Source organism: Ictalurus punctatus, chromosome 23 (assembly GCF_001660625.3).
Source record: "Ictalurus punctatus breed USDA103 chromosome 23, Coco_2.0, whole genome shotgun sequence".
Lineage (NCBI taxonomy): Eukaryota > Metazoa > Chordata > Actinopteri > Siluriformes > Ictaluridae > Ictalurus > Ictalurus punctatus.
The window spans coordinates 1,188,672-1,477,029 of NC_030438.2; the positions used below are offsets into that span (position 1 = coordinate 1,188,672).

The 288,358-nt window shown below is 40.0% G+C and overlaps 7 protein-coding genes and 1 long non-coding RNA gene across 21 annotated transcripts in view; 5 read left to right on the forward strand and 3 right to left on the reverse strand.

Moving 5' to 3' along the window:
* Positions 1–10,636: 10,636 nt before the first annotated feature.
* Positions 10,637–49,974, forward strand: vps41 (VPS41 subunit of HOPS complex). Its single transcript, XM_017453120.3, has 29 exons — positions 10,637–10,897; positions 11,394–11,432; positions 17,253–17,360; positions 22,698–22,775; positions 22,939–23,013; positions 27,308–27,370; positions 27,924–27,989; positions 33,470–33,589; positions 34,836–34,982; positions 35,071–35,137; positions 35,244–35,341; positions 36,123–36,252; positions 36,728–36,843; positions 36,979–37,035; positions 37,171–37,232; positions 37,310–37,391; positions 37,717–37,809; positions 38,239–38,366; positions 39,186–39,330; positions 40,063–40,104; positions 40,200–40,250; positions 41,271–41,408; positions 41,640–41,694; positions 44,401–44,541; positions 44,799–44,935; positions 45,800–45,899; positions 46,010–46,054; positions 49,119–49,198; positions 49,592–49,974. Exons 1-29 carry the CDS (start codon positions 10,877–10,879, stop codon positions 49,670–49,672), a joined length of 2,565 nt encoding a protein of 854 aa, XP_017308609.1. The 5' UTR covers positions 10,637–10,876; the 3' UTR covers positions 49,673–49,974.
* A 2,033-nt stretch (positions 49,975–52,007) lies between these two features.
* On the reverse strand, positions 52,008–60,223 carry cdv3 (carnitine deficiency-associated gene expressed in ventricle 3). 2 transcript variants are annotated; one of them, XM_017453123.3, is made up of 5 exons: positions 59,813–60,223; positions 57,637–57,713; positions 57,276–57,406; positions 55,512–55,674; positions 52,008–53,376 (listed from the first exon to the last, which is right to left on the reverse strand). In XM_017453123.3, the coding sequence occupies exons 1-5, from the start codon at positions 60,005–60,007 to the stop codon at positions 53,250–53,252; spliced, it is 693 nt and encodes a 230-aa protein (XP_017308612.1). In that variant the 5' UTR covers positions 60,008–60,223; the 3' UTR covers positions 52,008–53,249. The 2 variants fall into 2 exon arrangements, with proteins under 2 accessions (XP_017308612.1, XP_017308611.1); XM_017453122.3 differs by having other exon boundaries at positions 55,512–55,677; positions 59,813–60,222.
* A 7,806-nt stretch (positions 60,224–68,029) lies between these two features.
* On the reverse strand, positions 68,030–124,332 carry tmem108 (transmembrane protein 108). The gene is made up of 6 exons (XM_017453121.3): positions 124,194–124,332; positions 123,710–123,785; positions 89,718–89,801; positions 73,028–74,137; positions 72,640–72,794; positions 68,030–69,892 (listed from the first exon to the last, which is right to left on the reverse strand). The coding sequence occupies exons 3-6, from the start codon at positions 89,755–89,757 to the stop codon at positions 69,776–69,778; spliced, it is 1,422 nt and encodes a 473-aa protein (XP_017308610.1). The 5' UTR covers positions 89,758–89,801; positions 123,710–123,785; positions 124,194–124,332; the 3' UTR covers positions 68,030–69,775.
* On the forward strand, positions 124,319–129,713 carry LOC108256355 (uncharacterized). The gene is made up of 2 exons (XR_001810275.2): positions 124,319–124,456; positions 129,532–129,713. It is a non-coding gene; the product is annotated as an uncharacterized LOC108256355 (long non-coding RNA).
* topbp1 (DNA topoisomerase II binding protein 1) lies at positions 128,964–151,645 on the reverse strand. Of its 7 annotated transcripts, XM_017453111.3 has the most exons (31): positions 151,358–151,645; positions 150,599–150,855; positions 149,768–149,867; positions 149,484–149,618; positions 149,036–149,179; positions 148,109–148,290; positions 147,824–148,017; positions 147,530–147,709; positions 147,116–147,282; positions 146,089–146,252; positions 145,331–145,581; positions 144,022–144,326; positions 142,378–142,550; positions 141,642–141,853; positions 140,714–141,030; positions 139,632–139,829; positions 139,277–139,392; positions 138,900–139,023; positions 138,578–138,745; positions 138,350–138,443; positions 137,947–138,142; positions 136,066–136,295; positions 135,609–135,751; positions 134,727–134,844; positions 133,713–133,876; positions 133,198–133,326; positions 133,018–133,107; positions 130,353–130,514; positions 129,515–129,655; positions 129,252–129,367; positions 128,964–129,143 (listed from the first exon to the last, which is right to left on the reverse strand). In XM_017453111.3, exons 2-30 carry the CDS (start codon positions 150,772–150,774, stop codon positions 129,266–129,268), a joined length of 4,875 nt encoding a protein of 1,624 aa, XP_017308600.1. In that variant the 5' UTR covers positions 150,775–150,855; positions 151,358–151,645; the 3' UTR covers positions 128,964–129,143; positions 129,252–129,265. The 7 variants fall into 7 exon arrangements, with proteins under 7 accessions (XP_017308600.1, XP_053530928.1, XP_017308606.1 ...); XM_053674953.1 differs by having other exon boundaries at positions 128,964–129,367; positions 147,116–147,279; XM_017453117.3 differs by lacking the exon at positions 129,252–129,367.
* A 3,419-nt stretch (positions 151,646–155,064) lies between these two features.
* On the forward strand, positions 155,065–242,936 carry prkag2a (protein kinase, AMP-activated, gamma 2 non-catalytic subunit a). 5 transcript variants are annotated; one of them, XR_006980921.2, is made up of 16 exons: positions 155,065–155,556; positions 166,444–166,515; positions 170,101–170,392; positions 206,061–206,272; positions 209,662–209,713; positions 216,786–216,895; positions 220,638–220,719; positions 228,529–228,587; positions 230,403–230,448; positions 230,548–230,602; positions 231,336–231,462; positions 236,567–236,732; positions 236,822–236,859; positions 236,966–237,112; positions 237,526–237,794; positions 241,557–242,936. XR_006980921.2 is itself a non-coding variant. In XM_017453645.3 (16 exons), the coding sequence occupies exons 1-16, from the start codon at positions 155,470–155,472 to the stop codon at positions 241,589–241,591; spliced, it is 1,674 nt and encodes a 557-aa protein (XP_017309134.1). In that variant the 5' UTR covers positions 155,067–155,469; the 3' UTR covers positions 241,592–242,936. The 5 variants fall into 5 exon arrangements, 3 of the variants coding, with proteins under 3 accessions (XP_017309134.1, XP_017309135.1, XP_017309136.1); XR_001810327.3 differs by having other exon boundaries at positions 155,066–155,556; positions 237,526–237,701; XM_017453645.3 differs by having other exon boundaries at positions 155,067–155,556; positions 237,526–237,619.
* A 3,084-nt stretch (positions 242,937–246,020) lies between these two features.
* Positions 246,021–262,530, forward strand: LOC108256745 (cytochrome c oxidase subunit 4 isoform 1, mitochondrial). Of its 3 annotated transcripts, none has more exons than XM_047150199.2 (6): positions 246,095–246,173; positions 247,884–247,962; positions 251,192–251,291; positions 253,177–253,338; positions 254,530–254,661; positions 258,693–258,912. In XM_047150199.2, exons 2-6 carry the CDS (start codon positions 247,960–247,962, stop codon positions 258,749–258,751), a joined length of 456 nt encoding a protein of 151 aa, XP_047006155.1. In that variant the 5' UTR covers positions 246,095–246,173; positions 247,884–247,959; the 3' UTR covers positions 258,752–258,912. The 3 variants fall into 3 exon arrangements, with proteins under 3 accessions (XP_017309409.1, XP_047006155.1, XP_017309408.1); XM_017453919.3 differs by lacking the exon at positions 258,693–258,912 and adding an exon at positions 262,294–262,530 and having other exon boundaries at positions 246,100–246,173; XM_017453920.2 differs by lacking the exons at positions 247,884–247,962; positions 258,693–258,912 and adding an exon at positions 262,294–262,530 and having other exon boundaries at positions 246,021–246,173.
* A 1,719-nt stretch (positions 262,531–264,249) lies between these two features.
* The window catches only part of bcl2a (BCL2 apoptosis regulator a), a 60,461-nt gene continuing 36,352 nt past the window's right edge, over positions 264,250–288,358 (forward strand). The window contains exon 1 of the mRNA XM_017453640.3: positions 264,250–265,940. Coding sequence (XP_017309129.1) covers positions 265,461–265,940 — 480 coding nt within the window. The 5' untranslated portion in view covers positions 264,250–265,460. The remainder of the gene's footprint in view (positions 265,941–288,358) is intronic.

Genomic DNA, 288,358 nt, shown 5'->3' on the forward strand with positions numbered 1-288,358 from the left:
ATAAATTCTACATTTCACTCCATAAAAATGAACCACAAGGCCATTGCTTCATTTTAAATAAACTGTGCAACAAAACAATAATTGTTCATTTCTATCATATGCTGAATTGTAACATGGCTAAATGTAATGTACAAATAAATTAGTTACTTGTTAGCTACCTGTGAAGAACTGAATGCACCTATGAACAGTAAATACACTTAACATCATGAAGAACACTTCATAAAAGAAAGGCTCAATTTTTTATGAATGTATAAGTATGTCAGCAAAGACAAACAAATAATTCGCAAAATAATTCCACACATAGAGAAGACATTATCTACTCTGTAATCCCACTTTCCCTCATCCCAATCTTTGCAATATAACTTACAGAAATGGTTATGTACATCACTGTCTCCACATACACTTGGCCTTAGTTTACAATCATTAAATTCTTGAAATTCTTTAAATGTACCAGATTTAATTCCAGTCATTTGCTATAAAACAAGAGCTTTGTGGCTACAGAATCTTTTTAAACTAGCCCAGTTTGGCATAAAAACTACTCGGTCATTTACTGCCCTGTCTGCTGCTCCTCTTCCACTGAAAATGTCCACAGAGCGCAAACATGGGTTCGTGTGGTTCGTGTTTTTGACCAGTAGGTGCAATAATATTCTAATTCAAATTTATTTGTCACACACACACAACCATACACGGTATGATATTTATTCAAATGCTGTTTACAACTGTCTGTGGCTTAAAATTTAATTTACATAGACCAAAATTTACTTGTACAGTTAGAAAAGGGAAAAGTATTTCAAAAGTATTTAAAAGAAAAGTATAAATATATAATGTAGGATATAAAGATGATGGCAGCAACAGTCTGGCTATAAAATGCAGATATGTGCGATTATTTGTGCAATATAATATAATAGTTGTCTTGAAAATGCCCACATATACAGTATGATGAATATTTATAAATACACGATAGAAATACAGGATAAAGTGGTTACTGAAGATGAATGAATAGAAGATGTATTAAGGAATGTAGGTGGTGTGGGTGTTGTGAAAGCAAGTCCAAGCTGTAGTCCTTGGTGTTGTTCTTGTTAAGGCCTAAATTGCATGTGGGAAGACGATCCTCCTCATTCTCTCTGTGTTGGCCTTCAGGGAGCGGGAGCGCTTCCCTTAAAAGAGGCAATTAGTATATTTTATGGAATTTTAAAAATGTATGCAGCTGTGAATAAGGACATTATGAAGATTGATATTTTTGGCCAGCTGATATAAACAGGGGGGCTCTATCTGCCTCTATGGATGCACCATCATTGGATACAACAGTCCCACATAGTCAGAGACAGATTACTAACCAGGATTACTGTTCATGTGTCTATGGGCCCTCAGCAAGCATAGATTTCAAAGGAATGATTAGGCCATTATGCTCTCACACACGCACCACGCTATACAGAGCATTAGCCAAAAGAAAAGCTTTGCCATTCCAATAGTTTCGGACGGGACTGTAAAATGACACATAATCCAGTAAATTTGTCTTTTTTTAAAAAAGCAACAATTTGCAATTTATTCAGGATACAATTGAACTAAAGATTAGCAGTTTTGCTCAAGGAGCCAAGCATAACCATTTGGCAGTGTGAAATTTGAACTTGAAAGAGTTGATCTACAACTCAAAGCCGATAACTGAGCCACCACAACAAGCACAACTAGCTTTCCTTGATTCAACCACTTCTACCACTGCATTAACTCACACTAACTGATTGGCTTGAAACAATGCAAGTTAATTGTACTAGTTGTGGTGGATCACTGGTTTAGGCTCTGAGTTAAAGAGCAAAAGGATGCATGTTCAAATCCCACTGCTACAATTGGCTCCTTGAGTAAAACCCTTAACCTTCAACTCTGTTGTATCCAGCATCAATTTTAAGTCACTTTAAAAAAATAAATAAATAAATAAAAACCATCAGAAAAATGAGTAAATGAACTGGATTATGTGTTATTTTATACTACCTAATCCTAATATATCACAGTACTTTACTATAAATATGTCAAATTTACAGTAAATATTTTACAGTGTAACTGTTTTTAACTGGAGCTAGATAAGGGGATAGAAAACATGGATAACCATAAAGAACTGACCACAATAAGTGCGTCAATGAAAAGAAAATGTAGAAGGAAAGAGAAGCCAGAGAACATTCATTTTCCCTAATGGGACTGCTTACAAATGAACTCTGAAAGAAAACAGGCCGAAGAAGAATTAACATTACTGTCACTCCTGGCCATTGAGTCAGTGGATGAGTTAGTGAGGTGAAAAGATTGAAGGCAGTAGCCTAAGGTAAGACTGCTCTCTGCATCATCACGGCACCTTAAATACTCATAAGGAATGTGTAATGTAGTAATGTACAGTGTGTGTTTTATTTCGCATGCCATAGGTTGTGGAGTGGGCTCCATGCATTGGTCCATATGTAACCAATGGGTGTGGAGTGTTGCCCTGCTTAAGCTCCTGTTCATGGGCCCATGATTATTTTAATCCATCTCTGCATACAGTTAGCTGGTACTGATAGCTGTAGTACTGAACATACTACATAAACACTTATATGTCACCTTTGACGTAATCCTTACATACATCCTCCACAGTTAACTTCTAAAAGATTCATACAATGCTTATATCATGTAATGGATATAGAGATGGATGCAATTGCAGTTAAAGCTTTATTAGTAGAGAGGCAAGCAGACAAATCCAATACAAAAGGCAAAAACATAGTCAAAAACCATGGACCAAGAACAATGAACAAGGCTTGGTAATCGCACTGGAGGCAAAACACAGAAACAACACTTCGCCCCAAACAAAGACAACTGAGGGCTTTAAATAATTAACGTAATCAAAGCTGGTAAACACAAAACAGCTGAGACATTAGGAAATAACCAATAACACAACAGGGGCGGAGACAGGACAGAAATCAAAACAAAACACACGTGTCAAAAATGAACAAAGGCAATGTCGACGAAAACACGGAAGCTCGCGCAGTTCAAGCACGCTGAATGCTTCAGAAATCCATGACAGCTTATGAATGTGTTATGAAGGCCCAGTGTAGGTAATCTTTTCCAAAGTGTTCTAAAGGTAATGTAGGGTACGGACATAAAATATAAATAAATAAAGATGCAGAAAAATTGTTTTATGATCGTAATGGTACAGAAAAAACAGACCCTTAAAGATAAAACATCTGAATATTATTGTGGATAGGATGCCAGGGTTAGCTATAAAAATTTTAAAAGAAACTTGTTTTTATTGGAATACTTTTAATGGTTTTTGAATCATGTACAAAAATCCTCTCTATCCCACTTTCCTCAGTTCAGCACACTGAGGGTCAAAATATCCCTTAACAACAGCAGGGAGAAATTAATAAATCATGCACCAAAGTGATAGCAGAGTGACAAAAGCTGCTTGATGTAAGCAAGAGAAGCTGCAGGGGGGTTAATGCAGCAGTGTGTGTGTGTTTGTGCATACACTGTGCATGTGTGTGTGTGTGTGTGTGTCAGTCAGGGCGGGCATTGCAATGATATCTGCGCCAAATAGAGCTTAAAGGTCAGCTCCTGAGGAAGATGACTGAAGAAGTGCCCTTGCTCTCTCGCGGTAGAAACACTATTCCTCAGGAGAGAAAAGACCTTCAATATATGAAGTGATGGTTTGAGCATCTGGCTGTAGGGCAGATATAACGCACAGCACACCGAAACATTTTTCTTGTTTTAACTCTGCACATTGGATTTGAAATTAAACAATGTCTATTACAATAAAGTACCAAATTTAATGAAGGAATATATAGTACATCTATATTGGGAGAAATCATTGAGAAATTATAGCTAGTTTTCCCATTTAAGAGCATTAAATGAATGTTTGAATATGACTCAGTTGGTTCTGGGCCAATGTCTCACTGAAACATTAGAGCTATACTGTTTGGGGGGAAAGAGTTCTTTGTATGGTTACCGGTTTCTCCTATAGGAGAAACTGCAGAACTGCAGAACCCAAAAGAGTGTTAGATGGGATCATCTTTCTTAAGAGTGTATATATATATATATATATATATATATATATATATATATTTACCATGTGTATATTATTAATTTATTAATAATTAATGCTTGATTTTGGGATAGTCTGGTTGTAGTGTATTTTTAAAACTCATTTAAAATAAATAATTAGACCTGTGTTGTGTGTTTGAGGTTACCAAGAAACCTATCCTGTGTCTTGTGGCACAAAAAAAAAAAGGTATTTGTACAGAATTGTATTTCTGACAGTGTACTTACAGATTGCAAAGAACCTGCAAGCCAAGTATTAAATATTTTAAATAAAACTTATGTTAATTGTTCCTATGTTACATTAGGTGTCTCTAATACCTGTATAGCTACATAAACTTTACACGATGTAAATACTGATGTTGTATGCACGGTTACAAATTGATTTCATTTGAACATCTTATACACATACATACACATTGTTTAAAGCTTGACATCTGTTTACTGTGATACACAAGCACTATATCTAGCTAAATGCTAGGTTAAGTCTTTTTGGAAAACCATAGTTATATACATATTCAATTGCAAATATTATACCAATATAATTAAAATCACACTGTCAAACCTGCGTATAATCACCTGAGAGTGAATGTCCTGTTCCAGCTGTCAATACTCACTTGTGAATTTACACACTGTGCAAGTTAAAACAAGTGTACTTACAGAAGGACATCTGAGGTACTTACAGTATATAGTTTGTATAACAACAGAGGTATTAGAGGCATTTCATATAAAGTGGGACCTGTTAATTTGTCCAATTACACAGGTCCTCGGTAACAGGAGGATATATAAAAGGTTGCATTTCCCCCGATGTGCATCTCTAATTACCTAATGACCAATGCTCACTATAATATGGCCACTCAACCCTTAAGTACATATTAAATACTTGTGGCTTTAGCTATAAATACAAGCCTGTGATTTGTTAAAATTCAATATCAAGTTGAATAAATTTACTGTGTAAATAATGCAGACCTTACTGGCCTTGAACAAACATAACAATATCAGCCTCATTTTAGATTTTATGAAATAGAACAAAGAGAAAGCTGAAACAAACATTGACAGTCATCATAAGAATGTCATACACTGAATATTTCAGTTTATCCAAACACAATCAAAAGCAATATTAAAGCGCAGCATACAGGATAATAATCTGTTTAAAGTCAAAAGGGGGCCAAATTCTTCATAAACCAAGAGAAATATCCCAGGTGTAAAAACCATATAGTGAAAAGAAGAGAAAAGTGATTGAATAATTCATCAACAGCCTAAAGGTAGACTGACCAAAGCCAATGGTGTGGTAATCAGGGGAACGCTATTCTTCTCCTCATCAATTATTAGTAGTTTGTGGATAATGGATTGATGAAGTGACCCCTACTTCTGCACCTGAGGGCCTTTCAACTATTTACCATGCTCCTTGTTGACGCAATTTACACATACGAAACATATAGCTATAACAGATGACTGGACATTAACGCACTTTACCGCAAAGGCACTTTCTGGTGTAGTTCATAAAATAACAGACAAGACTGATAGTGTACACTCTACAAGGCTCAGGTCTGTTCTATGAGATAAGCCTCAGAGTCCCATCTTCCATTTCCCCTATGAGTCCGTCTTGTTTGCCAGTTGTTCAAGATCTAGTCACATTCCCATCTTTAGCCGAGGTTACAAGCCTGCAATGTATTATTGCTCTGTGTTCACTTGTTATGACTCTATATCTGTAAAATAAATAAATAAATAAATAAGAATAATAATATTTGGAAACCTTGCCCCTGTTCAGTCACAACACATCAACATAATCACATTGGATGTATTGACAGCCTGTCTGAAATGAGCCTTTCCCTTGGCCATCTATTCGAGCAGTTTGTTACGAATCAAAATGTAAAAATGTCGGAATAAATCTAATCACATGTCCAAGTGTATAAGAACGTTTTATAAGGAGATAAAAATGACTGTTTTTCCTCAGGCCTTTCAGGATTATACAGACTGGAGACTGAACGTTTGGACAGTGTCATGGAGTCTGATGTACATTTACCTGAGGTTGAATCAACTTTTGCATTCTAACTTCCGTCCAAATGCTAAAAGAATGGGATCAGCTATGCAGAGCTATATTCTGTCACTATCTTGGCCTATCTAATAAACTTATTATGTAATAAACCGACTAATTTACTGACATCAATACAGTAAAAGTAGTATTAATAGTATTGATAAATGGTATGCTACATTTTCATATTTCTACTGATACATATTGCATTTTGCTACATTTTAATCATAACTGAATATATGTATAAATACAGTCATGTGTAAAAATAAGCACACCCCATTGAATTCTTTATATATATATATATATATATATATATATATATATATATATATATATATATATATATATATATATATATATATATATATTACATATTTGGACAAGCAAACATTTGATCCTCTATGAAACAGTGCCTATTAATAAAGTTGATACACTATCAAATGACATAAAATTTACATTTTGTAGTAATTTTCACAATTTAAATGAATAAAAAACACAGATCAGTCACATGGAAAAAGTAAGTACACCCCTACATTTATCACACTTTCAAATATATAAAATTAGAATCAGGTGTTGAAGATGGGGTGCCCGTGATTAGAACCTGCTTAGGGAGTGCAGGTGGAACCGGTCTTATTTATACCGTTCTCATATGTCTGGTGTTCCCTTTGTTACTGAGGTGTGTGGTGTCATCATGCCAAGATCTAAAGATCTGAATCCCAGAAAATTCAGCCAAAGAGCAGGCCGTCTGAAGCAAAAAGAAAAAAAGAAAAAAAAAAGGTCTCCAAGAACCCCAAACTTTCATCACAGGATCTGCTATTAAGTCTTGCAACTGTTCATGTCAAAGTGCATTCTTCTACAATCAGAAGAGGTGTTTGTCCAGCACATCCCACAGACTGACATCTGGGGAATTTGGAGACCTTGAACTCTTTGTCATGTTCTTCAAACCATTCCTGAACAATTTTTGCAGTGTGGCCGGGTGCATTATTTTGCTGAAAGAAGCCACTGCCATTAGGGAATACCATTGTCATGAAGGGGTGTTCTTGATCTGCAACAATGTTTAGTTATATGGTATATGTCAAAGTAACATCCATATGGATGCCAGAACCCAAGGTTTCCCAGCAGAACCAGATGACCCTGTTGCCAGTTCACTGGTTGTCCTTCCTTGTACCACTTTTGGTAGGTACTAACTACTGCATACTAGGAACACCCCACAAGACCTGCCATTTTGAAGATGCTCTGACACAGTCAACTAACCATCACAATTTGGTCCTTACACTTTCCCATTTTTCTGCTCACAACATGTCAACTTTGAGAACTGACTGTTCACTTGCTGCCTCATATATCCCCCATTGTAATGAGATAATCAACGGTATTGTCACTTCCCCTGTCAGTGGTTTTAAAGTCATTGCTGATCAGTGTATAGCCATTATATACGTGGAATATCGATGTTCAAAAAGGGACCGAATATAATAAGGTACAACAGTGTGCAAAATGTTACTGCGCAGCATTGGACTGAGCAAAATTCTTAAAGTTTGCTGCTTATCCCCCAAGGAGTAGTGCATTAAAATCAATGTGCCTTCTCAGGTGGATAAGTTATGTGTGGAGTTATACAGTCAGATGGCTGCAGGAAGAAAAGGACCTGCGAAAGCAGGCCTTTCTGCACCAAGGCAGGAGTAACCTCAAACTCATTGTGCTCCTTTAAGCAGTGATTGTTGGACGGATGGGTGGGAGTGATTGTTCATCATAACAGTAAGCTTGGACAGTATCCTCCTTTCCACCACCATCTCCACTGTGTCCAGTCTGGAACCCATGATAGATCCAGCTTACTTAATGTATTTTTTGAGCCTGTTGGTGTCCAGTGATGCCACTGCCCCAGCACACAGCAGCATAGAAGGTAACACTTGACACAACAGACTCATAGAATGTTCATAAAAGCTGATCATGCCCTCCAAAGGACCTCAGACTCTGTAGAAACTAGACTTGCCTTTGTTCCTTTTTTGTACAAGCTGTTCACGTTCATGTCCCACCCCAGCTTGCCACTCAGCTCTGTATAACCTCAATGTTCTAACCCTCAGTGGTGAGTGGAGCTGGAGCAGACTTCTTCTTATGGAAATCTTCTTTGTCTTGTTGTTTTTAAGCTGAAGATGGTTGCACTGACACCACATGACAAAGCTGTTAATCAAGCTCCTGTACTCCTCCTCATTTCCTTCCCTAATACACCTCAAAACAGTGGCATCATCTGAGAACTTTTCAATATGACAGTTTTCAGAGTCATACCTGAAATCAGAGGTATAAAAGGTGAATAGGAAGGAAGCAAGAACAGTCCCCTGTGGAGCAGCCATACTGCTTACAGTCTTCTTAGATGTACCATGCAGTAGCCACACATACTGGGGCCTGCAGGTCAAAGGTTAAGTTAAAGGTACAGAATACTAGTTTTTATTAGAAATGCAAGCAAAAGGGACAAAGCATCACGTACACAACATTTGTTTTAATAATGTAGTTCAACTGAAAAGTAATGCAACTCGTGATTTTCTTTTGAGATAAACTTGTCACCAAAACTATTAAGAACCTCGTTCTAAAACTGGGTAAAACTGTGCATTCTGAGATGCTTTTCTGCTCACCACGATTGTAAAGACTTGCTATTGTAGTCATTACTGTAGACTTTCTGTTACCTTGAACCAGTCTGTCCATTCTCTTCTAACTCTATTGACTATTATTCTAAGATTATTATCCATGAACATCCCAGGAGATCAGCACTCTCTGAAATACTCAAACCAACCCATTTTTCTCGCATTGATTACTTTTTTATTAATAACTCTCTAATTTCTCGGGTTGTAAACTCTGAATATCTACCAACTGTTATTTCAGACCATGCTCCTTTAAGTCTTGACATTCTTCTACCTTCACATCGCGCCTTTCGCCCACCACGGAGGCTTAACTCTCTACTTCTATCCGATTCAGCGTTTTGCAAGTATATTTCTACTTCGATAGATGATTTTCTTCTTACTAATCAAACTGATTCAATCTCTTACTCTTTACTTTGGGAAACTCTAAAGGCCTTCTTAAGGGGACAGGTAATCTCTTATTCTGCTCATGCCAATAAGAAACGTAAGGATAAGAAAAAAGGGATATCTGATAATATTCGAGCTATTGACGACCAATATGCTCTCAGCCCGACCCCTGAGCTGCATAAACAAAGGCTTAATTTGCAGGCGGAGGTTGATTTGTTTTCGACAGGTGAGGCGGAGAGGCTTTTGTTACATACACGTGGCAATTATTATGAATATGGGGATAAGGTCGGTCGGTTGTTGGCTCACCAACTGCGTAGCTGAGCGGCTTCGCGCTCTATTACTCAGATTATACAGTCCAGTGGTGCATTCACCTCGGATCCTGTAGAAATTAATTCAACTTTTAAAAGTTTTTACTCGTCTTTATACACAGCTGGGGCTCCTGACGATTCAGGTAACATGGACTATTTTCTTAGAAATATTGATTTTCCTAGAGTTGACCCTCCACTGGCATCTGAACTTGACAGCCCCATCACCTTAGAAATCACCTGGCCCGGACGGGTTTCCTTCTGAATTTTATAAGAAATTTCACGTTACATTGGCCCCATTACTTCTGCCTGTATTCGAGGAATCCTTAGAACTAGGTACGCTGCCAGAAACATTGAGACAAGCATCTATAACGCCATTGCCCAACATCATGTCAGTTGTACAGACCTATCAGCCTCCTCAATGTTGATGTCAAGATTTTAGCCAAACTTTTGGCCTCTCGTTTAGAGGGGATTATCCCTAGCATTATTTCAGAGGAGCCACCTTTATGCGGATTCAGCTTGAACACCTCTTCCCATGCAGACTTTGTAGGAATACCAGCGAATAGGGAGGAGACACAATGCCTAATTTAAAAGAAACGGAACAGGTGAGACGGAAGAGGAATGGGGCCTGGAGCTTGAGGACGATTACTGGGGCAGAGCGTTAGATAATATACGTACCACCACGTCTGAATTTGTTGTTCGTTTATATAATGGCACTTTTCCAATGGGTGATAAACAGTATAGAGAGAACGTAATCGGGAATGCCAAACCAAAACGACTTGTGTTTTTCACGAGTCTCTCTTGTCAAGTCCAAGTCAAATTTCAGGTCAGTCGTTCAGGAGTCCAAGTCAAGTCGCAAGTCTTTTTCATTTTAGTTTTTTGTGACTTAAGTGCGACTCGAGTCCAAGTCACAGACTCGAGTTTCCATCTCTGGCGCGGACACACCTTCTGTTTACAAACGTGACGTAATCACGTCGACCTGACAATTTTCACGAAATCCGACCCGACAGCTCAAATTATAAATCATCATTATGAGCTTAATGTTGTGAATGAGGGTAAGGTAAAGAGGCAATAATCGATTTTATTTTATTTATTTTTTTTCATTTTTAACCAAAACAAAAAACAAAAAACGTTTGATACTGCAGCTTTAACGCAAGGTAATTCCATTGACGTCACCGTGGCCGAGACTGCAGGTTAAAACTGCATTTCCCGTGATGCGCTTGTCTTGATCCCGTTTCCTGTTTTGGTCATGTGACTGTTCTTATGATCAGTGTCAACTGCTCCACTAAAACTGCTGCAGATGAGGAGTTTACGACACGTTAATTACTCTAAATCATTTTAGTTGTACAGACCCGCTGTAAGGGCTGAGCTCCACTGTCTTGTTGTTGTTTTTATTAAGTTCAGTGAACCGACACGTTTCTTCGGTGTCGTTTTTGGATGAATTAACGGCTGTGGCTAGCCATTATCAGTCAGCTATGTCGGAAGTGGAGGAGCAGGTAACTCTCTCCATTAGAAAATTAAGTTATTTAAGTGCTTTTATGCATTTTAAGGTGTATTTTGTTGAATATTTAGAGGTTGGTTGTAAATGAGATGGTGGAGGTTGGGACACTAGCCGTGTATCTGTGGTCACAGCGGTATGTTGAAATGAATAGCAAATAAAGGTTTGCTACAGGGAAGGATGCAAATGACTGATTATATAAACCTAATATCAGTTTAACTTCTTAGAGTAAACAATTAAATATGTCTCCTCAGTCATGTAAACTACTCTTTTAACCCCCCTACACTGGACTGTACCATTCTAACTTCACTAAATACACTGCTGGACTCCTTCCATCGTTTATTCAGAAGATTTAAATGTTGTTGTTGTTTGGTGATTTTCCTTAGTCTTGTAAAAGTCACATTCTGTGTATAGGCTTTCTTTTTAAAAATAATAATAATAATAATGGTATGAGTGACATGGGTATAATATTAAAGGTGAATCTTCTTTTACAGGGAAAGAAACCCAGTGAGGAGTCCACAGATGACTCGGAGGTAGGATTGTGGGTCTGTTTTTTAAACACTTTGTGGTTGTGTTTTCATTTTGAGTTTTTGTTACAAATCCAGTCGCTGGGATTATAACTGTGTTATCTGTTTTTGTTCATTTCTTGTTCAATTTTTCGAAAGGTAAATGAGACCAGGGAGGGCTAAAGCATGGGTTGTCCCAGACACATGAAGCCAGTAAATCACATTTTTCCAAACTGCCGCTCGTGGTGTGTCACAGATATGGACATAGCTGTATTTTGATAAGAATGATGACAGTAAGGAGAAATTCACCAGAAAGATTTTGAAGCATTGGCGGTGCAGTGGGTCGCTTGGCCTCCTTATAGATCCCGGGTCCCTTGTTCGATTACTGTCTCTGCAGCGTTTCACATCATCTCCATGTGTTCACTTGCATTTCTTCTGGGTTCTCCGGTTTCCTTCTACTTCCAAAACGCATGCCGGTAGGTCAGGGATTCCCAAACTTTTTGTTTTGTGTGCAGGCAACCCCAAATGGGCATTATGAATTGTCTGTGACCTCGACCCTTGTCCACCCTACATTTATAATATACTGTAACATATGAACATTTTATTATGTCCTGCGTTATTTATTTTGTTTCATACGTATGTTTAAGTGACTAAAAACCTAAAGGTTTTATTCCTTAATACTGATTTACCATTCAGGTGGAAAGTGTTGTGCTCCTATTCAGAACCCAGCAGGCTCAGCTCCCTTATCAGTTGTGGGATGATTATGTTGAATGCCGAACTGAAGTCTATGAACCGCATCCTTGCATCATAATTGGCTGAATCGTTACTATATTGTCTGAACGTGACTCCTGGTGACATTTCAAAATATTAGCACACAAAATCGATCCTCAATATTTCTAATATATATATTTGTAAAATAAGTGAATGAAATCGGGAACGCCTGCGGTAGGTCGAAACAGGCATCTAGAGAAGTGTGTGAATGCATGGTCCCATCCAGAGTCTATTCCCACCTCCCACCTAGTGTTCCTAGGATAGGCTCCGGATTCATCATAACCCCAAACAGGAGCAACGCAGCAACTGAGGAAGAATGAATGACCGTGCGAAGCAGATTATGTAGTGAAATGCTTCAGTTTACCTAGCGTTAATATACACACCGGCTTTTAAAACTCTGTAGCGATCACAAAATGATGCTTTATCATTTTTTACACTACATAAACTACTGATCTCTTTTTTTCTTTTGCAAGTTTAAAATGAGTTTAGGAGGGAAAAGGTCACATGGGGTTCGACATGTCTCTTTATCTGACGTCCATCTTATATCTGATGTGTACATTAGAGCAGGGGTTCCCAAACTTTTCCAGGGCGAGGCCCTCCAAATGCCATTAAGATTTGACCGAGGCCCCACTTTGCAAGATGTCTTTAAAACACATTAAAAATACAGTCTTCTGAATATATCCCCCTTTTTTTATTATTAATAATTACTTCTTTCATCTTTACTTTACATTAGGAATTGATTGTGTGTGTGTGTGTGTGTGTGTGTGTGTGTGTGTGTGTGTGTGGTTGTCTGAGAGTGAGAATCATGTATTTATTTATTTTTCACATCAAATCGTTGAGGCCCCCCGGCGGCCCCCACTTTGAAAACCACTGCATTAGAGATGTCCTGGCCCGATACTGTGTATCGGCACTGGGGCGGATACAGACTTGACAGATACAGACTTCCGGGTCAGTATTGGATCAGATCGACTCATTTTCCTATCTGATCCACTGACATATTTTATTCTGTGACTGAGTGTGGTGGATTTGAATGTTTCCTTAGGGATTTAGGGGAATCTTCAAATGCTTCTACCATTTTAAAAAAAAAAAAAAAAAAAAAAAAAAAAAAAAGTCTTACTTGTCAGCTTTCTGCTTCTAAACATCCCACAGAATTTTGCTGGGGGTATTTTTGCATTTGTCTTCCATGGTATTAATAACTTTGATGCATTGTGCAACAAACGTTTATTTTAATATATTTTTTTTTTTGTTAAGTTTATTTATTTATTTATTTATTTATTTTCTTACAGTCCCCTCTGAAACTGTTAGAACAGCAAGGCCAATTAATTTTATTTTTGCTGTAGACTGAAGACATTTAGGTTTGAGATCAAAAGATGAATATGAGAAGAAAGGTGACGATATCACAATCCGCTGTTCAAAGACGACTTCGAGAAACAGAAATATACTTGGTTTTAGACATTTGTATTAGTTTATTTAGCGTTCGTGTTTATCTCACAACTATAACAACCTGAGATCCTTCATGGTCACTAGGACAGAACCTTAACTACTGAGTAATGTGAATGTGGTTTAGACTGTAGGAGGCAGATGAATATGGTTCTGAAAAGGTTTCTCTGTCACCAGAGTATCCACATGCCTGCAAGCGGATAAATAAAATACCGTGTGTCAGGCTGAGATGGGATGGAGGCTGTAAGTGATGGAGAGAATGAAATGTCAAGCAGTCACTGAATACCTTCACTGCAGCTCCGTACAATGTAGAATGAATAAATAAATAATAACAAAAATATCTGTGGGTTCAGGTACAACCTTAGTAGTGTGTTTAGAGAGTTATTATAATTCCTTACAGTCTTCTTTCAGACTCTATTTTAGTCTGGCTTTATTTCACCTGTTTTCCTCTCTCTCTCTCTCTTTCTCTCTCTCTCTCTTTCTCTCTCTCTTTCTCTCCCACTCTCCTCTCTCTCTCTCTCTCTCTCTCTCTCTCACTCTCTCTCTTTCTCTCCCCCACTCTCTCTCTCTCTCTCTCTCTCTCTCTCTCTCTCTTTCTCTCCCTCTCTCTCTCTCTCTCTCTCTCTCTCTCTCCCCCACTCTCTCTCTCTCTCTTTCTCTCCCACTCTCTCTCTCTCTTTCTCTCCCACTCTCTCTCTCTCTCTCCATGTGTTTCTTGTAAGTGTCCACACTATGGTTACGCTTTTACTTACTGCATACACTACTCTGGAAATCTGAAAGGGTTCTGCGTTTTTTAAAGTTATGCTATCTAATGAATAAAACAACGGGGCATGCTATTACAGGAAAATGATCAACAACAGTGTGGCAGCAAAAAAAAAAAAAAGCATCATTAACCAAGAGCAAACATTTGAAATGAACATTTCTGTTCTGGAGCAGTTAAAGATGATTGCTTTTTTGGTTTTGTTTGTAGCAAAATGTTTTTCGTACCTTTTCGGTTTCGTTCCTTTAACCGGTCTCAGCCCTGGAACCCTTTATGTAATAAGTTATATCGCCAGTGATGAGTGCGACTTCAGAGGGTTAATTTCATCCTCTTTGAGAGTGTAAAGTCAAAAGCAGACGCCATGACATACTAAGAAACTTCTATAATAATAATAATAATAATAATAATCAGTTTTACTCCTAACCTGCAGTCACACTCTCTTTTGTATTTATTGGTGCACACCCTACAAACACAAATTCACAATCTGCTGCTCAGAAATTCCTTCCAGCAAGGAATTATGTCCCATCCGGAAAGTAGGGGAAAAAAGCGTGCTGCAGTCTCGAGACGTGATGTCACGCAGGGAATCGAAGGAGGATGCAGGCTTAGACTGACATTAATCTGAGTGTCAGTTTGATGCTCTGCATCGACAGTCTGGAGAATCCGAGGAGCGAGAGAGATACGAGGAAGATAGAATGAGGAGAGAGAGAGCTCGAATTGTGTGTGAGAGGCAGAAGAGTGTGTGCTTGGTCACACCACTCCAAGAACAGGGCAATTAAAGACAGACTCCCCTTCATCCCCCTCTCCCCAGGGCACCAATTAGGAGCGGCACGAAACACCAGCACAACACTCATCCGCCACAGCGGCAAACACTAACAAGAAGCAGAAATTATGGGATATGAAACGGCAGAGCTATCACTCTAAACCCCCCACCCCCCACACACCAGTGTAGAAAGTTTCTGTGCCTTTTTCCTCCCCTCCTCTTTTTTCTTGCTCCACAACTATAATGGCTTTGTAGACCATGACAAATGTCCAGGTATTCGAAATTTCACATCTGGAGAAGACAGGAAATGGACGTGGGAGCTTGGGCGATGAGCAGAGAAAACACCTTTAGAAGTAAAAGAAGCTGCTCTGTACTTATAAATCACGCTTTTCCACAAACATCCATGAGTACATGTGGATCAGTGTGAGAAAACATAGGATTTGACACAACTGTAAAATGCAAAATTACAGTTTTCATATATCATGTAGAATGTTATAAAATGACAACACTGAAGTGGCAGTGCAAGTCAGGGTACTGCTGGAATGAAAAAGAAAAAGATTTTTTTTATTATTATTATTATTGTAGTGTCTGGTTCACCAAAAAATTCTGGCAGCAGCAAATCAGAGTTAAAACTGTGGGGTCGGTATCTGCCCCAGGCTCCATTTTCCAAAAGCTTTGACTACTCTAAGTGCATGCGCGTGTGTTTTGGAGGGAACACTGAAGGGATGAGTTGCATTTGACTCATTTTTGAGTTATGAAATGGTCAGCTTAAGCAAACAAAATGCTTAGGTCCAATTAACAAGTACAAATTATAAAGAAAAAAAAAAGGTAAATATAAATAGTGTTATTCTGTCCTCAGGCAACAAAATGTTTTGGGTTTTTTTGGGGGGTTTTTTTGTGTGCAAATTTAATACCTGCCCTTTGCTTCTGTCAGCACACGATTGCTGTCTCTGAACTGACTCCGAGGTGCAGTAAATTACAGTGTGAGGGTAAATTAATCTGCTTGAATTGACATTGCTCTGTATTGTGCACCTCGATGTAGAAACATTCATTAGGGCAAATATTCAAAACGGACAACTTGTGCTATTTTGCTCATGTGAAAGATGTACACATTCATTGGTGGTGTTAGTCACTCAGCTTTTTTTTTTCTTTCTTTCTTTCTCTCTTTACACAATTTTTTTCAGGTTTTAACAAATTTGTAAGAGATTTACACAGTAAATTAAGGCCTTGGTGGGCTAAACAGATGTTTTCAATACTCACTAGTAACAAAATGGTTAAATAGTGTGTGTTAAGATATTAAATACATGAATTTAAAATACACAGGCCTATACTGTGAGCAGCTTTTGGATCCTCTCCTCTAGATCTGTTCTTACTCTCTTAGATTGCTGCAAATCTTTGCCCATTTTGCTTGACATAGCTAATATAACACTGAGCCAGATGTCATACACTGCCCTCTTTAAATCAGGTCAGGACACCACGCATGTCACCAGCAAGTCACTTCTTGCTTTTGGTGCTTTTCAATCTATTTTTCTACTGGTTTTGCCTTGTTTTGGATTATTGTCTTGTTGTAAACACTTGATACATTTGTTTTTTCAGTGTTTGGCGATTTTTTTTGTAGACACATTGTAAATTCCTTTTTTTTTTTTCTTCTCCACGATATTACATCTCTATCCATAATCCGGGTTTGATTTTCTAGCAGAATGTGTTTTGTGTAGCCTACTTTAAATGGTTCATGGTTAGCTTCCTTCGGGAGAATGAACGGGGCGGTGAATAGTAGAGTTGAAGGGCTGAACTAAGTATAGTGCTGAAAGTTTTATTGTTCATTGTTTGAGATCTTGAGAACATTGCTAAGATGTGTGTGAGGGCATTCTGACAGTGCGAGTCTCTGTGAAGGGATAAGGTTCTTATTAAGGATGAAGAAATAGCAGCCTCAGGACAGCTTTGGTTCAGGTGCTCAGAATCTGCCAGCAAACCATGTTTGATTCCGTTTCACACAAACTTGCTCTAGAAGTTTCACAAAGTGAAACATAAATGAAGAGGCTCGGTGGTGGGGTAGTGTTGGATTTTTATATATCGGGTGTTTAAAATAGTGTGTGTGTGTGTTTTTTCCCCTAAGGAAGAAGACAGTGAGGAGGAACCTAAATTGAAATATGAGCGATTGGCCAATGGGGTGACTGAGATTCTGCAGACGGATGCAGCCAGCTGCTTGACCGTACATGACAAGGTATGATTTTGCTTTATTAATAACAAGTTTAACGCCACTTTAAATTAGTGTTTAAATCTGAGCTCTCCATTATTATTGCATGGGGTCTTTTATTTGCATGTCATTTGCATAATGCATGTCACAGCTTTTATTTTGTATTCCTCATTCTGAATGTAAATCTGTATTAATCATAAGGACATCCCAAGGAACACAGTATTTTATCATTTTTATTTATTTATTTATTTATTTATTTTAATTTTTTTTTACAAACAAACATATACTGTACATATTTACAGTGCCCTCTACTAATATTGGCACCCTTGGTAAATATGAGCAAAGAAGGCTGTGAAAAATTGTCTTTATTGTTTAACCTTTCAATCTTTTTGTTAAAATATTCACAAAAATACTCTGCTCTCATGGATCAGAACACACAGGTTTATCCAAAAATATATATATTTGTTTGTTAAAGGTTTGCCACAATTATTGGCACCCTTTTAGTCAATACTTTGTGCTACCTCCCTTTGCCAAGAGAACAGCTCTGAGTCTTCTCCTATAATGCCTGATGAGGTTGGAGAATACATGGTGAGGGATCTGAGAGCGTTCCTCCATACAGAACCTCTCCAGATCCTTCACATTTCGAGGTCCACGCTGGTGGACTCTCCTCTTCAGTTCACCCCACAGGGTTTCTATGGGGTTCAGGTCAGGGGACTGGGATGGTCAGGGCAGGACCTTGATTTTGTGGTCAGTAAACCATTTCTGTGTTGATGTTGATGATGTTTTGGATCATCGTCCTGCTGGAAGATCCAACCACGGCCCATTTGAATCTTTCTGGCAGAGGCAGTCAGGTTTTCCTTTAACCTCTGTTGATATTTGATAGTCTGTGATGACATGTATCCTAACAAAATGTCCAGGTCCTCTGACCATGGAACCCGGTCCCATTTGAAGTTCCAGTAGTGTCGGCAAACTGAGGACCCTGGAGTTTGTTTTTGGATGAGAGTAGAGGCTTTTTTCTTGAAACCCTTCCAAACAGCTTGTGGTGATGTCGGTGACTTCAGATTGTAGTTTTGGAGACTTTCTGACCCCAAGACACGACTAACATCTGCAGTTCTCCAGCTGTGATCCTTGGAGATTTTTTGGCCACTCGAACCGTCCTCTTCACTGTGCGTTGAGACGATACAGACACACGTCCGATTACATTTCCGGTTGACTGGAACTTCTTAATTATTGCCCTGATTGTGGAAATAGGCATTTTTAATGCTTTCTCCCCATTGTGTGGAGCTCAACAACCTTTTGCCTATGTGTTACCATATATTTATACCCCTGTCATGGTGATAAGTCATGGTTGAACAATTTCCTGTTCCTAGTCACCCAGGTGTACTAAAAAAAATTACAATATCAATGGGAATATTTCAAATATATGTTTCCCATATGAATTCATAGGTGTGCCAATAATTGTTGCACACCTATATTTAACAAAGATTTTTATACATCTCCATGAGAGCAGAGTATTTTTGTGAGTTCTTTGAACAGAAGATAAAAAGGTTAAACAATAAAGACAGTTTTTCACAGCCAGGGTTCCAATATTAGTGGAGGGCACTGTAGATACACCAGCCAGGTGCCACCACTATCCTTTCATTTCCTGGTGTATTTCCTCTCCCCACATCTCTTTTTTTTTTTTCTTTTTTTTTTTTCCCCAATCTGTGATCATTTATATTGGCCGAAAACATCATGGCAGCGAGTTCACTCATGCACACCTGCTTTGGAGGAATAGTCATACCTAGTAATGCCTCCTCACCTGATGTATTATTAACCGCTATTGATTTTTTTTCTCTTTTTTTTCCCCCTCCTTTCCTTTTTTTGCCCCCTGGAGATCTCTTTCTTTCTTCTTAAAAAAAAAAACATGCATCACAGGTCTGAATCTCCAATAAGAGTCTCTGTCCCATTCTGTGTCTTTCTGTCATTTTATTCTTATATATGTGTTCCTGTGTAGCTCCTGCAACCTCGTGCCATGCACACGCTCCAGCGGGCCTAATGTAGCCTCATGTTTTAAGTGGTCACAATCAGAATTTCATTTGCACCCTTCCATTTCAATAAATCCCTTTAAGAGCTGCTCTGGCTGCTGGGGCCACCGCGTTTATTTATTTATTTTGGCTGATTTTATTTGGGCAGGTGGTGGGGGGCTCTGTCGGACATGCTCCACTGTGCCTGTAAATATAAGCATTTCATTATAGACTGCACTGAAGCATGGGAACACACTGTGGGCTGGGCAAGGGGGGTGTGTGTGTGTGTGTGGGTGGGTGGGTGGGTGGGTGGGTGTGGGGTAGAGTGGTAGAGCTTCTTACATCCAGTGTTTTAACACATCACTCGCTGCTCTTCTGACTGCAGATGTTTGGAGCAGAGTTATTGGACTTATTGTCCCACTATCCATATTTTGCTTTAGGTCAAATATGTGGTGTATTTCATTTAATTTCTAGCATTTTAAACATTTTTGAATTCGTTTCTTTTTTTGTTTTAATCTGCTGTTATAAGTCAAACTAGATTTTTGTTTTCATTTCCTTTAGAGAATGTAAATACAACCAAACCGTTAAGAGCTTGTATTTGTGTTGCTGTCTGTTAATTATTGCAGTCAGAGCTCCACCCTGCTGCTGCTGCTGTTGTTGTTGTTGTTGTTGTTGTTGTTGTTGTTGTTTCAAGAAATTCTGTGTTGGGTCTGGACAGTTGAATATTTGAAAAAAAGCCATGCAATGACTTTCCAATCTTTAGCTGTCCAATTCCGGTGGTGCTGTGTCTAATGTACCCTCACATTCCTGTTCTTGGCTGACTGGAGTGAAACCTGATGTGGTCTTCTGCTGTTGTAGCCCATCCACTTTTAGGTTTGATGTGTTGTGAGTTCGGAGATGCTTTTCTGCACACCATGATTGTAAAGAGCGGTTATTTGAGTTAATGTAGACTTCCTGTCAGCTTGAACCTGCCTGCCCATTTTCCTCTGACCTCTCTCATCAACAAAATGCTTCCACCCGTAGACCTGCAGACCCGCAGTTACCCCCCCCCACACACACACAGACACACACACCCACACACAAACACCATTCTGTGTGAAAGATCATCAGCATTTTCTGAAATGCTCAAAACCTGCCCAACTGGTGCCAACAACCATGATGCGGTCACTGAGATCACATTTCTCCACATTCTCATGTTTGATGTGAACATTACCTGAAGCTCTTGACCTGTATGTGAATGATTTTATGCATTGTACTGCTGCCACATGGTCTGTTGATTGTGTTGTCTGAACACATACTTGAATAGAAAAGATGGGCATGAGAAAAATCTGGCCTTTTGTGCAGTTAACATAGTCAATATCACAAATTTGCTTACATTTGAACAGGGGCCTGGTAATAGTGCAGAATCTTGAATATTAAATATTCAAGATATCAAACATTAACTTTCTTTGTTTTAAAATATTTCGGAATTCAAAAACCTTCTGTTTATTTCCAAATTTAAATGGAGCACCCCCCCCCCCATGTTGGGGCGGTGGTGGCTTAGTGGTTAAGGCTCTGGGTTGCTGATTGGAAGGTCGGGGGGTTCAAGTCCCGGGGTTGCCAAACTGCCACTGTCGGGCTCTTGAGTAAGGCCCTTAACCCTCTATGCTCCAGGGGCGTCATATCATGGCTGACCCTGCGCTCTGACCCCATCTTCCAGGAATATTGGGGTATGCAAAGTAAAGAATTTCACTGTGCTGTGACCAATAAAAACTCATTATGATGGGTAAAGGCAAAGACCTTCACAACCTTATTGTTGCAAAACATATGGATGGAATTGGATACAGACATATTTCAAAACTTCTGAATCTTCCAGTAAGCACCGTTAGGGCCATTTTCCGCAAGACATCACTCTGTCATCAACGAGGCACGGAAAGAAGCTCCTCGCAAGATTTCTGACCAGGGAGTCAGAAGAATAGTCAGAAGAGTAGCCCAAGGACCACTCGGAAAGAGCTCCAGAAACACTTGGAGGCAGCAGGTACCATCGTCACAGAGAAAACAATAGGCAATGCACTCCACTGCCGTGGCCTCTATGTACGCTCATCCCGCAAGACTCCATTACTAAAGAAAAGGCATGTCGAAGCTCGTTTAAAGTTTACTACAACTCATTTGGACGAGCCTGTGAAATACTGGGAGAGTGTAGTCTGGTCAGACGAGAGAAAAATTTAACTTTTTGGCTGTCATACTACACACCATGTTTGGAGAAGAAATGTCACTGCACATCACCCTAAAAACACTACACCAACAGTGAAGTTTGGAGGTGAAGCATCATGGTGTGCGGCTGTGTTTCATCACATGGTACTGGCAGACTTCATATAACTGAAGGAACGATGAATGGAGCCCTTTACTGGGAGATTCTTGAGAAGAATCTGCTGCCATCCACCAGGATGATGAAGATGAGACGTGGGTGGAGCTTCCAGCAGGACAACGATCCACAACATACAGCAAAGGAAACTCTCAATTGGTTTCAGAGAAAAAAAAATCAAGCTGTTAGAATGGCCCAGTCAATCACCTGACTCGAATCCAACTGAACAAGATTTAAAGACAATGTTTAGAAGTACGGGCCAAAATCACACCTGAATACTGAATAATTTCTTCATACAGGTAGAGTCTTGAAGCCGTCATTACAAACAAAGGCTTCTCCACTAAGTATTAAATACATTTCAGTTAGCGTGTTCAATACTTTTTTCCCGTGTCATTCCTCTTTATTACACATAACATCATTTATGGACTTTAAACTTTGGATTTCTTTAAATGTGTGGATTGCTCAAGTTAATACCAAAGTCTGGTTAAAATTTCATGTGAATATCCTCATTGGAAATATATTTACTGAAAAAAATGTTGACATGTTCAATACTTATTTCCCCCACTGTATATAGCTATATTTCCTAATGTGGATTATGTATTAATGTGTTTTGTTATGCATTTGTCCCCTCGTACACAGTGTCTGGTTTGTGTTAAGGAGGTTTGAGGATCCACGGTGCATATATTATGTTGAGGCATTTTGATATTTTGGAGAAGAAAAAAATGCCATTTCACACTGGCATGCTCTGATAAATAGGCTTTTCTGGCCTCCAGCAATTTCACACTTTTTTGCCCCTGAGGGGACAAGCTAAAGCCACACACACACACACACACACACACACACACACACACACACACACACACACACTCTCTCAAACACACACGCACACATTCCCTCAAACACACTCATGAGAGTACACTAATACTCCAGTACAGCAGATTAAAGTTCAAATTCCAGACAAATGTCTACCGATTACATGTATACTAAAGTTTGTGTCTCCTCTATGGCTTCCAGTTTCTGGCTCTGGGGACTCACTTTGGGAAGGTCTTCCTGCTTGATATCCAAGGAAATGTTACCCAGAAGTATGAAATCGTAAGTAAACAAGGGAATTGTTGTTGTATCACCAAGGCTAAGACTCTTTTGTATTTCACTTATTTCTGTATGCACCATTTTGTATAGTCTTCAGATTTGCAGAGCATTATTTTGGCTAGGAAATACCACAGTCACTAAATCACTCTCTGACTGTCTCTTACAGAGTTCGGTGAAGATAAATCAGATCAGTCTGGATGAGAGTGGAGAACATGTGGGGATCTGCTCAGAGGATGGAAAGGTAAGCTTTTTTGTTTCTGCTGGCATTAGGAAGGGTTGAACCAGATGAATGACCAATTAAACACAGTGGTGGTTGAAATGTAAGATGATGCGTCTCTGTGTTACTGGTGAGTGCGCCATGAAGTGCCAGAGGAAATAATTACTCTGAGATCTTAAAGGCAAACAAGAAAATAATAGAAGACAGCATAAAATGATCTGTGGGCACCCCAGGGTAAATTGTATAGATTAGGACAAATGTCTTTCCCTCACAGGCAGCCAAAGGTTAAGCAGTGCTTATGCAGAGAAGCACTAAACAAAACTCCCACGTTAATTACTTATATATTCACTTATATCTATATTATATTGACAGAGCAATTTCAGCTGTTTACATGCTGAAATTCAGTAAGGTGTTTTTGTGAGTTTCTGGAGTATTACTGCAATAACTAATTGACTAAATAACTAAAATTCTATAATAAAATTGGTTGTCAATGAAATTAATTACTCATCACTATTATTAAGCATTCTGCAGCACTCACTACGTCACATCATACCAGAAGTGACAAGCAGGTTGAATCAGTTACGTTGAAAGTGATTAAACAATTTTTTCATGAGCACTTCTTTTTCCATTTCCATCTTCGGCATCTGTCGGTCTCAGGGGACCATGCATCTGTCCACAGAAAATATGTCACTGTATCAGGTGATGCTGGAACACACAGGTAAGGTAGTCTTTGTTACACCAGCTGCATTTGAAGTTGGTATCATCAGGTGCTATTCTCTGGCTGTTCTTCCACCGAGTACGCTTTTCATCTGCACCTCACCTTAGCTTGGCCTCTCCTTGTTGTAGACTCTTTATGCAGCTCCTGCCTTCATTGGTTGCAATTGCTTGCTGGCTTATCCCAGTTCTCAACATCCATGTCCAGCAACCTCGAGCCTCTTTAAGAAGCATCTTTGAAACAGAGGTGGGCCTGCCCTTGTGCTCTCTTTCCAGGGGCCAATTTGCCATACAGCAGGTCCTTTGGAATTCACTTATCCATCATGCAATGAACACGGCCAAGCCATCTGAGCCAACATTGTCACAGCGTTATGAAGAGTCTGGGAGATTGGGTGCAGGAAAGGACTTCAACTTTGGTGATTTGTTGATGCTACGCATCATAGCTGAGCAGGTGGAAGGAGTCTCCTTTCTTGCTGGGAGTAGAGAGTCCAGCAGTGAGGAGTCAGCACTGTACAGAAGTGTTGAGGACGCTCGTAGTGTAGACTGTCACTTTGATGTGGACCATTGTTGTTTTACCTACTCTTTGTTACCTGAGTGAAGGTTGTGGTCGCATGGCCGATTTTTTTTTTATTTTTTTTTATTTTTTGGTTTTTCTCTGTTGATTTTCCCTCTTCATGTAGAGGTCATCTGTGATCTGGAAATGAGGTAGGTAAACTCCCAAACTGCTTGATGCCACTGTGGATGTTGAAAGCCTCTGATGATTCCCCATCAAAGTGGACAGTCCTCTTCATGTCTGTATGGAGTGACTGTATCAAGTTGAGGAGTTTTGGTGGGCATCCAATTTTTTCAATGTAAAATGGCTGCCTCTTCTCTTTAAATGTTGGACGTATATTTGGATTTGCACTGGTTGGATTTTATAATTGGGTGGTTGGGGTCTTCACAAAATGCAGAGTTTTGAAGATGCACTTAGAAAACTGGGTATTCTGTCTTCTTTGAATCTATGCATGGTTTTCCCAGTGACTTGGACGGATGGATTTCCATTGGTCACACGCAACACCATGCCCTCTGATTTCGTCTGAGCCTTTTTCTTGCCAGAGGAAAGTATCATCTGTTTCACAGAGGATACCTGATTCTGCCAAAATAACATCCCAGTCTGAGTGCTGGTCATGTGTTTGTCTTTTTCTTTGCCTTGTCTGGTGTTGGGTTCTATATTCTGCAGTTGAAGCTGTTTGGCCTTGAGCCCTGTGCACCCAGTAGGACAGGCAGATTGTGGCGGGACAGCACCTTACTGGCCGGGGGCTGCCCTGCTTAAGGTGGACATTAGCTATACAGTGAGATGTTAAGATCTCTCCTACTGTCGATAGCAGTCCAGTCCATGCATCACCAACAGTCCCTGCACCACCAACTGAGCTAGGCTTATCACCGGTAATTGCTGCTGTCCATGTTATACTGTCGTGATCGAGCAACAAGGGATTAATCTCTCCAGTGTGCAGGCCTGGGCAGGGTTTGTAGAGGAGACATCCTGTTCCCCATGTAGCCAGTCCCCTCTCGCTGCTTCAGTGATGTAGTCCAAGGGAAGGGCAGAAGGCTTGGCACCAATGTTGTGGCAGGAGTTGAAAGAATGAGGCTAACAATCTCAGACTGACTTCAGGACTCCAACTCCAGTGTTCTCCTTTGGGTTGAATTGAGAAGCCTTTGTCTCTCTCGAGGCTGCTGACAAAGCAGTGTGACGTGGTCTTTAAGCACTTATTGGTGCACTTTGATCCTAGATGCCGACTCCAGAGGAGTTCGTCCACACATCGATGTCATGTAAACATCACCTGCTCACATTGTTTAGCCTGCCAGCTGAGGCGGTATATGGGGGTGTGGTGCTTAGGCCCCAAGGTGACAGAGTAGATTGGGGTGTCTGTCCACTCAAGGGAGTGCAGCTGCCTGGCAACAAAGGTTCTACATCTCCCCAGAGCCCCCTACACCCCAGATGTAGAGAGATGATGAACACTACAGTTGTTTAATTTTCTTAAGTTAGAAAACATATTTTTAATATCGTTGTGTGTCAAGTTGCCATCCTACTTTTGGTTCACATCGAAGGTGCTAGGAGTTCCCAAAGGAGTCAATTCCCTAATTTTAAACATTGAAATCTAAAAGTCATCTCCAAAGCTTCGGATTCGATGGCACACATTCGATGGATATAAGTGTTTCTGTTTGTGAGACAGTCAGTGATTAGTGGCCTTTATTTTGAGTTTGTTCTGTTTCAAGATTACAAGACATTCTATTTGGGGGGAAAATGAAGAACAGGAACATTATAGGAAAATATTCATTTTACGATATAAAAAAATTATTATTTTCCAATAACCGTTCCTGTTATCACCAGTGTTCTAGCGACTAGAAACAGTCATTTCCTCACCTTTCCTTCTCTTTTTCTCTTGGCACTATTGTCAGATTTGCTAATAGAAAATAGATTTGTTAATATAAAATTAATTAATACCTGACCTATCATAACTGGGAATTCAACAACAACGTGGTATAAATGTATAAACACAAATGTTGTATATTTATATGTTTTTAATGAACATAATGAAAATGAAGTTTGACAGTCTCCGAGGAATCCGGCATCTGCGGAAAGACAGCAAAGCCAATGTTAACAACGTTTAATATAAAATTCCCTTTCTTCATCCACCCATTTGTGCTTTCTTTACTTATGCCTCTATATCTGCTCAGTGATCTAGACACGAGCATTTAGTAGGGTTGACCAGGCTAATCGGCACCACAGCGGGTGGCTTTCTCAGACTGATTTTATCACGAATAGCAGACAAACGACAATGTTGAGGCCTGTGCCATGACTCTGCCAATTAAAATCGACGAACCAGCCATTGTTCACTCTACAGAGGTGTTAACGTTGGTGCCACTTATCCTCTGCTTCAATAACCGAGATATGTCAGACCTGAGACACTTGTAGGCAGAAGAGTCTTCGATTGGTGGCCCAGGGTTTACTATTTATTTATTTATTTATTTATTTATTTATTTATTATTTTGTATCTCTAGATCTTACCATGGTTCATCTTCATTTTAGCAAACACCTAAATGGGACTTGCTAACTGTTAGAACTGAACTTAGCAAAAAGACATTCAATGATGTACCATGACATGACAATGATATGAACCATACTTGCCTTGTGCCCTGAGTTCCCTGGGATAGGCTCCAGGCTCCACTGTAACGGTATGGAAAATGGATAGACGGATGAATGAACCCTACTTGAAGTTCTTCTTTCTGAACAACCTTCTTTCAGACTTCACACTCTCTTTTTTTCCCCCTTTGCTCACACAGACAGGTGTAAGTGAATTGCTAAGTTAAGGTTTGCCTGAAGCCTTCAGGGAGTACAGCAGAGCTGCAGATTAAGACCGCACTATGAAGTCTTGTCAGGGCAGAAGGAGTTGACCTGTCCACTAATTGGCAGCCTAGTGGTATAACTTGTTTGCTGAAAGATGGGATGTGTTTGTGATATCTGGTCCAGGTCAACTTGAAGAGTAAAACCAGTCATTTTAACTTAAAATGATTCTTTTAATTATTTTTGACTTAACACTTTTCTTTATCTTGTAACTCTCAGGTGCAGGTGTTTGGTCTCTACACCAGAGAGGGCTTCCATGAGAACTTTGACTGTCCTATTAAAGTAAGTTATTGTGGATAACAACCCCATTTTTCCTCTAGCAGATTGCTGGTGCTCAGCGAACATTTTTCTGTAAAGTTTGACTTTGTGTCTGAAATCACTCTGTTGGATTTTCAAATTACGTTTCAGTTCTCCATCAGATTTAATTGATTTCTCTGGGGCTTCCTTAGTTTGGATCACACTCGTATATTGCTCAAGGAGTGGAAGGGATTCTGTTGTGTCTAATATTAGAAAGGCAAGTTAGCAAGGCATGGGTTGGTGTGTGTGTGTGTGTGTGTGTGTGTGTGTGTGTTGGGGGTATTTGGTGGGGAGGGGTCGCCAGAAGTCAGAAGCAAAAATCTCATTTCCACTGCCACATGAATTAGACTCTGAGAAGTGATTTAGAAACTGTTGACCATAAATTATCACACAATCCCTGCTTGGATTTCTCAGTGTGTGTTCCTTTTATGTACTTTTTGATCTAATAGTCCTATGCAGATTAGAAGGGTTTAATCCCAGTTGGGTATATTTTGTTCAGAATGCAGCTAACTGTATTTTTTTTCTGTATGCCTACCAGGTGGTGGCTTTACATCCTCAGTTCAGCAAGTCAAACAACAAGCAGTTTGTAACTGGAGGAAACAAGGTAAAAAAAAAAAAGTGTTGTATTTTTAACTGTATATTAGCAAAAGTCAAAACCATGTATATCTCCTGTGAGTTTACTGCATGTAAATTACATTTTTATCCTTTCCAGCAAGACAACATTTCTTCTGACTTTTTGTTGTTTCTGGCCAAATCAACTACCATAGCACCCCCTCCATCTAAAGCATAAGCTCTAAACACTGCAGCTTCCATATCTTTGGCTTTCTGAGCTAAAATACAGCTTGGCCTTGTAGCAGGGTCAAAGACGGAGAAAGAAAAGAAAGACAGCAAACAAGAAAGAGGTCCATTTTCTCAAAGTGTTGTTCACTGGGAGAGATGTTGTCTCCCCTTTGCGGAACAAATAACAGTTATTACCCAGAGTACCATAGTGTCTGCAACATGTAGAACATGGACTAAAACAAATACACACTCATTTTTCAGAAGCCGTGTCACCCTGGAAATATGGAGTTCTGTCGTTTACAGCATAAATAGAGAATCGTATCTTTCCAGAATACACATTACAGAATACATGGTTTTTATGAAGGAGAACATTTTCGGAAACAAAATGACTATTATCCTTGTCTTGGGTAAGTCTCCGATACTGTTGGGATCGGGTAAGGGTAATGTGATCATACCATATCGGTATATAATAAATGATTGAGTAATGCAGGTATTTAAAAATTATTTTATATATATATATAGCCATGTGAAAAAATAAGTGCACCCCCTGGAAGTTGTTGGACAAACATTTGATCCTCTTTGAAACAGTGCCTATTAATAAAGGTGATGCACTCTATCAAATGACACATAAAATTGACATTTTGTAGTAATTTTCACAACTTAAATGAACAAAAAACAGCTCAGTCACATGGAAAAAATTAAATACACCCCTACATTTATCACATTTTCATGTAAAATTAGAATCAGTGATTAGAGCCTGATTAGTGTCTGGTGTTCCCTTTGTTATTGAGGTGTGTGTGATGTCATCATGCCAAGATCTAAAGAGTTCTGTAAGGCCTTAAGGAAAAAAAGGTTGTGGATGCCTATGAGTTTTTCAAGGGATCTAAAAAGCTGTAAAAAGCTTTATCTCTGCTGTAAGGAAAATCATCTACAAGTGGTGCAGATTTAAAACAACTGCCAATTTGTCCAGCACTGGCCATTCCAGCAAATTCAGCCCAAGAGCAGACCATCTGATGCAAAGAAGTCTCAACGAACCCCAAAATTTAATCACAGAATCTGATAGTAAGTATTGCATTTGTTGGTGTCCAGGTGCATGCTTCTTCAATCATAAAGAGACTGCAAAAATTTGACATGCATGGGAGGTATGCCAGGAAAAAGCCATTGCTGTCTAAAAGAACATTAGAGCAAGACTACGGTTTGCCAGTGAGCATATAGGCAAAGACCAGGCCGTTTCGAATAATGTGCTCTGGTCAGATGAATCAAAGATAGAGTTGTTTGACCACAGTAACATCAGACATGCTTTGTGCAGACCAAAGACAGCTTTTCAGGAGAAGCACCTCATACCAACTGTGAAGCACGGTGGTGGAACTGTTATGGTTTGGGGTTGCTTCGCTCCCTCAGGGACTGGACAGCTTGCATTCTTTGATTTCAACTATGAATGCTTCGTCAGAAGAGTGCTTGAAGATAATGTGAGGTCATCTGTCCAAAAGTTGAAGTTGAACTGAAAGTGGACCTTTCAACAGGATAATGATCCTAAACACACTCGCAACTCCACCAAGGAACGGCTCAGAAAGAAGAAATGGAGGGTTATGGAATGGCCTAGTCAAAGCCCGGATTTGAATCCCATTGAAATGTCATGGGGGGGATTTGAAACTGGCAGTACATGCAAGAAAACCCTCAAACATCTTGCAGCTGAAAGAATATTGCATGGAAGAGAGGTCAGAAATTCCAGTAAGCCGATGTCAGAGACTTGTGGACAATTATGCAAAACACCTACAAGAAGTTATTTCTGTTAAAGGGGGCAATAGTAGCTTCTGAGGCCAAGGGTGTACTTACTTTTTACACAGAAAAATATTGCATCTATTGATATTTCTGTTGAATAAATAATTGAAAATTACATTTTTCCTTGTGGTTTTGTTCAAGTAAATCAACTTCTTTAATAGGCACTGTTTCAAAGATGATCAAATGTTTGCTTGTCCAAATATGTAAAAAAAAAAAAATAAATAAAAAAAACCCAACAATTTCCATGGGTTGTACTTATTTTTTTCTAGAGCTGCAACAACTAATCGATAAAACTGATAATAATCGATTATGAAAATCGTCGTCATCGAATCTCATTATGGATTTGTTGGTCTGCGCGAGGCACGGGGGAGATTTACTCATCATATTACATATATCACGAGCGGGTTTTAACTAACCGGAAGTATGAGCCGCTTCTAGGCGACGGTGCATGACATCATACACACGCTAGCATTAGCAGACACCCAGATTCACGGACAATGACTTTCTTCAGTTTACTTTCTGTCAGCGTTACCTTTTCTTCCCAGCATGACCTCAGTCCTCATCAGACGGAGGCGAAATCGTCACGTGACTGAGGAAGAAAGTCCTCTAAGGCAGGGGGGCATTTTATATTAAACACCGCGGAGATCAAACAGTGCTGCACAAGCACAAAGTTATGTTTATATCCAAAAAGCTCCACTGTGTGTAAGGGGCGGGGGAAACTGGTGCGAGTTGCTTAAAAGGTTTAGTTTAATTTGAGTTTATTGTCATTATATGCTGTATTCGCGCGCTTGCAGTGTAAATTCTGTTTATTATAACAGAAGTGATCTGTTAGTAACGAGGCCGCGTTGCTGATCACGCGTGAATCAGATGCGCTGATGCAGAGTGTAGCTCGAGTAAGGTCTGTAATGTCTCATTAAAATACTATGATCAAAAGTAAACACAAGTAAAACGAGTTTAAAGGCAGTGAGGAACAGAAACCACAAGGGGCAGTGAAAGTGAGTTTCATTATTAATTTAGGGCTGGAGTTTAATTCCGTGCTTTTTGTGCATCCATAAAAAAATTACATATAAATACTTGTATACAATATAAACTAAAGTAAATGAATTTATATATTAGTTTATATTGTATACAAGTATTTATACGTTATTTTTTATCATTAATATAAAATTATTATTATTTTTTTTTTTTTTCTCAAAATTTTCCTCAGTGGTATTCTTAATTCCCGACATATTGAACTAGCATAAGGATGTGATTTTGATAGAGACTATAAAGTTGTCTTTGTAGATGCTGTAAACATAAAGAAATAAGCATTAAATTGCATTTGGTTGTATTAAATCCCTGCATTAATAGACCTACATACCCTGTTCAAAACGTTGTATTTAATTCAAATGGTAATACATCTACATTCAGTGTTAATTGCTGTCTTCACAACTACCACCTGATATTGACTCAATTAATGCTGTCCTTGATGTATTATGTGTACCCTTATTACTTTCCACACCTTTTTTTTTTTGACACATTATCTGAAGAATGATAAACATGCTTAAGAAATACAAATGGAAAAACTTTCCAGATATCCCTGAAAACATTTTGATGTGTAACCCTCAATCCGATCAAATAAAACGGCTGCACATACTTTTCACATACCGCATTTAAGAAGTAATTAAATGCTGGATGGCTTTTGTCCACTAACTCAGTCCTAACCGGAGTTGGAGTGTGTCTGCTGCCTTTGGCTCCCCATTTCTGCTGATTACCTTCTGTTTCCCTGGCTTAAGATTCCCATAATGCAGCCTCGCCATGAAAATCAATACAGCTTCCACTGAGGACACATCTTTTCAAAGGCAATTCAATTCCGTCAGCAGGGCTCTGAAGTGTCATCTCCCATTGCTGTGCCGTGATCTGTTAACACAGCTCAAAGTGCAGAATCGGAGCCGCTCTGAACGAGCTATTCTTTATGTTGTGTCAGGATAAGGACAGGACAGGACAGGACAGGTCAGATCACGTATGTGTATGTGCACAAAAGCCACCTTGCTCTTCTAATTTAAGTGGGCTGGATCGTTGTGGCATGCCCACTGGTTTTTCATATATAATCATTTCCATATAGTTTGCCTTTACATGTCTGAAGTGTATGTAGCTCAGACCAGACAGCAGTGTTTTCATATAATAGCTTTTTGTATTGAAGGTTAAAAGCAAATAAAGTGATGTCTGGCCTCGAGAAATATCCCAAACGCTTTAGGATGAGGAGGTCATTTATATAATGTTTTATATAAGCATGCTCATGAGAATATAGTAAAGTTTCCAAGGTTTTGATATTGGTCTAAATTTGATTCCTCCACTTGTCTCAGAGAGCCATGTCTTATTATTTACTGAACTCCTGCAGTTCTTTCTCAAGTCCTAAGATCATGCTGTGTACAGTGAGGTACTACACTAATATACCTCTGTAAATATACTGAGGATTGTGTATCAAAACTGCATCAGAACTATTTTCAAAATGAAAGTTTTAACCCTTAAATGTTCGTATATTCCTCAGTTGTTCGTTCATATCATGTGGCATTAGGACTGGCGAATTTTACCTGACGTAAACTGATATACAAACTTTCAATGATCGTGTAAAACTGTCATTTAAAAAAAAAAAAAAAAAAAAAAAAAAAACATTTTACTAATACTCACAATCAAATAATATTTGTTATATCTTATGATATTTATTTTTTGTTACCTGGATACAAATGAACAAGACAAGGCTCATGATTACATAGAGGAAGATATTTTGTCATGACTTTATGAAACACGTTTTGAGCGACATAGCACAGAATGTTATTCATAGCTCATTGTTTCTTGTTAATGTGTGACTTACCTAAAAAAAAATGTGCATTTTTATTCCATTATTCAAGAGAGGTAGCAGACAAACTGATTTCTTTCCTCTTTCTTTGTTTGTTTGCCAATTTTGCAAATTATCAAATTACCAAACTATTTAAATTTTTATTAATCTTTGTTAAATAGCAGTAGTATGTTGTCAATATATTGTTGATTTTAAATAGCAATAGAAACTATATTTTTACACAAAAATTCTACCTAATGTTAAAACAGTGTTTGATGTTAATTTAACCATTAAACGAATCATAACAGTTTCAGAGCAGATCCTTACTGATTTGGGGCATCAAGGTATAGATCATCTAAGTGTTAACTTGTGTTCTCCTGCCCTCTGCTGGTGTAACCTACAAAACACGGCTTACTGAGAGGCTTTTCTAGTAGCCCTGCAATTACGTCAACTTGACTGATGTAGTTTTTGTAATTTATGCTTCAGTGGACCAGTTTTCACCTTTTGAGGGAGAGAGAGAGATGTACTAGACCTGCAAGATAATCAACAGTTAAATGTGATGACATGCTGAGCATTTTGTAGGTTCAGCTAATTACATAAGAATAAGTTGGCCAAGTTTTAAAGATCAAACTCAGTTAGTTAGTTATTTTCTTTTTATAGTTTCTTATGAATAAATTCGGAATCTTTGTCTCTGTGTTCTGCAGTTACTGCTGTATGAGAGAAACTGGCTGAACCGCTGGAAGATGTCCGTCCTGCATGAGGGAGAGGGAACCATCACCAACATCAAATGGAGGGCCAATCTCATCGCCTGGGCTAACAATGTGGTATGATTAAACTTCATAAAATATAGGGGAAATAATTCAGACGTTTTATCATTCGAGATGATGGTGGTTTGTAATCGCACTTCCTAAGTGTAAAAAAAAAAAAAAAAAAAGCGTAATCTATATACAGTCATGTGAAAAAATAAGTGCACCCCATGGAAATTGTTGGCTATTTTTTGACATATTTAAACAAGCAAACATTTGATCATCTTTGTAACAGTGCCTTTTAAAAAACAATCATTTAATCAACAGAAATATCAATAGATGTGATATTCTTATGTGGAAAAAGTAAGTACGCCCTTGGCCTCAGAAGCCAGTATAGCCCTCTTTAGCAGAAATAACTTCTCGTAGGTGTTTTGCATAATTGTCCGCAAGGCTCGCTGGCATTTTTGACAACTCCTCCATGCAATATTCTTTCAGTTGCAAGATGTCTGAGGGTTTTCTTGCATGTACTGCCAGTTTCAAATCCCCCACAACAGTTCAATGGGATTCAGATCTGGGCTTTGACTAGACCATTCCATAACCCTCCATTTCGGAAGACTGGAAAAAGACCACGTGATTCTATTCTAATCTTCTGTCCAGTTTGGGTGTGTCAGTGCCCATGATAGCCTCAGATTCCTGTTCTTGTCTGATAGAAGTGAAACCCAATATGATCTTCTGCTGTTGTAGCCCATCCACAGCAAGGTTTGATGTTCTGTGCATGCTGAGATGCTTTTCTGCTCACTGCGGTTGAGCAGAGTGATTGAGTTATTTTATCTTTCCTGGCAGCTCAAACCAGTCAGGCCATTTTTCTCTGTCCCCTCTTATCAACAAGGTGTTTCTGTTTCCACCCACAGAACTGCCTCACCCAATGTTTTGTTTGTTTGTTTTTTGCACCATTCTGTGTAAACTCTAGACACTGTTGTGTGTGAAAATCCCAGGAGATCAGTAGTTTCTGAAATACTCAAACCAGCTCATCTGGCACCAGCAACCACGCCACGGTTAAAGTCACAAAGATCACACTTTCTCCTCATTCTGATGTTCATGTGAACATTAACTGAAGTTCTTGACCTGTATCTGCGTGATTTTATGCATTGTGCTGCTGCCCCGTGATTGGATGCTTGGATAACTGCATAAATGAGCAGGTGTTCATGTTAAAGTGGATGGTGGTTGTATGTAAAAAATAAGAAGAAGAAAAAGTAATAATAATAATAAGAAGAGTTTGCTGTCTAGACCTAGACATGATGGTCATATTTTTGTCCTTTTTCAGGGGGTGAAGATCTACGACATCAGCAGTAAGCAACGAATCACTAATGTATTACGGGACAACTCCAGCTTGAGGCCTGACATGTATCCCTGTAGTCTTTGCTGGAAAGATAACACCACGCTTATTATTGGCTGGGGACCTTCAGTTAAGGTGTGTACGTGCTCACTGAAGGTTTAGTGTCCACGTTTTCTGTTAGGCAACATTTAATAGATTTCTATTTTTTGTTAATGTGTTTTAGATTTGCGTTGTCAAGGAACGTGACCCTTCTGAAATGAGAGATTTGCCTAGTCGCTATGTCGAGATTGGTAATCCTTAGCTTATTTAAACACAAAACTTTATAGTATTATATTAATATATAATATTTCTAAAATATTTGATCTAAAAAGAATTTTTGGTCATTTTCTCTTGCAGTGTCAGCATTTGAGACGGAGTTCTTCATCAGCGGCCTGGCCCCTTTGGCTGATCAGCTCGTCACTCTTTACTACGTTAAAGAAAATTCCGAGCATATGGTAGGATTCCTTACTCTCTGCATATTAAGTGACCTGAGATTGCTATTTCCGCTTCACCCCTCGTAATCGCCGGTGGGGGGGGGGGGCAGCGTGACTCATGAAGATACTGTCTTATACACATGTGCGTATATGCTAAGACCCTTCAGCAAAGTCATAAAATATGACGTATGACGTAGTATTTGCAATGTGATATCCAATAAGGCAATGCTCCCAGCCGGTCTCCTTCTGTTAGGAGTGTCGTGTATTGTCAGTCATGCCTGAGCTCCCTTTACTGAGACTGGGGCGCATTTCGGACTGTTGCATTTGGGTTCCAGCCACAACTCAGTTTTGGAATGCCCACAGCCTCAGCAAGCCTAATGTGCCTAATGTCCTAGCATAGTTTAAGAGGTTCTGATACCGCACATTTGAATCTAATTGGTAAGCATAATAATATCCACCACATACTGGGCTAATGGAGTGGTTAGCATTCTCTGTGAGTTTAGCATTTGTGTGGCCTGCTTTTGTGTCAGGGAGTGCTTCTCTGAGTTCACCATAAGCCTAAGTACTGTACTGTGGGCACACAGAAGCCAGTCATCGAAATACAGCAGTATCGTAATGCCAGTGGCCATCAGGGAGATGAGGAAGGGCCAAAGAGTAGGGCTTTGTGTGGGAATGTCTGCACTTGGGAAGCAAACCTTGTGCTTAGGAGTGAGTGATGGCCAATTCGGAGAAAGTGAAAGTGGTGTCTGTGGCCGAGCGCTCTGTGTGGATTGTTTTAAGTGCGTACATGTGTGTATCACAGGAGGAGGAGTTCAGGTCACGTCCACGTTTAGACATCATCCAGCCATTGCCCGAGACCTGTGAGGAGATCTCGTCAGATGCTCTCACTGTCCGGCACTTTCAGGAGAACGAATGCCGGGACTACAGACTGGGTAAATGAAGGAGGGGTAGAGGGAAAGTTAAATAATTCACTGCTCTGAATCGACAGCCTCAGGGATACCAAGGGATATCATTTGAGCTTATCCAACGATGTTAATCTTTTTTTTTTTTTTTAGGTTTCTTTAAGAAGTGATTCAGTACACTGTAACATTTCAGATTTCACCATGATTCAAACTGATTAAATAATTTTGGTATAAATACGTGAAATATGCAAACAAGGAAGAGCTATTTACACACTAGTGGGATATGGACAATACATGGTAATAAATCATATATATTAATGATAATAAATAAATCTTTTCAGCACAGTATAAAACGCGTTTTTTGTTTTGTTTTGTTTTTTCCAAAAAGATGAGAGCATACCTTCTGTTAATATTATCATAATAGATTTATAAGCAGTTTTGGCATACCACAATGTTGAAATGCCACCTTGAGCCAGCCATAAATACACCTGTCTTTGGTCTATAGAGCACTCGGAGGGAGAGTCTCTGTTCTACATCATAAGCCCTAAAGACATTGTAGTGGCTAAAGAGCGAGATCAGGATGACCACATCGACTGGCTGCTCGACAAGAAGAAATATGAGGTTTGAGTAGCAGATTAGTAAATAACTCGAGTGTTTTATTTTGAAACTATTTTTATTGATCATTAATATATTATTATATTATGCATGTTAATTAACTATGTTTTTGGAGATGTTTGAAGTTGATGTGTGTTACAGGAGGCACTAATGGCAGCAGAGATTAGCTTCAAGAATATCAAAAGGCATGATGTCCAGGTACAGACCATCAGAAAATAAATAAATAAATAAATAAATAAATAAATAAAGTGGTTCAATTCTAAAGCAAATGAATTTTAACAGTACCATTTAGTTTGCATATTTTTAGAATTTGTCTGTGTGTGTGATGTACAGAAAATTGGGATGGCCTACATCAATCACCTGGTGGAGAAAGGGGACTATGATGCTGCAGCAAGGTATTATACAGTTTCTGTTATATTGAATAGGTTAGATATTTGTGAGAAATGTCAGTGTCTTTCCGTACCTCTTACAGAAAGTGTCAGAAAGTGCTAGGGAAGAATATGGACCTGTGGGAGAACGAGGTGTACAGGTTCAAAACTATTGGACAGTTGAAGGTATGTTATTCTGACGTGCCACACACTGAAACCGACAACCGTTTGCCTTTGATTTGGAGAGGAACGTTCATGTAGCTTGTGCATATTATCTGAATGTGATCATTAAAGTAACGTTGGTTTCATTTGTCAGCATATAGGAATGTTTCCACTGTGTTTTCTTAGTCTGGCAGCTTTTTTCATTTTCCAATAGAACAGACCTATTACCCATCTCCTAGCGCTTTGGAAGTTCCCACATTGCTACACCTATAATTTACCTTTCTCATTTTAATAAAAAGATTCTTGTAAGCTGTTACACTGCTTATCTAAAATCTCTCTCGGACTCCAGGCCATCAGTCAGTACTTACCCAGAGGAGATCTGCGCCTCAGACCTGCCATTTATGAGATGATCCTGCATGAATTCCTCAAGACTGACTATGATGTGAGTGTGTACTGTATGATGTGAGTGTGTACAGTAGGGGTTGCGCAAATTTATATTTATTGACCAGTTAAAAAAATTTAGTTCTCTAATAGAGTTTTCCATGATTAAAGCAAAACTGATTCAGAACATTGAAGAAGAAGAAGCCTGTATTTGTCCCGTATACGTTACAGCACAGTGAAATTCTTTTTCTGCATATCCAAGCTTGTTAAGGAAACTGGGGTCAGAGCACAAGGTCAGCCATGATACGCCACCTCTGGAGGAAAGAGGGTTAAGGGTCTTGCTCAAGGCAGCTTGGCTGTGCTTGGTTGTGCACATCAGGAATCTAAATCTATATCTGGATTTCTGTAAAGCTGCTTAGTACCTGTGTATTATTAAAATGGCTATAATAAAATTAAAATTAAGGTGAAATTGAATTCTCATCTTCCGCAGGGTTTTGCCACACTGATCCGAGAATGGCCAGGAGAGCTCTACAACAACATGACTATAGTTCAGGCAGTGACAGACCACCTAAGAAAGGACTCTACCAACAGCATCCTGCTCACCACACTGGCTGAATTGTGAGTGGCACGATGTGAAAACATTCCTCGTGTTGAATATTATCCTTGATAGTACTGCTTTCATGATTTCTCTCAGTTTATAATTATCAATTAAAACAGTCAATTGTAGGGCACTTAAGGAGCTTATAGTTATTACAGCTAGTCCATTTTAGCCATGGACATCAATGTAAACAAGGTGCATTTAGAAAGTGTATATATATTTTTCTGTTATCTTGTCCGGCACATCCTGGGTCACATGACCATGATTCCACTTGGTTCTGATTTTCTGACTTAGTTGAAATGCCATGTCTTTATATGTGTGCTTCCAGTTAAATGTTTCACAAATTACACTCATTTCCAACGCAAGTTCTGTTACTAACAGGATAAATGGTACATTTCCCACCCATAGTTACCAAATTATCATGAAATACCATTTAGAATGGTAGTAGGAAACGTTAACACTAGCTAAATTGTATAACAATATTCTATTCACTATATGACCTCAGCTAACATTCCAGGGTTAGCAAGTCACTCCATTTTAAATGTACTCCTCTAATAGAACGAGTAGAGCATAAGAGCACGTTTCTTCATTCAGATGGGTAACTTATTGCAGGTGCCAGAGTTAGATGAAAATCCTGAAGAGAAGCGATTTGTTCCTTAAAAAAAATGTTGTCTATACTGCCGAAGGGTAGTGGGTGGGTGCAAGGCAGACACACAGTCCCACCAGCTGTTTGCCTCTGGCTCTAAACGGTCTCCACTGTGCAGACTCCGGCTCTGGAGCACTATTTACTGTACCACTGTAAAATTTTCTTAGCAATAACTCTGACTGTCTGTATTTAGATACACATATGACCAGCGCTATGACCGAGCTCTGGAGATCTACCTGAGGCTGAGACACAAAGATGTCTACCAGCTTATCCACAAACACAACCTCTTCTCTTCCATTGAGGACAAAATTGTCCTCCTCATGGACTTTGACAAGGAGGTGAACCATCATCAAGATGTTCCTCAGATGTTTGTTTTTTATTAAAGTGTATAGCAGCTTTTGTCTGTTTCGAAAGCACAAAGAAACGTACTAAAAGGTGTTTGACACCATAGTAAAACATTAATGAATGCCAGTTAAGAAGTATTCAATATTTGTGTGGTGGTCTGGGAAAACCATGTCAAAAAAGACCCAATATCGGTCTGTTAAGTGAAGAAACAAAGATCGTTTAAATGCCATGAGTGACTCATATCTCAGGTGATGAGGCAGAGCCTGCAAGATGCTAATAATTAAAGTGGAAACTCATTTCCTATACGAAACTCACAATCCTTTAAAAATGTAACATTTCATTTCAGTATAACTGTATTTGTGATTGAGATCTGTGCAAATAAGACAGCAGTTTCAGTTCAGGTTAGCCAGTTGTTTTCAGAACTATGTAGTATATGGAAGAAAATGGTCAAATTTGAACATGTGAAGGGTTTTCCCAGGCTGCCACACGATTTTAATCAAGCTTAAGCAATTAATAATACAGATATGAAAACAAGAAGGTCGTGGTAATTGAAACGGCTTAGTTACAGAGCTGACGTGTTGAATTGATGTATATTATTGAACTGATGTTCAGCATAGTTATAGATTGGCTTCGTCAATGCTATGTAGTTGGATGGCACGGGAAAAGTGCATCGATTACTCATCACACTCGTCTGAAAGATCCGCCTCTTTCTCTCCCGTTTCCAGCAAGCTGTTGACATGTTGCTGGATAATGAAGATAAAATATCTGTGAGTTCACCTGACCGCCCTCTGTTTTCTGATTAAAAACACAAACTCCGTTTACTGGTGTGTCTTGACTTTCTATCCGTTCTCTCGTCCTTCAGGTGGACAGAGTGGTTGAAGAGCTGAAAGACAGACCTGAGCTGCTGCATGTGGTAAGTAGCAACTGCAGCAAATTCAGGGTTGTTTTAAATCTTTATAATTTGCTACTGATGCCAAGAAAATGAGTGATAATAATTTAATATGAAAAAAAATCCAGCCGTCTTTGTTTTCAGACTTCAAGGAAACATCAAATTGGAGCACGCAGTGGCTCCAGTGGCATCACCAAAACTAGCATTCTCAACACAAGAGTTGTATTATAATGAGAAGTCTGAAGTAGCAAATGTTGGCCTCAAGGTTCCAGAACGCAGTGCTGCTATACAAACCTGTTTGAGCGGAGTTATAGCAGAGACTCAACTTGCCTCGCTGCTGTTCTATAAGATGCTCGGTGTGATGGTGTTGACTGCGTGAAAATTGAAGCTTTCGAAATTGATCCGTTTGAGCATCGAGTTCACAGATGAAGAGGTGATAGAGATGGTCAGACTAAAGGACTAAAACTCTGCTGCACCACAATCGGCAGGTAGTCGAAGGGCAGTATTTTGTAGGAGACCGTTAACCGAAGTGAAGAGCCCAACATAAATAAATCCTGGACACCCCTGACGATCGAGTCATTGTATATTTTTCCTTTAGGAAGTACAGATTAATATGCTGTATGACTATTGTTTATGCTTTAATGAATAAGAACAAGCCTTATATTAGTATACAGTTTAACAAAGTTGCTTTTTTTTTTTTTTAATAACCAATGAAATATCTTAATAGTGGACTCTACTAGTAGAACCGACTGTTTATCCAGGAATTTAACCGACCTTAGTCTTATTTCTGTGAAAGTATGGAATCAAAATGTGAAACAAAACGCAATATTATTAGCTTATCAAACTCCTCAAACTGAACAGAAGGGGAAAAAGCTGTGACACGAAACAAACATCAGACAGACTTACCAACCTCCACCCTTCTGCTCTTTCCCCAATTTTTCACTTTGTCAGGTGGTTTATTGCAACATTTATCAAATCTGCTCAAAGCAGTATCCCACCTTCTTATCGCATCTAAAAGGAGACACTCTTTTCTCTCGCTCTCAGTACCTGCACAAGCTGTTTAAGCGAGACCACCACAAGGGCCAGAGATATCACGAGAAGCAGATCAGTCTGTATGCCGAGTACGACCGGTCCAACCTTCTACCCTTCCTCAGAGACAGCACTCACTGCCCTCTGGAGAAGGTACAGCTCTTATCGTGTTTGTTTATTTATTTATTTATTTATTTATTTTATATATATATATATATATATATATATATATATATATATATATATATATATATATATATATATATATATATATACACATACACACACACACACACACACACACACACACACACACACACACACACGTGTGATCATGCTTTCCAAAAGTGAAATATACATTTTAAGTCTGCTCTTCTCTTGTAGGCCCTAGAGATCTGCCAGCAGAGACACTTTGTGGAGGAGACAGTCTTTCTGCTCAGTGAGTCCATCTTTTTGTGGGCAGATACATAAAATATCCTTCACTTGTTTAAGAGTACAGATCTGGGCTCTGTTTCTAGCGGAAAAAGGGCTTCCTTAATCGCTGTTTGAATTATTTTACCCCTTCACTGCCTAAAGTAGTTCTACTTGGAATCCTCCCTGATGATTCACTACAAAACTTCACTACATCAGTGATTATACATTATACATATTAACTTCTAGTTAACTTAAATTATTGTTCATGTTACAGCTTGAACGACTGTCTGAGCTGTGTTGTCAGATTCAGGAATTCAACAGCGCTGTAGTGCAAAGACAGTTAAGGCACACCTTCTGACCAACAGGAGTGGAAAATATTGTGTTACTATACTTGAGTAATATTTTGGCATATTTAGACTTGCGTATTGTAGAAATCGAACACTTGTACTCTTACTGAATCACATTTCCAAGGAAAGTACATTTTTATTTAGACCTTCAAAGTACTTCGAAACTAATCACAAGAGTCTTTGGTATCATCCAGCCAAAGACCGATGCTATATATCAGTCGAATGGGCTCAGTTTACATCCAGTCAAGTTCATAAGTGTAGAAAAACACTTATCAAGAATGGAGACGCTATGTGATCTGGTGTGATCTCCTCACGCTACACTCTGTAGATATCTACAGCTATCTGTGTAAAATGCTTCAATATGCTGTGGAGTAAGCAAAGACTTACGAGCTATCCCCTTTGTAGAGGTTTACATGAGCTTTAAATTGAAACCTGAACCCGGCCCGTACCTGATATCATTCGACCCAACCCTACGGGTGCTATTCAATTTTAAGACAGACCCTGAAAACGGTTTCTCACAACAGATAACTTTTTGCAGTGTGCTGTATTTCAGGATTGCATGCGAAAGTCAGTGAACAAACGGTTTCATCGAGGCACGGCGGCCCTTTCAGCACACAAAACCAAAAGAGCAAAAACACGTACTGACCAGTTAAGATAAGATAAGATAATACTTTATTAATCTCCAGATGGAGAAATTAGGGTCTCACAGCAGCAGCAAAAAAAAAAGAAGAGATAAGAGATAGTAATGAGAACATAAGAGATATATAAAGAGTATATACAAGATGTGTAAATATGTATAGAGATAAGTGCAAACTATATATATATATATATATATATATATATATATATATATATATATATATATATATATATATATATATATATAATATAAATATACACACACACACACACACACACACACACACATATATATATATACATATGAGCAGTATATACAGCAAGCAACAATGTACAGTCCCACTATACAAATAGCCCATGTACATATCGCATACATATTGCAGCTGTACGGTATAATTAGTGTAGACATATAACAAACAATAGCTTTGAAGCAGTGATGTGATGTGATGTGTAAGCAGTGCAAAAAGTCCAGTATGGATAGCTATATTTCAGCAATGTAACAGCGTATTTGTAGTGTAGTCGAGAGAGGGGGTGGCTAGGTGTTGTACAGTGTGATGGCCGTCGGCACAAAGGAACATCTGAAGCGTTCCGTCTTGCACCTGGCGGGGATGAGCCTGTGGCTGATGGTGCTCTCCATCTGCAGCAGCTCAGCATAGAGTGGACGAGAGGGGTTTCCCAAAATGGACCTGGTTTTATTTCTTATGAATCTTTGCAGGGTGAGGAACAGGTGTAACGTCATATTTTTTCCCATGACTGTTCAAGAGGAATTTATAAGTACACCCCATGGAAATTGTTGGCTTTTTTGTCATATTTGGACAAACAAACTTTTGATAACAGTGCCTGTTAATAAAGCTGATACACTGTCAAATGACACACAAAACTGACGATTTGTAGTAATTTCACAATTTAAATGAACAAAAAACAGAGCCGTCACATGGAAAGAGTAAGTACACTCCTACATTTATCACACCTTCAAATCCATAACATTAGAATCAGGTGTTGAAGATTGGGTGCCAGTGATCAGAACCTGCTTAGGGAGTGCAGGTGGAACCGGTCTTATTTACACTCCTCTCATATCTAGTGTCTGGTGTTCCCTTTGTTATTGAGGTGTGTGTGATGTCATCAGGCCGAGATCTAAAGAGTTCTGTAAGGCCTTCAGAAAATGGTTGTGTACTTATTTTTTTCCACATGACCGCAACTCAAACGTCTTCAAAACAGAGTTTGCAGAAAGTGTTGCACAACTATTTACACAAACATATCCTTATAATCTCCATAACTATTTAAAATACGTATATTTTATTTCGTTACAAACCCGAAGCTATTCATGAAAAATTAACCCGAAGCAGACCTCTACTCTTTTGCCTCTCTAGAGGGCTTGAAATCAATCTAATTTGAAAGCATACTTATGGAAGTTTAGCTAATTTGCTAATATTGACTAAGTTTTTTTTATAACTGTGTTTAAGCCTGTTTCCTTTGCTAATGCCAGGTTAGATGAGCATAACATAAATGATAACAGAAACAAACTTGTTTTGCAGACATTCCACAACTATAAATGGTATAAAAGTGTTAAGTATTCATTATTACTTAATTTAAAGAATAAATTATTATAAAGTATTGTACGTGTGTAAAAGTTGATTCTAGCTTAGGATTTCTTTTCCTCTTAAAAGAAAATAAATAAATAAATGCACATCCTAAACTTTTGTCCCTGATGAGGATTGATAATGCCTTCCTCGCGCCATCCACAGGTCGCATGGGGAACTGCAGGCGGGCATTACAGATGATCATGGAAGAGCTGGGAGACGTGGATAAGGCCATCGAATTTGCCAAAGAGCAGGATGATGCTGAACTGTGGGAGGATCTCATCTCTTACTCCATAGATAAACCACGTATGTCTAGTACAGGCTTGCTACCGTGCTACTCTGTGTCATTCTGAAAGCACAAACCTATCAGTGCTGTTTGTCGGACAGGACCAGATATGCTTGAAAGGTCCTGTGATGCTGATATTGATTAAATGATTTAACTCAAGTATATTGGCAAACCTTCTACATTTGAAAGATGTGAAAGTACCCAAAAGAACATGCAATTTCATCTCCAGTAATGGTTTTTTAAAAAATGCTAATCTGCTAATTCACACTCTCTCCAGCCTTCATCACAGGCCTCCTCAACAACATAGGAACCCATGTGGACCCCATTCTCTTAATCCACCGCATTAAAGAAGGCATGGAGATCCCAAATCTCAGAGACTCACTCGTCAAAATCCTGCATGATTACAATCTACAGGTAGGGACAGCCATTACACTACTGAATGCGGTCTATTCAAACCACCTTAGTGTGGATATGGGTATAGTGTACTGTGTGTGAACAGGATTTGTGCCCGAGATTCAGAGATGCTTATATTTGTGCTTTAGGTTTGTGGTTAGATGCCTTTAGGTGTGTTGTTTCATTAATATTAACCGTGAGGTAAAACACTCCAGTAAAAATTCAAACTAGACAGGGCATGCTGTTGGAGGAAAATAAACAATGGCAAGGTGATGAGATGAAGCAGGATTACTGTTAACACCCCAATCAAGTCAAGTACGCTTTACTGTCATCACTCTCATCACCAGTGAAACGGGTTATAGGAACGAAATATAGTTTCGTATAAAGAAAGTATAGTTGTTAGTTAATTATTTTCCAATTAACTAGTTGCTTTATTCCACTTATACCACAGCAATTAGCCAATTATTAGGATATTTTATTAATTAAAAAAAAAAGATCTTACTTTTTATTAATGTATAGGCATATTTCATGGTGTGGAACATCTGTGAAACAAGTTAGTTCCTGATATCACTTATGTTATAAGAGCTATGAACAGTCATTCCCTCCCCAGCCTCTTTTTTTCCCTTTTAAGAAGTAAATAAGAAAAAAAAAACACATCTTAACATCTTAAAGATTTTGCTGTGTCTGAAATCTTAAATATGGTACGTACTCCGTACAAGTGCCTGTGCAAGCTGTTACTATAGAAACAATAACATATTACAAAAAAATACAAGTAAAGTTTGGGCATATCTCAATCTACATCCAAGCTAAAATTGACTATATACAGGCATTGGATATAGAAAGACCTAAATCAGTTTATAAGCATCTTCATGGATCTCCCTTTAGATTTTACTGCGAGAGGGCTGTAAGAAGATCCTGGTAGCAGATTCACTCTCCCTGCTGCAAAAGATGCACAGAACACAGATGAGAGGCGTTCGAGTGGACGGTAAAAAAAAAATATATATATATATATATATTCAAGGCATTTCACTCATTTGTGAATTTGTATATATTCCAGAAAATGCATATTAATGCTGTTTTTCCTTTTTTATGTAGAGGAGAACATCTGTGAAGCATGTCATGTCACAATATTACCATCAGGTATGTTTTTTGGAGCTTGAATCTTGTATCATAAGACTGGCGTGGTCATGTCGTAAACACATCGCAGCAGGTGCCTCGCTGTCATGAACAGAGTAGTGCCGGTAATCACCTTTACGGTCGGTTTTGATTCCCTCCTGAATCTATGAGGTAGGAATGACGTCGTCCCACCCAAGTGTCTTCCTGCGTAAATCTCACAAGATCCTTTTAGTGTATAAAACGACAGGAGCCAGAAATCCTAAGGGATCATAGACAGAACTCACCATAGCAAGGATCCCCCTTTTGATCAGACGTCTCTGCTGCAACACAATCTTAAATATGAAGGCATCGGATGGAACGCACCATCGTACGCCCAACACTCTCTCTACAGGAAGTAGATCTTGACCTAAATCTAAATCCTTCAGATTTTTTGCTCCGCGTTCCTCTGGGATTTTTGCCAGCACATTTCGACTGTTGCTCGTCCATTTTGTCAGCGGAATTTCCTTTTCCAAGGACGGTAAATATCATGGTGTGGTGTATATACCAGGCTTGACCATCTCTGCGTCTCACATCCTCAGCTGGCACTCTCACTGCGCAAGTCTTTGAACCAAGATCTTTCATGAAATCAGAATATTTGACATGAAATAAAACATCCTTTTTCAACCTTTTCTTTGGGTTCAGAGCACGCTGTTCAGCAATTATTCGATTATTCTGCGTATGAATGTCTTTCTTTCCCAAAGGCGCAAGCCAATAGATATAATGCCCGTCTACAAGCTTTAATGAGTTGGTCACCATCTCTCTAAACTTGTGGTCTTCTCTGGAAAACCCAACCTGTTTGTCTTTGCTGCATTCGGGGAAAATCAGCCTTAAATTGTTGTTGCCAAATCTCGCCTAAATCCTGAACGGACACTGCGAATCTCTTAGAAGTGGCTCCATGACTGTTGGAACATTTGTTCCTATGAGCAGCTGTATATCAGAGTCAGTATGCTGGTAACCTCTTACAATCTCCCTTGGGTGGCCCCTGGTGTACTGTTCAAAGAAGTATAGACGATCACGAAAGCTGTTAGGTTTACACTCAACACCATTTTCAAAGGATTTCATGAAGGCATGATACTGCAGAGGGTTACTATCAAACACTTGAATTTCTCTTTTATGCAGAGAGGACACACATCGTTATTGAACCAGTAATGAAGTAATCTCTCTTTTTCTTTTTCTTTTTCTTTTTTGTTTATCCATAATATGGAGAACTTGTGTCGGTGTTGCCCGAACCAGCATTAGGATTACTTTCATACTGAGCATTAGTGTTTACAGAAACACTGAGTGTTCTGACATGACTTTGGAGTAGTCTGAGGATAAATAGTCGCGGAAACGTTCCCTTTTGGCTTCGCACCACGTCAGCGTAATCCGTAGATTGGTCAATTCGTCTTCGAGTCCCAGCTCTCGAAGGAATACATGTTTTTGCATCAGCATCGATTGTTATCCCAAAGATCTCATTCCATCGGGCTGCATCAGTTCAACCACAAGACACATTTGAGCCCTTAAGCACCTTCACTTTAGCCACTGATGCATCAATTTCCAGTCGCAGCTCAAAGTCTGTTTCTTTAAGCATTGTTCTTGCCCTTCAATAAATTTTAACATGCCGACAGAGCTGCTATATTATCCTCTGCGTTAATACACGCAGAAGGGTTTGTTGAAGTTCTTGTAGCACAGCTGCGTTTGCTGGATCTTTTACCATCAACATTTGAGATGCTGTCACTTGAATTTATGTCATCTTGGATGTTATGTAATGGAACGTGAGACAAATCCTGCATTCCTGAGTCGTTCGGGGTAGCTGTTTCCGACTGTTGCTCCTTAAGCATGTTTACACTTCCAGAAATGTGCACTGGTTCTTATAATTTCATGAAAACCCACGACTCTGGAAAAGAGTCCATCATAAACAAACAGCGCACAACATCAAACTGGTTTGAAGCATCAAAACAGATTAAAGCACAAAAACGAATAGTTGTGTCGACTGATATTCCAGCGACTTCGACAAGAACAAACAGTTTGCCGCTGAGGGACTGAACAAGGCGCTCACTGCTGTGACTCGTCAACGAGATAGTCCAAAATGCTTGCATCTTCACTCTTTATTTCCAACTTGCAAAAATCACTGCAGTTTAATCTCATAAGTTCAGACGATCTATGTTATTATAAGACATTTTTGATACCTTGACCCATTTATGCGGTCAACAAAAAAATACATGCTCCCAGCTCACCCCTTTCCTCCTTACTACACATCCCCCCACAGGTGGTGTAAACTTGACTAATCAGTGATGCGCACATTGTGCCCAAAGTCACATGACCTTTAGAATTTAAACACAAATAACACAAATGACATGGCTCCTACAGCTAAAAACTTGAGGATAGTGAAGTCTAACACGACACACGTGAAGCCACCCAGCTGCGTGTTTTTGTAACTGCTGTTCATGCTGCATCACAGTGTAACACGCTCGGAGGAAAGCGCTGTGCTTCTGTTTACACGAGCTCTCGGACACGTGGGAGTATGCCGTGCCTCCCACCCGGAGGCTGTGGCGCAGTCCCAGGACTCCTATTCACTGTGCTCAAACTGAAAATCATTTCCACATACTTAATACTGTTTGACTTCATAGTGTAGAAGATTAATAATCCTGATCTCTAGTGTTACCCAGAGGAGGACGGCTTAAATAAGCTTAGATTAGTAAAGCTTCTTCCCCTTGCCTGTAACGGATTCTAGATCCAGATTTTTGTGAAGCTGCTTTTTGATGACGCTATTCTTAAAAGGGCATAAAACATATTCTAACCTGTTCCTAGACATGTCATGATGGCGGCGTGGTCATATCTTATGATTCATTACCCCAAGAGAATTCATTATAGAACAGTTTGCTCCTTATTACAGTGCACCAACGGCCCATTTTGTGTCATCAAAATGCAATATTTTCACACAACAAAACAAATCTGTATCTTTCTTGTCTATGGTTGAACGTAATGCTGAAAATTGCAGTATAGGTCACGCTTCAGTATGCAGAAGACATGAACATGTGTAATTTCCTCCAAATCATGTGTGTTTTAGACACGGCTCAGCCCTTCAGCGTGGTGGTCTTCCACTGCAGGCACATGTTCCATAAAGAGTGTCTCCCCTCGCCAGGAACAGTAAGACTCTTCTCCTAAAAACAGAATACTCCGTGTCTCTGCACCTACTTTCAGCTATTTGTCCTTTTTTTTTTTTTCCATTTTAGTAACATTAGTTCTCTTGATTTAGTGTATGAGCTTTAGAGAGGAATAATTAAATATGCAGAAGTAATATTTCCAGGTTTGTATTAGGTGTATTTTCTATTAAATCTTCGTATTATTTTGGCGTATGACGACTTGTTTAAGTTAGTGGTAATAACGTGATGTCTACAGATGCTGAGAAACTACGACTATCTGTCGCTTTGTAGTTTGTAACGCTGTGGTGTTTTAAGTGCCTCGTTAAGAATCATTAACAAACAATCTAGAAAGTGAGCCGTGTAAACACAGACATACTTATCGTCTTTCATTTTCTAGATGCCAGGCGGACAGTACTGCAACATCTGCAGTGCCAAGCGAAGAGGCCCAGGCAGCGGCATTCTGGAGATGAAGAAATGACGTCCTTTCACCTACCGACTCCTTGCATACATACTGCAAGCTCTCATGTCATTCTGTAAGTCTTAGTGAATATGACAAAATAATGAAGTCTGGTTAGCGGAGGCTGTATCGGTACATATTTAAGAAGCTTTTTTTGTGAACTGTAAGGCATTTGATTTTTGCGATGCTAGTAACTTGTACACGTGCATGTTGTCAGTGAAGCAGAGGAACAGGAACGTGTGGCGCTACACCTAAGAGCAGGCAAGGTTATCAGTAGTTTGGCCTTACGCTCTCACAATAAAATGAATCAATATTGCACTGTGCATAGTCTTTAATGTTCTCTTTTTTCAGTTTTGGACACTTTTAATGTCCTAACATCTTTCTCTATGCTTCAAGGCTTATATAATTCTATATTATACAGTTAGATCCATATATATTTGGACACTGACAAGTTTTGTTAGTTTGGCTGTTGACCAAAATGTGTTCAAGTTAACTAATGAACATGGGCTTAAAGTGCAGTCTCCTCTTTAATTTAAAATGTATTCACATCCACACTGAAGGAAGGAGTTTAGGAGTTACAGCGCTAATATGTAGCCCCATCTTTTTCAAGGGACCAAAAGTAATTGGACATTTGACTCAAAAGCTGTTTCATGGACAGGTGTGGGCTGTTCCTTCTTATTTATTCATCAATTAAACAGGGAAAAGGTGTGGAGTTGATTCCAGGTGTGGCATTCACATTTGGAAGTTGTGAAACAAGCCATCCTTAGGCTGCAAAAAAAAATTTTTTAATCCATAAGCGAGGTAGCAGGAACATTAGGAGTGGCCAGATCAACATTCAGAGAAGAAAAAACACACACGGGTGAGCTCTGCAACACACAAAGACCTGGATGTCCACAGAAGACAACAACGGTGGATGATCTTAAGATCCTTGTGTGATTTAGAAAAACCCCTTCACAACATCCAGCCAAGTGAAGAACACGCTGCAGGAGGTAGGCGTATCATTATCCAAATCTACCATAAAGAGAAGACTTCATCACAAGGTGCAAACCAGAATAGAAAGGCCAGATTAGACTTTGCCAAAAAACAGCTATTAAAAAATAAAAAGCCAACCCATTTCCAATAAAGCATTCTTTGGAGAGATGAAACCAAGATCAGCCTGTACCAGAATGATGGAAAGAAAAGATGTATGGAGAAGGTTTGGAACGGTTCATGATCTGAAGCATACTACATCACATGTAAAACACGGTGGAGGAAGTGTGATGGCATGGGCGTGCATGGCTTCCAGTGGCACTGGGTCACTAGTGATAATTGGTGATGTGACAGAAGATAGAAGCAGCCAGATGAATTCTGAAGTGCATAGGAATATATCGTCTGCTCAGACTCGGCCAAATTCAGTGATGTTAATTGGATGGCGCTTCACTTTCCAGATGGACAGTGACCCAAAACATACTGCGAAAGAAAGAAAAGAAGTGGAATATTCTGCAATGGCCAAGTCAGTCACCTGACCTCAACCCGCTCGAGCGTGCATTTCACTTGCTGAAGATAAAACTTAAGGCAGAGAAACCCACGAACATACAACTGCTGACAGCTGCAGTAAAGGCCTGGCAAAGCATCACAGAGGGGGAAACCCAGCAGTTGTTGATGTCCATGGGTTCCAGTCATTGCCTGCAAAGGATTCTTGACGACGTATTCAAAATGAATATTTTATTCATGATTGTTAATCTGGCCAATTACATTTGAGCCCCTGAAATAAGGGAACTGTGTATAAAAATTGTTGCAATTCCTAAATGTTTCATATTTTTGTTAAACCCCTTGAATTAAAGCTGACAGTCCGCAGTTCAATTGCATCTCAGTTGTTTCATTTCACATCCATTGTGGTGGTGCACAGAGCCAAAATGATGAATAGTGTCACTGTCCAAATATGTATGGACCTAACTATATCAATTAGCCGCCATTTTTAATCTTCTATCTGGGAAAAGACAGCACAGACTTTGATACTTGTCATGAGTACTTGCATGAGCATGCATAGACTAGCTGAACGGTGGGAAATTACAATCTTCAAAAATGTGTACGTCGTGGCCATAAGAATATAACGTGAGTGAACCCTGAACATTTAAAAGCTGATTATCTGCCCTACTTTATGATGACACCCAGGGGAAGAAATGCTGTGTGTGTCAATGTTAAATGTGCAAACTGACAGCTGGTCCCGGACTAAACGAACATGAAGCCAATAAAAAGAAATTAATACCATGTCCCAGACAGCTTTTCTAAGATCAGCTTACACAAACACTTCCACAATGTTGAAATGAAGCAATTCGCTAGCTCTGACTCAAAGCAGCACAAAGATTCCAGTGAAGACACTTCAGAAGGTTACGCTTTAATTCTGGTTTGCCAATCATTAAATCAGATTAAAAAGTATACTGAAAAGCGGAGAAAGAGAGGAAAATGGGGGAAACATTAAATGGAAACAGTTCATCAAAATAGGGTGGGGTTTTTATCTGAACACAGTAAGCCTTGAACCAAATTCACTTTAGCAATAAACAATCTCAATGCTTAAGCAGAGTCCAGAGGAAAAAAAGATCATTTAAACTACAACTTAGCACTACAACCCAGTACAAGGAAGCAGGGAGGTGGTTTTTACTCCTCAAAGTGGTACAATTGAGGCAAGCAGCAGCCTTCCACACACTCAGCAAGCGTCTCTCCAGAGGATGATAAACATTTCTCTCACTCATATATTTATATATTTCAGATCACTCTTCTATGATTTTAATCTTTACAGTAAGGCCACTTTTAATAGAACCGATTCAAATATCACAAGCTTTCGAGCCCCAAAAGGAAGAAAGTGGGGGAGAGAAAAGAAATTTTCAAGTTTAAGATGAAGTGTTAAGTGCTCCTCTTCAGCTGGGATTGTGACCAGGCCCAAGCACAGATCTGCAACTGAGGTAGTCTTACCCTCTCCTCTGGCCTGACCCAAACACTCCCGCTGTACTCGAGTCATGAAAAGAAAACAACTTCATGTTCAGGAGTTCTGCTGATCTAGCGAAGCAAAAAAAAAAAAGATGTTTCAACAGAAGTTCAATTGATCACATGATAAAGAGTCCATCCTCAGAGAGGGCTTTCTCAGAGTTCAGCTGATGTCCCATTGCGCAGCTCTCCAACCATCCACTGCTCTGAGTAAATCCACCATCACAGAAGTTAGCTTGTTTCCACTGTAATAAGAAGGAGAATTTGAAAGTCACTCAGTCCCCTTTGCCGCAGCCCTTTTGGATGTGTTCAATAAAAGAGAACCTTGGCCAGCCAAAGTGTGAGTGAAATACTTGAGGGCACTGTCCGAATGTCGTGTGTGTGTGTGTGTGTTTGTGTATGTGTGTGTATGTATAGGGGGGGGACCTGTGTGTGAGAACTGTGAGAGCAAAAGAGAGGAAATAACCATGTAGTATAGAGAGAGAGTGTGTGTGTGTGTGTGTGTGTGTGTGTGTGTGTGTGTGTTGCATCTCCAGCATGATCAGCACTGCATTAGCACAGCAGCAGTTCACCTTGCCCTGTGGATCGGACTGCACCGTTGGTGGTGGGCTGAGGGGTGAGGACATAGTGTTGTTTATTTATCCTCCAGAACAGCAAACTGGTTGTCTAACTGTAAATGCTGCACAGCTCCTTGACCACCTTCTTCTCTGGCACGGCTCTTGTGCTTGACCACCTCAAACGTCTTCTCAATCTCTCGGTCCCTAAAGCGAAAGAGACACGTTCATAATTGTGCACTGCAGAATCAATTCTTTCTATTTACAGTGATCCAGACCGTCACAACAAGGGCTGGGCAATTTCTGAAAATAATTATCACAATATTCTTTTTTTTAAAGCTTGATTTTCCATAATATATTAACATCGCATTAGCTATCTAGCATTGGCTACTAAATGCCAGCAACCTAACCAAGATTGTGAAATGCCCCTTTTACTCATTTGTGAATTATAGCACCCCCTACAGACAGACCTGAGACCAGAAAGACATGGTCCTCTAAATCAGCATTTCCCAACCTTTTTTCAGTCACAGCACCCTTTGAAAATGTAAATAAATAAAAAAATTGTGCCACCCTATACAAACCCTAATGCTAGACAGCGTTAAGCCTGGTTTATAATTGACGCGTCTGTAATAGGCGCTTTATAAAATAAAGTTTATTATTATTATTATTATTATTATTATGTTTAATAAAAATCTGGATGAAATGAATAAAATAAAAATTGAGGTTGTTGAATTTAGTTTTATACATGTTCACATTTATAGCTGTATTTTGTTGTGTGACAAGTGATCTCAAGGTTTTATGATTCTTTGCTCTTTTCATACTGTGGGTTTTAGTGAAGTTTACTGAAAAACAAAACAGTCAACAAACAACAACAATTCCTCAACATTCAGCAACTCCACGAGACGCCTTGTTTGTAAGCGTTGCTATGGTTGTTCCGACAAACCACTACTTCTGTCAGCTACTTCCTGTTGGTTTATAGGACGATTACTCTGAGTCGCCCCTTTCGTGTCAAAGAATATTACAACGGCGAGCGCGTCAAGTATAAACGCCTCGTCCGTTTGGGGAGGCACGCTATTATTTCTGTCTGTTATTATTGCAGATATTTATCATTTTTGCACATTTTAGAAATGTTTTAAGGATTTTTACACAGCACCCCTGCTCTCATCAGATGGCACACCAGGGTGCCGCAGATCCCCGGTTGGGAAACACTGTACTAGCTCACACTACTGTTGAGACAATTCCACTTTTTTTTTTTAAAAACATCAAGAACACTTCAGGTTCCTTCCAGAGAACCAAGAATCATGCTTTGACCTTTCGAAAGTGGTTCAAAAGTTATAAGCAATTCTACTAATACTGTGAACTATTGGGTGAAACGTTTTGGAGTCCCTTAGGCCATGGTCAGCTTTGCAGCTCAACTACAAAGTTTGGTGTGAATAGATTACAGCAGAGGTTCTCAACCTTTTGTAATTAAAGCCCTGCCCCAAGCCTCCCCCATGATGTGGCACCCCCCTCCCCCACAATATTGGAGGAAACTAGGTATAAAAATTATCTATAATCTATATAAAATCTATCTATACATGACCTAATCTATAATCTGTTTTGATTGATAGATGATTTTTTTTTGCTTTTGTACTTTTTTTTTTTTTTTTTATTACTTTTCGTAACTTACGATTTTCAAATAACTTATGACTTTTACATATAACGGACAGGTATGGAACATGAATGATCAAAGATGTTTCTGAACACTATAACGAGGCTACTTGAACAAGAGAACTAGGTTGTAATAACATGGGCAATTTTACATGGAAAACATGTTGCATTCCAATCGTCTTGCATTCTAAAAATATTCGCAGACGGATTATGTAATTTGGGACGAAGGGCCTGTCTCGTTAGCCATGACATTGTTAAATCAATCAGTGGGACACCTGCGCTTGCTTCTTTTTACATTCATGTCCACGTCAGCTGCTGTGCGATCACTGGGATTTGCTGCTCCGGCTCTTAGACCCTCACTGAACAGAGCAGGCGTAGAGAGAGGTGTGAGCGCAGTGGGAATGCAAGACCTCGCGCTTGCAGGACAAAACTGGCGAGATTTGGAAAGTTGCCAAGGTCTGTCCAAAAAGTCACTAGATTTGTCGTTGGGCACTTTTTTAGGCACCCCCCGATCTCTCTGCACCCAAACACCCCCCCTTGAGAATCACTGGATAACACCATTGCTGAGACATGCTATCACTTCCTTTTTGGTGACTTCTTGTGTGTGCTGTGGTTGAACTTTGGCATCTAATAAGAAAACATGACAATAGGGAAATATTGTTGCTGATCCAGATAAAAGACGAGCTGCTTACTTGCGAGTCTCCACGTGTTTGGCAGTTGCAAGAAGTGAGGGGAACTGCGCATCATTGAAGATCTCTGGAGGCCCCTGTGATGGCCCCTTTTTTGATGAACCTAACCGAGCCCCAGGGGGACGATATACTCCAGCAGGCTTCGACTCAGAAACCTCTTTGTCCTCTGCTAAATACAAAAATCAACAGTTAACAAGTTAGCATTACTCATTTTCAGGTTTGCAAGTTTAGGGGTTATAAAACAGGGAAATTACTCAATTTCATTTTATTCTTTTAATACTTCCTTTGTAGTGATTGGGGAAGGCCATTTCTTAAATACAATCAATTACAGCCCTGATACACGCTGAATACTGCAATTCAGCTGTCGTTCAAAGAGGGCAATACACACAGTACGTAACCTAGCAACATAAATATCTGACACTGGAAAGATATTAGCATACAGAGCTAAAAGAAAGAAAGTAAAAGTTTATAGCTAAATTTGTCCAAATTCTGGCTTTACTGTTTAAAGCTAAAGAGCTATATGTCCCAGACGCTAATGATCAAATCTGGGGATGCAGTAAGCTTAATTAAACATGGCAGGAAGACTGAAAAAAAAAAAAAAAAAAAAAAAAAAATGGAACGCCATTGCTTTACTAGTTAAGAAAATAAATAAAAATCCCATGTCCATGCAACATTGCAGTGCTACTTATTTATCTACTCTCAAGACATTACTGTTTAGATTTTTACATTTATAATACAAAATAGCTAGGTTCTGAGAACTCGGCAAACACGTGACCTTGGCATGACATTCAACTCCTAGATTAGCAGTGCTTCTTAAGACTAATTCAAGACCAACTCTGGGACATCCTATGCTCTATCTCTAGAATATGATATGCTCTAAACAGATGTGAGCCAAGAAGTGTGACATGACTTCCAGGTTAAATATGGCATTCATCCAAGTCCAATTTTGTGGTTAAGATGGTCACTTTGTGGGTTTTCCTGAACAGAACACACACTGAAGTTATTTTGAAGATATTTCTTTCTTCTACTGTTTGGTGTGCGACACATCAAAAAACTGCAACTGTATAAATACACCATGCCACACAGAGTTTAAATCATTTTCCAGAGTCAACTCTCATTCAGGTTGTGTGAAATGCCAGGTGGTGGATGCTTCATGTTCTAGACTAGACTAGTGAAATTTCAGTGAACTTCACGTTGCAGCCACTGAATCGTTAGTTTTGAGAAAGAAAATATTCACGTGTGTTTGGTGCAGCAGAAGTGAGCAAGAAAAATTCCTAAAACATCAAAACCCTTTACAAACAATGTGAGACTGGAGTAGAATAACGTTAATTATTAGAACTGTTTAACTCTTAACGCTAAATTAGATATTTAAGCAAAGGGTTGTTTTTTTTATTAATATAGTATAATAAAAATCCTTCCCTTTTTCATTTTCTATTTGTATTTAATCTTTTACAAAGCTAGATGGACTAAATTAAAACCTAACTTTATTTGTTTTTTTATACCAATTATTTAGTCACCTTTCACTACTCTTAACAGTATGAGACCCTCTGTAGTAGGATCATGTATAATTATAAGAGGTTTTACGATCATACTCGCAGGTCAAGAAGAACTGATGTACTTGTATATGCATATAATGGAAGTTGCAGTTACATGTATGCATTTAGAGAGGAAACAATGTGTTAGATTTGTGCCAGCTCTCTCCTACTTTCTGTGGAACGTTGCTAGAGAAAAACCAAGCCTTTAAAGCATGTGTGTTTGTTCACTCACCCACGGGAGCAGCTGGTGGAGGAGGTCCGGATTTGTTCCAAGGGCCTGAAACTTTATCTCCACTGACCAATATGATCTCACCATCCTCTCCCACCTCCTCCTTCTCATACTCTTCCTCCTCTTTTTCATCACTATGAGATATGTAGAAATTCACACCATTTAATACCTAAAGAATGTCTGATACACATGTCAAAATACAAATTACAGCTCTATGCAAAAAATGTTCACCATACTGTTAGATTAAAACGCAAGTCGAAATTAAGCACTAAAAGCATACAGAATAACGGTTGGTTGCTGAATAAGATAAATGGACACCATGGATGAGTCATGTTTCACATCCCCAATAGAGTTTGGTCCTTACCTCATCATCAGCGCCTGAAGCCTCAAGCCAGTGTAGTCCACCTCCTTCTGCTCAAACTCTTTCCATTCCTCATCCTCCTGCCGATGGAAAAAGCACAAGAATAAAATGTCAGCCCATTAACTTCACACTGTCTTCTCCACTAACCCACCTTAATTATGTTTGCGAAATCAAGATGGAATGGACCGCAAAATGTCACACCACTATACCCACAGCTCTAAATATACTCGTATCAGCAGTGTTAAAAATGCACAAGGAATTTAAGGACTTGACTCTGCTTACATGAATTAGCTTAAATGAACTGTTATAGTTTTTGAATTAACTGCAGACTATTGATCACACGAACACTAATAACGGTCATTAAATATTGATGAGGTTGCTACTAAAGCTCATTATTAAGAAGGTTTCCTACAAAGACCCAAGACAGCCTATCTTTAGCAGTGAAGGTGCAGATTTGGCTGAGGAAAAATTAAATGGTGCTGGTTTCAGAAAATTGGAAAACTGACTGCCGAATATCCGTAGGACATTCAAATCTGTTCTAATTGCCCCAGACTGTATACAAACTGCAATCTGCCATGTTCTGTCCATGAAGGAAACTGGCTTCAGTAAGTGAACATTTCCAAATCATAAATTTAGCACATAACTGGAAGCGAGCTAACGTTCCCGGTGTTATCATTCCTTGGTGGGTCGTTTAAAAAAAATTCAGTTGTATTTGTCCTAATCATGCGTTCATTCTTTGTTCTCCGAGGCCAATTTCCATTTGCATGATTTCACTGCTTGAGGGAGCAGCAGATGAAATGTGTGTCACGTTGAATTAACTGTTTGACAGCTGTATGATCGTTCTCGAGTGTTTTCCAACAGCCAGTTATTCACTCTCATTAATAAAGTGTTGAGAGGAACATATGGTTTGTCCATTTTCATTTCTATCCATATATTTCTATAAATTTGCTTCATTTTGTAGATGTGAATTATGAATTAACACAATACTGTGTGCTATCGTGATACTTCAGCTGGAATAGCATCGTAAGATGTCGTTACGGTATCGTGACAACCCTACTAGAGACCCACAGGGACCATTTACAATTCCCATTAGAACCATTACAAATTCTATGAGGGCTTATATTGTTGAGTTTTTTTCAGCAGGGTAGTTGGGCTGGACATTTCGCTGAGACCTAGCAACCCTGCCTTCTGGAAATAACCTCGTGATATTCCTCCAGCAGATAACCATATGCTTTCATTACACCACAACAATACCGCTGTCTTTAAAGTGTTCTTTAGTGTAGTGACTTTTTTTGTCCAGTGTGTGTCACTATAGTACACTAAACAGATACATGAACGTTAACTTATTACACAAATATTACAGGTCAACAGTCAGTTAACTAGTTACCTAACAAATTACTAATTGCTAAATCACGGCGCAATTTTGATAAACATTTTTGGGGTTATTTTGTCTGTGTGTTTTTTAAAACCGCACGTAAGGAGTAACACCATGAAATATCAATGTTACCAAGCACTCCTTAAAGCCTTTTCTTATCACATCTTTTATACGGCTTTTGTTTTGTAAACTCGGTATTGTACACTTAGCCAGGTAGTTCAGTTATCTAATAGCTATGCATAGACTAGCTAGCTAACTTTGTTAACAGGGCTAACGTTAGCGCCCGTAACTATAACACACACACACACACACACACACACACACACACTATATGTAGTGCAAGTCACAAATTATTTGACCAATTTCAGTCACTATGTGGGAACCGGAGTCTGAATGAACTCAGAAGTCCACTAAACCACGTCTTCACTCAGTCACGTTGCTAATTCAGCTAGCGAGGGCTCTAGAAATGACACGATGACTCTGCAGCGCCAGAACCAATGTCAGTGTTATATAATGCTAACGCGCGATTAGTGGAGGGATAGCGAATAAATCACTGCGCCAGTGTCAATGCATTTAATCTAACTGGCTTGAGCGCTTCAGAAAGCTGTCCGCCATGTGGACACAGATTCAGTTATTGAATTAGCCCATCCTGTCGGGGATAGCGTGCTAGCCTGACCATAACCCTAGTACCCTAACATAGCATCGAAGCTAACTAGCTAGCTAGCCACCAGTTCAGTCAGAGTCACAGGATACAGCTAGCGTTAGCATGACTGGAATAGAGCTCGAGCACAGGCGACTGGTTACCTTCTCAATGGTCGGATCTTGGTTTTCGTTTTTCATCGACTTCTCCTTTTCTTTCTTGGTCTTCTTCAGCGAGGCTGGTGCGATCACCGGGCCTACTTCTTTCCCTTTACCCTTTTCTTTCTTCTTCTTTTTATCCCGCTTAGCAAAGAAGTCGTCGAGGCTCTTTTCCGCACCGGGTGTCGCAACCTCCGCCATTTTCTCTACGGAATAATCTTAATCGTAAAACTTAAATTGTCACAGAGCAACTTGAGCTGTCAAATAATGATTTATACATCAGGGAATGCAATCTTTAAATAGCTTTCCACCGTGTGTTAAAACTCAGATTATGAAACACGCCACGGCTTTCTGCTGCCGCCACATTTACCAGCTGGAAGTGTGACTTGACTGTGCTGTTTGACACGCTGTTCAAACCACGCTCAGAACCGCGCACTACCTACTAAACAGGGTGCCAAAATAGCACGCCGCCAGCGGCGCAGTGCACACTACTTAGCAAAGTAGCACGCTGTTTTAGATGAAACCATTCCTCCAGCGAGCCAACCGGATGGAGTTTCTTCCCAAACCTGATTACCCCGGATAGGAAAAACTACCTGGCCTTCGACATTCAGTGTTTCAAAAAGTACAAAATAAGTCAATTAAATATATACGCTACCCAATTAGGGAACAGATAGGCGTATGATTACAAAGTTCACTCAAAGCATGACAATAATAAAAGAAAAAAGAGAAAACACAAGCAATTTACTTTGAAAATTCACTTTGTTTTCTGTTGATCGACCTAAAGTTCAAATGAATACATGCATGGAAATCGTCCATCAACAACCGATGGATTGGATTATTCAATATACATATGTAATAATAATAATAATAATAATAATAATGGTGTGGGGCTGTTTTTCATCACACGGTACAGACTTCATATAACTGAAGGAACGATGAATGGAGCCCTTTACTGGGAGATTCTTGAGAAGAATCTGCTGCCATCCACCAGGATGATGAAGATGAGACGTGGGTGGAGCTTCCAGCAGGACAACGATCCACAACATACAGCAAAGGAAACTCTCAATTGGTTTCAGAGAAAAAAAATCAAGCTGTTAGAATGACCCAGTCAATCACCTGACTCGAATCTAATTGAACAAGATTTAAAGACAGTATGTTTAGAAGAATGGGCCAAAATCACACCTGAATACTGCAGCCCGTTAATTTCTTCATACAGGAAGCGTCTTGAAGCTGTCATTACAAACAAAGTCTTCTCCACTAAGTATTAAATACATTTCAGTTAGCGTGTTCAATTCTTTTTTCCTGTGTCATTCCTCTTTATTACACATAACTTCATTTATGGATTTAATGTTTGGATTTCTTTATATGTGTGGATATCTTGAGTTAATACCAAAGTCTGGTGAAAATTTCATGTGAATATCCTCTTTGAAAATATATTCACTGAAACAAATATTGACGCGTTCAATGCTTATTTCTCCCACTGTACATCGTACCGAAGTCAATGGGGTTTTTGAATGGGTTTTTGGTTAAATGCCTGAAATAAGGTCTGTGGTTAACCCAAGCTCAAGATATGTTCATGTTTTATACTACGACATAAACATTAGTAATACCCCACGCAGTTGCTTACAAATGGCTAAATGGGACTACAGAGGTTGTTGGGGAAATTAAACATCATCACGCCGAACAGGAAAACTCATCTACTACAGCCTCATTGTGTTTATACTTGCGCTCTTGCAAACTCCAACTCAAACTTTCCAACTTGTAGATTTATCAATTTATAGAATTTTCCAATTATATTGTTTTTTAATTTAAGACGGAAAGAGTTGTCGGAAGCTTACTGGTGGTGATGTTGAAGTCATGTGTCCGTGGTGTAGTTTGTTTATAGCCCAACACACAATTTTGTAGGTTTGATAGGTTTTGAAAGTAACATTGAAAATAAAGCGAAACTGCCAAACAGGAAGTGAAGCTTTAACTAAGCAATGACTCTGTGCACTTACAAATCCTGCTAGCCATCTCAGGACCATGCCCTGAGGCTATGCAATACATTTCATGACAGTGCCATTTACTGGTCAAAAGTTACAATAACATGCTGAAAATGCTTCTTTTAAGTGCCATCTTTGCTATTCCTCCTCCAAATTTCATCCAATCTTCACCAAATTTGGCTCACATCGTGCTGAGACCTGTCTAAACAAAAGTTATCAAAGGAACTCTAACCATTCTCCCATCACTGACTGGCAAAGGCATGAAACTGCGGCCAAGAGCTCCATTTTTCTTCCCAGCTCCACCTCGGGCGTTTTATAAATATACATACATATACACATATATACATACACACACACACACACACACACACACACACACACACACACACACACACACACGTATATATATGTATATATGTATATTTTCTTCAGAAAAATGTATGTACATTTATAAAGGATATATAAAGGAAATACTTGATTTTTTTTCTTTCACTGTTGGAGCAAATGGTAAAGCAAAAAGGATATTTGTCACTGTTCATCACTCCACTATCAGAAAGACACTGGTCAAAAATGGCATCCATGGAAGAGTGGTGAGGTGAAGACCACTGCTAACCCAGAAGAACATTAAGGCTCGTCTGAATTTTGTCAAAACACACCTTGATGCTGTGGCAGGACCTTAAACGGGCAGTTCATGCTCAAAAACCCTCCAGTGTGGCTGAATTAAAGCAGCACTGCAAAGAAGAGTGGGCCAGAATTCCACCACAGTGCTGTGAAAGACTGATCTCCAGTTATCGGAAGTGTGTGGTTGCAGTTATTGCTGCTAAAGGTGGCACAACCACATTTTAAGTTTAAGGGGGCAATTAGTTTTTCACATAGGAGATAGGTGTTGGATAACGTTTTTTTGCTTCAATTTAAAAAAAAAAAAAACTGTATTGTGTGTTTACAAAGGTTGCCTTTGTTTGATGTTGTATTTTGTTTGACGATCTAAAACTATTTTCTATGAGATATACACAAAAACAGAAGAAATACAGCACTGTAAGTATCAAGAAACTTGTATGCCTTCAACTTCCTTCTAGTATAAACATAGTTCCTGTGAGATAGTTTACTTTGATACTTTGGATAGTTTAGCCACTGACAAGGCACCAAGACATAAGGATCTTCTAGAGTTACACCATTTAAAGGTGTTAGTTTAGCCAAATAAACTAAATGGTATACTTTTAGTGGTAATCTATAATAATACGTGGATAACAATTTTGCTAATGTCATTCCCATTCCTAAATATAATTCTTAGTAGATTCTTTAGTCCAATTATAACCTAGTAGCATCACTTTGAACTTTTTGATCTTGGCACAAACTGCTATGTTTGGAAGAAATCCAACACTTCATCGATCTGAAAACACCATCCCTGTATTAAAGCATGGTAGTGGTAGCATTATGTTCCATTTTATTAGCAGGGACTAGGAAATGGGTCAGGGTTAATGGCAAGATGGATAGGTCTAAATATAGGGAAATCATAAAAGAAAATCTGTTCCACTCTGCAAGACACTTGAAGTTCACCTTTCACCTTCACTTTCCAGTACAAGAAGGTTAATCATAATGCCAAAACTACACCGGATTGGTTCAAAACCAAGAATCTGAATGTGTTAGAATTGCACAGTCAATGGCCTAACTTAAATACAATTAAGAATCTGTGACTTGAAAATTGCTGTTCAACAAATGTCTGTTTCTTTGTCTAAATTTTTTATTAACCTTTGTGTCAAATAAAAATAACATTTTGTACCTTCAAATATTAGATATACTGTGTAAATCAAATGGCAAAAATTCCAGTTAAATCCATTTTAATTTCAGGTTGTGATTTAGTTCCAAAACTGCTGAAACTGCCCATCTTTAAGATTCTGAAGCTTATGGCAAGAAAGGTGTACAAAAACTATTAATTCAATTAAATTCAGTTTTATTTGTGTAGCACTTTTAACAATGGACATTGTCCCAAAGCAGCTTTACAGAAATCTATAAATTCTGGATATAGATTTTAATGTATGAATTTCTCCCTAATGAGCAGCCTGAGGCAACGATGGCAAGGAAAAACTCCCCGAGATGATATGAGGAAGAAACCATGAGAGGAACCGGACTCAAGAGGGAACCCATCCTCATCTGGGTGACACCGGTTATATAGTGCGATTATAAATAATTCCCTTCTATAAATGTGCTAATACTACATGGTCAAATAATATAGTTGTGTAACCAGAAAATTAATTACAGTTTTTACATGAAGTCTGTTCCCTTTCAAAGGGAACCTGATGTTGCATTTAGCACAACACTATGGGAACGCCTTGCGCACGTGACCAGTATCTGGAACTTGTGTAAAATCATGCCTCTACTTATAGGCCTGCCATGATCAGGTGACGTGGTAATTAAGCGCGTCGCATGATATATATATGACACCTGTGAACCAAGCCGCCAGCTTTATTATCTTCAGCGAGACTGCATGGCTGTTTGTGTGACAAAAACACGTCATCTCTACTCTATATTTTCTCAAAATCTCTAAATCCCCCCTCCCCCGGCTTTTAAAAAAAAAAAATTTAATATTATTATTATTAAATAAAAAAAGAGAAAAAGATAAAAAAAAGAGAGGGAAGTAATGAGCGAGAAAGAATTCAGGAAGTGTGTTGCGGCTTGCTCCCGTTTCATCACGGGGAAAAGTGCACACTTTCTGGGTGAAGTGTTTAGGAGTGTAGCATGCGATGGCGGCCTCTAGAGGCTGCGCATGGTAACGGCTACATTAAGTAGCTCGACTCGCGCTCTTCCCGGAAGCCGAAGCGAGTTGGGTTTCAGAGTCTCGCGGATCTGGGCCGGCCGCTGCTGAGGCAGCTAGCCGTCTCAGGTTCGGGGGATCTCTTATGGAGCCGGAGACGAGCGCTGCTCTATCTCTTGATCTGTCTTCCTGGTTCGGCTCTCCACTGGATTTTTGTAGCTCACGTCCTCCTTCCGCTATGGAAAGCCAAAAGGGGGAAAACACACACAAAAAAATAATAGTAACAATTCCTCTCTGACTCCGAGGAGCCAGAAGGATGTGCTAAAAACTGAGAGCAGCATATAAAGAGCTGTTTGAAGTGATTACTAAGGCTAGATGAGCCTTTTTCTCCCCAGTGAAAGTAAATCCCTCACACTGCAGAAACTCCCGTCTTCCAGAAGCACATAACAAAACATCAGGCTTCTGGGGGAAAACCATGCGTAAGCCGTATTTATAACCCCACGATGTTGGATTAATCAGCCATCATGGGGAATGAACGACATGGCTATTTAGCTATGCTGAAGGTGGAGGAGGCACTTGCGAGCTACCTCTCTCCATCGACGGCAGGTAATTAGGGGGGCCGGCTTTGCATCCAAACCACGTATAAGGCCGCTGTGGTATTGGTGGGCAAGGCCTATGCAGTAGTAGTCTTGCTTGTGGGTCACTGCAGACAATGACAGTGTTGCAGGCCTACCAAGCAGACCTGCTGAGTGAGCTCGACATATGGCAGCATTCAAAAAAGCCAGTTCTTTCCCTGTTGTCTCGAGTTCACTAAAAGACCATCGGGCAGCATGGAAACTACTGCCAAATGTGTCTCCATGGGTTCTGTTTACCATAGAAAAGGGTTACCGGGTCCAGTTTATAGCTCGACCCTCCCGGTTCAGAGGTGGGCTCACCACAGTAGTCAGCACAGACCAGAGCTCGACGTTAGCGCAGGAAGTAAGTTCTCTTTTGGACAATGGGGCCATAGAACATGTACGCCATTCCCTGAGGGATGGAGGTTTTTACAGCCATTATTTCCTGGTCCACAAAAAAGATGGGAGTATGCGGCCAATTTTAGATCTGCGTCATCTGAACCGTACTCTTCGGACATACAGGTTCAAGATGCTGACACTCAAACTTATCGTGTCACAGATTCAGTTCGAGGACTGGTTTGTAGCAATAGATCTAAAAGGTGCATATTTCCACATAGAAATATCGCTAGCTTTATCCCCTCGCACCTTCACAAAGTGCATGGATGTCACTCTGGCTCCATTGTGACTCCAGGGCATCTGTGTACCAAACTACCCGGACGACTGGTTAATTCTAGCACGATCCAGGGAACTGGCGGTTCAACATTGAGATGTTCTCGCCCACATGAAGAGCTTTGGGCTCAGGTTGAATCTCAGAAAAGTATGCTTTCCCCTGTGCAGTGGACAACTTTTCTAGGGGTTATAAGGATTCTACTATGATGAGGGAACTTCTGTGAACTTCACAGAATTTCTGTGGTTCTGGAAGGTCTGTCAGGTGCCCCATTTGAGCCCTTAGAGTGGATCTACTGTCTCAAGCCGACGGGTTGATTTATCACCCTTGGCCAGAACTATGGAAACTGTGGGTCTGGCCCCTGAGGGGCACCAGCTCATAGATTCTGGTTTCACAACTGAGATTGTAGAGACCATGTTAAATGCTAGAGCACCGTCCACAAGGAAATTGTATGCACTCAAGTGGCAGCTTTTTGTTTTGTGGTGTGAGGAACGTCAGCTAGACCCAGTGAACTGCGCAATAGCTACAGTCCTGGAGTTCTTACAAGAACGTTTCTCAGCAGGGTGGGCTCCTTCTACAATCAGGGTTTACTTGGCCGCCGTTTCGGCCAGCCATGCCACTGTTGATGGAGCCTCTGTGGGGCAACATCCTCTAACTTCGAGGTTCATGTATGGTGTCAGGCGGCTGAGGCCCATCTGCAGGCCGCACATACCTTCCTGGGACCTTCTGTGGTCCTGGAAGGTCTGTCAGGTACCCCATTTGACCCCTTAGAGTGGATCTACTGTCTCAAGCTGGAGGGCTGATTTATCACCCTCAGCCAGAACGATGGAAACTGAGGGTCTGGCCCCTGAGGGGCACCAGTTCATAGATTCTGGTCTCACAACTGAGGTTGTAGAGACCAAGTTAAATGCTAGAGCACCATCCACAAGGTTTACTTGGCCGCCGTACCGGCCAACCACGCCCCTGTTGATGGAGCCTCTGTGGGGCAACATCCTCTAACTTCGAGGTTCATGCGTGGTGTCAGACAGCTAAGGCCCATCTTTCTGTGGTCTTGGAAGGTCTGTCAGAGGCCCCATTTGAGCCCAGAGTCAGCCTCTGAGAAGCTTCTGACTCTAAAGGTAGCTCTCCTACTGGCCCTGACATCTCTCAAGGGAGATCTACAAGCTCTCTATGTTGCCCCTTCCTGCCTTGACTTTGCCCCTGGATTAACCAAGGCCTTCCTGTATCCTAGGCCGGATCATATTCCTAAAGTGCCTACATCGGTTGCCCACCCTGTGGAGTTGCAGACTTTCTGCCCTCCTCCGTTCCTCACACCGGAACAAGAGAGGATGCACCTGCTGTGTCCAGTAAGGGCTCTCTGTACTTACGTCCACCGCTCCGGCCAGTGGCATAAGTCGGAGCAGCTGCTGGTCTGCTTTGGTGAGGCTGTGTCAAAGCAGCGCATCTCGAATTGGATAGTGGAAGCAATCTCTATGGCTTACGAGGCACGCGATCTCACCACATCTCTAGGCATAAGAGCTCATTCCACTAGGGCGGTCGCCTCCTCAAAGGCTTTGTCCAAAGGGGTATCCTTGCAGGATGTGTGTGCTGCTGCAGGGTGGTCTACAACACACACATTCATTCGTTATTACAGCCTGGATATTCATTCCACCCTGGGCTCGAGCGTCTTGCAGTGACCCTCGGGCTTGGGTATTTTTGAACAGACCGTACCCTCGGTATGACGGAGTGGGTATTCCAATGTTCACTAATAAAGACTTGAGTGAAAAACTGTTTGTGGCAATTGCAGTGTTAAAGCTATCATAGCAATTGTAGTCCTAAGCCATTATAACATTACTGTTCATATGACTTGAAGTACAAAGCCATCCTTATTGTTTTTAAGTGGTACCGTCCTCAGTAATCTCAATGATCTTTAGTCTGCATCATGTGGGGCCACCTTCAGCAGAAGCAAGTGACTTCCACTTGATGAGAACTCCAACCAAAAGTAGGGCATCAGGATGAATCAGGCAGGTCCAGAGAGCAGAAGGAGTCGGATCACTGGTATCTCATGGGTATCTCATGGGTATCTCACTGGTATCAGACATTCTACAAACTGCAGTCAAGTGTCTGAGGCTAAATCTAGTCTTCTTAGCATGGTTAATAGCATACATTTTAAATGCATAAGAAAATAGCAATGAATGTTGGGACAGAAATGAGGCACAAAACACCATAAACCATTTTTCCTTTTATTGCTCAGCAGTAAAAATTACAGTGTATGTGCTACAATACAAAATAAGTTGAAAATATGATTCCCTCTTCTAATAACGCTTTACAGCAGTCAGCAATAAACCCAATATCCCTCCTACATATCCTTCCTAAATGTAAAATACAAATAACAGGATGATAAAAGATAAAAAAAAGAAAGAAAGAAAAAAAAGATAAACACAGGCAATAAAAATCAGTACATTACAACAGAAAGTGTTACTGAGCTGACTCTATGTGTTACATTTACTGAAAGACTGACCAAATAACAATATTTTCAAACATATGCTCAAAGTAAAATACTGTAGTATAAAATATTTTCTCTGATTTGATCACTTATTCTAATAATTTTACTCTATTACATCCAGTGTTTTATACTCATAATCATCCAAAAACCTGTACAATACAGCAATAAACACCAGAGGAGAACTACAGAATGACAACTTTTGGTCTTATTCTTTCAGCATAAAACAATGCAGCTCAAGATTGGACAAACCTCAATGCTCACAATAAAACAATTTTAAAGGCAGAAAGACATACACAAACAGACAAAAGGACTTCTTCCTTTCACACACTATGAAGCTTTCTCATCCTTTTAAAAACAACTGCTTATTGTCATGAGGGATCTGAGACGATCTACCACCACTTTCTGAACTAATAAAAGTGCCAAACAAGTATATAAAAATAATGAATGTTTAAATTGAATGTTTAATGGCTCAACAGAATACATTAAGTATGGTAGGATACAAAATTGCCCAACACAGCTAAGCTTAACGAAGCAGGCTAATATTATCACGTGTTAAAAATGAGATTTGTAGGAACAATTTCGAACACTGCTGTCCATGTTTAATTAAGAGATGCTCTGTAACATATAATATGATCCCTAATCTATCACACACACACACACACACACACACACACACACACACACACACACACAGAGATGTATAAACCTGTGAGAAACCAGAGATGTGACATGCAACTGGACACAGAAACACAGTGCTGTCTATAACGGGACTACAGACTTTTTGAATAGTCCCTGCGCTGGTGACTTATAAGGGCAAAAACTCAAAATTTCCTCAATCTCATGACCGACCAAACTACTACAACTCTTCCAGTGATAACAATAACACAGGGTTTAGGTACCTCCTTGAACCCAGGCACATACCATCTGCCATCTGCTTTTTCAGCCCCCCACACACAGGCAATTCAAGTTCATCAGGCTTTTAAGTTTTTAAGTGTTTTGGGTAAGATCACACACATCTTTACAGCATACATTGCATTGCTTTATATTCCAAGCCACTTGAACACCACAGAAACCACACACACACTGCTTTTATCCAAAAAGACATAAAAACCCTTATCACAATTAAGCATCTGTAGAAAATGTACATCAGGAAAAAATATGCAAGGGGGCTTACCCTTACAGCAAGAGTGCTCTTAATTCATTCATTTGTCTATTTAAACTCATCTATATATCTTTTATATATGTGTGTGTATGTGTATATGTATATATATATATATGTGTGTGTGTGTGTGTGTGTGTGTGTGTGTGTGTGTGTGTGTGTGTGTGTGTGTATATATATATATATATATATATATATATATATATATATATATATATTATAAAGCTCAGTCTCAGAAGAATCACCAAATTATAATTAAAAAAACATTTGAGGAAGAAAATAGAAACAGACAAGCTTTGATGTGACATGCTCAGATGTCAGAAGCCTTGTCTCTGTTGATGAAGAGAGTCTCTTGGCAGAAAGGGTTAACCAGCACAACACCACTGTCGCTGTAGTCACCATTAGGGGGTAGGCATGTCTCTCGCTCCTGAAATATATGAGTTCAGTTGTCAGTGATGAATCACACTCTTGCATTTAACCTCAGGGTGTTAACTGACATGGCAGATTGTGTCTGACTGGCACTTATCACAGAAATGTGGAATGGCATTATGCACATAACTTGGCAATGATTGAAGAAGCTCTCTGGATAAAAATATAGAGGAGAAAGATGATGGCAGGTATGTACTAGGTGAGAGTGATTCAAGAAAAAAAAAAAAAACTAAAAGAACTAAGAAGGCAAGACAGATAGCAAGAGATTCAGTGACGGTATTACTGCTACCTAAACACTAGGTGGTGCTAGAGACCAGTCCCCAAAAGCAACCTCACAGTCTGTTCATTTAAAGCATTTGTCAGTTTCTGGTACAAAACGAACATGCCACAAAACTAATCGCTGCAATACACTATATGGCCAAAAGTATGTGGACGTCTGACCATCACACCCACATGTGGTTCCAAACTGTTGCCACAAAGTTAGAAACACACAAATGTATAGAATGTTTCGGCATGCGGTAGCATTAAGATTTCCCTCCACTAGAATTAAGGGGCCCAAACGTGTTTCAGCATGATAATGCCCCCATGCACAAATCGAGTTGGTGTGGAAAAACTCGAGTTTCCCAAGCCCCAACCTCAACCACTCTGAACACCACTGGGGTGAATTTTAGTGCGGACTGTGCACCAGGCCTTCACTGGTGCACACTGAAGTAAAGCACACCCTCACTAATGCTCTTGTGGCTGAACAGGCAAATTCCCATAGTTACATTCCAAAATCTAGTGGAAAGCCTTCCCAGAAGAGTGGAGACTGTTCTAACAGCATGTTAATGCCCATGTTAACACCATGTTAATATCCCATGGTTTTGGAATGAACACATGCCCAATCATTTATAAAAACAGATTCCACTCTGGGATAATGTTATACACCATGTGTTAATTTAATGCTGGTGGAACAAATCTTTACCAATCCAATCAAGATTGATTATATCCATTTAAACATTATTTATTAACTATATTTAAAAGATCCCATCAAATTCATACCAATCCGTATGAATACCACAACCAAACTACTACAATTAAGTTACTTTAAAAAAAGGACATGATCTCTTAAAAAATCAGCATGAATTCAAACAAAAATAGTATGATAATTACATTTCGTACACATGAACACATCTGATGTTAAGGGCTTAACAATTACACACCTTTTAGTTCTGTGTGATTAGGGGGAAAAGTGCACATAGTTGTGTCCATAGCATTTATGTAACCTCTATAGTCATGAAACTGGCTGTTTTACTGTGCCCTCCACTAATATTGGCACCCTTGGTAAATATGAGCGAAGAAGGCTGTAAAAATTGCCTTTATTGTTTAACCTTTTGATCTTTTGTTTAAAAATAAATCACATAAATATTCTGCTCTTATGGATATCAAACAATTGAAAACAACACACAGGTTTATCCAAAAATATATATATCTTTGTTAAATATAGGTATGCAAAAATTATTGGCACCCTTTTATTCAATACTTTGTGCTACCCCCCTTTTGCCAAGATAACAGCTCTGAGTCTTCTATAATGCCTGAGGTTGGAGAATACATGGCAAGGGATCTGAGACCGATCTGAGATCCTTCAAATTTCTAGGTCCACGCTGGTGGACTCTCCTCTTCAGTTCACCCCACAGGTTTTCTATGGGTTTCAGGTCAGGGGACTGGGATGGCCATGTCAGGACCTTGACTTTGTGGTCAGTAAACCATTTTTGTGTTGATTTTGATGTATGGTTTGGATCAATGTCCTGCTGGAAGATCCAACCACCACCCATTGTAAGGTTTCTGTCAGAGGCAGTCAGGTTTTCATTTAATCTCTGTCGATATTTGATAGTCCATGATGCCATGTATCCTAACAAAATGTCCAGATCCTCTGGCAGAAAAACAGCCCCAAAACATTAAAGATCCACCTCCATATTTAACCGTGGGCATGAGGGACTTTTCCATATGGCTGTGTGCATCAAAACCACCTCTGGTGTTTACTTTGGTTTCATCTGACCGTAGAACCCGATCCCATTTGAAGTTCCAGTAGTGTCTGCACACTGAAGACGCTCGAGTATGTTTTTGGATGAGAGTAGAGGCTTTTTTCTTCAAACCCTTCGAAACAGCTTGTGGTGATGTCGGTGACTTTGGATTGTAGTTTTGGAGATTTTCTGACCCCAAGACACAACTAACTTACTTTTGCAATTCTCCAGCTGTGATACAAAGATTTGTGGAGATTTTTTTGGCCACTCAAACGTCCTCTTCACAGTTCGTTGAGACAATATAGATGCCTGTCCAATTCCAGGTCGATTCATAACATTTCCAGTTGACTGGAACTTCTTAATTATTGTCCTGATGGTGAAATGGGCATTTACAATGCTTATGCTATTTTCTTATAGCCACTTCCCATTGTGTGAAGCTCAACAACCTTTTGCCGCACATCACAGCTATATTCCTTTGTCTATATACCCATTGTTATGAATGACTAAGGGAATTTGACTTATGTGTTACCTCATATTTATACCCCTGTAAAACAGGAAATCATGGTTGAACAATTTCCTGTTCCTAGTCACCCAGGTGTACTAAATTTTTCACAGCCTTCTTTGCTCATATTTACCAAGGGTGCCAATATTAGTGGAGGGCACTGCACCTGATTTCTTTAATATATAAAGACCAAGAAAGGAATGTGTAATTCTAGGTGTAAAACTGTTTTGTTAATCGTACATCAACAGTTTCCAGTGGCAGTATCTCACGAGGGAGTTCCACAGCATGGCGATTGAAGTAGTCCATGGTGATGGTGTTGTTCCAGTAGCTCAGGTTGTTCTCATGGCTGGTTGACTTCTTCTTCTTTCTCATGCAGCACACTGTCAGCAGCACAGCTATGAAGAAGAAGAGAGCCAGCAATTCATACCAATTTCATTCTGGCTACAGGACATAATTTTGGACCATTAGACTGCGTAAAAAAATAAAAAGCCAGAAAATCTACTATTTACATACACCAAAACTAAGACCATTAATTCCACTATCACACAATATTAAGTCAATGGAGTCAATAAAGCCAATTAGTTTAGTGAGTGGCATTCAATGGTCAAATATAATGGCAGATACTCACAGCAGGATGACACAGGCACACTGATGGCAAGCACCACCCATACAATGTCCATTTTGGTCAGGCAAATGGTGACACGGTTATCAGTTGAGTCAAGATCAGGGCCTGATTGGTTCCCTGAACCCCAGGGGTCTCGTGTGGTATTAGGCAGTTTACTCAAATTTGTTCTTGATAGAAGCTCAGAGGTGCTTGAATCATTTATGAGTGGGGGAATATTCAGTGATGTACCTAAACTGCCATTAATGGAGCTGGTGCCTGTGTCTGTTACACTACTTTGGGAGGAGAACACATCACTGGTTACGATAGCAGGTGTATTTGTGCCACCTAATGTCTTTGCTGAGTTGCTGTTCACAGAAATGCTGGCAGCCACAGTAGGGAAGGTAACACTATTCATTTCCGAGTGCTCAGTGTTTAGGGGAAAATAGGTGGACAGACTAGAGGGCTGCGATTGTGACGGGGACACAGACACGCTCCCTAAGAACTTTGGGTTTTCATTAAGAGGAGCCTCACGCAGTGTGATGGCATGAGCATGCTGCCTGAGGCTTTTCTCCAGTGCCATAGGAGGGATGGATAACCATGATGACATCATTGAAGAGTAAGGGTAACTGGGGTTGGTTTGCTTTTCAACACTCAAACCTTGGGTGTTATCAGTGGACTTTACTTGCTCCAAATCATTTATGGGCCTCAGTTGGGAATGCTCAGTTCTTTGAAGCCCAGAGTCTGACTGTGTAGAAACCTTCTGCTTTTTACTGACCATCCCAGGTTTGTCGATCCTGCTGGTTCTGTTAGAATAAGGTTCGACAGAGTTCTGGGACCCAGTTTTGAATGGGTGGTCTATTGATTCAATACTAGGCATTGGACTTGGTCCAAAGCTAGTCTTGACTGTGGTAGTGTAATCCAGGCGAGACATCAGCAACTGGGTCAATGCCAGGGCAGACACTGGTGCATTGTGGCCTGTGAAAGTGGGCTGGTCACCAGTACTAGACCCCTTCCACCAGCCAGGTGGGTTTGGTGAATGTAACATGGAGACAAGGCTCCGCGGTGTCCAGCTAGGGGAGAGCTCCTCTGCAAAGGATACCAGCTTCTCTGGTACTGACAGGATCAGAAGAATGCCTGAGGGGAATGGGAGAGAATGGTAAAGTCAGAGAAACACAGGAAAAATAGAGTACATGCTTAATTAAAAATCTTGATAATTCATGAAATTATTAGTTACACTGGCATTGAGCTGCATGTCTCAGGTCCTATGACTTAAGCCTTATGCCTATGTTTTTGGGATCTGTCCGGTAGCCTGTGACCTGTGCCAATGTATCTGGTCTGTTTTGGTGAATCTCAAATAATAAAATATTCTACAAGGTTAAGTAAAGCTCAAGCAATAACATTTTGATTTTAAAATAACTTCGCTAAAGAATACAAATCATATTAAATATTCTCCCACGTCATCTCATTAAAAAAAAATAAACGGGGTGCTTTTATTTCGGAATAGTGGACTCATTTGCAAGATTTTGAACATAATATTAATTTAAAACGTTTCAATTTGACAATTTCATATTGTATCATATCATTTCATATTGTATACTGTATCTGTAAGGCTATATGTGCTAAATTCAGTGGCATGATAGTTAATGGCTTGTGTCTTTTCTTTCAGCTCCAGACTCCTAGATAGCACTTGCTCTTTTGAACAAGACAGTGGTTTGACTGTCTTTAGTTCTAAAACCTCCCCATGTCTATGACTGGTCATGAAAGCAGCAGGCAGAGAACATTTTGCCAAAAACATCGATACTACAGGCTACCAACATGGCCTCTCAGTGTTGCATTTGTGCCACTTTCACTGACACCACTGCTGTTTTTTTATCTGTTCTCTGTTTGTCAGGATTGCTAGACATGTTACAAAAGATGAATATAGAGTATATTATATTACATATAGTATATTCAATAGTGTACAGAGCTAATAACAAGGGGTGTGTGCATTGTGTGCTCCCAACCCACAGGCAGACAAATCATTGAACTAATAGAAGCACTTAAGGTAGTAATTGCATTAGTAAAAAGATTGCCTTCTTAGATTCTTACACTGAAACATGCAGATGATAAGATGTCAAAGATAGAAATATATAAAGAAAGGTACATGTGCAGTAGCTGGAGATTTTTTTGTTATTACTGGAGCCAAAGATTAGTTACACAAAGCATACAATACTTACACAATTTATTTATACTTACACGATTTTAACATCCATTTCAAATTTGTGTTTCACTGTTTGAAATATACTACCAGCTTTTACCTCTATCCATTTCTGTGTTCTCAGAAAAATTCAACTGACAATGATGCACAGCAGTCTCAAGCAATAGGAAACCTTCTTGTAGTAGTAAACTAAAACTGAACTATTTGTTGGTAAATGGAAATGGGCAACTGAAAAAGTTGTCTTTCCTCAAATTTTCCAAATAATATTGGATCATCACATCTTGCCTGCTTTCATTCAGGGTGTAATTGTTCTATCTTAGGCTGTAACATTACAAGGCTTCAGTTACTTGATAAATAAACTAGCTAAAATAAATGTGTATATAATCCAAATCAGAGACCACCCTTTTGTTTTTCGTCAAACGGCCATTAAGTACTTAACGATAACTGTTTGGTGGCAATTTTAATAATTTAATTTTCAGTCAAACAGCCATGCAGTGCTTATTTAAGCAGATCAATGTTAACTTTCAGAATTACAAATAAAATATTTAACGATTTAATACTGGTTTTACTGTTGAAGACCTTTGTGTGATTTTTCTATTAAATGCCAATATTAGTGGATGGCACTGTATATAATAGCTTATAACTGAGCAGCACAAGGTCGGTTTTTCTAGACTGCTTCATGAGATGTAATGAACAGAGGACCGACCTCTACATCCATTTATCACCTAATAAATGGCAAGACAACACACAACGCTGTGGCTGGACATAATCATGTTTGTCCCTTGAAGCAAAACAGAGCTGGAGGAGTGTTATGAGAATTAAATGTTGAGTATTTCTGGACACAAACAGGAACCAAATATAACAGGGGCCTCAAACACCAACCTTAATAGCAAGTGAAAAGACCCTGAATATGGGCAAATGTTTTTAGATGATTTTAAACATTTCAAGCTTTACATTTTCTATTGGCAGATAATTTAGCTTCTTTCTAGAAATAAATGCTTAAAATGAGAAACATTGCCTGCCAATTTAACAAGACTATTTCAAGCTTCAAATGAGAAAAAATGTCAATAAATAGGTTTAATAACTGCAGATTTGGTTTACTGTAATAATATAATAGGAAATACTAGTTATATGTAGAAATATTCAAGATATTTTCACTTGATGTCTTTTTTTGCAGAGCATGAACGTCCTGCAGAACAACACAAAAGGAAATTGTGTGTGTGTATGTATGTATGTGTGTGTGTGTGTGTGTGTGTGTGTGTGAGTGTGTGTATGTGTATATATATATATATATATTTAGCTCAAACAAAAAAAAAAAAAAAACAGTAGGAGACAGCTAACAAGCCTAGTAGTAGCCCCAGTTACTATTAACCATTAAATGGAAGTCTAAGGTAGGGGTTCTACAGCCAGGGACCCGTTTAACTGTTAAAACATTCCATGGACCCCTGAGTACAAATATATTTTTAGAGCATAACCCTATATTGGTTGTAGATGGCCTTCCCAACTAACAGCTCCAGGGTCCCTGATTTGACCCTGAGCTCAGGTTACTGTCTGTATGTATTTTTTAGAGTACACTTGTTTCCTTCCACCATGCAAAAATGCTGGTAGTGGATTGGTTACTGGTGTGAATGTGTGTATGGTGCCCTGTGATGGACTGGAGTCCCATACAGGGTGTATTCCAACCTCACACCTAATGTTCCTGGAATAGCCTCCAAATCCACCACGACCCTGAACAGAATAAAGTGGTTACTGAAGATAAATGAATTACACTATTCATATATTAGGTTCATATTGTGTGCAATAACATTACAGCTATATATAGCGATCAGCCATAACATTAAAACCACCTGCCTAATTTTGTGTAGGTCCCCTTGCACTATAGCTCTGACCCATCAAGGCATGGACTCCACAAGACCTCTGAAGTTGTGCTGTGGTATCTAGCACCAAGATGTTAGTAGCAGATCCTTTAAGTCCTGTAAGTTGCGAGGTGGGGCCTCCATGGATCGGACTTGTTTGTCCAGCACATCCCACAAATGCTTGATCAGATTGAGATCTGGGGAATTTGGAGGCCAATTCCACAGCTTGAAATCTTTGTCATGTTCTTAAACCATTCCTGAATAATTTTTGCAGTGTGGCAGGGGTCTGCTTAGTCTGCAACAATGTTTAGGTCGGTGGTACGTGTCAAAGTAACACCCGCATGGTGAATGGCAGGACCCAAGGTTTCCCAGCAGAACATTGCCCAGTGCATCACACTGCCAACTTTCTCATAGTGCATCCTGGTGCCATTTCTTCCTCAGGTAAGCGACACACATGCACCCGGCCATCCAGATGATGTAAAAGAAAACATGATTCATCAGACCAGGCCACCTTTGTCCACTGCTCCATGATCCAGTTCTGATGCTCATGTGCCTATTGTAGGTGATTTTGGTGGTGGACAGGGGTCAGCATGGGCACTCTGCCACAATGCTGACTGTGTGTTCTGACACATTTCTATCATAGCCAGCATTAACTTTTTCAGCAATTTGTCCTGCAGTAGCTTTTCCGTGAGATCGAACCAGACTGGTAGCCTTCACTCCTGAAGCGCATCAATGAGCCTTGGGCGCCCATGACCCTGTCACTGTTTCATCGCCGGTCCTTCCTCGGACCATTTTTGTTAGGTACTAACCACTGAATACCGGGAACACCCCACAAGACCTGTTGTCTTGACCCAGTCTGATCCAGTCGTCTAGCCATCACAATCTGACCCTTGTCAAAGTTGCTCAGATCCTTACATTTGCCCATGTTTCTTGCTTCCAACACATGAACTTTGAGAACTGACTGTTCACTTGCTGCCTAATATATCCCACCCCTGGACACGTGTCATTGTAACGAGATAATCAATGTTATTCACGTCACCTGTCAGTAGTTTTAATGTTATGGCTGATCAGTGTTTCAGCACCATAGAAATTGAAAAGAAAGAAACACGTTTTTATTAAAATTGTTGTTAGCGTAAAGATTTTTTATAAGCTTACTTGTTTATAAGTACCTGTCAAATAAGCTAATAATGCCAATAACTCAATAATGATGATAATCATAATAACTGATAATGGTGGCTTGTGATGTCCTGGAACAAAAATAAAGTGGACCCCAGTTTGAGAACCATGGGCTTAGGTCATGTATAAAAGACATTTAGGTGATATTTCTTCCTGCTGCTTTTTTATGTACATACTATATGAGCCTATTACTAGGCATGATGAAATGCTGTCTCTCACTTTGATAAATATTTAATTTACTGTAATGAATTTCACAACGTTTTTGAAAATATCCTCTTACATCACTCCAAACACGAGAAACAGAGAAATGTGAGAGCTGGTGTACAAGCTGGAGAAGAGAAAACCATCCAAATACAAAATGTATTTTCTACGAAGATCTAAAAGTCATCAGTGGAGCTTGTGTTGTCACACATACAGCCACAGTTCCACAAAGCAAGAGAACAGAAATGTTGGGGGGGGGCACTGAAACGTGTTGAAACATGCAACTGCATCTAAAACAGAAGTTTAAATTCAGTGGCTTCTGGACACAAGAGAACTGAGAGAAGCAATCCAGAAGAATGGAGGAGGCTTTGAATGACATCCTAATTTTACAAGTGTTGCTATGTTACTGTGAATCTCTCTGTATAGAGGAAAGCACTTTAGGATAATTAAAGGAACACTCACACACAGAGATACACACAGACATGCGTGGGTTCATACACATCCCCAAAGCCGTGACCCTGGAGTTAGGCTATTGTTTAATCGAGATCCCACAGTTGCTATGGAGACCAAGACTTGACTCACAGAGGAGCAGCGAGAGTGAGAGGAGGAAGGTTTGATGAACAGGAGAAAAAACATTCATGGAAGAAGATGAAGAAGGAGTGAAGGCTAATGAAGTAGTATATGAATTTGAAGGCAGTAGATTTATACCTGCTGATGGTGGTGTTATTAAAGCCAATATTCTAAACAAGAAAACATTCTTGGAAGAAAGAAAAAGCTGTACTTTATAAAAGGTCATGCCCTAATCCTGCTCACATCTCTCACATGCCAATATTCAGTGTTATTACTAATATACCACTTTATAGTACTTCTATGACAAATAATTTACATGTTTATTTTATTTATTTATTTTTTAGAATTGCATGATGAATAGTATGACCGTGAGAGGCTGATTGCACATAATAGGAAATTTTATTATGCACACAAATGTATCCACTCCAGAGGAAACACTTAAAAGAGGGGTGAACTCTCTAGAATGCTCCACAGAATTTAGAGAGCTGAGCTGAGATTAGGCTGCCAAATCCTTTCCCAAAACAACTGATGCTGATGCTACAGTGCGGTTTTATCTGGTACATCCACTGGAACAATATTCAATCCTTCTCCTTTTAGAATTCCAGCTTCAGATCAGGTAACATCCCACCTTCATCTAATGTGCACACACACACATACACACACACACCTTTGTATTGCATTACTTCTTCCCCACCCTTGAGAAAGAAATAACACAGATCCATAGAGAGTCCACTAAACATCAAACACATTATTAAAAGCCCAACTCTCTAATTGAGCACTTACACACAGTAACCTCACACAGATAAATCATTCTGCAATGTGTGTCTATATTTCTCTCCCTCTCTCTTTCTGTGTGTGTGTGTGTGTGTGTGTGTGTGTGTGTGTGTGTGTGTGTGTGTGTGTGTGTCCTATTTACAGAAGCTGTCAGGTTATAATACTTGAGGCTGGGGCCAGGTCTGTAACCAAGAGATAACACACAGACAAGCAAGGATGATTTATTATTATTATTATTATTATTATTATTATTATTATTATTATTATTATTATTATTATTATTATATTTTTTAGGATGAACCAGCAACAGCATGCTCCAAGTGAACCCCAACTGTGCACAATATACAAAATAGCTAGTAATGAACCTAAATGAAAATTCGAGTAATTCAAAAATTTACCTTCTGCCCATTTTTGGCTAAAAGAAATTCATTGACCACAAGTACACTGTCTTATCTTGGAGTATCGAATATCTTTCTGTGTCAGGTATACAAAATCTTTGATCCAGTAGTTGAATTTAGATGAGAATTTGTTTTCCATTAGAATAAACTGCCTAAATCTGAAGGTCACATATGCCAAGTTCTTTTACAGTAAAAACATTAAGGACATTAAAAACACAATTAACATTCTGCCATGTTCTATGAAATGTATATAAATGCTGAGGCCCAGTTGACCTCAATTTTGGATCAAGATGGCAAGAGGAAAAGATCTAAGTCCCTTTGAAAGAAAGGTCAGTATTTGGGCGCTAAGCTTCATTAACAAACACTGTTCTACGGGCTGGTATTTCATTAGAAACAGTGACTAAAGTGACATCTTCAGTGAGATCGAGAGGAAAAATATCAAGTAGTAAGGCTGGGTTGTAAAATACTTGAGTATTTGTACTTTGTCACTTCAGTTAAGTGTTATTTTGGTGTATTTATACTTTTTATGTATTTATGTATTTATAGTATAGTATTATTGAATTGTTACTTAATTACATTTCCAAGACAAAAAAAGACAAACATACTTTTGTATTCCTTACACTTTTATTTAGACCTTCAAAGTACTCATTACTAATCCCGAAGGTCTCTTCTTTTCTCACACGGCTAGTGAATGTACACTATCAATCAAATGGGCTCAATTTATTTATCGTAAATTAAATTCTGATTCTTATTTTGAATGCTGTTTATCAGACTGCCAGTAAGCCTGCAGGCTTAAGTGGAATTCAGTTGACACATACACGACTAATGACTGCTAATTCACTGCAGTGCGTTAAGCTATGGTACTTCAAATTCAAATGGTCAAAATGACTGCTATGACCTTTATGGGCCATTATTCTGTGAATGTATGTATTAGGAGTCAAAATAATGAATTGATAACTAGAAAGATCAAGTTATTAAGCAGAAATAATTACATAGCACTTTTTTTTTTTTTTTTTTTTTTTTTTTTTATACAGCTTGTGATTCAAAGGTTCTGTAAGATTAAGACAAAACACATGAAGCACTGGGTGTAAGAGAAGCCAGAATATCGCACAATTATTCATTTAAGTAAAGATTTATGGTTAGGTATCCAATTCTGTGTAATATTGTTTTTGACAGCTGATCATATATACTTATATATACATAGCAGATGTTTTATTTATACTTTGCAAATTTTGAATTTAAACTAAATTACAGTATAAAATGTAGAAATAAGAAATAGAATAAATGTAATGAGAAATTATCACTATTGTTCTAATAATCCCATCTCAAATATTTCATAATTTGCTTATTAAATCACCAGCTGAAGTGTCTTGATAGGACAGAGATATAACAGCAAGGAACCACAACTGACAGAATCCCACTATGCATGATTCCCGATCATTTTTCTGATCATCTCCTGCTAGTGTACAAGTTATCGACAGCTTCAACAGCTCAAATGATAAAAAGCCAGTCCAGTTAACATGATTAACTCCCAAACAGGAAAAAAAGAGAAGAATCTGATGCTGCTAGGCAAACACTGAGACAGTATTCACTGTTCATATAGGAAAAACACTTTCATGCTGGTAACTTCCAGGCCCTCATTTCAGATCTCTATGTCCCACCTGTTAACAGTTATCATATTAGTGAATAAGAGTTGGTAGCCCTGGCTGTGTTGCAGTTTTGGCCCGAATCAGTGAGGTGCCCTAACACCCTCTAGCTCCCGCTCCCATACTTAGAAATCTGAAACCACATCAATAAAACATCAGCTCTATGAATAAAACATGAACCACTGCTCAATACACAACAAAGTGGTGCGTTTATATCAGGACTCACAGCGTCAGCTGAATCCCCTGATTCAACGAGCGTTTAAGCAGTCTGTCCACATGGGATATTGAGATCCAGCCATGAGTCTGTGGAAAGCTAGCAGGAATATTCTCATTAGGAGAATCATGTTTTATTAACAAAAATGCATGAAGTTAAAGGGCGTAAAACCACTTTCAAGCCCATGAGCATCAAAAGACATCCGTGACCATGTGAGAGCGTAATGTTTTTCAGCATCATTCGTAACTCTACATGATGCTGTTAATCACTTAAAACATGCTATACAACCGAATGCAATTTGTGCTACATGTGAAATGTGTTACAGACATCCCAGCACAATGTTCTCTACAGTACAAGAGATACAATTACCAAAAACAAGCTGTAAGTGCATGTGTGTGTGTGTGTGTGTGTGTGTGTGTGTGTGTAGAGAAAGAGAGAGTTCTTGCAGCATAAAACCTCTCCCTCTCATCCATCAATGGCTGACTCATTTTCCAGTGCCAACACTGCCATTTGGAGCTACACTATCTCACACACAGACACACACCTCTGACTCATGCTCCCATACTGTGGGGGAGGCAGAGAAGGAGAGTGCTTACTCAGTCCCTGAACATTACAAGTGCGTTTACTGATTAGTCATGTCTAAACCTTAGCTCTGACTGTGAAGGTTTTGAGGAAAGAGCTTTCTTTGGGCTTAAGGGATCTCCATGGTAACAGTACTACCATTAAGTGAAATATTAAATAAGTGTAATATCAAATTATGAAAAATACATGCACTCTACCCAATCAATAACACCATTTCAGTTTATGTTGCCGGTGCTAATTAATCACAGCGGCAATTGATCAGATCAGTCCAGTTTACAGGTTGGTGTCGGAGTCTCGAACACTTCAGAATGACTCATTTATTAATTTTGACCCAAACATGCATATTTCCAGTGTACAATCCCCTCCAAAACTATTGGAATGGCAAGGCCAAATCTTTTGTTTTTGCTATACACTGAAGACATTTGGGTTTGAGATCAAAAGATGAATAGGCGAGGAAGGATCAGAATTTCAGATTTCAATTCCTGATATCTAGATGAGAACATGACACCTTTGGTGGATAACCACCCAATTTTTAGGTGAACAAAGTATTGGAACATATAATCTTAAAGTAAATAACACTTAATAGTTTGTTTCGTATCCCTTGCTTGCAACTGCATCAAGCCGGTGACCAAACCAACATCACCAAACTGTTGCATTCTTCTCTTGGAATGCTTTTCCATGCTCAGTTATTTATTTATTTATTTATTTTGGGGGGGGTGGGGTGTAAGTTCTCCCTTCAGTCTCCTCTTCAGGATGTGAAACGCATGCTCAACTGGGTTAAGGGCTGGTGTTTGACTTGGCCAGTCTAAAACCTTCCCCTTTTTTCCCTGATGATGTCCTCTGTTATGTCGGCAGTGTGTCTTGGGTCATTGCGTCATCTTGCTGCATGATGAAGTTCCTCTCAATTATATTGGATGCATTTCTCTGAACACTGGCAGACAGAATGCTTCTGTAGACTTCTGAATTCATTCTGCTGCTACCGTCACGAGTTCATCAATAAAGATTAGTGAGCCTGTTCCAGAAGCAGCCATGCAAGCCCAAGCCATGACACTACCTCCACTGTGCTTGATCGATGAGCTCATTTGTTTTGGATGATGAGAAGATCCTTTCTTTCTCCACACTTTGGACTTTTCTTCACTTTGGTAGAGGTTAATCTTAGTTCCAGAACTTTTGTGGTTCATCTCTGTATTTTACTGAATTCCAATCTGGCTTTCCAATTCTTATTGCTGATGGTGGTGTCCATCTTGTGGTATGGCCTCTATATTTCTTCTCTCAAAGTCTTCTTTGAATGGTGGATTGTGATACCCTCTCCCTTGACCTGTGGAGATTTTTGGTGATGTTACTAACTGTTGTTTTTGGGGTTTTCGTCACACACAATGTTTCTGTCATCAACTGCTGTTTTTCTTGGCCGACCTATTCCATGTCTGGTTGTTAGTACAGCAATGGATTCTTTCTTTGTTTCCCCAGGACATTCTAAATTGTTGTATCGGCTTTGCCCAGTGTTTGTACCATGGCTATGATTTATTTTCCCTCTTTTTCAACTTCAAAATGGCTTGCTTCAAAATGATGGTTTGTTTTCTTTTTGCTTTCTTTTTAACAACAAATTCAGACTTCACAGGCAAAACCCAGGGCTCAAACCAAGAGTCGACCTTCAGAGCTATTGTTTAAACAATCAATTTAACAGGGCACACCTGGGCAACAAGAAACACCCTGTCAGTCACATGTTCCAATACTTTTGATCACTCAAAAAATGGATGGGTTAAAAAAAATGTGCCATATTATAAGTTCTTTATCACATGTAGATATAAATATCAAATGAAAGAAATTAAAGCTGAAATTCTAATCTATCATCTCAGTCATCTTTTGATCTCAAACCCAAATCTCTTCAGTGTATAGCAAAAACAAAATTATTGGTCTGGCCAATTTCTTTTTCTTTTTTTTCCTTTTTTTAAAAATAGATATACTTCCTAGCTTCCAAAAACACATTTACTGGGAACATGCATCAGTATGCTGTTTCATGCAAAAGCCTAAATAAACAGACTGTGTTATGTTGCACCACAGTGCACGTGTATCAGATTTACAGTGCGGTAATTGATCTCAGCAGTAGTCCTACATACTGATTGTGTAATGTGGTAAATGGCTCGAACACACTGTGTCTGAGATTACGCACTGAGGGAGAAAATTTTCCGAGTGTGATAGTGTGTGAACAGGAAAAATAACCCTCCTTTTACATTAATATCCATTATCAGAGACAGAGGGTGAAAATGGATAGCTAGAACAATGGTGATGATAGTATAATAAAATACATACTGGGATCGATATTATGAAAAACTGGGAAATCGCATGTTCCAATATATTAGCTCAGTGCAGTGATTACATTACAACCTGATTCATGCTTCTTATTGGGAGAAGATTTAGAGTAGAAGAGAAATCCATGCAGTAAATATTCTAAATATGGAATATGTAAGCAGCCTGTGACATTCATAAAGTCTTGTTCATTATGCCTTTAATAAATCCTGTGAATATAAACATCCAGTGCATTGTGATTTTCCACTTAGCATTCAATGTTCGAGTCACTTTCACAATTAAAAATACAAAATGTTCCCCACAGCTTGTCTGCATTCTTCATTTTCCTGTCCATCCATTCAGAATTACTCAGTTTAGTCCCAGCCAAAATGCCCTCCATAAATTTAGATTATGATAAAATTGTCATTTTCAGTATCAATTAATACCACACAGAGACATCTTCTTTATTTTTTTACCCAAAAGTTTAAGGAACCAGGAAACAGGACATCACCTGGGATTTTTTTTTAATTAAAAGAAAAAAGGTTGAAAGAAAAGGAAATACTCTATGATCTGATACCCCTGAGCTGCTATGGTTCTCCCTTAATTGCAATCCTGTAACAGTAACAATACAAGAGGAAAAAAGGTTTTGGTGAGATGGAGTTTTATTGTTTTTTTTTGCTAAAAAGTAAGGAATGTACTTGTTCTGTAATTTGGTAGGAGGATCGTGAATAATGGTCAGCCGAATTATTCTTATACAATGAGTTCACTGAAGGTCTAAATTCAAATGTAAGGTTTTTTTTCTTGGAAATGTAATTAAGAGTACAATTTCAACAATACTATAGAATAGTACTATAATAATATAGTATAAATATGTAAAATATATATAATGTGTGTGTGTGTGTGTGTGTGTGTGTGTATGTATGTATGTATGTATGTATGTATGTATGTATGTAGGCCCTTTCCCACTGCCCAAACCATATGTTATAATTATAATAGGTAAGAGCACTAGGAAGATACAATCTTAGTATCACAGTTGGAGTCTTTCATTTGGGGATGAAGAACTTAATCACTGCCTGAATCTTCTTGGGTGTTCTTACTTGTATTATAATTATAACACTTAGGGTTTTGGGCGTGGAAAAGTGCTTCCTACTACTATATTTAAGAACCAGGGAGACTGGAGCCTGAAATAGCTTTACTTATTTAATTCCTTTTGCACAAGGCCTTGGCTGCCAACACTGCCTGGGAGCTCTGACCAAATCAATCAAACCAGGAAGTCCACTTATTGCTTGGCGAGGTATAGATTTCTAGCTGCTCCCTCAGGGTGCCTAAAGATCAATTCCAGAGACATCAAGTGTAAGCATTGGCCCCCTCCAGGAAAAATATATTCAGCAGCATGACATGGGGGGAAAAAAATCTGACAAAAGTGACTGAGCTGTGCCACATGATGACTACAAAAAAAACACTCCCATATTTTATGAAACATTCCCAAAATAGTGTAAGACAGCATGAATCAGTATTTAGACTGATATTTCAGTACTTCACTGAAATATCTGTATTTCCTGTCTTCCATTCAGAACACTTTATCTGTTCATTAAGAATAAGGTATTCATATTTGGGTATGGAGTTAAGGATATCTAACTCAGGGGTCCACAACGTATGCATTTCTAGGGTCTAAGAGTTTAGTGAAGCATTGAATTAGCTCAAATTCCCTCAGGAAAGCGAATAGATACTATGTGTTTTATTAGTAGCTAATAAAAGAACTTCAGGAAGGAGTTCACTCTCAGCATTTGTGCACACTTGTTTGATCCTGCTGTCCTGCCTCCTAATTATGCCAACGGAACGAAGTTGAGCAGTTGGAGGTAGCCTCCTTCAGTACATTGTACTCCATGTCACACTAACTCTAACAACCTGCTATGTTTAAGAGGAGAAAGACTATGCAAAATTCAGCATGAAATCCAGAAATCCTAGTGCTACATCCTTGTTAATATTCCTTATCTCAAACTAGAAAAACAACCCTATTAGTTTCCTACCATTATTTCATTTGAAGCAAACCAATCCCTTGAATATTTATTGTGCTAACATGCTAAACAAAAGACAGCCTCTAAAAATCCCACAGGAGATTATTCTGGGCGATAAATGTAAAACCATTACAATGCAAAATCTTTACTGGTCATTTTTTGGGAGGGCCAGACTCAGAGACTGACTCAAAGGATTGTGGGACAGATGCAGCACTTCCTGTGTTGAGGGAGGGTCAGGGTGGGAAAGATGTGAGCTTAAAGATAAGGTGGAAAGCCCATACGCCCATCTGATAATGTCTTCCTGTTTGTGTTTTCAAGCTCTGAAAATTCCGCCATTGCCTTTTAATGGGCATGTTTACCGAAATGCAAAAACACACAGACAACCCTGTCTTGTTTACAGAGACGCTTAATCTGGCATAATTAACATCATAGGACTGTTCAGATGTTTATTTGTCTTACAGGAAGTACAGTGGTATGCACCGGAGGAAATGTATACCACTCTGTTGGGACAGTTCTACTGCAACAGCTAAGTAAACAGTATTATCCAACTAGGACCATCATGAAACGAATGTTTTCACATTGATACCAATACCAGGTGTAGTATCATGGCTCTCAATACCAAAACGATACTTTGGCCAAAAGCAAACACACGAATTAAAAGAGGAAAAACACACACATAAGAGCGAGGTTATTGAACTGTGTAAGTTGTCGTGTAAGTTGCCGATCTGTGCACATGCTGCTTAAGCCACAGTGCATGTGCAGCAAAGAAAGTACTGAATGCTATAGAAATGGACCCATTTACCACCATTAAGGTATCCTGAAGGTGTACTGAAAAGCTATTGAGCCTTTGATATGCAACTCTTTTTTCCTAAACCCTGATTTTTTTTCTCATTCTAGGGATACCAATACACTGAATAACGAGTGTTACAGTGATGGTATAGCCTCGTCCTGCCGTCACATTATGACCGTTGGTATTTGACAGAGGAACACCTTCTAAATTTCAATTGCTACTTGATGTCCTTGAGAAGCGTTTTTGCAAAGGCATCTCACAATGCAATCTGCACTTCAGGGAAACACTGGAGAGACCACAGATGGTGAGAACTAATTTACTTTAAACAGTCTGTAAAGTTACTACTGATGCGTCAGCAGATGAACAGACACAAGCCTCAGAAAATCTGGGAAAGAGAGCACTGATATCCATCTTTCTACCAAACCACACAACAAACCTCAACCACACATTTGTTTACCTAAGGAGTGCACAGAACTATTTTCTGATTTAAACAAAAACAATATTTCACGTACGAACAAGTCTAAAAACACGTCTAACTAAAGCGACGGGCTAAGAAGACCAACTGTGCTGAATTTATAGCTATTGTGTTAAATCTAAAGGTGTTCATCTGCACCGAGCTAGATTCAAAATATCCATAAAATTGAGTAGAGTTAAACATACAGTATGGTTAAGAGGTAATGCTGAAATTGTTCAGAAGTCTGAACTGCATATAGGCTTAAGCACTGCTGATGCTGAGTTTTTTTTTTAATCCCGATTTCTCATAAGAGAGGGTGAAGGCTAATCCTATGCGACAAAGCATCAAGCCAACATGAATTTTCTATCTGTGGAATTTCAGCGAGAGAGGCGGAAGACAAAACAACAGTGCCATTTGAACTGAGATTTTCTCAATTCTGTGCAAATTTTAGGTATGACAGCGTAAACTGACAAATCCAAGTGACTGGCTCAAATGATTCCTCAGACCAATCCTGTCATGTGTGGTCTGATGTTCCTTCAGTTTCCCACTCTCACCTTCAGTTCATGATTTAGAAAAATGGCAGAAAAACGTCGGGGTTACGCATGTAACCCTGTGCCCCGAGAAGGGAACGAGACGCTGCGTTTAGCAGAACACAAAGGGAGCGCCAAAAGTAAAAATAAAAATGGTCTCTTGGTTTATTCCAAACACGTTTTTCAGCCAATTTTTTAAAGAACATTTTTGCACTTTGTTTTATTTTATTTGTAGATCCCATTGGAAAGCATTTACAGTCCATTTGTGTTTTATTTTTGTAGAATTGGTTATTTATTTGTAACAAAACTATGCAACAAAAATACCCCTGAACTGCAGGTGATTCTCAATAGCTGCTTTAAAAGCAGATATCAGATGGAAAATGTCATGCATACATGAATAAAAAGTATGCTTGAACTCTCTAGGTGGTGAACCACATCCAAACACTCTGCATTCTGCACCTGAGAAAATATACCAAATCTTTCATTTTAATCCTCTGCCCAAGTCTCTTTTAATCGCCAGCTCTTAGGCCCGTCCTTGCAGGTACATTCTCATAACAGAGATAAGGCCAGTGACAGGATATGTCCTAAAAGCGAATTTACTTCCAAGAGACACATCATCGCTTGACCTCGTGTTCCTGATACATTTTACACTTTTCTTTTTGGATGTGTGCCAGGCTCATGTTGTTGCAGTGCAGCCAGCCGGTGCTGTTAAAATACCGAAAGCAATGCAGACTCTAGAGTGCAACAAAGCAAAACAAATGCAGTGTAATTGTAGAAATTATAATAAAAGTCAGAGGAACTGTTGAATGACAGGACATGTAAGGTCAAGCACTTCTTGTCTAATCTGGGTAAATCTATTTCTTTCTTTCTCTTATTAGTTACGTGCGTTTAATTACGCTTTCCCTATTGTTATTGAAAATTTTGTTCAAATGCATACATCATAATTTTCAACAATGTAATATGCAACATACAATTGAATGTACGTGGCTTATGCAGAGCAGAGTTATGAATGGGAGACATACTCAGCAGCTGGTTAAGCCGGACCTGCAGGCTTCTCTTCATGGTATCATGTGATCCGGTTCTTCCTCTACAGTGCTCATGGTTCTCTGTGGTCAAGGACACACACACACACACACACACACACACACACACACACACACACACACAAAATCATCAACCACAATTCATATGACGTTAAGCCAGATTGGAAATGGGGTTATCAGTCAGTGTTACCAACAAATATTGCAATTTACACGTGATCACACTCATCAAGACAAACGCTGGTGACAGACAGCTTGTGTTTACAATCTTCTCTGACTGCTACAATAATGACCCAGACATTTCAAATGACGCTGAAGGAAAGTATAATGTCACGAAATACATGTTAAGTTTTTTAAATAAAAAAGCTCACACAAAGTATGTTGTTTATCTCAGAATACGTTTTCATCTTCTAGGCAACCAGACACATTATTATATAACAGCAAGCACAAACATTTTGCTTCCATCTCCAGAGAGAGAGAGTGTGTGTGTGTGTGTGTGTGTGTGTGTGTGTGTGTGTGTGAAAACTTGATAATCAAAGTGTCAAAACTGTCATGCCATTGTGTCCTTGGGCTACTCAGATTCACTCTCCAACTGGACCCACTTTATAAGAAATATGGAGTGGCTGGCAGATGTGAAATAGGATTTATGTCCCTCTGGGTGGAGGAGACATAACCACAAGTCTGCTTCAGCCACTCCTACACAAATATATGAACAACTGATTTAGACTGAAAAAATGCCTTTGTGTAACAGTTTATATTAATTAACTAAGTTGAATATGAAATACAGTATTACATGCCTTCTTATTGTTTTATAATAAAGGCTATTATGATGCTCAACTAACAGAATGGTGATTATAAGATTTCTTAGGATTTCAATTTGGAAATGCCAATCAGCCTATAACGCATGTCTTTAGGCTGGGGGAGGAAACTGGAGTACCCGGAGGAAATCCCCAAAGCACAGAGAGAGACTGGGGATTTCCTCCGGGTACTCCGGTTTCCTCCCCCAGTGAAACAGTGCCAGGGAGTCTGTGATTTTCTTACAGAAAATCATAATTCCATCCATCCATTCATTTTCTGTGCTGCTTATACTACACAGGGTGGCACGGAGCCTGCAGCCTATCCCAGGGGACTCGAGGGCACAAGCCGGGGGACACCCTGGACGTGGTGCCTATCCATCATAGGGCACAATCACTCACACACACTCACAACCATTCACACACTGTGGACAATTTAGAGATGTCAATCAGCCTACAACACAGGCCTTTAGACTGGGGGAGGAAACCGGAGAACCTGGATGGAAAAAAAAAAAAAAGCATGGAGAGAACCTGCAAACTTCGCACATAAAGGGAAGAGGTGGGGTTGGAACCCCCAACCCTGGAGGTGTGAGGACCCCAGATACTCCCAGGGACCCATGAAACAGCCAGGGGGTCTGTGATTTTATTACAGGAAATCACAATTCATGATGATCAAATGTATTATATTTATTATTGTGTTCTTAGAGTTATTAGCCTGTTTGACTGATCACTTGAATTGAAAGGGTTTATCTCAAACTTCAGTAACTCAAAAATCAGCAGGCATATGAATAGTGTCAACTTGAGCCTAATGTGTTCTGTCATTGAAAAGTTCAGGAATAATAATAATAAAAAAACAAAACAAAACTATTAGGCTCATCTTTGAGTTTGAATGCATCATTTCACCCTGTTTTTCTATACACTTCCACCACTGGCTACGTCATATGCACAAGTCTTCCAAGCAAGCTGTGCTAGTTTTAAAGAGGAGAACCCCTGTCAGTCACATTCACATTCTTTTCCAGTGTAATCGCCCTGAACAGCTATCATGCTGCATACTCCCCCATTCAGCCAACAATACACACTACTCAATTACTGTTTGGCAGAATCAATGGCTGAACTACACACAGAACTACACTCAGAGAAAGTGCAGTGTGTGTGTGTGACATTATTAGTCAGACTGAAGAAAGTTGAGGGTCATCACAAATCAACTGCAGAAAAGCTCTTCAGTGACTCACCAATAATGTTGGTTTTGTGATGCATGACTGAATGGTGATTGTGTGGGTGGGAAATGAGGAGGTTTGTGAGTCATCTCCACCTACTAGAATAGGGCAGACACATCAGCTACAGTAAATGGGGTGGACACATGAACAGCATGGGGTGAGTATGTACACAGCAAAATGCTTAGAGGTGAATTAATGCCTGCAGACTTTATAAAGGACCAACAGGAAACAAATACTGTTTGCTGTAGGCCAAGGATCAACCACTGAAAAAGAAAAACAAAACTTAGGTGAATAGGTTACTCTAAATGGCCCCTAGGTGTGAATATGTGTGTGCAGGGTGCCCTGCAATGGACTGTCATCCCATCCATCGTGCATTCCCACCTGATGCCCAGTGTTCCCAGGATTTAAATCCATTGCCACCCTGACCAGGATAAAGCACTTACAGAAGATAAATGAATGAATATGAAATAAAGATATGCAATATAACTTGTAAATGAATATAGATGTAAATCCATCCATCCATTTTCTGCACTGCTTATCATATACAAGGTCAAGGGAAGCCTAGAGCCTATCTCTATTGGGGCACAAGGCAAGGGACACCCTGGATGGGGTGTCAGACCGTGGCAGGGTACAATCTCACACACACATACAATTTGGAAAAGCCAATCAGCCTAGGGGGAGGAAACCTGAGTACCCAGAGTACGTGGACAACATGCAAGCTAAAACCTGTGTACACAGGGCGGAGACGGGATTCAAACCCCCAATCCCAGAGGTGCAAGGCAAACATGCTAACCACTAAGCCACCGTGCCCCTTAATACACATCTAAATTAATTATATAAATTATAAATTATATAAACAGTACAACATGTACATCAGTACTACATAAAGATATATTAAATAAATTCTGATATTTAAAAAACTGATATCACTAGTTCAAGGTTAATGGCTTTAATTCTAGCCCACTACTTTACAAGGAATTAAGTTGTTCAGTTCATTATGCAGATTAGCTAAAAGAAATTCAACATGAAGTCCATAATTAATGTCCTTTTACAAAGGTAAGTCAAAAGGCAGCACTCTTTCAGTGATGCTGCTGTGTCTTGCAGTCCCTCCTGGCCTTTCAGCTGAACCTCATCACATATCACACAAAAGATGGCTCTAGGAACAAAGCAACTCTCTAACCCTCTTTCACCCCTGCTTCAACCATTCAATCTGCTCTGTAACATTAACAATATTGTAGTCTCAGGTCCTTTTATGCTAGCTGACAAATCACTTTATGGAAGCTGACACATGCAGAGTCCACACCTTAGTCGCCATGGCAACACTAACAGAACATTATACTTGCATCTCCTCATGATGGCTATTGCAAGGCAAATCTAGAAAGACTTACTATCAATTCCACACCTATCTTCAGCCTTCAAAATCATTTCTTCTTAAAATAAAACAAAATAACCTGGCTGTATTATTTGTTGATTACGTTGCGCGTTAGGGTTGGTATAATTAATTCATTCATTTATTCATTCATTGAATATTGACAGAAATTACAATCCTGGCTGCTGTGATTAATCATTAAAAAAAAGGCTTGACGGCTTCCTTTAAGTAGATACTTTATTGAAGCTGTCAGTACGTGAGCAGATCTTAAATCAGAACACTTTCTTTCTTTTTTTAATCAGAATCCAATTAGATGTGTTTGCATTATGGTCCTATCCAAGCCTTGGTGACCTTCTGAACAGTTTTGTTTTATGATGAAGACCAATGTAAAATGTAAAATAGTTCTGTTTTATTTGTTTCCAATGTATGTCACTTTGGAATTATGAGATGACAATTCTCCTCAGAGCTGCTCATTCTCTGAGACACAGAAATGAGTTGTTCCAATGGAAACACACACACACACACACACACACACACACACACACACACACACACACACACACAGACACACAGACACACAATACCTTAATCCTTCCACTGCTTTGAAATAAATGCTAAAATAAACTATTGTTCTGTCGGAATATGTTCTCTATTTATCATATGGTGCATTATTTGGGTGTCAGCCAGTTTGTAATGTTCATATTCCCTGGATAGTTCACAATATTACTACCACTAGTAGTAAATACAGGGATTTTAAGAGTGTGTACTTTCACACTAAATGAACACATCTATCTCAAAAAAACCAAAACCACACATTTTACGGTGAAGTAAATGCTGATATTTCGCAGTGGCAAGAGGTTCACAGCATCCTGTTTATTGTAATGTCAGATGACTGATCAATTTTCTTGACTGCCTTTAATCACTAACTTGTTTACAGGGACCTATCCATCCAATTACATTGCAGAAATACTGTGATGTCAAATAACATCCTCTTGAGTCAAAACAGGGTTAAAGATTAGCTCTATTCGAAATTAACGATGTCACAGGCACTTGGGGAAAACGGTTCCATCATTTTAGAAGAATGTAGAGTTCCATTTAATTATACAAATGGCTAGAATAAATAAACAAGTCCAGATAAGTAAAAAAAAAAAAAAAGTGCTAATGTGTTAGCAATTGTAGAGAATTTCCCCCACACCCCTTTATCTTACTCAAAAACATCTAAGATTACTTTTTTTTTTTTTTTTTTTAAAGATAGCAGAAAACCCCTGTTGTGTTAGCATAATCGTTTTATTACATCATGGCAAAAAGATTGGGGTGGCAACACAGACACTCTAATTCATCCCAAGGGGCCACCATAAAAAGCTGTGCATCTGTAATGTTGACCTGTAGATAAGCTGATAAGCTGCAGGGTTATAAAGTGCCCCCGTACATGTGCTTCCTGTTGCTGAACGTGTAAGAGGATGTTACATGGCTGTGTGGAATGTTTCAGGTTTCAGACTCCCTGTGATAACCCGGGAATGACCCATCAGCGAGAGGACACCACAGCGTTTTACTGCTTTGTAAAGTTCTGTCCAAGTCTATATCACAGCATTTTTCTTACCGTTAAAGCTGCCAATTCACACATGAAGTATCATAGTTATTAAAACATCCAAAATATCCTGCCAGGCTATTTAAAAGCAAATGATTTTCTGTTGTGCCACTCAGGAACCTGTATCAGAGGTAATTTTAAAGCAATCATTTAGAGACCGATTTAAGCAACTTCAAGCAGCTCAGCCAACACCTCAGAAAAAAATACTGTGAATCTCCACAAGTGCAGTTCCTATTTTGGAGCAATTTCCAAACAACTGAAGGTACCAGTGGGGCCACACAGACATTGCATTGTTCAGTAAAGTGGCACAAATTAACTAATCATGTTAGGAAGGTGGTTTGCTGGAAAAGGGACTGGTCCACTTCACTTGGTCACCTCACACCTCCAGGGTCGGGGGTTCGAGTCCCACCGTGGCCCTGTGTGTGTGGAGTGTGCATGTTCTCCCCGTGCTGCGGGGGTTTCCTCCGGGTACTCCGGTTTCCTCCCCCAGTCCAAACACATGCATGGTAGGCTGATTGGCGTGTCTAAAGTGTCTGTAGTGTGTGTGTGTGATTGTGACCTGTGATGGATTGGCACCCTGTCCAGGGTGTACCCCGCCTTGTGCCCCATGCTCCCTGAGATAGGCTCCAGGTTTCCCCGTGACCCTGAAAAAGGATAAGTGGTGTAGAGGCTGGATGGATGGATGGATTCCCTCCATTAAGAAGTTCCCGGTCATTGCCACAATGAACACTATCCCTCCATGTCAACAGATGTTGTTGTCTCCTGACTATTCATCTACTTCCTGCATTCATTTCTGGTTCATTTCTTGGTTCAAGTATACATAGTGTACATATAGGGTGGCTCTCCTAGTTTCCTTTCCTTGCTTACCTTCCTCACTTCTTGGCTCGCGCCTCCATGCAAGAAAAGGATATCATTTTGAAGGAATGAAAAGCCAACGAATTTACCAAATGAAACATTCTTGCTCACTTAAGTGTAATTTTAAAGTGACTTAAGTGCATTCATGTTTTGATGATATTTCCCAGCTGCATTAACTATTATCCATTGTAGCAAATGCACATCTGAAGCTGAACTGTATTGCTATAAAATCAGAGATGGCATGGGTCACTGGGACAACCACTGCCAAGTAGTGAACACAGCATGAGGGTTAAACAGCTCATCTGAGGACAACAGCATGCTGGCACTGGGATGTACACCAATCTACTGAATCATGGCAGCTTTTCCTGTCATAGTGATGGCAGGATGAGTTGCAGCTACAGCCGAGATTGCTGCATCATTCTCTTCATGTCATCAATCAGCACCACAGCTCCATGGGGCTCGCAGGGCTTCAGGGCTCTGTGCTAGGTCATTAAACATGCATTAGCATCCCAGCATGCCGTTCACGACAACAACGCTTCATCACCTCCTAAAGCTATGATGGCTTTTCCAATGCCAATGCATTGGAAAAGCCCTCAGCTGGGCCAATGCAAGTGATTTTAAACATGTCCTTAAAAGTTTTCATCTAGGACTGCAACAATTACATGCTAAATATACATTATGTTAAAGAAATAAGTCCACTGGATGCTTCAGGACTTGGATGCATTGGAGTCTTGAAGGAATATTTGAGTACAGATGTTCTTGACATGGAGATGCTGTCCATGCAGATGATTCGCAGTTATTCAAAGCTTGATCAGTTCGATAATGAAATGCGTGGGTCTCAATGTCTCTGGGAGCAAAATGGTCTGACATTTCTGCCATGTCTCTCAATTTAAATGGTCTCTAAACACAGCTTTCACTCATTCACAATAATGTGGAGCACTGCATGAGTGATGCAAACATATTAATGGGAAGCTTGACTCTGCACATCAGAAAGCTATATGCATGTAGTACTATGGGTCCTGTGTACTGTATATTATTAGATTTCCCCTGATGTAGCTCCGTAGGTATTTATGAGCACTGGATGAGCTGTTCTGGAACAATTATACACATTGGATTGATTTTATCCAAAATGGGGGCAGAATCTAATCCAAGCACAGATCGGTAAGGAATTAAGGGAGCATTCACAATGTTTTTTTTTGTTTTGTTTTGTTTTGTTTTGTTCAAACTCCCATTAAGTTTATATAGATACAGGAAATTCCCAACCAGCAGGGGAAAGAGAGAATTTCTCAACTTTATGCAAATGAGAAGTAAATATCACTAGGTGGCGGCCAATCGTGGATGGCTGTCGACACCTACTGTCATGTTTAAGTGACATTTCAAATGAATTTATTTCACATTTTATATCTAAGAATACAATGCAAACAGTCAATCAATCAACAAATAAATAAATAAACAAACAAACAAACAAGTAGGATATAATTACATCGGTTTAAAATGTGTACTTGTGTACTCTAATGCACATACAGTATAGTAGGAGATAAATGTTAATGTGTGTATGCTCAGTACTGCAGGTTAGGCAAGAGGAGCTAGTTACCAACATGGCGATTTCTGTTATGTTTCAGTCACAGATCTGAGAATATTCTGGGTAGAGAACAACAACAACAGCAACAAAAACAGAACAAATAAAGGTGGCAAATGACCTTCAGTCATCCATCACAGGTGCTTGTGTGCCCTGTATGTTTTTGTCTATTGTGCTGTTCCTGTCTCGAAGACGTAATTTTGGACTGCAGAAATCGTATCTTGTTAAATGGAATATGCCAAAATATTTAAGGTGCCTGGATTAAGAACGCATATAAACAATTACGTAATTTCAAGTATACTACAAGTCTATCTAAATTATTACAAATATATAAGGAATAATTGATGACGGGGCATTGAATTATTACAAAATAATGTACACCCAAGGTGGTAATGCAATAATTTTTTCCGTTTCATGCCGATAATATAAAAATATATCTAAATAAATAAATAGATATCGATAGGCCTACCTTGTTTACAGGGTATTACTTTTTAATTTGCGGTCACAGTGCAAGGTCAGCTATGATACAGTGCCACTGGAACTGAGCGGATTAAGGGTCTTGCTCATGGGACCAACAGTGGCAGCTTGGTGGTGTTGGTGCTTGAACATTGACCTTCTGATCAGTAAGCCACAGCCTTCACCACTGCCCCACTGAGCCACCACTGCCCAGCCACCATGTGCAATATAAAAAAGGTTACTTGACTCGTGAAAGTAAGGAGGGAGCAAAAGATTTTATAACCTGGTCTGTGAATTCCTGAGGGATACGTTGCTAAAGGGTTCACCCTGTAGCTCGGTGGTTCAGACAAAGCCATGACAAGGATGATGGGCTTACTTTCTGAGTTTGAAAAAATGTGACAGCTTTGTGTTTCTGGGTGATCTCACACTTCCAATAGCAATATTCTTGATTTATTCCATTTTTTTCTATTCTCAGTGTTCTCTCGAATTAATATGTAGTTTGTGTAGGTACTGTATATGGGGTGGCTTGGTAAATCCCTCATATGGTGAAATTTTGGCATATAGAAATTTTAAAGAACTACAGCTTTTTCTGAGCTAAATGACATGTCTCTTTTGCATGTGACTCAACCACAAGTAAAGCTGTAGCATTTTAAATTAGAAGTGGCACGTAAAGATCCCATCCAAACAGTGAAAGACACCAACATGCTGAGAGTCTACTTGTCTTAACCTACTTGTTAACCCATTTACCTTCTGGCTTAGTATTCAGTTATTCAGGCTAAATCATATTAATCAGTAACTACAGAGACTGATACAAAAGGGTATAGTTACATTAGTTAATTAACTTTACAAATGTTGATTGTGTATCATGAATATAAAGTAAGGGGAGCTGTATAAAGCACAGCGATTTTTAGATAGAATGATTTGCCGTTGCTATTGCTAGCAAAGATAAAATAAATCTAGCTGTCACCCGAATTTGGTACACTTTCATAAGACTTGCCATGGTCATCAGCTCGTGTTGTGATCTTTTATTACATGCTTAACAAGCATAAAATCAAGAAGACAGGCATATCATTACCGTCAGAACCTCGTCAGGAGAGGTCGAAACGTGTGCGCTAAGAGGAATGTACCTCCGTATGATTCCAAACATATTGTGCAATATGATACACTGCATGTGATACATTTATATAAGCATATACAGGGGGGCAGTGAAGATCTTCACTATCCCTGTGTTACATTCGGAGGAGGCTGGCTAGATAGGCTGCGTTTCTGAGCAGCATGTGTGTTCACAAGATAAATGCGTACTGTCCCATTCGGAAGGCAACATCAAACAGCCTTAAGAGATTAATTACGGGTCAATTCAAAAGCAACATCGCTTCGATCATTTCTGGTGAAGGTAATCACACATTTATCTGTGATTTGTGACTATTATTGGGATACCATATCATAATATATTTGTATCATCAGCACATGCACTAGTGTCTCAGTTTCTGTATCTTGTGTGCATGTAGAATAGGAACTCGCCTAGAATTTGATATTGTGCAATAAATGACTGTAAAGTTGACATGAGCTGATACTGAGCATAGAGAACATACTGTTTATTAGTCCGCTGGCTGCAGTTATCCATGAAGCAACACTTCCTATTTTGAGCAGCTGGCTAACCCAATAAGGAGCACAAGCTCATGTTGCTTCCTGCTGAGCCCTTACGATAAGGAAGATGCATTAAACAACAACAACATTGGGACTGAACAAAGGTCAGCCTTACTGGATCAAAACATCTACATCCTGGGGAGACATAATTACCTTCCTTCAGCATACAGTACATAATCACAAGCTGCTGCTGAAACCAGTTCGATAGTACAAGCAGCTTCTCTCCCACGTGCCGAACGACGACTTCATGTCTCGTATTTGCAGTCATCTTTCATCACACAGGGACGTGGCTGCCCAAAGGCACATTAAAAATAAACAAGGACAATAAAGGAAGATGAAAAAATGACAGTGTTGGAGGAATGAAACAGTAATGACTCTATCCCCCTAAAGAATTGGAGAGCAGACATAAAGGAGAGAGAGAAAACTGTGTAGTGAATGTCAGTAAAGGATCAAGACATAAGCGAACTGTTTCAGAACACTGCTTGTGCTTCTAAAAGATGTCTGTAGCAGCAGTCTTCTTTAACTCCATATATATTAACCTGTGGTCAGTGTCCAGACCTGGAAGGCCTGAATAGATCAATGCTTATTTGAAAGGTCCATTTAACTGCATTATTTCTGGAACACAAACCATGTTTACTCTGCGCCCAAATGCCAAATTTTACAAGCTGTGCAAAAAAAAAAAATGACATCAACTACATTAAGGAGACAATGCCTTGTCGCTATAAACACGCCTTCCTTACTAGTATTACCCTCTGGACTGGTGTAAATTGTATTGAAGCTTTGAATTACAGGAAACGTTAAGGGCACAGTGAGAGACAATGCTTACTGCCTATAAAAAATCTAAAATGTTTTTTTTTTCCTGTCACATCCAACAGAGTGGCGGTTCCCATCCTCATGGCAAGCTCGTAAACTGACCAAACCCATAGCATGCCACAGAACTTCCGTAAACTTCCCGTAATCACCAAGTAAGGTTCAGAAGACTCATACTTCATGCTTTGCAGGATAATATAATGTAATGTATATTTTACATTAATACATTAACTTTGCTGTTTCACAGATATGTATCAAGCCGCATTTCGTATCAAGGAAAGAAAGTCTTTGTTTGTCACAGATCAAGTACAATGCAGTGAAATTCTTTTTTCACATATCCCAGCTCATTAGGAAGTTGGGGTCAGAGCCGTCTGGAGCATAGAGGATTTAGTGACTTACTCAAGGGGCCAGTGGTGGCAGCTTGAACCTCCAACCTTCTGATCAGTAAAACAGACCCTTAACCACTGACCCATCACTGCTCCTACTGTCATTCTCATTAGGATCTAAGAGTGACCTGTTAATATCAAAGATGTAGGTTTCCTTATTTAACTGCTATTCTGCATCATGTCATCTGGTCCGAGGTAATAACATGGATGAAACAGCAACAAAACATAAAACAAAACTCCAGGAGTTCAAAAAGTTTTCACTGGAAATAGTTTTTATTTATTTGCATTCGATCATTTTTGCACTCGTCTGCAAAAACAGAAGGCGAAAAGTTATAAAAGGTACACGGAGTCTGTTAGTCACTGAACACTGTATAAGAAGTTTGATATGAGGTAAGCTATTTTGCTAATGAATTCCACTATGGTTATATAATATAAGGTTTTAAAAACTATGTTTTCTTATTACTGAAGTTCGGATCCTTCACATCAGTCTCAGAACTCGCATCTGCAAATCCTGACTTGATGCTACAATTTGCCTCCCATACTCCTACATGCTTCGCCCTGTTGGTCCCACTCTGCCACCTTTGATCAGATCACTTTACATCTCCTTTTATCTCCTATAGCTCTGACACCACTGAGAGCTCACTCATGCTTTTACTTCCTCTTCATCAGAAGAGATCATCAGATGAGGAATGTTTGTCTGTACAGCATATAAACACTCTGAGATGCTTTAAAAGGCCGGGAAACTCTTCAAATGCTCAAATGATAGAAAACGTCTTAATATATGCAAATCGGTCATAACATCCACCACGGTTCTCTTCTCACTTCTGTTAACCTTAGGTTGCCAGCCAACAATTTTTTTTATTTGTAGATTTTATACAGTATAACCAATTTGTCTGACATTTAAACTCGCACTTTAAAGAGTATATACTCAAGTAAAACTTTATCTGCTCTAACGTGTTCAATGTAATTATGTGGTGCAGTTCTCTCAGTCCGGATTCAGACTCGACTATACTTTATGAGCTTCATTTCATCCTGCGCAGGGGTATTCCACTAAAATTTGTGAAAGTCTATCTACGTAAAATGGCATGAGGGAATCACTACAATCAATTTGAAGTGGCTATGTTTTGGCTCTTCACGTTACCAATTTTGACCCTGAACAGAGAAGGCATCTGTTTTGAACTCGAAGCAGAGGATGAACGTATAGTTCACTGCTTAGTCCTCTTTAAACATTCTGTTTTCATCAAAGACTTTCAACAAGCCATCTTATCACTTCACTAATCAGACCAGAGAGGGTAAATCTATGACAATCCGTGAAAAGTCTTCCATTTCTCGATGAGCTGTCTTCAGGTTACATAAATACGTGTGATTTGATAAGACTTAATAGAGGATCTGCTGCAGAAGCTGCAATGATTCATGTTTAAAATGACGTTGCTGAACAACAGACCGTTTTTTTTTTGTTTTTTTTAATACGCTGATTTCTTGACTCTGGTACAGTATATTTCAAGCGCTCCGTTCGATCTGCCGAAATCCTTTGCTGGGTCCATATCTGGACCACGGTCTGCATGTTGATGACCTCTGCTGTATAATCTGTAAATGTTCTTGGCAGAGTTATGGAGAAATGCATTAGGAAACGTCCCGGTCAACAGCGATGGTCAATCACAGCAATGACTTTTGTAAATCCGTACGAAAGCTGTCACGGAGGATTTGAGCTCGTCACTGCGAGAGAGATACTGAATCTAACATCTCTGTATTATACGACTGGAAATCTCGAGACATATATACACACAGAGCTTCTCTTCAGATATCATCACAGCATAAGATAGCCTGGCAAACACTGAGCCAAGGAGCATCCAGGGGGCCTGTATATTAAATCTGACACCGCGACTCAAGTACAAACAATTTTGTATCACACAATTACACGTGTGTGTGTGTGTGTGTGTGTGTGTGTGTGTGTGTAATGGAGGGGGAAGGAGGGAAGTTTATAATGACCACAGGAGCAGTAAGATGTCTTCAGTTCTCCCTGGCCAGTGATTGGTGAGACAACTAAAGTAGCTGCATTTTCAGCCCTTGATTCACCCAGGTCCCAAGGCATTCTAGGTAAATAGAGATAAACTGTGCGGTTGTGGCTAGTGCAAGAGCATGACACAGCAGGGCTGAAACACCAGCAGGGGAGCTGTCAACAAGCATCCATCTTCCCTCACTCAGTGGGCAATAAAGGGAGGCTACACAGATAGCCTGATCTTACATGTGTACTTTCACCTTGAGGAATTCCTTCAAAACGCCTCAAAATATAAAATGGCTTATAACTGTCGTATAGATGAACCGTCTGCTCATGCGTCCGCAATATTTCTAAGTCTTTGCAGTATTACAAGCCGTTCTGAGGTAACCGATTTCCATCACATTTCATCTATAAGTCATGTATTAAAACCAACACGATACTCTATGAAGAATGTATGATTACACACTTGCAGGGTCAATAAAATCTCCACTGTAACACACATCTGGTTTGTAATTAAATGCCTGCCAAACCACCCCCCCCCCCCCCACACACACTCACACACACCCTCCCCCCCCACAGATCCTATTGCTCTTTATTAAAAGGATAATCGAACTCAAGGACTCTACCATGCCATGAAAGCTTTCCAAGCTTTCCTCATTAGCACACTTAAAGGGTTAAAATCCCAGGAGGTTATTACAGGAGTATCACTTCCTATGAATGATTCATATGATTAAAAAAATAAAAAAGATAAGAGCTTTTGGAATTGGCATTAGGGTATATGATGGGCATACTAACATATGTAGCGAGGCATCCGTGATAACCAGCATCTCTGAGACAACCATGAGCAACAAAAAAAAAAGAGAATAGAGAATTTTGGTTTAACTCTTCATTAGCTTATGTGGCTATTTATCCATGACTTGATTCTGTGACTACAGTAAAAACAATTCGAAAGGTATGTGGATGCATAACCAGTAGACGGAATGCCCTACCCCATTTCATAACACGCTGTGTAGTTTCCTATGTAACAGACAACCAAATATACCACAAACCTGGCAATTCACCATTACTGACCATACACAATTATCTGTTTACAGTGTTTATTTGATTGCTCTGATTTAATCCCTTAAAGTGTCAGGTTATGTTTCTCAATCTCATGTTTTCAGTTTATCTTAAAGCACGTTATTTAGTAACAGTTATACATGATTCAGAAAGTACAGTGAAACTAACAGCAAAAGGAGTGTCATTTGGTTCTGCTCCAGGGTCTGGGAGACATTCAGGACACCTGGTTATGACTGTGTTTGTATTCTACACCACTGATGTGTTTTACAGGCGTTCTAACAGGCACAGGTATGGCCTATTTTTCCTTTTTATTTTTTTGTTTGTGCTGGAGCACAATTTCCCCTCAGGATGCAATACGACAAAACAAAAGGTTATAAAAGAGTCATAAATTGATCAAATTGCAATGAAAGCAGGCTGGGTGATAAGCATTTTCTTTTCTTTCTTTTTTTTGCTCAAGAAAACGAATGCCGTGGATTTATTGTTATTCAGATAGTCACAGATCCTAAGTCATCCTAAACGTATCTGAATTTAATAAATGTGTGTGAATTCATACGGCTATGTGTCCGTGATTTGTCACGGCATGCTGAGTTCTGGGTGTAGTTCTAAAGCAATCCATTTCAAAAACTGTACTTAGCATGGCTTTAGTGGTGGCTCAGAATGTTGTTGAAAAGCACGCTACTCCCACCTTTGGAAATCATGACAGCAACACCAATGCACGATTGTACTAAAGGCTACAAACAAAGTGGTGAAACAATGACCTTCTGAAATAGAAATTTATTCAAGGGCATAACATTAAACCAGGAGTCCTCAAGAGGCCTTGAGGGGGGGGGGGAGATCAATGTGAACACAATGCTGCTGATAAACAAGGTGGGATAATCTTTTGCAATATTGTTATCGAAAACACCGAATCATTGTGTTCTCATCTGTAAATATAGTGCCTGAGGTGTGGATTTTGAATAGACTAGATACGTTTTTACAAACCGTATGGTGAAAAGTAGTCAGTCTGAAGTGGCACGTAAGCAAGCAATAGTAACAGGAAAGTACACACATTATGTGGTTTGTTATTTCTGCATCATGACACAGATGCTTGACATGCTGACAATAGCAGGAATGGAATCTGGAGGAGGAAGGATGTGCTTTGGAGTATTTCATGCATTGTGAGGCACTTCCTTAAGTTTAGCATTCAGGAGGGGGTGGACTCAGCTGCAGAAAGGCACAAGGAAAAGGGGAGAGAGAAGGAGAGAGCCACTACACCCATTAGAGTCACTAGATTACAGTGAAGGCTGGTCGTGATATTAAATGGAAGGTCTAAAATATCATATTGATCAATAACTCAACAACGAATCTATTAGGGTTGAGCATTGATTTATATCTTGATGTCTCTAATAGCATAATAAGAATAATGTGGAGTAAAACAACACACACACACACACACGCGCACCTGAATGCAGATCGAGAACCGAATCCATGATTTTAATGTTTCAAGTCTGTAATGTTCCATTGGGTTTTTGTGACGTTTCCTCAAAAAACTGAAGGTAAACAGAAAAGTTGTAATCCTTTCATTCAAACCAAAACACTTAACTTTTGTGTTGTTTGTACTTTGATTGGTCAACATGTGCTTAGTTTATTAACTCTTATAATAATCATTCACTTTCATTCGTCCATTTCACAGCGACTGTAGTTCACAAGCGGCCTGTCAGTCGCTGCTGATGAAGTGCTACTGATGTGTCGGTGACACGGGCTGAAAAATAGCAGCGCAAATAGAGACTGCGTGAATGTACATTCTGGGCTAGAAAGAAATCAGTCCTTGTCATGTGGCTTCGTACTATTTTGTTTATTTTTCACAAAATCGCTAAATCCTGGAGCGACTGGTGTAAATAAAGCAATGTTAAATTGACCGGTTCGGTTTATATTAATCACCATACACTATTATTATATTATAATAAAAATGCAACATATACAAACATGGTAGTAATGTTTCTAGTATAGTAGTGTGATTCTGTTAAAAAAATAAATTAAAAAAAAGGACTGTTGTAAATGTACACTGACAAACATGGAAATATTACAAGTATATATGTACAAGCATCAGAGTTTTTGCATCTATTTCTTTACAAGTCAGTGTGCCCCCATGTGAGGTTTTTTTTTTTTTTTTTTTTTTTAATCAACGAATAAAACTACAATACAATATTTAGTTCATGTCATGCTGCACGTCATTAGAATGTGACTGCACTTGTCAGTGCCTCTTTTCAGTATAAGCCGTGCAATTAAACACTGCCATAGTCAGTGTCACTGGCTGACTTCACACACACTGCCAGTTTATTGCACAAACTTAGGACACATACATCATAGTCATGACATTTCATTGAAGAGGAAAGTGGACCACTTTATTAGATAAAAGCTCCAGCCACTGCGGCGAGAAGTTGTTGAGTCAGGTCTTTAGGGAATGGGGTAAAATTTATCCAAGCCATATGTAATAAGAAGGCACATCTGAGTCATATCTGTGCTTATTACTTAGTTTCTGAGGTAACTGGTGTATTGAGTTTATTTCATTATCCGGCTGTAATGAGACGCTGTTGTTAAAGGCAGTGGCAAAAAAAAACAAGGATGATCAGCACATAAAAAAATCAATATGGGCTATGTGATGTGGCCTGTTTTTTTTTTTTTTTTTTTTTGGGGGGGGGGGGGGGGGTTCCCCCTTATTTGGAGAAAATAGAAAATGGAGCTTGACTTTGGGCTGAGGAACAGTTGTAGTCTGCAGGGAGCATGACTAACATCCATCTGTCCAATGTATATGAAGTATGTGCAACTGAAAAAAATTATGAGCAAGTTTGCATAAAATTCCTCGATTTATTTATTTATTTTAATTAAGGAGATAACGATAAGCCTCGAGTTTATTTTCTCAGTTACAGGCACCTTGTGTATGATATCTGTACTGGCTATTCCACAATGTATTCCAGAATACTTAAAACAGTACCATAAAGCAATAGTAAGTATTGGAGAATCGTGTTTAGTCCACTGTGTGTCAGTTTAATTGAAAAAAAGAAAAAGAAAAAGAGAACATTCGCAGCGCCCAACGGTAATTAAGACAAAACAAAACAAATAACACTTTGTTGACATATCATGACCTTTTTTCCCCCATAATCCTGGAATCATTGTTTGGCCCACACTATGACATTTATCGCTGTTGACTTGTTGATGTAACACTAGATAATCAAGTGCTAAAACCTGCTTAATCCAACAAACCCAAATCCTCATTTTTGCAGATACAAAATTGTTTGTTTGCAATTTAACACCACGCCAGCTACCATGGCTATTTCCATGGGAAACGGGTTACAATGTTGCAAAATATAAAGCATTTACAAAGGTTTACCTTTTATAATAAATCTATTTGATCTCTTATTTATTATTCATTAAAAGCATCACAGGCCATTAAAATAGGCCTCAGAGATATTGGACTTCAGCATAAGGGGCATAAAGGAAGATCTTCACTCATTAACAGAAACTCGTGAGTGGTCTGGAGTGACCTATTCAGCAACGGGTGTAGATGAAATGGCCCCCGCGGTGATCCAAATAGAAACGATGTTTTCTGCCAACAACAGGATTGACTTCATGAAGTTTATTTGTACTACACTGATCCCAATCAGGTTGACATTTTTTGAAAACATAAGAGTTTATAATGGGTTTGAGGTCTGAAGGTGGAATAGGGCACTTTTGGAGCTCTGAAGATGAGGCCTCCTTAGCAACAGCATCTGCTTGATGACTCCCTGGAATTCCACAATTCCCCGGTACCCAAAAAATAAATAACAATTCTCCAAAGACCGCAGTCCATTTCAAATTTCTACAAAAGCTGGGTGTTACTTTTTAAGGAATGCCAGAGTTTGAAGACATGACTTATCCCATGGCTGTTATTATTAGGAAATTCCTTGTCAGAATAATTACTGCTGATTGATTACTGCTGTCCATGTAAACGTAGTCAGTGACGAGCTGTATTGTTTTGTCTCATTAACTTCAAAAGAAAGAATAACTGAAACACTGTTTATAGCTGCTATTATGTCATGGGAATGATTCATAACATTAAAAGTAACTATAAATTGTTAAAAAGCACAACATATGCATTAATAAATTAAATACTCTAATCTTTGACAAACTGCTGTGGTATAAAAGGAATAAAACACTTCAAGACATGCTGTTATTGGAACATAATCTACTTTGGGTGGTAACGGGGCATCACATCACTGCATTGTTGATTGTTTTACTTTAACAGCGTAGCTGTCATGTTTTATTCATTACTCATCAATTATTCTGAGCTAGCATTGGCTACAGTTTATGCTATATTTAGAAATGAGTCATATTAGCAAGTAGCTATTTTCACCACCTCTCCTCTTCCTTTACCCCATAAATGCTTTCTAACAATCCTCCATTTCTTCATGTCTCCTAGATACAAGAATGATGCAAGGAGATCAACCTTCAGCTCCTTTAAAACCCTTCCAGGCCTCAAGCATTTTCCACATGTCGTAACCATGTTGTGAACAGAGCAAGTTTGGAGTTTAAAATGGCTTCATCCTGTCCTCAGCTCTGGCTCGTGTTATTATGGGGCTGTAGCCTAGATTAATGTCAAAGATGTGATATCCATCAAACGGCTCCAAGAGACACTTATCTCACAAATAATGAAGCAATCAACATAGCCGGCTTAGCATGCTAATTACACCGTGCTAGCCTGGTCACAAGGGATGCTAGACACCAAAAGAGTGGAGGGGGTTGCAAGTGTGTGTCTGAGAGTGCATGTATGTTCGCACAGGCATTTAATTACCAGAAGATGGAGAGCTGAATTTAGGCAGTGTCATCAGTCATGAATAAATAAAATAAATTAAAAAACAGCACAAGAATGTCTACCAGACTAGCACAGGCTAAACTAGCATCATGATCAATCCCAGCAGCAATGTTTACAATATTTAACTGAATGTAGTGACAGGACTATGAGATCTAATAAAGAGTGTAATAGAATATGCAGATGAAACCAAAACTTATTGACTACTACTGTCGTGTCCTGTATTCGATATTTTCGGGTCCAAACTGTGTTGGCTTAAATAACGCAAGGTTACTTTTAAAATGAAGCATTGATTATTATGTAAAGCACAAAGCACTTGGGGGAAAAGCTGTTATAGGAAAATAAATCAACAACTCAGTGGTGTAATGCAGCCCAACATGAAACACAGCTATTTCCCTAATCATTTTCCAATAACAGAACGACACGTAGTACTTTTTATTCTACAGGGTGTCCCAAAAGTCTCCATACATACGGGACATTACATTTTTTTTAGCAAAAATGTCTTGCAAAATTTGTCATACTTAGTTTATATTATATATATTTTTTCAGAGCGCCTTTAAGAATGCCTTTGACAAAAGAAGAATGTATTGAAATCATTCTCATGGTCTCAAGGTGGTGATGGATTTAAAAGAAATCACACACGACACGGTTGCCAAACTTATGAACAAACTCAAAAAGATTGGAAGTGTTGCGGACCAACCGAGAAGTGGACATCTACGAACATCCACTGATGAAGGCACGACCATTGCGGTGCTTTCGTACAGTACATACTCCCCTATGTATGGAAACTTTTGGGACACCCGGTATTTGAGTTGTGTTTAATGCCGTGGAATGTATGGGTGGGGCATCTGGAAACAATCATACCATTTTCAGGCTGGATCCATGATCTTATCACAATTATTTATCATGTTTGTTTTTAAGACTATTTTGCAAGTTACTGAACCGAGCAACTGATGAAAAAACATCTCTCCAAGGAAACGTAACCTTAAGGAAAAATAATAACGGCACTTCTCAACGTTTTCAAATAAAATATTTACCGGAAACGATCAGACATGGATAGCACATTTTAAAACGTCAAATAAAATGTACATAACCTCTGTTGATGTCTTCAGTATTTAAAAGTGCATTAAATGGGAAGGTGATTAGAAGGCAAGTGAGGCTTTAAGTGTTTAAATATAGAATACATTAGCTGAGTTGGCTTACATTTTTATTTAGCGTGTTTTCCTGTGTTATTCCACTTTATTACACATAACTTTATTTATGGACTTTAATGCTGTGAATTCTTTATATTTGCAGATCTCTCGAGTTAATACTGATAATGATGTCGGTGAAAATTTCATGTGAATAACCTCGTTGGAAATATATTTACTGAAAAGAATGCTGACGCATTCAATACTTTTTTTTCCCCTACTGTACATCCTCAGTCAGGAAAAAATTCTACAGCATCTGTAATGTCTTTCAAGTGCTTGCTTCAGTTCACTTCAGCACTTCTGGCTATTCATGTGCGGTCTGGAGTATCTTGATTCTGGCACACTCTTTGAGGTGCCAGTCTTGCCTTTGCATATTTTGTGAACAACTGCTGTGTGCCATATGCGTTCTGTAAAATCCAGAAGTTTCATATTGCTGTGGTATGAAAGGAATAAAACACTTCGGTACATGCTGTCATAGGAAAATAATCTACTCTGGGGTACTAACGGAGCATCATCTCACATACATATACATATATATATATATATATATATATATATATATATATATATATATATATATATATATATATATATATATATATAATATTGAATATTCGTTAGGCACCAACACCTTTGTGTTGTTACCCATGCTGCTATGTTGCCAAGCAGGAGGACTTCCACAAGGAGGGAATGATAATTTATGTTAAGTAACATAAATTACTCTTGGTTATTATCGGTTTGTTTGGGTCTGTCAGGGAGAGTGTGAGCCGGACTAGCGAACAGAGTGGTTCATAAAACATTTTGGGATGCCACGCCCGAGTATTTACATTGCAACTGAAGAAATGTGTTTAGTGTCACAGTATACATCATTTATCTGTAAAGATAGATTGTGGAGACATTTTAATCATTCAGGATCTCAAGTTCTCATATCGTCCAACCCTAGAGGAGCATTGGTGAAACAATTTCACTTAAATTATAACAGCTAGAAAACAGTCATTCCCTCAGCAGCTTCTCTGTTGTTCTCTGTCTCTTGAAGTTACAAGAAAAAAAAACTTAGTTAGCGCTTTACCTCTGACTGTTACAAAGCACTGACACGGGAGACTCCTTTCCAAAATGTTTATAAACATTTCCTCACAGAAAACTTCACCAGACAATTACACTCAATGTTTATCTGTTTGAGAGCCCACCATACAAGTCCCTGTAAGTTGTTCCCATAGAAATGATAACATTAAAACCAGTACATTACGGTAATATAAAACTGTGATCTACAACTGCTCTACTGGACACCTTATGACCAATCGGAATCAAGCATTCAATACTAAATACTAGATCAATATCAAATACCTTGATAATATAAAAGCCCATTTAAAAGAAAATGAAAACGGCATGGATGCTGTTTTTGGAACATGACCACAAATGTCTACACCTTCTTATCTCTTATGGAAATCACGATTAATTGGTATACTTTAGGCAATGAAAGTTCCTCAGAACTTTAATCATTAGGATGCTTTTATACGATACAGATTTAAGGCCCTGACTTTTGCTGGGGTTCGTGTGGCTCAACTCTAGCTTATTACATGGAGGTGGTTTGGTTTTATGAGGCAGAATGTGCCACTGGATTTGATGGATCACTGTAGAGCAGACAAAAGGAGATGAAAATCAGCCCAGGAAAAAGTCTGCCAGATGGAATGAATGTCAATGCGCATCCTCTGGCCTGTGTATGACTGGGGTAGTTAAATGTCAAATGCCTCACCCTAGGGACAGAACGTGCTCTAACAGTCCACTGAATATGCAACCCCTTTTCACCTGGCTCCTGCTCCATCATGTCTCGAATACAACTCTTCCTCAGTAGTTTAATTCCATTTATCCATTTCCCTTTTGATGCCTTATGATCATGTCTTATATATTTGGCCAAGTTCAATTCTATTTTTTTTTTTCTCTCTCTACATTTTTAAGCGGTACGTTCTACCAATAAATCTCTCTGAGCAACAGTGAAATATTATAATAACACCTATAGCACGTTATTTAGAAACACCGTTCAAGGTGCTCAGGGACACTGCACAGATCACAGCACATCGTATTCATTCATTCATTCATCTTCAGTAACCATTTTATCCTGGTCACGTTAGATCCAGAGCCTATCCCTGTAACACTGGGGCCAAAGTAGGAAAAATGACCGTAGACGGAACATCAGTCATTGCACGGCCCTGTGAATACACACATTCACATGCTCATTCACACCTAGGGTAATTCAGAGTAGCCAATCAGCCTACTAGCATGTTTTATGGAGGTGGAGGGAAACCAGAAAACCCAGATGAACGCACGGAGAACATATGAAACTCCACACTCATTAACCCAAGCTCAGGATCGAACTGGGGACCCTGGAGCTGTGAATTAACTTATTAACTTATTAATTAACTGTCATTATTTACATTCAGATAAATGTTGATTAGGTGATGTAATACATGTTCCCTGTGATGGACTGGCTTCCTATCCAGAATGAATTCTCACACTTTGCACCCAGTGTGACTGGGATAGGCTCTGAATTCACCACAACCCTGACCAGGATGAAGCAGTTATTGGAGATGCATGAATGCGTCAGATTAGAAATCAACCAAAGAGTTAGATTCTCTCAGAGGTCACTGTGGCGAGCGCTTGTCAAAGAACATGATCGAAGGGAAACCGGTCATGAAAACCAAGAGTTTGGTGATTTTCCTCAGCTAAAGAGCCAGTAGTGTCATTACAAAGTTACATCACTGCTCATACCTTAAAACAACACTCTTCCACAGCTCTGTAAATTCAATGCCTGAATGAAATCAGTACATGACCCTTTGTTACAGTGATTGTGCTGTATCTATTCACAGGACTTGAGGACATCTCGACTGAACGAATACTCAGCAAACCCAACCCAAGTTACCACACATTACTACTGAATTACAAATGCACATCCAAAAAAAAAACAAACAGCAACAAATCTGCAGTGTACATAGAGTCTCCTCTGCAGAGACGGCCATTGCTGCAATCACGCTGGCCAATTTACAGTCTCTCACAGTCACAAACCAAAGAGAAACGCCAAGTCATCTGTTTTCTTGTTGGCTCAGAACGAGAGCTGAGGAGGTGCCTTCCAGAACAAGTGGAGTGGGTGAACACTTAGCACAGGCTTACATCCAAAATGACACACTTGGAAATTCAATATCAGAGGAGCACTTGAAGAAACGGAGACTCCATGGATTTATTATTCATGTGGTACCAAAGGCACAAAATACTACATCAAGAACATGCACTAACTTTGCTTTCTAAGTGCAAATATGCAAGCCAAAGTCAGCAAATCTCCATCCAAAGTGAAGGTCACATGTGGTTGGTGAAGTAGATCATTGATCGTTTGGTTAGTCGCTGAAAAAATATTGATTATTAACTTACAGTCATATAAAGATGTATATTGCTACAACCCAGAATATTCCGCGGATATGTTTTGTGTGTTTTGGTGTGTTAAATCTGTGCAGGTCAGGCCGTTCCAGACTCCAGTCCAGGCCTTCCTGTCCTGCCTTCGATGTTGCTTCCTCAGCTTTGTGTGCTACTTCCGCCCTAAAAAATGCCATCATCAAGGGGGACAGTATTTACCGGTGACGGAAGTCAATGCTATCGGCTTCATTTTGCCGATGCTCACTCGTTTTGCCTTTGTGGTTGTGCTCGTTAGTCCGTTCCGTATTTTTCTTGCGATATTTCTGCTTTTTGATCTGTGCCTGTCCCGACTCCAAGCTTGATATGCCCTCTGATGTCTGTTTGCTGTCTAGATTTGTATATAGTCACATTGCTGTATTTTGTATATATCAAACATTGTATATATTCATCGGTAGTAGGGGTGCGAGTGCCATTTCTGTTGGGTGTGGGTTTTTGTCTCTGTTTTTGGTATGGGAGTGTAGGGAAGCTAATTGTGTTTTTTGTTTGTTTTTCTTTTTAGGTAAGTTAGTTTCCCTTAAACAGCGGTTTTTGTTTGTTTTCCCCGGTTTATCTGGTCCGTACAGCAAATGTATATACCCTGTAAATACCACAATATATATCACCCTTTTTGAGCTACTCCTATTTGTCCCATTCCTGTCTACTTCGAACACCACATACTTATTCACTCCACCTTACATTACCCCGTGCCTTTATTTACGCTGTGCGACCTGACCCTAGAATAGGTCATAACAGAATTTTATTATATTGTGGTTTGGCTGTTATTTGAGTATGGCGGGGTTTGATTTGAGGGTTTCGGTAGCTTTAATAGCTAGTTATAACTTGTTCACTAGAATAATTGGCACCTACAGTAGAATTGTCAGTACTGCAGACCCTCCCCCTATTCCCCTTCAGCGGGTCTCCCTAATTGTAGAAATGTAAATCTTTATTTAATTATTTTCTTGCCACTGTTTAACAAGGTTACAGGTTTCGTACCTGACTGTATCCATCGTGTGCTCCTAGGTAAGGTTAGGCAGCGGGTTAATCTAAGGTTAGGTGTACAATACAGCCAGTGTCTGGTGTCTGCGGCCCTCTCAAGGTGAAACTACCATTGGAGATAAGCTGGGCGTCCCAGTCAAAGCCACAGAGTGGAAATCTTTCCCATTGAATCACTCTGTACCACCCAGTGAATGCTATCAGCACCGGTGTCGTCTTACATTCCAGCACAGAGATTGAAAAGGCAGAGCTTTTCAAAAAGAATTAAAGAATTTTGACATTAATGCTGTATGCTTTAATGTGCACCGCCTGACACTTTTAGCAAGCAATGGAAATTAATGTGAACCTCTTTTACGGTAGATAAAATCTTAATTAACAAACATTTTGATAATACCACACAATAAATGAGAAAATAAAGCCATACCATTGCCTGAGGTAAGTTCCAGTCAGTCCTATTTTACGGCTGAAAAATACACCTGACTTCAGGTCAACAGGAAGTGCAGAAAATGAGAGCTGAAATTTATTAGGAGATAAACAAACATTCTACAGCAATATTAGCTAGCTAGTTAGCTGTGTTTATCACAGCTAACTGTCACTGTCACTATCACTGTGTTTATCGATACTGTATTTCCAAGAGTTGAGCTTTGCGTCGTCCTCTGTGCTCATACTGTTGGTGGACAGAACTATATTGTCATTGGTTGTCTTTGCTCACAATGGCACTATATTGCCCGCTGATGAGCAGGCTACATTAGAATTATTTTACATTTTGCAATTTCTCCTGCAACAACAACATTGGGCTGAAAATTATACCATGTAAAGCCGGCATAAATTGAAAAGAGACTAATGCTGGAAAGAACTGTCATGCTTCGATATCCATCCACATCGCTCTATGATGGTGAGAGAATGGGGGAGTGAATCGGCTACTCAGTTACAACATGACTGAGCCAGTAGGGCTCTATTGTCAAACAGCAAACATCCCCTATTTCCCCAAACTTTCAGGGCATCCATGGTAATGGAGTTGGCAGAGGCCAAACAACTCCACACTACTTGTCCGTTGTTTCCCTGGTTGTTGCTGCTTTATTCATTATCATGAGCAGCTATATTGGATCCATGGACATTAATTTGCTAGCTGATGCCGCTTTCCAACTAATTCAATATTAATGTCATCTCGAATGACCAGACAGCTCTACTCTATCCTCAGAGCTCAGATAAGGAGACAAAGAAAGACTGTAAAGGTGGAGGTCATTGGCACTCATCTTGGGAATTCTACCTATTTGCAGGAGCTTTCCAGGGGGAGAACAAGGTATTACCCAGGTCTAGGGGACTCTCTTCAGGCTGAGGGTCCCCATCTACTGCCCCTACTTAAATACCCAACATTCCTCTAGACTCAGTGTTAAGTTTTGTGCACCTTATTCTGTTATGAAAAAGATTGGGGAACGAAATTATGTGATTAGTACCTCTGATCGGAGGCAGAAAACAAGGTTGTGCCATATCAACCTTTTGAAGCCGTATTGCTTACGGGGAAAGGTGGCTGTTGCCGCAATTTCAGTTGGTCCTTCCTGGTCTCTAGATGACACCATCTAATAGAGGAGGTGGATGTAAAGCTGGAGCCCATTGGCACTAATCTTTGGAATTCTACCTATTTGCAGGGGCTTTCCATTCAGCTTGAACGTTTGTCTCCCGAGCAGCGGGCAGATGTTGAGGGCTTGATAAATGAGTTTCCCCGTGTTGTTTAGGGATACCCCTGGCCTTACAATTTTAGTAATGCATGATGTCGAAATAGGGGATGCAGCCCCTATAAAACAACATCCCTATGGGCTGTTGCTTAATAAGTTAAGTTTAATTAAACAAGACGTTTCATATATAGAGGAAGCAGAGTTATTGAGTGAGCCTTGATGTCTCTCAGAGGAATTTCTTCAGGAAAGCGAGTCGTCACATCCGTAATAGTGAACAAATATCCGTGTCCCTTTTTCGTCCTGGGATAAGGCCCCACACCATCTATCAGAACATGACAGAAAGGTTCCTCACACACTGGAGAAGGACACAAAGGGGCAACTGGAATTTTCTGGTTTTGTTTACCAACCAGCTGACAAGCATGACATCACCTACAATATGCTACCACGACTTTGTGAAATTTAGGCAAGTAAAATGCTGCAAAATCCTTCTATGGGTTTTCCAAACGCCAGTATGACTTGCCATAGGTACCTCATAAGCTAGAGGCAAAATCTCTTCACGGAAGCTCTGTGGAACCACAATTTGCTCCACCAAACTCCACTCTTCTGTGGCTGGGTGATCAGGGGGTCGCCACTTTCTCATCAAAACCCCATCCCTCCAGTATACGCCTTCTGCTACATCCTTGCTCTTGGTCCAAGAATCAGCAATTTCTCACAATAAACTTAACCCTGGATTACTCCTCTGAGCCTCAACCAGAGCATCCCTACTGAACTTCTTGCCACTCACCCCACCAAATACGTGGGAGATCAAGGTACAGGACTCTCGTCAGGCTGAGGGGCCCGACCTACTGCCCCTGCTTAAATACCTAACACGACACAGTGATTAAAAAAAATACAAAGGTACTGATTAATTGAAAGAAGGCGAGGAGTGATAGAGTGAGTAAGTATTTAACCAATCTGACAATCCATCCTATACCTACAATACATCTGACAAAATCTTCACCTCTTAAGTGATCACTTAGCAATCAAGAATCAGATATTAATCCAGGATCTTATATGCCAAATTACACACATAAACAAATCAAGACCTTCTCAAATAACTCAGCACACCTGTCAAAATAGATACTATTTAAAGATATACTAGCTTTAGTGAAAATTGTGCATGCCATTGAATATAAGTAGAACATATGTCAAAATATGAGAGTATGTCAAAATATGCCATCAATGCTTTTAAATGGAGAGACGTACTTTAAAAAAAAAAACAAAAAGAAAAAAAAAAAAACAACTACTTCCTGAAAAGGATATTCTGATGTATCTGAAGTATCAGAAGCATCTTGGATAGTGTTGGCAAGGAGGCTAGGAATGAAAAAACTGAAAATCGAGTCAGATTAGACATGCATTTCATCTGTAACTCTTAACTGCTGCTAAAAGGAACATGGTTCAAATCTCAACTGGAAATATCTGTCTGGTGTTTGCCATTTAGGAATTAGAGAAAAGGTCAGCCATATGTCAGTTATGTTGGAGAAAATCTGTATTTGACATTCTGCTTGAGCTCACAAAGAACACCACTACAACACTCTCTAAAAATAGTCAAATAGAGGATCAGCAGCCATGAAATGAGCTAAAGGAAAAGACAGAGGTAGAGCAAGAATGGGTGACTACAGTGTTTTCAGAAGAAGGAAAAAGAGACATGCAATGGGGCAAATCCTGGATAATTGTGTAGTTCTATACTTAAGTTAAACACACTGATAATGAGTTGTTTTGGATTATTAGTACCTGGATGACTGAAAATCTTGTCACCGACAAATGGCTAGTCTATTGATTCAGAACAAGCTTGCAACAGGAAAGCTTACATTCTGCAGTGCTTTCATGAAAAAGGCAGGACACTGTACCATGGCTGGGGTGCTATCCTTGAGGATTTGCCTTCTACATCTACACCATTATGTATTTATCTTTCACCTGGGAATGTAAACGGAGCATACTTTTAAACTATGATATACCCATGATCCATAAGGTCTAATAATGTATCATAGATTACGTTTGAATCGGTACACTCCATTCACTTCCCAGGTAAAAGATAACACAAAAGACATACCCCACGATAGTACCGATTCAGTGACCAGCAATGGTGCAGTTTAGCTTGGTGCAGCTTTTATTCTCAGAGTGTAAAACTACAAAATGTTCATTTTAAAGAGAGAAAAATTAACAGGCGTGAGGGAAAGTTGCACATTTGGATTTCCCTGACCCGTACCAGTTATGATTTAAGTCCAGTCATGTTTTATTTCTTACTTAAATATTCTCTTTTTCTCAAGCTTTTCTGGGTATTTCGTCTAAAGTGCACAGGGTCATTATGCCACTTCTTTTTACAGCATTCATTTATATTGAAATCTCTATGGGAAAAATCTCTGAATGAATACTGAATAAAATAATAAAATGAAAGTAAATGAGTAAGATAAAGGTGTAGTTCTGACAATACCTGAAACGCTGTTAGTAATTCTATAGTACGAACATAGGATCAGGCTTTACTCATTCTTGTCATGGTAGCTCCAAGGGGCACAGAACTACACTACCCATCAGTCCCAGCATGTCACATGCCTCACTAATCACTCTCGCCTGTCTCGTTATGTCTTGTTAGCACTACTATTTACTGTAAGTTTTTCAGCATCTCACCATCAAGCTTCTTGTGCCTCATTATCGCTTATAGTCTGTATATCTCTTGCCTTGTATCCACATTTCATGGTAATGGAACTTGTTGTCATGGTTTCATTTGTTTTGTGGTTCATTTACACAATAAATTATCTGCACTTGTATCTGCCTCCTCTACCAATTCCTGACAATACTCACTGATCTTTGCTGCTATTTACTAAAAATAATGTATAACTGCAAACAGTCTATTTCAACATTACTTTGTGAATACAAGCCCTAGGGATGTTCTCTACTAGTAACATTAAAAGCACTCAGTTTTGCCGGCAGATGAAATGAAATATGAAACTTTTTTTTTTTTTTTTAATTGTTTTACTATTAACCACCTGGAAATCACTACAGAACTAAATCAGCTAAAAGTGACTCACTGGGGCAATCAGGAAGATACACCTAATAATGTACCTCTTTTAGCGAAATAACTACATCGAAAGTTCACAGCAATCAGGAAAGGTAATAAACAAATATTTATGATGAATCACATTTTCTCTCAGAGGTATTGCCATGGAAACAGGATAGTATAAGCTCATGACATCCATTTGCCAGTTGTAGAAGTCACTTTTCATAATCCTGGAGCTTGGAACAAACCAGACTGCTTCGGAAATAAATAAATAAATAAATAAATAAATAAATAAATAAAGGTTGAATCAAAGCTAGACCCCTATGAGCATTGCTCCTCCAAATCACATGACCTTCACTGTGTGAGAAGGTAGGTGAAGGGGCTAGAAAGGAATTACCCCCTTTTCCCCAGTCTACCTCAGCCCTTATCCCAGCCTCACTAATCCTATTAGTCTTATTTCACAGGCCCATTGTGCTTAAAACTGTGGATATACTTTGAGCACAAACCACCATGTATGCAACCAAAAGTTTCCATCCGTTTGGCTTGGGATGTTGTAGATATTACATACTTTAAAAGCACTAAAACGAGGGGAAAATGTATAATCAGTGCTATTACATACTGGTTTTGTAACAACATGAGAAAGCATTCAAGGATGTTATCGTCATACTTACAGGGAATATTCATCCTCCAAGGGAAATCTCTTGAGCCCTCAATATATGTCAAGTATGCCGCAAAGCTGCACTTTTAGCTGCTTTAATTGGGTAACAGGCAGAATTGAGTTTTAAGATCAAGCCCAAGAGGGAAAACTCTTAGCCTTATGTAGAAAGGATATCAGAAGTTTTCAAACATAAGTCATAAGTTTTTAGGTCTCACTATCAGGGAGAATTATTCTGTTTGACAAATCTGCCACATTCAAATCCAAAGACGATATAGATAGTAATTTTACACAAATCTTTTTGTGAAAAGATGGGCTTTTCACAAGTTTGTCAAAAATACAACGCATGCATGTAATAACAAAACATCATTAATAATTCAACATTCACTTGTGAGACCTTTTTAATTTACAACTAATATCAAGCGAAAGCACTATTACTCATTTAATCTAGATGCTCCATGTAAAGACATGAAAGGGATACCCGGATGATTTGGGGACTCAAAAAAATGTATCAATCCCATTCTATTTAATGTGATGAGGACTGAGGATTGGCATGTGTGTGAATAATTCATACAGGAAAGCGGTGACGGGCATGGAGGGATTATGGCCAAGGAATTTCAGGAATCTCCCATGTACACATTTCATGCTCCATCAGTCTGCTCCTTCCCTCCTCCCTGCTTTCGCCCTTCCCCCACTCACTCGTTATCTTATCCAGACCATCGCTCCATCCCATTCTAATAGCAGTAATGAGCCACAGCACCACTTTGATGCGTATATACATGCTTTTTACTGTGGAGATCAACATCAAGACCTAATTTCGCTATCACCATCCTTTAACACCTGCCATATCAAATCATATTATACAGTTAGATACATATAGTGTATGTTCTAAGGTGCTAGATAATACCAGAAAGGTCTTGTCTAGAATTCTCTTCTAAATTTGAAGATGTTGCCCCACTTAGTGGCTCCATTCCCACTGAATGGTGGGAATTTCCCAGGCATTGCCAGTTTATAAAAAAAAAAAACAACACTCTTATAATAAGAGGATTCCTCAGTTGTTCTGCTTGGAGCTTTCCCTAAAAGAGAATACAGTTCTTACAAGTAATCAGTGTATATATTCATACGATGCCATGAAACTCTTTAAGCTCACATGACAGACATGTTATTCTGGAGGTGGGCACTGGTACCTCATAAAAAAAATAAAAAATAAAAAATTTAAAAACTGGAAAAATGGCTATCAATTACTGAACTTTACAACCTATGTCACTGTCTGCCTTGAAGAAACTTGCTTCAAAGGCAATTGGAAGCAGTTAAGGCCGTGTAGCACAGCATTTACAGGAAAAAAGGGGGGGGGGGGGGTTTTGTTCTATTCAAACTGTTGCTTTTTCCTGTTCACTCGCTAAGGATGTGGTGGTGCAATCCAGCCCTGCAGGGGTATAGGGTATTTATGCATAGGCCAAATTCCACATCATGCTCTACCTCCTTATGCTACACAAAGAACAATTCCATTTATTAGACAGTAAGTAGGTGTATGATTTATTATAGCACACTGAACCAGGAAAGACAGAAAGTGGGGAATGTGGATGCAACATACTTATTGATTGTATCCTAATGCTTATTGCCAATAAAGCAAATAAAGCAGTGGGAAAAAGATAAAAGCTGAAGGACATTCTCACAAGTTTGCTGCTTCATGTGACTGTAGTTACCTCATCAGCAGGAAGCCCAGTTACGGATTTTTATGAGACTCTGACCTCTTTTGACACTTCAGTGATGCCAAACTGGGTCAAAGGATATGACACAGGACAGCCGATGAGTGTTCCTGCCTTGTCTGGCGTCTACGACAGTGACATTACCCAGATTTACGTAAGTGATGGACAGCAGATCTGCCACCACCCTATTCATTACCACTGGGTAAGAAATGCGGTGTGTGTGTCACTCAAACATTTATAAAGGTATGCATTTCAGGTGACCAAAAAAAGTCCTCATGACTACTTGACACTGACTTTAGCTGGAAGCCTCGACTTTAAATAACATTACTCAAAATCACTATTCAAAACATAGATCTCTCTTTGAAGAAAAAACTGAACATGTCGTCAACGGAATTTGCAGATATCCAGTGTGACTGAAATCTGTCACTGAGGTCAGACAGGGCAAGAAAACTTTACATCTGGTTCAACTTTGAATTTTATGGTGTCATTTACATTGTCAACCAATAACACATGTAACATTTGCTCTACTGACCTATGAAGGAGCAGTCCTTCCTCCTTTAAACACTTAACATTCAAATTAGAGAAAGTACTCATTTTAACAGTGCACATGCATGAGATTTTATATAATACTTTCCAATCAGACTATAAATTAGTCCATCAAAAGTGTCAGCATGTTAGGCAGTCCAACGGAAAGCTGAATCGTTTGACAATTACATCTCAGGAATTAACCTGTCCTATCCAAATACACTGTATGGATTGTGTGGAAGAATCCGGACACCCTCTTAATGTGGTCAACGACACAAGTTTTCCATCTTGAACACATGTCCCTGTGAAAAGGTCATGCCGTTGTCTGCCCTTCGTGAATCCGACGCCCTCCTCCACCTCTCAAACAGATTTCACAAGCTTTTAAGCTCAAGTCTGACACTGACACTGAACAAGTTGTCAGCTACATATGTCATTGGCTTGCCACTTGACCCCAACCCCCAACCCTCTCCCAAATGCCTATTGGATAAACCAGCAGGGAATTGTCCTGTAGAACAAAGCAGACCTTGAGGGGGTGTTCTCTTAAGGGCTTTGGATAACATTCCTGATCACAATGGTCTCTGAAAACCATGAGTTTTAATTACCCAGTGCTCTTAAACATTTACTGTTTTACTGGGTGATTAGGAGGACAAGCTCTGCTCACCAGTGGAGAGTGCTTTTATGAAAGAGTGCCTCACCGCTGGCGTCACAATTTAAGAGAGTCACTCCCGTGTTTGGAACTGAATATCAATGAACCACAGGCTAGTTGGATTCAACTGTCAGTATACAATCATAATTAGCCAGAACAAACATCATTTCAAGGTTCTATTCAAATGGAACAGTTTTCGTCCACTCAGACCAGTCCTTCGGTTTGTAAAGACAGATGGTCACCAGTCAAAAGTCAGTATGAAAACATGCAGCGTGTTCAGCTGTCAGTGGGTTAAATGTCCATGTACTAACATACCCACTATACCTTCAAATCTATCAAATCTATCAAAACTAAGAAGGCGTAATTAGCCAAAATATGTTTGGCATCCATTGTTAGCTAGCTACAATGTTACCATACCCAAAAAGTAAGTCTAATATATATATATATGTATGTCTACCAACTGCCTTTATGTAAACCAAACATGAACATGCCCAAAAAATCATTACACAAATTGTGCATAAACAACATGAACTTTGACAGAATTAAAAAGCTAAATTTTGCCTAAAGTCTCAATTTATAGCCAGTACACAGTACAAGTACAAATGTATAAATCATACTTAAGTAGATCTGGATTCAAAATGGCCTGCACTACTGGATTTAGCTGTGAGATAAGGTAGTCAGTGTTGATAGATTTACGGAATATCCTCTACTGTCTAAAGCAAAGTATGTTATTGTGCATTAATATCTGTGATTATGCGTAAGATTACGCAACAACTCAGTGTGGCTTGAAGAAAATGTTTTAAGATTCCGTATCAAAATGCAGCTCAGACAATCCATCCATTTTCCATACCACTTATCCTACACAGGGTCAAGGAAACTCTGGGCACAAGACGGCAGACACCCTGGATGGGGTGCCAATCCATCACAGGGCACAATCACACACACTTTCACACACTGCAGGCAATTTGGAAATGCCAATCAGCGTCCAGCACATGTCTTGTAGGAAACCCCCAAAGCACAGAGAGAACATGCAAACTCCACGCACACAGGGCAGAAGCGGGAGTTCAACCGCCAACCCCTGAGGTGCGAGGCAAACGAGCTAACCACTAAGCCACTTCCAGTTTAGAAAAATAAAATCTTTTAAATGAAAATTAAATCAATTCCTAAGGAGGCGGGGCAGGGGCGAGAACCCATCCAATAACTGTACAGAATTGGCTGTGGAGTTGGGAATCCCTCAACTCTACCCATGACAGAATAAGACATAAGAAAGCCTGGGACAGAACAGAACAGGAAATCCTTGGTAAATTAGTGGTGCCAGGGATTCTGTTCCAGTGGAAATTTCCAGTCTAGTCATTGCATTAGATTATACTGTATTGTATTGTACTGCATTAAACATAAAGTCTGTGCAATCATATAGAAGACTTCACAAAGCCTTCACATTTCCGGCCCAGCGACATGTTTATAACCCGAGCAATTCACAAATTCAGCCAAATCTCGTATGGACCGCTTTCTTACCTTATACTAAGGTGTGGAAATGGATCAGAGACGCCGGGAGCATGGCATGATGCGGGTCCGCTGTGGATCCTCGGTCCTGAGAATAGGAGAGAAGAAAAGTTGGAATGGTTTGAGTGCGCCTCCTTCGTTGGTGTTGCGTCAAGTGCCTACAACGCAACATGTGCTGTGTGTGTGTGTGTGTGTGTGTGTGTGTGTGAGAGAGAGAGAGAGAGAGAGAGAGATTGATTGATTAGACATCGCAACATGTCTGCACTGAATCCCGCTGAATGACATTTCCTGCGGTTCAGGCACTGAGCTGTCCCCTTGTGCTGCAAATCCATGAGCCCGGTTGTTGCTCCGGTTATCAGAGCTCTCCTGCTGCCATTCGGTGCGCGGTCAAGTCTCACAAGCGAACATGTCGCGACAAAACCGTTTCCGCTCGTGAATAAGAGGATTTAAGAGGGTTTTTTTTTTTTTTTTTTTTTTTGGAAGAGGGGAGGCTTACCTCTTTTATGGCCGGTGCTTACGGTGCGGCGGAGACTCAAAGCGCCGCCGCCGTTACACCAGTCGCGTGCACCGGATCCTCGCGCGTCACATGCGCGCGCGCCCGCGCGCGCCGGCGCTCATTCCAGCTCGCTCTTCCGAGACGTTTTACCGGAGACCGAATTTATAATTCCAGCGGCTGGGGGACCCGGAGAGCGCCGCTTTTGTCGCGCACCTTAACACGGAACAGCTGGTCGGTAGGCGATGGCCGGTGATGCAGTGCAAGTAAGTCGGTTGGTGTCGGTCACTCCGGTGACGCTGAGCACGAGCTCGGAATTTCAATGAGCACCTATCGCTGCTGCAGCAGTTTATTTATTTATTTATTTATGGCGTCGGTCAGGACTCAGATTAGAAACTCGGTCGATTGGCATGAATTGTCCTGTCCGGTCAGTGGAGGCACAGAAGGGACGCCAGGGTGCACAGTTTAACACTGTGTAGATCTGTAAGATTGTAGGATTATAGCCTACTTGTGTGTTCTGTGTATGACTGCTGACAAAGTGATGGCAGATATCATCTGATGTCTGTCACAATAGACAAAGTGTATATTTCTCGTCTATCATTCTTTTCTCCTCTCTGTTCCCTTTTTTTCATTGCAAAGATTTTTTTGGTTTTACCTTCACTGCTTTTCTAATTTCCTCTTCGACAGCTGGAGCAGTACAGAATAGTGTTTGCATCATCCTGTGATGATCAGAAAAAAGCACTGCCTGTCTTCCTTAGGCCACCTTGTAACTTGACTGGACTTCTTTATATGTAATAATAATAATAATAATAATAATAATAAAGATAATAATAATTTTTTTTTTTAAACCAGATGTTTCAAAAATGTTGTTTATTGTTGTTTTATTTTGGCAGTCATTTAATCAAGTAGGCGCATCAATCTTTCCAAAACAAAAACAAAGTGGAAAACATACCAAAGAAACTAACTTTGGATATTTTAGAATTTAAAAAAAAAATTTTTTTTTTTAAAGCAGTGGTGTGAATGTGTGGCAAATTTCAACTACTAGAGAAGGACAACATCAAGTATGGGTAGAAAAACTATGACAATTAAAGCTTGTATTGCCAAAGATCATATTTAATGTGTTACAGCTCTACGCAGGCCATGTCGAGCCAAATGCATCATTTTAAAGATAAAACTTTACAGTTCTCTAAATTTCAATATTCATGCATGAAACCAAACTAAGCAAAGGATACATGGAAATGGATCCCAGAATAAGCCTTGATGGTGGACTTCAAGTGCAAAAAGCAGTCATTTGATGTCTCCAAGCATCTATTGTTACAAGAGTTAAACATTTATTTATTTATTTATTTTTAACAAAGCACTTGAGACCAAAATAATGGTGGAATACGAGTCTTGAGGCCAGCACATCAACTTCATCTAACTTAAACGTATGTGGTTATTGCTGCAACATTTCCATACTATCGCAGACTTACACCAACGATCAGTGGTGTTTTACATCAACCACCAAGGGGGCACACATTGAGAAGGGATGTTGTGGTTGGGCAGCTAGCTCTAGAAGTGGACAGAACTTTTGGGTATATCTTCAATCTTCAAAGATCCCATTAATCCTGTGCCCGGAGGTTGGCAAATTGGCAAGGAGGTAGTTCAGCTGATGTGGAACACCTACAGAAGAGCAGTGGTTAATGCGTTTACAAATTCAGAAAAATGGCGTATGGACAAGAAAGACACAAAGGCTTTGGTCCAGGATGGACCTAGTGCTGTATGATTTTCTACTGCTGCCAACCGCAGACTATGTGGTGCTGATAGTCATGTTACTGATAGGCCCTCCATTCCCCATCCAGTAGACCAGACCTGTGGACAAGGATGAACAGGCCACTCTGCCACAGTAGACAACACACCTTGAAATTATGCATCTGGGCCCTGAGCATGACACCAGCTCTCAGAGTCACTCTTATAACTGTGCACGATCATGCTACACACTGGCTGTATGCCGGAAAGTAGAAAATGCTGTCACTACAGTGCAGAACATTCCGCACAGTGCAACATTTCCTTTTTTTTTTTTTTTTTTTTTAAAACATATCTCTTTCTGGTCTACCCTGAAGATGGACATGGCATACCAAGGACTGGTCGACAGTTTGCCACTGGGAGTGCATACACTAAGTTTCACTCTTCTGGGAAGGTTTTCCCCTAGATTTTGGAACATGGTTGTGGGATTTTGCCCATTCAGACCCACGAGAATTAGTGAAGTCAGGCACTGATGTTGGGCGAGAAGGCCTGGCACATAGTTGGCATTCAGGCTCATCTCAAAAGTGTTCAGTGGATTGAAGTCAGGGCTCTGCAGGAAACTCAAGTTTTTCCACTCCAACCTTGGCAATCCATGTATTTATTTACCTTCTTTGTGCACAAGGGCATTGTCATGGTTTTGGCCCCTTAGTTCCAATGAATTGAAACTTCATACAAAGACATTCTAGACTAGAGGTCGGAAGCTTTTTCAGACAGAGCCATAAAAGCCAAAAAAGTTAAAAAATTTCTTTAAAGGGCCAGAGAAAAGTTTTTAAAAATTTGACATTTTTATATGCTTCTTCTTCTTCTTATTATTATTATTATTATAATAATATTTACTACTGCCACTACTACTTCTACTATCTTTACTATTACTGCATAATTATCAAAAGTTGTAATGTAATAGAGGCACGATGGCTTAGTGGTTAGCATGTTCACCTCACACCTCCAGGGTGGAGGGTTCAATTCCTGCCATGGCAGGAGTATGCTGCGGGGGTTTCCTCTGGGTACTCCGGTTTCCTCCTCCAATCCAAAGATATGCATTATAGGCTGACTGGCATGTCCAAAGTGTCCGTAGTGTATGTATGGGTGTGTGATTGTGCCCTGTGATGAATTAGCACCTTGTCCAGGGTGTCCCCGCCTTGTGCGCCATGCCCCCTGGGACAGACTACAGGTTCCCCGTGACCCAGTAAGGATAAGTGGTACAGAAATGGATGGATGGGTAATGTAATAAAGGCCAGCTCACATTTTGCGTGTTCTTGACCGAACAGCCCACACTTCACCTAAGAGGCCTGTATTAGGTGGCTCATGGACTTCATTTAACCAACTATAATAGCTTCAAAAAATGGTAAATCAATAAAAAGGTGCAGTATGTAAGAGTAAAATGAACACTACTTACCATTAATGTGACTTCCACAAATGTAAATTCGTCTGTCCATTCGGTCTGGAAAGAACTTGTCTTTTTTTTTTTTTCCCTTTTAGCCATTTCACCTTTGTTAAAAAACTGAAAACAGACAGTGTCTATGTAGATTTCAACTGATTTATGAATTAGGTCGGAGAAATTTTCGCTTCGCTCCATATTGTCCGGTGAAATTTGCGCTTTTTGTGCCACATCACGATTGGTGTATACATGACAAATGGGCATCAATTATGAATTATGTAATATTTAAAAAACATGTAATATGTAGAGTTTTAATTGAATCGACACCCTAGCTTTCGTTATTCGTAATTGATTTTATTTCATTTTTCCGGCCATCGGAGATCACTGAAAGAGCCATATATGGTTCCCGACCATTGTTCTGGACAACTGTGTGCTAAAACTTTGTGGCAACAGTTTGGAGGACGTTCTACACGTGTGTGATGGTCAGGTGTCCACATACTTTTGGCCATATAGTGTAAGTAGATCAACTGTATCCATTATCGGTCAGTGAGTATTATATGCATTTGGAACCAGACTTCATACACATCACTCTGTGGCAGAACTCAGAATTACTGCCAAAGATATTGGCATTGAAGCCAATCAATTTATCTGCCCCTGTGCCCCCAGCCATGTGCAGAGTGAGGGTTCTCAAGCACCATGTGGAAAAGCGCCAGCTGGAAGGTCACTGAAACAGCTGTGTGCGCGTGCTTCAGGGAGCACCATAAAGGGGCTCTGCTGTTTAAAGACAGGTTAACTCCTTGAATAAAGGAAGTGATCATGCAGGCAGACTTAAATGCAAGTCAAGAGGTGCCCTCTTTCATTAATTTTCATTCAATGCAAGCTATTGCTACATTCCAGGTGGCAGGAAGAGAAATTGGACATTTGTGAAACAGCAACATGAGTCTAGAACCTGGGGAAATCATCGTCTCAGGTAGACCTGATGGGAAAGTCGGTTCTTTGATTCTATACATTTATTTATACAAGTTATTTCTGGTACACTAATTTGATTAGTGAAGCGGCATTCCAAGAGTGCTGATATTTAGTACAACAGCACTGGGATATTTCACTGTTTTAATCATTCAACTTGTCCAATTCCAGCAATAGTTCATTACCTTGAAGCTGTTACTACTACAGGCTGGCAGTCAGTCAGGCTGTCAGTCTGTGCACTGCACAGCAACGTGCAACACTGTATCCAGCTTTGGCTTCTTTGGTAAATAAAGACTTCGGGACAATGGATGTCCATTACACAGAAAAATTAAATCGAGATCACAAGAAGAAAACATTGTTGTATCAAGATCACGAGAAAACAACAGAAAAAAATAATTCCTCAGGAGTTGCATACAGTCAAATCTGATCATAAAATTAGTGTATGCAAAGCCCACTAACAGGTTCATATCTGCCATATCTGACTTACGTTAGAGGGCGTGTTCATTACAGGATTCCAAGCTGGGAAATACTCGATAATAAAGATTAAATACATTTCTGTAACTGTCAAAACATTTCCGAAACGGTCTTTTTACGGCTACGAGACCATTAATTTGCGTAAAGACAAATGACTGCACATCCTTTCCTCTGTTGAAACTGTTCAGAAAAGAACATCTTTATTTTCAGAAATCTCAGCTACAAGCACCTGTAACTTAGCTTTACCGAAATGTATTTTCCATCTCCTCAATTGATTTCATTCATCCTTGCACCCTGGATAGCTGTAGTCCACAGAATGCTTTGCTTTTATTTGCTCACTGTTGCAACACCTGCACAAATTAGGATACATTATATAGCAGGCATACGACATAAACAAGCAGTAGCAGGTGCGAGCTTGTTTCCATACAGCTAAAATATCAACTGTGCTCAAATCACACCTTGATTTAATGAATCAGATGGAAATTCGCCTTTGCATGCATTCAAATGCATCATATGCTCGTTTCTGATGCAACTCTGATGAATAAGGGCCCTTCAGTGGTGGACTTGGTAAACGCTATGTAGTACCAAGACATTCATGAACACACTATTTTTAAGAAAAGTGCATTTATTTTCATTAAACAAAACAAGTATGTAATTAGGTTAACAGTTATACTTCACGGTTAACTGACTTATCTCTGAGCTAAAACTGACTTCACCTAACTCTGCTCTTCTTCACAGCGGATGTGTCCCCTGAGGCCTTGCGCTTGCGTGAGGCGGGGTTCTGGCCTTGGTGTGAGGTCTCAGGAATACCATTCGCCGCTGCACCAGGAAGATAATATGCATCCATTGGTGGTGAGGGTTCCTGAACGGAAGAAAAGGAAGAAAGTTTTCCATAGACCCTTAATAAATCAATAAGCCAATGACATGCATTATGGTTATTTTTTAGCATTTCAGACTTTTCACATGAAAGTATTATAAATATATTATTCAGCTTGTTTTCAGATGGTTTTATTCATGTCAAGCTTTAAATTTTCTTATCTGCCAACAGAATTTCACTTCTTTCTCGAAACAAACGCTTAACATGAGAGAATTCCAATCTGCCAATAGAACAAGACTATTTTAAGCTTGAAATTAGTAAAATAGCTCTATACAAAGGCTTAAAAATATTATATTTGGTTCATTGTAATCTTATAATAGGAAAACCTGGATACATGTGACTATATAAGATATTTCTATTTGCTAGAACATTTTCTGTAGTGTATGTAGAGAGTTTAACAATGGCTTTAAAATACAGCTCAGACTTTAGAACCAAAACAATCTGTTTTATAGATTAAAAAAAACAAAAACAAAGAATAAATATGTCCAGTTAATGGGGACTTAAACAGCTACTGGATTAGATGCTAACATGAACATTATGACTGCATTTACAATAAAGTCAGAGAAATCTGGGAAAAACTGAAACACAGACAATACTTGATTTTGATGCGAAGCTTACCAGGGGTAGAAATATGAAGCAAATATAATTAAGGTGCAAGTATCCTGGAAATTGCATTTCTGACCTGCATGAGGTAATCAGCAATGTACTCAGGCCTGAGGCATTTAACTCCATAAGCCATGGCCTCAGTCACATCTACTCTCACATCATTAGGACCCAGCCGGCTGAAGTCTGCGAAGAGATGAGTGGTTTCCTTATACAGAGAGGGAGATGGGCTTGGCAATACCTGCACACAGGTGAAGATATATACTTTTAGAATGCACGAGTAGGCTTGAAAAATGAACATGGCAAAATAACCTGTATGATGGGATTGCCCTATTCACAGTCCTCTCCGAAAGTATTGGAAAAGCAAAGGCAAATTCTTGTTTTTGCTATACACTGAAGACATCTGGGTTTGTGATCAAAAGATGAATGAGATGATGGATCAGAATTTCGGCTTTCATTTCCTGATATTTACATCTAAATGTGTTACACATGTTGACCCACTGACATGAACTGTTGCGTTCTTCTTTTGTGTTGCTTTTCCATGCTTGTACCGTAACTTCTTTCAGTTTCAGTTCTTGGGGTCATTGTCTTGCTGCATGATGAAGTTCCTCCCGAGCAGATTGGAAGCATTTCTGTAAATGGATGTAAATTGGCAGACAGAATGTTTCTGTAGACTTCTGAATTCATTCTGCTGCTACCATCATGAGTTACATCATCAATAAAGATTAGTGAGCCTGCTCCAGAAGCAGCCATGCAAGCCCAAGCCATGACACTACCTCAATCATGCTTGACATATATTTTGGATCATGAGCAGGTCCTTTCTTTCTCCACACTTTGGTAGAGGTTAATCTTGGTTCCAGATCTTGTGCGTCTCATCTCTGTATTTCTTTGCAAATTCCAATCTGGCTTTCCAATTCTTACTACTGATGAGTGGTCTGCATCTTGTGGGCTCTATATTTCTGCTCTCGAAGTCTTCTTTGAATGGTGGACTGTGATATCTTCAACCCTGCCCTGTGAAGGTTGTTGGTGGTCACTGACTGTTGTTTTGGGGGTTCCCCCCCCCCAGACAGCTCTCTGGTCGTCATGCTGTATTATCCTTTTAAAGTGCAGATTTCACAGGTGAAACCAAGGGTTCAAACCAACAGTAGACATTCAGAGCTAGTAATTATTTAAACAATCTAGCAGGGAACACCGGGGATACAATAAGCACCTGTCAGTTTGGTTTAAACAAAAGGTGCCATGTTCTAAGTTGTTTAACACATCTAGATATAAATATGTGGAAATGGCTGCTGAAAATCTGATCTATCATCCCATTTTCATCTTTTGAACTCAAACCCGAAAGTCTTCAGTGTATGACAAAAACAAAAGAATTGCCCTTGCTGTTCTAATACATTCAGAGGGGACTGTATCTGGCAGATAAGGAGAACCCTTGATAAATGAAACAGCAAAAATTTAAATATTGCTAGGCGACTGGCTTAATGCCGTGTAGGAAGGTCAATATGCCCAAGAATGAGCCTGAGAGAAAGCTGGTAATACAGAGCAATCATGGGAGTACTAATAATAACACACTATGAATGTATGAATATATGCATGCCTATATCTAGAAGTATGTTTATACCTGGATACATGTGTTATACCTGTGATTGCCCAGGAAAACCCTTCACATGGTAAAGTTGTGACATTTTCTACGATATAACTGAATTTTTTTCCCCCCATGTATATATCGGTTATCCGCAAAAGTGAAAAGGGAAAAAATTGCATTCGCATAAACCTCTCTAGTCTCCTGACATGTCAATCATGGCATTCGATGAATATTGTTCTTATAGACTCAACTGATCTTTGTTCAATATTACTGAATGCTGAAAGTGTTTTTTTGTTCTGCTGGCTAAATTTGACCTCTCTTCCATTAGTCTTCAAACATTACAACTGTGTGCATGATGTACATACAGTGGTGAGAGAAAGTATGTGAACCTTTTGGAATTTCATGGTTTTCTGCTTAAATTTGTCATAAAATGTGATGTGATCTTCATCTAAGTCAAGGGCATTAACAAATATAATGTGTCTAATATAATAACAAAAAAAAAAAATCTGACTCATTGAGAGGAAAGGTGGTAAGAGTCAAATATGGAAATACTTCGCATTCGAGGTGGATGACAACAAACATATAATTGATGCTCTTAAGCCGGTGTGCAACCGATGCTATCGTTCATTTTAAACAAAGCGCGGAAACACCCGGAATTTGGTGAAGCACCTGAAAGACGGTCCTATATTATGTTTGAGGCAGCTGGTATTGTGGGCGTGAAACCAGCTAACGTTATGCTCCACGTAATATTTGTGATAGCCAGTTATTTGTTAACGATGCTAACGCATTGCAATGTTATAAACTACCTCCGAATGGGCCACCATGCATCTCCATTCAGCCCACGTCCGGTCAGCTAAATGTAGCCTAATGTCACTCATAATTACTGAAATGTTAATGATTTTAAGAAATCTTTTTGGCCTGCCACCATATCAGTGAATTTAAACTACTGCTTGCATTCAGAGTATAAAGGGTGTGTGTGTGTGTGCACGCATTTAGGAGTGCACCTTCATACTTGTAGCCTCCACTGTTTTATTAGTCATTGTCAGACAGTGTTTAATAACTAAAATACCCCCCACCCCCCTTTTGCCAGTATCAGCCAGAGGAGGATGTCCTCTATCGTGTAGCCATGATAAAGATAGTTTGAACTGAATTAAGAACAGACCTTTGCTCCTCCAGACTGCAGCAATCTTCTGAATCCTGCATCTCTGGCCTGGTCAATGTTCAACATCACTGTCCAGCCACCAAATGCACCCTAAGGAAGGAATCGAAAAACAAGAAGGAAATGAATGTTATCTGAAGTGTATATAAAAAAGATAGGAGAGAGGAACTGTGAGGTTTGTACCTCTTTATCGGTGTGACCCTGCAACGATTTTCTCCAGCGCAAGGCCGCTAGTGCCAGTCTCTTCTGTTGAGAGTTTATGGAGGGAAGAGCATCCATAATACAGTGGCTACCCCATTCATAATCCTCCTCCTGAAAGAAACACACAAGATCTAACAAAACATTCATAGCATTGCTAAACATGTTATTCTAAACTACATAATATTCATGTAGTTCATTGTTTTTTTTTTCTCTTCGTTGAGACTGGCTAATTCAGCATGTTTTTCAGGTGCCATGACATTCTCTAATAATTTGCATTCGCAATGAGATGAGCTCAACGCAGCGAAGTGAAATTTGTAAGCTTTTATAGAGGTACAGGGCTTTTAAAGAGGTATTGAGAACGTCATGTTTTAATGCAAAAAAAAAAAAAAAAAAAGTAAAAAATCAGCACTGTTGGGTTCAATGAGTGTTGACTTAATTGAACGTTGACAAGAACATTGTGTGTGGGGACATGCTTTTGTAGCTGGGAGGGTACTCACTGGTATGAAGTGTCCCTCAGCGCGACAGGCCTCCAGGTATGAGCGGTGAAGGATCCATTTGCCAGCCGCCATGGCAGCCAGGTATTTCTCATTCCTCAGAGGATAACCCACAATGATGTGAGTACAGCTAGGGTCAAAACACTGCTTTTCTAGTAAGATACCACCTGCACGTGTTCAACATTTACTGTGTGTTAATAAGAATAAAATAAATCAAATCAGAAATTTTCTGAAATTTAAAATGACAAGCCAATTATATCTATGACTACGGAAAGTAAGAGAGTACTTGAATCCCTGAGATTTGTGTAGGCATGTAATTTATTTGATTTATTTACATTTTTTATTCAAATTCGATTGTAATTTCAGAATCAAATTGAGGAACCGACCAAGAGATATACACTATCGGTCAAAAGTTTAGACACACTCATTCTTTATCCCCCCCCACATTTTAAAATAACAGAACTATGGGAATTATGTTGTGATAAAAAAAAAAATCCAAAATAATTGAATATTTTAGCATCTTCAAAGTAGACACCCTTTTTGCCTAGAATTTCCAGAAATGTATTCTTGTCATTTTCTCAACCGTTTTCTTGAGGAATTGCCCCGAGTTGCTTTTTAAACCATATTAAAGGAGTTCCCACCAATGCTGTACACTTATTGGCTGCTTTACAGAATATTTTGCACCACGTCATCCATTTAAAAATAAAATCTTAGTTTTCCAATCAAAGAAATTAATTATATTTTTGTCTACAACACCGATTTCAAACATTAGATCATACACCTTCAGATCAAAAGGTTTTTTAAGATCATGAGAAACATTTCTCCAAAGTGTCTCCAAACTTTTGACCCATAGACAGTGTGTGTGTGTATGTATGTATAATACACACAAACACACATTTATATACATGTATGTACCTTACACAAGAAAAGAAAAAAAATAAATAAATAAATAAAAAAGATATTATACCGGTAAACAGAAATACTACACTGCGCAGAAGGTTTCTCCGGTATACTAACCCAGCTCCTCTACGAGATGGCTGTAATCAATGCGCTCCTGTGGGCTAAGTGAAGACAACTGGAAGCGTGGAGGCTCCTTCTTCACCACCTTCTTCTCCCGCTCCTCCTCTTGCTCAAACTGAAGATAAACGTAATCAGAGTACACAAGGATCCAGAAGTATGAATTGTTTTCATTTGTACAACAGTTTCGGTCCACTAATCTGATTTGATCAGTCGAGCAGTGTACAGTGTGCCTACATTTCTGTAACCAGACTGGGATGTTTCACCGTGTGCATCACTCCACTGATCTGTGTTCGCCATGTAAAATTCCACAGACTAATTCCAATGGTTACTACAGTGTTGTTGGCGACATCATCAACGGACATGGCAAACGATACTTTTTCCAGCTGAAGATGAAGGGGAAGAAGGGACGCGAAGCACCTTTAACGGCACAAATCCTGTACACAGATAAATGCGAGCTAGCTACTGAGCTAACTGACGGACTATAAACTGAGTGTGGCTTCTTCGGGATCTATTTCGATTTGTGTCAGAAATGGCACTCGATATTAATTTCTTCTTTATATAACTTGTATATAACAGTAATATTGCACTCCCAATTGTGTCGTAATATAGAAAATATAACGCATGATTCTGGGCTCGCACCTGCAGCAAACGACAACTGTGCCAATATTCAATATAACCGCACTCTTGCCTCGTCCGATACTGCTTAAATAGATTATGAAAAACGAATGCAAAAGTTGCATTTGATACTTATTAGTAAACAATGTGTTTAATCAGCCTTTATGTTTGTAAAATTATAATAGTTCAAGTAAATTTCATACAATCTAGGTGTCAAACCAGATTGAAACCATTTACATAAAGAAAGTGTCAATAACTGTGTACCTGTAGCTCAGCTGGCATTGAAGCTTTGGAGACAGGAAAAGCAGTACTAGGTGCTTCAGGTATTTTGGGAGCCTGAGGCTCAGTGTTAACTCTTGGTGGGGTCACCATCTGTTTCGTGTGGTCCTGTATTACATCGCAGGCAGCTGAAGTGGACGGAGTGAACAATAATACAGTCATTTTTATGAAATTGATACAGAACCTATAACATACACAACTTCATCCCCATAAGCCTAATACTACAAAATTTGCTGAAGTTTGAAATATCAGGTCCTGAAAAGGACCGCCAAGAGATTTAATACCCATTAGTACATTCACGACAACAAAGTAAGTGTGAACAAGGCTGTTACTTCTCTCATCTGGCATTATGTTTGAGAATCTTTCCAGAAGGAGCCCATAGACAAAAACAAAAACACACTAGTTCTCATGCACACATGCATATCCTTCTTCTCTCCCTCACCCATCTCCACCAGTTCAGAGTCAGTCATGGTGTCTCGGGCGCTTTGATCAGTGTGTGGTGGTGGAGGAGGAAGGATGGCGAGAGGCTCGGAATGTTGAGAAGGGCTGCCCGGCCATTGCAGGTTATCAGCCAGTTTTGCCCTCTCCTCTCTCGCCGTGGGGTCGTCCCACACTATCTGCTCACTCTGAGACGCTTCTGTGTTCACATCCACTGCAGACTGGCGGGACATGCTAAACACACACACACACACACACACACACACACAGTAAAATCAACAATACAACTAACGAACCTTTTATTGTCTTATACACAGCCACACTCAAAACAAATAATTTCTCAATTTTAAAATTATGATTAATAACCGCACCATTTATAGAAATATTAGAAGAAAAATATATAGGCTACTCACTATTAAAGTCCCGTTACCAAGTTTAGGTTAATTTTAGATTAATAAGACTCTGGCATTAATTAAAATGCCATAGCCATATCTCCCTGCAGTTCTCACCTGGTTTCCCACTGAAGCTAAGGAGGGTTGAGCCTGGCCAGTACCTGGATGGGAGACTTCCTGGGGATAACTAAGGTTGCTGCTGGAAGTGGTATTAGGGAGGCCAGCAGGGGGCGCTCACACTGTAGTCTGTGTGGGGCCTAATGCCCCATTATAGTGACTGGGACACTACACTGTAAAGACAGAGCCGTCTTTCGGATGAGACGTTAAACCGAGGTCCTGACTCTCTGTGGTCCTTAAAAATCCCAGGACACTTATCGTAAAAGAGTAGGGGCATAACCCTGGTGTCCTGATGAAATTTCCCCACTGGCCCTTCTCTATCATGGCCCCTTAATAATCTCCATCCCTGAATTGGCTACATCACTCACTCCTCTCCACTAATCGCTGGTGTGTGGTGGGCGTTCTGACGCACTACGGCTGCCATCGCATCATCCAGATGGATGCTACACACTGGTGATGGTTGATGAGATTTCTCCCGCATACAATGTAAAGTGCTTTGATTGTCTAGAAAAGCACTATATAAATGTAACTGTAATTTGAATCTTCACTTCCATAAAGGATAAACCAAAGTACCATAAAAACAAAGTTTTTGTTTTTAATTACTATATGAAACAAATAAGAAATGTAAGATTAGACAGCTAAGCCCATTTAAAAGTCTCGTTTGAAGACGAGGTTTCATCTCTTTTCATTTCATTTAGGTCGAGTGACTGGTGATGGAATCTAGACAGTGACTCTCACTTCCCCTAATCCTACACAGTACAAGACATGTGTCATCTGAGGAGGAAATACACTCCGGCATCCCAACTTTACACTTCACCAGAACCTCCCTAATAGTTCCAGGACATTTTATCAAGTTTTTCCTTTTCATGTAGGCCACAAACGTCCAGAAACCTGACGAGAATCCCACCAGTTTAACTCTGGGTATTTATTAGGTACTTATAACAGGAAAACATTGTCCATAATGGTAGTCTTTCGTCAAGGTATTTTTGAAATTTATTTAAATCAGGACTAAATCAAAGTTACTGGACTCGTAGTGAGCATAATGAAACTCAGAAAAACTTTCTCGTCAATGTCAGTTTCAGAAATCATTCCTCTACAGTAAGCCGACATGTCATGTACACTCCAATACAGTCCTGTATGATTTCCACATCATTATAACACATATATATATATATATATATATATATATATATATATATATATATATATATATATATATATATATATATATATATATATATATATATATATGTGTGTGTGTGTGTGTGTGTGTGTGTGTGTGTGTGTGTATGTGTGTATGTATGTGTGTGTGTGTGTATATATATAAAACAATACTTGTCCGTTAAAGTGCAGTGTTTAGGTGCATGTGTGTGTACCGTAAGGCCTCCAGTGTCCTGCTGCGTCTACCCATTCGGCCCAGAATCTCTGGAGTGTGTGGAGAGTCTAGACCCCCTGAACCCACTCGAGCCAATCTAGAGGAGGCTCGCCGGCCACTGGTCAGCTTTGTGGCAGACATAATCTCCTGTAGCTGCCTCTGCAAGTTCTCCCTCATCTCCAGAGTCTCGGTCAAGTCTGAGAGAGTGATGTGAACACAAGTGAACATTAAAAAAAAAAAAAGAGAGAGAGAGAGAGAAAAAAAAAAAAGGTTTTTGTTTTGTTTTTAAAAGGCAAAGTGTTTTATTTTTTAAAAGAGGTACATGAATTCAGAGGAAAAAAGAAGATCCAAAGCAATGTCCTTGTTTTATGATTCTATGCGAGGTTGTATGGTTATATGAGCACCTTTCCTTTCACTGCTGCTCGGTTGCTGCTGCTCTCGCTCTGCAGGTTCTCTCTGAGGCGTAGAAATATCTGCAGTGATGTCCACAGCCCCCATCTTCAGAGGAGAAAGAAACACTGTTAGAAACCTTTCTCAAACACTAACCTTGCCAAACATGATAGACAGGGGCTGAAAAGATTTATTTAAAAAAAAATCTGAAATAGAATGTAAAGAGATGCAAGGTGCCGTACCCACGTGTCGTCATCGTCATCATTGAGAGCTCGGAGTTTGGAGTGAGGTGTGGAGAGGGGAGGAGATTTCTGGGTGCTGTTTGCCACCTGGCTCAGCATCAGGCTCATTTTGGGGTTAAAGGTGAAGGGGTAGAGTGACTCAGGCACTCGCTTCTGCTCCTCTGCACACTGAAGGAACATGCATACATACAGGAGGTATTAAGGGAATAGCGAAAGCAGTTTCAGAGGAAATCACATGGCGTGACTGACCAAAATACGAAATTTCATATATCATGAGCATAACGGTGTGTGTGTGTGTGTGTGTGTGTGTATGTATACCCACCGCCTGCAGCCAGTGCTGGGACACTATATGCAGCCCTCTTTCCTTCACTGCCCTGTACTCTTTAGTGTTGTCTCCCACTTTGCCCTGGTAGATATAGTGGGTGACCGAATCATCACAAGACCACCTACAACACATTACAGGTTTAATAACAGATTAGAAAGCACAAAAAAGGGAAAAATATATTACCACGAACACAGTTCATCAGTTCAGATCATTTGTGATATTTTATTCGACACATTTTAAATGGAACGTGAAACAGTACCAGTACAACAAACAGCATTATATTCATCTCTCTTTCTACTGGAATTCTTTCTGACAGACAAATAATAAATAATAAGGAACAATGTGGTGGTGGGGGAAAAACATTTGCTAGATACCTGAAGTCTGCTCCTAGGGATGCAGCCATTGCATTTAGCTCACTCTGTTTTTTACTGAGTTTCTTACTCACACAAACAACCACTCCGTCAAGCGGAGCTGAAGTCTTTTCCTTCACCTACAGAGCACATAAGCACAAGCATGTCTAGTTAGTTTAGATTCAGCCTTACTGCCACATTTCTTTGTGCATGTATGATAGAATTAGTGGTACAGAAACCAAAGAACTAAAAACATTCAAGGTTTGTTTTTTTTTTTTTTGGTTTTGTTTTTTGTTACAGTATCGTGAGTGTAGACACGTTAAAAATGCGAACAGAAAACGTTGGCACACAGAGGACAGGACTGCAAAGGGATGTATACCTGCTCATGGAGTTTAGGTTCTGGCTTTTTGCCTAGTTGAGGACTTGCAGTCAAGGCGGCGAGGCTCATGACATGACTGCGGTTGCTATTGGCCACCGCTGCCTTCAAATTCCTTTCGATCACCTCACTTAGGGGAGTCTCCGCCCCCTCGCCCTGCTGAGGCTTATTACCGGGTGTTTTTAAATGGTCAAACACATCCTGTAACACGCGCACACACACGAAAACTGAAAGCTCTTCAACTTGTACAACAACGACCAAAAAAAAAAAACAACGTTACTTATCCACCTTATTCTCAATGTTCCGATGGGCTCGGTCTATCTGAAGGATTTAGTCAAAAGGTGCAAGACTTCCAGTTATCCATTTCTGGTCGGTTCAGGCGTCTAATTTGTATTCGTCATGGCATCTATCAACACGTTTATTTAACATCTCAGTCAAAATTTGTAGTTATGGATTAGCATAAAACTGGTATTATTTTCTATGCCTTATAACTGGTACAAACTAAACCTTTTCTTCGAGCAAGTGTGTTTTGGCCATAAACTGCGATCCAGAGCCGAATGTGGACGCGAGATGCCACAGAACCTGGATTTGGTTCCGAGCTTTGTATTTAATAAAAACACCGAAGTGAGTGTTCGTTTGTTCTTTTCACGACGGCACTGATGCCGGTATTAGCATGAAGGTTTAAGACTGGATCCTTATATTTTTTAACAGAGCTTACAGATGAATAGGTGAGAGAGCTGGACAGACGTGAGGACAAAAGCGCTGCTGCAGCAGTCTCTTTAGGTAGATATGAAGCAAGGGCTTATTACCATTGCACCACCATCACCAGGTAGTGGGTAATGTAGCCAAAATGAAAACAGACCACTTCTTTTTAAGAAAGAAGTCAAAACAAACGAACAAAGCCAACAAACAATTTTATCACAAAATGAATGTTAAAGGAAGTCTGAATGTTAATTATAAAGATTAATACGCAAGTAATTCGGGGTGGATTGTCCATTAACTTTAACAAAGTGATCGGGGACGTTTCCAAGTACACCCTAATGGAATTTCCCCACCAGAATTGTTGCTGAAAGATAATTACCGACCTTAATGTTAAAGGAAGGTCCAAAAAGCTTGTCTCTGCTGAGGAAGCGAGACGGCGTGTCAAGCTGAAGCTCTTTCTGCAAGATCCCTCTGCTTTCTTCTTGAGCCGGGGCTGTGCCCTCCACCTCTCCCTCCTCACCTTTCTTCATCCTGCGGAGGACGGAGTGGACAGCGCGGCTCTGCAGACGGCCCGTGTCCAACGGCGTTACGGAGGTGCTGGTCTGAGGACCCAGCAGAGGAATCTCTGGAGAGATACGCACAGGCATGGGAGGGCCTGCAGCTTTCTGAGACGCTCCAACAAAACTGTCCTCGCTGTGCTCTGGGGGGAGGGTACAAGTAGAGTAACGTTAAGGGAACAGTCCAAGCAAATTTCAGAATTTATATATTTATATGCATGTATGAAGAATAGATTCGATCAAGAAGGAAAGGACTAATAATAATAACGATAATAATAACAACAACAACAACAGATGCAGCTGTTTGTGTAATCCTTATATAAAACTGGAATACATCTGAATATCCTTTGTTTTAACCTATTTAATTAAATTTTTGTGACAGAATAGTTTATTTCTACTACATCACATGCATGCTCCTACCCCACAGCGTTAAAAAATTAAAAAAAATCAATCAATTTCCACAGTTATTGATACACTTATTTTTTATTAATGTAGAATGATGTTTTTATCTTCGAGAAATGTATACTGTCAAAAATCAAGCAGGTATTCTGAGCTCAGACTACTGAGCCCTTTCGTAGTGGTTCATGATTAATACTATAGGAATTGAAAACCCTTTAAGATAACCAAACGACCATGGGTACCCGAGAATGATTTACTTAACATGGCCTTGCTTTGTACATTACTCGGCTGCTACTGTCCGAATTAGCCGGTTCCGTCTTGTTTTAAAACCTAGATCTGAGTTTTGCCTTCTGACCAGGAGATGGAGGCAGATCCACCAGATAGCGCTTCTCCTCAGCACGTTTGCCTGTTCTGGCAGACTCTAGGATCCAGCGTATGGTCACGGCAGGCAGCCCCCACTTCTGTGCTGCCTGGTACTTCGTGCCCTCAGGAGTCTGCAGGACAAGGTGAGTGCTGGCCAGCATGCCTTTCCTCTGATTAGCAGTGCGCACAAAATAGTCCTGGACACTGCAGACGGGAAGAGCGAGTCACTTTATTAGATAAGAAATAAAATAAGATGGGGCATGCAGTGTGTGTGTGTGTCATGGTCTGATGCGAATACAGTTAATCCACCTATACAACAGCAATTGTCCAGTGATTACATTTCTAATTTATTAATGAACATCATGTCATGCTTTTTAACTATTTAACTAATTAGACAATTAAAAAAAAAATAAGTACAACAATGTTACTTTATTCATTAAAATGAATTTAAATAAATCCATAGATGTTAAACATCTTACAAAAAGCTTCACCATATGAAAAATGTTTTTCTTTTCTTTTTTTAAATCACATGGTTTTTACTGTTTAAAGTATTTGTATTACTAAGACTGTGGCAAGTCCATCATACAACTCCCTGTGAATGAGCTGCTCCTGTAAGAACCATAAAATAGCGCAGTAATATAAGCCTGTAATTACAACGGTCATTACTGTCAAAGTCTGGATTTGCAGGCGTCACGGCTTCAAATATGCTAAGATGCGCGTCTCCTCACCTTGCTCCCAGATGCCTTGTAAGCTGAATGAGGGAATCTCGCTCTGCTCCGGTAAACTGGCTAACTGACAGCACACAGTCTCTGAGAGGAGAGCAGCCCTCCTTCACCACAACTGGGGTGAACAATGGATGAGATGACACTGGCAGAATACACTGCTGCTCCACACACATTGCCTGAATATGTAGAACACACACAGTACATTACAAAACAGAGCAAACACGTGATCTTAACATGAACACAGAATAAACCAGATGTACTGTCCCCTCCCAAATTACTGGAACAGCACGGCCTATTGTTTTTGCTATATGCTGAAGACATTTGGGTTTGAGATCAACAGAAGAATAAGAGATCGTAGAACAGGAGTTCAGGTTCATTTCCAGATAATTACATCTAGACATGTTAAACAAATTAAAACATGGCAAATCTGGTGGCAGACCAACCAATGTTTAGGTGAGCAAAAGTATTGGAATAGTCTTACAGTTAAATAGCAATTAATATTTGGTTGCATATCCCTTGCTTGCAATAACTACATCAATCCAGTCACTCGCTGACATCATCAAACTGCTGTGTTCTTCTTCTGGGATGCTTTTCCAGGCTTGTACTGCAGCTTCTTTCAGTTATTTGTTTGGGGGGGTTCTCCCTTCAGTCTCCTCTTCAGGGGGTGAAATGCATGCTCAACAGGGTTAAGGTCTGGTGTTGGACTTGTGAATTCCAATCTGGCTTCTGATTCGTACTGCTGATGAGTGGTTTGCATCTTGTGGTATGGCCTCTATATTTCCACTCTCAAAGTTTTCTTCAAACGATGCATCGAGATCTTCACCCTTGCCTTGTGGAGGTTGTTGGTTGACTTTTTTAGGGGGTTTTCTTTACAGCTCTCATAATGCTTCTGTCATCAACTTCTGTTGGTTTTCTTGGCCAACCTGTTCCATGTCTAGATTTAGTTAGTAGTTAGATTTTATCTAGTTGTTAGTACACCAGTGGTGTCTTTCTTTCTTTTTCAGGACATTCTAAATTGTTGTATTGCCTATGCCTAATGCTTGTGTAATGGCTCTGGTCTATTTTCCCTCTTTTTTCAGCTTCAAAATGGCTTGCTTTTCTCCAACAGACAGCTCTCTGGTCTTCATGTTGGTTTATCATTTTATGGTTTAAAAAACATGGTTCAAACCAAGGGTAGAGATTCACAGATATTAATTGTTTAAACAATCAATCTAACAGGGAGCAATTGGGCAACAGGGAACACCTGTCAAACAACAGTTTGAGCACTTGAAAATGGGTGGGTTCAAACAAAAGGTGTCATGTTCTAAATTATTTATCACATCTAATGCAAATCTAATGTAAAATATCGGGAAATGAAAGCTGAAATTCTGATCTATGGTCTCATTCTCATCTTTTGATCTCAAACCCCGATGTCTTCAGCTTACAGCCCCCCACCCCCCCAAAAAATGTATAAACATTAATATAAATAGCAAATTCTGGAAAGAGGCATTTCTACTAGATACAGAAATGTTAGGGCTTTATTAAATCTTATTTATTATTTAAAGGCAACATGGCCTGAGGTCAGAAATGAGCATGCATGTTGAATGCTAGTATATTGTATAACCTATTACAATCAAATATCTATTTCCAAACATTTTGCCAGCTCACCAGCCAGGTGTCTGTGACCACTTCGTCCACTGTGGCCTCCACCTCACAGCCCAGAAGAGGAACTACGGCATAATCAGCCACACCTCTGAACCGGCCAACCAAAACTTTTCCATTGCTCTCCACAATCAACATCGAGAGCTGTGCCTCTGATTCTGCACCAAAGCCCACCAGGAGGAAGCGTTTCCCAGTAAACATACCTCCCTCTGAGGATCCAGCTACAGTGGAGTAATGACCTGGTGCAGCTGGGTCTGGTACTTCAGACCTGCAAGTCTTGTTTTTGTTATCTGGGGGTGGAGGTAACTCCACTATGGAAAGACATATGCGGGGGAGAAAAACAGACACGCTCAATGAGTCACAGATTTAAGGTCACCTAATGTCCCCATAAATTCAGAACTGTTGTTATAAAGCTTTTTGTAGTCTGCAAGTATACATAATTATTATAAAGCTAATTATCATAAAACATTGTTCATTCATGTAGCTTTGGTCATGCTTCCAGCAAGTTAATTATCCATCAAAACCATCTCGTGGGTGTTGAGTACTCCAGAGCTGTCAGTAACAGCCAATCACGGATATGCATTATTGATGACGAAAGCAACATTCGTATCGCAGGGTTACAGAACACTAGCACTAGCAGAGTAGTCACACAGCTAGAACTTTAGTTCACTAACCTAAATTAAACCTGGTTATCTGAGTTACTGTAGCCTTTCTGTCAGCTTGAACCAGTCTGGCCATTCACTGTTCACCTCTCATTTCGACAAGGCGTTTACGTTTGCAGAACTGCTGCTCACTGCATGTTTTTTCTTTAGTGCACCATTCTGAGTAAACTCTAGAGACTGTTGTGTATGAAAATCACAGTTATAGAAATACTCAAACCAGCCTGCCTGGCACCAACAACCATGCCAGGGTCGAAATCACTGAGCACCCCTCCACGTGGCATGGGTCCTTGGTGAAAAGAGGCGGCCATTCACTGACAGCGAGATGGTGAAAGTATTCATGCTAGCCATGTTGAGGAGGTGTTAGTGGATAATCAAGCGAGAGACCAGGTGATGTACTGTATCAAGTCAATACCCATGTCAGATACATCGACTGCTAGGAGGGTAGACGTTTTAGCAACCAACATTCTCAAAACTTTTGGCTCGATTGAGGAAAGCTGTGGATTTTATTTTAAATAAACAACAACAAAAAAAGTATATTGGAAGTTTGCCCCACCCCATCAGATTAATCGAAAAAAAATAAATAATAATAATTGGCCAACTAATCGATTATGAAAATAATCGTTAGTTGCAGCCCTTCATAGAACCCAACTCACCTACAGTCTGGTTACTGTCCACATACTGCGAGAGTAATTGTTCCTCAGCCCTGGCATGTCGGTTAGGGCTGGGTGCTGGCGGGGCGGCAAAAGATGGCCTGGAGGGGCGTGAGGAAGCAGGGCGGGTGGCGGGAATGTTCACTTGGGCTGGAACAGGAGGGAGGAATGAAGGGTGGAAGTAGGTCTCCACAGGAAGCAGAGAGCCATGAGAGAAACTGTCCAGCAACCACTGCACTGTGACAATATGTGGCCTGATGGAACATGTACACACACAAGCATATTACTGAAACAAGTTTTGATTATGACTTTTCTAAATATGGGAATTTAAATCTAACCAGCTACACTAACTGCTCACTTTAACAGGAACACCTGCTCACTTATGCAGTTATCCAATCAGTCAATCATGTTGCAGCAGCACTATACAGAAAATCATGCAGATACAGTTCAAGAGCTTCAGATAATGTTGACTGGATAACTGCATAAATGAGCAGGCGTACAGGTGTTCCTTTTTAAAATGGATGGTGAGCGTGCGTTAAAATGTAATATGCAAAATGTTTGGGTTTTTTTTTTACTACAACTAGTACAGACTACAAGTCTGTAATTCTAGCTCTAAATGCAAAAGCCACCCAAATAAAATAAAAAAAAAAAAAAAAAAGCTTTGTGAATATCAGATCAAGAATTCATTCTTGCCTTAATAATTATCTCCAAAAATTATCTAGTTTTAATCAATCCTAGTCTTAATCTACATTTAGACAGACCTATGAATGGCTTTAGTGAGAAAGCCTTTGACATCCAGGTCAGGTTCTCCCATCACAATGTGTGTAAGTTCTTCACCGAGCTGGTTGAAGTGCAGGCCTCCGGCAGAGTTCACCAACCGGCGCAGTTTCTCCAGCCTCTTCCCCACTATGCCACACAGGTAAAGCTGCAGAATATAGAAAGGCTCACGCTGCAGTCAAAAGCTCGGGTGATGTAGAAGACATCATGTATACCAGATCGTTTGGACATACTGGTGGTGAACTTGCAATACCGTATTTGCGATGCTAAGATTAAGCAAGTCTCCCAATGAAATACCCCCCCCCCCCCCCCCCCCCCCCCTCGCTCGCTGCCCTACACAATAACGTCACAAATATTAACTTGCATAGCTCTGAGTGTAGCTGAAATAGACAGTTTAACTCCCATATGTTACTTTGGGTAACTGCAACAAACTGGCAGTGCAACAAAGATGGAGAACCAAAGTTCTTAAAGCTTTTATCATATTTTATTATTTTTCCTATATATTTGGCTCAACTAAATTGAAAAAAGCTGCAGCAAAACCAAGCATTTGTGGTCACAACAACCACAAAAAAAACCCTCGGTGAACTCAAATACAGCCTGCAAACTAGACAGCTGAAGATTGTAAAAGACCAATGGATGTTTTTCCAATCTTCAGCTGTCCATTTTTCAGTCCATGCAGGATTTCGGGAAGCTTTGTGATTTCTTGTGAAAAATGCTTGATTTTGATGTGGCTTTTTCTTTTTTAATATGAGATGCAATTTGCAGAGGTTTTTTTTTTTTCTTTTCTTCCACGGAAAACTACTTGAATTGGCAAAACCGCAATTGCACGAAATTGTTTTGTACGGTTTTTCACGGTGATGGTTGTTGGGAAATGATACTTTTTAGCTGTACTCATGTACTCGATGTACGTGAATCACTTTGACTGAACGTAATTTCCATAAACTGAGGTATAATTTCAATTACTTACAAAATAAGTCAAATATTCCACTATTTGTGTATGACCAGACTCACCTTGCAGCCATCTAATAAGTCATCTGTTGGACAGATGGTAGCATCAAATGCGTCAATTGGATCGGCAGTCTCTATGCGGATCGTTGTTGCAGTTGTCATGGTTGTTTCGTTGACATTCATGCTGATATTTGAGATATGGCTCAGGCCAAGCAAAGACGGTCCGTCTGCTGCGAAATATAGAACGTAAAGTAAGAAGGCTCTCTGGTTTTAGCACGTCCGTTTCTGACCCGTACAGACCTTTAAACTACAACCTTTCCACTAGAGAAGACAAAACATTATGCATGTCCACTATACTCTATAAATAAGAAGTCCTTATAAATATCATACACTTTGCCTACAGGTACAACAGCTGCACAGAGAAATTGAAACCGCAAAGAATAAAAAGCAAAGACGACATTATTTTTTTAGATTTACTCTTATTTGAGCCAGTTGGAGTGGAGGTGTTGGGTCTGCCAGTCTGCTCCTTCCTCTTGTCCTCTCGCTCTACAGCATAACGACTCTCATCCTGACAGAAGCCCTTCTCGATACTGTCGAAAAGCCAGTGAATGGAGATGCAGTACACGTTCCACTTCTTCGCGAACTCATACTTCTGACCTGAAAACACAAACCCCGTACACATTTCTTTCTGAACTTGGGAATGGAAAACCACCTGTTCACTGTGAACATAAAGGAACGCAAGAACTCAAGAATAAAAATCCAAAATGCCACCTGAGGGCTCGCTGACAATGAGGTGAGTGCATTCGTTCATCTTGAGCTGGCCGGTGTAACTCCCACCGTGCAGTTCACACAGCCTCTGCACCTCTTTGCGCTCCACCGTGGACAGACCCGTCACACACACAGTGCAACCTTTGAGAATAGGACACCGGTACTCCTCCAAACACAGGTCTGAGTACCGGAACAAACTAAAAGAGGTGGTAGGATATACTGTTTTAATAACTTCTGCACCTACTCACTTATGTATTGAGACGTGTATAAAGACAAATACGGTCTTACCTGTCCTGAGATTTCTCCCAGCATGCTCTGACCCAGGTTGGCAGAAGGACGGGCTTCCCCAGGCTGGCTGCCACCAAATACTTTTTACTGCCCACTTCACCTGCCACCAGGTGAGTTACGGACACGTTGAGGTCTCGGTAGACCCGCCCACCCATCAACTGGACCAAGTCCATCACTTCCGTCTAAAAGACGCAAACTGATTTGTTTAGGGGTTCTTAAAACTTTTTGTAGCCATGAACCTCTTTAAGTGTAACACCAAATCCCACAGATTGAACTTAACCCAGCTATACATTAGACATGTACACTTTACACACATTAGACTCGTTATTTAAATTACATAAAACAATAATTTGTCTTTTCAATGGCACAATACAGCTTTTACGTTACACAGACAGAACGTATCGGGTCCAGCCGCCGTGATGAGTTACTGAGGCTTGTATTAAACTCCTTCAGTTCATGTAACCAGTCAGTTAAACTATTAAGAACTTAATAATAAATATAACTTTGATGTTGATATGATGTGACAATTTTTTTTTTTTAATCCTGAACAATAATGCATGGCCACTTACGGCTTCCGTACCCCACATAAAACTTCACCATATCAACAATTACACACAAATTTTCAGTCTGTTTATGTGACGCGTCTGCAATACAGACCCCTCAGCAAGTTGTTACTATAGAAACAATATCATATCAGAATGCTTACATTAGTAGAAACCTTACAGGCAGAGCTACTGTCTGATTAATCGACACCTTCTGGCCAATCATAATTAAGCATTCGACAGCATTGCGAAATAAATCACAATAGTGCTACAAGGTTTTTTTTTTTTTTTCTTTTATAGGGTAACAGCTTACGATAATACCCCAGGTTAACAGTAAATGAGAGAGTTTTAATGATCAGTGAGGTGAGCGGTGTCTATTGCTTACCCGTGCTTCTTTGTCCAGACTGGTGCAGGACACTGTAACATCAGCCATGGCCATGTTGTAAACTGGCTGCTCTGCCTTTGGTACACACCTCTGCTGCTGCAGGCAGAACAGCACTACCAGAGGACTCACTATCCTGCACCCCAGCTACGGCGTACACATATCAGAGGAACACGACCAGAACAAAAGAATTACCACATAAACATTATAACACTACAGTACCATAACACTATAGTCGTGTTTGCTGGTTATCATGCGACTTTATAAAATGTTATGAGAAATACTAAGTCCCTAGGATCAGGGCCTCGTTCAAATATGGATTATTGCATTAGAGGGACTGACCTACTAGATCATAAACAAGAAATATGGCATCCATCTTGTACTGAATTTGTAAAGTGATGTCCAGAGTACTTGTGTGACTGTGAAGTAAATGTGTGATGTAAAAACGCACCTTCCTGCAGTGCTCAAACGCATCGCTGGTGAAATCGCTGAACACGTACAGGGACTTGTCGTTGCGCTCCACCTCCAGCGCGGCTTCTTCAACAATAATCTGCACGTATTTCTCAGACTGCAGCTCCACTATGGCCTTAACGTGGAGTTGAGTGATGAGGCACAACGATTCATTCAGTATTCTACAACTTCTGATTTTTAAAGCATCTTTAAGGATTTAAAAAAAAAAAAAAAAAAAAAGGTAATCGAATGCATATTCACTGGTAGAATAAAAATGTACTGTACCTCATAAGCTTTGCGGCCAAGCTCACTTTTATGCCCATTACGTTCGACAAATTTCACCATATACACATCCTGGCTCGCTTTGGTCATCCTGGCTTCAGTCCTAAACGAGACTAGACATTAGAGAACATTAAATTAATGTATGCAAATAAAATAATTTTTAATGATGGATGCAAAATTCTCTCACTCAAAGCTTGTTAAGAGTAATTTAAAACACTGTTTGTTTGCTTTCCTGCAAAGTCTGTTTCTGTTTGTGGAGAACTGTGAGGCAAAAAACCTAATTCTGAAAAGATAGGAAGTGGGCCTCACGGGGAAAAGGTCCGAATACGTTTTCTCTACCTCTTCCATCAATAATAAGCGACCACTAGATTTATTCGGACGGTTGAGCCTTGTTAGTGGATGGGTCTTACAAGACGTGCACCTTAAATGACTACAGACAGTCCATACAGGATTTTCAAAAATGTTCGATTTTTGCGAACGTTTTCTCCTAAGACACGCCTTGTAGAAAATCCTTTTTGGAAAGGGGGGGGGGAGCATGCTGAAAGTCAAAATCATCAAAAAAAAATTCTAACAAAAATCTAGAAAAAAAAAAGAAAAAAAAAGAGGCACAACAATAAAGACAGTAAATGCATCGGTGAGAAATCAGCAGTCAGTGCTGCTGTCGTTTTTTTTGTTTTTTTTAAACATCTCTCAGACCACCAGCCAAAAACCTACTAACATCGGTGCCGTGAACCGAACCTGACGCTGTAGAACGGATTGCAAATGATGGGACAAGCTATGCAGGGGAAAAGATTAACTTGGTGTGCTGCTCGGTATCTTGGTACCAATACTCACCTGGTTAAAATGATGCAACAAAATCCAATCCGATCCTTTCCTAATTCGGATCCGGCGAGTTCTTTATTTGCGCAGGAATGCACGTGCAGCTGGTCGCTTGGGTTTGTGTGTGCTCTCCCTGTGGTCACACGGCTTTCCTCCGGGCTCTCGGGTTTCCTCCCACATCCAATAAACATACCATAAGGTGGATTAGCTACTCTGGCCTACTATCCAGGGTGTGTACCTGCCTCGCACTGCTGGGACAGGCTCCAGATTCACTGTGACCAGGAAAAAAAAATGTTAATACTTAATTAAGATGGATGGATGAGGTGCTGATTCTCATAACACATCCTGTATTCACTGTGATGTGAAAAGGTAGAGGGAAGCTGAAAATCCTGCATAGCAACAAGGTCTAAGCTACACAGTAATTATTATATATAGTATTATAGTTCGTGTACCTGATAAAAAGCCAAACTAGCAGGTGTATTCAGATAAAGCTTTTCCCTCAGCAAAAATATTTCTGTGTCTAATGTCCCAAATACATCCTGACTGGACCTAGTGTTACATGGGGAAGAGAAGAAAAGCGCGCGCGTGCGCACACACACACTAGCCGTTTGGGCTTCAGCCACAGATTTGAGCTAACAAGTTCACTTTCGTATTCTACCTAGACAGACTGAAACTGGCTCTTCGCTTAGCTTCGCAGCTATCGATTAATAAACCAAAAGTGTGAGTAAATGAACTCGGGTGTCTGAGGAGTATGAAACTGTTCCACCAGCTCACCGACAAATCTCCACCAAGCTCGAGACGCAGCTCATCTGAGCGCGAGCACCTTTTAGCTAGCCACTCAGCTAGCTAACGTGACTAACTGAACCGGCGTCTACAGATGAACATGATTGACGTGGTCCCAGGTTAAACTCGCAAAAATCTGTAAACTAGTTCAAAGGTATTTTTTTTATTGTTGTTGTTGTTATTATTATTATTATTACTACTACTCAGCTAGGATTGGCAGTGTCGCATTCGCGCCATGAAACAAAACATTCTCATCTTCTTCTAGTAAAACCTGATTGTCAAAATAGATTTGTTGTTGCTTTACTGCCACCTAGTGGAACGGAGCTTCGTTACATCGTTCTTATTGCAACAGTGCAAGCTCTGGAAACGGGCGTGGCCTAAACAGGAAAAGTGTTTTTAATTCTATTTTATTTTTATTTAGTATTATTATTTTATTTATAATTAGACGTGAACCTTACCACTCTGCCCCACTGGAAGAAAAAAAAATCTAGGGCTGCTGGAAAAGAAAAGTAATTTTTGCATTCACAAAACACGACAGCCAGCAAATTCCAGAAAGACAACTTCCCCAGCTATCAGAGAATGCTACAATCTTATAGCCACCTTATAATGGTTGATTAGAGTCACTTTAGGTTTTAGAGCTTGCTACATTCCAGAAAGATCAGAAAATTTGCTGATCATGTTATCAGGATCTACAACGAAGTTATGCCACAGTGCTGCTGCTTCTCGTCAAAAAGGGGTTCATTTCATTTTAATAATGACAAAAAAAGTCTAACATGCAAATAATATGCAAGTTTTTTTTAAAAATTAATTATTATAAATAAATATTGGAGACCCTGGTCGAGAAACATGCTCCCCTGTACATAGTGTATGGTCACCTTAGACTGTATGAAGTGGAAGTGAACATCAGGCCAGTTTGTATAGAAATATGGTAGAAATGTGTTTTTATTCTGGAGTTAAGAAAGGATGCTGGAGCAGTAGGTGGCAGAACTGCACCAAAAGTTAGTTTGCCAACTGCCATAAAACCCAAAAGAAGAAAACCCCAGAAAAAGCTACCGGTGCAAACCATTGAGGATAGACCAAAGAAATACTGTGAATACTGCAAATCCTTTCTGTGTTTGTATCTGTTTAGAATCCATTGTTCTGAATATTGTATTCATATTTAGTGACATCCCTAGTGCAGGGAAGACAAGTTCTATTTCACCTCTTCTAAATGCAAGAGGTAGTGAATATCACCTGGATACCTTCGTGTCATGATGACGTAGTATTTTCAACAAAATGATGGTAGCTGATAATGACCTCCATCGATGTAACTGTAATCTCAGGAATTAACATTTTAGGGAAGCAGTCTCTGGTTCAGGCATCCCCTACACTGACTGCTCAGCCATGTCAACACTGAAACAGCAAGCTGGCTGGCAGATATAAAAATATTTTAAAAAATGTTTAGAGTCGAATCTGAACCATAGTTTGCTAGTTGCAAATGCCCATTTCCGATGATGACTAATAAGCAAAGTACAGTGCCCAGACAGCTATCTGAGGCACTCTCTAGACCCGTGGACAACTTAACATCAGACATGACTCAGCTGAATCAATGATTCTGGAACCAAAGCTACTCACACAGACAGAGCCGTTGTTATAGTGCAAAGACCGGTTGTCTTTCTTGTTCCTCGTCCAAAGAGTGCAGGGATGCCATGTTTAGCTTGTGTGTGCCACTAAACTAGCGGTCACATCCACCCTCAGAATGGTGGTGACTTGAACTAGACTGGGTAATGATGTGCAGTTCACAGCACAGCACCAAATACACTTTCATTTCGATCTTGTGATGAAATTGAATCTTTTAAATCGTTGTTGAAGACGCATCTTTACTCTGCTGTGTAGAACTGTCCTTAAATGTATTGTATTTATGTTTTATATTGTATTAAATGTATTGTATATATGTTCAAGTGTTATATTGGATATGGTTAAATGTGTATGGAAACTTTGAGTGTAAAGCACTTTGGTCAACTCGTGTTGTTTTAAACGTGCTATATAAATAAATTGTGATTGAACTGATTGAATATCCAAAACAGCACAATCGTATGGCTTGGTCTGACAGCGCCCTTAGGCCTCAGCTATCCAGTTCTTCATTTTAACATCTGCAAAATGTTCATCAGCGTCATTAGTGGCGCAGAGCGATAGAGTCACATCTCCCGTACCTAAACAGCAACCCCACCCCTAAAAGTTCTCACAGAGATCACCGAAATAAATACACCATTGCAGAGGTACAAACTCCAGTTCTGCCTCTCCGTCTCTCCCTCTCTCTTTCTCTCTCGCTCGCTCCACAGATGTTCTCAAGGTGTATGGAAGTGGTCATGTCGCCTCTGATGGTGAAAAGCATCAGCATGCTTCCTATATGCTACAACCATGGAGCAGTCCATATGGGACACGTCCACCCTTGCACACATTATGGCACTCAGTCTCAGTAAAAAGCTCACTAACAAGAAACAGGCCACAAAGGTCATCAGCATGAAGTCTGATTCATTGAGAATTCTAGACACCTTATGTAGCTCAAAGTGTGGCAAATATTATTGTGCTGGTCTATTTGAAGTATGTCTTAATGCAATGATGCATATCACCAGTGCACAAGTGAGCTTGTGGAAGGCCAAATGTGCCAAATGTTTTTTAAAAAGTGGTTCTTTTTCAACTCGTACAATTCCCATATTTGTTAATTTTGGAGAACTGAAAAACAAACAAACAAACAAACAAAAAAAAACCCCACCCCAATACCTTTAAGTCACAAGCCCACAAGCCAAGTATTCAAAGCAAAAATATCATGACTGTTTCTTTTTAGTTGTAGTCTTTATAATTTATCTCATTTATATGTTCTCATTATATGAGATATATGTTCTCATTGAGATGCTCGCTAAACACTTTGTAAACCTTGGCATTTTTATGTGTTTTTGAAAGTTGCTCAGAAATATGCTCGTCAGACCAAATTTCACTGAGGCATTTTACCTCTTCTTTTGTTAAGTTTACTGTGAACACTCTTCCCTCTCTGTTCCCTTGTGAACACTCTTTCCTCTTTTTTTCTGTGTTAACTCTTTCCAACCAGGTACAGACAATTAAAGGCCCTCAACAATTGTGCATTCAACATGCGTTCAACATGGTAAAAAAAAGCAGGTGCACACTTCCGGTCGAAAAGCAAGAAATTATTTTGTGGAAATATGAGGAATTTAAACCCACACTAACCACAAAAAGCAACACCGTTTCTGTTTCCGGGGAACAGATGTGACAAAAGAACGAACGACTCGGTTTGGGAGGTGAGGTGAACTAACAGACTGTATACCCTGGAGACCCAGATAAGCACTTAATTAACCATTTCTGTTTCTCATAATTCGCCCTTGACTGCATTAGCCTATAGTTTTGTTTTTGTTTTTTATTCCAAATGTGATCAACATTTGCGTAAGTACTAGACGTGTTGGGGCATTTTTAACATGTAACATTTGAATTATATCCTGCTGAAACGAACGAAATGACTCGGAAAAAAGTTTCGTTCATTTTGCTGAACGAGATTCAAAGATCCTGGTCAGTAAAATGATCCCAACTTCCCATCGCTAGTGCACTGTAGAGGTGCGTGGGTGTAGATGTTTTGGCCCTTGTGGCCTTCCATATGGCCCTGGTCGCTTTTAAACCCTACCCTTGGATCAGCGTGGACGCGGATGCAGCGCGCTTTTTATAAGTGCAGGGCTTGCGGTAGGCTGCAGATTAAACTAAAAACACTCAGTACTCTACCTTTGACATTTTTATTTCTATAATTAACAAACCGTAGCGTTTTACAAGCAAATTCTCTGCAAAAAAAAAAAAAAAAAAAAAACCACCGCTTTTTTCCATGATGTCTCTCTTGGAGTTGTTCCTTATGATTATTACAAGGCTGAGAAGATGAGATGCTTTCATCATCATCATCATCATCATCATCATCACTGCTAAAATCATTGATTCACTGGTGTTTGTGTGTCTAAAATTCAAATGATTAAGCAAACATAAGGAATTGTACTCTGGATTGAACAGGTTAATAGAAGCACTGGTGAGGGAAATTAGTCTTGTTTTAAGAGTAGCTTGTCTGGAAAATGGGAAGCTCTGTGATGGAGCAAAAAAAGACGGATGGCAGGAAGAAATGGACAAGAAAAAGGACAACTCTGCAGTTAAACATGCCGGTAAGTTGTTGTGTTCTGTCTCATTGTTTAATCCATACTGCTGCATGGGGCGTCGTTGTGCAGAAGGGAAATATAAAACATGCCAGGATGAAATGCGACCTTCATCCAGCATATGAATCACAAGCTGCATTCAAACCCGCACTGAACAGCAGGATGGTGCGGATTTCTACTTAATCCCACTCTCGCATCATCCCTGTTCTCATCTCAGTTACATCCTCGTGCTCTCACAGCGGTGTCACGTTTAAGTATTCATTTACACACGGCGTTCTGAAAGCTGATGGCCATCTGATCAACAGAGAACAGCCGATAAACTCAATCACGCTGTAGCAACTCCACCATATGACGGCTTTTTGTTATGATCGCCAAGGTCCTGGCCACGCCCACTACATGACGTCACTTAGACGCGCCCCATGAGCCTCAATGTCAACATTTAGGAACCTTTAAAGCCAAATGCCTGGGAAAACCCGTTACATGGACAAGAGTAATCTAATTATTGACCTTATTCTTAATGAGACACTTTTGTGATTAAGGTGTTTACATGAGTCGCTTTTAGAATACTCCTGTCATGTTCCCGTTTTGCATGTTATAGAACAGAGATCGAATAACGTCACACGATTTTATTTATTTATTTTTACATTTTATTGTTGGTGTGACATTTAATTTGACTCTGAATTATCCTTTGTTTATTTTATCCATCAGTGTGCCACTTGAACTTGTCTACCACTCGTAGGTTTTTGCAAATTATTATTTCATTTGTGAATAAACTTAAAACAAATCCCTCCATGAACGAGCGTCAGCTCAGCTAACATGATGTTTTGCAAATAACCAAATTGATTCATTTTAAAACATCTAATTTGAATGTTTTGATACATTTTACGAATATATATATAATATATTATATTTAAACATTTTTAAAACTTTCCCACAGACCCCCTGTAATTACACTACTGACCACTAGGGGTAGTGAAACAGAGTCCTTCTGAACGCCGTTATAAGTAATGCGAAGCCGTGCCGGGTGAAGTATTCTGTAGCGAGCGCCCTCAATGCCACGAAGTTGACGCCTAACCTCGTTAAATGCGGCCCGAGACTGGGCTATCTTTGTGTGGTGCGGGAAGACTGAAATGGTCAAATCCCTCACTTTAATCCATTGGAGCTCTCTCGCACGGTGTCAACACAGTCACTGTAATCATGGAATCTGCACACAATAGCACGTGGTCGTTCAGACACGTTCAGACGTGTCAGGGCTTAGGCTGAAGGGTCCGGTGGGACTGATCCAAAACCGGCTCCTTCACCAGACCAAACATCTCCTTTAGCAAGGCAGCCTCTGCAGCAGTTGTACATGTGTCAGCGCCCTTTGGAACTCCCACTATCCTAATGTTATTGCACCGTGACCAAATCCTCACATTTGTTCTCTAACTTGGTTACGGCAGCAGTAAGAGACTCGATAGTAGTCTTCATCTGAGTCATGGCATCAGTGCAACCGCAGAGAGCATGCTCCATTTCCCCAACAGTACCCTTCAGTGTTGATAAGGTAGCATCGGTAGCAACTTTATCACTAACCAGCCGTGTCTTCACGGCTTGCAGGTCAAGCTTGATAGTTGACAGCGTATCCCCTGGAGTTCCTTTTTAAAAATATCAGCAATGTCCTTCCTCAGCGAAGCCAGCAACTCGGGCCTGAGGGCTGTGAAGTCGGGGTAAACGCGCGGTGAGGTGGATTCAGGGGATTCAGGGGAAGAACGCTTTTCGTTCGCAGCGCGTAGACTAGGCCTCAGTTGTGTCTGAATAGTACCACGAGCTTTCTTGTTTTTTCCAGACATTTTAACGTAATACAAAGTTAAACATGGAAACAAAAAACGGAGTAGAATAAGTCAAAATTGTGACAAAAAAATATGGAAAGAATAAACTTTTTAAAGAAAGTAGGATGTTTTGAGAAAATCAGTCCAATTTGAAGGCATAAATCTTGCAAACTACCAAACAGTAGACTACTATCCACAAGAACCTGCCCTTAGATCATTGTTACATAATGTTCTTATTTCTTCTGTGTCTTTAGGTAATATATTTTTCTCTGGTCTTTGGTCGAACTAGTCACACAACTAGCAAAATAATTTATATTAAACTTGATTATAAGAAAAGTAGCAAAGCTTTGATAATTGTATATCGGTAAAATTCTGGTAAATTTTTTCCTAGCCATGATCTTAGCTATTAAGCTATTATAATTTTCTCAGGCAGTGGAAATCTGATTAACGGTGCAGTCATGTCGACAGAGAGAAAAGGATGCAAAGTCTAATAAGCTTATTAGTGTGTAGAAGTAGCTAACACGGGGACAATAATCAAAATTGTATCCCAACAAAATGATGATGCCAGAAGCACACTGATATTGTTTGAGATGCTGCATAAAATAATGTTTTTTTTTATGTCTTATTGCAAGAACGAATTGTGAAAATGAGTTGTATCTAAATCTATGGGCAGATGGATTGCTGGATGGTTGGATTAATGGATAGATGACTGGCTGGTGGGTGGGTTGGTGGAATGGATGGATGAAGGATGGGTGGTTGGTTGGATGGCTAGATGAGTTGGATAGATGAATGAGGGATGGGTAAGTGGAATGGATGGATGAATGGACTTTTATTAAGCTCAAAGTGGAAATGTGGACATTATTAGCTATGTAATTCCTGTATGGCCTTGTAAATGTGTGTGTGTGGTAGGCTGAATATCAATGTCTTTCCCCTGCTCTTGTGGCTCAGTGACTGGTTCTCATGGCTCAGTGTTCTGTTGCAGAAATGAACCTCATTATCTCATTGCATACTGTTGAAAAATGTAATTATCTTCTGTAGCACGAAAAAAACATTCATACAAACCAACAAAATACAACTGCCTATGAAGCATGTAAGATTTCGTATGGCATGTTATGGCTCTTTTGTCTGTTTGTGGAAGGTTATCTCTGTGCAGTGCTCAGATGATGTCAGTATTAGATCAACATATCAGTTTTCAAACTATGCGGTCATATAAGGTCAGGCTACAGAAAAAAATATTATGAAATTTAGTTAAAAGTGTGAAAAGGGTCTGACTGTAGCAGTGAATATTTGAAGACAGAATGTGATTTCATTACTATAACAGGACATACCTTTATGATTATTGTTTGCTTAATGTATTTTGTTTTATTAAGGACCTTTATCTAGCAGTCTAATGATGTGTACATTTTGTGAATATTTGCCAAAGAATATTCCTAGGTGAAAGTGCAACACCTTTTCTTCCATCCATCTTCCATACTGCTATCCCTCACAGGGTCGCAGGGGAGCCTGGAGCTTATTCCTGGGAACTCGGGTCACAAGACAGGGGACACCCCATCGTAGGGCACAATCGAACACCCATTCACACACTACGAACATTTTGGAAATGCCAGTCAGACTACAATGCATGTCTTTTGACTGGGGGAGGAAACCAGAGAACCCAGAGGAAACCCCCTGAAGCACAGGGAGAACATGCAAGCTCTGTGCACACAGGGCGGAGGCGGGATTCAAACCCCCCAACCTTGGAGGTGCGAGGCAAACATATTAACCACTAAGCCACCATGCCCTCTCTTTAATTTTTAATAATAAATTGCTTTATGTGGCGGTTCCACTAAATAATGACTTTTCAAAATAATTAAGAAAGAAATGCTCTATGTATATGACTATGAAAATTTGAAATGCCCAGAAGCCTACAAGCACCCACCCCTTCCCCTGTTAAAGCAGTGGACTGATTTATCAGCTGTACCTATGTGTCATTTTGTGCATGCACGTATTTCTACTCAGAGAATGTGATTTCTTACGTTATTCATGTGCATGCAGATGTGGGTATATTTGGAAGTACTCCTGACCTTGCGAATGCAGAAACCCCTAGTGGTACAAACATGCAATTGCAGGTTAAAAAAAACAAAAACTAAACACACTACACAGAGTTTATAGAGTAATGTGAAACCTGTTGACATTCAGAATTCCAACATTCTGCTATCTACTAGAGGTTTAATATTTTAGGTTAAGGTAATTCCACTTGTACTTGTCCCAGGGGTTTTTACACTTCCCTCGCTTCTGCTCTGCTGTCTTTTGTTTTTGCTCTAATTGTTACTTCAATACTAACTCAGATTTTCCAATAAATTTTCTGAGCATTCTTTTTTTTTTTTTCCTGAAAAGGAAGTGAAAAGGAAGAAATGCTGCAATTTTGACTAGTCTGAATTCTGCTGAAAGGACTTAATCATTTAAAAAAAAAGAAGAAGAATTTGTAATAAATTTTGTGTGACATTAAGAAAGCAGGCTCCCACTATTGAAATTAAAAGGATAAAGACCTAATTTATAAGAAGCAATGATAATAAATAATAATAAAATAGATATAGATTGGCACCCCGTCCAGGGTGTCCCCCGCCTTGTGTCCCATGCCCCCTGGGATAGGCTCCAGGTTCCCAACAATCCAGTAAGGATGAGCGGTACAGGAAATGGATGGATGGATGGATAAAATAGATATAAATAAAATAATTTTAGTTATTTTGTAAAAAAAAATCATGAAACCCAAATAGAGGAAGAACTTTCCATTAAAATGATACATTTTCAGATTTGATTACTTTAAAACCGCGTGTTGAACGCTTAAAGAAAAGACATTCTTTATATGTAAATATTACACAGAACATATAGAGATGATCCAGAGTATTGAATGTATGGGAGTGAGAGGAGAGGTGTGAGTCATGCGAGTCTTTTGTACATCTTCTGTTTTGCGTCTGTCATGACTGCTCCAGTCTCGGGATGGCACTGATGTCTCGGTGTCAGATCCTGTAGCAGGAGGGGCTCAGCAGAGAGCAACAGTTGAAGACTGAACACTCTTCCCTCTGTTTGATGACTGCAATCATTCCTCTTGATACTCAGCCAACTAATCTGCAAGTACTGGGTTCTGTATCTTTTGTCACTTCCACTGGCAACGGTCTGCTTGTGTGTGTCGTTGTGTTATTTACTCTAATACCAAAAGGGCTTAATAAACAGTATAAGCATCTGCTTTGCCATAACAACATAGGCTGCTTATTTCTTTGACCCCCTATGCCGTGTCTCAGCGATCGCTGTGTTGTTTGCGGATTGTTGATTCAGCAGTGGGAGGTCATGAGGTCAGTGCTGTTACATAATCTACTCCTGCTTTTGTAAACAAGCTGGATGGGTTTTACAAAGGTTTGTGTTACGTTTACCAGCATCAACAAGATGTTAAATTGAGCTAACAGTAGTGATGAGTTATTTAAGGAGTCTTTTCTTTTTCTGGTTGTTAATAATGGCAACATAATAATGGCAAAACACAACAATCATAACCATCACAGTAATAATAACTGGAGGACTTTGAAAAAATATGTTTATGTAGTAATTGGTGGATAAAGCAGCGGTAGAGTTTGTAGGGAAATGCGTATAAGTCGTTGTGATCACGTCAAAATGATTTGTGGTTTTGCTCTGTCTTTACTTTCCCTTACCCTGCTATTGTCTGAACTCTTTCAGCTGAGAGTGTGATGTAGAAGCACTTGAAGGAAAACACCACAAAGAAACAAAACAAATATCTGTATGGTGAAATTTTTGTGATATGCTTAGTGGTTCTGGTGCAACTTTGTTGTTGGTGCAGTTTATTCGGTATTCCCATGAGAAGGTAGCGGTTGTGTGCCATGATGACGTAACTGGGGACATTGCTCGCGCAGTTGCGAAAGCAAAGTGCAAATGCTTTTTTTTTTTTTTCCTCACTCACCATTTTCCTGCTATGTTAGGGTGACCATATTCTAGTTTTCCAAATAGAGGACATTTATTTTTTATTTATTTATTTATTTGTTTATTTTGAGGAGGGTGGGTGCTGGGGACTTAATAGCGTTCAAAACAGTGTTACTATGACTGTAGACTCCAATACACTGAAAAAGGCACACTATTAGCATCACATATATAAATAAAATTGGTTTCACTCTGTCCATGTTTAGTATTTTTTCCTGCATTCTTTTGAATGTCCATAGAATAAGATAAGATATCAGATGCCACGAGTGTACCTTCTACATCATTTACACATTTGAATGGCCATGTAAAATGAAGCAATGTGATAACATGAAATTAAAAATGACCTTTTATAGCCATGGCTTTCGACTCGGGGCAGCTGTCATTTCCTGCTATTGACGCCGTACACAGCAGCGCTTCACCTTTGTGTGTTCACCGAGAGTAGGTTAATGGTTGAGAGGCAGGAATTTGGCCAATAGTTGTTGTAAGTCTTTTATAATTGACCAGTTGGTGTGAGAGAAGGCGAGAGAGAAGGCGAGAATTACAGAGACGGGTTCAAGCAATGCAGATATGCACACAGATGATGCAGTAAGCACATCATAATGAAACTGTGAAGCAGAATCCCGGACATTTTCTCAAATTTAGAAATCCCGGCCGGATGCTTTTTTTAAGGTCCGAGAAGAGGACATGTCCAGGGAAAAGAGGACGTATGATCAACGAAGCTACATTCTTTATCATATTAATGATGATGATAAAGAGTCTTTATTGGTCACACATACATATGCACAGTGAAATTCTTTTCTTCACATACCCCAGCATGTTAGGAAGCTGGGCTCAGAGTGCAGGGTCAGACATGCGCATGGTCAGCCATGATACGGTGCCCCTGGAGGAGTGAGGGTTAAGGGCCTTGCTCAAGGGCCCAACAGTGGCAGCTTGGCAGTGCTGGGGCTCGAATCCCTGACCTTCTGATCAGTGACCCAGAGCCTTAACCGCTAAACCACCACTGCCATAATATTAATGAGTTTTCGAACATAGACATAGTGGAGACAACATAAGCTAGACTCCAAGTCCTACAATGCAGTGTGCATTGCATATGCATATGATACACTTGTGCTGAGTTGTGGCAGAGACTTGTATCAAGATGATTTTGCTTTGCTTTACTAGCTATGTTCATGATTTATTCATCCTCAGTAACAACTGTAATGAAAGTTGGGCTGGACAGTTGAAAATGCAATTTATTTATTTATTTATTTATTTATTTATTTATTTATTTTTTAACCTTAACCTCAGTAATACAATAACAACTAAAACAATCACAGCACTTCATGAGGGGAGGTGCAGTCTTGTCAGTCAGTCCTGGCTGGCCTTGCTTAGCAAGAGTGGCCATGAGTTCATCAAATAGGATTTGCAAGTGCTTGAGGCAGCAGTTTTGTGTCATATCTCATTACAGAGTCACCCTTGTGTTTAAGCACTAGCGGATGGGACTGGCTGTGTGTGGAGCTTCCCTTCACTCTGTGCATTTTTTTTTTAAAACTGAGGAGGCTTTCTTTATTGGGAGACTGCATTTTGTACTGGCACTAAAGCTGAAAAGATGGAGAGCAGATTGTGACGCCGGACTGTGCAGACTGGCTGGCTGGAGCGGCAGGCTTATCTTTTTTTCACCATCATCTTTATTTGATTATAGGTAAGGAAGTCTGGGCAGGGCTTTTATTGATTGGGGTGGTTGTTCTGCAGGTATCGTCAATAAACCCTTCAACAGATTTGCTTTAATTTTTGCTGGACCATGTCATCGGTGCTGAGGGAATTAGATCACTGATCCCTTTGACTTAGTGCAAACCACCGATTTGTTACAGACTTTGAACAGGTCAGTTGGGTTTTGTACGGTAGAAGATGAAAAGCTCAGCGTAGGTCTAGCTTGTTGCCATGGACACTTGTTGAAGGATTGGAAGGGATTTTCATGGTAAGAGATATCCGCAGGTGAGAATGATAGATATTTACAGAAAATGGAGCTAATATCTATCATTATCTGTGATTAAGAGAATATATAGCCTCTATTTGGATCAAGCTGTGTGTGTGTGTGTGTGTGTGTGTGTGTGTGTGTGTGTGTGTGTGTGTGTGTGTGTGTGTGTGTGTGTGTGTTTTATTATTTATTTATTTTATTTTATTTATTATCAGTCCTGTTGCTGCTACAAGGGTTAACGCAAAAAATAGCTGTATGTGGGTGGTAGCAATGAGTAACAGGTGATTGAAGTTGTTCCTAATAAAGTGGCGGGTGAGTGCGTATTGTACTGTATATTGTGAAAAAGATATGATATGCTATGACGGCGAATCTTAACTCGGGGGTCACAACCCTTGGGGTCGTAAAACATTGTTATACTTAAAAGTGGGTCGCACTCACAAAAAGGTTAAGAACCGCTTTGCTGTGATATTTTTGCCGTATTCCATATTCGTTAATCCATATTCCTAACCAGCCTCAGATGTTCCAGTGGTTCTCAATGCTTTGATAAATTGAATATAGGCATTCTAATGATATAAAATGTCATTCATTTTGATCAACATAATGCTGGCTAGTGCTAAATTGGGTGTTCTTCAATTCTCCAGTGTAATCATAGTATGGTACTATATCAATAAACTCTACAACAAGCTCAAAACATTATGCAGTGACTTGATCTTGAGGTAAAGTTCAGATAAAGCTCTTAGAAACAGTTCACAGTGTCAAATTAAGTTAATGTCTCCTGCCCTGATATTGCTTTAGTGATTTGTTCAGTGAAACTGATCCACATCACATTTTGATACAGACGTGGTTAGGTAAGTGGATAGTGGTTCATCCTGTTTATTTCTGGATCAGCAGTTTGGCAATTTTACAGATTATATTATGCTCCCACTGGGTCCTCCATCTGTATGACCAGAAATTTCCTGTTGTGTCGTCTCAAATTATTTGTGATTATATTTCAGTCCTCTGGTATCAAGGCCCTCTGTGCATTTTATACTCTATATTGATCATTATACTTGTTTTGTTGCTGTGTCTAAGTCCTCAAGTATTATCTCTGAAAGTAGCTTTAGAATCTTTGTCTTTGTATGCAAATTCTAATACAAAACAAGGCTATATGTGTATGTGTTAAATGAGATGAGAAGAGGCCCCCTAAGGGCAGCTTGATTGTGACTAAGGGGCTGGGCAAGCCCTATTTCGAGGCCCATCTAGCTACTTCATCAGAGAGTGAATTACCAGGGGGTTGTTCTGTGTTAGGAGTCATGACCTTTAACCTTAACAATAGATAGCCTGTCAGGTAAAAGTGAGGCTTCTACAAGTTCAGAAACGAGCATGGCATGTGATATGGGTTTACCATCAGTGGCACGAAATCCACAAACATGCCATATCATACCAAAATCAGGTGAGACACCAAAAGCATAACGCGAATCAGTGTAAATAGTAACAGTCTTACCCTTAAAGAGATGACAAGCATGCGTGAGAGCAGTGGGTTCTCCAGCTTGAACAGAATTAAAAGGGATAGAGTGAGCCTCATAAACAACATTTGGTAATGAACAAACAGAGTAGCCACATAAAAATGTTGTGTCATTGGGTTTAGAACACGATCCATCAACATATACTTTCTCCCCTCCTTCCAGGGGATGTTTTGACAGATCAGAGCAGAGTGATGAGGAGTCATGTATTTAGGTCAAACAGTCATGGTCCAACCAAGCTTCAAGTGCAGGCTCCTCCAAGCAGGCACACAGACGTCTGTGGAGCAGGACTGCAGGGCTGTTAGCAGTGGTTACAGATTTAATGGTTAGGTTTTGTCTGGCGTAAAGGATGGCTTCATATCCTTATCTATGCTGAATGGTCATGTGTTGTTTCTGAATGTTATTCAGGATAGATAAGACCTGATAAGATGGGTGAAATTGATTGGGTATGAAAGAACCAATTTTTCAGCATCCGTGACCGTGAGAGCGGACGCAGCACAGCCCTTAAACAAACAGACAGGCATACCTTGAACTACAGGTTCTAGAGATTTGGAAAGATATGCTTTGAGATAGGCCTTGAAACCTTATTGAGCCAGGTGGGTCAAGAGTTTTAGAGAGCCCTCTTTGCAGAGCTCATGTCATTCAGCTCATAAAAGAATGTCATCCTTGTACTGAACAAGGCAGCGGCCTTCCGTGTGGCTAAAACGAGTGATGAGAGGGCTTGATGCACCACAGATGAGAACACAGCAGGAGAGTCTATGAAATCCTGTGGAAACATGTCCATGTGTATTGTCGATTTTTAAAAGTAAAAGCAAATATAGGCTGTGTCTGCTCAGATACAGGGACACTGAAAAAAGCGCTACATAAATCAACTACCGTGAAGTATGTGTACGTGGGCGTGTGTGTGCGCGAGGAATGGGGTTTGATTCCTGCCTCTGCCCTGTGTGCATAGATTTTGCATATTCTCCCTGTCCAAAACATGCATTGTAGACTGATTGGCATTTCCAAATTGTGTGTGTGCGCGCGCCTTGTGATGTATTGGCACCCCATTCAGGGTGTCTCCTGCCTCGTGCCCCCTGGGATAGGTTCCAGGCTCCCTGCGACCCTGTGTAGGATAAGCAGTACAGAAACCGGATGGATTGATGTAATGTTTCTTTCAAAATAAAGTCTGTGAGGTTGATGAGAAAATAGAATATAATGGTAGAAACTCTTACAGGGTTTATCTGTGTGCACAGGATTCATATGAACTGTGTAGGAGGTAACACTCATTTGCTTTGAAAGTTCATGTTTATAAGATACACATACTGTGTACACTCAGAAACAAAAAGTATACAAAGAGTACTAAACACCTTTTATAGTGTACCTACAAATCTGTACACTAAAAACTAATGATAGTTTCTTCATGTACCTTAAATTGTATATTGCAGTTAGACTTCCAGAAGAAAGGTACATATTGAAGGTACAGAAGATGTAAGCTCGAGGGTACCACCTTAGTGACGAGGAAAGCTGGTAGTGTAGACCCAGACAGTGTACAGTAAAATACATCTCTCTTTCATTTGTCCTGAAATGCTTTACCTATTTTATGGCATTTGTCTTTGCCTGAGCTTATGAGCTGTTTGATTGCGCTTGTTTATTATTATAACACTATGTCTCCATCCATTTGTAGGACCTGAGCTCGTTTGCCATGCCCTTCCAGGAAGGAGATGATGAGCACAATGACAAGAATGGTACACGCAAGGTAATATCACCAAAATGCCACATAATCATTTAATTTGCACCTCATTAAAAGCAACACAGGAATGGGTCATCAAAGATTAGGAATGTTTAAACGGGCATTAAACATTACTTATCTTCTAATGGTCCTTGGAGCAAAAGAGCTATCACATTGAAGTGTGTTGTATGAGTAGGATACGCTTAGTCATATTAATCAACTTCATGTGAAGATGTTCCTGTGATGTGCCTGGAGCTGTGTATGTGTTATAAGTCAGAAAAAAATCATCGAGAAGCTCAGTGTTTTGAAAATGTGTTTCCTGTGTGCTCACAACTTGGCCTTAAGCTTCCTGGTGCTGTGTGCTGATTCTGATGTTTTGATTATCGCACTAATTAGAGGTTATGGAAAGGCTGTTATAATAACCCTGTTTGTAATCAAGTCCTTACCTTCTTGAAATGCAAGTGGAGAACGCACTGTGCCTCAGCTCTACTGTGTGCTTTGGGATTAGATGATTTCCACTAGCGTGTTAGGTATACACTGTAAAAATGAAAAAAACAACTACAACAAAAAAAATATTTACAATAAAGTATTGTAATATCCTACAGAGTATAAAATAACACGTAATCCATACATCTGTCTTTGGGATTGTTTTACGTAATGCATGAACTCTGCATTGTTACTAAAACCTTGGCCATGGGAAATGCTCAGGTTCTGGAGGTGGGCCGAAACAGGTGTCTAAACATGTCAGCATCTCTCATTCAGTGCTGCAGAATCCACAAATGTCAGTCAGCTGTCAGGAAGTTTACCATCAGTATTTAAAAATAGGAGTCTGAGCTCCTCACACGGTATCACATGTTAAAGGTCTGCTCAGCAATTAGTCAAATGCAAAGACCTCAAGAACTATCTCTCTGAACACTTGAACGGCCAATCAGAAATTTCTCAAAAATGTTTGTAAAAAATTGTTTCGATCTTTCTTTTTTTTTTAAATTTTGATTTCTTTTGTTTTATAAAGACACAAAAACAAGTTTTCTATGTTTACACTTTTGGTTTTCTGTGTTTTTGTAACTTGGCACTGCAGTAAATGTGGGCCAGCAGTGTTATCTGAGATTAAATGACTAAGATGTGATATACTTTTCCTAACCTTCCTTCCTCCTTTAAAGTATCTAATCACATCGTAAATGGCACGCTGATTAAAGTTCGGTCCGCCACAGATTTTAGCAGATGTTTAATTGTAATACGGATAATCGTGAGGTACAATTTAATTGTTACTTTTCTGTTGACTTTGGCCACTTTTATATATTATAAACATGATTATCAAGAGCGAAGATTACATAGCTACCTAGCTACAACACCAATTCAGCTTACTTTCCATAGCAAAACAGTTACACAAAGTCAGTAAATCAAACCGAGAATAATGATTCATGTATGGTAGTGCTGGGATTGGATTTCACCAGGAAGCTAATTGAGAATAAAAGTGTATACCTGCTACATACATTTATATGGAAACACATGATTGTGATCAAACGATTGCTCATGATCACCTCAGATTAACCTGATTTTAGTTCTTAACAGATTATGTAGTTATTCATAACTCATTTATGTTCTTGCACAGCTATGAGCTGTTCTGTTTTCTTTACATAAAAGGCCCTGAGCAACACAAGGTGACCCTGTACTTTTGCATGCCTAAACAGTTTTGAGTGTTTTTTTTTTTTTTTTTTTTTTTTTTTTTTTTTTTTTTTTACTGTTTATATGGATGAACAGCGCTGAAAATACTGAACACTGCTGCGGGTGAAAAACGCTGATTAAAATGTTCCAGCAAAACAAAACAAAAAAAAAAAGAGGCTTATAACAGAACTTAAAAGGAAAATATTTGGACTACTTGTTATTCATCTGTTGTTCCTTCAGCAATGTGAAGGACAAACACAAATTTAATGAATTCTACCACCCACCCCTTGTTTAATGAATAACAAGAACCGGTTTATTTAATCAGTAGTGATTTGAATTACCTTAAAACTATCAGACACAGTTGAATATGCACTGAATCACTACATTAAAATGGTTTATTCCCAGTGCTTGAATGGTGGTCGATAAATGCAAACTAGTGAGACAAATATAATCATCAACTATTTTGTTTAACACATCAGTACAGTAGATCAGTTTGTGTTAATGACTTTAAGCACCATTAGTATATTCCAGTAAACTGTCCTCTGTTGGTCATGTACTAGAAAGCAGTGCTTCTCAAAGTGGCATCCAGGGATCCCTAGGGGTCCAGGAATCATATACAGGGGATCTATTATTGATATTTTAAAAATTCGTTTATTTTACAATGGTGGAAAGCACAGTTCATGTCCTGGTGAAATTCCCCCATTGGTCCTTATGGTTCATGGCCCCCTAATAATCTCCATCCCTGATTGGCTCTCCTCTTCTCTCCACCAATAGATGGTGTGTGGTGGGCGTTCTGGTGCACTATGTCTACCATCACATGATCCGGGTGGATGTTTCACATTGGTGGTGGTTGAGAAGATCCCCATTTATATAAATATAAATAAATGTGAGGAATTAAATTATTATCAAAAGTATTGCACTGTGAATGTGCATGAGCAAATGGTACTACAGCACAGTCTCTAAGATTCTTTACAATTGAAAGTTACTAGCCAGCAATGAAACTCATAGGGTAATTCAAATCTGAGCATTAACTGGGAAGGAGCATATTGTATATACTATAATAGGTCCACTGTTGTTCTCACTGTTAGTTTAAATTTCCACCACCCTGCTCTTCCTACTCTTCCCTTTATGTATCCACTTCCAGACCTTTTCCACATTTTGTAGTGTTAAAACCTGGAGCTGAAATTATGTCATGCAGTTACACAAAATAGCCCATAATATTGCGGTAGGGTACTAAAAAAAAGATTGAGATTAAGTGTCCCATTATCTCAAGAAATAAACCTGTTCCTGGAAGGTATGGAGAACATACCTCAACAGCATCATGAAGACCAAAGAGCTATGAAAACAAACAATGACAAAAGTTGTGGAAAAGTATCAGGCAGGGTTTGGTTGTAAAAATATTTATATCTTTGAACATCCATCGGAACACCATTAAATCCATTATTAAGACATGGTATGACTATGGCACAACTGGAATTAAAGGAGGACTTCCAACAAAAGCCAGTGAGAGGGCATTAGTCAGAGAAACATCCAAGAACACAAGGGTAACCCTCAACATGATACTACCACCAACATGCTTTACAGTGGGGATAGTATTCTTTTTGTAAAGCTTGCTTTGTGAGAAGGCAAGAAAGTTCCATTTTGGTCTCATCAGACCAGAGGATCTTTCGTACCTGTTTGCTGAGTCTCCGACATACCTTTTTAGCAGGCTCTGAAGTCCAGGGGAGGTTCAAAGTTTGGGATGTTTTATTATAACCAAGCAATGATAGATAGTTTTCTACAATTTCCCAGACTTTGTTTGATGGCTAGTTGTTCCCTGTTCTCCCATGTTCTCTCATGTTCTCTAGCAAACTCTGGGAACAGAGTCTTTGTTTTGTTTTTTACTTCTAGAAATGAAATTGAGTAGTTAATTGGTAGTCATTTCTCTCTTTTGGGTTTTACCTGTAGGGGGAGATCAGCTGCCACTCAGCTAGCCCAACTAAAGGATTTTTCAGCAGGAGTCCATTTAGCCGGCCCTCTAGCCCCATGTCGGCTCCAGCGAGGTCCAAAACCAGTCCGGGGTCACCAAGAACCATCTTCCCTTACCCCCTACATCAGGATTCCCCACCTAAATCACCCCGCCGCCTCAGCTTTTCTGGAATCTTTCGCTCATCCTCCAAGGACTCCTCTTGTGCCTCCCTGTCCACTTCCTCTTCTGCCTCTCCTGTCAGTATTAAACTCTTCTCCCGTGCCAGGAAAGGTAGGTATCCTCATTTAACTCTTGTCTTTGATTGTATGCTTTGGTGGAAAGATAAAACGCAACTTATTTTATCTATTAAAGGATCACAGTAGGGAGATAATATGATTGACAGGGTTTGGAGAAGTCTGGATTCTGGATTCGGTTAACGTGCTTTGTTCAATTTCATTGTTAGACAGTGCTGTCAAAGTTTTGTATTGCATAGAAACAGTAAAAGGCACAGTGAATAGACTGCGGTTCATCTAATTCATACTGACCACCCATGCTTATCCTGTCATGAATTCCCCCAGTGCAGCGAGCACTTCATGGTGTGCTTTGTTGTGGTTTTTGTTTTTGTTGTTGTTCTGCCTCCGCACACGTCCTATCATTGGTCTGTTCTCTAATGTGTGCACTTGTTCTTAGTTTGTGCACAATGGAGCACAAATCTGAAAATGAAAATTAAATGTGACCACCTGTGTGTGTGTGTGTGTGTGTGTGTGTATATATTTTTAATGACTTTGGTCTGTTTTTCGTACAATGCGAGCTTCACTGTATTAGTATACATACAGTGCATCCGGAAAGTATTCACAGCGCTTCACTTTTTCCACATTTTGTTATGTCTCAGCACTGTATATGATCTTCACTGTATAAGTAATGTTGAATAATATTAGAAGTATTAAAGATGTGAAGGCTAGGAATAGAAATCCAGTCACATGACAACAAATTTAAGCTATTATTGTATTTATTTGATGAAATATTCTTATTGGACAATTTTAATCCTTTGTGCAGTAAACACTTTAAATATCAGTTTGCAGTAATAACACTAATATTCTCGGATAGAATCAGAGTAGCATGTCCGTTCCCCAGCATCTCTAGACAGAGTGGTTTTTACCCCAAATCACCATGGAGCTCTTAGTGATTTGGATAATTATATGTCGTGTTGATTTAATTGGTGCATGAGTGTTTTTCAGCACCGCAAATTCCAGTAAATGAATTCTGGCACTCCCCGCTATGACCTTTTAAGCAGAGTGATTCCTGAAAACTGCCTGAAAATTACAGTAGATGGCTGTTACAAGCTTCTCTTCATTCTCTATGACTCTGTCATTCTTGATGATATAGGTAGCACAGTACTTTTATTAAAATCGGTCTGTAACTTGTACATGTCCTTAATGGTTATGATTCGGAGCGGATGTGCCAAAGTATATGCAGTTAGCTTTATGTTAATCAAGGAACCAAAAAAACCACAAAGTAGCCTTTCACAGACAGGAGCATCTCTGAAAAGCGTCTGTGGTTCTTGATGACCTCCTTTATAGAATGTTGTTAAGCAGAGAATCAACAGAAATGGTGATCTGGCTTCCTAAAACTAAACAACTGTGCTGCTGACCCTGTTATTTGTAGCTATTTCGTAATTGTATAATCATGCAATTAAGAGTAGAACAATGTCCACAAAGCTCCTGTTTCCTTAATTCGTTTAGTCTACATGACAGCCCTATTCAGTTTACTTGCAGGCCACACAGAAAATTATGCAAGCATTTTTTTAAATAAAGGTGTCTTTGGACACCGTTATCATCTGAATGGGGCGACCCATAATTAGAAAAGGGGGTAATTGATGTACTGTCAGAGGCTGGAGTATTGCAGTGGGCCTCACTCTCTGGTAAAGTATGTGTAAATGTAGACCAGAGGACATGGAATAATGGCATCGTCGACATTGGGCTGTGATTTGTCCAGTTGCAGTGCAGCATGCTGGGATACTATTCTGGGACTGGCAAAAATCCTGGCATTCTGATTGACAAGGCAATTTGTAGAGTAGAATCTCACAATGAACGAGAGAATCATTTACTAAGAGTTACATTTACTGAGGCTAACATTTAGTGCTGTTTCTGAAGTAGCTTCAGACCATTTCTTGATTTGATCTGACCCCCCAAGCAGGAGCTATTTTTTTCAAATTGGAAAGGGTACTGGGTTAGGAGTGCCCGTGGAATTTTAGGAGCCTTGGTCAAGGGGTCAGTGGTAGCAATCGGACAGTGTTTGGATTAGAAAACACAATCTTCGACAAGCCCTTTGACTCCAGTTATAACTGAATTTTGAGAAAATAAGTTTTCTGTTCTTGTCTTAGTACAGGAAAACACAAGAATTCTTGTCACATGTACTGTATAGTACAGATGCAGTACTATCAGTAATAGATTCAGCAAACCCTCTCTGATCTGATTAGTGAAGTGGCAACGCTGCTAGTATAAAGAAAAGTCGACGATGAAAACAGAATGTTGAAGGCGTTTATTTTCCCTGCGCCAAATTCAAAACAGATGTCTCGTCTGTTCAAAGTGTATGGAACCATTCAAAAGTGATCATATGAAGTGCCACTGTGAAAGGAATCATAACCACGTTGAATTGCCGTATTTACAGCCATGAACTAACCATTAATGATTAAGCAGTTAACTGGTCACCATTCAGTCATGGTATCCACTCATCCAGACCAAAGATTTTAGAGGAATACTCTTGAAATAGACCCTGTAAGGGTTTTGCAAGTATCACAACCAAAGAACCAGTGAGGATTGTTGATTTAGTAGTGTGGGTCTAGTACATTTAGCATTTTTCCAGCTCTAGCTCACTTGAAAAGCCTGCTATTCAGCTCATGATGGCCTTGGTAATTGTTTCATTAGCCGATTATTTGGCAGTCATTGGCAAATGAAGGTACACACTTGCGCTCTATAACGCCTCGATATCTGTTTTTCTTTTTCCTATATCTGTTTGTGAGATGCTTGGGATAAACCGGACCTGAGAGAATCTCAGAATTATAAGGTGCTTGACTTTGCATACATGTTGCATGTATATTATAAATGTGCAGCATAAACTCTAGCTTTCTAATGCACAACTACATAAAATATCAACGGATCAGCTTCCTGATACTGAATCAGATCATCTGTCACGATGGGTACTCTTTGTCCGCTCATCAAGCAGCAGTGTGGTAGTGTGTAGGTGGCTATGTGTGGGCGAACAACAACCTCCCCCCATGCTGCTTTCCCTGGATGGGAAGCAAGCATCTACACACACCCTTATGTCGTTGCTCAACCCAGCTGGACCATTCCCAGCCCTTCATGGGGCATACACGCAGCTCGCAGAAAACCCAAAGCTATTAATCCTTCGTAAGGAAGAGCGGGACAGGCTGTCTCCAGTCGGCTAGAGAAAAATAACAGGATTGGCAAAACTGCTCATAAGAAGCTAAATATCTTAAGAGAAACATTTCAGAAGATTTGGAGTGGTTATAGAACAGATATTGTGACTCTTGCATCACATATTAATTCACTGTTCTTTATTTGTTCTGTTTAGAAGAGGGAAAGTAAATAAAATCAGGATAAACAGCGCAGCTACAGACAAGTGGCAACAGGAAAAACCAGTTGCTCTGTTATGCTGTGGGCATTTTAACAGAGCCAGTTGCTACGAGCATTTTACATTCGCCGGCATGATTTGGCTCCACTTGTCCACTTAGAGGAAACCGTCACGACAAATCAATACAGTTATTCTGACTAATCTGTCTGATCATCTTTATACCGTGATGAAAGATTTCTATCATGTTGGAAGTGGTCTCTTCCAGGATGAACCCCTGTCCACAGGGTACAAGGGCGCACTGAATGACGTGATGAGTATGACAATGATCTAAATCGTATGCTGTGATCTTCACTCATCGCATCTCAACCCAATTGAACACGTATGGGAGATTTTAGGCTGGTGCGTTAGCACTCTCTACCACCGTCATCAAACCACCAACTGATGGAATATCTTTTAGAAGAATGATGTTGATCCCTCTAGTACTGTTTCAGAGACTTCTAGACTCTTTGCCAAGGCACACTGAAGCTGTTTTGCTGGCTCATGGTGGCCCAACACGTTATTAAGACATTTTATGTTTTTCCTTTAATTTGTCATTAGTCTGTAACTCACTAGAGTGAGTATGACTGTAGCATACCTTTTTGCCCAAACAGCAAAATGAAAAATGAAAAAATCATTCGTGTTTTCACAACTTTCACATCTACGCAGATGATAGTCTGTTATTAAAGACAAAGAGGGACGGAGGAAGGAATTTACCGTCTTCGATTGCAGTATATTTGTGAATATTCAGCACTTCATTCCAGATGAGTTATTGCCATATATGAAAGAGGGACAAATCAGAATGAGTAACCAGCAGTTCTTGCACAACTACTGAATGTTTACATGGAGGGAGAGTTGACCGAATGCAAGATGCATTGCTATTGGATATTGTGTCTAAAATTTCTGACATAACCTGTATGAGGAGGAGAGTTTGGCTCAACAGATACATGTTTGTCACGTTTTCCTATGCTGTTCCCAGATGGATGCATTTCTCCCAATTCTCCCAGGCCGACGCACATCAATATGTGGGAACTTTTGCCTGTGTTTCTGGTTATTACAGGGTCTTTGCAGTCACCTGAAATATCCTTAACAAGCCCAAAAAGCTGTTTTCATTACCTCCTTTTACACACTCATACAGAAGGCAGAGACTGATTAGACATTTATTATCCCTGTAGATGTCAAATTAAAGATTTGGAGTTTGTGGTCATGTTGGAGTCAATAATTACTTCTAAGGCCATAAATTGTGTTCTGAAAGTTTTGAAAAATAACATTATGCTGTGTCATCTTCCACGTCTCACGGCAGAGGCACAAGGAGGTGCAAGAGAGCAAAGAAGTCTTTGTGCTCTTTCTTAAGCGTTACTGGACGGATTCAGCCACGTGATCCTGCGTAATTGTTGCTCATGCTTTGTTAAAGCACTGATGCCAAGTCATCCTCCGAGTCCCACGTCAGAGCTACACGAAGGTGCAAAGAAAGCAACGGCGTCTGAGCGCACTAGTGAAAATGCTTGTATTTGTTGCATTCTTTTCTAATTTAATACAACAAATTTTATTTACAAATTATATTATTGACAATAACTTGAGTGAAAAGTAGAATCTTTGAAATATTGACACGAATTTCAGAGTTTATTAGTTTTTAGTACATCCTCTTTTTGCTTTAATCACCCACCGTGTGCACTCAAGCTGGCGTGGACTCCACACGTTTTTTGCAAACGCTTATGATCCATTTCAGATCAAATCCATTGGAGTGTCTTCTGAACACATGCTTCAATAGAAGAGATGAGCCATGAGGTTCTGAGACTTTTGGACCCCACTGTATCTGAAGCATAGCCAGGAAGTCTGTGTTGTTGATTGTTGATTGTTTTTGTTTTTGCGGGGGTGGAAATAACATCAATGAAATTGAAAATGATTGAAAATGATTCATAACCCATCAATATCAATGTTATTATATTTATTATTCTTAGCACTATTAGACTGTTTGACTTCTTAAGGATGTACCAATCCTTTAAATTTGTTCAAAGGAATCCAGAAGAGGAGATACTAGAGGAGATACTAGATCAAGGATAAAGAAATGTATGAGAAATCATATTGAATAAAACATGTATGCGTGATATACACGCGCAATAATGTTTTAAATGATGTCCATTCACTGTATAAACACACCGTGTTGAAGATGCAACACGTCATAGATAAGGTGAGTCACTTTAAAGTGTCGCTTCAGTGGGCAGACGACGTCTCATTAATCAGTACATTCGCCCTTGATGCTTCGTGTCCTTTCCTTGCATTTTCTGTGGACTTGAAAAACCTAAGAATAAGCATGCAAGTAGCTTGTGCTCCCTCGTGTCCTTTTTGCTTCCCTTCCCCGCTTTCTTGTTCCTTTCTATGCTTTCTTGCTCCTTTCTTAAAGAAACAAGAAAGCAAGGAAGGGAAGCAAAAAAGAAATGATTAAGCACAAATACAAAAACTGCATATTCTTAGGTTTTTCAAGCCTACAGAGCCACCAAGTGGTCAGAATCGGTCTGAAAAGTTTCCTGTTTGATCTAAAACATGGCGTTCATTGGTAGAACGATGAGCCAAATGTTCTTCAAAGCCATGACTGGAATAAATGGGTTATGAAAGTGATTTGATAAACTTTTTATTCATTGAATTGTAGCTCCTACATTTATTATTATAATTATAATAATAATAATAATTATTATTTTCATATTTAGGCCACTAGAGGGAAATAAAGTACATAAAACTACAGGAGGCACATGCCACCAAAGATAGAGAAGAAGATCTTAAAGCAACTTTGTTACATAAACTTCTAAGGAAAAGACAAATCAAACAAATAAAAACAATATTTATACACGAATACAAGAGGGATTTTTTGGGTGAGGTGGATGGTTGTTGCAGGAAAGTTGTCTGTGAATTCAGTTGCTTTAAACCTTGTTTTAAAGTAATATAAATGACTTTCTAGACCCCATTTAGACCTGGGTTTTAGTTTTACATTAAATTTAGATTCATTTTGAATCCTGTTGCTCCATTTACTTTAAACCGAGATTTCATTTTCCATCAGGAATTTCTCTTCAGATGTCAGATTTGGCAGCATAGAGCTACTGCATATTAGATTATTAAAGTAAAGGTTTAGCACCAAGATCAGTTGATTAACTTTAAAGATTGTTTACATTCATTCTAGGTGATGTCACACACCCATCCAATACAATACAGTAGTGCTGGTGCTGCTGAGATCACAGTGAAATACAGCACTGCAGATCATTCAAGAAGGAAAATATACTACAGAGTGTTGGGTGATGAGACATTTTCTATTTAAAAGCATTGCTTCTGGTTTAAATTGTCATTTTGGGTGCCACATACACGCACGCACGCACGCACGCACGCACACACACACACACACACACACACACACGCACACACACGCACGCACGCACACACACACACACACGCGCACACACACACGCGCGCACACACACACACATATCTATCAGCCTGATAATTAGTAATCAAAGAGTTATTAAAAATAATCAAAAAATCATCATAGTGTGTGTGTGTGTGTGAGAGGGGGGGGGGGGGGGGTCATACCCGCTTGAGTTTTTTTGCTTTTAAAATGAGAAACCTCAGGGAAAAAACACCAAAATGTCTAAACTGTCATGAACACAGGTTCACTATAAATAACAAAGAAATTTGGCTAAACCACTTTCAAAGAAAATTAAAGGAAAATGGCACTAAAGAACTTCCTGCAAACTGGAGTGGATCCTAACACCGGAGCAGACGAGAGAGAGAGAGAGAGAGAGAGAGAGAGAGAGAGAGAGAGAGAGAGAAAGAGAAAGAAAGAGTAACCAGAGATAAACTGGAAACTGCATCAAATCTTTCCTAGCACAACGAAAATGATTAATGCTTTGAATGAAAAATAATTAAAAATGGACAACCAACCGAACATGAGAAATAAAACAATACCTGGAAAAATAAATAACTCATTCAAAGCCAATCAACAGAGGCAACTGGTAAGCAAATAAGAACTCTTATTCTCACAAAGTACCTTTGCAAGGACAAATTTGAAGAAAAAATTCAATTGAAAGAAAGAAAGAAAAACCTTAAAAACCAATTTAGCAAAAAGATAAATGCTATGCAAATTCAACATAGCAATAGAAGAGGACATTCTGGGTCCCACAGCTTTTGATCCACCATTTAATTGCCTTGCTCATCAAAGATGTGTAAACTGTAAAGCTATGGCAACAACAGCAGCAGGGGACAGTGCTCGCACCTTTTGCGCACCCAGTAGACGCCCAGTCTGAGAAGAGCAGACAACAATACAAAAAAAAAAAAAAACCCATAAAGAAAACCCTGAAGCTCTTTACAAAGACAACTCGAACAACCAACAGTATGGCACACAGCGTTCTGCACTTTTTATGAGTTAATACCAAAGTCCGGTGAAAATTACATGTGAATAGCCTCATCGGAAATATATTTACTGAAAAAAATGTTGACACGTTGAATACTTCTTCCCCCCGCTGTATATACACAACTGTTTGAACTGATGATCTTGGAATCTGCAATTGTTTAGAAATGGCTCCAAGAGACCTTCCTGACTCGTGTAAATCCACCATCCTCTTTTTCCGATCTGCACTGTGCTCCTTGCTCTTTCCCACAGTACTGTGTGTTACATGTTCTATATTCTAGACATTATATATTTGTACATAACAACAGTGTTTTAGAAAAGGGTTTATCTCTCTTTTAAAAACAAAATCTCGATACCTCAGCCGTGAAAATGACCTTGTCTATCAGCGTGTAGAATATCCAAGGTTTAAACTCCTCAGCCTTGGGCCTGAAGAGTCTAAATACAGATTTCTAAAACAGCATCAAAGACTTAGATATTGTAATTCTAAAGGAGACATAGAGCAAGGCAGATACCTCCATCTACTGCCCCCCAGTTACAGAGAAATTGTATCTTCCCAAAAACTCAGCACAGTACACCAAGGTAGAGACTCAGGTGGACAGATAATTTGGTACCATTCTAAATTTCACAGCTATTAACACAGTAAAAACGGGCAAATATCATATCCATCTAAAACTCGATAAAAAATCTCTCCCATCACAAAAAAACAACAACATTTTCTTATGTGCCATTTATATCCCACCATCAGAGTCCCCATACTACAGTGAAGACATGCTTTATACATTAGAAAAAGAAACATGCTATTTCCAGGCCCAGGGGAAATGTGCTTATATGTGGGGACCTAAATACAAGAACGGGATTATGGCCTGATTTCACCGACGCACTAAGTGTCGAGGCACTAGGTACATTAATAGTAATTTGAACTGTATAAGTAACAGTATTGTGCGTCTTCATAGAAATAACCGTGATCATATGGTCAATGAGAATGGAAACGATCTCCTGCAGCTCTATCGAAGTCTGGGTCTGCACATTGTCAATGGTAGAACATGAGGGGACACTTTATGGAGATTTACATTTTGCTCACCTCTAGGGAACCGCACAGTAGATTATATGATAACTGACTTAGACCCATAATCTCTCAGCGCATTCACTGTTAAGGCACTAAGCCCCTTGTCCAATCATAGCCAAATCACTGTGTATCTCAAAAGAACAAATACTAACCTCAGCACACAACCCAGTAAGGTGTACCACATCAGAAAACCATACAGATGGACTGAAAACAGCACAGAGGAGTACCAGAAAGCAATAGGCAACCAAACAATACATATGCGTCTAGATAACTTTCTGGATGCCGCCTATGCTCACACTAAAGAAGGGCTCAGTCTGGCTGTGAAAGATATAAACCACCTGTTTGAAAAAACAGCAAAACTATCAAGTCTAAAGACGAAAAATAGACAGAACCACATATCCAACAGCGACAAGAATTGGTTTGAGATAGACTGAGAAAATATTAGGAAATAATTCAGAACACTGTCTGATCAAAAACATAGAGCTCCAAATAAAACAGAGATTTGCCTCCATTACTGTGAAACACTAAAACAGTACAAGCACACACTTGGAACCGAAAAAGCACAATACACCCAAAAGCAATTGACAATAATTGAGAAATCAATCAAGACAAACCAATTCTGGGACAATGGGAACAACCTGAAAAAAAAAAAAAAAAACTCATGATGAAGAATTAGCCATCCAAAATGGTGAAATATGGGGAAGCTATTTCCAAACTCTTTAAAAGTGGGGACAAATTTGCCCCAAATAACTTCAGGGGAATTTGTGTGAGCAGCAGCCTGGGAAAGTTATTTTGTAGTATAATAAATTCTAGACTTTTGGAATTCCTTACAGCACACAATGTCCTGAAGTCACATTGGATTCATACCAAATTATCTGACCACATCTACACGTTACACACTCTAACTGAAAATATGTTGTCCAAAACAAAAGGGATTTTTTTCTCTCAGGTGGAGAGAGAGAGGAGGCATGATGACATAGCGATCTGATGTGTGTGTGTGTGTGTGTGTGTGTGTGTGTGTGTGTGTGAGAGAGAGAGAGAGAGAGAGAGAGAGGGAGAGAGCGGAGGCATGATGACATAGCGATCTGATGTGTGTGTGTGTGTGTGTGTGTGTGTGTGTGTGTGTGTGTGTGAGAGAGAGAGAGAGAGAGAGAGAGGGAGAGAGCGGAGGCATGATGACATAGCGATCTGATGTGTGTGTGTGTGTGTATGTCTGTGTGTGTGAGAGAGAGAGAGAGAGAGAGAGAGGAGGCATGATGACATAGCGATCTGGTGTGTGTTTGTGTGTGTGTGTGAGAGAGAGAGAGAGAGAGAAAGAGAGAGAGAGAGAGAGAGAGAGAGAGAGAGAAGGCATGATGACATAGCGATCTGGTGTGTGTGTGTGTGTGTGTGAGAGAGAGAGAGAGAGAGAGGAGACATGATGACAAAGCGATCTGGTGTGTGTGTGTGTGTGTGTGTGTGAGAGAGAGAGAGAGGAGGCATGATATAGTGACATAGCGATCTGGTGTGTATGTATGTCTGTGTGTGTGTGAGAGAGAGAGAGAGAGAGAGAGAGAGAGAGAGGAGGCATGATGACAGAGATCTGGTGTGTGTGTGTGTGTGTGTGTGTGAGAGAGAGAGAGAGAGGAGGCATGATGACAGATCTGGTGCGTGTGAGTGAGAGAAGAACGTCTATAGCAGCGTCTAGACCTCCTGCACACCTTCTGTCAGACATGGGCAGTGTCAGTTAACCTGAAAAAGACTAAAATAACGATATTCTGAAAAAGACACCGTCGCCAAGACCAACATCGTAATTTCAAATTAGACAACATGCCCCTTGAACACACTCAGAACTACACGTACCTCGGTATAAACATCAACAACACAGGAAACTTCAATAATGCTGTGAACAACCTGAGAGAAAAAGCACAAAGAGCTTCTTATGCTATTAAAAAAAAAATCTCATTTGACATCCCAATCAGAATCTGGCTAAAAATAATTCAGTCTGTTTTAGAAGCCGTTGCGCTTTATGGATGTGAGGTCTGGGGTCCGCTTACAAACCAAGAGTTTGGTAAATGTGACAAACACCCGATAGAGACCCTGCAGGCAGAATTCTGCAAAAATATACTACAGGTGCAATGAAAAACTCCAAATAATGGCTGCAGAGCAGAATTAGGACTGGACTCGCCACAGTCCTAAAATAAATAAAAATAAAATAAAATTAAATTAAAAAGAGGCATTCAATCCCATGCCCACTTAAAAAATAGTGATCCAGAGAGCCTCCATTACAAATCACTGAGATACCCAGAGCTAACCCCAGTGAGAAGCCTCCTCAGCAAGCTGGGCTTAGAGCGGAGTTTAATAATAATATATATCATTTTATACGCTTAAAGTGCACCTATTACGGTTTTGAAACGGGCCTAATTTTGTTTTAAAGTTCTCATACAATAGATCTACATGCATCTAAGGTCAAAAAACACTTTAATGTGCTCATAATTTTAATTACAGCATTATTTTATCCCCCTCAGTGTCACAAACGACTCGTTCAATGATCCGTTCTAAAGGATTCATTCTAAGCTCCTCCTTTCAGAGAGCATACTCTGCTCTGATTGGTCAGATGTCCCAGTCTGTATATAAGTATAAAAAAATTCAATGAGGCTCAGATGCAACAAAACGTGTACGTTTATTTTAGCACTTCTGTCAGTGAAACAACTCAACTAGGGCTGCAACTGACGATTATTTTCACAATCGATTGGTTGGCCGATTGTTTTTTTTGTTTTTTCCCCATTTAATTGGATGGATGGGGGGGGGGTGTCAAACTTTAAGTACCAATTTTTCGTTTATTTAAAATAAAATTCACAAACTGAGTGTTACAAATATAAACTTCTGACTAAAACTTTACACAACTGTTTGTCCAATTATATAAGACTGAAAAGAACCCAACACACACACACACACACACACACACACACACACACACACACACACACACCCCAGAATATATATTATTCATTTAGGACTGTAGTTTAATAAAGTGCTTTTTGTGCATCCATAAAAATAACGCATAAATACTTTATATATATATATATAAAATATAAAAGTTTATTTTATATAAGTTTATATTATATAATAGTATTTATGCGTTATTTTTTATGGATGCACAAAAAGCACAGAATTAAACTCCAGTCCTAAATGAATAATAAAACTCACTTTCACTGCACCTTGTGGTTTCCGTTACTCGCTGCCCTTAGGCATATTGTTTTGGATATAAACATAAGTTTGTGATCGTGCCTCACTGTCGTGTGTCCGTGCTACACAAGCTCCACTTTGTAAAGTTTGATCTTCTCTGTGGTGTTCAATATAAAATGCCCCCCACCCCCACCCCCACCCCGCCTTAGAGGACTTGGAGGTCTCCCACTTTCTTCCTCATGTTGGGAATAAAAGGTAACGTTGACATAAACAGTAAACTGAAGAAAATCATTGTCGGTGACTCGGGGTATCTGATAAAACTAGCGGCATCACATGACGTGCGTATGACGTCATGTGCCATCGACTAGGAAGCGGCTTATACTTCCGAGTGGCGTGAAACACGGTCGCACGTTTCTCTGACGAATAATTTATTTCTTTTACAAGTGTAGTATACCACAAGCCTATGAAACGTAAAAGAAATTAAAAGAAATACCAGTAGGATGGTAACCTAAATAATAATTTAAAAATCTAAATATTACATAAAATGACAAAACGCTGCTGGGTGACAGCCTGGAGATGGCTCCTGAGCTTTATAGCCTAGTGTTAGCCTGTTTAACGCTTAATTTTTTCCCACAAAGCTGACAAATGGCTTCACCCAAATCTATTGGTTCACCTCTCTCGTTTTACACGAATCCAAAATGTTCCCAGATCCATCGCAGCGGCAGAACCCGAAGTGAAATCAGAGTTCGCCTGACTGGATTTTGCCACGCTCAAACAAACTCGTGCCAAACTAACAGATGACGCCATATGAGGTTTGATTGATTACGCAATTTGTGTATTAACATAAAATCTCCCACTATATGGTAGGCTATAAATACAAATGAATATTGCAACAGTTATCATCATTATTATTATTATTATTATTATTATTATTACACTTGTATACAAAATGTTGTACTTTGTACTTGTCACATGTACATGAACGTGGTGTGTGATGTGGCACTACCGCAGGTGGAGCAGTTGTCATTGCCACCGTCACAGCCCTAAACCGAACTACACTTTTTAACAACATGCCCTAATTATACACAAGTTAGGGAAACATTTTCCCCCATTTCAAAACCCATGAAAAAGTCTTCAATCTGATGCCAAATAAGAACAAACTCCCACACCTGCAAGGAGAAGCCTCAGGAAGCTCAAACCCGGCCTCCCAGTTTGTGAAGTCCTGTCACGACAAATGAGTAACCAGTGGAACAGGGCCACGAACCACACATTAACATCAGCACTGTAAGAATAACAGCAACAATGCTTTGGCAATGCAAGGCCTTTTACCATGCCAATAACGCTACTTGAATCTGAGAGAGAGAGAGAGAGAGGGAGAGGGGGGGAGGGGGCATGATCGCCGAGCCCCACACGAATTTATGGAGATACTAGAGATCCTGATCCTTTCAGCCTCTGGATGGAGCTCAAATCTTCTTTAATTCCAGACTGCTGGGACTACGGCTGCTCTTAACACCATACAGACTTCATATAAATCCATAATGAACTTTTTCACACTATCTGTTGTTACCCAGATGAGGATGGGTTCCCTTCTGAGTCGGGTTCCTCTCAAGGTTTCTTCCTCTTAAAACATCTTAGGGAGTTTTTCCTCTCCACCGTCGCCACTCAGTGTCTTGCTCAGTTGGGATAAATTCACACCTTTAATATCTGTAGACCGTGTTGATATTTCTGTAAAGCTGCTTTGAGACGATGTCTATTGTAAAAAGCGCTATACAAATACAATTGAATTGAATTGAATTGAATGATGACTGATAGCGATCTGGTGTGTGTGTGTGTGTGTGTGTGTGTGTGCGTGTGTGTGTGTGTAAAACCAAAAGTGTGTGTGAGTAGTTTTCATTGCACATGCCTATGTAAGAGAAAGACAGTGAAGGGGTTTTGGATGTGTAACTTGTGATAAAGTCTGGCCTTCCAGCAGTTTGTGAGCTTGTGAGCCTTTCCACTTACAATCCTGGTTACCAGGCAATAGCTAAATAAACAGCTGATTGGAAAACATAAGCAGTCATGTAGTTACTTTCCGAATCAAGGGTTTGTCTCTGTATTGTGACTGTCACACTCAGCACTCACGGCCAGACCGAGGCCTCGTCATATGTTCCCTTCACGTCTCCATCTTTGGAAAAATAACGCCGGTGTTTCTTTAGATTTTCACTGGAATGTTTTTTTTTTGTTTTTTTTTTATAGTATCCTCATTTCTGACAGGTGCAGTTTTGCAATTGTGACTCACTAACCTGAATCTGTGATTAGATTGTATTTAAACTACTATTGTGCCAGAACTGCCACAGTTGGGCCCTTGAGCAAGGCCCATAACCCTGCCGTATAATGGCTGACCCTGTGTGCCGAACCCAGCTTCCTAACAAGCTGGAATAGGCCAGAAAAAGAATTTCACTGTGCTTTAATGTATATGTTACACATAAAGGCGGCTTCTTCTTCTTTTAAAGCGACATAAGCCAGTCTTAACTAATCTGAATGTGAGGCAGATGGCCTTTAGCTAATATTAGTCCTTGTGGCGTGTGTTCCACTTTATACATAGAGTAAAAGATAAGGCCATTCACCTCTCAGCTTCCCCTGCTGAAATATAGAGAACCCCTTATAGACCTCAGACACACATAGTTCCTCTGGGAAGTGCACGTTGTACATTTTTCGAGACTTGAGCCACCTGAGTGGCATGTAAGTTCCTGAGAATGAAGAGACACTGGATGCTACTTTGATTCGGGGGGGGCAGAACTGAACTCGCATTTGGATAGGTTAAACTGAGATCAGTACTAAAATTTTTACATCCACCCTGGGTTTCTGTTTTCACTTGCTTCAGGCAACGTCTGTATAACATGTTTTTAAATGCCTACACAACATTTAATAGCACAACACCATGCCATGCACTTATCTTGGAAGCCTGCGTATATTCACGAAGAAGAACTGGCATAATTGACAAGTGCATCTCATAAAAAATGCACACATTGTCTTAACAGATCTGGGTTTGTGCACTCGTGCAGTGTTCATGTAGTGATCCTATGTGGGTCAGTTGTGTTCCAGGATGCTGTGTCCACATTTTTCAACTTTTGCAAGCCAACTTTGCCAACGTTGTTGCCAGATCAGCGGTGGATTGTGCTTCCCAGTCAAAATAACACATGCTCTCAGCATAAACTACAGCAAATATTTTGAGCTACAAACATGTAAAATATGGGCGCTTTCATTGTCCTGCGAGCATCAAATCTGACCGTTCACCCACTCTCAGTCCTGATATACACCTGCACTCTCAAACAGTGTGCCTCCTGTTCGTGTCCACACTCACTGAGCACTTTATTAGGAACACCTGTACACCTCCAAATTAATGCGATTATCTAATCAGCCAATCGTGCATCAGTATTGCAGTGCATAAAATCGTGCTGATACGGGCCAGCAGCTTCGGTCACCGTCCACATCAACCACCAGAATGGAGAAAAAATGTGATCTCAGGGATTTTGACTGTGAGATGATTGTTAGTGCTAGACAGGTTGATTTGAATATCTATAACTGCTGATGAACAACAGAATGAGCGGCAGTTCTGCAGATGGAAATGCTTTGTTGATGAGAGGTCAACAAAGAATGGGCAGACCGGTTCGAGCTGACAGAAAGGCTATAGAATCTCAGAGGACCACTCTGTACAATTTTGGTGAGCAGAAAAGCATCTCAGAATGCACAACATGTCAAAACTTGAGGTGGATGGGCTACAACAGCAGAAGACCACGTCAGGTTCCACTGCTGTAAGACAATAACAGAAAGCTGAGGCTGCAGTGGGCACAGGCTCACCAAATTAGACAGCTGAAGACTAGAAAAACGTAGCCTGGTCTGATGAATGTCGATTTCTGCTGAGGCTTGCACAAGGTAGGTGCCAGAATATGGCATCCGTGAACCTAACCTGTCTTGTGTCGACAGTCCAGCATGGTGGAGGTGGTGTAATGGTGTGGGGAATGTTTTCTTGGCACACTTTGAGCCTGTTAAGACCAATCAATCGTTGCTTGAATGCCACAGTGTATTTGAGTATTGTTGCTGATCATGTGCATCCCTTCATGGTCATAATTTACCATCTTCTAATGGCTACTTCCAGCACGATAATGCACACTTCCTGTCACACAGTAAAAGTCGTCTCAAACTGGTTTCATGAACAAGAGAATGAGTTCAATGTTCTTTGGTGGCCTTCCCAGTCACCAGATCTGAGTCCAGTAGAACAGGCACAATCATTCACTGGGACATTTTTGACCTTACATTGAATGGAAATTTTAAACATAAAAACAACGTTGTACGTTTTGGGCGTGCTACATAGTGCATATTTGATATTCAGCTAGATTCGATACTGATCCTGTGTTTCAGATCAGTATCTGCTCTAACATGCCCTTAATCGTGTCCTTGGCCTGTATCACATTGTTTCTTTACTACACTCAATAAAGTTCATTCTGTCCAGATTTCTCTTTGAAGTATTAATAAAGTGACCAAATGAAAGGTGGACCAGCAGACTGTATCTGGCCAAGGTCCAGCAGGACAAAGTGACCTTCAGTATAGAACAGTGCAACTCTAAGATTTCCTTGTTCTTGGCCTATCTCCCTCTCAAAGGAAAGTCATGCTCAGTGTTGGAAATAGAGACAAACAAAACGAAGCTCAGCTGCAGGCTTTGAACTCGTAAGAAACAGGTGAACTGGAGCATTGGCACTCTGGGACTTGCCTTTGGTAAATATTTAACAAAAAGCCCTGATATCCTATGGTGCATATTATAAACTCATTAGCTGGAAAAAGGGAAGGACATCTTATTTCATCTGTGATCTGAACTGTACTTTGATTTTAAAAAAAAAAAAAAAAGAGAGTTCTTTTCCCTCTTATCTGCTGCTTTGAAAAGGTGAGGGACGAATTTTGAGTAATATGTTCCTCATATGCCACGAGGACATTTTGGATTTTTTTATTTTTATTTTTTTTAATAAAAAGGTTGTTTCTGAAAGCTTTAGCAAGGCTGTGGACTTAAGAAGTCAAGGAAAAAAGAAAGGTAATTAGACCAAGCCTATTTTAATACTGCTTACATAAGCGTCTCTCTTTCTGGTGTACTGGGAGTCTCTTTTGTGTTTGCAATTATTGGATGGGTTTGATTAATTTCATGGTCCAAGTGTATTATCTATGAATAAATGGCGCCATTAAGAACAGGCTGTTCATGTGGTTTAAAGGTTATTAATTCTGGTGAAAATCTATTAGCCAGTGGGGCTAGTTTAGAGGGACTGGATTTTATTTACCTTTCTGATATCATGTCAGTATTAAAATCCTAAAATATATTTTGTTATATATTAATGTTTTGTTTAGAACTTATCAAATTTGTTACAAATTACATATCGGGGTTTGTAACTAGTTTAATTAGCAGTCATAAATTAGATTTGATATGCAGCCAAATTCCAGTTCAGCAAGTGCTGCCTTACACCACCAGTGAAAGAAAAAAAAAACTGTATATAAAATCGGTGTTGGTCCTGTCTCCGTCCCTGTTATGGCACTGGTTGATTTATCCTAATGTATTCACCTGTTCTGTGTCTCACCTTGATTAGATTGGTTATTTCTGCCACATGTTTTTGTTCCTCATTGCAAAATCTTATCATGCTTTTGTTTCAATAAGTCTAAATCTTTCCAGTGTTCCTGTTTTTTTTTTTTTGGTTTTTTTTTTGTCTCACATAGTACTTCTTAGTTTTGAACCTTGCCTCTTTTTGTATTTTGATTATGGATTCTCCTGCTGTTACGCTATTTGCCTCTGTTCTGACCTAGCTATGAACTTTGATGATGATTGTTGGAGTACAATTAATAAAATACATGCTGAGTTTCATGCATCCCATTTTACCATGTTAAAGCGGGGAACATTACATTACATTGTTTGAATATTTTAGTCTTACAACAAGGCTCTAGATAGGTTATAACATTAGGTTATATAATTAGGTTATAATTAGGTTATAACCCCCCCCCCGACCCCAAACTATGTTCACATCACCACCAAATTTGAAACATGGTCACTGATTTCTCAGAACTGGATGAAATATACTGTTCTGTACACAGTGCTAAATCACCTTTGCGTTTGTTTGGACCAAACTTAAGAGAAACTTTGTGGCTGGTGAGGGATTTGGAAATGACTTGTCTTGACTGTCCTGCCTTGATTGCTATATCTGTTACTTTGGGCTCTGCATTTCCAACCCCACCACACTGGTTCTCCAGTCTCCCTGCACCAGAAGGTGCCCTGCTTTCATTTTGCCGCAGTTTTAAGCTGCTATGACCTCTGTGCCTGTCCTCCATTCTTGCCTTTTCTACGTGTCCCATTCCTTAGCCCTAACCATCTTCAGCTTTTCTTTCCTTCATCTTTGTCTTGCAGTTCCTATATTTAGCCTTATTCTCAGTTCATTTCTTAGAGTTCTACTCGATTTTCTTTATCTTTGCCTGTCTAATCTTGTTTGTTGGACAGCTCTGGCTGTATTGACATGGACTCTTAGAAAGTCCCTAATAAGGCAATCTTGCACTTGCAGCCTAATGCTTAAGACTTACCAACATGGCAATAACAGATCTGGGATATTACAAAGTAAATGAAATGGAGATTATGTAGAAAAATTAGAAACTTTTGTGACACCTATCTGCAATAAACAATACGAATAAATAAATAAGGTTTTCATTTGACTCACCTTTGTATTATTGCTCTTCTTCTTCTTCTTCTTCTTCTTCTTTTTTTAAATAATAGCATTCAGATCTCTCAGGCCCTCCTCCATTGAGGAAACAGCTATCAAGGCATTGCACATGAATAATGGAACACATAAATAATGCAGCAACCATCTAAAAAGTTAATGACGTGTCATTCATAAGCCTTTCCTTAACTTGAACTCAATAGCATGTAGCTGTATGTAGCTATCAATGTACTTTATACTTTCATTTGACAATGCCAATGGCCCGTTTTTTTTGTTTGTTTGTTTGTTTTTGTTTTTTTTAATGGGCCAGATAGTTGTTTTAAAAATGATAATGCAGTAAACAGGAATGGCCTCCCATGGTGCCTTTGAAGTAGCATTGCGCTATGCACAGCATTGTGGGGGGGGGTTTATGTATGTTTTCCTACAGGAAGAAATGTTTGAACGTAATTACTGGCTACAGGATTGCAGGGAAGACCAAAAGCTGTGTGTGGCCTAGTTTCTAGTTGAAGTCTGATTTTGTAAGCACTGACAACAGGAACGTGTGATGTCCATATTCTGTTGTGTTTTTGTTTTTGTGGGTTTTTAATTATATGTACCACAGACGGTATAGGCATATGTTAAGAATGAGTTCATGAGAGTTCATACTCTGTATTTGTTTTGCAGTGAAAACCATTGATTACAGATGAACTCATGCACAGGCTTTCTCTCTGCAACATTTTACAAAGTGTGTCTCTTTGTAGTTTGTATGCCATAGTGACTAAATTCAGTTCATATTCTTGTGTTTAGTACTTGATGATTAAAGTGTCTGAAGTAAAACTGTTAGTCCAGGAAATTGGTTTAATCAACACAACAGTGTAATATAACCCCCCCCCCCCCCCCCCCCCCCACACACACACACACACACACTGTCTTTCCTTGTGAGGACTTTCCATTGACATAATTACTAATATGGCTAATTAATGATATGCCTACACCTAAATCTCACCTTAACATCACCTTAACATTTTGTCTGTTTTTTTTTCTTTTTCTTTTTAATAAATGCTGCAGTTTTAGGAAAAAAGCTTGTCTGTTATAGAGACAAGCTAATGTACCCACAAGGTCAAAATCTCTGATATTCCTATCCATTCGGTCCCCACTGAAATATAAACACACACACACACACACACACACACACACACAGACACACACACACACACACACACACAGACAGAGAGCGAGAGAGGGAGCGAGAATGAATTTAGACAGATGAAGTGTCTAAAAGTGGGAGGGAAGTTGCCTTGTAACCAATCACTGACAAAGGCTCTTTGAGTGTGTGTTGGTTTCCTTTTACAGTGTCTCTGCAACTTGGGCTATTTTAAAGACACATACTCACAGCTGCACCTGACAATCTGCTGAAGGGAGGCCAACTCTGTGGCCATTAATCCCAGGTTGTGAAAGTGTAAGACAGATGAAGATAGGAATCCAGAGGAAGAGAGTGTAATATACAGAAATACCGAGTGGCTGTCCTTTCTCCAAGGGAGCTCAGAAAGTTCTTTCCTACTGGGACCAGTGATTGGCTGCAAGCCTGCAAGGCCTAACAGCTCGTTGCCATTGTAACTCTCATTTGCTCTGCCATCTGGAAGAGGGATTCCTGTGCTTGCTATTAGCGTCAGTGGATAAGTTGCTAGTTCCTGTTGCTATCAACGTGAAGCTGCTGGTTTTGAGGTGCCTTGCTGTGTATTTGGAATCAGAAGTGGGTAGCGAATCAGAACGTCATGGTTAAGCTGCGCTGAGCTGTGTAACTGCTCATGCTCTTGGGTAGGCCAGGTATGCTCACCCCTACACTGCTCAGGCACTCGGCATTCCTCGGACAGCCATGAAGAGATTCAGCAGCCTGAAAGGAAGCAAGAAGCGCAAGGAGCATGAGGACAGGACAGGGAGACGCCAGTCAGAGCCCCATGGCCTCCTGGGAACAAGTAAGACAACAGTTTAGTGTGAAACTCTGTATCCATGCCAAGTCTTTTACAGCTGTGTGTGAATTCAGAAAGGGTTACTTGAGACTTTAAAGCATCTTTAATTTAAAGCATATTACTATGAATAACTGGAAACCAAAAGATTCATTGTTTAGAAAAACAAAACATCTTAAATATATAATCCTTAAATATATAACATCTTAAATATATAAAAAAAAGCATATAACTTTTCTTTAGCAGCACTTTCTTTACTGCCACTGAGCAGAAAAAAGACCTCTTTAATCGATGTTATTGGATAGTCTAGATTTTGACCAGTGGGGAAAGCTTGTAATATCTTTATGAAGATGTACCAAAGGCCATTACTGTAGTCATACAAAAGAGGCCAAGCATAATATGAACCGATAAAGGCATATATCTAGGAGCCGGATCAAAGTGTGCTAGGAGAGACGAATAATAACGGCTGTCTGTGGTCAGCGTTTCTAGGGTCTAGTAAGAATGAAGCTTATAACATGTGTAGTGCAGCTCATTTGCAATCTCTTTGATTGTAGGTGTGTACTGGAAGAGACGAATTGCCATTGTCACAATCTTGTGTTTGGAGTTTGTGTAGTTCACCGATAACCTAACTTTAAACATATCAGTTAATAAAAGTCTGGGAATCAAATTCCTATATGATAAGTGATTGTAGGAAATTGCAAATCTAAGGCTTCCTTGAATTCTAGTGAGTTCTGGGAAGGTCTTTGTTGTTCTTAAAGAACAAATAAGATCTATAATGCATTTACAGATTACTGCATTATAAGCCTGTAGAGGCTTATTGGCAGTTAAGGAGAGGATGAATCTGTGCAAATGAAGCTAATGAACATAGATTTCACTTTCCCTATGATAAGACTAAAGGAGAAAAGTGCCCCAACAAGCAGGAACTGAAAATGGCTACATTACCCAGCAGATCAGCAGATCATACCCAGCACCATATCTATGGATTGCATAGTCATTCATTTTTTAATTCAGTTTGCTCAACACTGCAACGTTTATATCATTGGCAAGTTAGTAATACAATGGGGGAAATTATTGAATGCGTCAATTCTTTTCAAGTAAATATATTTCCGATGAGACTATTCACATTAAATTTTCACCAGACACCGGTATTAAGTCAAGAAATCCGCACATATAAAGAAATCCAAACATTAAAGTCCATAAATGATGTTATGTGTAATAAAGAGGAATGACACGGGAAAAAAGTATTGAACACGCTAACTGAAATGTATTTAATACTTAGTGGAGAAGACTTTATGTTAAAACTTTATGGAAAATTATATGTTACAAAAAAAACAAAAAAAACCCAGCCAGGTGTAGCCTTGTAGCTGCTGAGTTTAAGCATAATATTAGAAATATTTGTAGGCACAGTAGGACATATATACCGACACTGATAGACAGGTCAATGCGAAGAAGATAACCAGATTTTGATTTGTTACAGTGATTTTAGCTTGAAAGTTTTGGAGTGGTTGGTAGGCAGTGGAACTGCACTAAATACTGGTCCTGGCTTGAGTTGATGCACTTAAACATGTGCTTAAATCCAAGGCCAGAATTGTGCGTAACCAATAAGTGCCTCTGTTTTACTGAAACTCACATTTTCACACAACCTCAGTCTGTAATTACAACTGAGGTCTCAATACTAATGTGTGCAATTTTGGTATTAATCCACCACCTATGATAAAAAAAAAAAAAAATTCCAAAATAAATAAAAATAATGTAGTATTTTAGCATCTAGTAGACATCCTTTTTGCCTAGAATTTCCAGAAATGTATTCTTGTCATTTTCTCAACCAGTTTCTTGAGGAATCGCCCCGAGATACTTTTTAAACCGTATTAAAGGAGTTCCCACCTTAGCTTTATTGTAAAAAAAATAAATAAATAAAAAATGTTAGTTTTCTAACATTAAGAAATTAATATGCTGGCACAATTATATTTTTGTCTCCAACACTGATTTCAAACATTTAATCATATACCTTCAGATCAAAAGTTTTTTAAGCTCATGAGAAACCTTTCAGTCGAGTGTCTCCAAACTTTTGACCCGTAGAGTACTTGTAAAGTCATAAGTTGTTTTTCAAGGCAGCTTGGATTGTGACTGCTGGTTTGTAGTGTCCGAGACATTATTATTCTAGCTAACATTTGATACATTGGTATAAAGCTGCCGTTAGTTAGCCTAGGCATGTTTTTCCATATTCGTTGGAACAAAACATCAGTAACTAAAATCAGTGTGTCATGTGAAGCAGAGGTCTTGGCAGAGGTATGATGTTTTCGGGTTGTCCATGCGTGCGTCTGTCCACGTGCCTGCGATTTTTCTTTACGTGATATTTCAAGACCGAGTGGTTGAATGTTTATAGTGAATTAACTCATTAGAGTTTCGAATCGATCCAAATGTCTGAAATAGTTTTTCTTTAATAGCTTCCTTTCTGTTTTTCACACAGAGATGTTATTTACACGTTGATTTTCAGGAACTCGAGGCCCATTTTCTGTGGCTACCTTAATTTTTTGCCATCGGTTCATCCATCTGTCTGTCAGTCCGTCTCTCAGCTCGTCTTGTCTGTAGCACTAGAATCTCCGTCGGTAGGAAGTTCTTACCGGTGCTACATCTGAAAAAATACGTGAGTTCGTATAGACGTATCCTCGCTACCGTCAGTTGAATTGACTACATTTCGGTTTTGATTCAAACATGGACGATGTATATTTTTAGGATATTTGAGGCATACATATTAGTAACAAGAAGGACTAGACTTGTGCGCAGCAGAGGCGTCCCTGTCAGGGCTGTTGATGTGGAGTTCTACTTCTTTTGTTTTTGTGAATCTTACTTGTACCTTTTACTTTCATACTTGATTGAGTTTATACTTTTATACTTTAACTTCGGTGAATAATCTGAAGCTGTACCTTAACGTTTACCAGTTAAGTTATTTAGATGAGTAAACTGATTGATTTGAATTGATTGAATTTTAATTGATACTTTAACCAGAGATGGTTAGTGTTTGTCTAAACAGAGCCATTATAATAACATTGTGAAAGATTATTACAGCAGATATTTTAGAACACTGCAGTGACATTATGTTTAGCCTAACCTTAGGAATACTCAAACACGTTGCAGCCTTCAAGAGTATGAAGCTTGTGGCTAGCTAAAATGAGTCTGAGACTGCCTTCTAGCCTTATAAATCACACGCCTACATTGACTGTATAGTCTACCTACACACATTGTATATTTGCTCTCTGCTATACAGTTCATTCTGCCTAAGCAGCTTTCACTCGAAAGGAAAACGAACAGCACAGATAGAGGCTCACACTTCAGGAGCTTATCTTATCCACAGGAATAGGTGTCAGTGGCAAGGGCTAAATTAAGAAGCCAGCAAGCTGGAATTCAATCCAAAATGGCACTGATTAAGCATCTGAAATGTCAAGAGATGCAGCTCTTGGATATCTCTCACACTTGGTGGCACTTCTGCTACTGTATGTAAGTATCTCTTAAACAAATAACTAAATATTTACCACACAGCTGGCCCATCATATCAGCCCAGACTGTCAATGGGATTTGTCCTAATTAGGTAGGAAGTTGAGTAATGTAGTTCAGCCTTTGTGAAGCATATAAAAACCTCACGTATCAACTGCTGTTTCTTAAAAGGTGACAAAGCTCGACAGCACGCTTTGACAAGGGTGGTGTTCAGATCAGATCTGCTCTTCATATCCACCACCTATGATCTGTAGGTGTTATAAAATATATTGCACACACATGATCTGGTCGTCTGCTGAAATGACCTGCTCAACCTGGTATGAATGGTTTAGAATGAAAACATGGGTGCAGTTGATTTAAAAACTCCACCATGAAACACATGAAATATGTTTATACAGAAATGTTTGTGATGGGCTATAGTGATTCTGGTGCTAATTGTGTGTTTGTTTGTTTGTTTGTTTGTTTGTTTGTTTTTTTTTTTGCACAATTGAGTATCACATTGATTATAGATATTGATATGCAAGCCATTCATGATGAACTTTTCATTTACATCCTAGTGGATACCAATATATTTGAATATTAAATGCTATACATCTTTTCACTTTGTCTATATATTTTATATTTATATATATATATATATATATTTAAAGACTTTTTCATCTTTCGGGGTGGGTTTTTATGCTATGTGAGAAAATGTAAACTGTACCTAGTGCATTTTTTAGTTCCGCTTACTAAGTAGAAGTTAGTACTTGTGCTTGTTCTTAGTAGAAGGCTGTTCCACTATGTAAAGTAAGGGTAGCTGGTACTGCACTGCTTGATATGCTATTATGTGAATTTCTGATGCACCCACAGTGAGAATGCTAGCAAATTAAATAGTAATTAGATAATGAGTGAACATGATGAGTGGTAAATACATTCATTTGTTTCCCAAGTTCAAACTGTGACATTAAATATTAAAACAGCAGTAGGTTACGTGTGTGTGTGTGTGTGTGTGTGTGTGTGTGTGTGTGTGTGTGTGTGTACAATGACCACAGTGTGTGTGTGTGTGTGTGTGTGTGTACGTGTGTGTACAGTGCCCTCCACTAATATTTGCATCCGTGGTCTTTACTTTTTAAACTTTTGATCTTTTGTTCAAAAGATTCACAAAAATACTCTGCTCTCATGGATATCAAACAATTGCAAACAAAACACAAGTTATATATATATATATATATATATATATAAGTTATTATATATATGAGCCTGTGCCCAATGTAGCCTCAGATTCCTATTGTTATAGGAGGCTGAGAGGAGTGGAACCTGATGTTGCCTTCTGCTGTTGTGGCCCATCCACTTTGTGTTGTGTTGTGCTTTCTAAGATGCTTTTCTGCTCACCACGGTTGTAAAGAGTGATTACTTAATTTACCGTAGCCTCCCTGTAAGTGGGAACCAGTCTGGCCGTTCTCCTCTGACCCCAGCAAGGCATTTTGTCGCTCACTGGATGTTTTTTGGTATTTGGACCATTCTATGTACATTCTGAAGACTGTTGTATCTGTGAAAATCCCAGGAGATCAGCAGTTTCTAAAACACTCAATCCAGCCGGTCTGGCACCAACAACCATGGCACATTTTTCTCTCAAACACATCTGTTTCTCTCTCTCTCTCTCTCTCTCTCTCTCTCTCTCTCTGGCTCACTCTCTCTCACACACACACACCCCAACCCCACCCACCACAAGAGAGAAATGAGTCTCAAGTTATTTCTTTCACATGTAAATCCCCATTTATTCAAATTTAAACCCATTTAAATGCCACTACTTTCAGCATGGTATGTGAATTCTGGCTCTGACATTTTCTTCACCATGACCCTGACCAGGATATTATGAATGAAGGAATGCTGTGAATCCATCACACATTGGTGCATGATCAGGTTAATGAACATTGTCTTCCTTTGTGCCACAAGCTTCATGCACACAGCTATGACAAGAAAGTAAAAACCTTCCACTTCTTTTTTTTTTGTTTTTTTTGTTTTTTTTGTTCGGTCCTTCAGGATCCCAATCCACATGCTTACTTCTAATCTCAGCCAGATTCTCTGTGAACCTTTCTAGCAAACTTTCTAAAAAGAAACACAAAAACCCCCAAAAGAATGCACCTCCTATTCGTATCTGTGTGTCTGTTTAGAACGCATGATCTGTTCATTCTGAATAATGTATTCATATTTGGCTACATCACTTGACATCGGATCAAAAAGAAAGTAGTATTTCGCATCTCAGTAATGATTCATTCTTTCTGAATCATCAAGTTGCGGCACAAAGGTCAGCATCTGGTCAACCAGTTTCTTGGTGTCCTCCTCCAACTATCAGCATTTTTACAGTCTTTAGGCTCAGCTCTCCCTCTCAAACAGCAGTAGCAGTCTATGAAGACAATCACTGAAAGCATAAGATTGGCAGAGCAAAAGAATGTCTATTAAATGTGCTTCCAATCCCACTCGATGCGTTTACTAAACTGAAAGCTGAGGCGAAATTTTGCAAAGACCTAAAGGGCCATTTGTAGACTAGACACTAAAATTAATCCGGCCCAGGAAGTAATGATGTTCACGCAATTCTAAGTTTATCCCTAAACTGAACTGTAGCGGAGGTGTAACCTTTTGGGTAATGGTTTCTGTTAAGAGAAGGAGTGATGACGTCAGTACGAATGTTTTTGTCAGCGACATTTATCCAGACTGTTAAGAGCACAGCCAGAAACTGTGAAATTCACTCTCCGAAGCACAGGCTGTGATGACTGTTAAAGCATAACCAAAGACAGCATCATGTATTGAAAGGGTGCAGTGAAAGCATCTTCTCTCTCCAGTGCATTACAGATGGACATTAATACAAGGTATTCCTGTGGTAGCCTAATTAGTGCAACAAAGCATACTGTAATATTACGACAACCTCTAAAGACAATAAACTCGTATTAACTCCTGATATTTTCACTTAATAATTCTTATTAGTTTATTATAGGTCTTTTTTATGCCGCTATTTGTATGTGGTGGAGGCATAATATTTACGGGTTGGTCGTGTATCCGTCTATCTGAGATTCTCTTTAGCAACATTTCTATAGAACAATTGAAACAAGTGAAAGTTTGTGTGTGTGTGTGTGTGTGTGTGTGTGTGTGTGTATATACATATATGCCAAAATATATATGCCAAAAGTCTGTGGGCACCTGACATTCATAACCATATGCGCCCATTCCAAAACTATGAGCATTAACATGGAGTTGGTTCCGCATTTGCTGCTATAACAGCCTCCATTCTTCTGAGAAGGCTTTCCACTAGATTTTGTAACGTGGCTGTATGGATTCACGCTCATTCAACCACAAGACCATTAGTGAGGTCAGGCACTGATGTCAGACGAGGAGGCCTGCGGCGCAGTCAGTGTTCCAATTCATCCCAAAAGCATTCAGTGGGGTTGAAGTCAAGGCTTGGACCATTCGATTTCCTCTGTACCAACCTTGGCAAACCATGTCTTTATGAAGCTCGCTTTGTGCATGGGATGTGAAACAGGCTTGGGCCTTTAGTTCCAGTGAAGGGAAATCTTTATGCTACAGCATACTAATACATTCTAGACAATTGTTTGCTTGAGGCAAGAGTTTGGGGAAGGCCTACATATTGATGGGATGGTCAGGTATATCATATTGTGTGCATATTGTAATACTGTTCCATCAAATGCCGAAACCTTGTAGTACTGCTTTGAATAAAGAGCTGTTTGACTGAACTTTACCAAACTTGAAACCCAAGCACATTTTGAATTACTTTGGCCAATGGGGGTGGCACAGCATGAAAATAATATCATCATAAACCCGTGCACACTTCATCAGATCCTCTGTAAAAAAAAAAAAAAAAAAAAAAAAAAAAATTGCAGTATAGTGCAATATATTCATCCAGTTCAGCAGAATTACAGTATAAGCACCAATACTGATCAACTGGGAGGCACCAAGGCCACCAAAGGTCCTAAAGTGTAAGCTAAACACAATTAAAACTCTCATATACTGCCCCAAATTTTCCAAATACTTCAGTTATTTTTGAGCTGACTTTGTAGATGAATTTCGGTGAACTCGTATGTCTTTGAAGAGCTCAGTGTAGTGAACTGTTTAGCTGATCTTCACCAAACTTGGAATACACCAATCTGTCATTTGTCTCACTCTGCCTTAAAAAGGTACACACATCTAAAAACTATTTTCTCCTTGCCTCAGCTCCAGAAACAAGCATAATCTCACGCATTCCTCTGAGACACCGATTTTAGTGGGACACATGCAGATGCCTCACACAGTACGTCTTATTTTGTCCTAAAAAGTTTCACACTCGATGAATCATTTTTGCTCTTAACTGCAGCTACAAGAGCAGGTATACAGTTGTCTATTAAAAATGGAAAGTATATAGTACAACTGTGACTTTGCCCAGAGGATGCTGTCTGCCAAAGTTTAGTGACTGAGTAAGGAGAGCATTAGACAGAGAAGCAACCAAGAGGCAGGAGGACTCTGGACTCGGTACCACCAGCATGCTTGACTGTGCGGATGCTGTTCTCAGGGTGATTAGTGTTGATGTAGAAATGTGTAGTTTTGTGTAATCTCTTGTAGTCCTGTGTTGTTTTATGTAGCAACGTGGTCCTGGAAGAACGTTGTTTTGTTTCATTGTGTACTGTACCAGCTGTATATGGTTGAAATGACAATAAAGCCACTTGACTTGTTGGGTTTTCCGAGGCTAAAATGTTCAGTTCTGGTCTCATTAGACTGAAGAACCTTTTTCTACATGTTTGCTGAGTCTCCAGTATGTATGCATCTTGGCAAACTTAAAACAGGATTTCAAATGGCTTATGGCTTATCTCTCTTAAGTACTTGCTTTGTGGCATGCGCTGTTTTTTATAGGCAGAAAACTAAAACTGTGGCCCAAACCTGATTTTTCATATTTGTTTGTTTGTCAGAATTCTGCCCACAGCGACATCTGATTTTCACAGCTTCACAAGTTTTCACAGACAGCCTTGTGTCAGTTTTTAACTGTGGGGATAGCATCCCTTCTCAAATTGACATTGCTAGGGCCTTTAAAAGGCATTAGTGTTGTCCTTTTAGCATCGCTCGGTTTATATGAATGGACTCAAATGCTGTATTGGGTAACCGCTTTGCTGCTGTATTTCTTACACAAGGAGCTAAGCTATTTTGCACCCTATAAAATGATTTATCATGTCAGACTTGTCACATATCTGGCTATATTCAACCCCTAGCTTTCATTCACATCCATTAAATAGCTTAAGAGCCCTTAATGCAGTAACATTAACCAAGTGCTTTAACCACATACACATAGAGTATGAAGTCTACTGCTGTGTATGTAAATAGACATTGCTTTAGTTATAAGCACTACAAGCATTTTTTTTTTGGGGGGGGCACAATAACTAAATAGCTCTGAATTTCTTTGTACTATTCTTAATTGTGAAGTACTTATATGGATGACCACTTGCAATATTGTATTCTGTTGTCATAAAGTAAAGTGTGTGTTAATTGTTTTTTTTGTTTTTTTTAACATCAGTGGCACGTTTAGATTTTAAACAGACTCTCGGAAGAATAAAACTGTGTCAAGCTGACGCATGAGACCGGTGGAAAAACTGTTCCGAAGTATTATATGAGCACAAAATATAATAGTGTGGATATGACTGTGTATTCAGTTCACAAGGAATGTGTGAAGAAAACTTTCAGACGCTCTGTTTAAACACTACTGGCATTGCATTTATGAATGTACATCACCTGTTGACTTTAAACAAGTAATGCCACAATTAGAAGAAAACGGTATAAAATTAATTATATAGATATACAAAGACATGCATGGTGTATTAATTACTGCAAACACATGGACAAGATCTCTGCAGGTGTTTTCCGATCGCTGTCGTTACATAGACACACACAGCTGCTGTAGCGAAGTTTGTGGTGATAAGGTAAAGATCATTGCAGCAGGTTTGAGGTCACTGTGTTCTGCACTCCTCTGTATGTGTGTGTGTTCTGGCTGTCTTTTCCCTCAGGTTTCATGAGACAGAAGCTGAAGTCAGGGACACCCATCTGCTCCATAATTAGGCTCCAGAGAGTGGACACTGACACACCTGTCTGCCCTTTGCCAAACTTACAATACAGAGCTAAACTTGAGTTTGAGCCAGTTCTTATTACCAGGCCAGACAGACAGCTGGGTGCAATGAAGTACAGTGAGCTATAATTGTCTTCGTGTTCCTGTGCTTCAGTAATGTAACACTGTACTGTACGTAGACACTGTTTAGGATTGGTAATTTTGGGATTGCTACAGTAGGTGTAAAAGAGATCTATACTACTGAGGGTTAGGCATCAAATCATCTAATCAGATCATTAAAGCTCAAATGTATTGGACCTCTGTGGGGACAAATTTGATGACCAATGGGTAATCATCAGTGGTATTCTTGGCGTTTAGAAGAAATTAGGAAAGCTTGCATGATTCACAGCATATACCGATCAGCCATAACATTAAAATCATTCACAAGTGACATGAAAAACTTTTGATTCTCTCCTTACAGTGGCACCGGTAAAGGGGTGGGATATAATGGGCAGCAAGTGAACAGTCAGTTCTCAAAGTTGATGTATCGGAAGCAAGAAAAATGGACAAGCGTAAGGATCTGACCGACTTTGACAAGGACCAAATTGTGATGACTAGACAACTGGGTCAGAGCATCTCCAAAACGGAAGTATGCAGTGGTTAGTACCTACCAAAAATGGTCCAAGGAAGGACAACCAATGATCCGGCAGCAGGGTTATGCTAGAAAGGTGTCAGAACACGCAGCACATCACAGCTATCCGCAGACCAGTCGGAGCGCCCATGCTGACCCCTGTCCACTGCCAAAAGCGCCTACACATGAGCATCAGAACTGGACCGTGAAGCAGTGAAAGAAGGCGACCTGATCTGATGAATCATGTTTTCTTTTACATCGTGTGGATGGCCGAGTGCGTGTGCGTCGCTTACCTGGGGAAGAAATGGCACCAGGATGCACTATGAGAAAGAAGCACTGTGATGCTACAGGCAATATTCTGCTGGGAAACCTTGGGTTCCGGCACTGATGTGGATGTTACTTTGACACGTACCACCTACTTAAACATTGTCGCAGACCACCCTGTTGAAGCACACCCCTTCATAGCAACAGTATTCCCTAATAGCAGTGGCCTCTTGCAGCAGGATAACGTGCACACTGTGCACACTGCAAAAATTGTTCAGGAATGATTCGAGGAACATGACAAAGAGTTCAAGATGTTGACTTGGCCTTTAAATTCCCCAGATCATAATCTGATCGAGCATCTGTAGGATGTGCTGGACAAATAATCCGATCCACGGCGGTCCCACCTCGCAACTTGGAGGACTTAAAGGATCTGCTGCTAAAGTGTCGGTGCCAGATACCACAGCACACCTTCAGAGGTCTTGTGGAGTCCACGCCTTGACGGGTCAGAGCTGGTTTGGTGGCACAGGGGGGACCTACACAATATTAGGCAGCTGGTTTTAATGTTATGGCTGATATTTACCCACTTATTATGTTGACCTTCATGAACTGAGTAAATCTTCTCTGACTCCTGCTCAATATAACTGCCTTAGCATTCATTTATGATTGCCCTCAAGCAAGATAGCTGACAATATAACTGCTCTGTGATTCTGGTGTTGGTCATTTTCCTGTTAAGATTCTGTTTTAAACTCATTTTTACTCATTTCATAAGTGAACTGACTACAACCCAAGTAAATGCCAGCTGACAGATAGAGGATGTTGGATTAAAAGTGCAGGGGACGTACAGTATGTGTGTTGAATCCTAAATGTGAGTAAAATGAAGGACTATGAATGATTTTAGTACATATGCATGGAAAAAAAAAAAAAAAAAAATCCCCACTTGTGACCTGTTTACTATTACAAATCATTTTATAATCTTTCTAAAGGTTGGCTCTTGGTAGCTGGGAGTGATTCATAACTCATTCGATGAAATCACCGTGGATACGTAAGGAATAAAAATAACGGCGAGTGCTGTTGTAGTAACAGGATCAATGGCAGGGTGGTGCAATGCCGTTACCACAACAAAGCTGATTATTTTCCAATAACAGGACATCCTTCAGTATTTTATGCCTCTAATAACTAAGATTTGAACGATTTAAATGTATTAATGGACAACATATTGGGCTTTTTAACTGTGTAACGTTATGGGACGTCCAGGAGACAAGTTAGTTAACGTTATCGTATACGTTATAGGCGTAAACAGTCCTTCCCTCACCAGCCTCACATTTTTTTCCCTCTTTCTTGATGTTAATACGACAAACAATGCAGCTTGTCACATCCCTGAGAAACTGTAGAGCACAAAGTCCTCTGTCCTAAAGACTTTCACAAGGCTGAAAGACTTATTGACGTTTATAAAGTGATGACACTGGAGACACCTTCCATGCATGCGAATTAAGCGTCTCCGTACAGAAATCGTCACCGTGTCCGCGATGATGCATTTCCCTTTGTTAAATAACATTTTAAAATGTGTTTATTACTAGCCTTAGATCGAGTAGTTTGTCCACCATGCATGTCCTGTGAATGAGCTGTTACTATACAAAACTATAATGATGATTGTTTCCTTGGAGGGTTATTAATCAATATTTGATGAATTTATTAATGAAATCATCTTTCGTTTATGTCACACCGGTATGACTAAAAGTCATCAGGGGCAGGCTGTTCTTGCACACAAAAATTGCGTACACATCATCATTTTTAGTCGGAATGCTTATAGTAGGAGAATATTTCATTCCTCATATGAAGATAATTTTAATATCAAATCCATGAAGTAGCATCAGATTTCATGAACGAGGCCTCAAACTGCATCACGTTATGCTGTGTGTAAGTTCACTCCCGGGAGTAACGGAGTAAAGAATTTCCCCTGATCTCATATTAAAGGTGGTTTACTTTCTGTCACTTCTTTCACTGTATCAGACAATAAATCATTCACGGTGCTGTTCTAGCTTCAAATCTGCACCGTCATGGTGTTTCATCCAAATCTCACATCAACTTAACGAGCCTGCCATTACAGTGAGTGGTCACATTTTGGGAAGGTAAAAATATCCCTGCGGCGGGGTTTCGCTCGTCTGCTCAGCTGTGATGAATTGGGTATGATCCAGCACAGTGTCGCACATTATTTCTTTTCATTTTGTTAGTGCCAGGATGTGCGATAGTCAGTGTTTGGAGATGTTAGACCTAATTCGTGAAGAAGATGCTAATGAGAGTGGATTGTGCTTGAATGACCGCACGGTTGAATGTATATAGGGAGAAAAAGAGAGAGAAGGAGAGTAGGGGGCAGGCAGTCTTCCAGATGACATCATCCTTGCTCTTTTCAGCTCTCCCAGTTTCTCCCTTTCCCAATGTTTTTTTGGGCTTGTCTAAGAGTAAATAATTTCTTTGTTCAGTATCTATGGAGAAGCTATGGCACTTTTTTTTTTTTTTTTTTTTAGTCTATTGCAACAAGATGTTTTGCTTCAGTTGCAATCCTGATGCTGCCTCTGACTCTGTATATGAGCCGTTAGTGATCAGACAAATCTTATTCTTAATCTGCTCTCCAAATTTATTCTGTCTGTGCAATTTATATATGATGGCCTCCGATGGTGATTTTCCCATCGTCAACACAACCTGTTAACAAGCACCAGGCCACGCAGCACTTCTGAGCTGTCAGGAAGTCTTCCACCCTGCAGCCGAGGCTATGTTTCACTCTCCCCTGAGCAGCTACTCAAAGTGGAAACTTGAGCGCTCAGCTTAGACTCAACACAAATAAAGACACTCAGAGATCAGAGGGCGAATCTCTCTGGAATTAGATCTGACCACAAGAAAAGAAGACATGGCTAGTAGGCATCATGTTCAAACAAAACAAAGCCAAAGCAGTCACAATACTCAATTATGGTGAAGCCATCCAGTTGATTTTTATAGGTAGATTAGATGTACTTTAGTGATCTCTGAGGGGATCAGTTGCTGTTTGACCAATAAAAAATATGTTGGCGAGTAACAACACGAGGCACATTATTTAAATGATTTATGTTAAGGCGAATCCTTTGGGATTCAATGCATACATCAGATTTAGGAATCCGCCATGTAAGTCAGTAATCTGTCAGTCTTATTTATGACCACTTTCTTAATAATATATAAGAGAATTCTCTCATATATTATTATGTTAGCATGTTATGGTGAATGAGATTCTTACAGTATGTGAAATGCTACAGCATGCTTCTCGTTCCTCCTCCTTTTCCTCTAAGCTTACTTATTAGGGGTGGAGGGAAACGCAGTGTGAATCCCACTGGCCTTGGGGTCCAGTGACGTGTGAAATAAATGTGATAAAGACTGTACGGACTGTGCATGCTCTGTGTGTGTGCCTGTAACGGAGCCGTTAAACAGGGAGGCATGCTTCTCAGGCCACTTTCCTGGCATGGGTTCAGCATAAAGTGGGATCAGGAAGGAAATGTCACTGTCCAATATGGGCAACCTGTCAACATACACAGTGACGTTACAATGCAGTGTCGTGTTGCAGAAGCTTTAGATAGAGAGGTCATATATAAATGTCTTGTCCAGTAAATGTGGACCATATGAATATATCCCTAAAGGAATGCTAGCTCGCTTTACTAATTACAGATCCTGTCCAGCACCGATCAATTTTATGAACATACTGTAATCCACCTGTTCGTGTATTAAGCTTATTATTTAAATGTGTGCAATAATATTTTGGCTACATAATGGATTGCAGAACGCATTTTTATTCAACTTGTCATTAGCTAACACTATTTATAGACCAACTGTTTTTATTTTTTATTTTTTGTTATTTGAATTAAACCCTTCATTTTTTTAAATGATTTTTTAAAAATCAATTTAAGATGATAAAAAAAACGGAATCAATCGATAATCCACTAATCATAGAATATAAGGATGTTTTCTTTGAGACACGTGAAGCTGCCACATTTTTTTTTTTTACTGAGACATGAAGAACATCATGGCAATGGCATTACATATTAAAATCAAATAAACACAAATTTACCTGAAGCCTGAATTCAAAATAATGGATACAAATGTTTCATGATTAAACATTAACCACATAAAATCCTAAATATCCTAAATATAGACCTAATATATAAACTCCTAAATATAAACCCAAGTTAACCTCAATATTTAGAAAATAAGTTAATTTATACGCTTTATATTTTATTGTTATTGTTACTAGGTAAACTAATAGCTCATGTAACCCCTAGTCTGCTTTTCTTCAAGCATGCTTGCTAGTATATTTAGGGATGCTTTGTTCTGCTGGTTATGTATTACAGAAATAATGAAAGACTTGAAAGCAGTTTAGTTTTGCTCTACTTGTGCCTAGGATGGTGAGCTAGATCAAGGAATACATCATCTTTATGTATTTTACATTTTTTTTCAATGATCAGTTATTCCTTCAGGTCTGACGCTTAGGGATATAAGGCCTATTAACATTTTATCTGAACCCAGACCAACATTATCACTCTTTTTTTCTTTCCACACAGCGTCTGGGATCTCCTCACTGCCCACCACTCCTACACAACTGACCAAACCCTCACCATCATTTCCTCTGGAAGAAAACCCCAACCTCCCGATGCGTCAAGAGGAACGTTTGCGCTCTCTGTCCTCTCCCCCAGACACGGGCCAGCACTTCAGCGTGCCCTCGGCCAAGCCACCTCTCACCGCTTCCTCGGCACCCATCGCTACCTCACGCCTGGTGAGTGCCCTACGACTTTTATCTGCAAGTTTACATTGAACTGTTATATTTCTGTTCAAAAAAATAATTGACGAGAGATGACCACAGGGACAGTGTTAGGATCCTTCAATCAGTGCTAATGATGTAATGAGAATCTTTCATTATGCAGTGCTGGGACACTCACAGTGCTGTGAAAAAGTATGAGATTTTTTCTGTTTTTGTATACATCTCATAGTAAATTGTTTTAGAAATAAAAACAAAAGATTTAACAAAGGCAATCTGAGTAAACACAGAATAACAGTTTTTAAATTATGATTTTATTAATTGAAGGGCAGCAGCGGGAATTGAACCCCCAACGCTGGAGGTGCAAGGTGACCCCCCTCCCCCCAAAATATATATTTTGTTGATTGCTATATCACATTAAAGGTGGAAAAAGATGTGTTATTATTTATCTTGGTTTCTTTTTCTCTTTTTTTTTCTCTTTTTTCTTTATCATCACCAAAACATGCCATTTTAACAGAGGTCTGTAGACTTTCTATTTTTTGCTTGTATTTCCCCATTTGTGCTAAATGAAGAAATGTAAATGTACAACCCCAATTCCAAAAAAGTCGTGACGCTGTGTAAAATGTAAATTAAAACAGAATGCAATGATTTGCAATTCTCATAATCCCATACGTGATTCACAATAGAACATATCAAATATGTAAACTGAGGAAATGTACAATTTTAAGGAAAAAATAAGGTCATTTTGAATTTGACGGCCGCAACACGCATCATATATTATTTAGGATGGGGGGGATAAGTAAGTGTTACTAAAAAGAAACAGCTGGAGGAACATTTTGTAGCTGATTAGGTTAATTGGCAAGAGGTCAGTGACATGATTGGGTATAAAAAGAGTGTCTTAGAGAGGTAGAGTGTCTCAGAAGTAAAGATGGGATGGAACTTTTTAAAATCTAGTTTTCATTCTTTTCATTCTAATCATCCCATTAAGACAGAAAATAACAGTAACTACTACATAGTTGGTCACCAAGCATGTGACTGTTAACAGAGTAATAAAATAAGTGACGTTTTGGAGAAACACCACATCTGAAGATCTGAAGCTTAACCTCCTCCTTCCTATGCGTATATGCCCATCTCCGCCTTCCATGCTCTATGACTCAGTTTAACGACCTCCCCAGCCTTTCCACCCAGAACTACAGCCAAAGTTCTTCCATTTTCTTCCATTTTACTGCTACCACAATTGATTGTAGGTCTGTTGTGCACTTGTAAAACTATCATTAATCTTTTATGTGAGACGCAAGAACAGCTGTCTCATTGTGTCTTGTTAATAATAATTGCACATATCTTAAAATACCATAATACACCGAAGTCCTCTTTTTTAACTAGCCTACTTTTTTAACTTTTAAGTAGACTTCACATGAAGCAAAAATAGGCCTGCTTACACTTGAGCATAGCTTTCCAGGACTCTTTGATGTTCTCCTTTTAGCAACTTGGGTACTTAGAGCCAGTTTCTTCATTTAGACAAGAGACACACTACATATGCACACACTACATGAACTAAACTCAATTTATGTGCAAATTAAATGTTACTGCATTTTTGTAACACATTTCCCTGTGCATCTCTCTCAATTCTAGTGAAGCCTGATTAAGGCTGATTATGAGCAAATCATCCACATACACACAGAGACAAACGCATAAAAACATTGAAAGAAGCAGTTTTTCATTTAAGAGCCCTTTGCTGCCAGAAAAGCGATTGGCAATTTCACTGAAACCAGTGACTATGCTTATATGCATACAGGCATCAGAATATTCCTGTATACATGCTTGTTGTAAATGCCCGAGTTCCTATTCCGAAATAACTAGCCTACAGCTAATAATCTGTTAGCACCCACAATTCCTTGCAGACTGAGCATGCACAGATATCTCCTTTAAGTGGATTTGCTCAATAAGGTGTTTCCATGAAAACAATTCAGATTAAAACAGGCATATTTTAGGGGTGGGAATCAGAATATTGTCTTGAGTCTGAATCGGACGACTGGATTACGGCGTTTACATGACTTAATACTAACTAGAATATTGCCAAATTCCGATTAATATCATGTAAACTTAGTCAGTTATGGAACTGCCCCTTTCCCTTTGCTTAAAAACTGTTCTTGCCTTTTGAGAGCCACTTCCACTCCTTAAATGAAGAAACTAGCCAGACTAGCTAGCATGGCTATATTGCAAATCAAGGTATCCCGGTTTGAAATTGATTATTGTTAATTATTTTGTGAGTATTGTACCCTGCTGAAAACTCCGTCTAGGTGTGACCGGCTACTGGTTGCCAAAACCGACCAGTTGATCAAACTGGTAGACCATCCTTGTGAGCTGGTAGAAAGGAAAAATGATCGAGTTACCGCTAATGAAAAAGAAAATAACGGAACAGTAGAGCAATTAGAAAACATTTATTGAGTAAATTATTCAAGTCATAAGGAAGCTGGAAGCTTGACCATCTCGGTGTGTGCAGGGTAGGTCCAGAAACACTCTTAAACAGTACAAACTGCACCTTTATCCACTGGATTTGTAATTTTGTAATATAATGTACTCTGATAATGAAAAGATCTATTGGGTTGGGAACTCCAAAGATAAACATCAAACATCAGGTATTTCATCTCTCTCTCTCTCTCTCTCTCTCTCTGTGTCTCTCTCTCTCTGTGTCTCTCTCTCTGTCTGTCTCTCTGTGTCTCTCTCTCTGTGTCTGTCTGTCTCTGTCTCTCTCTCTCTCTCCCTCTCTCTCTCTCTCTCTCTCTCTCTGGAAACTAGTCAATGGAATTGTATGTTAAAATGCTGGGTTTATGGTGACTGACTCCCAGCTGTTAAAAACTATTTGCAGGCATTTCTGATTTGATAGGGTTTATAAATAGTGATATCGCAAACTATCTGTACAAAATAAATATTTCTGACAGATTTTTATATATATATAAAAAATCCATTACCGTGACTCGGCTTTTAACAGCTAAATTGGTGTATGAGCAACATAGAAAACTAGTATTAGTTTGACCCGCCCCCCCCCCCCCCCAGGAACAAGCCAATAGTTCATTCCAACTACTGCAGTAAACTGGAATAGTCCATTTTAACCCGACTAGAGGGGGTGGCCTGATATCAGAATTCACTTGGAACGCACGAGTGCTCGGCCAGAGCGAGTCTACTCAAGGACAAGCCGAACAGTGTCTGCCCAGGGGAATAAACCGACGCGTAATAAAATGCTTAAATAGCCGTCTGTTTACTCGTTTTCTTGTAACCGAAGGCGGTTTAGTTTCGCGCCGGTGATACGGCGACAAGGCGGCGTGGAGACGAGGAGACGAGTGACAGGCGCGCCGCGTGCACTAAACCCGTTTCTTCACCCGGTCCTCCTTGTTTTTCGTCCACAGGTCCGCGGTTTGTCTGAAGGCATGCTGGAAAAACTCGACCTCGAAGATGAAGGTAAGCGTTTGAAACCTGAACCGAATGTAGCTGTTGTCTTTAACGCTGCTCGTACTGTATGAATGAGGATTGTTGTTCGGTCCCAGCGCCGTCCACCTAGCTCACAGCTTCTCAGCGCGTGCCATGTTGCGCAGGTCCTCCTCTCTCTCCGTCTCCTGCCAGGGCTTCTCCAGCATCTCCCTCCAGCACAGCACAGCAGAGCAGGGGGGCATGTGTGTGTATAATGGTCTACACTAGTGTATGCGTTACATATTAATCCCATTCGAGCTGGCGATGCGGATTTCCTCCTCGTCCCCTTTCTTGGAGTCATGCATGTCTTTTAATGAGCAAGATGGCTTGTGTATGACTTAAGCACTAATACACAGGCATGTGGCTGATAAATATACTCCCAACAGCTCTATCTTTCAGAACACATTATTATTATTATTATTATTATTATTATTATTACTTTTGACTCCATCACTGCCAGTTTGAGGAACCCCCCAAACCCAGGATACCCCTAATGCTTGTTTTGTTTTGTCTGGTTAAACAAATAGTTGAGTCATACACTCTCTCTCACTCACTCACTCACACACACACACACACCTCCAACTAAACCAGCAGTGCATACAGTGAAGGACTTGTCCATCTTTCAGACTTGACTGCCCAGTGTGTGTGTGTGTGTGTGAGTGTGTAAAGCAGGGCCGTTAAAATCTCCCCCACGGGGTTGTTTTTGAGCAGATGTTCCTTGAGAGTCATGGGGTTTTTTTTGTTTGTTTGTTTGTTGTGTGTGTGTGTGTGTGTGTGTGTGTGTGTGTTTTTTTTTTTTGGGAGGGTGGGTGTGTCTGCCTGGCACTCTTATTATTGAACAGGATTTTCAGGTTTTTGCAGATTGCTGCCCCTTTAATGCACTTTTTAAAGTGGTCAGGGCATGTTCTGGACGGTGTTAGGCTAGCGGCGAGGAAAGGTCCGAATTTTTCAAGCGGTATCCTAGTACCGCGACCCTCCGGGTTCTAGTGATTTCTTAAAACATAGCCGATGGGTCTGTGAGGGTGCAATGATTAATGTAAACATTTTTCATAAAATATAGTTTGTGCGGGGAAAATTGAGCGGGGGGGTGTGGGGGGAGAACGAATCTCTGGTTTCGACAGCTAGGGAACAATCGTTTTAGTACACATTTAAATGATATGCCTGATATTTTGAATAGTTGGATTGTTTTAGTGAAATAAACGCGTGGTTGAGTGGATTTACTTAATTTCGTGTAATTTGCGTAAACATACGGCCACACGGCTCTTGAGAGGGGGTTCTGCACTACGTTTACATTTTTTTCCCACCAAGTCTCTTGTGATTTTTAAAAAAAAGAAATGTTAAGTCAATTCTCGACAGCAGATGTCGAAGGTCAAGTTAATCTTTCACAAACTTCTAGAAGCCTGTACCTGTATAGTGAACTTTTTAAAAACCGCCGTTTGTTTCCAGATGTGTACACTGTAAACAATAACATTAGCTTTTGGTTCCTGGAAAAGATAACCTCTCTCTCTCTCTCTCTCTCTCTCTCTCTCTCTCTCTCTCTCTCTCTCTCTCTCTCTCTCTCTCTGTTTACTGATTTGATCTATTAGTAAAATCACCCAGGATTTTTGGCCTCTCTGCAGTTCAGCGAACCTCCTTTGTCCAAGAACTGCTTCCGTAATTCAGCAGAAAATCATTTTAGGCTGACTCCGTAATCGGACTACGTATGGATCGAAAGACCGACTTTTCGCCCGGGTGTGCAGTAAGGAGCCTTTAATTTAATTTACGTCGCGCCTTTCAAAAGCACATGTCACTTCACACAGACAGTCACATTAGCACTGCAATCCAAACCACCCAAACGTTATCGAGGACACAAACACGCAAACGGGACAGGTTGCCGATAAGGTGAGGGAGGGAGAAGTTGAACATTTACCTATGTGAATGTTTAGTTTGTTCGGTCCGTACAGGATTTCGCAGAGGTTTTTTTTAATTAATTAATTTTTTTTTGTGATCGCTGCACCCGAAAATGCTCGATTTTGCTGCGGCTCGTGAGACAACATCACGAATCGAGCCATGCAAGTCAAGAGCACGTGAGCTTGAGGAAAGGGCGGGACTTCTTGGAGGTGTCTGTTAATGTAAGAGAGTTCAAACCCCCACTGTCGAACCCCCCCATGTCAATGATTTGGAGAAAGAGACCGCTCTTTTGGTGTATTTTTGAGTGCTCATTCGTTCTCGGAGAGCTCCAGGGCCAGATTACAGAAGTTACGCACTCTGTAAAACCATTTCTCTTTCTTCAAAACACCATGGATTAGCGAGACACTGTTTAAACGTGGGGGCCATGTTTGTACTCGCAGAACACTGAAGCTGACTACAACTGACTAGTGCTTTATCATGGTTTCACCATGTCAACACCGGGTTAGCGTCACGAGAAGTCACCGGTCTGTCCATCTCGGCGCCCTCACCCAGAAGAGCTACAGAGGTGTCAGGGTTTTGAAACGGTCTGTTTTCTTCTGATTGATTTGGCCCACTTGCTCAAATTTTAAGATCATTTGCATAAAAGGCAAAACATACTTTTGCCAACTAGTCCTAGGATTATTATTTTTTTGCCATATCTTCACAAGATTGAGTTTAAAACTCAATAATGATCAAAAACATGGTAAGATTTGTAAACAGTATGGCCCGTCACAGCACTCGATTTTAGAGCTCTTCCTCAAGGCTTAGAGGGAGCATATCCAAAGTCTTTGTGTTCTCGTTACACAATGCCTTTCGTGCCAGATCAGACATTTCAGCATTTTGGCGTTGTCTGTCTTTTTTTTTTTTTTTTTTCTTCTCTTTCTTCAGTGGATGAGCTTCATTAGCGAATGCTTAAGCCCCGGGAGATGTTCTCCCTAAACACGACGACGATGTTTGCACTCAGCACGGGTCTCATGAAGATTAAAGTCTTGCCACACTTGACTTTGAGTAGCTCATCTTCATTAGTGCAGGCGTACAAATCTTTATGTCAACAGGAGCCAGGTGACGGCACCATCCCACAGATTCACACCGTACTCACGGACGCTTTCCGCTCCAGACTGCGCAGTTAAGGAGGTACCAACACCATTCTGTTTCACACTGAGCATGTGTATGAGTAGGGTTTTTTGTTTGTTTGTTTATTCATCAATACCGATAACGGTACTAATTCCTAGTATTGAGCAATCGGGTGCATCCCGTTTTACATGTTGCAGAACATAGATGGATTAACAGCACGCGTCATCACGTCACCGCGCCACGCCGTCCGACGTCCCTCCAGAATTTCACGTGTCGACGTACAGTCGGTCTTCGTTATGGGACCGTGTACAGTTTTGGGTGTTTCGTTTTTTAATTTTACGGAAGCTCTGAGTGCGGTTAATTATCTGTCGTGCCGTACGTGCAAACAGACGACTGCTTGAAGCCGTGGGCTGCGTCCCAAACCGCGTACTTACCGTCTATACAGTAGCTGAGATGCATGCATTTCTCCTACTATATAGCGGGTACGTACGCGGTTTGGGACGCAGCCGTGCTCTCTTGTTTACCGTCAGTCGCTTGAGCGCCGCCGTGTGTGTACGTGACCTGTCGCACAATGCGGTGAAAACTCCCACACGGCGTTAATAGTGTGATTAAGGTGTTTACATGACTGTAATACACGTCCATAATGCGGCTAAAACAGGAATACTCCACACGCCTTAATCCCATGCGTGTTTACTTCGAGTGTGACTTTAATCGGATTAGGGTAATAAGAAATCGCTGTTTACATGCTAGTTTCTTAATCAGAATACCGTCTTAATCGGTGTCGTCTTAATGCAGTCTGAATCCGAGTATGATTCCCCCCGCCCCCAAGAATTGGTCTGGTTTCTGACTCGCTTGATTCTGTCGAACCCTGATGCACTTGGGTTCATCGTACGTGATCGCAAACGCGCATGGAGAACACAGTGACTCGCCATATATTTTTATTTATTTATTAATGTATTTATTTTAATTATTTTGGTGCTTTTCTACATCCCCCTGCCACTCGTGGTACCCGTGAGTAACTAACGATGTCGACATGAGCTAAAACGCACGCGCAGGTTACGTTACTTCCTGAACAAGTGCTGACCCGAGTACGAGTCACGTTCACGGGAATCGCGGCTCCGTTCCAGTGCAACCGAACCGTTTCGGGTCCGGTACCGCCGTGCGCTTGTCGGTCCCCACGACAGCTTTCACTTTACCGGTTTTTCACGCGGACCGTCTTCTGTTTTGGACTCTAAGCTGCCGGTGTGAAAGCCTCCTTAAACGAGAAATGGTTTGTTTTCCTGTCTCTTTTTTAAAAATTTTTTCACGTACCGGTTCAGGGTGATTTATATTGTTTATCGTGATATTTTTAAATGGAAAATTGCAATGAAGGAGCGCACAGTATCGCGCCGTACTGTCTCACCAGACCACATCACCTACTGCACAGTTTGCAGCACAAAACGGCCGTTGTTAAGGGTTTATCTGGGGATTCTTGAAGATGAGGATTAGCTGCAACCTGTAACGGACGTTGAAATGGAAAAGCTTTTCCGGTTTTACCCTGTATTAGTCAGGACAATACACTTTGACTTTTCTCCATGAGTTCATTGTCCAAATGTGTAGAGGCACACACGCACACTATGGCAGATGTTTGGTGGGCAGATACTGTATGTGGTTAAATGGAGGCTCAAAGTGGCCATGGACAGACTGTTTTTCTTTTTTTTTTTTTTTTTCTTTCCCCATCAAAAGCTTTTAAAGCTGTGTACCAAGCAACAAAGATGACCATTCTGCAGTTTAGCTTTGAATGGCTTGGTGGCCGTTTGCCAAAGCGTCATGCCTCTGCAGTAAATCCATCGGGCAATTGTTCGGTCTTGTTTGAGGATTCTCATGAGGCAACAGTTTTGTTTAAAAGCATAGAAAAGCACCGACGTTATTTATTATAAATGCAACTGTTTTTCAGGGTCAGGATTTATTAACTGGATGCCTTTTTATTTTTATTTTTTCCGTCTCTTCCCTCGGCAGTTAATAAGGTGAAGACACTGTACAGACTTTGTTTAGTCAGGCCACGTTGCGCCTACTCGACGTGTTTACCCAAGCGCAGCAGCTGGAAACTGCCTCTGTTAATTGGCCTTGTTTCCATGAGCTAATCTTGAGCAAGTTGAAGATCGTGGGCAAGGTGATGTCTTAAATATGACGAGGGAATATTATCACACTAACCTAGCGAAATTGGGCGAACGATAATTCATCTTCACGCTTGCAAGGAAGCAACGTAAATGGACGATGTAAACGTTTTGGGGGGGGGGGGGGGGGGGGGGCTGCTGTTAAAGCATCTTTTGCTGCTAATACAGCACTCGGTCTTTTTGGGTAAGAGCCTACCAACATGGCATAGCTTGATTTGGCAATTTTACTCCACTCTTCCTTGCAGAAATTCTCCAGATTGACCAGATTGCAAGGGGATCTCTCGTGCCCAGATCTCTTCATTCCGCAGGTGTTCGATAGGATTTAGATTTGGGATCTGACTGGGCCATTCCAAACAGGTTGATCATCTTCTGAAGCCATTCCTTTGTTGACTTGGATTTGTGCTTTGTCTCCTCATGATGGAAGGTGAAATTTTTCTTCAGCTGTCCCAACAGGAGCCCGCAGATTGTGCGCCAAAATAGATTGGTATCAGTCCCTGCTAAAGAGAAGCAACCCCATAACAAAGACGCTGCCGCCACCGTGCTTCGCCGTGCGTCTGGGCTTCTTTGGATGATGTCTGGTTTTTTGCGCCAGACATCTTTTAGGGCTATTCCTACAAAGTTCTAACGCATTTTGCCACATAGTTTGGGGTTGATTTATATGCATGTCTGACAAAATTTAGCTGGGCTTAGATGTTGCTGTTTTAATGCGACTCTTTTAATGTTCGTGTAGGTGTCTTGGCATTGTTTGCACAGTCAACATTTCACTGTTCTCATGTCACATGTAAAAACCTTATTTGAATGTGGTTAGTGTCTGTTTTTGCTAGGCGTGCTAGCGCTGGTGTCATACGGCGCTTTTTATGTTGTTTGAACCGCGTCAACCTACCGAACGTAGGCAACTGTGAACGGAAACTGGAAAACCTGGATACGCGCTCAGGCTAGCCATCTGCCTACCCCACGTTTGTTGCTGTAACTCGTGCATCCTCAGACGGAGGTGAGAAGAAGCTTTTGCAAATGCAACAAGCTGCCGAGTCGAAGCTTGCCCACCTTTCTTCGTTCGACCGATGAGGCAAAGCAGAACCGTCGGTCATTTGTGCAGGCCGTGCCAGCAGAAGTCGCTGACGGACAGGAACTGGCAGAGTGGATAAAGATAATGATCATTTCATGGCACAGAACTCGTTCCAGATCAAGTGGCGCCTCGAAGGAGCCTGGGCTTTTCTTTTAAAATCTGGACTGAGAAGGAAAATGCTTCAATGGCCCCTAAAAATGCCCCGTCTAGCAAAAGACTCGTCCTAGGAAACCGGTCTCGTCTTGTGTGAGTGCTACTGTAGAAACTGCCAAGGCGGCCGAAATCACAGAGCGTGGATGGAGGAGGATGGCGGATACAGATGGGCTGAAATGCAGATTTTCTGCTCGGACGGCCTGGCTGTGCTGCTTATTTATTTATTTATTTATTTATTTATTTATTTATTTATTATCGCCACACTAAGACTTCTTTCTTAAATGAAATGTTCTGCTGAATGTCGAATTCAAAGTGTTTCAGTGGTGTTAAATGAACGTATTTCATACAGCTAGGCTGATTTTTCAACGTGGAACGTGTTTTCTTGCAGTGATCGTTCGAGTGCACTTGAACCCGTGTGTAACCTCTGCTTAAATTAATACCCAGTTTGTGTTCGTGAGTGTTTAACTTCCTGTTCAATTCTGGAAAAACTCTTCCCTGCCAGGTAGATGATATCCTTTTGAGAGAATTTAACCTGTGCTACAGGTGAAAAGTTTTGCTTCACAGCGTTGTGGATGTTTACCCCTGCCTGACTTACCTGTATGCATTGTTGATGGGTTTGAATGCCCAGCCCCTGCGCTTCTTCATACACGGGACTCAATGCGGCTTTTGTCTGTTTTCTTTGCAGTTGTCGAAGAGCTTGAAAGTGATATTTACATGCGCTTTATGAAGTCCCACAAGTGCTACGACATTGTCCCCACTAGTTCCAAGCTGGTGGTGTTTGACACAACGCTACAGGTAAGTGCTGTTTCACTGCACATACAATGGCTGCCCCAGACGTGTTCGAAATGACCCGCGTAGCCCGCCTTCCTCAAATTCTGTCGGTCAGAATCTCTCTTCTTTATTCTTTCATCAAAACAAATGAGTACAACGAAACGTCAGAGACTGTTACATCGAGTAAGAACGTCTTTGGTGATTAAAGAATAAATAACAGGAGGGAAAGTCTGTTGCTTGGGCGTCATGTTGACTTGGATGAAATGCTGTTTCGGATAAAATATGACTGTTTTGAAGTAGCTACTCGATTTGCATTTACAGTTGAGGTCGTTTACATACGGCATGCAGAATCTGCAAAATGATAATTTATTACTATTATTATTATTATTATTTTTTTTTTTTTTTTAAAAATTGGATTTATACAAATGAACCAGTTCAAAAGTTTACATACGCTTAATTCTTAATACTGTGTGTCGTTACCTGGATGATGAATGACTGTTTTTATGTTTTGCGATGGTTGTTCGAGTCCCTCGAGGGACTCGTGCACGACTATTACATAAGGTGCGATCAATCACCGATGCTCAAGAAGGCAACACGATACATTTAAGTATCGGGGGGTGTAAACTTTCGAACAGGATGAACAGTGTAAATTGTTATTTTGTCTTTTGGGAAACGTAAATATCGTGTGTAGCTTCTGAAGGGCAGTACTAAATTGGGGGGGGGGGGGGGGGTCTTTAAAGAAAACAATTTACCCCTGTTCAAAAGTTTACACCCCCCGACTCTTAATGTATCGTGTCGCCTTCTTGAGCATCGGTGAACGTTTGTACCGTTTTTACCAGTCGTGTACGAGTCCCTCAGTCGTCCTCACTGCGAAAAGATCGATCTCGACGTCACGTAGCCGCTGTTGGAGAAAGGGTCGAATGTGCAGAAGATGCAGTGGGCAGTTTAACTGCTCAGGACAAAACGAGGGACTCGTGAACAACTCTCACAACACACGAAAGCAGTCGTGGATCCTCCAGGTGACGACACACAGTATTAAAAATGTACGTATGCAAACTTTTGAACTGGTTCATTTGTGTAAACTCGGTTATTATGGTGTCTCGCAATTTTTGTGATCCCTTTTTGTATTTTAATAATTTTTTCACATCTTGCAGATTCTGGAAGGCGTGCGTAAGCGGTATACCACAGCACGCTTAAATGATCAGCTCTGAGACGGTAACGCCGTCAGCAAGGTTTATATTAATACACTCGTTCTAATGGTCTTGTCTCTGTAAGTAACTGCCAGTTCTCAGGGACTTGAATGGTAGATGAGCTGAATAGTCCAAGTCCAATAATAACAAACAGATTAAACCATGTTAATGAACAAAGAAAGATGAATAATTGTTGATATGGTGAAGGTTTTTCTAAGTAGATGTTTAACATTTACGGAAGTGTCTTTGGGAATTATATATATATATGTTTTTTTTTTTTTCTTACATTCAGATGTTTCACTTTCCACTTTTCTTCTTTAACAAGCTGCGTTTATTTTTGTCTTGTTAACCCAAGAGAAAGTCAGGAAACGACTGTTTAGACTTGCTATAACGTAAGTACTGACGGGAATTAACTCGTTTCATGGCCGTTCCGCAGCACTAAAATGCGTTTTATTATTGACCGGTTGAAAGACTGACGGGTTACGCCGTGTTCAAAATCTGGCCATACGGAAAGAGCACATGTAGAGAGAGGATCATGTAATATATTTATAGAGGGCAGTAAGGATATAACGAGAAGAGATTGATGACACGGCATTATATAATCAATATTTTTTGCCATGTTTGTTATGCAAGTGATTCCTGGTGTGCCTCGGCACTTGCTACTTTAGACAGCAGTAAGTTGTTTAAGCGAAATTTTTTTTGTTTTTGTTTTTTTGCAAAAATACACACATTTTATTTGTTGAAGCAAAAAGGCTCTTAACTCGGCCAAAACAAATAAATCCTCCAGAATATGCTCTTCTCACTGTTTAAAAAAAACAACAAAAAAAACAAACAAACACGATTTCCTGTTACATAAGACATAGTCACAAGTCTCCACCCACTCTCTCATCATCAGACTTGTCTTTTTGTAGTTTTCAGTGCGACTCTAAAGGATGCAATGAGTTAAAAAGATCCCAGAGTTAATCAGGGGTGGCGTGTGTGTGTGTGTGTGTGTGCTTTTTACGTTTGCTCCGTCTGTGTGTTGGAGCCTCAAAAGCAAGACGTTGACCGTCCTCTTAAGCCTCCGATGCCCTTTACGGACACAATGGAAGAGCAGCAGAGCGGTGAGCCAGCACCCCTCAGTCTCCCACCAGTGCCTTTCGTCACTGAAGCGTGGATGTGTGAGGGAAGTTAGTTCACGGAATTTTACTGATTTTCTGGTCGTCACGTTCAATTTGCAGCGTTAATTGTTGCATGGGATTCAAATCGGTATGCAGCGTAGCTAGGAGGCTGACGGCCTACCAATGTGTGAATTGCTTGAAACCTGGTACTGGGTTTCCTACATTACTCACTGTTGCAGGCTTTAACATGTCTAGAGGAGAACATTCCGTGCTCATCTACGCTGGGCGAATCTGTGAACGTCTGATATTTATGTAGCGGGTGTTGCTGCAAAATGATTAAAATGGGTCTGATTAAAATAATGGAAGCCTTAGTCTGGTATTTTCTTGGGTTCTGCTACAAGACAAAATACATCTTACAAGTGATGCGTTTCACAGTAGAGTGTACATCTAACCAGAACTGAAGAAAAAAAAAACTTCACACACACACACACAAGTGACAGACCGAAAGTGACGGGTCGCTTGATAGTGTGAACGCAGGCTCAGACTTTCCGACCCCACCAGAGCTGATTTTGTTTCAAGTGCAGCAGCACGGTGAATACGTGACTCACTGCAGCGCTACGCTAGCTGGCAAGAGGGGCGTGGAAGAGGATCACGCCCCCTCCTCCATCCAGAGGTTTCCATTCATCTGAGGAAGAGGCCCAGGGGCTTGGCTCGTCTCATCATGTCCTGTTACCATGGCTCAATTAAAGTTGAACAGTTTCAGACTGTGCTGGAGCAGCAACCCCTGCGAGAAGAGATGTTCTTGTGATGTATTTAGGAGAGCCTTGAGCTGCAGAGATTAATGCTTCGTCTGTGGCTGTGTCTTTCCTGCTGATTCCAATAGTTTTTGAAACAAATTGCCTTTTGATAACGGTCATTGCGTTGAGAGTAAGTGAAGGTGTGACGAGGGTTTAAGCCATCCAAATGCAGAATGCGTTTACAGAGCATGAGATTGGTTCTGTATCTTTTTTGGATCGAGGGTCATGTTTCTCGAGGGGCATCATCATCATCATCATCATCATCTGTGAAAAATGTAGGAGAGAGATTCATTTTAGCAGTGCTTTTGTATTGGCTATGTACTACAAATTAATTTCAACTACATCCTAATGGTGGCAACTTTTTTTAATCTATTTATTTATTTATTTTTTTTAAGACGCTGAAAGACAACGCTTATAATGCGATGTTTACGCTCCTTTACTTTACGATGTTCCTCTGTACCTTTGTTTTTTTTTTTTTTTTTTTTTAAGTTTGCTTTTCTATTAATGGTCCATAGATTATGTACCTTTTTTTTTTTTTTTTTTTTTTTTTTAATAATTTTGAAATGTTTCCAACTGAAACATACATGATGCATGTCCCCCAGTGACTAGGAAAAGTACCGCTTGATACTTTTATTTCTGAGAGCGTGCTGTGACCACTTTTTCCATCTTGTTTTCTCAGGTAAAGAAGGCCTTTTTTGCCCTGGTGGCTAATGGAGTCCGAGCTGCACCACTGTGGGAGACGAAGAAGCAGAGTTTTGTAGGTGAGTGCTCAGATGTCTGCCATGAGAAATTTCACACAACTTAACAACCATCACGTGAGTTTTATGTCGCCAATGCATCGTGGGTATAAGTCCGGATGACGATCGTGGCTGCGTCCGAATATCCTGTCCGAATTCTCGGTATTCCAATGACGGTAGGCGAGAAAAACCCGGCTGACCTACTGCTTCCGCGGAGATCCTGCCGTGTGGACGCAGTGCCCACTGCGCTATCCCGTAAGGCAGCGGGGCTGGCACGGAAGACCTGTCGATCAAAAATGGCAGAATGCAGCACGTCGGCTCTTTTGAAGTTGTCGATCGCGTGGCAACGCAATGCTGAAATGGCGAATGCCGTACGGCCGGTTTGTATTCATACCGCACACGCTGATCGGTACGTACTGCATCAACGACCGAGCGGTACGTACTGAATTAAATGCAGTACTTATTCTTAGTCGTAGTGTGTGATTTCAGATACAGCCCATGGCCTCAGGCCTTAAATTTACACTCTGATTGGTTCCTGCAAGATTTAGGAAAACCATCAGCTGCAAATAATGTATGATTACTAGTCAATGCATCGCTATCTTAGGATGCGTTCACTTTTTCTACCCATTTGAAATGAGCCCTGGTGGATTTTCTGGGGTTAAGGGTGTGGTTTGTTTAGGCAAATGAGGGCACACTGATTGCACTTGAGAGCAGACCAAGACGACCTCTTGGACAAGGTGTTTTGTTTGTTCAGCCTGGTTCCAAATGAAATCTAATGCCACTGGATTGCAGTCAGAAAGTGATTCTACTCTGAATCAACCCAAATGCAGATGGGGAACCAAACATGTTGTATATGATGGGTTGCAGGCAGCATTTTGTCTTTATTTATTAATTTGCTTGTTTATTTGTAGTTTTGAGCTGCTCACTTGACGTGTATCTGTAAACGGAGCCAAAGGACGAACCTGTCGGACTGCAGAACTTTGCAGTGTTCAGGGTGGGGTGTGTGTGTGTGTGTGTGTGTGTGTGTGTGTGTGTGTGTGTGTGTATATTTGGACCAATGAACAAAAATGGAAAATAAATGCTGGACGCAATACACGAAACGTATTTAAATACACAATATGGCCAGAAGTATGTGGACACCTGGTCATTTGAGCAACCCTTTTCGATCCTCCGGGTGTTAATATAGAGCCGGTCTCCCTTTTTGCTGTTCTAACAGCCTCTAGATCTTGGAGCGTGAGCTCACATGGGTGTGATGGACAGGTTTCTGCATACTTTTGGCCATGTAATGTAGTTTATAGAGATCCAGCTCCATGTTCTCCATGCTTGAGTGAGTCTGCTATTTCTGTGCCTCCTTGGCAAAGGTTTTGTTGACTTTTTACTTGACGTGCACTGTGAAACCGAACCGTACCAAGTTCTTTCTGATTCAGATTCTACTAATATGTTTTCTCGTTCGGTCCCTCTCTTGATTTGCAGATTCTAATCAGAAATAGTTGGCATACCTTTGGTGTGCTCATGCTTGTCCTCTTGCTGAGGTTTTTGTCCCAGATATAAAGTGGTGCATGAAAGTTTAGGAACCCTTTAGAATGTTCTATACATCTGCATAAATATGAACCACAACATCATCAGATTCCTAAAAGTAGACCCAAATAAACAAATATTGTACAAAATATAGTACAAAAATATTGTCATGCGGAAAGTCCGTGACCCTAAGCGCACAAGTCGTTCTAGGACCTGAAGCGAGCCGGTCATGTGAGGAAACCCGCCAACATCAGAGTTGAAGCTGTTCTGTACTGATGTATGGGCTGAAATTCCTCCAAGACGATGTGCAGGACTGATCAACAGTTCCTGGAAACATTTAGCTGCAGTTACTGCTGAAAGCAAAGGTTCACGTGCTTTTGCCACTCACAGATATGTAATATTGGATCATTTTCCTCAATAATTTAAGGACCAAGTATAACAGTTTTGTCTCTTTTGTTTAATTCTCATTGTCTGGTTTTGGGACTTGTGTGAATATCTGATGTTGTAGGTTCTATTTACTCAGAAATGTAGAAAATTCTAAAGGGATCACAAACTTTCAAGCAGCACTGTAACAGCACACATGCAGACTATGCTATGAACCAGTGCGCGAACGCTCCAGGCATAATTCCAAGCAGCCTTTTAAAGAGGATTTGTGCGTAAACATCCGGGAACCTGCACTTCTAGGAAAATGCCGGGTTTAACTCGTACTTTGTGCTTAGAAGCCCACAAAAGTGAGATTTAACTCCAGCTTCAGGCCTAGCAAACAAACACATTACATATTTGAATGAAAGTGCAGAGTGCAGCAAAATCCTCTACTGAGCTCTGCTTTTTATTTCTATGAAAATGGATGGCAGGGTTTTTTATTATATGCAGCAGCCTATGGAATATCCAAGTTCACAGCTCCTGCTGCCCGGTGAGAAAGCTGTAGATGAGGGCTTGCAGTGATTCTGTGAGAATGCTGATGCTTTACAGCCTAGAAGAGTTACACATGGATGATGAGAGCAGCAGGTTTGTCTCTCTCTCTCTCTCGCACCATCCAGTGTACTCAACAAACCTGCCAACCCACGCTTAAATAAGAATAGTATCTACATCACCGTTTCATAATTCTGGACCGGAAATGAACCGCTACAAATTGCAAACCAAAATGTCAAACCGTAGATTTAGCAATTTGGATATTAAGCAAAGACTTTATGTCCCAAGTCATTTACTGCAGTGAATAGCATGTCAAAATAGAGGTGAAGGATACCTCCCCAAAATACTCCCAGAGGTGAAGGATACCTCCCCAAAATACTCCCCTTACTTCGGAAGATAATCAACAGTACTTAAGCAAAGTCGATCAAATAGACCGTGATCCTTGTGTACTTTCCCCTGAACTGATGATACCTAGCAACATTGCAGAAAATGCACCACATTTTATTTTTATTTGTCCTGATATGTATTTGTTTCATACACAAATCACTTCCTATTCTGGAAAGTGCCTAAAAGCATCTAAGAGCACGAAAATGCTCCATCCAGAGCGTGAATCACTGTTTATTTCTACTCCTTTGCAGTGACAGACAGCGCATTATGCAAATAACGATGATACAACAGACATATATTTGTGTGAATATCGGTCGCTTAGCGACTTAGCATGTTAGCATGGGCACGAGCGCTCGCCCCGGACACGGCAGATGAATACATTCGAGAGGTTCAAGCGTGCAAAGACCGTTAGAACAGCTATGCTTTAGCCCTCTCTTGAATGCCTTTTCCTGAACAAAGTCATTATGAAGAATATTTTTGTTTGTTTCAGCCAAGGTAGGTGTGTGTGTGTGTGTGTGTGTGTGCGCGTGCGTGTGTGTGATGAGGATTTTGCAATTGAATGTCCAATTGGGATTGTTTTAACAAATTTAAGCAACCGGTAGAAAAACTGCCCGAGGTGCCTGGAAATCGCCCGATATGTGATTAGAAAGGGTCAGATATGAAAAAAGTTGAACTTCCCCTTTAATTTGGTGGGATGCGACTGAAACCCCTACATTCATGCTGTTTGATCAGGCAGTCACATACAAGCTGAGATGATTTTCTTTTTCTGGTACTTCGTACACTGACTTATACAATGAAGTTATTTATTCTCATAACAGCTCTGTTATATCACAGATACTTGTTACTTTATTTTATCAGTGAAACAACTCGAAACAGCCTTGTCATGTTGTGATGAGAAACAGCCAGAGGGCGCTGTGGACACGGTATTGTGATTGAGAGGAGACGTAGTGGATAATAGTCGCACGTTTCTCTGACGAATAGTTTATTTCTTGTGTACCCTTGTATACTCCACTTGTAAAAGTGTACGTTTGTTTAAAAAAAACAACAAAAACAAAGCAAAAAAAAAAAAACGTTAAAAAACTAAATATTAAATAATTTTTTTTTTTTTTTTAAATGCGGTTAGGTGACATGCCTGGAGATGGCTCCTGAGATTTGTAGCCTAGTGTTTGCCCGTTTAAAGCTTCTTTTTTTTTTTTTCCTCCCCACAAAGCCGACATATGGTTTCATCCGTATCTGTTGGTTCGCCTATCTCGTTATACACGAATCCAAAATGTTCCCAGATCCATCGCAGCAGTAGAACCCGAAGTGAAATCAGAGTTCGCCTGACTGGATTTTGCCACGCTCAAACAAACTCGTGCCAAACTAACACACATTGCCATATGAGGTTTGATTATGATTACGCAATTTGTGTATTAACATAAAATCTCCCACTATATGGTAGGCTATAAATACAAATGAATATTGCAGTGAATTAGTATTATTACTAATATTAACAATAATCATAATACAGTTGTTAGTTGTTGTTGTTATTATTATTATTATTATTATTATTATTATTATTATTATTATTGTTATTACACTTGTATACAAAATGTTGTACTTTGTACTTGTCATAGTGCCCACTCGAGCAGAAACATGAACGTGGCGTGTGATGTGACACTACCGCAGGTGGTGCGCTTGTCATGACCCCCGTCACAGCCTTAGCCTGCATACAGCCATACTCCGGGCCATTTCTAGGCATAGGCGAACTAGGCAGTCGCTCCGAGCGCCCCAACGCCTCCACCCAACTCACCCACCCACAAGAAAGCGAGTACCTGGCCTGGGCGTTCGGGCTGTGGTCCCGAAGTTTTTTTTCTTTAGCTCCGGATAATTCCGTAGTGAGTAATTCACGTAGCGAGAAGTTTGTCACTATGTAACGGACCGTCAGTAAAAGAAGATTGAAGAGTTGCATTTTATCTTCAGTAAACGGCGGTAAGACCAATCAGACCGGGTTTACAGGAAAATACGTGGAAATACTTGTCTTATTGGCTCACAGGTCTCAATTCTGCCAAACGCTAGCTCACACAGTGAGTGTGGGGGTGGGGGAATGGATATATACCGATTTTTATTTAATTATTTTTAACCAGTAAATGGGCTGAAACTGAAACACTAGTATGTGATGACCAAGAGGAATCTTGCCTAGGGCGCCAAAATGGCCAGATACAGCCCTGGTCAAAGTAAACGCACTGACGTGTATTAGTGCAGTTTAGGACGCAGCCTTATGATGTTTAATTGTACACACTTGTTACCCTGCTCAGTTTAATTATCAGCTTAATACAGTGTTTTATTCTGCGTCCCCCGCAATGAATAACGCACGAGTATAGTCATTTACGATGCAGTAAAAATAGCCGTTAATCATGTAGATTTGTTCGGCTTGGCCCTTCTGTTTCTATGTCTGTAATCGGAGCGATACTGGGGTGTGTGAGCCTCAAGTACTGGAAGTGTGAACTGGAAGTTTGTCTGTCTGTGATGAGACTGGTGGAGAATGAGGACTTTGTCATATAAAACGGGACGAGTGGAATGATTGCCGGAAGCGGAGGGAATTGGTTTGCAGCGCCAGGTGTAGACGGTGATTTATAATTAAAGGGGCTCTCTGTTTGTTTATGCCGGAAAACGACACCGCTCGAGCATCTGTCGGCGAAGCTCTGCCACGGTTTCTAACGCCGGACCTGTCAAACTCTGACAGCTGAATCACGAAGGCGTAGGGGCACTACAGCGTTTCTAGGACTTAAGGCTTTGTGATGATCGAGAGATTCCTGAACTGCTTTGTGTCAGCTTTGAGCTGAAATGCCTGCAGCGTTCTCTCTCTCTCTCTCTCTCTCGCTCTCTCTCTCTCCTACTTTGCAAGCTTTGCAGCCTGTTGAGAAAAGACAAAAATATTCTACGCTTCACAGCCTTTCAGTTAAAGTGCCAATCACTCTGTAAATATGCAGTTCTATGCAAATATCAGCCTTACCATTGAAAGGCCATATATTAATAAACGAGTATTCTTTTGTCGCTTTCCTCTTATATGTAGTTTCTGCAAAAAAAAAGAAAAAACTTAGTGTTTATTGTAAATCTGTAGTTTACCAAAGAGTTCTGTGTTAATGTTTTAATAGTAAACTGTAAATAAATTTTAAAAATCATACTTTTGGATATTGGTCACATGACTGTATGTAGCCCTGTCTTATTTATGATGCTTAGTTATTAAGCTCGTGCGGGGAATGAGTCGCGGCACCCGAGTGGCACGACAGAAAAGTGTTCAATCTATCTAGATTTCGATTCCCTTCCATGGCCGGGAGCCAAAGGAGCAAATCTAGCCGTCCTCTCTGGGTGGGCGATGATGTCATTACTCGATCTCCCCTGTTATCACAGTGACACAAGCCAATCTTGGGCGTGTGTGAACTGTGTGTACGTGAAAGAAGTCAGATAGCGTTTTTCCTCCGAGTGAGTTCGGCTGCCCTGTGAAGCTGCACGAACAGCAGGAAGTTGGCTTTTTCTCCGAGAACGCATGCATACGCCCCTCCCTGGTTTGTAGTTGTTGTGTGATCGGGGAGGGGTAATTAGTGGGTGGGAATTGACCAGACCAAATTTGGTGAGAAAATGGAAGGGGGGGGAGAGGGGGACTCTCTCAGTGGTGGGAAAGTGAAGAGTGTATAAGGCAGCCCACCAGGCAAGTGAAACTCCAGTGTGCTTTTTCCAGTCCCATGTTTTGGTTGCTGAGAAACCAGATTGTCTAGCCTAAAAAGTGGAAGCTAAAATAGCTGTTTAGCTACTCAAGTGCATTAATCGTTAACTGCATTAATAAAGTGTGTTTGTAAAACATTGCTGGCCAGTGTTTGGGGTATGAGTCGTGGTGATCTGTCCTCAACTCATTTACAAGATATTCAAGTCTGTCTAGCATCCCTTTTTTATTTATTTATTTATATTTTTAAGATTAAATGACTGCTTTACGGTGCGCTTTATTTTGATTAGAGCAGCAACAGCTAATCGATTATGAAAATCGTTGTCGACGAGTCTCATTATGGATTAGTCGGTGTGCGCGCGCCACGGGGGAGATTTACTCATATTACTTCCGTTCCGAAAACGCGCTTCGGACCCCTAGTGGTCAGTGGTGTAATTGCAGTGGGTCCGTAGGACAGTTTTAAAAACGTTTAAATAACATTGTTTTTTGTTAAATGCATCGTAATATATTTAAATGAGACGTTTTAAAATGAATCGATCTGGTTATTCACGTGCGTTCACGAATATCACGTTTAGCTGATCTGACGATCATTCGTTGATGAATTTATTTACAAATGAAATGCTAATTTGCAAGAACTTGTGTTTGGTAGACAAGTTCAAGTGTCACACTGATAAAATAAACAAAGGAGAAATCGGAGAGTCAAATTCAATGTCACGTGATTCTGCCGTCAGCCTGATTGGAAAGCAAGTGCTAAAGTTACAGCGTTCACGTGTTGCGTCGCCGTGGTGTGCATTACTTTTAACCGTTGCTACGTGTCCGTTTATCTCATTTTAGGCCTGATTGTTAGGTCTGATGAGTGTTTTGTGAGATTCTGGCACCTTCGTAGGACTGCTAACACAGTGCTGAATTAGTGCTGATCTTCTGCTCTCCTGTGTAGATCAGACACATCACCGCTTTTATTTGCACATGTTGCATCAGCGCCGCTAGTCAGCAAACACACACACTCCTGAACCACGCGCTGCTTTGCTGAGTTTGTTCCTTAGAGAACCGCTGTAGGCTGAAAGAGTTGACTACTCTGAGCTGTGATCATCTGAGTCTCAATCCTGCTTCCCTCCAACCTACAATACTATAAATATAGGCTGTCTGTGCGCCTGCCTGTGTCTGCGTCTGTGTCTGCGTCTGCGTGCGTCTGTATCTGCCTGTCGTGTCTGTCTCGTCTCTATATGTGTGTGTGTGAGAGAGTACGTGTGTGCGTGTGCGTGCTTGTGCTTAAAATATTCTGAATCACTTTTTTTCATTTTTTTCCCCCACAGGAATGCTAACAATCACAGACTTCATCAATATTCTTCACAGATACTACAAGTCCCCCATGGTATGTGATGTGTACTTTCTGTACATTTACTTTGTGTACGTTAGTGTGCGCGCGTCATCATCAGCTGTTTTCCTCTTACACCGAGTGCAGTACTGGTGCAGTGTGAGGACGTTTAGGGCCGTTTCGGTGCGTCTCTTTATGCGATCCATGAATACTGCACTGCAGTCCGGTGCATTTCCACGCTTCTAGACGCACTCTTTTATGGCAGCGGGCCCGTAACCGGCAGATGCAGCAAATTTAGCAGCTAAAAATATCCCACAATGCCCGCGCTGTATCCGAGACTTGCTTTCATGGTCTCTGTCCAGGAATTAATGCAGAGAATGGGGTCAGGAATGCACTAGTCTTTCTCTCATTATGGCTCTGTTCACAGAGGATTTCTATCTATTTATTTATTTATTTATTTATTTATTTATTTATTTATTTATTTATTTATTTATTTTTAAAATTTAAAATCCCTTTAAAGTTTTATTGCTGTGAAGTTTAAAGCACGAGCCGTTGAGAGTTAAGAGGCATCGATCTTCAGTTTTCAGCGGCTTGCGGTTAATGGCCCGAGGACGATTTGTTCGAAGCCACCCTCGCTGCTTCCTCCTTTCAGTGTGACGTCTTCTCTTCTTTCTCATCGGCATTTATAAAAGCTCCGGAACCCTTTTCATCTTCATCCGAGAAAGTCTGGCACCACCCAAATAAGGGAAAACCCGAAGAGAACGTAAACACATCCTAACTATCCTCACTCCTAGATCTTAATGAGCAGAGGAAAGCAGATCTGGTCTGTAGAGACAGGAAGTAGTTTTAGGTTGGGCTAAAATTAGTCTCTGAGCTCAGTGTAATTTTTATTTAGACCCTGTGTCATGTCCTGTATTAAAGCAGCTGATACACAGGGTTTGAGGATCGTTTCACCCACTCAGCAGGTTACTCATTATGATGATGAGCCGTGGGTTCTTCTTGCTCTACTCATTATCACAAAACATCTAAGAGGCTTAACTCTCTCACACACACACACACACACACACACACACACACACACACACACACACACACACACACACACTCACTTCACTTGCGTCATTATCAGTCTGTGCAACCAGAGCCCTGTGCAAACCTGATCCATGTTTAGAGCTGCACTTTTACTCCTGCGATATCGTCACCGTGCTCTATGTGGATCTTAATTGGAGTCCCTGAGACCTTGTTAGCGGATCTAGCTGATGAGATGTATATAAATTTATTTAAAATTCTTTTTTTTTTGCTTTTCTCTTATCAGTCATTTTTCCTTCTTTTCTCTGGGGAGATGGTCACACCTACTTTCCACTGTTCCAGGAAATGATTCTGTAGGATATGATCTTCAGAGCACTTATTAGAGCTGGGCAATAAGACAAAAATATCATATCATATGATACTTGAGGCGATCAAGGTGACAATACATGATGTGTATCACGCTTTATAAATAAAACACTCTGCAAAACAGTAGTAAAATCCCCCTCCACCACCACCACCACCACCACCAAAAAAAAAGTTAAACTGAGTTTGTAAACTTTATTCTTTTTAATTTGTAATTATTAAAAGCGTAAAAAATGCATCATACCGACGATATTATTGCTTGATCGTTTATCCTGATATCGGTGATGTAGCGCCCGGCCCTAGCACTCCGCATGTCACCGGTTTGTGAATATAACATTGTAGACGTGCGCAGCGCTCTCAGACACCCAGGACGTTTCTGACCAACGTCAGTGATCAAAGTGCTTGCGAGGCTGTCCTACACGGTACCGTAGCTACTTTTTGTGTCCGACCCGCTCATAAGAGTGCGCTGTCGCGTTTCAGGTGCAGATCTACGAGCTGGAGGAGCACAAGATTGAAACTTGGAGAGGTATCCGTCTCTAGTCACTTTTCATCAGTCCTTTTCAGCCTTTCTAAAGTGAAGTCATTTTCCCTCGTGACTGAAGGATTCTTTTTCTTCTTTCAACAGAGCTCTACTTACAAGAAACCTTTAAACCTTTAGTCAACATATCACCGGACGCAAGGTAAGAACCCGAAAAATGGATACACGAAAATATCTTATTTAACCTCGACAGCATGCTCTTGAGATATTGCGGTAACCCATCGGCAGTTATAGAATTTGAAACCTACGGATCCAGGTTCACGTTAGTTAATCTCCTTATTCGTAATTTTACACAAACTCGTATAGTGATACACCTTCTAAACGTATCTTGCTGCCGTAAGATGCAAATATTTTCCGGAACTTACTGGAATTTCTTTTGTTGGTGCTCTTACAAACGAACTGTGTATAAATGTGTTCATATGCAGTTTGATAAGTGAAGGGCCTTAATCAACAACCGATGATGCTTTTCAAGTTATTGAATAAGGATACAGGACCCTTCTTCTACAAACACGAGAAAGTGTGTGTTTTTGTGCAACTTTGTGATTTCCCTGAGGACCCTTTCCGTGTTTATCTCTTCTCCCCAGCCATAGATCTTTTTCTGATGTTTCAGTGCAGTAAATAATTCAGCGAGAATCCTCTAAAAAGCGTAACGAACGAGGTTCGGAGCACTCTTGTTTAAGGTTGCCCTTTCATGTTCAACGTGGTTCTTTTCTTTTTATTGAGTGTTCAGGTCAGTGTAGCAAATGCTGGATCAGTGGCTATGGGGAAACGTCTTCCCAGCAGGATCTGCGTTTTTGGCTTTAATACAAGAGAGACTCGATACTGGTTCTCGAATGAAAGCAGAGATAATCTGATGTTTTCTGTGCGTTTGGCAGCATTTTCGACGCCGTGTATTCGCTAATCAAGAACAAGATTCACCGCTTGCCCGTTATCGACCCCGTCAGTGGGAATGCACTTTATATCCTCACACACAAGAGGATCCTCAAGTTCCTGCAGCTCTTCGTAAGTGTCCTGTTGAATTATTTATTTATTTATTTATTTATTTATTTATTTATTTTTTTAACATGTATAAAGTCCGCCATTTTTCTGGTTTAAACAAACACTTTTCGAAGGTTGTTTAGACCAGTGATTCTCAACTGGTTTTGCTTCAGGACCCGGATTTTACATTGGGCATCAAGTCGCAACCCGACACTACACTAAAGATGTTTGTCATGTGGAAGTAAACAAAAAAAAAATACTACTTAATATTGTATATGAATGTTATTAATGCTACTAATACTTATCCATTGCACAGGCCTTATATAAAGTTGAAAAATAATCTTTTACCACCTGAGATAACTGGAAATAAGTCGGCTTACATATTGAGTTGTTAAGGTTGTTAGTCATAAGTATTTACGGTGGAAATTAAATGCGAGGCATATGGTTAATAAAGGTCAAAATTAATTATTCATATGACCTCGATCCATTTTCCATACCGCTTATGCTCCACAGGGTTGCGGGGAGCCTGGAGCCTATCCCTGGGTACTCGGGGCACAAGGTGGGGGACACCCTGGGCAGGCTGCCAACCCGTTGCACAATCGCACATATTCACACACACTATGAACAGTTTAGAAATGCCAATCAGCCTACCATGCATGTGTTTGGACTGGGGGAGGAAACCGGAGTACCCGGGGGAAACCCCCGCAGCACGGGGAGAACATGCAAATAGTGTGAACTCTGAGCAGAGGTGGAAATCGAACCCCCGACCGCAGGGGTGCGAAGTTTCGCAAACGTGTGAAACACTAAGCCCTATGCAAATCAATGGCAAACCTGAGGATGTGACTTCATTTTGATAAGTCTGTCAAAATCTGTGGTGATTGTGGACAAACCAACCCTCAGAACCATTTGAAAATGTCCAGTTATTTTCTATATTTGCTTTTCAGTTGTCATTGCAGAGAATGCACTTTCAGAAAGGTAGGATGTAGTGGAAGGTGATGCCATCTTAATGGCCTTGCAGGCAAGTTCTAGATACTCGTCAGTAACACTACACCAGATCTGGCAGACGTCCTCTTTGATCACATCTTTCAGTGTCCCATGGAGCACTGCTACAAGGTCTTTGGCTGCGACTGCTTCTTCCTGCAGGAAACTGTGAGGAAGCTGAAGCTTGGATGTCATCGGACCTTCCAACAGGACAATGATCCCAAGCGTACCTCAAATTCCACCAAGGCTTGAAGAGTCCTGGAAGATTCTACAGGGTCATCACGGTCACCCGACTTGAACCCCATAGAAAATCTCTGGTGGGATTTGAGAAAGGCGGTCGCAGCACGCAAACCCAAAAATATTACTGAACTGGACGCCATTGTTCATGCGGAACGGGCTAAGATTCCTCAGGAACGCTGCCAGAAGCTATGCATCTCATTTGCAGCAAGTCATAACAGCAGAGGAATGCTCTACTCAGTATTAAAATGCTTGCCATGAAGGGGTTGAATAATTTTGAGACTGGAGAAGTCATTATAAGTTGCATTTTCAGTTGAATTAGGGGAAACCATGTGAAGCATTCATTGCCTTGAACTATTTCGATTGCTTTTGTTTGATTTATTCATGGCAAACAACTGAAAGTCTGTAAATGTTGACTGTAAACCTGATTTGCAATGGGGTTGAATCATTTTGATTGCAGCTGTACTGATTTGTGGCAGAGTCTGCTCTCTGGTTATGTCCGTTGCAGCGGGTACAGCAAGATCCTCCGCGATAGTCTGGGCCTTTTTGCATTTTACAATGTGGAGAGCGAGTTTGTACGATGCACAGAGTGCCTGCTTCCTGAACACTGCACATGTGTTTGATTAATCTTTTGCGATCCTATTGCTTTCTTTTGAAGCTAAACAGGCTTGTTTTTATGGCTTGAGTGTTTTGTCTCTAAATGCCTTTTGCATTTCGATGGTTTCATGTTTTCGGCAGCCAATGATTTTACCGCATAAAACACACTCTGGTCTGCAAAAAACAAAGGGCCTGTGACCCACTTTTGGATCGTGACCCACCAGTTGAGAACCACTGGTTTAGACCAACCCACTTTTCCAAAGCTGGCTTTCTTCCAGTTTCCTTAACATCTGTACCAGTGTTGAGAGCACAGACATGATTTGGCAAACACTGTTCTAATATTTGGGAGACACCAGTATAAGAAGTCCCCTTTACCTGTGTGGAAATACCACGTACTAAACCGGTCAGTTTTATGAATTCATCAAACTTTGAAAGCATGTGAAGGCATAAAGCTGTGGTATTTCATGGGGGGAAAAAAATAAAGCTACAGTTTGAGTCCTGTTCTTAATGTTACTTTTCACTGTTGGGGTAAAAACAACAAGGTTAGCTAACCATTATGTTCCTTCCTAAGTCACGTCACACACTCGCCTCACTATACCTCACTTCACCTATTGATGCAAAAGCTCAGTGTAACTTGTGTGTTAAGGTAAAGGGTTTTTCAGCTTCTTTGGTGAGAAAATGAAACATACAGTGGTGCTTTTGAAAGTTTGTGAAATTTTGAGAATTCTCTATATATCTGCATAAATAGGACCTAAAACATCATCAGATTTTCACACAAGTCCTAAAAGTAGATAAAAGAGAACTCAATTGAACAGCTGAGACAAAAATATTATACTTGACCATTTATTTATTGAGGACGATGATCCAATATTACATATCTGAGTGGCAAAAGTCTGTGAACCTTTGCTTTCAGTATCTGATGTGACCCCCTTGTACAGCAATAACTGCAACTAAACGTTTCCGCTAACTGTTGATCAGTCCTGCACATCGGCTTGGAGGAATTTTACCAAATTCCTCAGTACAGAACAGCTTCAACTTTGGGATGTTGGTGGGTTTCCTCACATGAACTGCTTGCTTCAGGTTCTTCCACAACATTTCTATTGGATTAAGGTCAGGACTTTGACTTGGCCTTTCCAGAACATTAACTTTATTCTTCTTGAATCTAACCATTCTTTGGTAGAACAACCTGTGTGCTTAAGTTTGTCTTGCTGTATGCCCCACTTTCCATTGGGATTCACTTTGTGAACAGATGTCTTGACATTTTCCTTCAGAATTCACTGGTATTCTTCAGAATTCATTGTTCCATCAATGATGGTAAGCCATCCTGTCCCAGATATAGCAAGCCATGATACTACCACCACCATATTTCGCAGATGGGATAAGGTTATTTTCTTGTAGACCAGTGACTTTCATCTTGCAACCCTGCCATGCACACCATTGTTCAGTGTCGCCTGATGGTGAACTCATGAACAGTAACATTAGCCAGTGTGAGAGAGGCCTTTAGTTGCTTAGTTACCCTGGGTTCCTTTGTGACCTCGTGGACTGTTACAGGTCTTGCTCTTGGAGTGATCTTTGTTGGTCGACCACTCTCAGGGAGGGTAACAGTGGTCTTAAATTTCCTCCATTTGTACACAGTCTGTCGGACTGTGGATTGGTGGAGTCCAAACTCTTTTTAGAGATGATTTTGTGACCTTTTCCAGCCTGATGAGCATCAACAACTGTTTTTCTGAGATCCTCAGAAATCTCCTTTGTTCATGCCATGATAAACTTCCACAAACATGTTGTGAAGATCCCTGTTCTTTAAATAAAACGGGGCACTCGCTCACACCTGATTTGTCATCCCACTGATTGAAAACAACCTGGCTCTAATTTCACCTTCAGATGAGCTGCTAAACCTAGAGGTTCAAACACATTTGCTACTCACAAATATGGAATATTGGATAATAAATAAATGACCAAGTATAATATTTTTGTCTCATTTGTTTTATTGGGTTCTTGTTGTCTACTTTTAGGACTTCTTTTAGGAAATCTGATGTTTTAGGTCATATTTATGTAGATATAGAAAATTCTGTAACTGTGTGTGTGTACCTTTTCAAGAACCACTGTATTTGGTGTATTTGGTAACCACTGTATTTCCATCCATTCCACCATTTGGTGGAATGGATGGAAGCATACTGAATGCATTCAGTAAGTTTCCATCCATTCCTTCCTAAATGGATGGAAGCATTTGGTATTTTTTCTGTGGAAGAAATGAGGAGAAGCAGAGATGTTGAGCAGCCGGTGCTGGGAAGTAAGGTCTGTCAAACACACTTATCCTTAGATTTATCCCTAGACAAATCTGGAAGGGATTAATGTAATCTGTCTGATGGGCCATGTTCACATCTCTTTACACAGTTTCTCACACTTCTCTGTACACACATTCACGTATATCTATAGCTTTGGTTACAAGTGGTCAAACAATATAAGACTTGCCGTCACGGACTGTGGATTTGAACTCTGAATTACGGTTCCAGCATAAACCTAGTTATTAAAGGAAGGTTTTCTTCATCATAGTTGACGGTTAACGCTAGATTAACGTTTTCACTAGCGCTGTAAATGTGGTCTTCGAACGCTTTTGAACATTAATTTACCGCTTATAGATTTACTTCCACAGACCGAACAAACCTTAGCAGTTTGTATAACATAGAGGTGAAAATGATGTTCCTTCTTAATCAGCGGTGAAAACAATAATATAGCTTTCCTGCAGCACACAGTCGGTTCAAATCTCAAGCGGTATTCTAGGCTCTATACACGCTACAGTATGTAGGGTATAATTCCATTGTAGGACCATCGTAGTGCACAGTACACACTGTAACTGTCCATTTAATTTGGTTAACTTTTATTTATGTAAAATCTATTTCAGGGTACGTATGTAGTTCATATACTTTTAAAAAAAAATGTCAAAATATGCCATAGGTGACACACACAATATTTCAGGGTCCCATTTCTTTTTTATAGATTTTCATTGATCATAATGCACTTAAGTATCTAACTAGCTCACTTTATTATATTATGTCTGCATGTGAGCCGTGTCAGATAAGATTGGAACTGGGAAAGCACACTGGAGATTTCACTGGCCCAGTGGTCTAGCTAATGAATCCACACCCACACGTCTGTTGTCCTCTTGTACTTTTATTTATTTATTTATTTATTACGCTGCTTGTGCACACATTGAGCCTCGTTCCTCCTACCACTGTTGCTCACGGCACCTCAGACAAATTTTAACCTCTTGTCTTTAGCTCAGTCAGTTATTATGGTTCTTTGTTCTGGTCAGGTGTGTGAGATGCCAAAGCCTGCCTTCATGAAGAAGACCCTGGAAGAGCTGAGCATTGGGACGTACAGCAACATCGCCTTCATTCACCCCGACACGCCGATAATCAAAGCCCTGTGCATCTTCGTGGAGAGGAGGGTTTCAGCTCTGCCCGTGGTAGACGAGTCCGGTAAAGACACGCAGCATGTTCAGTCCTAATCGACATACAGAGGCATATTTACTTGGGTTGTGAGACCTCACTGTCTACTTTCTTTACAGGAAAGGTTGTAGATATTTATTCCAAGTTTGATGTCATTGTAAGTAATTGTTTTGTACTTCATTTATACTAGGAATCATTTATACTAGGAATTATTGAATGTTATGGACTCTCATGTGCTGTGTGTATACCTGTCATTCGTGTAGAATCTTGCTGCTGAAAAGACCTACAATAACCTGGACATTAGCGTGACTCAGGCTTTGATGCATCGCTCCCAGTACTTCGAGGGTGTCATGAAGTGCAACAGACTGGAGACTCTGGAGACTATAATGGACAGGATAGTCAAAGCTGAGGTGAGTTACTAGGAGACACACGCACATGTGCACACTTGGTGTACATGGTAGAGAAGCGGAGGTGAGGCTGCAACCTTTACACCCGTTCACATAGCCAAATATGAGGTGAATTTGCCTCTGGGCAACAAAGACACACACGCACACACACGTAATAGCTTACAGGATGTTTAAAGCAGACTTGAGCTCCTAGGAATCTCTTATTTATTTTGTATGATATTTTTTTGCCTTGAAAAGCGCAGCGTTATTCGTTGTGCTGGCGTGATTTCCATATTAAGAACTTAATACATACAACAACTTTGATAATAGTGGGTTGTGATCGGGGTGAGGCGGGACTCGGGGTAGGGACTTAAGGTAGGTGTAATGCAAGATGGCCAGATACTGCTGCCATTTCAGGATTTTCTGTCTCCTCCCAGGTGCACAGGCTGGTGGTGGTAGACGAGGCCGGCTGCATCGTGGGTATTGTGTCCCTGTCGGACATCCTGCAGGCCCTGGTCCTCACTCCAGCAGGTATAGACGCTCTGCACTGCTAAAGCTCCTCTCTGTTCCCGGACACCTCTCTCTTCCCACCCCAACACACAAACACACACAGGTATCGCCGTCATGCCACCCTGGCCTTGTCAAGCACAGGACTGCTGCGCTGCTGTCACTGCAACCTGCTGCTCTGTTCGTGTGAGAGCATGAGGTCTGACATTTTATCCTTTACACAGTGTAACACTGACAAATATCAGGGGAATGTTTTTGATGCAAATGTATGTGTGTGTGCGCGCATGCACGTGTGGTTGTGTGTGTAGTTGACACGAGCAGCAAGCCCAGACATTTGCCTTGTGCTGGAGCTTCTATCCTTGTAGATCTGCCCACCTTGATGAGTGGGGTGTGTGTGTGTGTGTGTGTGTGTGTCCTGTGTCCACAATGCACTGGCTACACACACTACACGTCTAAGTTTAAGTTTATAAGCCAGAACTCGAGATGTTTATTAGATTTATGTAACGTTTAGGCAAACAACCAGGCCAGTTTGGTCGTTGGACACTGAACTTCGAGCCATTGGTCTTGAGATGTAAAGTTTATGATTTATGTTAAAAGTCAAAAGTATTTTAATTTTATTTTTTTAATTATTAATGATTTTTGATGATACATTTTTAAATATTATTACACAGAAACAATTATTATTATTATTATTATTATTATTATTATTATTATTACATAAACATTATTGTGCCACATAAAACCCAGGGTTAGTATTCGCAACTGCAGCAAAATGCTGTTTTTAATAATAATAAAAAAAAAAAGTGGTTTTATTGCTACATTTTTTTTTCTGCAAACACACAGAAATGAAACTCAACAACTGTTATGATTCACACTATATTATATTCCGTTGTTCCCATCAGACACAACTTGATTTTGTTACAAAAAGAAAAATAATTCAGTTTCAATAACTTTATATAATACTTGTTTATATGTGTAATCCCATTTAAAATTGTATACTGTATTGTATCATAATACTGCAGTACTTTAGATATCCTGTGAAGTAGATGACTGGAATCGTACACAGTTGCCCAGGTCATGCAATTTTTAGACGGTCCCTATCGGACATCATTACTATAAAGTGCCGGTGAGCTGCGTTTCTGAGAACAATTAAAAATATATTCAGTTGTACTGGGTTCCTGTTGCACTCCTGAGTAAGACGGTATACACATTTTGTCCTTTCTGTGTGTGTATTGTTTGAGAAATAGAAGAGAGAATCTCGAATGTGAAGTGAACCTCCAGTGACCACAAGGCGCTCTAAAAATGCAAACACGCCCCATGGTTTACTCCCACCCCCAGCACTGACTGGCAGGTTTCTGTGCAAGGCATGGGAAACGCAACTGCAAATGGACTTTGCGTTTCCGTCTGAAATTTGGCAGACAACGTACGTGCGTGCGTGCGTGTGAACGGAAATGCGAACGATAATACAAGGTGTGCGTTTTCGTTTGAGTTTTGTCACCATTTATGCGTCCACAAATGGGCAGTGCAAATACAGCGTGCGATTGCTTTTGAATGTTGTCTGCAGAAACCTTCCATACCAAACAGTGTGATGATGAATTTTAAGAAAATGCAGCGTGTTGTGAATTGAGGTATGGTACGTACACTGATTTGGATGGAGTGTGTGGTCTGCTGGCTTCTGTGTGGCTTCTGAGAATAAATCCTCTGTAAAAGCCTGCAGGATCTTTTTTGCTGTTCTCAGAGAGAAACTACTTCTACCTGTATGCATTAAAAATGCCATCTAATAGTAGCACGTTTCTGTATGGCCTCCATTTCCGGATGGGAAGTAATCCACCACTGGAGATGTTATGGGCAGCCTAACACAAATGTGATCTTGGTGACTTTGATCGTGGCATAGTTGTTGGTGCCGGATGGGCTGGTTTGAGTATTTCAGAAACTGCTGCTCATCTGGGATTTTCACACACAGCAGTCTCTAGAGTATACACAGGAAAACAAACAAAACATCCAGTGCGCTGCAGTTCTGCGGGCAGAAATGTCTTCGTGATGAGCAGAATGGTCAGACCAGTTTGACAGGAATTCAACAGTAACACGAATAAGCACTCTTTACAACCGTGAAGAGCAGAAAAGCATCCCGGAAACTACATTATGTAGAACCTTGAGGTGGATGGGCTACAACAGAAGACCACATTGGGTTCTACTCGTGTCGGCCAAAAACACCAGGAATCTGAGGCTACAGTGGGCACAGGATAGAAAAATGATTAAGAGCGAGCAGGTTATATCCAGTTTAACCAATCAACGTGATTGATTGATTGGATAATTGCATGAATGAGCAGGTGTACAGGTGTTCCTAGTATAGTGGTCAGGAGGTCAGACCAATCATGCGGAAAAATAGGGGCTTTGAAGTTGAACTTCAGGACCCTTGAGCGCTGCTTCTTTGTTTCTGAAGTAAGTAACTAAAATGAGGAAAATGTTATTACTAAATGGCAGTCACTATGACTGTTATAGTGTGTTAAACCTTACGAAAGTAGAAGCGTGATGCCGTGTCCACGTAGTGGAGAGGGATTTTTTTAAACGCAGCACTGTTGTTGGTCAGAAGACGAAATGTTCCTGTTTCGATGCGCATCGTGTACTGTGAGAAATGTCTTTGAAGTATTGTATCATGCTTTATTTTTGCCAAAACCCCGACTGTTCAGAGTAGGCCTTTCTCTTTTATTCAACTACACTACGCTGTTAACTTCAACAACAAATACAACACCCTGCACATCGTGGCGCGTTATTGCGAGCACTCTGTTGGGTGCGAATATCCGACACCGAATACAGATCAACAAGTGTTATGAATATTAACTAGCAGATGGATTGCTGTGAGTTTTGCTGTTGATGTGCACGTATCAGATTCTAGTGTGAACTGGGTATTGAATACGTCTGTTTAAATGCCCCCCCCCCCCCCCCCCGCTTATTTTGCAGTTTTGTTTTTTTTTTGCTTCTCATGTTTTATTAGTCATTTAAATCAGCGAAGTAGTCACAGTGATTTAATAACCAGTCATGCACGAGTACGAGGGTTTAAGATGTTATGGCCTGCAATTTAGCACGTTTTATTAGGGCTAAATATAGATCATTAAAAAATTCGCACTTCAGCCACTGGGTTCAAATGAAATGCTCTGTAAATCCTTAACGTGTAATATTCAGCGTTAGCGTTAGTGCTATACCTGTTCAAGACGCTTCGGACCTGTTGTGTATTTGGAGAGTAGTTAGTGGATTGACCATGACCGTGCAGAATGAAGCTGCTTTATATGGAGAGCAAGAAAAGCAGTAGCTGAACAGCTGAGGTTACACCAGACTAGTTAACGGACGTTTAGTATGATTCGTGTGCACTTGACCTGTATTATTGTAATGTTGAATTGTAATATCAATGGCAAGACTAACAAGGTTTTTGAGACACTCACTCCTTGACATATTATACCGCCTCCCTCACGACAGCATGGTGCAATTGACCCTTTACTGAACTTCGCCGCCCGTGGCTTCTGTTTCTGCAGCTGTTCCTTTTGACCCCAGCATGTCAACTGTGGAGTGTTCAAGGGTAGAAGTCTTAGTATGTGTTTGTTTGTTTGTTTGTTTGTTTGTTTGTTTGTTTATTCATTTAGGAACAATGTGTCTGCTGCTGTGCTTTTCAACATTGTTTAATTTGGATGCTACACCCCTCGTCTTGTATCCTATATGTACAGTAGGAAATGGGTGGAGTTTCTCTCACAACTTCCTACCTTTAAACTTTTGTGAAATCAGCCGTCCAGTTTAAGCCTGGTGAACGCCGATTTTTGCTTTCGCCAGCACTCGTCTTAGTGCCATTGAGACCGGCGTCAGCTGACGGCAAGAAAGTGCTTGAAATGTCTAAGCTATGAACGCTCAGTCTCGACTTAGGAAAGATGTACTTACATACACTAATCTACCCTTTTCTTTTGCTGTCTAGGTCTGACCAGGAAGGAGAGTGAGGAAGCTGAGTGATGCACATCAGAACTGCTAAATTGTGTCATGCTGCTGGAAGAGGAAGCGGGAAGTAGATCTGAAGGTGGCGTTTGGGATGACTTTGCAGCCCACTGAGGGCTTGCAAAAGGAGGAAAAGGGTACATGGGTGCGAAGTGAATGCTGCTGTAGGCCAGATGAGGGAATGGATAGATGGGGGAATGGATAAATGGGCTACAGGGGCGACAAGGTGGACCACCAAGGATCTCTTCCTCACAGGGATTCTGCAGAGCTCAGTGTCTAAAGCTGTTACTGCACGCTCACTATCACTGCATATGAAATATCGCCATCTGGTGTCCGTTCCGTTGTGTGTACTAAACTCACTGTTGTACTTTTGGACTGTACCATTATCATCCTGAGGGGATTCCTTCTAGTGACAAGCAATTTAGAACTGGTTTTATTCACAGCATTTTTTTTTTTTAAATTTCCATGTTCTTTTGTTTATAGCACAGCTTTGGCTTGTGGGTTTACTTGCACATTTGAAACTGTCCTTTTGGTCAGTACCATTTAGCCACCCTTTATTATTATTATTATTATTATTATTATTATTATTATTATTGGTCTCCCCTCTTTCTTTAAATGGTGCCTTCTGTCCACCAGTTGTCGCCCATTATGATGGCCAAGAGAAAGCGAGAATGTTCAAATGAAACAAAATGAATGTCAGAGTCTGAAAACCAAAATGTTTGGAAGACGTTGTCAGTGATTTTAATGGGTTTAAGTTGATATATATTAAAATTGTTGTTTTTATTTTATTTTTTTTCTTCCTTTTGAAAAGTTTTATTTCAATAAGATGTTTTTGGAATGATGCTGTAAACATAGATTCAACATTTTATTTATTTGTACTTTAATATTTGTTTTTAAAAGTAAATTTAATGTCGAGGGAAGGAAAGATGCGTTCAGCCCCTATGCATTAAAATGACGTTCTTATGACCTAATGAGTGCAATTTCAAAACGCAGCCGCTGCCTACAAGCAGTTATTTCTTCTCTCCAGGTAAACCGGAGGCATGCAACAGAAACCCCTCATACTCTATCAGTTGTACTGTACATAGGAAGCGCTTGTGAGATATCTACAAAGTGCCAGAGAAAGGTCTATTTTTCTGTGCATTCAATGTATGTTTGTAATATTACAGATTTTCATTTGCAGGTCCTGTCATCTTTATTGTGGCTGTGTTGATGGTAAAGGTCACTGAGGAAAACATCATGTCCACTGAAAAATGTACATCACTGGCATGATGATGATACTACAATGGTTAAACATTGTGGGTTGATTTTTATTTTTCCATTTTGCAGTTTGGAAAACAATAAATAATGCTACTGAAACTTTGAATGATGCATTGTGTTTGTATTTGTATATTGCTTTTTATCATAGAGATGCGTGTAATAATCGAATCTGCATATTTTACTTGCATACAGTGGAAAAAGTATTTGCCCCGTCCTGATTTCTTCTGTCCGCGTGTATCGTACAAAATTATTTCCGAAATTAAAACAGTATCTAATGTAAAACACAGGGAACCTGAGTAAACACAAAATACAGATGAATGATCATGTGGTGATCATGTTATTTATTGAAGCAAAAAAGTTATCCGATACCAACTGGGCCTGTGTGAAAATGTATTTGCCCCCGTAGTTATTAATCCCCAAATCTATGAAACGGCGTTCATATCGGGGTTCAGCTGGACTAGACGCAACCAGGCCTGATTACTGCAAACCCTGTTCAATCACATCAACACTTAAATAGAACTTTTTCAACAGCATGAAGTTGGTTAAAAGATCTTACGGAGTAACACAGTATGCCAAAGTTGAAAGAAATTCCAGAGATGATGAGGAAGGTGGTGATTGAAATACATCAGTCTGGGAAGGGTTACAAAGCTATTTCAAAGGCTCCAGGACTCCAAAAGAACCACAGCGAGAGCCGTGATCTCCAAATGGAAAAACAGCACAGTAGTGAACCTTCCCAGAAGTGACCGACCTTCCAGGATTCCTCTAAGAGCACAGCGACTACTCCTCCAGCAAGTCACAAAAGGGCCAAATACAACATTTAATGGACCTACAGGCCTCTCGCATCAAAAAATGTCACTATTCATGATTCCACTCTCTGAATTTCTGTCTGAATTTTGCCAAAACACACTTTGATGATCCTCAAACCTTTTGGGAGAATATTCAGTGGGTTGATGAATCGAAAGTGGAACTGTTTGGAAGATAGCGGTCCCGTTACATCTGGGGTAAACCAAACACAGAATTCCACAAAAAGAACATCAGAACTACATTCAAGCATGGTGGTGGAAGTGTGATGGTGTGGGGATGCTCTGCTGCTTCAGGGCCTGGGCAACTTGCAATAATTGAGGGAAACAAGAATTGTGCTCTCTACCAGAAAATCCTAAAGGAGAATGTCCGGTCTTCGATCCGTAAGTTTAAATTCAAGAGCAACTGGGTTATGCAGGAAGACAAAGCATAGGAGTAAGTCCAAGTCCTAGAAGTAAGTGAAAGACTGATCTCCAGTTATTGGAAATGCTTGGTAGTAGTTATTGCTGCTAAAGGTGGCACAACCAGAGTTTAAGTTTAAGGGGGCAATTAGTTTTCCCCATGGGTGATAGGTGTTGGATAACACTTTTTGCTTCAATAAATAATAATAATTAATCATAATTGTGTGTTTACTCAGGTTGCCTTTGTTTATGTTGGATTTCATTTCAAAACTATTTAGTATGGGACATACACAAAAACAGAAGAAATCAAATACTTTTTTCACAGCACTGTATTAAGCACCTTCACTGTTCCACCAGCACAGATTTAAGATTTTTATTTTAAGTTTAAGGCACATGAGGCTGACAAAAATGAACTCAAAGTTTGTTGATCACTAAAGCAGTCCATATATGACTGTGAGTAATCAGGCAGTCTAAAATTACACACATTATTAATGGAAAAGTTCTAGTTGGAATTTTTTCTAAAATGGATACACTGTTGAAGAACCTCCCCCTAGAATGACAAGCCAAAAAGGCAGAGGGTAAATCCCTAAAATTGTGTTCATTCCATCATGTTGAGTCATAGTAGATGGAGCCAAACCTGCAAGGAAACCTCTCTCTCTCTCTCTCTCTCTCTCTCTCTCTTTCTCTCAGTCTCTCTCAGTCTCTCTCTCAGTCTCTCTCTCTCCCTCAGTCTCTCTTTCTCTCTTTCGCTCGCTCGCTCTCTCTCCCTCTCCCTCCCTCTCTCTCTCTCTCTCTCCCTCTCTCTCTCTCTCTCTCTCTCTCTCTCTCTCTCTCTCTCTCTCACTCTCCCTCCCTCTCTCTCTCTCTCTGGGTTAAACCTCAGTGTTAGAGTAAAGCTTCACAATATAGCTCAGAATGCTAAACTATAGTAGCCTATAAGTCTGTCAAACGTACATACGCAATAATGTACTGTACATCGAATCATGTACAATATTATGCTTATTATTTACATACCAACAGTGTTTACAACACGATAGTTAAAACACACACTAATTAGGCTTGAAGGATAGTTATAAGACTTCTAATTATTCTAGCTGTGCTGTGGTAAATTCATCCGATAGCCTACAGGTGCAGCATATAGGCTACGGCCAGTATCGGACTGGTACATACCATCCCTACAAATATGCACTGTGGTGTCTGGGCCCTGCTGATACATCCAGCTTGGTTTGACCAGTTGGCAAAACACACCGAGCTGGTGTAGACCTTCCTTACCAGTTGGTAATGAGACAATGAAAGGGCTTATGATCTACTAATGGCTACACTACAGACAAGCGATCTACAGACACTCTCAAATGTTTATTGGCCAGTTTTGTGAAAGAATCCGCAAGTAATTAAATGGAAAATACAAGGTTCTGGTTTGGTTTGGCAGCTGGTTGATGTTCAGACCAAGCATCAGTCTTCAGCAGGGTGGATTATTGGATGGTATTCATATGGTTCAAATGAGAGGCACAGTGGCGTTCCCCTGTATTGTATAACCTTTGCTCTCGGAGTCACATAGCAGCAGTCTCTTCATCTGACTGTAAACCCTTTCAGGCTGACCAAACCAATTTTAACCGGAAGTGTCTCCTTCCTATTGTTATTCTCAGAGCGTTGAGAGAACTTTCATTTTCCCTTTGTGTTAAACAGGAAGTTCTCCTAGTCTCCGGACTAAATATTCTTACGCGAAATCATTGTATCTCTCTGGAGGCAATTATAAACTACACAACGAATAGTAAATGTCAATAAAATAACTGCAGTAACTCATAACCGACAGTTGACTCGAAGCAAAAGAAAACAGAAGTGTGTGTATCTGTTAGTTTTAAACACTCCTGAGCTTTTTGAAGTCAGTGAAAGGGCTACGTGATAACGCTCACACACGGACTCGGCGTACTTCAAATGACTTTGAGCGGAGGGAGGAAACGCGCGTGCACTTGGTTTAGTAGGACGCGCGCCAGCAGGTTGCTCCTCTTCTGATTGGCTGAAGGAGCCGATAGTGGAAAGCACCTGCTCCAATCTAACACGCGCGTTTAAGCAGAGACCCATGCGCTCCTGCACAGACAGCACGTACACAAGTTCAGCAAGCGCGCAGCTCTCCAATAAAGGTAACCGATCATCAATATTCAGTTTCCTATAGTTTGCCCTCGAATGCATACTCGTTAGATTTATATCCTATAGAGTGATTCTTACAGTGTTTTATTATTATTATTATTATTATTATTATTATTATTATTATTATTATTATTGTATTTGGAATCGCAGGGGGAAACTGCAGGATTATTTATATGTCTGAAGACTAGTTAATTGATGCGTCACCCACAGTTATTTGCATTGCTTTACTGAAAACATTAGCTATGAGAATGCGTTATAATTATAATAATAATAATAATAATAATAATAATAATCTATGTAACTTTAAAAATTTTTTTTTTAAAAATAAGGACACAATCTTAAATAAGATTTCTAAAAACTACCTGTTACATTGTATGCATGGCCTCGTTTATATGATTTAGGTTACTACGCGCTAAGATGGGCGTGTCACCACCGTTAATAATGAACCTGATCTTTTCGCTTTGTTGTTGCCGCGTCTTAAATCTGTATAAAGCTGCGCGAGCGTCCTGCATGATCGTTATGACTCACTTCGGATCAGTCACTCGATTCTTCGTTTAAACGAGCCGACTATACCGAGTACAATCTCCTCTGCGCCTTTTTTTTTTGTGTGTAAACATCTGTAACCGACACTGGCTATTTCATGCTGTTGTTTTGTCTACAAGTGGGATTCGTTTGTGTCTGGCTAAGCGAGCTACATTTCCATTTTTTTCCCCAATTGAATTAATATGTTAACCTGTATGCTGGGATTTACACCTAATTACCACCTCATAAATGACCAAGTCCCGCCTGAGAATCGATTCGCCTGACTCGGTAAAAACAGGGTTCTCCAGAATGAACCGATTCGCGCGTGAATTGCCACGACATTAATCCTGTCATTAGCATGTGACTGAGCGCTCGAGCGTCGCGCGCGTTTCCGTCATGAGCACCGAGAACTTTTTCAAAAGACCATACCAGTAAGGCAACTTTACTGTCAGGACTTTATTGCATGACAGTAAATAACACAATATATCTCGTGATGCGACGCAACAGCAATATATTCTACGTGGAAGGAATAACGCGGTTCTTATTGATGCGATGTAGCAGCGTCAACCAGCTCCTTCAGTGGGCTGCTGAATGAATATGACAGACCGAGCAGACTACAGTTTTAGCACTTGCTTACTTTACTTTTAATATGAACAAAAGTCCATATTATGCATTAAAAAAAAAATGTGAAAAGGCAACATGCATATTTGTTATAATTTGCCTAGATTCCCCTTTAGGCACAGTGGCTTAGTGTTTAGCACATTGGTCTCGCACCTACAGGACTGAGGGTTCGATTCCCACCTCCGCCCTGTGTGCGTGCATTTTGGATGTTCTCCCCGTGCTTCTGGGGTTTCCTCCAGGTACTCTGGTTTCCTCCCCCGGTCCAAAGACAGGGTGATTGGCATATCTAAATTGTCCGTAGTATGTGAATGGGTGTTTGAGTGTGTGTGCCCTGCAGTGGATTGGCACCCCATCCAGGGTGTCCCCCACCTTGTGTGCCCAGAGTCCCCTGGGATAGTCTCCAGGCTCCCCACGACCCTGTGTAGGATTCCCCTTGAATACTGAATCAGGAAATTCAATGTGGTTCGATGTGAATAAAATTGTTTTTTTTTTAAATTTATTTTTATGTTTAACTGTTATTAATCATTCATTCATTCATGTTATTAATCATTCATCTTCAGTGACAGCTCGGCTGATCAGTGGATTGCCGTGGATTCTGGATTGGATGCAGTTCACTCACACACTCATTTACATCTAATGGTAATTTAATATAGATAGTCCACCATTAGACCTTAAAACTAGAGAACCCAGACAAAGCCCACAGGGATACCGAGACGACATGCTGCCATTTGGGGAATAGCCAGACCTTCTACAGTGAGATGGTCCGGTTTAGACCCTGTGGCATTATTGGAGTATACAATGTAGGATGGGGGAAAAATGACTAATTCTAGAAAATACATAATGTGGCTACTCTATCTGAACAGGATCTCCATCTGACATAAAAGTCACACACATAAGCAACAGTTGTCTCTCATTTAGCGAGTTACAGTAAGTCACAGCAAACATAACATTAGGTTCCATCTTATAAAGGGCTATTTATTATTAGCCTTTGGTTATCAATAGCTAATAATTCTGCATTCTGTTATTGTTGTAACCAATTTTTCACAGCGAGATTTACCAAGTCATTCAGTTGTGCATCATGACATTGTTTAACCACACACATCATGATTCTTGAAGACATTTTTGCAGTGCGTGATATGTATGATATGACGTGTATCGCTGTGCTAGCAGTACAGTAGTGTTGCATTCAAAATAAAACTTGTTCCATACTTTATTTAATGTCTACAAAAATCAGTTCAGTTTTTTTATTGATCTATTTATGTATTTATTGAAAAAAACAACAACAGCTTCTTACAGTATTATAGCTTTTCATAATATTTGTATAATATTTTACAATTTTAAATATTAACTACAACATTTTAACATCAAGTCAGTGCTTCCCTTAAGTTTGTAATTAAAAAAAACAACAACAACAAAAAAACAATTTAATAAAGATATATTATGATATCCCGATATCTATGAAAAGTGCGTTGTGACAAATGGCGTAAATGTAAATGTAAATATAAATTAAATATCAAATAGGCATAAGGATCTGCACTCAAAGAAGATGATGTCTCGCATCAGTAAAAGGAATATGATCCTTCAAGAAAACATTATTTGTTACAGATGCCCTTCTGTAACAGCTGTATGCAGACCACTCTTCCTGTGTCCTTGAATGAACTCTTACAGTGCGGGATTAAAAGCTGTGCTGATGAATGGCTCCGCATATAAAGTTGAATTACGTTCTGCAGTGTTTGTGGAAACCCAGCCAGAAATGAGCACTATGAGAATTATACTGCAGGTGAATTATAGGACATAGGTGTCAGTTCAACACCGGGAGTTATTCCAACACTGTAGGTGTATAATGTGTCTCGATTCTTACTTTAGTTACTTTAAAGAGTATGTTACTTCTACACTGTGAGAACTGATTTTGCTATAGACCTGTGGCCATTCCTGGTTAAACCAGGCGCTCAGCCTTGCGTATGCCAAAAATAAAGTGTGTCCTGGCAACATAGCACCAACTGCATGACCTCTTGCCTTTATTTAAAAATAATAAAGTACAATAGTGTGAAAAAATATCTCACCATGCTTGTCTCAGCAATCATTTTTTAATGCAGGACTGCAATGTTTGCCACACTATTTAAGCTATTTTGACAAATGAATTATGCTACATGCCGAATGACAAACAATACGCAGTCGTTATGTCAATCAATACGGAAATCACCGTCTGACTCCATTTCCCATAATGCACCTTCAGCTACAAACATGGCCACCGTGGAATCCGATTGTGCGTCCCAGTTCGCCTACGTATACTATGCGCTAAAAGTATGTGCTCTTTTTGTGAAGAAAAAGTACATACTTTTGAGTGTATCGCATAAGAGTATGTATGTACTGGGACATACTAAGACGTCACGTAACGGAGAGATCGTTGTCGTCTTCCACACCCTGTCACCGTAAACACATCCCACGTTGTAGTTCGGCTTTTCTTCATTCGTTATTCCTTATACAATTTATACAAAATAGTTTCATTTACCATTCCCACCAGCCCCACACGAATTTATGGAGATACTAGAGATCCAGATCCTTTCTGCCTCTGGATGGAGCTCAAATCTTCTTTAATTCCAGACTGCTGGGACTACGGCTGCTCCTAACGCCATACAGACTTCATATAAATCCATAATGAACTTTTTCACACTATCTGTTGTTACCCAGATGAGGACGGGTTCCTTCTGAGTCGGTTCCTCTCAAGGTTTCTTCCTCTTAAAACATCTTAGGGAGTTTTTCCTCGCCACCGTCGCCACTCAGTGTCTTGCTCAGTTGGGATAAATTCACACCTTTAATATCTGTACACCGTGTTGATATTTCTGTAAAGCTGCTTTGAGACAATGTCTATTGTAAAAAGCGCTACACAAATAAAATTGAATTGAATTGAATTGAATTGAATTCCCTTGATTTGTTTTTCCACATTTCATTTACACCTCTATGAAATGCGCCCTACCTTATGTAAGTTCTCACGCTTAAATAATGAAGACGCATCGCCGAGGTTACACTCGTCCGTCGTGGTTGCAGGTTGAATTCGGCGAAGCAAACCGTCACGAAACTCCTCCTCCCTTGCGCAAGGAGTTGTGGGTAATATTAGCTGAAAAAGTGTCCACGGATCCACACTCCAAAAATTTACCGGGAATAGTGCACCATCCGGGTATCACTGGGATACTCAATCTAATCTCGGATACTAGTTAGGATGGATAGTAGGCAAATTGGGACGCAGCATGAGACTTTGCGAAATATTCGTTCAGCTCTGTTCACGCATCTGACATGTTTCATGTTTGCTCACTCTGGCTTTGACACTTGTTTATTTCCTGATCATAGCTTCTGAATACCTGCTTCTACAACACCTGACCATTTGTCTGATTCTGGATTCTGATATTGATATTGTGCTTTGGATCTGTTTGTGCTTGCCAGTCTTTATTATTAATGAAAACATTCACAGCACCTGTCGTTGTCCCCGCTGCCTGACATATATGATATGATTTCTATTACTACTACTACTACTACTAATAATAATAACAAAAATGTAATAGATAAAATATATTAAATAAATAAATAAATAAATAAATAAATAAAAATAATTAAAAGGGTTCAAAATGCCATTTTTTGCTGTGTGGTTCTAATAAAGCCTGTTTTCCACCACTGTAGCCTTCGCCCGTCACTTTGCGTTCATTTGTAATTTGTAGTAGAAACTACAGATTGCTTTCTTCTTTCCAGCTCACTCAGTGTTTCATTTCAGCATTTCTGAATTTTAGTTTAATTCAGTTTTACTTGTACAACAATTCTAACAGTAGAAATAAGTCACAAAGCTCCTTTACCTAATCTTAATCTTGTGCTCTAGATGCTCTCTTCCCGTGTGCTGCTTCGGGGTTTGCGGGCTGAGACCGGGCTCTGGAGGAGCCTGTCCACCTCGACCAGAGCACTGGCTTCACACAGTCGCGGTGAGAGTCATTAATACACATTCACACTTTAAACAGTACAGTACACACATACCTTGTATCGCCACATAAGATTTTCAGGTATCTTCTCTCTGTGATTTACTTTTCATCGTTAATGTCATTGTAAAACCTGAAGGAGATCAAGCAGGATCACTTCCACCTCCTTCAACGTCATGCTACGGGATACGTTCACACTTCCTGTAGTCGTACTAATTTCTCAGTATCCTTTATCGAAAAAATACATTCCTGATTACTACAAGTGTATCCCCATTTACTATAATAATGTAAACTTGGAGATAAATTTGTCAGCTGTCATGTATACTATTTACTGTGTGATATATGAGTATGTCTAAATATACCTGCGAAACGTGCACTAGCAGCTAAGTGAGCTAGTTTTCGATATACTATTAACAATATGCCTATGAGACTTATTTCATGTTTTCTAAACACTTAGGTGGACTTATATTTGTTCCATGAGATTAGGTCTAAATGATACCACAAACCTTCAGAATATTGAATCTGATTGGTTGAAAGGTGTTGATTAATTTCCCATGACAGCACCGCTCTAACAGTAGTGACACAATCCCAGATTAATCATTTAAGCATCATAAAATGAACGGATTATAAAACGTGTCGAAAAAACATGTAATAGTTAATGTGGTGAGGTTTACTGTAGCTAAACGTTAATGTGACGTTTATAATATAACGTAAAAATTATTTACGAAGGGACTTTCCAGTGTTGATGGTCTGCGAACCTCAGTTTCTCAGCAGGTTGCATTTTTCAAGTTTTATTAACTTTAAGCGAAAGAAAGAAAGAAAAAAAGAGAAGCTGGTTATGACAGGAACTAACTTGTTTCACGGACGTTCCACAACATCACGTATGATTATAAATGAGCGAAAAGTATGATGTGGCATTCATTAATAACTAAATTGTTATCAGTGGCGAATTGCTGTGGTATTAGAGGAATAAAACTTTTTGGGACACGGTATTATAGGAAAATAATCCACTGTGAGCGGTGATGCATCCCAGGACCGTCCCATTGCATTTTATTCCTTACAGAATTAACTGGATCTACTTAAATCCCTAAGTAACAATTCGCTTCCATTATATTATCACTGTGATAACCTGATAAACTCCATGCTTATTAATCAGTTGAAAGAGAGGAATGTAAGAAGAACCCACTGGTTGTTCGCGGGTGTTAAAATTTACTCAGTCAATATCACGTTGTAGTATAGTACGTGTGTCTTGTAACTCAAATTTATAGGTAAATATGAGCCAGTTTGTCAGGTATCGGGTATCAGATATCCAAAATACTACAGACATTTATGAATGTAAACAAAAGTTTTTGTTAAACACTGCACTTTCATTAGGGTCAGGGTTAGGGTTGCTTGTGCTTGTGCAACTTGAGCTCATACCTTAATATGTTGTGGAACATTAAACATAATACATGGCCTCCAGTTAATTATTTGGCAGGACCAGGCAAACGTCTGTTCACATTGAGAATCACGTTATCATTCCACGATTGAACTGGAATAATAATATGATCGATCATGTCAAGGTTTAGGATCTTTTGGTCTAATTCAGTTTAAGTTCTGTGTGTCACTCATTATAAAATACAGTACATAATAGCTATCATGGATTACGCATTTCATCGCCGTAAAATAGAGATGGAGAAAAATACCCTTTTGCATTCAATAGATTGATTCGTAGCCACGCCTTATTGAAATACAATCGCAGGGAATACCGTCCTTTAAACCAGGGATTAATACAACTCCACACATTACACAGTAGACGGCACTGCTTAATGATAGATTATTGGCATCCATGTTTGATTTAAATGAATCAACCTGCTGATCAGTAATTGTCTGTGTGTTTCTTTACTCTTAGGTGTTGATGTGATAGACTGCAGTGTTCCTCAGTACAATAACCGTCTGGATACACCACTGACTGATATCCCATTCGTCAGAAATCTCACTCCTGAGCAGAAGATGCTGAAGGAGAAAGAGAAGGAGTCATGGACCAAACTCACCGAGGAGGAGAAACTAGCACGTAAATATGACTATGAGGATTAAAATCGTTCAAACCGTACTGTTTTGTTTCGCCTGATTAACAGCACAGACGGTGCATTGGTTCTCGTGAGCTGGTTAGATGTAGAGATCTGCCCTTCAGTTACAGCCCGCAGCATATTTTCATGCAGTTGTTCACTACATTCGTTTCCTATTAGTTCCACTGTAGTACTTGAATAATTCCTGGTGAATAGGAATAGGAAGCCTCATGTTTGATAAAGTTTTGTAGTAAACCACTTTTTAGTAATGAACCCTACTGTATCTTACTGCAACTTAGGGTGAATAATTCCCAACTCTAGACAGGTGTGCTGTTTTTAAACATCTTATATTTTATAAATGACATAATTTTAAACACAAACAACAGAATAGTTAAGTGAGACATGCATATTATTCATTATGTATTTAGTGATTTTAGAAATCGTTTTATTGACAATTAAAATAAAACTACATAAATACACAACATGACACAGGCTAGATTTTTTTTTGTTTGTAAGTATGTAAATTTAGGTATATTTAATTAGATGAAAAATTGTTTCATATATAAATATGTTTGTGGAAAAAAGAAATACTAAAATACCTTCAAATACTAAGAGTACTCACAAATACAACTGGGAAAAGAGTAATTATGATATCTATTGTTTTAAAAATTACCCAAATTCCCAAATTAGTTTGTATGAAATCAAATGAATTTGGAACTCACTTGTTACAGTTCTTATGAATTTTTCATTAAGGCAAGTTTAAGACTCATCCAGATGCCAGGACAAATAAACAATAACCTGTAAATTCTAATTGCTTTAATTACATTGAAGCACAGAGGCAAAACATATTCATTTAAAGCTAAGGAGCATTGTCTGAACTGCACTGATGTAAACACATTCAAATCCACTAGGTATGGACTTAATTCCATTGCAATCAAATTTGATGGCATTTAACGTTACTTATTTATTTATTTTTTAAAAATTGGCCCAACTTCATGCTGTAACGGTTTAGCGGAATTGTGTTGCAGTGCAATAACCACAAGGTGTCAGTGTTGCACTATAATTCCTGTTTGCGATGGGTTTAGCATACAGTATGCTGCATGATACTAAAATGTCTTGCATGTGGTTGCCATTTGAAACAGGGTTGAGTGCTCAATACATGTAAATAATGTACAGTGTTCATGTTTTTTTCACAGTGTATAGGCTCTCATTTCAACTGAGCTATGCTGAGATGAGGAAGGGATCTGATGAGTGGAAGACAGTGCTGGGAGGGGTCTTCATTTTCATTGGCTTCACAGGCCTGTTGGTGTTGTGGCAGCGTTTGTATGGTGGGTATAAAAAGTCATCCTCACCTGATTCACTTTCAGACAGACATTTACAACAGCAACATTAGACATCAGACTCCATTTGAACTTGTAATGATATAGAGTGAGGGATACATAATATTGTATAAATAATATAGAAGACTACCTCTTCACCAAGCACTTGAATTGACACTTTGCTAATCTATTTTTTAAAAGTCATCCTTGTCCCTGGCCTAATGAACTAGCATGAGAATCTGTTTTTGATAGAGATTTCAAAACAGGTCTGTAAGTCGCTATGGATAAAAACGTTTGCCAAATGCTGTAAATGTAGAAGAACAAAAAGGACAAAATAAAAGGACAACACACACACACACACACACACACACACACACACACACACACACACACACACACACACACACACACAGTGGGGGAAATAAGTATTGAACGCGTCAACATTTTTTCAGTAAATATATTTCCAATGAGTTTATTCACATGGAATTTTCACCAGACTTTGGTATTGACTCAAGAAATCCACACATATAAAGACATTCAAACATTAAAGTCTATAAATGAAGTCATGTGAAATAAAGACGAATGACTCAGGAAAAAAGTATTGTACATGCCAACTGAAATGTATTTAATACTTAGTGGAGAAGCCTTTGTTTGTAATGACGGCTTCAAGACTCTACCTGTATGAAGAAATCAGTCGCAGTATTCAGGTGTGATTTTGGTCCGTTCTTCTAAACATTGTCTTTAAATCTTGTTCAATTAGATTCGAGTCAGGTGATTGACTGGGCCATTCTAACAGCTTGATTTTTTTTCTCTGAAACCAATTGAGAGTTTCCTTTGCTGTATGCTGTGGATCGTTGTCCTGCTGGAAGCTCCACCCACGTCTCATCTTCATCATCCTGGTGGATGGCAGCAGATTCTTCTCAAGAATCTCCCAGTAAAGATCTCCATTCATCATTCCTTCAGTTATATGAAGTCTGCCAGTACCATGTGATGAAAAACAGCCCCACACCATGATGCTTCCAAACTTCACTGTTGGTGTAGTGTTTTTAGAGTGATGTGCAGTGACATTTCTTCTCCAAACATGGTGTGTAGTATAACAGCCAAAAAGTTCAGTTTTTCTCTCGTCTGACCAGACTACACTCTCCCAGTATTTCATAGGCTTGTCCAAATGAGTCGTTGCAAACTTTAAACGAGCTTCGACATGCCTTTTCTTTAGTAATGGAGTCTTGTGGGGTGAGCGTGAGTGCATCGCCTTTTGTTTTCTCTTTGACGATGGTACCTTGGGCTACTCTTCCGACTCCCTGGTCAGAAATCTTGCGAGTAGCTCCTGTGTGTGGCCGGTTGATGATGGAGTGATGTTGCTTATACTTATTATTTTAATGTTTACTCCACCATACGTAACAGTAGGGATTAGTACTTTTCTTCTTTTATGCCATACCCACCTTGAATGTTGCCAAACTGGCACATTTTTTTTCTGGCACACTCTCCAAATAGTTTATTGGCATAGAAATAGAGATGGTATCTAACTGTAGATTTGGAGACTTTGGAAGCTCAAGATGCTAGCATCTTCTGCAAATCTCCAACTGTGATCTTTGGAGAATTTGTTGCCTCTCTGACCATTGTGCTAACTAAGCACAAATACATTGTTATAATGGATTGAAATGTTTTTATTTAAAAACTTTTAAACCGTAAATACCCTTAATGTGATTATTAATAAATATTTATAATGGAATTCTATGTGCTTTTTAGAAGAAAAGTTGCTCCCTGATTACTGGCCAATCTTTTCAAACTATTGTGTTTCTGCCATAATTTGGACTGTTATTGTATTACAGCGTATACTCACATTTTTAAGTTCCCGGAATCCTTTATACAGCATTTGTAGATCAGTTGTAAAATGAAAGAGGTATGTTTTCCTTTTTTCCTTTGGTGTTCATGGCATTGCTGATTTCACAGCCAGAAAAATGTACTGATATCACCTTCACTTTCTTGTTGTACCCTGACATGCTTCCTTAACCAGCTGATATTTCTGAGATTTCCTGGAAGTTACAGTTTATTTGTTACTAAATCGGTACTATGTGTCATAAACTGTCTCGTTTCACAGACTTGTTCCTACAGCCTCGGAATCAATTGACGATGAAGGACTTTTCTCTGAAATGTCCTGTTTTGCTGGAAACTTGGTTCATGCTTCTTTTTTTTTTCCTTTAACTACATCCACCATTATTACTGAATTACACGGCAGTTATTTCCTCGATACTTATAAATAAATATAAACTTTTCCGGCGAAACCAGCAAGTAAACCGCGAAAGAGGTGGGAAAGGGTGGAATCATATCAGCTTTTTCACCTGCAGGAGACACTCTCTGTCTGGCAGCCAGTCCTTGCTGCTCACACTCAGTAATTGGACAGTGCTGGGTTGCTGGCCATTGCTTCCAGAAACAGAAAGGGACCAAAAAAAAAGCTAAAGATGTAGCTGTTTGAACTCAGACTTCATTTAAGAAAATCCCCAGACCCCAAAACTAGCACCTCCACTCTTTCCAAGGCTGTCTGTGTATGATTGATGGTGAGCAGTTGATAATGAACACGCCAGAGCAAAAGCCTTTTGTGTGTGTGCTGGGAATAAGAAAGGAATTGGGGGGGGGGGGGGGGGGGGGTGCATGTGATTTAGAACCACTGTCGGATGCAGCCGAGACTTGCATCTCCCACCTTGTGTCTTGGAGGCCTTGGCTCTTTGAGGAAGGAAGTCAGGAGAGAAAAGAACGGGAGTGTTGAGAGTAGGGTTGTAACTGAATAAGAGCAGATTATACTGAATGAACTGGCACTAGAGATGTACATCAGGCCTAGGATGCAACAAAAAGTGGTAGTGGGAGATTTCTTCTTTCAACAAGGCATGAGCAATCAGCCAGATGAAGCTTAAGGCAGAAAAAAAAGACCATGTTTATTTAGCATGAACATACTGTGTTAGTTCATCCATCCTTAATAACTACCTGGCCAAAGTCGTGGTGTTTTAAATGAGGCTACAGGTTTGTTTAAATTTTGGCAAATAGAATCAACTAAATTCTTTAGAAAGCATCCTGGGCAGGTAAAAACAAACAAACAAACAAAGAAAAATTAACCGCTTGAGCATGATTTAAAAGACCCCCTCCCGTGTCCTTCTGAAGTTGAGACCCATTATGATCTTGAATGATGTAGATCAGGTTGAGGATTTTTTTTTTTCCAGTGTGTTTCTCAGAGGGATAGGGTTAAAAATAAAACGAAACAAAGAAAAACAGCTTTCCTGTTTTAAGCCATGCCCACTTCACGGTTACATCTAAATACAGGTTTTTGGAGCACTATACAGACACAGGTAGTGGCATTGCGCTACACCCTTAGTAGACACAGAGCAGAGGGAAACCGCAAAAAAAAGTAAAATAGTGAAATGGAGAAACATTACGGCTAAGTTTTGAGTCAAAGTGAGTGAAGGAAAGAGAAGAGAAGGGAAAACATCCATTCCAGAAGTCAGTTGCGAACGGGGTATTTCCCACGCTGTCTACTTCATGTTGGAACTTGAAAAGCGAGGGAATGCACCTCATTAGGCATTAAGCACTCGCCGGGGGTTGACTTAGGAGACACTCAGCAGACTTGAAGGCTTGAACACACATGAAAGAAGTGGTGAAAAATGTGTTCAGATTGGGTCGAAATGATACCTGACTCGATGATAAATGAATGTGACTCAGTTTCACAATATTACACGGTGGCTGCCTGAGTGCGTGTCTGTGTGTAGAAATTCTACCTGATAGTACTGAAGCCGGAGTAGTGTGCTTCCCTTTGGCTGCACGCTCACTCATTTGTTTATTCCATTCCTGTTTTCTAGTCAGAAGATAAGATTAGATACTTCATCAGGCGCCGCGTCTGTCGGGACAATTATTAGCTCTTTATCTTTGTTTTGCTGACAGAGCTGATGTGTGAAAAGTGTGTTGTGGTGTGTTTGTGTGTGTGGTGGGGTATTTAGGGGATTTCACACAATTAACTGTTTCTTTCATTCCTCTTTTTATTTCCTTTTTAGGTTTTGTTACTACTTTGTTACTACTGACATCCTGGGCTCCATTTTATCCAAGACAATGAGTTTATTTTATCCAAGGCTGTTTCTGAAAATACTGAAAATACAGTGTGTGCCAAGCTCGTGTGGAAAACAGAGTTTCAAACCAAAACGTATGTTCATTCTCAAACCATTTTCACCATTATGTTTCATTTAATTTCACCAAAGAAAGAATTTGCAAAAGTTAGTGTTTGTAGTGTGTGACTTTTTTGCAGCATGCGTTTTTTAGAAACATATGTGAGAAGTATGTTTTTTTTTTTTTTTTTTTTTTTTGTGCCTTTACTGCCCCAGAGCTCCAGGGTTCAATCTTGAGGCCTGTTTATTTTCTGTGTGGAGTTTCATACTGTATGTTCTCCCTGTGTCCATGCGGATTTCTTACGGGCTCTCCGGTTTCTTCCCAAAAACATGCCAGTAGGCGGTTTAGCCACTCTAATGCTGAGTTTGTAACGGCTTGTAAGTAGTAATGGTAAAGTGGTAAAGTTGTAATAATGTGCTTTCCCTCCATGAAAGCATGTCTTGAATAAATGTTCTTCAAACATTTATGCAATGTTTTTGACTAACATTGCAATTCAGCAACAACAGCAGACAATAGCAAGCAGCTTAGCAACAAGCTAGCGGGCTAACGTTTATGATATCTCTAACACTGACGATCAGCTTCTCAAAACATGATTAGCATGGTCAGGGTTATAGATTTAACCACATACTGTGTCTTTATATTCAGAGATCTGAAGCCGATACTGCTATAAACCCCAAGCTGACGAGTTGAAATTGTGATTTGAGGGGGCGTTTTCAGTGGCTTTTACCGGTTGTAGGCAGGGAATTAGAAGTTGCAACTTCACCTCAAATGCAGCATAAATTTCCAACTAAGTGTAAGTGTGTGTGTGAATGTGTGTGTGCATGGTGCCTTGCAGTGGACTGGCATCTCATCCAGGGTGTATTTCCACCTCAGCTTACCAAAGCTGAATAAATGAGGATTAATACTGAAGAATGGAATATTAAAAAGAAAACTGAAATACCGGAACTGTCATCGCACTTTCACACAAATAAATAAATAAATAAAAGATATACAGAAAGTTTAATATAGAATCATTGATCAGTTTGTCCCTCTGGAACTCTATATGGAACCCTACAACTAAGTCTTTTCCTATCAGACCGGGGTCAAAGTAGAACCATTTATGGAAGCTAAAAACCCTTAACTATCCAATAAACGCTTCTGGTGAACACTAAATATGATATATGCTTTGTTTTGCTTCTCCCATTCAGGAGCTATCACCCGGTTCCTGTATGTAGTCGACGTCTCAGTAGGTTTTTGTCCAGAAAATCAGATTATCTTTGTTCATTTCAGCAGGCAGTTGAAAAAGGTCTGTAATTTAATCTTTAATGACTCTTGCCCTTATAAAGACACACCTACATCAGTCAAAGAAACTGCGACCACAGACTCGATCATCAGGTCCATACAAAGTGGCCTTCATGTCATCAATCCAGACAGGCTGAAATCCGTTTACACATACTTTTGTTGATGTTTCTCACTTAGTGGAGATTTTGTCTGCACCGACCAGACTTTTCCATTGGCTTTGAGTTTGCAATAAAACTGTGGAAAGTGAAATCTGTTATCTGTGAACTGAAACCCGGTGGATTAATTGTAACAATGTCTGTCCAACTTTCTAGAAGACGCCAACCATGTTTTCACACATATTCTCTCTTTGAATTAAATCTATTCATACTATAACGGTCAGAGCCCAAAATTAGTGATATTTTCAGAATTATATATATAGATATATGCTATTATTTAGACTCTTTAGCGTTTGATAAGTCTTTCTTTGTGATCGTTTTGTCTGTGCAATGTCAAAATGATTAGCATATTAAGTGAACTCACCTTAATTAACATTTTAGTGCCATGTGGCACACAATAGCGTGCTTAATGGATGTCACTTGTTTTAAATTGGAAATGTACTTCATAATTTACCATTGGGTTTTCCTTAATTAAAATGAGAATAACAATGAGATAAGGAGCTTATTAACTAAGCACCTTATCTAAGTTTATAATGAGAATACAGAAGACGTTTTAAAGGCAGGAAATAAGTTTTAAAGTGGATGCAACTGACACCTCTCATGGAAAACTTTTTTTTTTGTTTTTTGAAAACTGTAACAGTTAGTCCTAGCAAGACAAACTACCCAGTATTCCACCAAGACACTGTGATATAAATTACTATAATATATAAACATATATCTTGAAGTTTTATTCCTCTTAAACCACAGCATTTTTTTTCAACAATTGCAAAATTTTATTTATTAATGAATGACACGTCATGCTTGTTAACTATTTACAGTTACTTGCAATGTCCTGGAATGTCCACTAAACAAATGAGTCGCTGTTATGGCGGTTATAAACAGTCATTACCTCACCGTATTCTCTTTTCATCTTCTTTCTTGGCGTTATTAAGACGAAAACCTACGCAACTTGTCACGTTAGAGAGAATGCAAAGTCCTCTGTCCCGAAGACTTTCCCTGTGATCAACAACTTACTGACTGTTACGAAATGCTTCCACCTTCCATAAATGTTAAATAAACGTCTCCTTACAGAAAGCCGTATAGCTCGTATCGACTATTACGAGCTCTTCTTTGTGAAGTACACATTTTCTAATCCTCTTTTCATGAGCCTTACAGTAGATTACGTGTAGCGGCTGCCGTACATGTCCCTGTGAATAAGATGTTACTATAGGAACGATAATGTATCAGAGCGAACAGATTAAGATAAAACATTTGAATTACAGCTGGCAGTACTGTCAGAGCTGCTGTTAGAGAAAATTCATTCATCGACATGTTCTGACCAATTATAGATCCGAGAATTCAGCAGCGCTGCGTTTCTCTGGGTTGTAGTTCTGTATTTATACGTTTTGTGGTTTTGATGAACATCAGACAAGTCTTATATTCCAGCGCTTTTGAATGCTCAGTTCGGATTGGCCAGACGTTGATGTTGATTCATTTCCTAACTGCAACTCTTACAGTAGTTCTGGCTGTAAGGTTTATATCAGTGCTCTCCTTTTAATACGTTATCATTTCTATAGTAAGGACTGCTTATTTGGCATTTTTGTAAAGACTATCCAGTGTCAGTGCTTTGTAACTGTCAGAGATACGGTAAATCTGTAACTCGAAGTTTTTCCAACATGGAAAAGCCTTCGGGGCAGAGGGGTTTGCATTTTCTCTGTAATGTATTATTAACTTCAAGAGAGAGTAAGTCAGGCTGGTGAGGGAATGAATATTTATAGCTGTTATAAAGTTATAACAGGAACTAGCTTGTGCACAGTCCACCATATTAGACATTACTATAAATGGATAAAATGTACGCGTAGTTCTTGTAAAACAAATGTAATTGTTGACAGATAACTGTGGTATGACAGGAAAACAATTCCACCACAATTTTGGGGGCGGTAGCGGTACCAGGTCATATCACACACAACCCTGTCATTTATTATTTTCCTGTAACAGTACAGCCTGTTTTTATTCCTGATTTAATCACCGTACCTGCCTGTGGTCAGCTCGCTTCTCCATTCTGTGTGTTCTGCAGTGTACGGAGACGTGCCACACACGTTTTCTCCTGAATGGGTGGAGAAGCAAACCCAGCGGATGATCGACATGAGGGTTAACCCTGTGCACGGCTTCTCTGTCAACTGGGACTATGAGAAGAAGCAGTGGAAGTAGAAACCCACTGCGTAACAGAGTATCCAGAGCTTACAATATCCTGAAGTTCAAACCTTATCAGCGTATCACGTAATATATCAAATAAACACCGACTGCAATGTGAGCTTGTGTTTGATTCTCTGCTTTGAAGAACAAACCATCTGTCAGTTTAAATTAAAACATCAGCCAAGATTTGTCCACTTTAGCATTAGGTCAGCATGGTTAATGTATTTTGAATTGAATAATTTAGAAAGGACATTCATGGGGTTTTGTTGTTTGAAAGGCTTTGTTGTCCATCACCATATAAATAACCAAACCATTATCTAGTTAGTGTGACTGTGTTATTAGGGTTCATCACACGAATAAGAAATCTGTATGCAATCCAGGTCATGTAGTGACAATCAAGATTCGAACATCCTCTTACACTATAACAATACGAATAATAATAATAATAATAATAAAAAACAGGCTGAAGCATGAGGTCATGCTGGACATATGGGTATCATTTTGGATTAAATCCTGCAACCCAAAATAAACCACAGACAATAAAATACAGCTTTACAAAACGGCAACCTTAACCAAAATTCATTTGGTTGATTCCTATCTAAATTATTAATGGTTGAGTCTATGTTCTTGTCATACATTCACACTTTTATAAGCTGCTTTATTCTTTACAGCAGTGGTCATCAACCCTGTTCCTGGAGATCTACCTTCCTGAAGACTTATCTCCAACCATAATCGTGCCCACCTGACCATCTAATCCTTCCCTGCATCCCAATTGGCATACTTATACTATGTACTAAAAGTATGTGCTCTTTTATAAAGAAAAAAAGTACATACTTTTGAGTGTGCATTAAAAGAGTGTGTAAATATTGGAACATACTGTACTAACACGCTGTACAACGGTGGCTTAGTGTTTAGCACGTTCGCCTCACACCACCAGGGTTGGAGGTTCGATTCCTGCTTTTGCCCTGTGTGTGTGTGTGGAGTTCGCATGTTCTCCCCGTACTGCGCGGGTTTCCTCCGGGTACTCCGGTTTCCTCCCCCAGTCCAAAGACATGCACGGTAGGTTGATTGGCGTGTCTAAAGTGTCCGTAGTGTGTGAATGTGTATGTGATTGTGCCCTGCCCTGAGAAAGTCCAGGGTGTACCCCGTCTCGTGCCTGATGCTCCCTGGGATAGGCTCCAGGTTCCCGGTGAGCCTGAAGGATATATGCGGTACGGAAAATGCCTGGATGGATTCCCTTGATTTATTTTTCCACATTTCCTTTACATCTCTCGAACACGCATACGTGAATTCGGCGACGCAAAAACGTCACAAAACTCTTCTTCCCTTGTGCAAGGAGTTGTGGGCAATATTAGCTGAAAAAAGCGTCCATGGATCCACACTTCAAAAATCTATCGGAAACAGTACACCATCCGGGTATCACTGGGATACTAATTTCAACAGGCTACGATCTGGGACATACTAATTCTCATCTCGGGTGCTATTTAGTACAGATAGAATGCCAGTTGGGATGCAGGGACTGCTTTTTAATAAGTACTTCATAAACTTTTTTTTAGTTGGAGGTGAAACCTGCAGGAAGGTAGGTCTCCAGGAACAGGGTTGGTGACCACTGCTTGACAGTATGAACAACACTGACAGCAGTTGGCTATTTCAGTGCGCACAATATGTTTATCCTGCCCTATTTGCAAGTTAAACTATTCGAGGCTCTGCGATTCAAATTTGGGAAGCGCCGCACATTAAAACGTGACTATATACACACACACACACACACACACCAGGCTATAAATAGAAAAGGAGGAGAAGAAAGAAAAAAAAAAAAAAAAAAAAACGCATACGAATCAACAGGCCTACAGCCATCCATGTTCACTGATGGGTCAAAGGCTGTGCGTATAGCAAACCATCGTCCTGACAGCTCTAAATAGCACCATAATGAATAAGTAGTGCGCTGTATTCGGCTGTAAGTATTCCGTACCGTTTCTAGTGCACTTTGAATGAGTACGAGGCCGTTTGGGATTTGGCCGCAGCCAGTAACCACTGAGAAAGATTGAATGGGTGACGTAGAGGAAGTGCCGGCCCTTAGGAGCAACAGCCTGCGCGTTCACAGCGTCTCCAATTACACACACACACACACACACACACACACACAGAGATTGAATGAGCGAAGCTTCAATTCAGCAGCACTGTCGGGATCTTCATAGCGTGATGTTAGCGTTCTACTGACAAATGCTGGAATTGCTGATAGAGGGGGTAAAAGATAAAAGTGGAGCGCGAGCGTGCACTTCATACCGATTTCTCTTCCGTCTTTTTTTTTTTTTTTTTTTTTTTTAGGGTGACGCCAATGCGCATGAAATTCAAACGCAGGGGAAATTGATTTCCGCCGCGCGCGCGCGTATTTATTATTAGCTATTATTCTTATTCTTATTCTTATTTATTGAGGATCATATTTCCAGCTTGAAAATCCGAAGGAGGAAAGAAGAAGAAGAAGAAGAAGAAGAAGAAGAAGAAAAAACACCCCACCACCATTGCGCATTTGCGCGGACGTACGAGCGACGCGTTGGAGCAGCGCCTGAATGAGCTGCAACTTTGCTCGGTGAAAAGAAAAAAAAAAGAGAAAGAAGAAGAAGAAGGAAAAAAAAAAAAAAAAAGGGGGCGTTCCGTGCTCGCGCGCTGCGATCGAGGCGGACGCTCGCGCACAGAAGCTCGCGGTGGTCCCGCCGCAAAAGCGCGCCTTCTCATCAGCCGCAGCTTTGCGCCGCACAACTTCGGGATCTCGCGTTCGCTTTCGTGGAACAGCGCTCTCATCCTCATGCTCCACGCAGTCGCCGCCAGGGCCCGGCGGGATCGTAAGAAGATCGACGCGCGAGACAGATGTGACCGGCGTGAAAATGGATCTCGTGTTGGTTTTGAGGTTTTGCTCCGCGACAGACAGTTTTCAGGTTGTTTCTGAGATGCGTTCCGAGTGACCCTCTGACATTACGCATTGCGCGTCAGCTCGATTCACGGCGTTTAAAAAAAACAAACAAAAAACCAAACAAACAAACAAAAAAAATGGCAAACCAAAGTCCCTATGATAATCGGGATATCGTTGAGAAGTATCTGTATCACAAACTTTTGAAGCGAGGCTACGTGTGGGAGTTCCGCGCTGGAGCAGAGGAAGGCGACGGATTGAGGGAGCCGCCGGCGGAAGTTGTGGATCGCAGGCCGCGCGCCGTCTTACCGCTGCACCGCGTTCTCCGGGAGGCCGGCGATGAGATCGAGCGGACGTACCAGCGCGACTTCGCGGCCATGTCGGACCAGCTGCACTTTACCCCGAGCACCGCGCAGCGCCGCTTCACCGCCGTCATCGAGGAGCTGTTCCGGGACGGCGTGAACTGGGGCCGCATCGTGGTCTTCTTCGAGTTCGGGAGCACCCTGTGCGTGGAGAGCGTGAACCAGGAGATGGCGTCCCAGGTGGACAACATAGCAAGTTGGATGACGGATTACCTGAACGGGCCATTGCAGAACTGGATTCGGGACAATGGAGGCTGGGTAAGTGCACACGCAAATCTAAATGCGTTTCTTTTTCTTTCTTTCTTTCTTTCTTTCTTTCTTTCTTTTTTTTTAATGCACAATACTTCAATTTACATTTACACTGTTGTAATAATAGTCTCTTAGAAACGGTGCGTGTGCCTATTCCATACGCGCATGCGCACTAACAACCTCCGTGTGTGTGTGGGGTGGGGGGAATGGGAAATCAAGCTTTCAGTTCCACGTGCTCCTCCTTATGCACATGTTCCGTCAGGAGTGCTCTCTCGATTCGAGATCCATCCGCTGTAACCGTAAATAATCATTTGGCACTTATAGCCTAGTCCACTATTCTTTATGAAAATAAGCGCTTTGCTTTCTGGACATCAACTCATTCATTCATTCATTCATTCATTCATTCATTTTCTGTAACCATCACAGTGCACCATGCACACACTCACACACTCATTCACACCCAAAGGGGACAGTTAGAATAGCTAGTCCACCTACATGCAGGTTTTTGGGCGACGGGGGGAAACCGGCGAACCCTGTGGAAACCCACGGTAACATGCGGAGGACTTGTGAAACTCCATACAGTCTGAAACATTGTAACATAAGTTCGGGCTCGAACTAGTTGACCCTGAAGCTGTGAGGTGGCGACACCAGCCACGCACCATCTATCAAGGCTTATCAGTTTTTGCATAATTGATCATCATCACACTGAGCTACTGAGCAGTGTGTTGTAGAATTGCATTAGTGTGCTGAATATTCTTCACTGTGCTTTCAGACATGATCGCAAATCTACCGAAACGGCACACCAAAGTCAACAGTGTGAGATTTTGTAGTCAATAGTATGAGATTTCACACTGGTATAGGTTAACCATCTTAAGCATAACTATCTTAACTCAAATATGCGAGGAATGAAGTTTCTTCCTCTTCTTCTTCTTCTTCTTCTTCTTCTTCTTCTTCTTCTTCTTCTTCTTTCGTTAGTAGGGGTATGGGGGTGTGCAGATCTCTTTCTACAGCCTGCTGGTTCCTGCACTGCAGTGCTTGTGCGCTGAATAATTTACAGCTCAAATTGAAGCAGCCCATCACAGCTTCGTACACTTTTACATGAAAAGAGGAAATTTTAACCAGTATCTGGCTGCACACACAAGCATCCCTCAGAAACTCGCTGTGCCGGTTTCTTATCCTAAATAAAATCTTGAATCCAGTGTTGTAATTTACACGCCGTGTTGCGTTCAGGATGTTTTATTCCTGCACGTCTTTAATATCACCGTGGCACGAGCATCGGGGATGGTACAGTCTAGATTCCGCTTAGGTTAGCCTAGTTTTTTGTTTTTATTTTTGGCTGAGAGCGATCAGGTGGGAGGGTGGTGGCCCAGTGGGACCATTATTCCTGTCTGGGCTGCGGATGGACTGGGGCAAAATTAATGGCGGTCATTACTTAACACATCTGCTGCAGGTTACTCTGAGATGGAGTAAAAAGCCTTTCTGACATGATGGGTTGAATAGTGAGTCAGAGCTGAGGGAAATGACCACTCAGCCATGCCACATCATCTGCTGTATTTCTCACTGTCAATCTTAACCTAACCGTCTACCGTTTACGAATGACATGAAAAGAAATAAATCTTATTACATGTGATGGAATGTATACAGCATATGAATGCATGTGTGTATCGAGGGGTGTGTTTATGAGACAGTGTTTTTAGGAAGCAGTTAGCTTGGCAGTACGTTAATGATGTTTTAATTCATGTTTGCATTATTCACAATGCAGCTACTCCCTTGGCCAGAGGCGATCCATGGTTAGTCCATTTTGTCAAGAAAATCATGCTTACGTTTCACCTTCAATATTGCAGAGGGAATTATTTTGCACAAAGATTGTATGTTGTATTTTTTGTGTCTTTAAATTTGCCTCTCCACATTTCTTTTTTTTTTTCCTCAATGTGGCATCCGTTTGATTATTTCTTGCACTAAGACCAAGTCATGTGTATTTCTGTATTCTTTCCTCTAATATTGGATTTCTTAAATAGGTATCTTTATCGTTTCCTGTCAGTGTATTTCATCCATGGTCCCTGTATGTTGTGTTTTTATATTAATTAGTCTTAAGTCATCACTCAACCCCTGTCACTCACACAGCGACCACTATCAGATCAATAAACTGGTGGCTTTAATAATCCCAACCGTTTACACAGCTTTAATGAGTGTCACGTGTCCTCGCTAACAAACAAAAGTGTATACAGAGACTAAATCATCACAATATGTGTACTCTTGGTGGGGAAAAAAAAAAAGATCCTGACTGCTTATGATTTCCCACAAAGCATTTACATCATAATATGAATATATAAAATGGGCGAAAACATAAATGCTCCTGAATGATTGTGTTCTCTCAAAAAGTGTACATAGGACCCCTTGTTCATTCCTAAACTGGCTCGTATTTGAATTAATGTGATTAAATACAGGGATAAACGCATATGGAATAATTACTCAGTATGTGGAGAATACTGCACACGATTCTGCTGCTTTTTTTTTCATTGCTCTTCTTCCTGACACCCTGCTGAGGCTCCCTTTCTACCAAACACGTGATCAAGACCTTCATCTTATTTTGGTTCTTTTTCCGATTGAATCTGGCATGCAGTTGAGTTTCTGAAGACTTTGAAAAACCTGTATTTATATGGAGCAAGAAGCAGGAATTCTCACTGTAGTGGTGAATCATGTCAGTTTTGATAAAACAACGGAAATAATTGAACTGAATTGACTGTCACTGATTTTTATTTTATTTTATTTTATTTATTTATTTAATAATATGATTCGTGTAAAGGTGTCCTGGTGGAACAGAGGGTAGTCTTTCACAGCTCCAGGGTCTCTGGTTCAATCCTGACCTCAGTCTGCTTAGTTGCTGTCTGTATGGACCTGGAGTTCCTTGGGGTTCCCAGGTTTCTTTCTAAAAACATGCTGGTTGGTAGACCAGCTACTCTAAACTGGTCCTAGGTGTGAAACTTTCTGTGCATGGTCCCAGCTAGGGTGTATTCCTGTCTCATGTGTTCCTGGACTAAGCTCTGGTTTCACTGCAACCCTGACCAGGATAAAGTGATTTAATGTACAAATGATTCTTGTAAATGAGAACAGCTGACTTCGAAGTGTTTTTGAAATCCTAGTTCTTGTGACAAATCTAGCCATGAGGAAGAAAGAAGCGCGATGTCCGCATGCTGAATTTACAGCTCCAAACCACTTTTTATTGAAAGCACAACGTTTCTACCATCAGCTCTTCATCAGGCACAGCACCCATGGGGAATGAATTACAAGTCTTTATAGAAGCAGGTAATCACCTTAATTAAGCTCACACTCCGAAACACGTGACAATCGATTCAAATCATGTGACGCGCGCACACAAATAAAATAACAATTTTATTGTTTATCTGCAGGAATATGTTATTAAATATTTCACTCTCTTACTCATAAGCTAAAATATATTAACAGTGTCTTTATTATTAAAAACTACACCTTTGATAACAGCAGATGAAGCGACACACAAATCACTATAGAAAAGGCTTAGTATCAAAATCCTCATTCAGCCTTAATGGTGACAAAGTATTTAAAGTATAAACCCCAAAAACACTCCCTTTGTAACAGTTTCTTCTCACAATCACAAATTGGTATAAATCTTCCCGTCGCAAATATATACCTTAACATCAAGAAAGCTGACACTCGCTCTATCACATTCCATAGCAAACATTCTCACATTCTCAGTCCTTGAATTAAGACAACTCGAAAACGGCATCAACTCTGCAGGTGTGGCCTTCGTTGTCATAAAAATATCATCAGTGTACCATTTATGAAGCGAAATCTCGGGAAAGAAAGGATTTGAATGATTTGAATCTGAAGGATTTAAAGTGAAATCATTTTTACTAGGTTTCGCATCAGTTGATCTTTGTTTTAAAAAAATGTTCTAAAGCCAGTAAACCATCAGTATGAGGGATGCTAGCATATGGGCTCTGAACATCAAAAGTAAGAAGGAGGACATAATCAACAGGGACGTCAACACCATATAATGATTCAGTAAAATCCATGGAATCTCTAACGTAAGGTGGCAAAGTAGGTACAAACGGTTTGATAACAAAGTCCACACAGGAAGAAATATTCTCAGTGAGACTGCCAAAACCACTCACTATAGATCGACCCTTCAAAGGAGTGTGAAGGCCTTTATGAACTTTAGGCAACGTGTATATAGCCTAATGGGTGTAACTGGAAAATCTACTTTAAGAAATCCACACTCGTTTTTACTAAATTCACCCTTTTCGAAAACGTAGAATGAAGACACGTTTTTAGTTTGTTGGTAGCAGGTAAAGCGTTCATAAAAAAAAAACATGTTCATCCAGTTGTCTACGAATTTCCTTTTCATAGTCTGAAGCTCGTTGGAGTACAATAGCACCACCTTTACCTGCAGGACACACTGGAACAGTACTGTCTTTACTAACATCAAGCAAAGCATCCCTCTCCATTTTTGACATTATTGTAGACTTTATATTATCTCTTGTCCTTAAGTAAATATTTTACATCAAATTCCACAATAAGTGTCTACGGACGAATTTCTACTCCTCGACGGTATAAGGAGGCCCATGATCCATTGTCTCCAGGTTGTCGGCGCCTGTGAGAAACCCCGGGAGCCACACGGCTACGATGAAAAGTATTTGAATCCGGTTTGCCATCCTTCCAAAAATATACCCTCCCATGTTGATAGTCATCATTGTCCCTTGCAAACTCTGTACGCTTGATCGCTCTGATCTCCTTAGAAAACTCAGCACGTTGGACTTCAAGATCTATTTTTAGTTCTGTCAACTTACTTTTTGTCACATTTTCACCAAGTTGAATCTCCATTTTCTTCAAATCCTGACTCAAGTTGTTCGGTAGTCTGTTTACTCACCAGCGCCATCAGGAATGACTTGAGATATGCGCAGCCCTGTAGCGTCACGTTTCAGACAAGCTGCTCGTAATGTTAGTGCTTTGAAATACATATAGGTATGGAGAAGGTTAAGAAAACCCTTAAGAGGAGGTGATTGTGAGAAGAAACTGTTACAAAGGGAGTGTTTTTGGATTTATACTTTAAATACTTTGTCACCATTAAGGCTGAATGAGGATTTTGATACTAAGCCTTTTCTATAGTGATTTATGTGTCGCTTCATCTGCTGTTATCAAAGGTGTAGTTTTTAATAATAAAGACATTGTTATATTTCTGATAGTGCTTTATAATATATTTTAGCTTATGAGTAAGAGAGTGAAATATTTAACATGTTCCTGCAGAGGTTGTCCTTATGAGGATTGTTTTGTTTATATATATATATATATATATATATATATATATATATATATATATATATATATATATTAGTGTGTGTGTGTGTCACATGATTTGAATTGATTGTCACGTCTTTTGGAGTCTGAGTCTGATTAATTTGATTACCTGCTGTTGTATTTTATTCCCCATGGGTGCTGTGCCTGATGAAGTCCTGATGGTCGAAACGTTGCACTTTCAATGAAAAGTGGTTTGGAGCTGTAAATTCAGTGTGTATACATCACACCCCCCCCCCCCCCCCCCACCCCCATATTGTTATTTTTGCTGTCCTGCACCTGAGCCCAATTACAGTGTGTTGGGTGTGTGCACCTTTTGTTGTATTTTAGATTCTTCAGATCTAGCAATAAACCATCACAAAATGTTCAGATCCATGAGAACACGCATGAACCTTTCACTCCTATGACAGGTTCGGAGTAGTTCAGGTTTGTGATTGAGCGGTCGTCGCTTTCTTAGTACGTCAATCACATTTAGGAAAATCGTGTCTCTACTGTTTTTTTTGTTTTGTTTTGTTTTGTTTTTTTTGCACAAGAGCAGGTTTGGATGGATAAAATACTTGCACAAGAAGTTCACCATGTGGTCCACTTTGGCCACAAAAGGCTTTAATGGAAGAGCTTCCTTTGAAACTCTGCATTTAGGCCACATCTCTGTTGAACAAGGCTCGAGTTCAAAGAGGCATACAGACTCCTGACCATGCTGAAAAAACAGCTTAGACAAGCATAGCTGTTCACTAGCATGACCAGAGTAATGCGCCAGTGCAACCATGTCAGATTTTTCTAGTCCAATGCTTTGCAAGACCACGCTGCAAAACCAGCACCAGCACTATCCAGTATAAATCTGCTTGGACGAACCAGCATGAAATTCATGGTGGTGTAAGATTTTGTTTTAGACGCCTTCAGTTTAATAGATCTTTAGTTAAAATGGCGCAGTGGTTCTCTAAAAAACATTTCCCTGTATCCTTTTCAGAAAAGGTTCCCATCACCCCACATCTATTCCTTGTTATGTTGTCGCAGAGTCTTTTGAAATAGAGACTTTTCTGTGGATTCTCTGCAATAGCGCAACACTTAATCATGAACAAGGAATGACAATGGCAGTGTCTTCTGTCATGACAAACAAAAGTTTGAATCCAAACAGTCTTCTCTTCCTTTGTACTTTCTCCATAAAGTTCATAGTCACTGGAAGTACCTGAACTGTGTAGGAGTTTAATAAAGAGAACGAGCTACGGTATAACCAAAAATGTATGTCTCGTAAACCTTAGTAAACACTGCTTGTGAGTTCTGAGTTGTAATGGTCTTTACTTGGGGTCTCATTAGTACACTTGCTGCTTTGAGGTAGTTTGTCTACTTTACTTTGTTTCCCCTTTCAACAAATGACCGGTTACTGTTCTTGTAATTGCCAGGTTGTTAAACTGCGTGTTGGGGGGTCTACAGGCCGTTCAGTGGGCGGTTTGCTGCATCGTAACTCCTTCTACTCATTCACAATCAACAATAAGAATTAGCAGCTCTGTTTATTCCGTGCCCCCTGGAGATAAACAAAGATTAAAGTGTGTTTCCATTCTGTCCATGGTTATAGATTTACCTTAGGACTTTCCTTCTCCCATGTTAATACCATGCATTAGTTTCTTACATTGTTTCTGCAGGGGCCAAAATCTCGTACATATGAGGTGGCCTGGGAAAACTCATTGGATGTTGCTGGGGTAAATTCTGGAAAATAGCCAAAAGTTACATGTTTTGATCAAAACACAACTCATTGTGTTGTTTTTTTTTTTTTAATGTTTGAAATTGAAATGTTTTTTTTTTTTTTTTTTTTTTTTTTTTGGCTACCTCCAACCTTGCCTCGGCTTTTTGCCTGCAGGATCATGTTGGATAAGGCACCTGTTAAAAATGCAGTCAGTTTGCTTATGGATGTCTAAACCTAGCTCACCACTCAAATGTCATGATTAGATAAAGTTGGTGGATAGCTAAATGCCATAGCGAAATGTCCCTGAGCCGAACCAGTTACAGTCGAAGCCTGAGATACCAGCTGTTAAAATGTACATGATGCTCCTGCACCGTCACATCATCGAAACAGAGAAGAGCGCTTACATGTGCTGTACAGATGACAGTGGACATAGTTTTACAATGCTTTAATTATCTAATAAAAAGAAATTAATTAACCCTGTCCAGGGTGTACCCCGCCTTGTGCCCGATGCTCCCTGGGATAGGCTCCTGAAGGAAGGATAAGCGGTATAGAAGATGGATGGATGGATGGAAGAAATGAATTACAGGATATTTAGTAAACAGAACTGAATTGATGAGCGATTATTTCATTACCAGTGTCGGCGTAAAATGTGATCAGTTGAGTGAAGGTGATTTTACACTTTTGGGAATAACCCAATTTTCAAATGCTATAACTGTACTTCTGGTTGAGGCAAATGAAAACGAGAAACATGTCAGTTCAGTAGAAAGTAGAAAATGTCAATAATTCACTACATGAAGGGTTTTCCCAGGATGCAACTCATATGTGCGGTGTTTGATGTAAATTCCCCAGTTAAATCAATGTGAAAAAAGGGAGAAAAATAACCGGACCACTAAGACATCAATGTAAAATCTGTGAACGTCCAAAAAAAAAAAAAAATCACCAGATGCTGTTTACCAAATCAGCTGTAGTTCAGAAATCTCTGCATAGCCATTCAGACGAAAACACAGCGGTGCCACCTGTATTGAAGTTTGTTTAGTCAGGCTACAAATGCGTAGGTGCTCAGCCCACACACAGCACACCTGTGGTTCCTGTGTTCCTGTTGCATGTGTGTGTGTGTGTGTGTCTCTGTACAGTAGAACTGCTGGCTCCTCGCCTTTGAGGCACATTTGACCCCACCTGCACCTTTTTTATTTGGGTGGGTGTTGTGTTGGCGCGTTTACCAAAAGACAGCGAAACACTTCAGAAGCGCTGTCGGTGCATAGCTATTAATTTTCCAGTACGCGTTTCACTTGCTCCTTTCAAGTGACATTGTTTGTGAAAGCCATGTAGACACCAAAGCCAGTAGGTTTGGGGCGAAAAAAAAAAACACAGACTCAAAGAAAATGAAAGAAAGGATGGGGGCTCTTTTTTTTTGTTGTTGTCTTTTTGTCCTTTCTGACAGTTTGATATTAATCACCGCAAACAAACCTGCTGCGCGTTCAGATAGCTGGCTCTGGGTGTGAAGGCCGATTGAACATAGTACAGCACAGGAAAATGAGACGAGACAAAAAAGTGGATTGAGACGAGAAAAAGGAAAAAATGAGTCAAGATATGAGAGATAGCCAGGATGGGTGATAAAAGGGGGATGTTTGTTTTTGCCTTTTCCTGCCCAGATGCTCACAGGGAGTGCCGGTTTCTCCAGGGGGCAAGGTACAGCACTGAGAGATCTAAAAGCTGATTGGTTATCAAAGATCTGCATAGTGTTGTAGATGCCTTGATTTAGAGAAGGTGTGTGGTGCAGGATTGATCTGATAGGTTAATATGAGCAGGGAAGGAGGGTGAGGATTCCCTGCTAAGTGCAGAATGCGTCTAGAGCGTCGTGTAATCTCACGTGAGACACGTGCATATTTACTTGATGGAGGCGATTTCATTCGGTTCATAAATTGGTCCAGTTTAAAAGAACCTGCCTAAATGATGTATTAGGGTGCTTTCACACCAATTTTGTCACATTGTCCCATTTGCTGAATCTGAATCGGAGCGAAATCGATACGGTCGTTTCGGTCCGCTCCTGAGTGTGACGACTGGGTTTGTACATGCGTAAACAAACCGCACCAACGGGGAAAACCCACCAGGGTCCGATTCAAGCTGACTAAGCACTGCATATGTGAAAGCACACCCGTAATTTCCACAAACGGGTTCATGTTGTAGATCAGAGACAGAAACAGAGAGGACAAATTGGACGTGAGAGACAGACTGAGCGAAAAGTGAGAGCTGAGTGTGGGGAAAAAACACACCCACAACTACAGATATGACCCACCATGTCCCAAAACATACACATCAAAAAAAAACCCAACACGCGCATGTTCTTGCTTTATATTTTATTTGCCTCTCAGTCTACATCAGCGAAACCAGTGATTAATCAGAAGAAAAAAAAAAAAAAACTTTTCGAGTTAAAATGAAATGCCCCTAGGTCTTTTTTATATGTTAGTCATCAAGTTCTCTGAACAGGTCAAAGCCGTGCGTAGAAAGTGGCTGGGAATGTCCCTTTGTCTCCGTACATATTTTTGATATTATTCGGCGTGTAATCTTCATATCTGATAAGGTCGATTTAGATGATGTAGTTGTTGCTTCTGTTGTTTTTGACTAATACTGGTACGGACAAACATTATCCGGGCCATCATACAGAAACGCCTTGAACGCCCGTGCTTAAATTTCTCATACTCGTATTCCTCGCCCTCGTAACATTTTATGTTGTTTTCACTGTAGTAACCGAATAATTCATAATAGTTACTCAATAATGTGCGTCGCTTTGAATAACTGAACCATTAACTTTGAGTTTAAAAGCGTACATTTGTACGGAAATATTTTTGGACACGCGGTAAATGCGGATTAGAGATGTTTTATGAGTTCTACAACAAAGTGGTTGATACAGGAAGGTTTTAATTCAGCTATACAGTACGTAAGGAAGATGGCGGACCTGGTACCACTTTCTTCCTGTGAAGCAGCTAAAGCAGATTTGACGGTTATTAGAACTGTGTGTCCATGATCACAGGTAACTGAAGTGCATCCTAATTAAATCAAGTATGTGTATGAGTGGTGGCTTGAGGGGTGTTTTTTTTTTTTTTTTTTTTTGGATTGCTGATGATTGTCCAGCATGACTTACTGTGCTGTGATCAGAAGGGCTTTGTATTAGTTTTGAGCTTCATTCCTTTTTGATGCTGCAACCCTGTTTTCCTCACAGTTCCAGTGTGTGGGTTCTGATCTGTGCTTAATGACTGTACTTGCTGTTCTTTTCCGTCAGAATCTCAAAGTGAAGCGCTGACATTAACGACAGACGAGGAGCAAAGCAACACATATCTGTGGTCCTGATTCCCAGAGCAGGGAATTCATTTGGCTTGGAGAATTGTGGCAAGTGGCTCTCAGCCTAAATGCTTTAGGTTAATGACATAATCATCATTTCTCCACAGAACTGAGGTTTGCTCACATGGACACTGGGACAAACTGTGCCAAAGGCTCCGCTGCACACATCAACAAGTATCTCTCTCCTGGCAGCGTATACACATCCTGTTCAGCGTATTTTTGTTATATATGTATATAAAAGTTAGGAACAGTGTTTTATCTTGGAGCTTAGTCTTCTGTCCTGAATAATACAGTATGGAACAAAAAACATTTCTGGTACCTTTATGAAAAAGGGGACTCCCTCTCTTATTCTGCCATGTAGCTTTGGCGTAAACTGTCGGACAGACAAAGGGAAATCTGGATTATTTTGAAAAAATAAAAATAAAAAATCCTGATAGAATGGTGCTTTTTTTGAGATGCCCAATTCAACCTCCTACACAAAAGTTGTCAGCCTTGACAGTTGGCTCATAGACGCATTTTACAGTAAATCCACATTCCTCCATTGCGCACGCACACAAAAGAACGAGAGACAGAAAGAAAAAGAAAGAGAGAGAGACAAAGAAAAAATACACCATCACACAAAGGAAGTAACACTCTTGCAAAGTCTCACTCAAAGAAAAGCAAACGGGCCTGTATTTAGGCACAAAGTGGAAATCAAACCATATAGCTGCGTAAATACACGGCTAAGCTTTGGTGTCTTTTGCTGCTTGAGTCTTAAGATGTTGGATTTTGTGTAGGCACGTCGGGGGATCGCTAATGGAATTAGCCTGGGAGCATTGTATGGATTTCTTCTCTCCCTTAGATGCATTCTGGCAACAGTCTATTTTCTATTTTTATTTGTGTTAGCCTTATCCTACTTTCCCTTCCATTGGGTTGTTAACCAGTGTCTTCTTTGCGCTAAGCCCAAAAATGCTTGTTAATAGGCTCCCAGGTAGGAGTATACCTGGCAATCTGCCCAAGTTGACAATTGATCTATTAAATAACAGCATACCTTTTATCCATTTATAGTAAATTTTTAATGATGTGAAACGTGAGCCAAAAAAAAAGAAAGTTTATAACATGTTATAAACAGATACTAACAGTCGTTCTCTCACTAGCTTCTATTTCGCTTTATTTCTCTCTTGAAGTTCAGTAAGACATAATAAGCTTGTCGGGATACTTAGAAACCAGCAGGCCTGAAGATCCGTCCCGAGGACCTGCCTGTGTCTGAACGCTGAAATTTACAGCTTTACCTCTGAGAGTTACAAACTGCTGACACTGACTTCTTCCAAAAATGCTGAGTAAATGTCTCCTTGCAGAAATCTTATCATATCAACAATTATACAGTACATTTAAAAAAAAAAAGGCTAATGTGGAGTACCTGCCTGCATAGTTTCTTACTATAGAAACGATAACATATTAGAATGAGTACATGCATATAAACCTTGCGGCTGTAAGTACTATCAGAGGCGCTGTTATGAAAGTAAATAAATAAATATGATGTGTATATATATATATATATATATATATATATATATATATATATATATATATATATATATATATATATATATATATACACACATATAAAATCAAACACCTACTGACCAATCAGAATACAGCATTCAACAGTGCTGTGGAGTAAATGGGCATATGTGCATATATGCAGTGTTCTGTGTCTGGACTGTAGAGGTATATCTGTAACATTGTATATCTGTAACATTGTGACATTGGAAATAAAAGCCAAATAAAACACCAAAACCACCAACAAGATTGTCATACCATGGTCAGCCAAGTTTTTAAGCGAAACAGGAATACACAGACTGTTATGAATCAGTACTCTGTAAAGCCAATAATCACATTAGTAAGAGGGCACTCTTAATAGCTGCCTTTCCACAGAGGAACTTTAGTCCAAGAAATTTGGTACTGAAACACATGAGGCACAGTTTATTTTCCATAATATATCTGTAAAGGGCATAAACCTCCAAAACATTACAGTGGAACTGGTTCAAGATAGTGAAGCTTACCCTGCTGTTCATTAATATTTGGGAGTTACTGAAGAGGAGAAATTTTTTTTTTTTTTTTTTCTTTTTTTTCTCCCATAACCTGTTCAGTGACCTTTGGGTTAGTCAAATATAGATGAACTCCTCAACCCTGAAGTGCATTTTAGAAATAAGGAAAATACTACCTGAGTTTCCATTAACACTTTTTGTTTTGCTTCAACAGTCATTATACTAATAATGTAAAACGCTCTTCTGTTTGTGGATTGGAGAAGATCGTGTTCAGCTTTCCACCACTGCTGGTGCTGTTTTGTCTGGTGAAAGCAGATCCATTGAGACTTGTAAAGCATTAAGGGGCTTGAGCCAAACGTCCCTCTTTTCAGTACCTCTGTGTTGACCCTGGCTGTTTCGTCTGCCATCTGCCATGCTTTTTGTACCTGGCACTGCAGGCCCTGCAATCTCCGCTTCTGTCCATCCTAGAAAACCATGTCTGTCCATCTTTTTTTTTAATTTTTATTATACATGTTCACACCATGCTGTTTCCTGAGGACATGGTTCTGCTGGGGTAAAATATGTTGTTATGGTAATTCCCTTTAACCAAGTCTAGGCTCAGATGCAGCTTTTGGTTTTTTTTATTGCCAGCCTGCTGTTTGTCTGTGAGCTTGTACTCTGATTAACATAGTGAGTCAGACGAACAGTGATCAAGCTCAGTAACCTCCAGTGAATGCTAATAAGCCGTTATTTCCTGATAATGTGAAGCCTGCACCATGCTGATGCCAGATATGGGAGAACCAAGCTTGGATAAATCTAATTATGTGCTTTAGGTTAATTCTTTGCGAGGAAAAATTATTCACAGGATTGATTGAGGATGAGGGAAGTGGAAACATTATGTACATAGATTCTGAAAGGACCATCGGGTCTGAGAAAAGAGAAAATGCACCAGGAGTTGCATCTATAGGAGTTTGTAATGTCTGAGCTCAAGCAACACTCGACAATTTAGTGCTTTTACTGAATTTCTATCTAGAAAGACGACTCGCATCTAGAAGGACCTACGATCGACCATCTCTTTACTGTGTCAGGTGGAATCAACAGTGCTCTGTGGGCCTAACGTATGCCATGGTGGAAGAACGCAGCTTAGGGTTAGGGAACCCTAACACTTCCTGAGTGCTCTGCGGACACCTGTAACTTCTGAGTTCAGCCGCGATCACACCTCTGTAACCCAAAAACACCTTATCCAAAAAAACTAAATACTTTGAGAATGTATGAACGCAGAACAGTGTAGGTGCGTAGACTCTGATATTAGTAGATGGGTAATCTCCAACAAGGAGTAAATGCAGTCAGATTGCAATGGAGACCTTGTGTACCTTGTGTTACGGTTGCAGTGGGCACCAGTTTGAAGTAGCCAGTACACTTACTGGCATGTCTTTGGGAGGTAGGAAGGAATTTGGAGTAAACGTATGCAGACACAGGAAGACCACGAAAAACTGTGACAATAACCAGAAGGATCTCTCACTACCTGCTGTGCCAATGTACCACCTAACCTTATTTGTTCTAACAGAAATGTACAGGAGTGGTTTCCTAAGAATAAGTCTTCATCATTGAGCAGGAAACTGATGGGATACAGTGAAAAGCCTAGGGGCGGATCGACTGTTTGTTACCGCGGGAATTTATTAAGGAGTTAATACAAGGGAAGAAGTATGACGATATAGGATTATTGCATAGGCTGCCAGTTGTCCATCTTGGCTTGTATGCCTACATAAACTTTAATATAACTCTGAATTTGTGTGAGGTAAGTACACTTCACTGCAGAATCAAAAGTCTGGGGGATGGGGTTGGACCTGGTCCAGTTCCTCCTACCTGGGCAGAGTCAAAACAAAAGTGCGGGGGCGTCAAGACAAATTAGTGTGTTTCAGCCTGGATAAATGCTTTTTTTAACTGTGGTGTTCTGTGTTGAAGAGCACTGCTTGGGTTAGGGGTTAAGATTATAGGAGGAGCTGAATCGGGTCCAGCTCCACCCCCTGTAATGTAGCAAAGACTGTCTCACGCGGTATACTATACTGTCCCCTATTCATGAATCTCCAAAGTGTGTTCCTTTGTGCAACGAACAACATTCTCAACAGGCCAAACAGTGCTTGGGGAAGTGCAGCATCCTGACACGAGGCTTTAGTGGACGCCTTGTTTTCTTCTTGCTGTATGTTTCAGTGTGGATTAACGTCATCTTTCAGAGTAGCAGCAACCTGTGGATTATCTTAACTTTTATACCTGATGATGACTTAGAATGTGGCAGCTAATAAATCATTCTCTTGGAAAATAAAATGACCAGAACAGATTGTCAGCTTGTCGCCAATTCTCTGAAATCATGCTCCGACAAATAACTTGCCTCCACTTCCTGTTGGTAGGTATCCTCTTCTGAGCCAGAAGTTTCCACAAAGTTCCATATCCCTGCACCAAAAAGAGTTTTCATACACTTGTTTTGGGATATGTCAGCCTAGGAGAGAAGCCTCTTAAGCATGTAAATAGGTGGCAGTGTGGGCTCAGGCAGCTCAACTGGCTCATGGCACCTCCTCCCTTGGCTCAACTGGGCGCTTTGATGATGGCAGATGGGGATTGAAGTGCACAGGCCTCACCGGTGTAATGAGAGAAGATGAAAGAGGCACACTGTCACATTCCTTTGTAGCGTGATGTTTGGGAGTCTGGAGACAAGCTCAGACTTTCTCTGTGACAAGCAGACCAAATCAACGACTCGCACAATCTGCTCTTCAAGCAAGAGGAATGGGTGTGCCATACACTCCCACCTACCTTCCATTGTGATGGTGCACATTATTTAAAGACATTTAAGAAGGCTGGGAAGGTTTGACTGAGCAGCGTCACATTTCTGCTGTCGGCACCTCTACTGTTTCAGTACAGTATCAAACATATCATATCCTTCTTAGTCAGAGTCTTTACACCAAGGTCCCAATTTATTGTCCGTCTTGTTATTGAGCGAACCTTCCGTTGTCCGCAGCACATTTTCTGGATAGTTAGCTTGGGCATGTTTTAAAATGGTTTAGGGGTTGAACTTTGTCAGTGTTGAAGCCTAACTTTTTGTTTCCCTTGCTGTTGAGAGAAATTCAACGTCTAGACATGGATAGCAGCAGCAATAAACAACTGGCACAATTTCCTGGAGTTAATCCAAGTTGTTTCAAGTAAGGCCAGTAAAGTTCTCGCATTCTTTTTCATGCTGAAGGCACATTTCTGATGCATGTGCCGTGGTTGAAATATTTGAGTCGGTTTGTGAAAGAGCTTTAAAAAAAAAAAAAGAAATCATTGCCTCGCCTCATGTTTATGGTCACTAGGTAACATAATATTGGGAACTAAAACATGAAGGGTTGGATTTACTTAAGGAAATGAAGCAGCATTAAGCTGCAGCTCTCAAGGTTTGGTCAACGGCAAATGACAAATGGTTATGCTATTCCTGCTTGATATTAGTGGTTTTGTGGTTAATGTGATCATACAATGACAGCCAGCTACAAACGAGGCCCAGAATGCTTTGCGGGCATCGACTTGGTGCTGAACCAGTCCCTGGAGTCACTGATGTGGCTGGAGGTTGGGAGTGGCCGTGCACATATTCGTTTGGGATGCTCTCGCACTGCTGCACCGGCTCAAATACCCCTGGCCAAAAATACCAGTGTATGCATGCACGCTCTCTCTTATGAAGCGATGTGTTTATATAATAGAGGCCTGTGAATACACAGGACCTTTGCAGACGTGCACCAAAATCAACTCGGACACATACAGCAGCAGCAGAGGAATGAAAAGTAAGGCTTGAGAGTGAACATGAGGGGATTTAGAATGCAAGAAGCCTGAAGGAGTTCTTCACTCCTTCACTTTCACAGCCTCCCTCGCGTCTTCAATTTTTTCTTCTTCCACAGCGCCCCATACCCAATTCCCAGTCTGCATGCTGATCAGAAGCAGAGGGCTGAAGAGTCAGGGTAAGACAATGAGAGAGAGAGAGAGAGAGAGAGAGAGAGGAAAAAAAAAAAAGACATCCTGTGGTCTGAACTCACTGTCTAGAGGTATAGTTGGTGTTTTATGTGTCATGATTGTATGAAGTTTATAATCAAGACATACTGTTATACTATTCCAAATACACTAATACAGGCTATTCTGGCTTGTCTCTTTTTTGCTAACTAAAATTCTTCAGAACCATGAACCAGTTAGTAGCTTGCTCAGGACTTTACAGTTGGGAACTCTGCTGAATCTTGGCTCACTTCATGGCGAGACGAGATCTGCGAGTGTTGCATCAAGACAAAACCACCCTTGTGAATTTGCAAGCCTGCATACTCCTTGCAGGTTCATATTCAGGACAAGTGCTCCAGTACTTCAGGTGGTACTTTAAAATATCATGAGAATTTCCATGACTACAGAAAGAAGATTGCCCACTGCATAGCCCTGACAGCATAAACGATGGCACCGCAGGTTGTTGTAGAAAGTACATCAACCAAATCACAGAACTTGAGAAACAGGAAGAGGGGATTATTTTGTTCCAAAATTGCAAAGAGAAAAGGAAAAGATTATAATACACAGGTGGACCATTAAATAAATCGAGGGTTACAGGTGACGAGTTTATCCTGCAAGAGAAACCATTATCAATATGATGCTTGGAGTAAAACTGCTTGGACATGGCTTGATGGACACAACCGATCAATGGCTCGGTAGCGTATCATGGAGTTCGCCCAACTACCACGTGCATGACACGGTGAGCGCATGAAACAAGGCCTTAAGACTGTGAGGAGCAAGCTTGGAGAATGGAGAATACTTGCGGACCTTGCAAACCTTGATGTCACGTCAAGTTCAAATGACGCAAGCTCACATGCCTTTTTAATTCTACTTCCTCCTATTGACTGCTACAAGACATAGACATCACAATCCGTAATACATCTATCACATCATTGTTCCATGTATCGGTGGACTGCCGATCTCTGGGATCGCTGCATAGAAGTTTGTATTCAATCGAACTAGAATGGAATGCGTTTCCTGGTTTTCAATTACATTTATCATTAACTTTAGCTACGATTTCATCTATAAAGAATGCTCGGGATTTTTCTGCATCAAAACTTTGCGGCGCTCGACACTCATCCTGAAAGTTTAAATGAACTCCTACTATGTCTGCATGCCTTTTTTCGAAATATGTTTGACGGTTTCAAAACTAGATTTTGAGCCAAACGGAAAAAGGGGCCAAAAATACTGTTTTGACGAGAATGCAAATGAATGCAAAGGTAAAAATCCCCATTGTAGTTTGTGCCATGTTTTGTAGCTAGCCAAAAGTCCCCTTTGGTATTCCCCCTACAAAAGGAGAACCAAGTCAGAGATCCAGCCCAGCAGTCAGGGCCTCACAGGGCATGCCAAATCACCCAACAACTGGAATCTATGGTTAAGTAAAAACAAACCTCTGAGCTTAGTTTTCATTCAAAGCAAAAGAAATGTTTTTATTCGTATCATGTGATTGTTTTGTATGGAAAAAATGCAAAAATGCTCTTCTCTGAATGACTGTTGCAACCGACTGTAACTGTTTCGTGGAAAATCTTGACTCACCCAACCTAATCAACTGCTTTCTGTAAGTGTGTCCTCAGCTTTAAAATATGTCTTAAAAGGTTTAAAGTCGTGTCGTCCAAAACCGAACGGAGTTAGACCCGCTCAGAACCGAGCTATATACTTTTTCAATGAGAACAATGACACATAATTTATACCATAATGCTGTTGAAAGGCATTAATTCATTTTCTACAACAGCAGGTCTGACAGTAATGCCATCTGTAATTCAACTCCCAGGTTTATATTAATACATTCTTTCGACGTTTACATTTATTCTTTTAGCGGACGCTTTTAACCAGAGCGACTTACAAATGAGGAAACACGAGCAAAGCGATGTATCGAGCGGAGAGCAGATACAGGTAGTGCTCCCGTACAAGATTTTTAATCTTAAGAGTTCCAGAGAAGCAAAGTGCGCATAGTCGAGGTGCAACGTGGGAGCACAGTTATGGCTTCTATCTGGCAGCCAGTAATAAAACTAGTTCAAACTAAAAATCAAGAAAGAATCTCTGAGCAGCTACTGTTCGCCCTGAGTGACGAATCAGTTTTGCTGTGGTTACCAGTGACAGGCATGCTAATATAGTTCTTAACGAGTGCTGAGCACGCCTAAACAAAAAAGTCTAATAGGGTGAATGACCGAAACAGAATATGACTGACCTGAATCTGCTCTAATCTAGCAGTGCAGCTCATAGTGATAAGGAAGCGCAGTTACAGCTTGTATCCGACAGCTGATGCTAAAAACTAGTTTCAAATAAAAATCAAGAAAGAAACACTCACCGTCTGCTGTTCGCTACTGTTCGCCCTGAGTGACGAATCGCATTGCGTAATACGTTATTGTTCCTATAGTAACATTTAGTGCACAGGGACTTAAAAATCGAATAAAAAACATGCTGTTATTTAACAAAGAAAACCATATAAAGGGTGTCGCAGAAGTCTCCATACATAGGGGACCATGTTTGCCAGCACCACATTGGTTGTATCTTTGCCAGTGGATGATCATGGGCATCCACTTCCCGGTTGGTCTGCGGCACGTCCAGTCTTTTTGAATTTGTTAAGTTTGGTAACAGTCTTGTGTGCGACGTGCTCACCATGTTTCCTTTTAAAGTCCATCGCGACCTTGCGACGGCTTCCCGATCCAGCCATGAGAATGATTTCAGTACGTTCTTCTTTTGTCTTAGAAAGACATTCTTAAAGGCCATCTGGAAAAAAAAAAAAGAGAATGAAAGTACGAAAGGAATCTTGGGTGTCAGCGCTGTCGTCGGGACAGAGGACCGTGCCTTTTCTGGTATCCCCATGAAGTGAAGAGCTGCATTTCTTGTTTGATTAACTTCACGAGAGAGGTGAGGGAGCAGATGGTGGTAGCTGCTATAATGCGCTGTAAGTGATAGCAGGAACTTGTGGATGTAACTCTAAATGGTTACGAAGCACGGTATGCCACTCTTTTAATAAATGAAAAAATTGCAGTCGTTGGCAAATTGTCGTGGTACGAGAGGAATAAAACACTTCAGGACATTCTGCTGTTGGAAAATATTCAACTTCAGGGTGACGACAATTGTTTTTCTGCAACCCCAATTCCAAAAAAGTTGGGATGATGTGTAAAATGTAAATAATAACCGAATGCATTGATTTGCAAATCTCATAAACCCACATGTGATTCACAACAGGACATAGACAACATGTCACATGTTTAAACTGAGGAAATGGACCATTTTAAGGAAAAAAGAAGGTAATTTTGAATTTGATGGCCGCAACATGTCCCAAATAAGTTGGGACGGGGGGCAGTAAAAGGCTGGAAAAGTATGCTAAATCTTTTTACTGAAAAGAGTACGGAAGGGGGGCACAAATTGTTTTCAAGAAAAAAAGAAAAAAAACACAGACAGGGCATCATTTGGGTACTCTGTGTATTTTATTGCTTTTCAAATAGAATGTGCATAAATGGAAAAACCGTGTTCCTTCTCCATCTGTATTTTCTTTGATCCTGGGGAGAGGCGGAGCTTAGCCTGCCTTTTATCTAGCCGTCAGTGCAGACCTTTTTAAACTTTTCAGACCCCTTTAGCGTCTTTTTCGCAAAACAAAGGCGCCTAGTGACATATCTAGCGACTTTTTGGACAAACCTTTGCAACTTTCCAAATGTTGCCAGTACTGTCCACCACTTCCAGTACTGCAAGCGCGAGGTCTTGCTTCCCCGCTGCACTCACACCTCTCTCTGCGTCTGCTCTGTTCAGTGAGTGTTAAATCTCCGGCTCTCAGACAACGTCAGGGTTAACGAGACGTCCCTTACGTCCCGATTTACGTAATTCATATGTTTTTAGAATACAAGACGAATCTAATGCAGCATCTTTTACATGTAAAATAGTCCACGTTATTACAACCTAGTTCTCTTGTTCAGAGTAATTATAGTGTTCAGAGACATTTTTGATCGATCATTTTCCACGCCTGCCTGTTATATTGTTTTAGAAAAATCATGTTATTTTAAAAAAATCATAAAAGTTATGAAAATTAATTAAAAAAGTACAAAAGCAAAAAAAAAAAAATCTATCTATATCTATCTTTAGCTACAAAAGTTTGAGAACCGCCGCTTTAGAGGATGCGGCGTCCATGGTTTCTAAAAAGAATTTCAAATTTCGTTTTGTCTGAGCACAGAGCGGTTTTCCACTTTGCCTCAGTCCATTTTAAATGAGCTTTGGCTCAGAGAAGACGGCGGCATTTCTGGATCATGTTCACGTAGGGCTTCTTCTTTGCATGATAGAGCTTTAACCAGCATTTGATATATGTACCACCTTCTACTGTGAATAAAATATGGGTTTATGAGATTTGCAAATCATTGCGTTCTGTTTTTATTTACATTCTACACAGTGTCACAACTTTTTGGGAACTATGGTTGTGCAAAAGCACGCGCTTTGATTTTATTCATTACATCTAGCCTATTTTTGTTCCTTTCCTTATTGAATGCAGTGGATCGTGCAGTGTCATCACTGGGTTTTGCTTAGCAGATTGGAAAAAGAATGCAAATAAAAGGAGAGCATGTTAGGATAAATGATTCATTGCAAAGTTTTTATATGATTAGAAGGTCGCAGTTATTGCCACGGCCCCTTGCACATTGCTGCTTTATCGAGGATTTATCGAGTCGATCGTAGATAGAGTGTGGAGAAGAACCAGGACCTTGGAGCATGTTGGTGTTATTCTTCAGTTTAGATAGATAACTTTGGGGGGGGAAGCACTGCTTTTCTCACTAATTGGCTTCTCTGGCATTTGGACAGCTTGTTAGAGCCTACAGATAATTGTGAGCACAACACTGAGACATTGTTGTTACAGTTACACCGCTGATATGACACACCAGTTAGCTGTGTGGATTTCACCTGAGAGTGTTGCCTTTAAATTCCCTGTTCTCTGTAAAGCAGAATTAGCTGCGGTTGCTGTGGACAGGGGCAGTCCAGTGGCACTACTCAGTAATACATAATACCTGCTAAAGATGACTACTGGATTTGTTTGCAACCACACAGAGAGCCCATCACTATTATGTCATCATTTTTCCCAGGCTTTTGTGCCAGTCTTTTACCTACATGTTACCCTGAGGACAACAATGCAAGATTGTCTCACGCCCACGTTACCACATTCCACTCATAGTTCTTCCTGAGACAGGGTGAGATCAGCTGATAAAGAAAGAGGAGGAGGAAAGAGAGAAAAAATAAAGGTCATTGAACCCTTTCTGTTGTCTCCATTGTCACATGAGGGGAAAAAGAAGTGGGAGCATGTGTGTGTGTGTGTGTGTGTGGTATTAGGGTGGTGTGGGCGTTGGGGGAAGCTGGGGGTGGAGAGGGAGGGAGCTGATTATAGAGCAGCAGGGCTAGGAGAGAAAGAGAGGACGTTTTGGCAAAAGCACTTCCAGAAGGGCCCCTTCTCTTCCAGTCTGTGAGCTAATGCTGGAAAAATGTTTTCCTTCTCTTTTTCCCTCTTGTGGGGCCGAGTTGGGAAAGGGTGTGTGTGTGTGTGTGTGTGTGTGTGTGTGTGTGTGTGTGTGTGTGTGTGAGAGAGAGTGTGTATATCTCTGCCGCCGCATGGTCACCACCCACGCAGAGTCTGTGAGCTGGGGTTCAACTTTCTCTTTCCGTCTCTCTTCCCGTTTCTTTCTCTAACTGTCTTGCCGCTTATCCCCCCATTTCAACGTCCAACATTTCCTCAGTGCTGCAGCACTTGGTGGCTGTGTGTGGCTGCTTTTGTCTGTGTCATTCGTTTATCTGAGCTTTTCAGTCCCTCTCTCTCGCCCCCTTCCTTTTCCACGCACTGGCATGTGAGCTTGGTTGAAAGAGTGAAAGAATGTAACCCCTACTGGAATGGCTTATGGTGGCGACAGAGCTGTCAGGAAGCAAGCCTTCCCTGCTGCTTTCGCTCAGGCTTTCTTTCTTTCGTTTTGCCAGTCGAAATGTGGTAGAATTCTCTCTGGGTTTTATGAGCTGCCCCCATGGCACATGGTGATGCCTCTCGC

Bases quoted from the DNA above. Each gene is read 5' to 3' on its own strand.
- vps41 (XM_017453120.3), top strand. From the start codon at position 10,877: ATGTCGGAAGTGGAGGAGCAG. The intron at 22,776-22,938 runs GTAAGTAAACAA...TGTCTCTTACAG, and splicing joins TTACCCAGAAGTATGAAATC to AGTTCGGTGAAGATAAATCA. The intron at 39,331-40,062 runs GTGAACCATCAT...TCCCGTTTCCAG, and splicing joins TCATGGACTTTGACAAGGAG to CAAGCTGTTGACATGTTGCT.
- cdv3 (XM_017453122.3), bottom strand. From the start codon at position 60,007: ATGGCGGAGGTTGCGACACCCGGTGCGGAAAAGAGCCTCGACGACTTC. The intron at 55,678-57,275 runs GTGAGTGAACAA...TTTTGTATTTAG, and splicing joins TCCACCAGCTGCTCCCGTGG to CAGAGGACAAAGAGGTTTCT. The intron at 53,377-55,511 runs GTAAGCAGCTCG...CTTTCGCTTTAG, and splicing joins AAACACGTGGAGACTCGCAA to GGACCGAGAGATTGAGAAGA.
- topbp1 (XM_017453111.3), bottom strand. From the start codon at position 150,774: ATGTTTATTGGATGTGGGAGGAAACCCGAGAGCCCGGAGGAAAGCCGT. The intron at 135,752-136,065 runs GTGAGGGAGAGA...CGTCCACTTCAG, and splicing joins CTCTGAACTGGTGGAGATGG to CTGCCTGCGATGTAATACAG. The intron at 129,656-130,352 runs GTCAGAAATGCA...TCTTCCGTTCAG, and splicing joins TTGCTGATTACCTCATGCAG to GAACCCTCACCACCAATGGA.
- LOC108256745 (XM_017453919.3), top strand. The intron at 251,292-253,176 runs GTGAGAGTCATT...CTTTACTCTTAG, and splicing joins ACTGGCTTCACACAGTCGCG to GTGTTGATGTGATAGACTGC. The intron at 254,662-262,293 runs GTGGGTATAAAA...TGTGTTCTGCAG, and splicing joins GTTGTGGCAGCGTTTGTATG to TGTACGGAGACGTGCCACAC.
- prkag2a (XM_017453645.3), top strand. From the start codon at position 155,470: ATGGGAAGCTCTGTGATGGAGCAAAAAAAGACGGATGGCAGGAAGAAA. The intron at 166,516-170,100 runs GTAATATCACCA...TTTTACCTGTAG, and splicing joins ACAAGAATGGTACACGCAAG to GGGGAGATCAGCTGCCACTC. The intron at 209,714-216,785 runs GTAAGCGTTTGA...TTTTCTTTGCAG, and splicing joins ACTCGACCTCGAAGATGAAG to TTGTCGAAGAGCTTGAAAGT.
- tmem108 (XM_017453121.3), bottom strand. From the start codon at position 89,757: ATGAAGAGAAGCCTGCAGGTCCGGCTTAACCAGCTGCTGA. The intron at 74,138-89,717 runs GTATGTCTCCCA...CATTCCCCTCAG, and splicing joins CCGGCTTAACCAGCTGCTGA to GCATTCTTCTGATCCTGTCA. The intron at 72,795-73,027 runs GTGAGTATCTGC...TCTTCTTCATAG, and splicing joins TGTGCCTGTGTCATCCTGCT to CTGTGCTGCTGACAGTGTGC.